Below are 288,358 nucleotides of genomic sequence, written 5' to 3' on the forward strand. Positions count from 1 at the left end.
GCCCTTGCGGATACGTAAATGTATTCAACTTCGCTGCTCTCAAACAAGAGACGCGTAGCGCGACATTACCGATAGAGAAGTCGTTACGCAGCCCCCTTGGGTCGCTGTTTAGTTGAGGCTGTTTGGGCGGATGAAATTAAAACGAACACTACGGCACATTGGTAAAGAGTCACCACCGGTCACATGTACCTCTAAAGCGTGAACCGCATGGCCCGAAAAGCGTCTGAATTCTTTCCGAACCGAATTCGGGACCGAACTTTTTTCGGAGAACAGAATTCCGTGCCGCATTCGGCCCGATCTGGCCGAGCCAGATTTCTCCTCCGAAATGGGAAGTGACGCCAACTGAAAAAGTAGGAGCATCCAATGGCTATTCAGCCGGAAGGAGAACCATAGCGACGATGACGTAGCAATCGGGTTTACTGTTGCCGTGTGTGCGACTTCTACCCCTATAAATACAGGGATTATCTCATTGACCTGGATGGTTGAAAGGCGATGTTCCCCAAGGCCAGAAGCCTTCGGCCGAAATTCGGGGTGCATTTCGGTAGCATGCGCTGATGCACAGAAAAAAGTTCGGTCCCTATTTCGGTTCCGACAGTTTTCGGACAGTTTTTCGTGCCATGCAGTTCACCCTTAAGTCTATGTGCGCGAACGATAAAACGTTACAAAGGGTGCCTAAGGGTCATAGTATACCGACATACATTCCACCGTAATCATAACCCTCGTAAAGTATCCATGACATGACTTCAGAATGCACGACGTCAGTTTCATTCGCCTCTTCGTAGTCCAAACCGGCGAAGTTTTTTCTTGAACCGAAAACCGTTCAATATTTTTTTTTGTTTCTCTCCTGAGTGAAAAAAAAAACGTATACGGTTTCGATTGCATTCCGGTTCGCACCAAAATAGCGTTTTTTTTCGATTTTCGGTTTGCTCCGACAATCTGATTGCTGTCCTATAAAAACTGTCTATCGTATATGAAATAAATAAATGTTGCAAATTACAGTTTAGAGCGCCCTAAATTGAGAATGAGAAATCACTGTTCTAGATTTCTTCGCATTCCTATCACTTGCCTATCTTTCTCAGATCTAATTTGTCTCGCGATGTAAAGCCCCGAAATTAGAATACAGTCAACCCTCGATTTATGAACACCCTTCGTTTCTCGAAAAATCGTTCATATATCGAGGGATTCATAAATCGAGGTACAAGGACCGCGGAAGAGAAATCCACTGAAGCACAACACGATAGGCACTAGGTTACGTTTATTTTTGAAAATACTTCCTCGTTGTGGTCTGCACCATACATTCGGCTGTATTTATCGTGTTCAGAAGAGACGATCGAAGTCTGGCACTTGACTCGTCCGCCTGGTCCTCGAAGTATCGTATCACTGTGGATATGATTTGATACTGAGCAAGATGTCACAACTTTGGAACAGTATCGCTAGTTATCTTCACTATCACTATGATCACCCTCGCACCATCATTTGCCCCACCAGTGGGTCGGGTGAGGCAAATGAGGGTGGGTTTGTGGGTCGGGCAGCACTGCCAGTATGCCGCCACCGGGATCACTCTGGTTTACACTTCGCAAAATAAACTTCGAGAATAAACTCCTCGAAATAAATCACGAAAAAATCTACGGTGTAAAGATAAAGCCGTAAAAATCAACTTTTGCGATACAAACGCCTCAGATTCAAACTTTCAAAATAAATCGTCTCTGATTGGTCGACAGGCACGGCAGCCTCAGAGCGTCGAAGGCTTTTGGCTCCCGCGTCTTAAAATAGTTCCCCGCAGGGTGAGGCTTTTTGCGGTGGTCTGGGAACAAGAGTACCGAGTCTGGACGAATCGTTTACTGTATTCTCCGCCGGCTATCAGGATTCTGTTGACAGTGCAGTTAATGATTTGTTCTGCTGCTCGCCTGTCAAATTTGAGTATGTCGAACTCTGAATTCGTGTGGTGTCCCCAAATGAGTTCCCGGTGTTGGTCCCAGCCGTCCCAGCTATGGTGGACACCTGCTATATTATGAACATTGTCGCGAACATCGCCATTCTCCTGCAGCTGCCTTGGTTGTGAAGTCGTAGAGTTGAAAAGTGACGATCGACGAAAAAGCCTGATTCCGACACCGTGTGGATGTGTTGTGTTTATCCGTCTGTATGTGTTTCTGTGTGTTCCAGCCTCAGAACCGTAGAATCGTGAAATTGGAACCTGCCTGTGGTTTTCCTTGTGAGCCTACGTTCTGATTAACACAGGGAACAGGTACTGGACAGAGTCTCGAAATGCATTTCTGCAAATAAGCTGCATATGAATGTGAAGAAAGTCTTTGTTTGTTTGCAAGAAAAAACTATTTTCTCTCGAATGAATAACTTGAGTCAGCAGAGGTCCTAATTTTTTTGTAACCAGCATACGGTAATCTCAAAGTGTAACGAAATAAGATTCTAATTTCAGGAACATCCACATTGATTCGCGCACCTTCCTAGACAACGATTTGCCATGCAAAAGCTGCAAAAGATGTACCTAGACATAATACTTCAAGCTCTTTGTTCTCACTGGTCTTTGAATACACTGGAACCGAAGAAAGCCATTTTCAAGGTCTTAAAAACCATGAAATTTTCCCACAGAAATTTTTGCATCTTTTTTATTCGCGTGGACATACAGTGCAAATTCTGGTTATCAGACCTCGGAACTGAAGAAAACCAAGAGCAATGAAGTAACTGAAATCAGAAGTGTGAGAAATGAATGGCACCCTCTGTTGTATTTGTTTGCCTTCCTTCCTCTCCTATGATCTTCACATTCAGAAATCCCCAAGTACATTTATTAGCAGTCACTCTTTATGCCAAGCACCCACGCCAAGAAGAGGTCTAAAATTTACGGTACCAGCTACTTCACTGTATGGTATCCTTGCACCTATTTTTACAGCTTATAAATATTGTGCTGAAATATGAAATCGCTGTAAAACTTGCATCCTGTATGACATTACATTAAATGTGCTGCTTGCAGTTCTGCAGCGTTGTTTCTTCCTCACGTTTAAGTGAAGAGGGAAAAAGAACGCTCCGAGACTTACTCTCACACAACCATTATTTCGGGGCCATGTCCTCGCACTAAATGGTCACGAGCATACTTTGGAAAACTATAGCGGCACATAGGGAAACCGACGTTGCATTTGCACCGACCTTCTATTTCCAATAATTAAACGAGACCTAATTAGTACATTCACTTCGGATGTAGAACATGTTGTCATCCTTTATAACTGCAAAAATATTATTTCTCTAAGAATAAAAAATCAGTCCATGGACACGCTATATGCACCGCACCTACTAGAAATTAACCAGTGCTTGCTGAAAATATACTGGTATTTGTGTTTTATGTGATGTATGGCCCACATTTTCTTTTTGACCAGCTATGCCAGTGTGAGAGCTCCTACGCAAAACTAGCTAATTCCTCCTCTTCGTCCTCTATGTGGTCACATATATGTTACGCTACAAGGAAGCTAGCTGGTACCACAGTACCAAACAGGTGAATTTACATGAAGACAATCACATAGCAGAGTGAATAACAACCACCATTATTGACTTAGTTTGCTTGGTCGATGACAACTGATGGTGGCATATTTCTTTCCTCAGTTTTTTTTTATTGGTTTGTACCAGCTAAAAACAAAAGTCATACACTGAGCAGCAGGGCATAATAAAACCCTCCATAAGCATCACTTTGCCTCTTCGGCTTTGGCAAGCGTGACTTTGCCTCCACAAGCATAACTTTGACATAATTGCTTTGTGCCGTGATATAGGGTACTATGACTGTGTTCGCAGTACCATTTAAAACGTTGGCACCTATAGGGCTAGATTGTAGCCCCCTAATGTGTGCAGATATTCTGATGCCTGCAGAGCTGTAAGCTGTTCTTCCGGGTGAAAGAAAGCTTGAAGACTTCATACGTTGTGGCTCACTGCCAAAGAGATACGGTTGGAGAAGCAATTACTGGACATAAAGCACAGTGAGGCATGCTCCACCCAGGCCACAAGGAGGTACACAATTAATTTGAGCCACCTTCTGTTAATGCAGCAAAAACACATATTTCCACTGAAAGAAAGACTGTGGGCTCTTTTTTCTGTTGTGGTTGAAGGGCACACGAGATCATAATAAATTGTTTCCAAAAGCTGTTACGTCGCATTCTGACATGATCTGAGCCAATATGGTCAGCTGATGCTGTAAGACCTACAGAAAACACATGCCAGCAGATTCTGAACATGCTATAGGAGAGGGTATGCCTTTGAAATTTATGCCCTATTTTTATGTGAAGCTAATCACAAGCAATCAGTTACAAGCATAAATAATCTGGGGCTCCTTCAAGAATGCTAATTTGTCAGAAATTTATTGTAAACTTGACCCCAAATGTGCTCCTTTCTCGAGTTCTCACTACGTCACCAGATTTATACTCGTTCTACATGCCCTTTGGGATGGCAGACCCGTGCTTACCCTCTAACACCAGGCATGGAAAGCGCACAAATGATGCATATGTAGATGTCAGAAGGAAGCTCGTAAGGGACAACTTCATATTTCGGCACAGTTTAATGTGCCCCCATTGTTCAAGAAAACTAAATGATGAGTTACATTCGATATATGCATCGTCTAAAAAATGCACACAATTTTTTTCAGTGATATTTAACACAGTCAAGCTACATCTCTGGCTTGTTTTGGCTGGAATAGCCCAGGTTGACAGTTACACAAGCTGATGTATGTCCGCACTGAAACTATAAAGGAAAAAAAGGCAATTTAAAATGCCTCACTCAATTTACTACTTTTCATGGCTTACGCCTTGACAAGTGTTTTTTTTTTCCTAAAATGGTTTCATTGCCAAAATCAAAGAGAATGACCGTCATCACATTAACAAGTTTCAACTGTATACCAAGTAATAACAAACATGTGCTTACTTTTTCTGCAATCAAGATGTAAATTACATCGTTGACTTGCAGGCTTCAGTGAAAAATCACTGCTTGTAATGTCACTGCTGAGTGAGTACGCCACTGCTAGTGACGCAACATGTGATTCCAGTGTCTTTCACCCCACCCCATGTTAAAAAAATCAAATCAAATCAAATCAAAATATTTTTATTTTGAGCTTTAGGTACACATGATAGGTGTGGGACAGCGAGGACAAAGCCTGTGCTGCTGTCCCGAACATGATAGTACACAGCAATAAACGCACGTCTTGTGGGCCTACCGGGTTATAACCAGTTTGTAAACATAAACTATCATAACAAAAAAGAAAAAAAGAGAGAAAAAAAGTGATATCTGCATCAATTACACGCAAAAATAACTTTGAGATACCACAAAAAAGGGGAGACACTACATATCTATATCGATTAATACACAGAAGAATAGAACAAGGCTGACGTCGATCCCATCACATCTCCGACAAGATGAAGACCTTCAAGTGTTTTTTTAAAAGATGGGAAATTATTCATTTGTCTATATTGTAATGGGAGTGCGTTCCATAGCTTTGGACCTTTGTACCCCATTTTTTGTAGTCCAACGTTAGTCCTTTGTTGTAGCACTCTGAGATACATATAATCTCTTCTTAAACTGTAAGAGCAGGTAAAATACTCCAACTGAACCACGGAGGAAGTATGCGTTGAATAAACCGTACGGTGCATGAATAGTAGCACCTTGTATTTGAGTAACGTAAAAATGTCCATGACGGATAATACGGAGAATGCAAAGGAAATCGATTGTCCCGGTTCTATTCTCAGTATTACTCTCAGGGCACGTTTCTGCAATACCAAAAGAGGTTGGAGAACACTCCGATAAGTTAAGCCATAAATTTCCAATGCATAATGCAGATGTGAATGAACTAGGGCATAATAAATTTTAAGAAGAATATTAACAGGAAACAGTGACGCCACTTTCGAGAGCGCCCGAAGGCCTGCCAGCATTTTTCGTTTCACAGCATTTACATGGTGTTGCCATGTGAGGTGTTCATTTAGTGTCACCCCTAAAAACTTCACTGAGTGGACGCGAGAAAGTACATGGGAATCAAAGTGGACTTGTAGGTTTTCTAAATCTACTAACCTCTGAGCTGGGTGGAAGACCACATAATTTGATTTAGTGAAATTAGGTACTAACCGGTTCAAGGACAACCATAGTGATAGTTTGGATATAATTCTATTCGCTTCTCGATATAGAGTTTCTGGTGTATCTGCGTCAACGAATGGATTAGTGTCATCTGCGTAAAGGGTGCAGTCTGTTGATAGAAACTCAGGGAGATCATTTACGTATATCGAGAACAGACGTGGGCCCAAGATCGACCCCTGAGGAACACCCATTGTGCACTCGACAAAACTTGACTGGACTTTTCCAATCGTGACATATTGTTTTCTACCTTTCAAATACCTGCTGATTAATTGAAGTGGTAAACCTCTTATCCCATATCTTTCAAGTTTCTGTAACAAGATATCATGATTAATAAGGTCAAACGCCCGTGTTAAGTCCACAAAGATACCCATCGTTAATCTTTTTGAATCAATGCTTTCTCTAATCCTCTCAATTACATTGCCTATGGCTAATTCTGTGGATCTACCCTTCCTAAATCCAGATTGTGAGTCGGACAAAATATTATTATTTTCAAGATAAGATGTCAGTCTGCGCGAGATTAGCGTTTCAACTATCTTGCTCAATACTGAAAGCACTGCCACGGGCCTATAGTTCAGAACAGAACGCCTGTCACCCTTCTTGTATATTGGTATTATTTTAGCTTTTTTCAGTTCTCTTGGAAAGATGCCTTGTTGGAAGATATCGTTTATAATATCAGAGAGAACCCTAGAAAGATAGTGGCGAAATTCTTTTACAAGCGCAACTGATATTTTATCATGGCCTCTTGATTTTTTGCTTTTAAGGCTTATGATGACCGCTTCAACCTCTGCCGCACAGGTTGGTTCAAGATAAAATGTCTTAGGGTACCTCTCAGGTAGCATCAGTTGGATGTTCCTTGGGGGAGGTATGTATTGTACTTGATCGTTAATGTTGGAGAAACAGCTGTTAAACATACTACAAATGTGCACTGTATCGTTAACTGCGTTACCATCAGCATCTACCACGGAGGAAATATCATTAACCTGAGCTGCCTGATTTAGTGCTGTATTAATCAGATTCCAAATTTTCTTTTGGTCGCCCTTACAATCAGCTACAGATCGAGAGAAGTATTCCTCTTTTGCTCTCTTGAGCACTTTTCCGAGCATATTATATTTTTTGTATCGATCACACAAAACAAGATTTCCTGGGTTACATAGATGTTCCTTATACAAATTATTCTAATGTTTTATGGATCGTAATATAGCTGGGGTAATCCACGGCTTCTTTATCGTACTTCGCTTAGAAACCAGTATCTGACGTGTGGACTTTGCGATAATAGTTTGCAAGATAGACATAAAAATTCTAAATTTCTCTTTCACATTGCTATCATTAGGCATAGACCACGACTCCTCGGCCATATACCGCTCAACGAGCGAGAAATCAATATTAGATCGTTCAATAATTCGAGAATTAGTGTCGTCATATGATTTAATGGACATGTAGATGAGCTCGTGATCACTGATATCGCAGGCAGCTACGCCATGATTCAAATTATCTTCCTTCAAGTTCGTAAGGATATGATCTATCAGTGTGCCATTGAGTGTTCCAAATCTTGTGGGTGTGTCTATTACCTGTTGAAACCCATAGTTACTACAAATCTCCTGGTATGCCGCCGTACTTGTACCATCATTCAGTAGGTCAATGTTAAAGTCACCAAGTATAACTGCGTTATACCTTTGAGACCAGATATAGTACATGGCCCTTTCAAGTTCACCCAGAAACTGTACAACTGATGTATGGGGTGACCTATACACACATCCAATCAAAAGTGGTCGTGATGCAAACATCGAACTCCACGATGTGAGAGCATATGCGAGCTACTTGGGATTTCAATAAAGATACTCTCACATAGCGGAATGTTAAACGATACATCCGCCCGACGAATATATGATACTTCGTTCTTTATGTATAGAGCAACACCTCCGTGGCCTCCATTTTGGCGGTGGGAGAACTCAGTAGCATAGCCCTGAATTGCATAAAATGAATCCCTTGAATCATTCAGCCACGTTTCACTTATGGCTATCAGTGACGTTTTGTTTTTCAAAATTTGAGAAACTAACACATCCAGTTCTTCAAAATGCTTCAATATGCTTCTTATATTCAAATGAATAGCAGATAATCTTGTGTTGACTCAGTTGTCTCGCGACGTAAACCCCCAATTATATATATCTTGTGTTGACAACTTCAGCTAAGTCATCCAGCAAAATACAGTTCATAAGTCAGTTACAATAAAAATCAAATCAAAACGATAACAAAAAAAAAATAGTAGAAAGAATACAGAGAAAATGCAACTGAGCAGCCCAACCTACAGCACTGCAAGGTCATCCGTGCGAGCTACTCGATGGGTTTTTCCACCTTCGTGCTGTTTAATAAAGATCCTGCCATTTCTGACCCAGACATATGCAAACTGCTTTTCTTTTGCAAACGCCCGCGTTTGCCGCAAGAGTTGCTTATTGTAGGCAGATAGATTTTCGCAAATGAACGTGGAGTTAATGAGGGCATCGTTTTCGCTCTTTCGAAGTTTCCCTGAATTCTTTAGCCACGAGTCTCTTGTTTGCCGATCTTTAAACCTGATGAGTATTGGCGGCTTTGAGCTGTCTACTTTACTTGGAAGACGATGGGCGGCTTCAATATCTGTCGAAGATATCAAGTGTACGCCTATCTGTGTCGCAATCTTGTTGATTGGCCCCAAAATATCTTCCCCTGACTCAAAGGTGACGCCACGAATTTCTATATTAAGGCGACGGCTGTACTGTTCCAACTCATTCAAGGAAAGGCTTAGCGATTTTATATCGGCATCTCTTCTTTTCAACAGCTCTTCGGCCTCTGTTAAACGCTCATTTTGGGACGTTAAACGTTATTTCATGAGCAATTAGGATCAGAATCAATCAGCTTGCATGATGCAGGGTAATTTCATGTGTGCCGATAAACATACTGCAGTGCTAATTTACAATGTAGTTTGTGGCTGTGGAGCACACTCATATTCAGTATGCCATGTGAACTAGGGGAGCATTTTCTGGCATAAACATTAGATGAGTGAAGACCCCAAAAAAATGTAACCACTGTTTACATGCATTTGACAACCTGCATTTTTATTGCTGAGAGGCTCTCTTCGTAGCAAGAGGGAAAGGGTGCTGGCAATGTGGCGCATGTTCATAAGATGTAGAACCAGATACACAGAAAAAAATTGACAGCATATCATGATCTCAATCATGTCATTGTGTCCGTGTTACTGTGTCCTGTTCTGCATTTGTCAATCTTTTTGTGTAGTTGCTGGATTTTAGCCCAACAGCAGGGGTCAGCAATTAGAGCACATCCAGAACATGCAAGGCATACATTTCCTCATTCTCCGCATTCCCCATTCAAGTAACGTTGAAGGAGTAACCATGCGAAGAAACAATACAACAGTGAAGCTGGCTTCAGTACACTACAACATGTAACAATATACAGTACGCCTCAGTGTTTCCCAAACCGTGTGTCAGGACCCCCATTGAGGCCGCGATAGCCAAGACGGGGCCGAAGAGAAAGTAGATGAAGTGAGCGCAATATGCCACAAAACCAAGGAAACTATCTCTCTACGACTGCATTATATTGAGGTTGTTTTACAAAAATGCAAGTTCAGTTCAGCGCACAATCAGTCGGGAAACAAGCTAGCTCGCAGCAATGCTTTCAATCAAGTGTGCCGCAGTATTCCTCACTGTATCATGACGAGACCGTGAACCTACATCAGACGCTACTTGCAAACACTAGTATAACATTCATATTTCTTTATTTATTTCGAGAACCCCAAGGCTCCAGAGAGAACAACACAATTAGCAGTAAGTAAACAGGAAAATAAAGAAACGACGACAGTACAAACTTATATGAAAACAAGTATTAAAGCGTTAAACAGGGAGTTCGTTCACATAAGCACAGATAATTAACAAATATGATAAAGGGGAGGTGAAAAATTTCATAGCAACTGACATACAAGCGTGGTGGTCTTGTGGGTGGAGTGAACGGGAGACGGTGTTACAAAATACTGTATGCTCGATAATAGTTGTGAGAGGTGATGGGAGGTTGTTCCATTCGATGGCAGTTGAACAAAAGAATGATCTGGATAATGCATTGGTATTACAGTGAAAGCATGTGACCTTATTAGTGTGGTCGATGCGAGGAAAAATGACTCTCGGGCAGGTGATGGGCGATTGGTGCGGTGGCAAGATGAAAAAGAACCAATGGAAGAGGGCTAACTTGGCAAGCCGGCGACGATGTTCGAGTGAGTCGAGATTAAGATATGATTTTAACGCAGTTACAAGGGATCGAATTAGCAGTCGTTGGAAATGAAACGGGCAGCTCGATTCTGGATGGCTTCTAGGGCGTCGCAGAGATACTTTTGGGGAGGGTCCCAAATAGGTGATGCATATTCCAGCTTGCTTCGTACAAGAGCCGTGAAGGTGAGGAGCTTAAGATGGAGGCCGCCAACCTGAGGGTGCGTCTAACAAAGCCTAGGGCGTGAGAATCGTTAGTTATTATGTGGTTGATGTGCTCGTTCCAAGTTAGGTTGGAAGAAAGGTGGATTCCCAGATATTTGTAAGAATCTGCTGGGGTTAATGTGATATCACTTAGAATGTAGGGGAAGGGAGGAAGACAGGAGACCCGTCTTCGAGAAAACGACAAAATGCAATGACACTTTGCAATGTTCAGAGGCATTTGCCACTCATTGCACCAACGCCGGATTAGTTAAAGGTCGCTTTGTAAGGTTGGTCAGAAGGAGAGAGGATTTGCCTGTACACTACACAGTCGTCAGCAAAGAGACGAATCGTGGAAGATATGCCTGAAGGAAGGTCATTTATATAGATATGGAAAAGGAGAGGGCCGAGGACTGATCTCTGAGGGACACCAGAAAGCAAAGGTAGATTTGGGGATAGGTGGTTGTTGAAAGTAACAAATAACGTACGATTAGTCAGAAATTGAGCTATCCAACGGACGACATACGGGTCGAGGTTAAGCAGATAGAGTTTGTATAGAAGCTTAGAGTGCGGCACCATATCGAAGGCCTTGCGAAAGTCTAAGAAAGCGGTCTGATGATTATTGTCCGCGTGGAGAAAGATGTCGTGAACAGAACTGGCTACTTGAGTTTCACATGAAAAGAGGTTTCGAAACCCGTGCTGCGAGGGATAGAAGAAGCATTTTTCTTCAAGGTACTTAACTACGTTGGACTATGCGTTCGAGAATTTTACATAGTATAGAAGTGAGTGAAATGGGGCGGTAGTTATTAACGATGTGGCTGCTGCCTGATTTGTGAATAGGGACAATCTTCGCCATCTTCCAGTCCTGCGATATGGCAGAATCTTGGAGTGACTGAGTAAATATGCAACATAGAATCTTGCTGGAAATAGATCTCGTGTTGTATAGAACCTTCGCGTTGATAGAGTCCGGACCAGCACTTGACGACAGCTTAAGTCACACAATGATTTTACAAATGCCATGAGTGCTGATATGAATGGGGACCATAGGTGACGAGGCGATTACTGATAATGGAGTTTGGGTGTACCCGTTATCGGTGTTGAAAACGGATGAAAACAAGGAAGCGAAAGCGTTGGCGCAGTCGTTGTCGGCGGGTGTCAGTTAGACTGATAAGGTGGGATTTTGGTGCAGTCGTCAAGAGAGACGGGAGGTCGATGGTGAAGAACTTATGTTTCACTTCCTTGATCGAGCGCCTGTATTCCCGTTCACAGTAGTGAAATTTAGCCCATGATACGTCGTCGCCAAGACGCTTTGCCTTCCTGAATAAACGCTTTTTCTTGGTTAGCAAGATTTTCAGACTTTTCGTGAACCAGGGATTGTGATCATAAGATTTCACTCTTATCTTTGGAACATTGTACTCGGTAAGGTACTTTATGTTGTCACGAAAGAGGGATCAGTTATCCTCAATGGAGTGAGGCAAGGTGCCATGAAATGAATTTTCATACAGAGCTTCAAGACCCTCGTTGATGGCTTGGAAGTTAGCTCGAGCATAGTCGTATATGGTTTTATCGTTGAACTTATGAACATTTGGACTACATGAAGAGATATCTTGGATAGTGGCCTTGTGGTCACTGAGACCATGAGTGACATGCAAAGAAGTGATGTGCTCAGGATGGGAGGTTAAAACCAAGTCAAGGGTTGACTGCGTGGCATGAGTTATTCGGGTAGGATGTGGAACGACATGCGATACATTAAATGTAAGGCATAAATCCACAAACACTGTCTCTTGTGAACTCCGGGAAAGATTGCCGTGGAGCAAGTCCCAATTTATTGACCGTATGTGTATCAGCGTACATTGAAGGTATATATTACTGTATATGTATCAGGGAAGATTTCAAGCTTCCTGAGCGCGCACAGACGGTGATCTCAGTTGTCTCGCGACGTAACAGACGGAGAAAGACACCGGCTGTCACACACACAGACATCCCGAAGGCTATGCCCATCTTTGTTGATGCACCCACGAATCCACAGGAAGACTGCCGAAGCTCTCCCACTCGTATTAAGTACCTGTAGCTTGAACTACAAAGAGTTTGGTGCACACTCCACAAAACGAGAACAGCTGATTGCTGATTTCATGGGCGCGGCCATGCGAGCTGAGAAGGACAGTTCAACAGAGGAGCAATTTTAGGTAAGTTCGAACGTGGCGCCAGCCGTGGGTGCAACAGTTTCCAGAGTGAACCGAGCTCGATCAGCTCAGATAACACTTTTTCATTCTTTTTGTTTTTAGTATTATTCATCATTAATTTTGATTCATTTCCAATTCTAATTCCAATTCCAGTTCAACCGCTCAGCGCGCTGACACTAGTGCAACGTAGAGTCATTAAATCTTTCGCTTCCTCACTTCCCTAAGGAGAAGAGTACTTGAAGTATATTCGTGTTTTGTGATTCCTTTTTCCCTTTCTACGTTCCAGAAACATACGGTTTCTGAGCCAAGACAGTAGAGTTGCGAGCGCAATTGACATACAAAAGTATCCCGTACCGTGAAGACCACCACCCCAAACGTGGTTGCCACGGTTTCGGTTTTGGCCAATTTGCATGTCAAAATTCAGGGATTGATATTTTAATACATGTACGTGATTGAAGATGGACCAAAAGCCAGGGGACATGTTTCTTTAATAGTATGGAGTAACACTGGCTTGCATAACAAGTTCACAAAAGAAAAAAATCGTGAACGTTTCGACACCTATTCGGGCGTCATCATCAGCACAGGAAAATGAAACGGGGGCTTAAAACGGGAATCCTTTTAAACCCTTGTAACATACTGGTAAGGGCCTCTTGTGACTCTCACAGGCATTTATCTCGCTATGAATGTGCCAAGATTCAGGAATTTTCTCATCCCCCATCTGTGTTCGAAGGTCGATGTTGTCGCGTTGTCAAAATTGAAAGTATGTCCTGTTCTTAACACATGATCGACAAGTTCGGTGCGTTGATTCTTTGCTGGTGGTTTTGTCAATTGTGCCTTGTGCTCCTTCATTCTGGTGACCTTCTTCCTCGCAGTTTCCTCTACATAGCACGTGTCGCATTGTTGACATCCCAGTTTGTATACAACCCCTGCTTTGTACATGTGGGGCACAGAGTCCTTGGGACGGCACAGAATGTTGCGTAATGTTTGACGGGGCTTGAAAGTGGTTACAATACCAAGTGGCTTTAACAGCCTTCGTACCGACTCTGATAGGCCACGTACATAAGGAATGCATACAATATTGTCGGGGGCAGGTCGTTTATCTGAGACGGAACACATTTTGGAGACCGTGTCTTTGATGAAACGCTCGGGGTAATGACACTTAGATAGAATGTTAGTGGCTAAAAACTGCTCAGATTTCTTAGCTTGATACGTGCTAGGTATCTCGTCAGAACGATTAAAAAGGAACCTGATGGCAGCACGCTTGTGTTCGGGCGCATGGTCAGAGTAAAAATCTAAAACCGATCCATTATCACAGGGTTTACGATAGACACTGGTGTTAATTGCACCTGAGTCAGTACGTGATACTAAAACATCAAGAAAAGGAAGCTGTGAATTCTTCTCCTCCTCTAGGGTAAATTGGATGTTGGGGTGAACACTGTTGAGTAATGAATGAAATGGGATGACGTCATTGCGTTTCAGAACTACAAAAGTGTCATCCACATAGCGTTTGTAGAATTTAACATCGATGATATGGGAGCTGAGAACCTGTTCTCCAACGTATTCCATGACAAGGTTCGCGGCAGAGACCGAGACAGGACTTCCCATAGGGCAGCCTTCAATCTGCTAATATATCACATTGTCGAATATAAAATATGTTTCGTAGAGGCAAAATGTTAACAAGGATATAACTTCGGTCACGGAAAGTGTAGTGCGTTCAGAAAGGGTGTCGTCACTGTTCAGGCGATCTTTGGCCACGTCGATAACAAGAATTCTACAATTCTAAATTCTACAAACGCTATGTAGATGGCACTTTTGTAGTTCTGAAACTCAATGACGTCATCCCATTTCATTCATTACTCAACAGTGTTCACCCCAACATCCAGTTTACCCTAGAGGAGGAGGAGAATTCACAGCTTCCTTTTCTTGATGTTTTAGTATCACGTACTGACTAATGTGCAATTAACACCAGTGTCTATCGTAAACCCTGTGATAATGGATCGGTTTTAGATTTTTACTCTGACCATGCGCCCGAACACAAGCGTGCTGCCATCAGGTTCCTTTTTAATCGTTCTGACGAGATACCTAGCACGTATCAAGCTAAGAAATCTGAGCAGTTTTTAGCCACTAACATTCTATCTAAGTGTCATTACCCCGAGCGTTCCATCAAAGTCACGGTCTCCAAAATGTGTTCCGTCTCAGATAAACGACCTGCCCCGGACAATATTGTATGCATTCCTTATGTACGTGGCCTATCAGAGTCGGTACGAAGGCTGTTAAAGCCACTTGGTATTGTAACCACTTTCAAGCCCCGTCAAACATTACGCAACATTCTGTGCCGTCCCAAGGACTCTGTGCCCCACATGTACAAAGCAGGGGTTGTATACAAACTGGGATGTCAACAATGCGACACGTGCTATGTAGGGGATGCTATGTAGATGATGACGCCCGAATAGGTGTCGAAACGTTCACGATTTTTTCTTTTGTCAACTTGTTATGCAAGCCAGTGTTACTCCATACTATTAAAGAAACACGTACGTGTTTCAAAATTTGTAAACGTGGATTTTAACTAGGACAGTCTCTCATATCGGTATCTGGCTTTTGTTCAAGATGTCCTTATTAGAGTTAATTAATGAATTTAATTGATTAGTCATCCTTATTAGTCATTATAGTCTCTCTTGGAAAAGATACGCGCCCGTAGAACTCAACTGTGAAAATGACGTGCTCTCGTGACTTTTTATAAAAGTTTGTCCAAGCTGAAACATACACGCACACAAAATAAACGGGGTGCCAAAAACGCATACTTCGAGGTCGTAGCCATTTTAATAGAGATTTTTTTTAAAATAAAACAACTAGGACTACATGTACATTAGTTTCGCACTTACGCGTACGCGAGTGGAGGAAAACCTTATCTGCAAGGTATTTTGGCATTCTAATTTCCATAATTCACTAAGATGTATTTTTTTATGAAGCTGTTTTTCTTTCTTTCGAGAAACAGAAAGAGCAGGATTGCTGGCAATCGGTTTAGATATGAGATGAATCCTTCATCTATATGCTTCGAATTATTATCCACAGAGGTGACACTTGTTTTTAGTGCACCGTTTCAGATTTTCCATTATGGAGATACCTCGCTCGCACTAACTCGGAAGTCGGCAAGGGGGAGCGAGCCCTAACCTAACCTAACCTAACCCAACCCAACCCAACCCTACCTAACCTAACCTGAAGGAGAGCACGGCGGGACATGGAGTTACAGATTGAGTAGTACAGCATTTTCAAAGAGGTCCTCGGAGGGAAAATTCGGGGGGGGGGGGGGGGGTGCAGAGCCAGCACCGTGAAAACTCGAGGAGCGGTAGACTGTTCCCCTTGCCCCCACAGTCCGATTTATACCGAAACTAAACAGGAGCAGCTTCCCAAGCTACGGCTCCGGAACGAACCGACAACAGTAAAAAACAATAACGAAAAAAGAAAAAAACAAGAAAGAAAAAAAGAGGAAGGAAGCACAAAAAGGTATATTCGCTTGAACCGCAACGGGTCAAAAAACATTGCAAACACGTTTTTCTTGTGCCGGTCATCGGCATTTAGCAGCCTTTCTGAACCGTGATGTGGATTACAGGCCCAAATAATGACAAATGAGCAAGCAAGCAAGCATCGTCGCTGCTCACTTTTTGGTCACTTTACGTCGTTTGAAGTGCAAATTGTTGCGCCTACCACTAGCGCCACATTCGCGTTCAAATTGCTCCTCTGTAGAACTGTCCTTGTCGGCTCGCATGGCATGGCCGCCCCCATGAAATCGGCAATCAGCTGTTCTCGTTTTCTGTGTACACCAAACAGTTCACAGTTCAAGGTACAGATACTTAATCCGAGTGGGAAAGCATCGGTGGTCTTCCTGTGGATTCGTGGGTGCATCAACGAAGATGGGCATAGTTTTCGGGATGGCTGTGTGTTCGACAGCTGATATCTGTGCGCTGAACTAACTTCTATTTTTTAAAAACAACGTCAATATATTGCAGTTGTAGCGTGATAGTTTCCTTGGTTTTGTCGCATATTGCGTTCACTTCATCTGCTTTTTCTTTTCGCCAAGTGGTGTAACCCTCGCTTTGACTATTGCGGCCTACCTAAGGTTTATGTGTCAGTTTTGGAAACACTGATATTGTTACATGTGACACATTGTAGTGTACTGCAGCCAGCTTCACCGTTTGACTGATAATTTGCACGATTACTTCTTTAATATTATTTGAATTACTTTCATCTGATACTGTACCATTAAATAGGATAGGAATCCATTATGGTTTAGAATTATTTTTCCTTTGCAATGTTCCCACACTGATCTTGGTGACAAGTTGTCTCTCATTAAATTCCTTTTGGATTGTATTTCTCACTGCTTACAGCATAATGTGAGAATGAGAAAATGTATGCTTCACATGTTCTCAGCATCCTCTACAGCAACCACTCCTGGGCTTAAAATCCAGAAACTACACACGAAAAAAAAAAACTGTACAACATACGACACATCAAAAAGGACACGACAAAATGATTGGGACTGTGTTATGCTATACTTTTTTTGTGTGTGTCTCTCTCTGGTTCTGCATTTTTGTGAACGTGTGCCATGTTGCCGGCACCCTTGCCCTCTTGTCACAAAAACACCCTCAGACATAAAAATGCAGACAAAAAAGTTGAGAACTCCAACTTAACAAACAAGAGAGAACAAAGATGGGGACACAGGAAGCTTCTAGAGTCTTGGCACATACGCGATGACCCCTCGGTTTTTAACAAAAACCGTGACCCCTCCCCAAACAATACTCCCATCTCCTTATAATAGTGACCGGTTGTGCAGTCGCTCATTCAGTGTGGCACGATGATGTCCGTCGCATGACGGATGAAACTTCTGAGTAAACCTTGTTATTTTGTTATGTTAAGTTGGAGTTCTCTACTTCATTGTGTAGTTATGTCGTCTCCCGGCTTTTGGAGTATTTTTGCATCAAGATGCAGGTTGTGAGAGGCACATAAACACTGTTTACATGCTAACCTGTCTATCACAAGACATGTGAAAGGATTGCCAAATTAAAATTCAGTAATACAAAAATGATTCTGAAATACATAATTCTAATAGAAGGGAGAGCAAACATTGGAATAACAGGTAAAGGTAAAGCACTGACGTGTTGGCATTCTTCTGATGTGTATGATATTCTGCTCTATTTAACCCATGACATATATGTTGTCAAACATTAACTTCTTGCATTCAACATCAAGATGCTGTACCTATTCCATCTAAGCGACTCGTCTTTACACGGACACGTGGCACACCATTTTGGCACAAAGATTTGATATCTCTGCTTGTTAGATATATCAAGCAAATACTGTGCCAAAATTGTGTTACCTACATGACATGCTGCATCTGCTGTGATATGTTACAGGAGAAATACTCCTGAAACGATTAAAGGAAGTGCATACGAGTACATATGCTTTGCAAAGTTATTCCAAAGTTCCAAGTAGTTGTTACAAAGTATGTTCGTGTTGAATTGGCAAAGCATTAGTCATCTCATAAAAGAAATTAGTGAGAAATGCGATGCCGCAAGCACTGTTGCATGGCCATGTTCACAATGGGCAATGACGCTTTTCACTTTGCGTACCGCGGACTGACTATGCTCAATGAGTGGTTTGCAGTGTCTATGATTGGTGTAGGCCATGGCAAGTACCGATGAACTTTGCACAGTGTGCAATGATATCTTTTGTGAACGAGACAAACCTCAATATATTCCCACGTAATTTTGATCCTACAATTAATTGAGTTGAGGGTTTCAGGTATTTAGGTGTGCACCTCTCTTCTGATATTTAGTAGAAATCACACAGTAGTTACGCTTCCTCTAAGCCTCTTAAAAAAATAGTCTTCTTGAAGTGCACACGAAAACTACCTTTCGCAAACAGTAAACTGCTGCCATACAAAACCCTTGTACAAAATGCCTTAGAAATGGTACAAACGACATCATACTTTTCATCATAAAAACAAATGACATCGCACTGTTCAACAGAGCCACCAATTTGGTACAGTTGAGCTAAGCTCAAAGCTAGGGGGGACGAGTTCGCATCTAAAAGGCACGGTCTTGAGGGGATTACGGTGGTCTCTGAGAGAGCACGTGACTTTCGGTCCGGCTTTTCTTTCAAGTGGAGGCAACGAACAAGTGCCCATTCATGGAACACAGCCCTCCCCTTCCGATTTGTTTCGGTATCAGTCTGTCTACCAATGTCATGATGACATTTATATTCTGTTGAGTTTCTTACGTGCTGTCCGGGACATGAATGTAAGTAGGTATATGCTAAGAAATTTTTTTATTATAAACCTTTTTTGTAGTTTGAATCCCTCGAAAAACCATTGCATAGCACCAGAACACAAAGGCTACATAATGACCCAGTTTCTCCAACCTTTTCAGCATCTGAACTAAGATGAACGGTAATTAAACTATCTGCTTCACTAAATGAGTTATTACTGAAATATTCCCCACATCACCGATGGAAAAAAAGAAGTGTCTGTTAAGTTCAAGAATTGGCAACCCTTGATATTGGTTCAGTTAACCAGAGTTGGTGAAACCGGGCCTATGGAAGTCACCGAAAGATTCATCACATCACAAACCAAAGTTTGTAAAAAGAATTGAGTGCTACCATGAAGTTTTTGCAATTGTGAGTAGCATTTGAACTGCTACCTATGTAGCTGCAGCATAATTACGAGTAACTCAGAAAAAATAGTACAAAATTTGAGGTACTCTACTCTATCATCCTCTGCATGGTACTAAAACAGTGATGATTCCAAGTGCTCATCGTCTTGGCCCACATTCTGTAGCAGATTTTTCAGCCATTTGTGTTCATATTTGTGGTACTGTGGCAAACTAGCCACTCCACCCACATACCAGCATTCCTTTGTTACACATAACATGTAGTTGAAGTGTATACGAAGAGGGGAGTCAAGTCCTGTATATCACATAAACAAAATACAGAAGCCGACACTGAAGATTATTGTTTAAGTTTAATTTGTACAAGCTTTCGCGTGGAGGTCCACGCGAAAGCTTCGACAAATTAAACTTAAACAAAAATCTTCAGTGTCGGTTTCTGTATTTTGTTTATATAACATGTAGTTATAAGAGTGGTTTAAACCACCTCGCAGAAGTTGCAGATGTTGTTCATCAACTTTATTTTGAGATGGACAGGGAGTTTCATTGCCTGGGGCAATACTCTACCCCATAGCTGCTTGTCGTGTGAGGAAGGAAATAATGTCCCATGGAGTCCAAAATTGCCAAAAGAGCTTTGAGAGCAGGCATTCGTGGGCTCGATTTAGCCATAAGCCAAGCAATTTTATCTGAAAATGGCAGTTTGGAAACCATGGTAGCGTGTGCAATGACACAGAATATACTCTGGGTCTTCTAAAGCACTGCAGTGACAGTATCTGAGAGAGTCAACTTGCCTCAGGTGGTAATGACACTGAGCTGTAAATGCCCCATTGAGTCACAGTCCATGAGTCACAGTGCACTATCTTGGCGAGAAGTGTTTTGTGGCATCCAAAAACCAAGCTCTGGGTCAATATTGCTCAGTACAGACGGGAGGAAAATGTCAGTTGTCCATTGACAGGAAGACTATTTATACAATCCATTGATGTGTTGGTGAACGAGATCTGCTGTCTACATGACCAGTAACAGTCCTTTGCTATCTTAAACTGTGATTTAATTAAACACCTCCCTCATGTGACGGTGTTCCCGGCACAGTTTTACCTTGCTGAACCACTTTCCGCGGCTCCTATCAAACGTAATATTACCGGTTCTTCGTAGGCTGAGGCCGAGGAACGCAAGAGACGTTTACATGATGTTTACGTGATTACCGTCGTGACAAATGGTCGACACAGCAGTTTTGCGGTACGTTTTATATTTTGCTCATCCTGGACATTTTTCGCTGCCCGATTTCCTGTCCGAAACAGCTACGACTGCAATGTCACTTCACCCATGAATTCCTTCATGAGTTGCACGCGCGTGTTAGCACACCAAGTCGTTACACGTCTGAAAAATAAATGCCTGACGAACCCGGCAGAAGAAACATATGCTTTATTAGAGCTTGCAGTGATTATCCTTTTTATGCAGCACATCGCGCAACACCATACGGCTCCATCGTTACTCCATTTTCTCAAATAGCCTCGTCCTCAATGGTAGCCGAACGGCCGAATCGCTGAAGCGTTGTTTTCCTAGTATTCATACGCGTGGTTGTTTACACCTGTAACTTAATTAAATTAATGAATAATCAAGAGATACATGCTGAATACGACACAGAATTGCATAAAGACTCGTTATTCTGGAGTGCGACCCTCTTAAACACTGATTTTCTCACGTAAAACCATGCTGAACACTGAACTGCATAGACCCATTGTGATTTATTTTGACAGCTTAGATTTGAAAGGATTGGAATTTGAAGGGTGGATTTCTTAGCGTGGATTTCAAAAGTTTTATTATTAAGAGTGCGTAACAGGGTACACCCCCGCCACCTAATCTTCCGCTGCTAATCCTTATCCAGGTTCTGGAAGTCACTGCTATCTGCCATGATGACAGCAGTTCTGCTAACTCCATTGTACCAGTGCTTGGCCTACACGTGTTGAACTCTTCCGACACAAATGAACATCAGCCGCAAGATTCTTGCCTCGTGATTTACGACGTGTACGACGCCGATCACTTCCAAGGTCTCAAGTGGAATGTTACGTCAGCAACTGGAGCGCCACCTCTTCTATCAAAAACGCCCATCACAGTATCTGTCGTCAGTGGGTCGGGCAGCACTGCCAGCATGAGGCCACGTAGTATTCCGCTGCTATTCCTTATCCAGGTTGGTACTCGCCCGTATCATGCTTGTACAAAATCAAACAATTTATGTCTGGTTGTGTTGCCTGACCCCAGTGTGCTGCTCTCTTTATGCTATGAGTGCGCCACAGTGTTATGTTCTCTCTTCCTGCTTTCTGGCGACATTGAGTTAAACCCTGGCCCGCGTACCGAGGATCAAATAACCCATATCCTACAGAGCTTATCAATACTGCCCTGCATCGAAGCCGGACAGGCCGAGCTACTCAATGCAATAAAAGACATCAAGTCAAGGCTAAATGTTACCGACTACAAGGTCAGCAATCTAGCCATAAAGGTTTCTGCCATAGAGTCTGAGCTGTCATCACTTCATGAGATTCGCACTGAAGTCCGAGATCTGTCTATTACGTCAGGTTCGCTTGCAACTAGTATAAATATAATGAAAGGCAAAATGGATGACCTGGAAAATCGAATGCGTAGAAACAACCTCGTGTTTCACGGTCTTAGCGACAGTCTCTATGAATCTTGGGCAAATTCTGAGTCTTTGGCGCTTGACTTTTGTAGAGAGAAACTCCCCAGGCAGCACAAACCCTCGGGAAAAGAATGGGAACGCAATGGGGGCTTCGGCTCCTGAACGGGCGACAGTGCCAGTGGTTCCCAGCGGTGTGGGAACTGAGGAGGTAGAACATAAGAGAAGATAAGGCAGTCCCCCGACGGTGCCCTGATCATTTCCCACTATGGTCTCCTTTTGGTCATGTAAACAATAATATAGGATCGCTCCCCCGATGCTGCTCTGATCATTTCCCGGTCTGGACTGACCTTGGTCATGTGACCAAAATATAGGATCGCTCCCCGATGCTGATCTGATCACTTCACGATAATCAGTCACATGACCGGGGTGCAGCAACGGATTTCTCTTCCCAGACTGTCAGGCGCTGAGTGATGCAATTACGTAACCGACAGTTTCGAATCTGGCCAATGATGTTCCTCGATGATCCAGCCGTGTTTGCACTGTCGGAGTCCCCGTCGCTCTCGCTGCGAGAAACGAATGTATCCGGCCGTGCTCCCGAAACTTTCGAGGAATTCCAACATTTTAAAGCGATTCATCGAGTGGTAAGTGCTATTTCTTTTTGTAGTATTCCTCGCATTGATAAACGTTACTCACAGATGCTTTTCAACATGAGTGACACGGTTCTAGAAGGCTTCTCTCGAAACTTAGCAGCGCAGCATCGCATAGTTTCGATTTCAGTGATCCATTGTGGTTTATGCGTCGCTTTTAGGATAGTGAACTCCGTTTTGGTGAAAATATGGTTCAGTAAAGTGTGGAATCGTATGTATTGTGTATCTGACATCAAACGAAATATAACCATTTCTCAGGACGACTGCGTGCTGCAGCTGCGCTTTCCATCTCCTGCGTGCGTACAAAACTGGAATGCTGGAGGACTTCAGCTGACGGTTCGTTTTTGTAGTCATTCTAAATAAAAAGAAAAGAAACAAAAGGAACCTCCGAAGTGAATAAATGATTCCGCTTTAATCCGTTTACGTAATGTGATCGACGCACGATATGTCAATTTGTTTGAAACTGTGAGTGAATGAAAGCTATCCTGATCTTTCATTCAGAATGTCATGCTGGACCACTACCAGAGCGTGCTTAAAGAAATCAATGATTGATGAAGGTATCGCCGAAGTGCCCACTACCAGATCTCTGCCTGAGAGCCAGTGACGATGGTCAAGATTTTTCTAGCGGATCTTGTCATTTCATGCAGAAAACTGTAAGTTTAGCTATTTGGTCTGTATTCAATAACGTGTACATCTTGTGGGGTGGTGTACTTTTCTCAGTGTAACCCTGACATCAAGCTATCTTCCACTTTCAGAATCCACCCCGCACTTCGGTTAGAACAGTATGAACCTATCGCGCTGTGATGCTCGCTTGAAAGCAATACAGTCTGGTATGCCGTGTTGTTTTTCTTTTAAAAGGACTTCAGGTATCCATAATAAGAGGCCTTCGTAGCAAGAAAGCCATAAGAAAAGGCATCTTCTTGATACATTAATATTTCTCCTAAATTTTTCTCCTAATATAATTTTTCCTTATATTTCTCTGCCACGAATAATAGGGTTACCGCTTCTGCTTCGGTGAGCGAGAAGGGGGTACACCCTTTTGTTGTAATTTGGATGGATGAAAATTTCTTTTACCACCTTTTTGCACCCCTTATCAGACGCTATGCTGGCTTAGGAGGTAACTGAGGAAGTTACCACCTTCTCACACCTTTTTTCATAGATTGTGGTTCCCAAATTGTGTGTACGTTGCCCTCGTATTAGCAAAGGTGCGCAAATATTTCTTCTATTTTCTTAAAGAAAGTATAGAACGATCATGACATATGTAGTACGGATTCTCAAGTTGTTCACGAGTTCCATGTTGTTGGGCGTAACTCGATACTGTAACGGCTTAGCTATTTTGAGCAACTTTTTGCACACAGTAAACTTTTTTACACTTTTTTGGTGTAAATGGCTTGTCCCATGGCGCACACTTTTTTGGTGTTGCCTTTACACTCAAATGATGGGTGTTTTCTAATACACCCTTTAGTTAAGTGTATTCCTAGTAAAACACTGTTATAATGGGTGTATAAAAACAAAAACACCCTTAAAATGAGAGTATTCTATTGAAAACGTCTTTTATGATGGAATTATTTGTTCGCAAATACTCCCTCGCAAATAGTGTAATAGGAGCTTCCGCTGCAGCATACCGACATCACTGGCCGAGACATGCAGTTCGACGTTCTTGCTTCTATGGCAAGCAGCACCGCGAACACGGTAGACTTCCAGCCGTGGTTCCATCGTAGAACCTAAACCGGAGCGCAATGCGTCGCAGGCACGCCTCGTTAGCTTGGTAACACTGTGGGACCAACCTGAGTGCAGAGGCATAAAGAGACCTAGAGCACCCTCAGTAGCCTATATTGGCGTGTCGGATGGATCATATACAGTGAAATCTCCCTATCTCGGACACCTGCGGTGCAGCCGAAACGTGTCCTAGTTCGGGAGGTGTCTGAGTTAGAGAATCGTGTTTGGGAAAATTTTCTGAAATAAACAACAAACATACGCCTCGTCTCAAAAACATATTACATATTATTTATTGCAGACAGTCGTGTGAATTGTAAACAGTCCTAGAGTAAAAACGCCGTAATCTTGCTTTGAACCGTGCCTCGCCTTCGTCCTTTGCAATAGATAGAGCTGCCTCTCGCGACATCGGTCCAGACACTGGAATGTTCTTCGAGCGGCAGTCAACAAAGAACTCCAGTACCTTCGCGTTGATGTTTTCGGACTCTGTCTTCCTCGCGATCCGTTTCGTTTTGCTGTTGCCATTCTCCTCCCAAGCGCGTAAAATTTCTTCCTTACTTGTGCTGATTTTAGAAACCGTTGACTTGGACACCGCAAACTCTTCTGCAACCTGCCTGCATGTTCCTCCTGCCTGAAGCCTGTCCAAGACCTCCTTCTTCTTGTCAAGGGTCAACTCCAACAGCTTTCTCTTCGGCATTTCGTGCAGAACCCTGAATGCTTTCTGTACGGCTCTGATACGGTCCACTGTGCGAGCGCTGCAAACGAACTAAGCTCAACCGGTTGTTACCCACGTCAAGTGACCGGGGATTACCCAGGGACAAAAGGAAATGAGTCAGAGTGGTGAACGAATGGTCCCTCTTGGTTCAGCCTTGTCCGACTTAGAACCCGAAATAGTGTCCTACTTCCGAGATAGGGGGTTGTCCGAGGTACGGAATCTCTTCCCCATGTATTGTCAATGCGAGCCCGCCGGTGCAGTGACATCTTGTCCCACGTAGGGGGTTGTCCGAGGTAGAGAGGTGTCCGACTTTGGAGGTTTTACTGTACTGAAATACAATTTGGGGCACGTTCGTTACATGTGGTGGGGCGGGAAACGTTTGTAGCGGTGGCGGGAATGTGTTTTTGCAATTAACACTCACGCATGCAACGAGTCAAAGATAGAAGCTAAATTTCTAACATCCCTCCCTGTCAAATACTGTGTTTTTAACTCAGGTTATCGTCTATGATATGATTACTTGCTGAGCGGAGCTGTGAAACCAGCATAATTTTTCTCTCACGAAATAACACACCATTTTTTACACCATACTCCCAATTCAAATGGGTGTTAAAAAGGTGCATTCGACGGAAAACACCTGTTTCAACACCCCACTTTACACCCTTAATGATCCACATTGGATAAAACGTGGTGTATGTCGATATTACACCTTTAGTAATGCACTTTTTGCACTCTTTGTGGAATAGAATAGGGTGTTTTTATAAGAATACACCTTGTTTGAGCAAATAAAGGTGTAAAATGATTTACTGTGCATAGTTCTTTGCTTTTGAGCTCCGGTAACTTCTTGAGGAGCTCGTTCCTTTCCATTTTTTCTTTTGTTTCGGGGGTGAGGGGTTAAGTTCGTCCAAGTAACTTGAAGAAAGTTCAAAGTTCCTTTTGTTCGATTCTGGTCTACAAACATCGCAGGCTGAGTCCTCCCCCATGACTTGAGATGAAAGATGGCACGTGCACGGCGCGACTAACTCCCGTTGTTACACGGTGAATGTTACAAATTATGGTTTAGCCGAGCATTAGGAAGCTCAGGTATCGCGCAACTTAACGATAAGCAGTGTATTGATAATGATAGAGGACATTGAGTAGCAGGATTAAAACTTGGCACGGTTCTAAGATATGTATGTAGGGGACAACTCGTAGAGCATAAACTTGCTTTGTGCTCCTTTTTCATGTGCCTTATTACGAGATCAAAATCATCAAATCCCTCTCGAACTCTATAAATGTAGGCTTCTTTTGTCGTAGCAGATATTGATATTATTTTTGTATATCAAGACTATTTTGAAACGTCTTGAATCGCCCATTGTGACAGCAATGTCTGAATTAACCATATAGACAGGTCAAGAGCTGAAAAGTATATATATTGAGTAGAAAATAACTTGAAGGTAACCTGTTACATTTCTAAAGTAGCTTAGGAACTTCACGTCAATTTTCATTACGTTTTATTACGTGTAACGGCGTTTGAAACTTAGTTACGGGCCGGTTTCACGTCAGTTCAGGCAGGGAGGTCCCATCGACCTCCTGGGTCTTCAGTATTTTCGATATTTATCGTATATTACGATCAACATTTTTGCCGAATAGCTTTCGTGGAAAAAAAATGAGAAAATCCGGAACTGAATTCGGATGTTTCAGTTTCGCCGTGTTTGCACGCGTACACCTCCCGAGTGTTAAGGGATATTGTTCTGAAATTTTTTTGGTGCTGCTATATTATGCCTACAGGCCAGCTGTCAGAGAGCAAATTTTAGCGTGCAGGTGCGACGCTGTGTGCTATAAAAAATGGCGAAGATGCCGTCTTGGTCCTAATTTCGACGCGTGATATCTCTGACTATAGATGTCCCTGATCGCAATACTTGTATCAGCTCAGTCAGCTTTTAATGCTCTTTCATCTGATATATCTATCCTGCATATACTTCCTAGCGGCATGTGCTGAAATAGGCATATTTCGAAATAAACATGGATTTTGCGCGTGTATTTCTCAAAAAGGTCCCACTTGATTCCGTATATATTTTGCCAGGATATGGCCCGATGTTAGGCCTTTCATCTAACGAAAAAGCTTCTTCTCCAAAGGCGTATACTGCTGATTAGCGCGTTAAAACGCGGCCCCACTGCGTACGAACGTGTCGGAGATATCTACAGCCAGAGCAAGAAGCGTCGAAGTTTGAACAAAACTGCGCGACAGTGCATGTTTGCCGCTTTTTATACGATACAGTGTTGCACTTGTGCGCCTAACTTTGCGTTCGGAGTGCTGGCAGGTAGGTATACTAAAGCACAACAAAATTGCACTACGATATCTTTTAAAACTCAGGATGTATACACGTGCAAACACGGCAAAATTGCAACAATCTAATTCAGGACTGGATTTCTCAATTTTTTGCAAGGAAAGTATTCGAATGATTAATTTTACCAATGTTGATCATCATTTGCGATGAGCGTCCCAACATATATATAAAATCATAAAACTTCAGGAGGTCCGTGGGACCTCCCTCTCTGATCTAACGTCGAACCGGCCTACAATTACGTTCTGGCTAACCTTTTCAGTGACTTCCATCTTTCAACAGTCTAACTAACCTGGCAACGAGTTCCAACTTCTATCTCTGTTCCATTTAACCTGTGTTAAGTGAATATTTGTGCAGTAAATAGTACATATGCGGGACTGGTGGTTGTATACTTTCAATGTAAAACTCATTTCTTTCATTGCTGGTGAAGCGATGCATTAAAGAACCCATGTATCTTGTGACTATGATGCAATTAAGAGTTTTCTACACTGACATATTGATTTTGCTTTTAAAAATCGCGCAAATTAACTCTTCTTTGGGGGTTAGGAGGTACCCGTAAGTGTGCACTTGCTGCACCTCGGGAAATCGTTGGGGTGCGACACCGGCTGCCGATAACGGACCATTAACATCCCCGTGCTGCAAACCGTATGCTGGAACACGGTCGGGTCGGTCGCCGCGGGCGCACCGACGTTCGGTCGTCGCGCTGTGCTGCCTGGGTTGACATTGTAGCGCAACCGCCATCTAACGATTGTCACGATCCTCGAGGACTGCTTCTTCCCTCTCGAGCTGGCAGTTCCTTTCGGGCGGTGTCAAAGTGGCACACGCAGTAAAGACTGTTTTTTTCCCTTTCTGTCGGAGTCTAGCGTGGACCCTTTCCTCAGACTTCCGCATTTCTGGTGACCCGAACGGCGAACGCCCTCGTTTTTCTCGCTGCTTCGTATGCCAACGCTTCGCTCCGGCCTGACTACTACTGCTACTGAACTTGGTATGAGCACTCCGATTCAGCACCAACCGGACCTGGCCCCGCCCACGTCAGGCCCCTTGACCACCACTCCCATACCTTCCGTAGAAGGAACCCTGTCCCTGCGTCTACCACCTTATTGGGCTCACGACCCGCAGCTATGGTTCGCCCAGGCCGATGCTCAATTTTCCGCCCGAAACATTTCGTCGCAGATTACCAAGTACGGGTATGTCCTTGGGGCTTTGCCTGCCGATACCGCGGCGGAGATCCGCGATATTATTCTCCAACCACCCCTCGACAAGCCCTACGACACCCTCAAGACAGAATTAATCGCCCGAACAACAATGTCTTCCCAACGTCGCCTGCAGCAGCTTCTCACCAACGAAGAGCTCGGCGACCCAACCCAGAAGCCAACCCAGCTTCTTCGACGGATGCGACCTTTAGTTGGCGACGCCACTCTAGATTCATCGCTTCTCCAAGAACTGTTTCTGCAACGTCTGCCCGCGGAAGCACGTCGCATTCTTGCTGCAGCAGGCAGCACTTCCTTAGACGACCTTGCCAAGCTTGCTGACCGTATACTTGACCACTCGCCGGCGGCATCGGCTACCATCGCCTCCCTTGGCCACACGCCCCCTCCTGCGCGCCTTGACATCGACCTCTCTGGCATACCTGCTGCAATGGCAGCCATGACTGCAACGTTACAGAACATGAACGCCGCCATGGCGAATCTCACGGCAATGGTGGCTGGTATTTCCACCCGCAGCAGGTCCCCCTCTCCCGTCGGTCGCCAAGATACCCGACGGCGCCGTTACTCCAGCCGTCGCCGTTTCCCCTCACCCGTACATTCGGAGGACAGCCCGTTTTGCTGGTACCACTTTAACTTCGGCGGCAGAGCTCAGAAATGCAAGCCCCCGTGCAGCTGGCCGGGAAACGGTCCAACCAGCAACTGAAGGCGGCAGCAGCTGGTGTTTCGGGAACCCGCCTGTTCTTTATTCGGGACAAGATTAACAACGCAAGATTTCTCGTCGACACGGGAGCGGACGTCAGTAACGTGCCTCCTGAGTCGCCTCACCGACTACGTCCCGACCCCAATTTCAGCTTGCAGGCGGTCAATTCCTCACCAATTATATGCTACGGCCGACGATCGCTCACCTTGAACCTCGGTCTTCCCAAAATCTTTCAGTGGCTCTTCATGGTTGCTGACGTTCCCCACCCTATTCTTGGCGCGGATTTTCTGCGGCACTTTGACTTGCTTGTCGACGTGAAGCGCCAGCGGCTCGTCGACGCCGTCACCGGTTTGAAGGTCCAAGGCGTCTCAACCACCTTGAAAACCGTCAGTCCGACCTTCCTCCGCCCCTCTACTTCTCCCAACTTCCTCGCCATTCTGGACGAGTTCCCGGAGATCACACGTCCCCCACCTCCGGATGCTCCAGCGCGCCATTCGATTACTCACCACATACTCACCAAAGGTCCGCCAGTTCACGCCCGTCCCCGGCGTCTCCCTCCCGAGCGCCTGGCGATCGCTCTCCGGGAGTTTGACCATATGCTTGCCCTCGGTATCGTCCGACCTTCCAGCAGTCCATGGGCATCGGCCTTGCATTTGGTCCCGAAGAAGGATCCGGGGGACTGGCGGCTTTGCGCCGATTATAGAGCACTTAACGCCATAACCATCCCCGATCGTTACCCTATGCCGCATATCCAGGAGTTCACCAGCCATCTTCATGGTGCTACTACGTTCTCAAACGTCGATCTCGTAAAGGCCTATCATCAGATTCCGGTAGAGCCTGCGGACATCCCGAAGACCGCCATCACAACACCTTTCGGCCTGTTCGAGTATGTCCGCATGCCATTTGGCCTCCGGAACGCGGCCCAGAGCCTCCAGCGCGTCATCGACCAGGTTGTTAAAGATTTACCATTCTGTTTCGCATTCATCGATGACATCCTGGTCGCGAGTTCATCGCCCGAGGAGCACGAATCACACCTGCGTCAACTGTTCCAGCGTCTCCAGGAATTCGGGGTCGTCATAAATGCTGCCAAATGCGAGTTCGGTGTACACAGCATAGATTTTCTTGGTCATCACATCACCTCGGACGGTATCACGCCACTCCACACGAAGGTCCAAGCTATTGACGATTTCCCCCAGCCAGAAACTCATCCCAAGCTCCGCCAATTCCTTGGGTTGATCAATTTTTATCGAAGATTCCTTCCCGGCTGTGCACGTCTACTTGCCCCACTTTTCGACCTCCTTTCTGGCACCAATCGTTCCAGTAAAACACTCGTGTGGACAGCTGAGGCTGAGCAAGGGTTTCAGCACGTTAAAAAGATGTCCGAGGCTACGCTGCTCTCTCATCATATCCCGACGTACCTCGTGGTTGACGCCTCAAGTGTGGCGGTAGGCGCAGCCTTGCATCAACTCGACGATCAAGGCCAGCCCGTCCCATTGAGTTTTTTTCTCTCGCAAGCTCACGGCTACGGAGAAACGGTACAGCACTTTCGGCCGCGAGCTGCTTGCCGTCTACCTAACCATAAGGCACTTCCGCCATATCCTCGAGGGACGACCCTTCACCGTTTTCACGGACCATAAGCCGCTGACTTTCGTCATCAAATCCTCCAGCGCCTCGCTTTCACCTCGTGAGATACGGCATCTCGCTTTCATCAGCGAGTTTACCACCGACGTTCGCCACATTTCTGGCCAATCCAACCAAGTAGCCGATGCGTTGTCGCGTCTCGATGTATCGGCGGTCACATCATCTCCACCTCCAGCCATTGACTATGCTGCCCTTGCTCTGTCACAGGCTGATGATCCGGAACTCAAGCAACTCTGCGCGACGCCGAACAACCTAGCCATCAAAATGGTCCCATTGCCTGTCAGCGCTCAACCCTTCTCTGTGACCTTCAACGGGAACGCCCAGACCGTATGTCCCTCAGGCCTTTAGACGCCAGGTCTTCGACGCGTTCCACTGCCTCGCCCACCCCGGTATACGCGCCACGCAGCGTCTTATCTCCACCCGTTTCCTGTGGCCCAGCATTCAGAAGGACGTACGTCACTAGACCCGCACGTGTCTGGCATGCCAACGAGCCAAAGTGCACCGTCACACGTCGACGCCCTCCACTGCCTTCCCCGCACCCGAAGCCCGTTTCCGGCACATACACATCGACCTCGTCGGGCCCCTTCCACCTTCTTCGGGTAACACCTACCTTCTCACATGTGTTGACCGGTTTTCCCGATGGCCAGAAGCCTACCCCATTCCCGACATTACCGCCCCTACTGTCTGTGGTGCATTTCTCACCACATGGGTATCCCGGTTCGGGGCGCCAGCCACTATCACCACTGACCGCGGTCGCCAATTTACTTCCCGCCTTTTCGCCGCGGTGTGCAGATTCCTGGGAGACCAGCACCGTCTGACCACTGCATATCATCCCTGCTCTAACGGGCTCGTAGAGAGGCTCCATAGACAGCTCAAGGCAGCCCTGAAGACCTCGGAGTTTCTGGAACGTTGGTCCGAGCACTTGCCCCTGGTTCTGCTTGGTATCCGCAGCGCCATCAAAGACTGCGGTGTTTCCGCAGCAGATTTGCTGTACGGCGGCCCCCTTCGCCTCCCCGGTGAATTCTTCGCTCCCGGCGCAACTCAGCCCCTGCCCGACCCGCAAGATTTTGCCACCCGGCTCTCCTCATTCTGTGCCACCCTGCGGGCACCGTCTTACCGACCCTCATCCGATCGTCGCGTCTTTGTGCACCCCGACCTGGCAACCACGACACATGTCTTCGTACGCCACGACGGCCATCGGCAGCCCCTGCAGAACCCATACGACGGTCCCTACCTCGTCCAAACTCGCCGTCCGAAATCCTTCACACTCCTCATCAGTGGGCGCTCCGAGGTGGTTTCCACGGATCGCATTAAGCCCGCATACATGGACATACCGTCTGGCTCAGCGTTTCCAGCCCCCGTCTCTTCGGTCCCCTCCCCCGTGACCCCGGTTTCCTCCCCGTCTCGCCGGGTGCACTGGGACTCGAAACCGCCTACCTGCCTTCGGCCTTAGACTCTTTTTGTGTGCTCGCTCTCCGAGCTTCTAGAGGGGGGAGCCTGTAGAGCCACCGCCATCTAACGATTTTCACGATCCTCGAGGACTGCTTCTTCCCTCTCGAGCTGGCAGTTCCTTTCGGGCGGTGTCAAAGTGGCACCACGCAGTAAAGACTGTTTTTTCCCTTTCTGTCGGAGTCTAGTGTGGACCCCTTTCCTCAGACTTCCACAACATCATTGTATCCCCGCGTGACATAGAACGTGCTCATCGTGTCGGGCGTTACCGGCCACACAAGTGCCGACCTATCATTGTCAAATTTGCTTCCTACAAAACCAATGAAGATGTGTTAAGCAACGGTCATAAGCTCAAATCCACTAGTTACTCAATCACCGGCGACTATTCTTTTGCGGTTCGGACAGCTCGAAGACATATTCTCGCGTTTGCCAAAGCTCAACCTGTCCCCTTTAAGTTACGTTTTGACAAGTTGTTGGTTGGAGGGAAAGTGTACATTTTTAACCATGTATCTTCTAAAGTTCTGGAACAGGTATCATTGCATCCCAGGTGTCTTATGCCACGTGAGAACTCCTCTTTACGTCCCCTCTCTGTCTTATTCACGAACATTAGAAGTGTCATACCTAAGCGGGACGACCTGTTCAGCTTGATCGCCTCGTCTGACGCCGACATAATCTCTCTCACAGAAACAAGGTTGTCTACGGACGTTTCTGACACGGAAACATTGCCCCACAACAATGAATTCAAATATTTCCGCCGTGACAGAGAGGGTAGGCGAGGCGGAAGGGTTCTCACTACCGTCAAAACCTGTATCGCATCATCGATTATTAACACAACATCCTGCTTAGAGATACTATGGCTAAGTGTTCAGTGTGTACGCAGATGATTTACTAAACGGATTTCACATGGGTACTATACAACAAGCACAACACACACATAACATACACACAAGATCAACGATACAGGGCGATGCAAATTGCGGCTATTAACAAATGAGAGACAATGAATGATAAATGATCATGAATGGGGAAAAATATGTACAGAATATGAATTCGCTTATGACGGGACGCCAGCGATGGTGACGAGACCGCCGACAGCGCGAACAGAAGGGTGAAGGAGAGTTCCCACATATAGCGCTTCGCTCTATAGGGCTAGAAAATAGCGCTCAAAACCTAGCGCTGTTTTTCCGTTTGCGGTTCTCACATACAACCGAGCACATAGCGCTATCCTGCTGGGGTCACAGGATATCTCCTTGCGACGTGATGCACCGGTGCTGCCGTGATTGCTTACTGTCGGCGTCGGGTATCCGCATCAAGGGGGATGACACTTTCGATGCTGTATGTATTGGCATCAGAGCGGAAGACCAGCCGCGACCATGTGATCGCGATACCAGACTATAGTAACCAAACACCCATGCATTGGCAGATGAAACTCGTGGCCATTTTCACGTCGTCGTCGTCGCATTCCCGTCTTGCTGATTTGAGTGATCGAAATCAAAACAAACCTCAGCTTCCGCGACGTCACGGCTGAAAGAAGCTCACGATTGGTTAACGCAGACTCATCGCTCAATGTAGCGCTAGAAAAGTTGACCGGGGCTCTACTTCGACAAGAGCGGTATTATAGCGGTTCGTAGCAATGCGAGGAGTAAAATATAGCGTAATTTTCTAGTGCTATGTAGCAAAGCGCTATATGTGGGAACTGGCCTTGATGGCCCCAACGGCGCACAAAACCACCCTCCCCTAGCGCAAACAGTTCCCTCTGGAGGACGCTGACGACGCGAACCCGCAAAGATCGCACAAGCAGGAAGATCGGGACGTCGCGCCTACGCTGCGCCACAGCCTTACATCTGACACCCCACGGGACCTGGGCCCCACAAGCCGTCACAAGCACACTGTACCGCTGGCTGGCACATCTCTGGTTAAGGGGTATTGGGCACATAATGTTTGTATGCCGCCTGATCATCTGCCAGAATATGCGGGCTATGCGGCATTCGAAGAGTGCATGACAGTTGGTTGTAGTGCGACGACAACAACGACACTACAATCCGCCCACGCCACGCGCTGTTGCTTCACGCAGGAATTAAACATTCTTCTTTCGCCCACCGACAACGGCTGTTGTAGTCTGTCCTCATTCTTCTGCGAGAACCCCACACTGGTGACCCGGACGTGATTCAGCAGCCGCGACGATGGATCCGACTGCCACTCCTAGCAGCGAGCCTGCAACTCAGCCCCACATCGGCCATGTCGCCGTGGAGATTCCGCCGTTCTGGCACGCGAATCCCGCCGTATGGTTTTCGCAGGTAGAACGTCAATTTCGTCTTGCTAATATTACGTCTCAAGCCACCCGCTATTTCCTTGTCGCTTCGGCTTTACCTTCGGACGTGGCCTGCGACGTGGCTGACATTCTCTGCGCCCCTCTAACAACAACACCGTACGAATACCTCAAGGGCGCGATCAGCGCGAGGACAACACCTTCCGAGCGAAAACGACTCCAGCAGCTGTTTTCCGCCGAGGACCTTGGCGATCGGACTCCGCCTCAACTTTTGTGACACATGCGGACCCTTCTCGGATCCCGCGCTACCACGATGGACGAGCCTTTGCTGAAGGAGCTTTTTCTTCAGCGTCTCCCTCCTACCGTGCAAATGCTCCTGGAAACATCAACAACCCTACCAATCGCAGACCATGCTGAGAGAATACTTGAGGTCGCGCCAGCGACGATTGCCATCGTTCAGACTCCAGAATCATCTATCCCTGTCACTCCGTCCCGTTCTCTCCAGGACTTGTCTGGCAGAACTTACAGACGATGTACGCCACATGTCTTCGCTTCTCGCAGCTGTGCTGCCGCGACGACAGAATACCAGAGATGATGATCCCGGGAGAGCACGTTCGCGCTGACCGCGATCAACCTCTTCCCGCTCGACGACCCCGGTCCCCGTCCGCGGAGAACCCAACTGACTTTTGTTGGTATCACTGGTCTTTCGGCGCAGGAGCCAGAAAGTGCAGACCTCCTAGCGCGTGGCCGGGAAATCGCACAGGGGTCGCTAACGGCGGCGTGCGGCACCCCTTCTCCTGTCAACGGCAGCCGCCTCCTGTATATCACAGACCCCGTTCCTCGTCGCCGCTATCTTGTGGACACCGAAGCGGAAGTTAGTCTAATCCCTGCAACTCGCGCCGACCGTTTGAAAGAAGCCACTTATCACCTCGCTGCCGCCAAAGCTACTGGGATTCCCGTTTACGGCGAAAGTTCCTTGGGACTTCACCGTACATTTCACTGGATTTTCCGCACCGCCGCCATTACTCACAACATTCTGGGCGCGGATTTCCTACACCACTTCGGCTTGCTCGTCGATCTGAAGCGCAGAACCCTGGTCGACTCTAGCACACAATTGCGCACACCTGCGCTGCGTTTGACGGCACCCGAGACCGTTCCCACTCCCATCATCTCATCACTCCAATCCCCTTTCGTTGAGGTGGTGCATGAATTCCTATCGCTCACGAAGCCACCAGACTGGACGAAGCCGGTGGGACATGATGTCGTTCATCGTATTGAGACGAAAGGTGCCCCAGTTCACTTTCGACCACGCCGTCTCCCCCCTGAAAAGCTGCGGATCGCTCAAGGCGAATTTCAACATATGCTTGACATCGGCATCGCGCGTCAGTCAAACAGTGATTGGGCGACTCCGCTTCACATGGTCCCCCAAAAAACTGATGATTGGCGGCCTTGTGGGGATTTTCGAGCACTTAACTCCATCACGAAGCCAGACAGATACCCCCTGCCTAACGTTCAAGACTTCACCATCAATTTGGCCGGCACCAGATACTTCAGCAAAATAGACCTGGTGAAAGCGTATCATCAGATTCCGATGGCACCAGACGACATTCACAAAACAGCGATTACGACGCCATTCGGATTATTTGAATTATTAGCCGTTCGGCCTCAAGAACGCAGCTCAAACCTTTCAGGGCTTTATCGACACCATCCTACGAGGGCTCCCTTTCGCTTTTGCGTATATCGACGACATACTTATCGCCAGCGCTACAGAACAGCAACACTTAGACTACCTTCGACAAGTTCTCTCTCGTCTGCAGGAACACGGCATCGAGATAAACGTCCAAAAATCCGAATTCGGCAAATCGTCTCTTTAGTTCCTCGGTCACAGAATCACAGCGGACGGCATTGTTCCTCTTCCCAGCAAGGTCCGGGCCATCCGGGAATTCCTCGCCCCGCCTCCAGCAAGGAACTGCGACGTTTCCTCGGGCTTGTGAATTTTTATCGTCGTTTTGTTCCAGGCTGCGCGGCGCTTATGTGGCCACTAGAGAATTTAATGAGCTCGTCCCGCTCGCTAGCCGCGAGCGCCACCATGCTCAGCCACCCAGTTCACGATGCACCAACTTCTCTTCTTGTCGACGCTTCCGACAATGCACTGGGAGAGGCTCTTCAACAGGAAATCGACGGCATGCGTTTTCCCCTCGCTTTTTTCTCACGGAAACTTTCCGAGACCGAGTCAAAGTACAGCGCTTTCGGGAAAGAACTACTCGCCGCTTACTCCGCCGTCCGACACTTCAGGCATTTCTTGGAAGGTCGGAGCTGTACTATTTGGACTGACCATAACCCTCTTGTCGGCGCCTTCACCTCCGCAAGTCGGAACTACACACCGCGTGAAATCCGGCACTCTGCTTACATCGCGGAATTCTCCACGGACGTTGGGCACATCAGTGGCGCCAAGAACGCAGCTGCTGACGCCCTAAGTCGCGTTCACTCTATCGGCAGCCCTCCTGTTCTCTCCGCAGATATCATTGCCCTTGACAGTCACGCGACCCTGAAATCGCTCACCCCCGAACACAGCGTTCCACCAGCCTCATACTTCAGGACGTGCTTTTCCCGGGCCATAGCGTACCCATTCTTTGCGACAACACCTGCGCTGATCCCCGTCCTGTCATACCAGCGACTTTACGGAAATCTGTCTTTGACAGTATTCACGGGCTTGCCCACCCAGGAACGCGTGCTTCCATTAAACTTGTCCTCCAACGCTTCGTGTGGCCCGGGGCACGTCAGGATATTCGCCGTTGGGTACGCTCTTGCGTTCCGTGTCAGCTCTCCAAATGCCATCGGCACACGGTTCCCCCCTTTGGCAGCGTTCCTGCCTCCTACCGACCTCTTTACCAAGGTGCACATTGACCTGGTCGGTCCATTACCACCATCCAACCGCTACATACTCACAACATAGCCCGGCCCACGATCCTGACTCATCTCTGCCACCGGACATAGTCACGCCACCCACGCCTCCAAGACATGTCACTTGGGCTCCGACTACTCTCGCTCCAACTTGAACGCTGAAAGGGGGGCATATGTAGTGCGACGACAACAACGACACTACAATCCGCCCACGCCACGCGCTCTTGCCTCACGCAGGAATTAAACATTCTTGTTTCGCCCACCGACAACGGTTGTTGTAGTCTGTCCTCATTCTTCTGCGAGAACCCCACATGGTCTCTACACTGGCGCAGTACGGGCAGATATTCGTCGGAGTAATGTTCCACACGTGGAGGCGATCACTCGTCGGCTGTATGCTGTACGCAAAACTCCACATCGTGTCGAAGTGTGTCGAACAAGGAAGGAGGGAGCCACGAGCACACAGCCCTGCTTCACGCGATGGTGTCCACTTGCCGACGACGGTGGGTCCAGATTTTGCTGCTGCATGCCTCGTCCCACAAAACTGCCTGCGACATATGAGCGGGGCTGGTGGAGTTCGGGTTCAGAGGGGGAGTGATGCGAGCCAGCATGCGATGGTAAGCGTGAATGACAGCATGGAACCGCCGTGGTGATCGTGCTGCCGGGCGAGACGGTGCAAACGACTCCGGTGAAAGCGTGCGCACCAGAGGCCCCATCAAGTACATTAGAAGAACTTGCGTGGGCCATGGCTCTCCAGGGTAGTTTCATTCTAAATCGAACAACTTGTGAAAGTCGTATTTTTTAATTCGCCCATAAAAAATATATGTTAGAGGACGAATCGTTGCGTCAAACGACACAAGGCGGGAACCGCTAAACGTGCCCCGATTGAAAAAATCACCAGAATTATTCTGGTGTTTCCTGATGTTCCTGGCGTTAACACTAGACTCTTTTGGTGTTTGTGATGTGCACATCAAAAATTTCTGGCGTGACACCAAGGTGATTCTGGTGCTGTCGAGTTCTCCTGATGTAAACACCAGAGTGGACTACTACGACACAAGAATGATTCTGGTGCCTTCTAGAATGCTTGGTGTGCGCACTAGACAGACGTAGTGTTTTAATGTGACCGTTAGAGCGGTCTGGTGTGGTTCACAGACACCAGACATACAGGAGCCAGGGTACGAGCACTACACGTTGTTACCATGAAAACCGCTATTTAGAATGATCATGAGTTCCTTAGCGCAAGTTCTTTTACAAAGGAATGATAATTCGCATCGCAAATAATTCCCCCGAGTGTCGAAATTGACACGCTTTGCGGCTTTCATTCGAGTTTGAAAACGAAACTTTACGCTCTCATTGTCACATAAGACAGCGACAGCGCCATCGGCATTAGTGTCTGTTTTGAACTCAACGGGCTGGTCGAGGAGGTTGAGGTAGCGTTTCGTCCTGGTTTTCAACATGAAAACTTCGCACGAATGTGAAGAACTTTGAATATATGTTTCTGAAGTTCTGCATTATATGTCGTAGTTTGCTTTCCAACCTGTGCACGAGTGGAAGTGTGAGAAAATACAAGAGATGCATTCGGGGTAGATGTGACGACTGGTCATTGGTGTGACGTCTTTGAATGTGCGTTTTGTCCGGCATCATGTGAACTGATTATTCATGGGATATGGACTACAAGAAGAGAGGACGGAAAATGACTGAAGAGTTCATCGAGTATGCTTTTCCAAATTATAACTGTATCGCATGTGATGTATTCACACTCGTAGAAGAAATAACATTGCTGCTTTTTGTACTTTTATATTGTGGAGTGCATACTTCTCCTAACTGTGTATCATCAATGGTAGCAGTAATACAGACAGTTTTGTTACACGTGCTTGTCTGTTTCTATTTATTGATTCTCAGTATACTATATGCAAATAATTAGTTTAGGCTGCTAACAGCTGGGACACCTTTGCAGTAGAAAGAAACCTGTGATATCTTGTTGTATTGTTGACTGGTTTGGTGAGTCGCTAACATTAATGAGTACATCCCAAGCAGCCTTAGTACCGGAATAACGAGCAGACCGTGTTGGTTGAATGTTGCACATTCATGTATGCATGTCAGGATCCCTTCGTGGTGTTTTATGATGCTCGACTATTGAACATTATGCTGTTTCACGCATTCGATACCGTGAGGTAATTGGTTCCTCAGCGCCCTCACGAGGCTCTGAAAGCTGTGCATAATCTTGAACGCTTAGAGAAAAACAAACAGGACAGCACTAACACCGTGTTCGTGCTGTGGTGCCGCGCTTGCACTATCCTGCTTTCGCTCTCTCTCTCTCACACACACACACGTCTACAGCTATGCACAGCTTTTAGTCCATTGTGAGGTTCCTAACGGACCAAGTACATCACGGGATTTAACGCATGAGACATCATAATGTTCAAGAGTGAGCGTCACAGAACACCGGGGATCCTGGTGTGCAACACCAGAGCGCACACACCAGAGCTCCTGGTGTGGAACATCAGAGAACAGGCACTAGGAACACCAGGGAATTCTGATGCTAACATCAGAGAAGAAAGCACCAGGAATGTCCCAAATCACAGCCACCAAAAACACCAGAATGATTCTAATGCTTTTTTCAATAGGGGCGTCTGAACAAGTCTAAACATGCGAGAAAAGGCTGAACACGAGTGCGGTCAAATCACTCGTTGGTCACCGCTAAACACGGGGGGGGGGGGCACGGCAAACATGCGAGAAAAGGAGTGCGGTAAATCACTCACCTTTTCCCCCGCGGCGACTGCTCATCAGCCAGGCAGAAACTGAGCGAGCGCGGGGACTGCGGAGCACCCGAGCACACGTCTGCTCTCCGCAACAGCCAGCCAGAAACTGAGCGAGCACGGGGACTGCGGAGGAACCGAGCACACGTCTGCTCTCCGCGACAGCCAGTCAGCAACTGACTGAGGCGACGCGCTGCGGCAGCTTCGTGCGCGCGCGCTCGCGTCATCACTACGTGAAGATGTACAGCTACTACTCGTTACAAAATTGTTCCCGCACCCACGCTTCTTGGGAAGAAGTGGAGAAGGAATGTTTCAACAGCGAAAGTCCCCACAACGAGCTCGTCATCACTGCTTTTCGCTACGTGATAGACATGGTAGGCTTTGGCAATATAGGAGAGATCTCGCCGCAGGAGATGGTGCGTCGGATCTACGCCCGTTGCTAGAACGTCTGCATAACGGTTCCGGACGGACCCCTGGGACTGCTGAGCGAATTTGTGAGCTTGTCCAACGCAGAATTCAACTACATCGCTGCAGACATCGTGGACCTTCTCGCTCGTGCCATCGCTCATATTAAGCACACCCTGCGGAAGCAGCGACATTTGCAAGCAGTCTACATCGCCAACTTTGTCATTGATTTATTGAAATACCGCTTAGTTATTGACATGCAATGCATTAAACAGTCCGAATAACTTTGAGAGACTCTGTGTTTTCTTTCACTGAAACATGTTTATTGAATACAGACAAAAGAGTTGGTCGATAGATGCCTGCACCCTCCCTGACTTGTCTGATCTCACGAACGGAGCATTACGAGATGATCAGACGTCCCAGAAAAGGAACAGGGAATCTTCATCCCACGCAGCGTCGTCATTGCGCGGGTCACTGGACCAGCACGTTGACGGAATGGTCATTCTTTTCGTACACCCATTCCGCTACCACACTGCCACGATGACCCGTGCTTCTCCTGTCTGCGAGAGAGAGAGAGAGAGAAAGATAAGCATATCTCGACTACAACTTTTATTCTCGATTACATGCGCGTGCAGCTGTTTGTTCCGCGGTTACTCGATGCCTGACGACGACGCTCTCGGGCTCTCTTCCGGGTTTTCCGTTGCTGCACAAAGAGAGAGCACTATCATAATCCTATACGCGTCAAAACACTAGGAAAGCTTGCCGTATTCGCAGCTTCCATAAGGGAAGGAGTGTACGGCATCCCCGAGATAGCGCTTGTCGTCGTAGGGGACCAAGCTCTTCTTGAGTCTCGAAATGGTGTACATCGTTTGCTTTATACTCTGGATGGTGCACTGCTTCTGAGAGACCACCTTTTCATTGAACAGAGAATCTCGGTACACTTCGTGCAATAAATGTTTCCTCACCACGTCTTTCTTAACTCCTTTCGCTCTCGCGATCTGTTTGTGTGTCCCAGTCAAGAGAACGCTGTACATTTTCGCTCGGATGGCTACGACTTCCTGAATAACTCCGCCTCCCGTCTCGTCTTTGAAGTACCGCATCTGATTCGCGTGCTCGTCGTTGAAAAGTGGGTGGTCCGGCGGATAGGAAGACAGATCTAACTCACTCTCAATCTTCATCAGCTGCTCTTCCAGGCTTTCACACGTGAGACAAAAAATTATGCTGTCCGTGTCGCTACAGATCAATTGCACTGGACACGTCAAGCGAGAAAAGAGCGACTCGTAGACGAAGCTGTACATTCGGACTTTGGATATCTCTAGAATGGCAAAGCCCACGTAAAGGGGGTGCGTGCATTTGATGTGGCGTTGTTTCTTCTCGTACAAGATGCACTTATCACTCAGAATGCGAAAATGCTGACTGTCGTCGGAGCTAGCTTTTCGGAGCGCGCCTTCTTTGTCGTAGGCTATAGTGTACCTTTTCATGCGTCTCACATTTTGTATCGACCTACCGAACGTAGTGTTCGACATTTCGTGGTCGCGGCATTCCTCAATGGAATGGAGGAAGGTCGCGGGAAGAAGGTCGCGGAAATGGAGATCGCCAATGTTGAACCCTCTTATCTTTTCCGAGCTCGGAGCTAAGATCCACGGTTCGCCCAGATTTAGAACGTACATGTGGCGGAGAAGGGAGCTCAAATCGTACTGCAGGTTATGCACGCACACGACGAGTTCTTTGGTGTTACGACACGTAAGGTTACACGTATCACACAGCGTCGCGACAAAATTCGAAGAACCGGGCTCTACGAAGCGGGTGTGGTCGTGATGCGACACCTTTCGCGTATGTCGGTTAAATCCGTTCCCACAAAATTCGCAGTGCGTAGCGCTTGCGTGCCTAAAGTGGTCTTCCATACTCATGACCAACGGTGAGGGACTACGGTTCAACCTATCGATTTGATCGCTAAATCACTTGAGCGAGAGCAGGCATTTCTCTGCCGCGTTGGGTCCCAAATAGCCATCTAGGCCTAGTATTTTTCCATCCAAACTTCTCACTACAACGATGCAGTACGAGGTCATCCTGTGCACACTCACGGCGTCCTTAATAAGTGCGTCCTTTTCCAAGACGCTGTCCGTGTCCAATAGGGATAAGGATGCATGTACTGTATCGTGTTGAAGGAGACACTCTCCCCCGCTTTTGGCATTTCGAGAATCACTTCGTTTACGTCTCGACACAGGCGTTCGTGTTGCTGCAATGCCTCTCTCATCCCGTAACCTGACGTGCATTTCTCTCAATAAAAGTAGTCACTTCGTCCCATGAAAGTGCTAAATTTTCGGATCCCATAGAAATGCTCCCTAACCTCGAGCAGATGGACTTCATCCTTATAGAGCGTGCTGGGAACCCGTCCGGTAGATATCGAACTCGTCTGCTCGTCGAACACGTAGATGTACACGGAGATTTTGTTTTTTCTCTCCCACAGGGCAATGTCTTCGTAAGTAACTGGGAAGCAGGGTGGCCAGTATGTTACGCGCGTCTCCGCATTCGAAGGATTCATGTATTTGTGGTATCTGACATGAAGGTTTGGTTTGCTCCTCAACGGATGCAAGAGTGCCACAACACTGTGCTTGAAAGACTCTTGTTCGTGATTCGGTGGAAGTTTGACGTTTGTGAGAGTCTTTGTTTTTCTTTTCAACATTTCGGGAAGCTCGATCGTGCACCCAATCCACTTCGGTTTTAAGCGCGTTAGTTTTAAGTCGACACATTGGACGTCGTGCTTGTCTTTCTCGTAATAAAAGGGTAGTATTTTTAATATCGGTTTTTTCCCGCTCCCCACGTACGTGGGCTCCACGATATCCGTGTAGACGATTATGTTGTGAAACGGGGGTTCCAGGAGTACCTCGACGTAGCTCGTGGCATCCTCCTCCCCCGTGAACACGGTACGCGATTCGAAGCCCAAAAGCACAGCCAGGTACTTGGAAAGTCTTAAGGTGGAGGTGCCCTCGGAAAGCCGAATTTTACATTTCTGTTCGGTTCCGTCGAAGCTGAAGCGCGCGCGTTTGCCTACGCGCTGGATAATCGCATCCAGAAGTGCTTGCGGCGTCGCATAATAGCTGGGAGGCAGATGTACTTGCAAAGATCGAGGAATTTTTTCATCTTCATCGTGAAAGAAAATTGTCGCGCTACAGGGAAAGAGACGCGTAGTGTTTTTCCGCGTCCCTCGACGGGTGTGAGATGTAGCAGCTTGACAAAGGGTTCCGGTACATGCAACCCTTTCGGCGTTTTCAGAGAGTAGATGTTATCCGCGAATTCTAGCGAGGCGTCCAGCTTGTGCGTCTAGAAATACTTGTTGAGTGTGTTCCGTAGGGACGTGGTTTCCGAATTCAAAGTGACGTCGCCGAAAGCGACGGGTGCGGCGTGCTCCAGTATGATGGAGGTGGCTTCGCGTTCGCTCAATCTGGGAGGTTTCACCGCACGACCTGCTTCGCGGGACGCTAGCGAGCCGTCGAGCGCCTGTGCAAGCCGAGGGTCCAATTCCACGGCCTTCACGTCCACGGGTAAGACGAAGTCGTATCGCGATTTACTGTACGCGAAAGAAACGTTAAATTCCTAAAGGGCTTTTCCCAAATCCCTCTCGAGATCCGAGGTTACACGAAAAGTTCTGCCGGCTTCGACTGTGTCCTCGAAAGAAACCTCGGTTTTTGCACCTTGCCTTTCGTACCCGATATTTAAAAAATTGTTGCTTATGCTGAGATCCATCAGACCGACTTTATAGCGATTCGAGAGCTGAAGCGGACTATCGAAAGCTACCGTGAAGGCGTTGAGTTTATTCGAGGAAAACTTATCCATGCTGGCGTTCGAGAGCAGGTGGACGTAGATGTCTGACGTCATTTCCAAATCTTGACCACGTCGCTTCTCGGAACCCAACTGTCGTGTTCTTTGTCGTAACCGAACCAGCGAACAAAGGAGAAGCTCTGACCGTTCACTTGCTTCTTTCTCAGTACTTTCGTTACTGGCCAAGGCTGATTAGCATCTCGGGTTACGACGAGTACCTCCTCCAGGTAGAAAGATCCGTCCACTTCCTTACCCCGGTAATCTTCCAGGTGCACGACGGGAGGGGAGGTGTCTCTCAGGCGGGAGACGGTGAAAATCTCAGGCGACCAACTCCCTTCCGAGCTCTTATGAAAACCTTTTCTGTGTAGTAGGACCCTCACTTTATCCCCCACATTGAGCTTCTTTTCACGGAGCGTACGACGGGCTTCCTATTTATCTTATTGAAAAGCTCCAATTCGTTTTCGGGTGTGACCGGGCTGATGCCCAAAGTCCTGTGTTTGGTGGTGTTGTAGTCGCGCACGATCTTGGGAAGCGCGGAAATGAAGTGGTATTTTCCGGTTACTCTAAAATAGCGGAATATTCTGTCGCGTAAAGTGCATATCACGCGTTCTGCCTGTGATGCTTTGGTTACTGGAGAGAAGGTGGAATACATGTGGACCTTCTTTCGTGAGAGATACTCCTTGACGGTCTTGTTGTAGAATTCCCCTCCTCTGTCACAAAAGATGTGTGTAGGTGCGTTACCTCCCCGAAAAAGTCTTATCATGGCCCTTTTCATTTCGGCAGGGCGCTTCGTTTTTAGCGGGAGAGTGCGCAGAATACGGGAGAGGGAATCGATTGCCACGAGAATGTAGCGGTAGCCACCGTTGAATCTCTTGTATTTTGAAAAGTCTGCGAGGTCCATTTGCTTGAGGGCGATTTGCTTGAGGGCGATGATGCGTCTCCTAGTAAACTTTCTTCTGACTGGATGGTGGAGCGTGTAGGCATCCAGCTTTCTGAGAACGTGTGAGAGCCTTGTTTTTGCTCAAGTGACGCGCTTTTCTATAGCGGTCCACACCCCCCAAACCACCCGCTGGCTTTTCATATCCCTCCATAAGTCGTCCACGAAATTGAGGCTTGCTGCTGCTGCTGCTGTTGAGACTCGCGAGGTTTGGGCAGGGAAATCAGACGCAGTAGTTTCGAGACTTTGGGGAAGCAGGAAGGTTTCTTCCCCATCTTACATTGTAACAAATAATTAACGAGTTCGTAAATGGAGGAGTGCCTGATGGGCTTGCCCGGCACGGAGACACAACCCTAGCGATCCCAGGAAATAACAATTTTATTTCCGAGACGACCCTTTCCGCTTCCTCTTCGTCAACCTCTGGAGAGAGGAGCGAATAGTCAAAGTCATTTGTAGCGTCGGACGTCTTGTTTTTATTGTCGTAGGGGTCAAATCCGTACTGCTTGAGTATGCGATACAGTGCTTGCAGTATGAGTTTCACTTTGACGTCGTCACTTCCTTCGAGGCAAGAATGTTTCCGATGGAGGAGGAGGAGGTGGTCACTTCAATTCTCTTGGCCATTGGCAAAAAGGTTCAACACAGCGGAAAGCAGGAGAGGAACCACCGACGAAAGAACGCCCTGTCCTCGCTGCTGAGACAGTTAGCGCTTAAAACGTTGCGGATTCTTGTGAATCTTTTTGTAGGTGAGCCATCATAAAAAGCGTTTGTGTAAACGCGCGAACGTATCTGGAGCTAGAGCCACCTTTCCAATCAATACATTGAGGCAAATTTCGGAGAGGTGTTTCATGCCGGACGAAGACGAACGTCTCAAAATGTCGCGACGTCGCGGAGGGGGTAGAGTGCAGGGTACTTTGAGTAAAGTGAGGTGAGGGCGGAGATTCATTTCAGGGCGTAGATATATTGACGTTCACCCGGAAAGATATTGCTACGCAACATGTGATCCTCGTGCGTATAGTTGTGAAGATCCACGAGTAAATAAGCGTGGGGCGACGACATCGCTTGTTCATATGCGTCCAGAAAATACTCCAATCTTTTTCTGCCAAATAGCTGTTGGCCAAAATGTTCCATCTGGTGCACGCTGGCACGGCCACAGGACGACGTAACTGGCGTTGTAGGATATAGTTCTAAAATGGCTACTGTCGAAAAAGATGTTTTGAACGAGTAAGAAGATCGACGCGTTGGCGTGGTGAGAACCCCGAATGAAAAGATCGGTCACCTCCTTCAAGGAACCGGCGTCGGTCATGTGATCGTCGACGACGATCAGCGTAGCGCGCGACGTATCCCACTCTCGCGGTAGCTCCTTGGTAAATTTTACGGAGTCCCCGAATTCGTCCTGCATGCTCGGCGAAGCAATTTCTGCACGTAGAATATTTGTGACGGAGGCTTGTCTACCACGTCGTTCAGGTTCCTCAACACGTTAGCAACGAACGTAGATTTGCCGCACATGGAGGGACCGCTTAAGATACAGCGAAAAGGATGACGGAAACGAAAAGGTTCGGGGGAAGACATGTTACGTGCGTACACGTTGCACGAAGAGAAAGAAGAGACTGAGACTTGAGGAGAAATGCATCGCTTTTATTTACACATCCTCGTCGTCGTCCTCTACATCGGAACTGCGTTCCCAATACAGATTGTCCAGGCTAAAGTTGGACTCCTTTTCCCCAGTCTGTCCGCCGCTAAGATGCGGTCGAGCGTCTTCATCTTGTCCTGACACATTTCTTGACGTGCTTGCAACCATTCCAGACGGTGGACTTGAAAGGCTTCCTCCACGATGCCGCGTATAAATTCGCGAAGTTCTTCGTTTTTTGTCTTTTCCTTGCGACGACGCGAAACGCAGGAGAATAAACCACACATGGCGTTTTCCACGTATCGGTCAGAATGATGACGCGAGCGCGGTGCGCGCTCCCTTTATATAGATAAACGAGCGCGAAGAAAGGAGAGCGAAACGGAAACTCAGGAGCCACGCGTCGCCGCGACGAGCGCGAGAGTCGAAACCGAAAACACCCGCGGGCGGGCGGCGCAGAGGGCGCTAGGAGCGCGCGCGCATGCGTAGCTACCGCGGCGCAGCGCCTCAGTCAGTTTCTGCCTGGCTGATGAGCAGTCGCCGCGGGGGAAAAGGTGAGTGATTTACCGCGTTCCTTTTCTTGCATCTTTGCCGTGCCCCCCGTGTTTAGCGGTCACCAACGAGTGATTTGACCGCGCTCGCGTTAAGCCTTTTCTCGCATGTTTAGACTTGTTCAGCGGTGACCAAGCCTTTTCTCCGTGTTGACGCACGTTTAGCGGTTCCCGCCTTGTGTTAGGTGCATAGTGTTGAGGCGCTGTGGTTAGGCCTAAGCGATCGCTCCCCCTAAGCCTTTTCCCCGATGTGTACTGTTTTCTGTTTAGCAGTAGCGGTTAGACCTTTTGTCTTGCATGCCTAGACTTGTTCAGCAGTGTTGACATTTTGGCGCTTTGAGGCTTTGTTTGTATCTGTCCCTTCTATATTGTTCCAGCCTCAGAACATCAGTTTCTCTCTTGCTAGTATCTTGTTCTGTCTTTCTTGCCTAGAGCTATGATGGTGGCGCCATCTGGTGTGATGCCTTGCAACTAAGTGGCCACCTGTCGTCGATCTCTGCAACTACCCGCCGCCGACAACTGCCAACATGGCGGGCGCTCGTCACTCGGGTCTTCCGGAGCGGTTTCTTCGCAACGGCATCGTTGATGTTCGAATAAATTGTTTCTCTCCATTTTATTTCTATCTATTCTTTTTCTTTTTTATGACCACGACTATCCGGAAACGCACAGGGTGGTCTGGACACGTGTTAGACGCTCCACAATTAGTGTAATAACTCCCTGGAGGGTGCTGATTAATGTGGGGGTCCCAATTAGCTCTAATTGCTAATTAAACGTGTCCAGAAGCCTTGTAGCGTTTCCGGATAGACGTGGTCATTCACTACTACTCACGTGTACTCCAACAAGAGGGAACAATTGTAATTACAAGGGCAGAAGAGTCCTATGCATACGGTGGCAAATGCTTCTCCCGAAATGAGTGAAATACCTCTCCCCACCTGCAAAATGATATCACTGCTAAGGTAGAAAACATCTCTCCGTTACAGTGTTAAGATTCGAACCACTTGGGTAGAACTACTCCGTTCAGGAGTGGAAATTTATAGCCCTATAGGGCAGATCACTTCTACCAAGGGTAGAACGTCCCTCCGCAAAAGGTATAGCATTTATCTCCAACGCGGAGGCAAATTCAGCCTCCTCGAGGTAGACGTACCTCTCCCATGAGGTATAACAGATATGCTTTAAGGGGCATAATACTCAACAGTGGACGTGTAGAACTCTTCAACAAAGGGGGTAGAACTGCCACCCCACTATGAGATAGGTCTGTTCTACCCCTAGGGTAGAAGAGGCGTGGTAGAACTGCTTCTACCCCTCATTTTCAACCCCAAGAGGGTTGAAAATTTGGGACAACGCACTTCTACCCCAAAAGGTAAAAAAAAAAACCTTTTTTTCTTAGAGTGACCTGTGGCCTGCGGTGTAGACAGTGTGGCAAGCCATTAACACATATGCCTCGGCATATAGCTCGCTCCGGACTCGTATGCCGGAATTTTCAATAGCTTGAAGTGCAGATTTGGAGTCTGTTAAGACTGCCTATTCCCGCGGTGTAAAATCAGCGATGTGTTGTAGAAAAAAAGAATGGCATAGAGTTCCGCAGCTGTGGAGGAGGTTGGATGTGAAAGGCGTCGTCCGTGCACTACGCCTTCGAATGGTATAACTAATGTGGAGGCGGACTTGTTGTTTCGGGATGCGACATCGGTATATACTGCCGTAAACGTAGAAACGTTGGTGCGAAGAAGCTTGAGCCGGTACGCTTCCACCGCTTCTTTGGCGTGGTAAACCACTCGGACTTGCGCAGGGCTCGTCGCATGAAACACCTTGAAACTAAAGTGCAGCGATGGCTCCTCGCAATTCAACATCTTTCTGGCTCAGGATGGGGCCGTGATCAGCGTTCCCTGCTCGCAGTTCACACGGCGTTGGTGAGGGCGACTGTGCTTTACAACCTACCTATTCTGCACAGGATATCGACAACATCATTAAATACCCTTCGGTCCCTGTTTGCTCGAAGCCTTCGTGGCTGCCTCGGAGTTCCATGAATGGCTGAAAAACGGCAAGTACTGGCTGAAGCTGGTGAACTCCCGATTGAGGTTCTACGTGAACGTGAAAGGGTTCGGCACTTCCTACGTTTGCGTGCTCACATTCCTCGTCACCAGCTCCTCAGGAAAATTCGATACCGCCCTGAAAGCGACTTCTATCGAGTAGCGCTGAGGCCACGACAGACCCTCACTGGCTTCATAGCTAAGGACATTATACCGCCGGAAGCCCCTTGGTCTCTCCCGGTACCACCAACTTTTGTAAGCCTTCCAAACCTTATGGAAAGAAGAGACCAGGTCCTCCCTCAAGTCCTCCGAGCCCATTTTCATGTTCTGCTAGACGACATGAAACCAAGTGGTGCACGCGCCAACATAACGTGTGCGGTTATACACAGCCAGCTATGGAATGAAAGAAGTGCTCAACGAGCGCACTGTTTTAAAACCAAATGCAACAATATTAACTATGATGCCCCCTGTCCCCCCACTCCTTTCTAGTGTCCTCTCTCTACCTGTCCACATCTGCACGCCGCTCATAGCCACAGGTGCTTCGCGGCGCTAACACGGAATTAAAAAAATAACTACGTTGCCTCTGAGAAAGCGTTCCCTGAACCCATATTTACTTCAACACAGACAGCACAGAGTAGTGAGAGCAAACAGCGTAAGACTAGCGGGCACATAAAAAATAAGCGGTATTGAACAACGCACTGTCAGATCTGAAAAGGTAAGGGTTTTTGTTTACCTAACATGAGATCGTAGCTCTAGCTGGAGCGACAACAAATGGCTCACAGCACACGCGTTGTATTCGTCACCTTCTTTCCATGACTCTGCAAGCAACTATTAAAATAATAAAGACATGAAACCAAGAGACACCCGCGCCAACAACGAATCCAAACGATTTAATCTTAACATACACATAGGTCCAGTCCCACATCTTCATATTGTTCGTCACTCATACGCAACCACATTCTGCAGAGAGAGAAAACGCGCGAACTGGCGCGCCGAGGGCCGAGGGAGGCCGAGGCATCCGCCGGAAGCTCCGATTGACGCAATGGTCCAGAGAAAATGACGGGCGCCCAAACCACGTGATCTGCAGGAGCCACTCACAACGTCGCAAATCAGCAGCGCGGGAAAAAAGCTCGGGTCAAATGCGCATGCGCAGACCGACTTCCTTTCCCAACCTCCTTCCTCTTCTGTCCTCGGGTTTTTCGTCTCTCATCTCGTCTCCCTTACCCCCCCTGGCTCGCTTGCTGTAGAGCAACGATCATGCTGTCACAAAGGAGACAATAAAAAGCGATGGTGAATGACAAAGCAAGTTAATTTGTCCTCGGAATCTGCCTCGAAAAAGCTACAGTACATATGTTTTTACGTCTTGTAACGGGCTTCACTGGAGCTTTAGGCGTTTCGACATCGAAGGGCAGTTCAGAAGCCAATCGCAGCTCGCACACCCAGAATGTAGAGGTATACAGTTTTCGAAAACAGGCTGAGCCATGTGCGTCGTTGTCGCCATGGCTGCGGGAGCACTGAAACAAATAAAAATCGATTGATGATCCGTAACTCTGCACGAAAATCGCTGTAATCGGCAATCGATCTTGATTTCGCATTTGAACACCAAAGCACACTTGTCACAAATGTTCGTAGATCACAGTGAATGAACGTCTGCCACGCGCATGAGGGGCAACTAACATAACCACACATAATTTCATTAGCGGCATATCCGAAACGCACAAGTTACGGCAATGCACTACGCTATTAAACGCCGCTAACGTACCGAGTGACTCGTAAATCTTCTACGTAATACACTTAACGTGATGAACCTGTATTACGTCCCTCGGTCACAAAAAATAATCAGACTTGTCTTGACATTCACCTGCGGGACGTCAGAAAGAGTGCAGACTTCGTCTGTGACGATTTCTGTGTCCTTTGGATGTGCAGGGATTCCCTGTCATGTTCGTCTTCCCGCTGTTGTGATGATCACCGTGGATGTGCCATTCCGTTCTCACATTAGCAGTTCGCCACAATCTAAATGTAAAGCATTCAAAACCGTCAAACCACCTGCTAGCGTCTGCGTTCACAACGGTTGTAGTCCGAGAGAACACGCGTGGACGGACAGACGCGATGTCTCCTCTGTCGTTTTTCTTTCTCCTGCGTTCGACCGACCGTTCGGATAATCGCGGCTGAATCGAATGACTCTCGGCCTGTCGCGCGAAGGAGACTCACGACAGTTCTCGGAGACCAATGAGCATCCAAATATTGACACATATAATGTGCAGCCAATCAGAGATGCCTAGATCAGGCGCACCGGTAGCGACACTCTTTTGGAGGCGGTTTCGCTTGCGTTTCGCCCTGTTTGCGTTTCGCTTTAGAGCCGGCGGCTGGCCAAGGAGTTCTTCGCACTGATATTTTCGTCTCATTGCAGCAGTCTTGCAGGTAGTCGTATTTTCTTTTGCCTGCTTCTAACGACCTTTAACTTTATTCAGATTAGGTTGTTCATGGGGTCAGTGCAATAAAAAATGAAATTTAATCACGTTGAACCTCACGGTTGCTAGATACACGGTTTGTAGTCGCTCTGTCATGACAGCAGCAAAAACAAACTACTTTGATAATTTTTCGCAGAGCACACAGGCAACGCTGTGTTATTCGCCTCGAGATCGAACTGTAGGTGGCGCTGCGACGGATGCCCTAGTGGGGATACGGCATGATCTGACACAGCAAGCTCTGGCTTTTCTACGCAGATATCGCAGTGTTTCTGGATGAAATGCCGCTGTCAGTGCCTCACATATTGCGGATGTGTTGAAATGCGATACTTAGAATGCTGATATGGTGTGAAAGTTGACAAATATTGCTGCACTGCGAAACGCTCAAGTCGCGAAGTTGTGAAAAGAAAATATCCTGTGTGCTTTTGAAGGGAAACACTGCCTCCTTTGCTCCAAGCGTGATTTTGTATTAGTCTTTTGCTGTCCTCGCTAGAATATTTATTCCTCGCTTGTGTATTGCTGTCTTTCCCTGTACCTACCTTTTTATATTACGTCGAGACAACAAGGGTAAAAAAAACACTCACTCAAACTTCCTGTCTCCACTGATCTAACAACAACAACTTTATTTTCGGTCTTGGAGAGTGGGGAGTTTCATCGCAACAGGCGATACTCTACCCCAGTGCTTGGTGGAATGGGGGGAATAAAATAACGAGCCCTGTAAAATGTACAACGTACTAATCAAAAATAACAATGAGTCTAAATGTACAAATGTGCAAGAATGTAAAATAAGGGCAGAATAGCCCAGTACGTATCGAAGCCCTTCGGTACAATTTTTGCAATTTTGCGTCGAGCGAGTACGGGCGAGGTTCGAGGTTTGAATCGTCTCCTTGGCGGGAATTCACTAAATGGTGCTAAAATATGTTACGAGATGACCACACCTGTGCGGTGGACTTGAGTTTGTGTGGGGTGCTACCGGTCACGTAATAACTACATATAAACTAAGTTTTTGGTTCCAGCGGCAGGTATATATTCTGAAACACGCTGTTGCAGACATGCTCCATACCCAAATAAACACACGTGTTTTACATATTACGTTCTGGAGTGGTGATAGCATTTTACCTTGAATGCGTGCGTTCCAATGATTATATATGTGAAAGATGTCTAGTCTGTCATACGGTCAGATGAAATGAGATGAAAGCTTTAAATTCACACATTGAAAAACACCCGTGTCACAAATATATAGTATTCATGTGTAGCGGCCCGACGACAACGACGAGCATCACCTGTGACTCACCCGCTCGCGTTCACCCCTTTTGGTTCTCGTTCAGTAAATCTTCGCTTCTGCCCGCGACTGGTTTCCTGTGCGGTCATTTGCAGCATAGCTCCTACACATGCATTCATATATTCGATATGTTGATACATTCGATAAAACTTGTGTTTAGCGCGTGCAGAATATCCAAACTGAGCATTATGAAGTAACTTAGAACAGCTAGCACAGAAACCATTCTATAAATAACTGTGACATAGTTTTATACTTATGATTTAAAAAAAAACTCTTACAACGTTGACCTTAGCTCTTGGTACATTTTGTTTGACACACAGAACCGCAGTGACAAATATGATATAACAAAGGCCGAGTGGAATCCGCATACTAGAACATATGCACGTTCTCTAGTTCTCTTCCCTGCTAAGCACGCTGGTGCGGAGAACTAGACAAGTTCAAAAAAGCTTTCGACCAAGTGATTTTCACTCATTTTGAAGCGATTTTAAAAGCTCAAATGTCCAGAAATTGGGCCTTCCAAGCACGTTTTCGAGCGCGATGACCACAGCGAAAGCACCGGCTCCAAGCAGCGCATCCCCACTAAAGGCAGTTCACGGAGCAGCCGCATGGTGGCGACGCTGTTCGATCTCGAGGCGAATAGGTACTGTGAAAATGGTTGCATATATTTGTGATGCAAGTCTTAATGTGGCCAAGATGTGACCTGCTTTTAGACGTCTAACGGTAGACATCTACTGCCAAACATCTCGGCCATGTCTCGTAGACCACCCTTTTTAGACGTCTAAATAATGTATAGCTTTATGGACGGCTTCTAGACGTCTAAATTTATCGGTATCCCTAAAGTCTCAAGTTAGATCAAGGTGGGAAACCCGAGACGAGGATGGGGGGGGGGGGGGAAGAGACGACACAACAAATTCTCAACTTAATGAGAACAGGCTGAGAATTTGTTGTGTTGCAGTAAAATAGGGGTTCAGTCAACATTTTGCTAGGGACAACATAATTAAGATTGTTGCATTTGTTTAAAAACAGTGCGTACGTTGAGCAGTTCTTTCATTTGATAGCTGGCTATGTAAAACCGCACACATCATGTTGGCGCGGGTATCTCTTGGTTTCATGTCTTTATTATTTTTATAGGTGCTTGCAGACCCATGAACTGGAGGTGACGAATACAACGCCTGTCCTGTGAGTCATTTGTTGGCACTTCAGCTTAGCTGCAGCTACAATCACATTTCAGGTAAACGAAAACCGTTACCTTTTCATATCTGACTGGATTTCTATGTGCTCACTAATCTGACGCTAGTGTCAGTTACGGTTGGGATGTTTGAGCTGCATGGTATTTATGTAATTGATGCCATTTAAGTGCAGGCTGTCAGAATGATTACTTTTCAGATTCCGTAACACCTTTTTAGCGTGTGTGCATTTTGATTTGCAGACTGGGATGTGTCACGTCACGGTCTGTTTAGTAACGTCGACGTCAGAAAGTCCCAGAATGCTTAGCACTGCTTGAAGCATAGGTAACTTGCGTTACATCGATGTAGATGAAAGTCTGCAAAGTACTTCAGCTTCTCGCCTTTCAGCCCATGGTTCATGCTATGTCAAAGTCAGCAAAAATAAAGCATGGACTACTATCCTTTCCCCCACGTGACGAGTGCCGAAATTACCTGATGTCGCCTTCGAATTGTCAGTCGGGAGTCAAATGAGTTCTCCACAAGCAAAATATGATCCGACATGTGGATAGGGAAATACTTGACACTTGCATAGTGCCTGAATAAAAAATATGCATAAATTTCAGTTCTTCAGTAAACAAGCTGCATCCAACATTTTTACATACAGGCGTTTATAGTTTTATCATATACATTGTTTCTATTTTCAGTGGATCTTGGAAACGTTCCTTCCTGCTGCCCACGTGTGTAAAGTACTTGTTGCCTTTGGAGCAATCAAGATCAGTGCACGGTCCCGAAAACAGAGGCATTGCTTGCAGCTAACAGTGATAAAAGTACTGCGATTTGCTGCTTTGGCATTGTGCAAACAGGGGAAGTGCTCACGCTGTCTGGTAACTTGTCCGCATGTTTGCGACTCTAGTCAATGTTTACGCTGTATATTAATAGAAATACATCTTGTACCAACATCCCCGGTGTCTCTTTGAATTGTATAGGCATACTGTGCATGAACCACACATACCTGCATGTGCACGTGAGGGGCATATACCTGGATCAACCAATACATGGACCACTAGTTTCAAAATTAAGTATAAATTATATATAATTTTAGACATCATGGCTAATACATGTCTATATGACGGCTCAGTGGATAGATAAGTGTTGTCTTATCTCAGACATTTGGTATAAAAAAGGTCTAAATCGATGCTATAGTTATCCGGCTAATAGCCGTATTTTAACGTAACGTTAGCTGGGCTAGGGGACGCATTCGGAGCAACAGAGCTACTTTGTTAGACGTCTAATAGACATCTAGGCATCTTTTAGACGTATACTACACTCTTAAAAATAAGGTCGGTGCGCTTACTAACTAAAAACTAAACACTTACTTGTCACACCAGCCACTAAGATCTTAGTAACCGTAGGTAGTAAAAGTGGCAGTAGGAACCTTTACTAATTGAAGAGGCTAGTAAAGAGCACTGCCTTCAGCAGTAGGTCTTAGCTGATAGCACTGCCTTTGGCTAGTAAAAGCGCGACCTTCACTTAGTGAAAATTACAAAGTGTACACAGGGAAAAAAGAAAGAAAAAAGCACACATGGCTTGCGTATAATTTCGGAAAAAGAGAATGCTAAAGTTTTTTTCAGCGCCAATATATTTCACAACTTGTATATAGAAGTAGTAAAAACATACGAAGATCTGTCACCTCTGGCTGTGGTTGTGTGTGTGTGGGAGGGGGGGTGTACTCGGGGGATACAGCGCCTACACAAACTCATATTCGCAAAGCATGGGTGTGAACGAAAAAGGACAGCTCTTCCTAGCAGATCTTTAGAAAAAATCTTCCCGGAAACAACACCGCAAGCGATGTTGCCCCGACGACCGTTTTACGGGCCGCGCATTCCAAGACACGCCCCACCCGGGGGCGGACCGTGTTATCACTTGATCACTTTGATCTTAGCCAAAAGGCCGAGATCTTTAGAAAAAATCTTCCCGGAAACAACACCGCAAGCGATGCTGCCCCGACGACCGTTTTACGGGCCGCGCATTCCAAGACACGGCCCACCCGGGGGCGGACCGTGTTATCACTTGATCACTTTGATCTTAGCCAAAAGGCCGAGATCTTTAGAAAAAATCTTCCCGGAAACAACACCGCAAGCGATGCTGCCCCGACGACCGTTTTACGGGCCGCGCATTCCAAGACACGCCCCACCCGGGGGCGGACCGTGTTATCACTTGATCACTTTGATCTTAGCCAAAAGGCCGAGATCTTTAGAAAAATCTTCCCGGAAACAACACCGCAAGCGATGCTGCCCCGACGACCGTTTTACGGGCCGCGCATTCCAAGACACGGCCACCCGGGGGCGGACCGTGTTATCACTTGATCACTTTGATCTTAGCCAAAAGGCGAGATCTTTAGAAAAAATCTTCCCGGAAACAACACCGCAAGCGATGCTGCCCCGACGACCGTTTTACGGGCCGCGCATTCCAAGGACACGCCCCACCCGGGGGCGGACCGTGTTATCACTTGATCACTTTGATCTTAGCCAAAAGGCCGAGATCTTTAGAAAAATCTTCCCGGAAACAACACCGCAAGCGATGCTGCCCCGACGACCGTTTTACGGGCCGCGCATTCCAAGACACTGCTGACAAGGCTGAGATTGCCATTTGCTTGACAACAGATACTGATATAATGTATAATGCCCCGCATCTTCTGAGATTACGAAGTCGCCACCAGCCGCGAAGCGACTTCTTGGGTGTGGATGCGCGCATACGGTTGTCTCAGGAGCAAATAATACGCTGCCGTAAGTCTCCTCCCGTATTGAATAAAATGCTACTCTACTGACACATGTGTTTTTAAATCAAATTACCGTTTAACTCGGATAATATCGCCTCCATCACAAATTAACCGGCATAAAATAACATGTAGCAAACATAAGTATCGATCAAGTAACAGCTAGTAAGCAAAACTTTCTGGCTAGTAACGGCAGTATTTACTGCTTTCCACAACTCTTAGCTAGTACTCAGCTAGTGACCAACTAGTAACGCACTACGAGGGTAGTAACCGCAGTCGTTACTACCTTTTTACTAGCCCATTTTTCTAAGAGCGGTAGCGCACGATGTGTTGCCTGGAAACCGAGAGCACACGACGGTATATGTACCTCCATGTTGGCGTGTGATTGAGTGTTTACAATTCTTCAAATGACGCAACGATGAATAGAGGTATCGTAAAGTCAGGTCACGACAATACTGCGAGACGGGTGCAATGATATCTTTTACTGCGTGAGGGCCGGATTTGAACTGAACGAACTACCGCCACCAACCGTCAGCACGAGCAAAGCAGAGGAAGGGTTCGTCGCCGTCAGCAGGTGCCGGTACAAGCCCCCCCTTCCACAGATCGGAGGTTGACGAAGGTAGGGCAGGAAGACGTGGCGGAAGTCGGCACGTTTGTGAAAAGGCGGGGTCGTCACCGCGCATTCCGGATAGGTAGCAAGCGGGGAAGGTGCGAACTTGCGGAGAGTCTGGAACCCAATGAACGCATCCCCGAGCGGTAGGGCAGCTTGCAGGAGTGAAGGCGAGGAGACAGACGCCGAGAGGTCGGTGCTGCGGAAGTGTCGAGGAACGCCGGCTTGACGCGGTCGATGGACACGATCCCAAGGCGATCCGGAAATTTTAGGGTAAGTGTCTTGTCTTGCCGTGAGTGTACCAGGAAGGGGCCGTCGTAGGGAGGCTGGAATAGTCGGCGGATGGCGTCCTGGCGAAGAAGACATGGTGTGGCGGTGTTGTTCTGGGTGGTTGTTCTGTGTAGGTCTGGGTGCACGAGTAATTTGACAAGAAGATGAATGCGTGGAGTTGGTAAGCGAAACTCAGGCGCCTGTTCTTGGGGACGTGTGGTTAAGTGAAGAGGGTCCGGCGCGGCCTGGTCTAGAGTCGCGGCGTCAAAGAACTACCCTGGGTTGCGCAGGGCGTACCCGAAGACGAGGGTGGATGGTACAACGCCACAATTTACCTTGGAGGTTGCAAGGATGCTGAGAAGAGCGCTCTACCCAATGGGTCCTCAGTGGCGCGCAAGGCGGTCTTCAGCGTGCGATGGAACCGCTCAACGAGTCCGTTCGCGCTTGGGTGTAGGCCGTGGTGAAGTGATGACGAGCACCAAGGGAATCTGCAGACGTCAGCGAAGAGGGGGGACATGAATTGCCGTCGCGAGTTCCAAAACGCGGCACCCAGGAGAACAGGAATGCCAGAGCGGTTGTCTAGCCGCGATATCCTTGATAGGGACTGCTTCTTGCCACCGGGTGTAACTGTCAGTACAGGTGAAGAGGTCAGCGTGGCCGGCAGACGTAGGAAGTCCAACCAGATCCAAGTGGACATGACGGAAGCGGGCATTAGGGGTGGGAAATGGTAACGAAGGGATGTCGTGTGGAGCTGGATCTTGGAACGCTGGCAGGCCAAGCAATTCCGATCCCAGTGGCGGATGTCACGATTCATGGACGGCCACACGAAGTGGGAGCCGATGAGGTACTGCGTGAACTTGATGCCGGGGTGATGAAGGGAGTGGTAGCGGTTGAAAATGTGGCGACGGAAGTCACAGGGGACAAGAGGACGCGGCTTTGCCGCAGAGGTGTCGCATAACAAGAGGCTCGAGGTTCCGGCATAGGGAAGCTTGTGGACGTCTGAAAAATGGGACGAATGTCGGGGTCGTTCGCTTGCAGTCGATGTTTGGGGATAGATTGTGGGTCCTGCCCGCAATGTGAGCTCGAGAGAGAGAGCGTCCGCAACGACATTAGCGTTACCGGGAATGTGCCTGATGTCGGTCGTAAATTCGGCGATGTTGGCGAGGTGAGAGATTTCTCGAGGCGAGTGAGAAAACAGAGGCAGACGTGAGTGCGTAGGTAATAGAGGTTGTGGACAGTGTAAACGATGAACTGGCGTCATTCGAAAAGGTGACGGAAATGTTTGATAGCCAGGTACACCGCCAACAGATCGCATCCGAAAGGGCTGTTACCGTGCTTCACTCTTAAACCCGTACCTTTTATTGTAACTTTTAGAAACATGAACGTCTATGTAGACGTAGATTTCGAGATTTATTATAGGTTACACACTGTAACGTATATTTAGAGGTTAAAAAGCGACCAAAGTCATGTCTTTACAACACGAATAGAAGTGACATCTCGGAAAAAAAACAAAAACAGCTTGTTGTAACCTATAAATGTACCCTTTACTCCGACACTGTAACTTCTAAGCAAGATTTCCAACGACTATTTCTTTGTTAGGTTCTTGTCATTTGTTTTTCTTCTGTTTTGCAGCATAATGCCGCGTTTCAGCCCACACTCGCGACTACAGTTGCGAATCTACGTGCACGCTTTTATTTTTATATCTGTTTCAGCGTCATCTGTGTCGACTACATATTATCACTGCTGTATCAACATGGATTGTAAGTTTGCAGTCTGGCATACTGTTAGCATGTTTCTTTCTACAGGGTGGAAAACCATTCCAATGCCGCAACCACCAAGATTTCCGCATTTCCGACAGTTTCTATGTCGCTGCGTAGCCGATCCTGGTCAGCCACACTGAGAGCGGTTTCCTTGAAACTCCGAACGCCTCAACATGCGTCCGTTGACAGGTGCAATCTGTTATCATCGTCAATGTCATCGCGTTCATCATAGCGCCGTCAGGAACAACGGGGAATGCGAGATGTCGCTACCAACAAAGGATATTTTCGGTGTTCTGAGGGAAGTGTAGTGAGTGCGAAGATTGCAAGAATACATAACCGAAAACGAACATCATCCACCTGAAGCTCTGGTTCAACACATTCACTGGGTAAGTGTACATTTTATGCTATGTACGTGCATTCTTTTGATAGCAAGAGATGTTAGCGCATGTTTGTTGTGATTATCGCAAGCGTTCTGCGGTCCTGCATATGAACGCCACTTACGCTTGCTACTTTTCGGGTCTTACTTGGTCGCCAAGTCAATACACCAGCGTGCATTTTGCGAGACTGCGGATATATTCATCGATATCTATAATTCGCAGCTTCCTACTTGTTATATTCTTACGATGTTCTAAGACTCAGTCGCGGAACGAATGCCTTCCCGCATTTATGATGTTCTCTCAGTGTATCTTGTGCTTTCTACGGATGTAATTCAGCAAAACATTATTTCGTCCACGTTGCTGCTAAATGCAGATGGAAGACTCTGCATTGTTCCAAATAGAGGTACACAACGCAACAAGTTTTACCATATTGATGATGATAATTAGTGGTTTGATGGCGCAGCGACAACGAGTGTTGTCTTATTGCTAGCCTCCGATTTCATGTATGTAACGGTCAGATCACATTTCGTACGTACTTGCTGCTAGGTATAATGCTAAGTATCATGTTTTGCAGATGGAGCAGAATTAGTTGCTGTAAAAAAGGCCGCGTCTTGTGATTCATGCGCCACACGACACATTGATAGAGAAAAATATGTGATCTTTTTCCATTTGTGGTGGCGCTTCCCTGCTTGAAAGGTGTTCCATAAAATTCTATGTAGTGCTCGAGGTTATTTATTGGCTACCTGCTATTGTCTTCATCCCAGGAAGTTTTTCGGGAGAGGCTGGGGAGGGCTCATCAGAAAGCAGTATATGAAGAAATAACGTATTGAATGGTTCCGTAATGTTGCTCTCGATGCCCAAACTTTTGTTCCCAGGATCCCACATGCACGTTCACATGCCGTCACCAGCGAAATGGAGTACTTCACAAACTGGTCCCAGAGCGCCTCCCACGCTGCAGTGTCTCCTGCGTTACTCTACACTCATGTTTCCCAAGGTTGTGTGCGTTTTATGTAATGTTGTATCGCCTTTTGCAACGCAAAGGAGGGATAAATATTTTTTGCTCCGTTTCGTTGTGTGAATTGAACTATCGTTGTGTCAATCGTTGTGTCGTTGTGAACTTTCGTTGTGTTAATTGAACTATTTTTGCTAAGCTGAACATGCTTAGCAAAAATAGTTCAATTGTTCTCACTCGTTGGCTTCCTCGCACTTTTATGCATTGCTTCTCACTTAGACGATAGTTTTTCTTTCCACATATTTTTGGTTAAAACGACCATGGCTTCTCCTCACATCAGAATCGCTCTTGTGCCTGTGTAGCTTTCTTGTGTAGCCTTTCAAGTGTTCGTAACATCAGGCGTGATACAAGACCTCTAAATAGACTTCTGTTTTTGTAATATACATATATGCAAGATCTCCTTTTCTGTTGGTGCATTTTAGTACCTTGGTGTGTTCTGTAAATACCTGTCGATGTCCGCACAATGTACAGGGTGTTTGTTTTTATTCGCATCAGAGCAGCGCTCATTTGGCAGGCGGGTTATGTTAATTTTCGCAAATTAACCCATCCGTAGTTACAAACATTTCCTGACGGCATGTGTTCGTAACTATAGGTCGATCAATTAGCAAAAATTCACATAACCAACCTGCCAAATGAGCGCTACTCTATTGAGAATAAAAATGAACATCCTGTATAAAAAGCAGCACGTTGGCGTAACCTTTACGAGCAGGTGCTGGATTGAAGGCCGTAACCTTTAATTAGTGGGTTTCCTTGTAACTTTTATAAAAGGTACTGCCCATGGGCCCCTACAAGTACCCTCTGCAGAGGGTACTTGTAACTCCTAAAATAGAGTTAAAGATAATGCGATTTTTTACCCTTTACTAAAGTGTACTGAGTTAAGAGTGTTCGGCGGACTTGAGGCGTTTAGAAAAGAAACCCAGCGGGTATAAATGATCGTGCGGGCTCAGGCGCAGAGCGGCCGCAACGGCTTCTGAAGAAGCATCCACGAAGAGTGCGAGTAACGAGTCTGGGATGAGATGAGCCAAGAGTGAGGCGTAGGCGATGTCTCGCTTTATCTTATGGAGCTTGGTTTTCGACGGACCGCCAGGACGATCAAGCAAATGACAGAGCGGTTTGATGGAGTGCGCGCTGTGCGGTATGAACCGGCAGTAAAAATTTACTAAGCTCAGAAATTGGCGAGATTTCCGCCGTGTGGTACGGCGGGGAAAGTGATCAATGGCGTCAACCTTCTGGCGCAGAGGGGCGATGTCAGAACAGTGAATGCGATGGCCGAGGAAAGTGAGGGAAGGAACACAAAGTTCTCACTTAGCGGTACTGATGGCTATGCCATGTTGACGTAGACCCTGGAACAACTGCCGAAGGTGTTCGGCGTGTTCCTCAGGAGCTGAACTGCCCACGAGAATATCGTCGAGGTAGGCGAAACAATAAGACATACCACGAAAGACCTCATCAATGAATCGCTGAAACGTTTGAGAGACGTTCCGGAGGCCGAAGGGCATTCGAACATATTCCGAGAGGCCGGACAGGGCCGTTGTTGCGGTCTTCGGAATGTCGCTCGGCTTCACGGGAATTTGGTGGTAAGCCTTGATTAGATCTATCTTGGAAAAGTGTGAGTCGCCGTGGAGATTTGCGGCGAGGTCGTGAAGATGTGGTAAAGTGTAACGGTCGGTTACGGCGACAGCATTGAGCGGCCGATAATCACCACATCGTCGCCAGGTCGCCGGGCACCATATGCAATGCCGATGCCCCTGGTGCCCGCTTGCGAAGTGCCTACGAACTGCCTACGGAGTGTGGTGGTGCCGTCGTCGTCGTCGTCGCCGTCAGAGCAGGGCTGTGCACGTTACCCCAAAAAATGAACTAAGTATATTCGTTGTCCGTTCGAAAAAATAGTAACTAGATACGTTACCCGCTACTAACAAATGAAAGGAACGCATTCTCCTTACTTGGAAGTAAGAGATTTCTATACATTACATTTGTATGCCAGACAGCAGAAATACAAAAGCATCGCCTCCTTTTTTTAGGTGATCCATGTTTTGTTTATCTCCTTTTCCCTTGTCTTTTTCTTTCCTTTTTCTTTTCTTTTTTGTTTTTAGGAATAGCAAGTCGGCCTAAGCCGGTCTAACCCTTCCCCACTTTTTTTTACTAAACATTCCCCTTTCTCACCCTACACGTACACAAAAGAGCAGAGTTGAAGGCTGTGATCCGTAACAGGGATGTTCAGGACGGCGTTCATTCACAAGGCGGCCTCCACATGGTAATTCACATGACTTCCCGAGTAGGGGACCGGGCAGAGAGAATAAGTACTAAAGGCCCTGAGCAGAGTGAATGCTTGAAAAGAGAAACCGAACGAATACATTGGGTGTTCCGAAACACTGTGGATTTTTCCGCGCGTTTCAGCCTCATGGCATACCGCCATGTTCGCGTGAAAAACCACAACCAGCGGTCGTGGTTGGCGACAGCGAGAGAGAGAGAGAGAGAGAAAAAAGAACGAGTAACTTGCAGCGACGCGTTTCCAATTTTTTTTAACTAAGTACGTTATTAGTTGCATTTTTTTAGAAAGTAACTCGTTATTTAGTTACCAACTAGAGTAACGCGTTCTTTGTAACGCGTTGCGTACAGCTCTGCATCAGAGCCAGAAAGAAAGTGAACTGTACTTGACGACCTGACACTTAGAGCAAGTACTAAACACAACACCGCAGAAAGCAAGGCGTGTCATACAAATGACGGGCCGAAGAATATTGCACGGAATATTGCCTAGTTTCTGTGCAACCATTTTAAGCCATATCCTACCGACCAGTGTAAGTTCGCAATTTCTTCTCGCTGCTTCTAGAATGCTCACCGACATAAAGCAGACGACATTATGCTTGCCTCCGCGTTCGCGTCTGATTGCGTGCTACCATTCCACAAAACACGTAAGAATGGACAGAGGTATCTGGATGGCTGTATTCTAGTCGCCCGAATCCGGAAAGAGTTCGTCTTGTTTATTAAGGCTGCATCCGTTACGAAGGATAAGTATTGAACAATAACTTGTAAGTAGAATTACGAAACATAGAAGAACGATATTTCACCGGTAACTGAATAGCTGCAGTTCTGCAGAGTTCTCACCTCCTTTAATCGACCTTCACTGGATCGCTGAAAAACCTGCTTCTCGACACCAATAAGCTTTCTTGTATAAATGAGTATCAGAAGGAGGGGTGCAATTCCACGCGGTTCGTCCTACGTATTAAAATCGCTCGAAGGCGAATATTACTCCTACATATTTACTCCTCAATATGGCTCTGCAAATAGCAATTGTAGACTTAAACGAATAATTGTATTTTATATCGGGAACAAGCAAGTTATGTACCCGAATCAAATACGGTGTGAACAGTTATCAATTCATTAATAGATAATTAATCGGCTACTTCGTATCTCGCAACATGTCGATCGTATAATTTGCAGCTTCTGTGTATGGAAACGTCTGACAAAACTACGACGGTGTGCCAAATTGAGTTATTATAGGAATTCATACGACTTCTAGTGCTTTCGAAATGTGTCCGAAGACCTTGCCCCACCTGTAGTTCGTGTTATGTCTCCAACGAGCAAAAGATAGGGCTCTTTCTAGACATCTCTATTGTTCGTCTGCCAACACCATTGAAATGCACAGTAGGTGACTTACAATTGAAGATACGCCTAAAAAGATAAGTAACAAAGACTGATATTATGCTAATCTTCTTGTTTGCGTCGCGGGACGAGCCGTGCCCCTGCTCATGAACAACGTTATAGCATGTGTAATGGAAGAGATGTACCGGGACAACGATTCCTCTCTAGCTGAAGCTGGTGAGGTGTCCGTGACTGAGAGAAGGCTGGTTTTATTCACTCAGCTTCTTACTCATTGGACTACATCTCATTTCGACGGGAACATTGTTTGCGTGTCGGCAGACGCTGTTACTGGTGCAATACGCCATTCTTTGTATGTCTTTCGGGGGGGGGGGGAGCTTAGGAGTCGCATCCTCGTACATGTAATGAAATATTTTATTTGCAAACACAAGTCAAACCAATGTTATGTTAACGAAAGAATGTGGCACGATACCATCGAACCATTGCCAACGCAATCTCGGGTTTTTCCGGGACAAGGTCGTTGTCTTGGAAGCAATCCTGAAACAGAAAACCAGGAGTAGAGAAACTCGTTGCAATTTCCAACGGCTAATGTGAGTTGCGGTTTATGCAAGTGTTACATGTGTATCAACTTCAAGACTCTTAGACTCCACTCCCTTAACAGCCATCGCGAAAACAAGGAAATGAGCGTACGCTATTAGTGTGTTGTGAGGCAGCTGGTGAGGAACGTTAGGAGGAATTATTGATTACACGATCCTGGCGAGAAATTAAACAGCTGGTGATTATTCATCAGTTCTGGTTCGCGATTGTGCAAACATTGGGTTTGCATCGGGTTCTCAAATTTCGTGACTGATCGGGAAAAAAAATCTTGGGACAATAAAAACAGACGCGATCCTGGATTTCGGTATTTCCGAACAGTAGCTCGAGCCAATCGGTGCTAAGAAGAGGCTCAGAATGAGCACGCTCAGCCATCTATCTGAATCACCCCCTTTGACGTCTTCCCTTATCAACATCTGATCTTACAGCTGCAGTCACGACGTTGTCGTTAACTATGAAGCCAACAATGGCAACTTCTTTATTCCATTAACCCACCACTTCCCATCAAAACTCAAACTCGTGAAACAGAGGTCTCACGCACTCGCAGCAGGTAACATGAATTCGTCATTTTCTCGCGAAAGCCCATTTCCGTCGGGGCAGAAGACGCCACAGCAAAAATAAAATAATATAAATTGGGTGTCACCTTAGTGCTCCTTTTTTGCCCCTGGTCCTACAGTCTAAGATACCTACAGCCGACCATTATATCATGCACGAGCACACTTCAAACAGCAGATGCCACTCAAAAGCAATCCGTTCATCCATCTAGCAGCACAGAAAAAGGGTGTCCAGATTCCAAAATTCTTACTTTAACTGCGTGTATGAGGTTCTCGTAATCCATAGTCGTATTCTTGACATAGTGCTGCAAAACCAAACAATTACCTTTGGATTATTACTGTGGGATGACAGACACACTATATCATTGTACATTAGATACGTCCACATTTTATGCAAAGAAATCAGACGTTGGGGCAGTAGTAATCTCCATCGACATCAGATCCTGAAATAAAGAATACGTATAGAGGGCGCAGCAGCAGGTTGAAGTTGCGACTCAGTTCACGAGCCGCCGATAATTAAAAGAGAGAGGAAAAAATACTGGTTGTAGTAGCACACACTAAGGGCATTCTTCTTTAACAACAACAGCTCATTGTAATGATGATGGTTGGCTGTCTCATCGCGACAAGGCTTCGACTACGTTATGCAGTTTCATCACCCCGCAGCTCTAAAAAGGAAAATGGAGTAGATTTACAAGTAAGATGGGTGTAAGCCCAGTATGGCGACACGTGCGGCAGGATATGACTGCGGATAATTCTTACCACCTGAGGTTCATTTGTCTTGCGACGCAAATCTCTGACACACCGTGGTGGAAGCAATTGTGCCCCCCATTGCGTCCTCAGCCGGGATTGAACCTTACGATCTTGAGCTCAGCAAGCGAACACATTACCGACTCAGCTACCGATGCCTGCACCCCACAGGTCATCTTCAAGAAGACCACTGTTCGACCGAATCAGTACAAGAATAAACACGCCGAAATATTTTCGACGCCTGAGCGAAAGCTCCATTCTCAACCTGCTCTCACGAAAGTTCCTCTAGTGACCAGGCATACTGAAAGCAAAGCAAGGAGTCCCACGTGCAACAAGGACCTTCTTTGTCTTTACAACAAGCGTCTGCTCCAGCTACAGAATGTGAAATATAAAAATACAAAAAAGCTGAGTGGAATGTGTCTCAGGGCAATCCACGTCGGCTCAGTTGTGTTGACATTCGCATGTCTGCCAGGAAACTCGTCGTCACGAAAGCACGGTTTTCAACTGTGGTGGTGCAAGTGGACACTCACGAAGAGCTTGCCCAGTGCTTCTCTGCGGTTATTGACCGTTGCAAATATGAATCGGAAGGGGACTTTAAAGCCTGTTCCTTTCTCACAGCCTTCATCGTGGAACTACGTGACCAACGCATTCATGTTCGACTCATCCTGGAGAAGAACCTGACTTTGGACTAAGTCCTGGGAAGACGGATTTCCGAAGGCGCCTTACTAGCGTACATAATCTATACGTCCTGTCCTCCTTCGCAGCGATGGTGATCGGCGAATGAGGTGGACGGTGGTGAGGTGGACGTGAGAATGAGGTGGACGGTCGTATGACGTTAGCGTCTACGATGGACTGTAGATCTCTTCTCAACCACGCCTTTCTATCCTACGATAGTGGATAGGGCTTCCGGCGGATAATGGTTGTGTCCCGCTGTGCGAATGGTACGGTGAAACCGGAGATGGGAGGGGGACATGTGTGTAGGCACTTCAGCTCTGGGTACAATGTCCCATCATCGTCGGTACACGTCGGCTATCTTACTCGGTGTAGTGCTGTGTGCACGGCTGGCTGATATTCATGCACGACGACCTCGTCATCCCAGTGAAAGTCCAAGTGCATTGCTTTCATGTAGGGACGGGACAGGAGAAAGTCATACAGGAGAAAGTCGCAGTCGTCCATTCTCTCAGTAGCTTTGTTGAGCCGTCGTAGGCCTTAATTTGCACGGGCTTCCCACACAAAATAGAGACTTCGCCTACCACTTGCTTGTTGATGATACTAGTACTAGCTACGGTTTCCACAAGCGCCTCTGTGGGTTTGTCGTTAAGCAGGACGGTAATGCGAAGAAGGTTCTGATTGATTAAGTATACAGTTGATTTTGGCTTTCCGGGTGAGGCTGCCAACCCGCGTGTATTCGTTTTTTTGAATACCCAGTTGAGCCGTGGGCCCCCTCTACGTCGTCCATGTACGAATGGTGTGCAGTATCCACCATGTTTATGACTTGGTTCCGTTGCCACCACGGGAGACGTCCAGTTATTCCCCGGCCGCCGGACGACGACGGTTGGGGATTGTCAGATGTCGGGGCAGCTGACTTAGTCCATGGCAGTGGTCTGTCTAGGCAGAGCTCCTTAAAGCAGGAGAGCAGCTCCGTCACCGTGGTGGTCCGATCGTGTGCACCTGCTTCTGTAGGTCGCGGGGTAGCCCATGTATGACCAGAGGGACCATCGAGCTCTCTGAAAGGTTGCTGTCCGCCATCTGTATCAACCTCCTTTTTCGGTAAAAACACCCTAGGGGAGTGCCAGATCGGTACTTGTAGAAGATAGCTTTATTGTCAACGGCACTTTCTTGGAAGGCTGTCAGAAAGCTTTTTTTCCATTCTTCCCAGGTGTCCGTCCCCTTATCAAAAATGTTCAATTCGGGCCAGGTTTTCGCCTTTATCGTTAGGAACAACCGAAGATTGGTCACCTTGTCAACGTCCGCTGTCCAGTTGCTCTTTGTGCAGGCGTATTCGTAAAATAGAAGCCAAGCTTCAGGACTCGTTGAGAACCCGCCGAACGTATCAGGCTTAACGAGCTCAAATTTAGGCTTGGGGCTTGCAGTGGTTGAAGCCGTGCTGTGGAGCAGCTCTAATTGTTGCTGCGACTGCTCTTGTTGTATTGAAATCATCCTCATTAGGAGTCCATTGGTCGTTTCTTCTGTCGAGCCTCTCCCTGTTGCCCGCCGTACAACTTCCAGTATCTGAGCGTCGAACTCGCACATTCTCATGTTAATTTTGATGCTTCCTATCGTGACGATCTCATCGATGCTCCGCTTACTCTTCGATGCGATATACTAGAAGCGCTCCTGTGTGCTGACAATCTCGGGTAAGACGACAGGGCCTTCACCATCCAACCGGTAGCTGTCCATAGCAAAGCAGTCGCCGGATGGTCTTACGGAAAATTCCACCCACATCCTGTCGACTGCGCCAAATGTTCTATGGAGCCTTCTACTTACACTACTTTATTATTATTCTTTTTCAGCCAGGAGGGCAGTGGCCGCTAGCCACAAAGTGCGATTGGCGAGGGCAGGTGATGGTGTTGCAGTGCGTATGGTAGTGCTTTATTCTATCCTCAACCTTCCCCCTCTATGCCCTTCCTTTTTCTCTCCTTTTTGTCTACCCTTTCTGCCCGGTTCAGTCATATTCGGAGAACGTCCTAAATATATTCATTAGCGATTCTAACCAAGCGCATCCAGCTATCAAATACACCCATTCTTACTCGGCTCTAGCTGTTAACTTCCTGGATGTCCAAGCAAAGTTAATTGACGGCGTCCTAACTACGGACCTGGGGTCGGATTCACAAACGCGATCGTAAGTTACGCTAAGATGCACTAAGATGTCGTAGCCTGCGACGCGCGTACAGCGGCGTCTTAACCGCGATTCACAAAGCTATCGTAGTGGAGAGGGTATCCCCTTTGACGAGGAAGAGGAAGTTGCTCGCTTCCTGTCATGTGCACCTCGGAGAGAAACAGCCAAAGAGTGCGAGGCTATGTTTTCGCTATGGTAACGATGACGAAAATTTGTAATCGCACCAATAAGAGTCGTCCCATTAGAAGAAGATGAAGTTGTTCGTCCCCAAATGTTTTGTTACGGCACGTGCTCTCGGTCTTCCGGTAGCCGTAACGGATGTCATGCAATCACAGGCGAAACGTGTTCCATGACACAGAAAATATATTCCCAGTATGTTCGTCTCGGGGTGGGGGTGGGTGAGGGTGTTTTGTAAGCGGTGTGTGGCACTCAGTTTTGCAGCTTTTATGGCTTCTTTTGCCTTTCTTGCAGACAATTTGGAGGGGTGTCGGAGGTGTCTTAGCGGGGTGTAGGGGATGCTTGAAAAATCCCTGCAACCCGATTTTACGGAGCACAAAGTTGAAGCATTTGTTGGAGGTTACCACGCAAAAAAGTGCCTCAATGTCACTTCGGTGATGGTCTCGAAGGTTCTGTGGCACAGTGCAATGCGTTGGCGCGTGTTACGAAGACTTTGTTTGCCGTCTCCAAATCCACCGCTGCCAAATAACGCCGCCATCTTTCTTCGTAAGACTGCTCGGGAGCTCTTGCAGGATTCCGCCGTAGGCTGCGAAGATGTTGCGACGCGCGCCCTTCGTGAATCTGCACTTCGTCGTAACTTTCCCGTACGACGGAATTACGACAGATTCCGTCGGACGAGCTTTTTGTGAATCCGACCCCTGTGTCGTAAGCCTACAGACTCCCAGTAGTACATATCTTTCAACAGTTCCCACCCGCAGCACACTAAACTTGCATCCCTTATACCCAGGCACTTCGTTATAGATGCATCTGTTCCAGCGACAGCGATCTGGACAGAAATTTGAACCAACTTCAACAATCATTCATCAGTCGTCAATTCCAATCCAATTTAGTTGAGGACGCAATAAGGAAGGTTTGCAGGCCAGATCACCAAAGTTCGAAAACCGCAACCGTAAATTAGACAGTGGTTCTGTTAACCTCATTTTAACATTCAGTAATGATGTTTGAAACATCAACAGTATGCTTTCATACTTCAAAAGCCATAAAAACTCCTGTGCCGGGAAACAAACAAAAAGACAACGCAACACACAGCACAGACTGACGAACAAGATTTTTATTGACAGACCTGCTTCTTAAATAAGTTGATCCAGCAACGCCCTCTTGTACGAGGTTACCCTTTTACACCCTCAAGCCTGCTTAGTACCTTTATCTTTTCGAAAGCACAGGGCTTATCAAGAGGCCCTCCTGTTATCAACTTTCATAAATTCCTCGACTGGATCAGTTAGCAGCACTGAAGGCACACTCACGCACCTGCTCCCAGCATTTTTATCTGTATTGCTTCATGATATAATAATGCGCCGACCTTATCACTCTTATATAACATTTTGGTCTCATGTATATGAGCGACACACCCTTCACAATATTTTAATGTTCAACCAAGTTGCCGTAACCTCTGTTAACCGAATACTGATGTTCCTTTAACCGAACATTAGTGGAACGGGACGTTTGTCCTATATATTCACGCAGCAACTAAAGGGAATTAGATACACAACACAACAACAACAACTTTATTTTGAGAAGGAGAGTGGGGAGGTTAATCGCCAGAGGCGATACTCTACCCCATTGCTGGTTTGGATGTGGGGAATGAAATACTGAGCCCCGTCACAATAACGATCGGAGTCCGATAGTGTCCAGAAATGTCAAAAGAGCGCTCATCGTTGCTGGGCTGGATTGGGCCAGGGACCAAGCAATTTCGAGAGGGAGAAGGGGCGAGAGTCCAGCTGACGAAGAGACTCGGAGAGTGTGGTTCGGGAAAGTTGGTAGGGGAGGGGGGGCAATGGAGAAGAATGTGCTCCAGATCCTCTAGAGCACAGCAGTGGCAGCAGGTGGGAAAGTCAACTTGTCTCAAGCGGTAACGCCACTGAGCTGTAAACGCCACATCGAGTCGCATTCGGTGGATTAATGCAGCATCTTAACGAGAGGTGTTTCGTGGCATGCGGAAAGCGAGCATTGCATCAACTCTACTCAACATAGATGGGGGAGAATGTCGGTTGTCCATTGGCGGAAAGCCAGGGGTGTCACGAAGCGTCGCAGAATGGAACGACGGTTTCCTCTCAGCAGAACAATACTGGTCCGTTTCCGATACGAGAGTGCTGCTTCTGCGGCGCTGTCGTCCTGCTCATTTCCCACGGCACCACAATGGGCTGGAACCCACTGGAGAACTAGCCTGTGGCCTTCTGCGTAGACAGTGTGGTAAGCCATTAACACATCTGTGACTAGGGGTGGGCCTCGTATGCCGGAATTTTCAATAGCTTGAAGTGCAGATTTGGAGTCTGTGAAGACTGCCCATTCCCGCGGGGTAAAATCAGCGATGTGTTGTAGAAAGAAAAGGATGACAGAGTTCCGCAGCTCTTAAGGAGGTTGGATGTGAAAGGCGTCGTCCTTGCAGTACGCCTGCGGATGGTATAACGAATGCTGAGGCGGACTTATTGTTTCGGGATGCGCCATCTGTATATGCTGCCGTAAACGTAGAAAACTTCTCGTCTGCCAGAGCATGAAAATGGGCTCGAAGGACTTGAGGGTGAACCTGATATCTTCTTTCAAGAAGGTTCGGAAGGCTTACGAAAGTCGGCGGTACCGGCAGAGACCAGGGGCCTTCCGGCGGTATAATGTCCTTAGCTATGAAGCCTGTCAGAGTCTGCCGTACCCTCTGCGCTACTCGATAGAAGTCGTTTTGAGGGCGGCATCGAATTTTCCTGAGGAGCGTGTGACGGGGAGTGTGAGCTCGCAAACGTAGGAAGTGCCGAGCCGTTTCACGTTCACATAGAACCTCAACCGGTAGTTCACCACGCAACGCCACATCTACAATACAGGATACGCCACACCAACTCTAGAATCAATCCGATTTTCATGATTTATAGAGAACCCAGGTAACTGCTCCTGGTTTACCTTCCAAATCAGTGGTCTTAACCCGGCTTTTTCCAAAAGACCACATCATCATTGTACTTGCTTGCTACTTTCTTAATCCTATGGGAGGCTTTATGCATATACGTAATTACCCCAATGTACTTCCTCATTTGAGGACTCTCTCTTCTTTTTCTTTGCCACCACTTACTTCTCTGATAATTCTGTTCAAGATATCCCTAATGTTGTTCTCAGGATAACCTGCTACTTCCAACCACTGAATTTGTTCTACACACCAAGCCTTGAGAAGGAGGGTTCAGGAGTCAGGACCTGCTCATCGGATTATATTTATTACACTTCTAGCTACATTATTTTTAACAGTCTTTGAAATGCACGACCATAGGGAGGAGGAAGTTTAGGACCAGTGATTTATCAAGAACCCCCTTCACCACTCAACACTCCACCACATGTTCGGCGATACCTCCTAACCATTTACCATTGTTCTCCTTATAAGGTGGGGACTTTCCTATCTTCTCCCCGCAATTTTTGCAACACCCACACACGCTTTGGATCCTTGATAAACAATCTATCGGGGTCGCGCGCGACACAAGCAGCAGGAGTAAAATATGTGCTACGCAGAGTTGAAGGCTAAGGAGGCGATGTGTCCCCTTGTCTTATTCCCGCCAATTCCCTTTGTGAATGCCTCAACTTGTTTGTCGCCATGCGCAGTTTGTGTACCATGTCGAGAAACATGGACACATTCACTTGTTTCTACTCTCCAGCTCAGCTTGAACCTTCGTCAGCAACAAAAACGTATTCATTCCTCGTGTGCTTGCTTGGAATCATAATTGTCACCAGGACCGCACACGTGTGACTTAGGTATCAAAGCAGGTTCCGACACAGGTTGTACATGTGGGTCGTACGACCCACATGTAGAAAAATAAGAACAACTCTATTTTATGATGATGATCGGGGAGCTTCCTCGACACGGCTGATACTTTACTCCTCACATGTAGAAAGTTCGTTCTGCATCCACGGAAGCATAGATCAGTTTCCAACAGTGTAATGGTCCTGAATGAGCAGTGACACACAACCTAGGCACTCAGCCAAAAGTATACGTTCACAACATCCCCTAGATAAATAGACTAGGTTGATATATATCCATATATATGATTATGATGCGGGGTTCAGCCGTTGCCATTGCCGCTCCGATCATTTCCGTCATCTATCATCGTCATCACTCATCATTGTCACCACTCATATTAGACCCCCAGCTATGGGGTAGCGCTCCACTCCTAGAGTGGAAAACCTCCCCACTTCACCATCAGAATATATATGTTGTTGTTGATACGTACGTCGCGAGACACACCAAATCAAGTGTCGTGGAGTGACTGGCCGCAATAGCGCGGCCTACGTCTACGTCGTCGAAGTAAGCATACGTGAAATGAATACATTTTTGATGTTCGTGATGAAGGTTGAAGTTGAACTGGAGTGTAGAAATGCGCAAAGGTGTCTATATTTTCTAACATGGGACAGCAAGGCACGTGTGCAGACAAGGAAGTTGAGAAACTCGAGAACTCCTAAGAATTCATATCTGCGTTGCACATATTTTACTCGGGCTGCTTGTGTCGCGTGCTTGCTGTCCCCGACTTCTCATACTTTAGGGTCCGAAACAGATATTCTGAGAGAAGAAAAATTCGTGAGAAATAGCATACCTATCGAAATTAGCTTCAAGCCTCATTACAGCCATCAGAGGGAATGCTCAAAGGCACACCCTAAACGGTCCTAGGAGTCACCATATTAAAATATTTATTTTTTTGCTCAAGTGCCTCATCGAGTATCGCTTTTTCTCATTCATTTTATTTTCCAAGCATGTCCACTCCCCGCCTGTATCTTTACGGCAAATACAACAAGCTCCATCCGAAATAATGACAGGAGGCATCTTGCAGTGGGCACATGTTGGAGAAAGACCCTTCCTGAATTGAAATGCTTTCAGTCGTTCGAGCACGTCGCTGGCACATTTTTATCTTTCCAGACGAGGAGAAGACTCTGCTTCATCATTCCGCGACAGATGAGCAGACTATGATAAGCCGGACGCGCGACCGAAGGCGCGCTGGAACAGCAAGCTCACTTTCTTGTTACTTTAGTTTCGTCACTAATCATCCTGTCCCATTTCCAAGCAAATCAAATCCTCCTTCCTTTCTGAAGAGAAGACCTGCCCTGGGGCTTTAAGAGAGCAAGCTCCGTCGAACTATTCCTACGAAACTCAAACTGTCGCCTTGACATAACATTACGTTTTTTTTTTTTTCAAAATACGCTGAAATACAATTATGTATAATGCGTCCAAGTGCCTTTAAAAGACGGGAAGGGATTATATGGGACGGTCAATAGTAAGGTAGCCTGTATCCCCGTTCTTGTATGCCATAACAATAACGTCAGCGACTTGAAAGCTTTTAGGGAAACGCGTCACCCATGAATGCATAAATTAAAATGTGCACCAACTAAAGTACTATTGTGTCCTGTACTCCCTTGATAGGAGCTACTTGCATATCATAGGCGTCTAGTTCTTTGCTGTTTTTCGTATTCAATAAGCTACTATAGATTTCTGAATCATCTGTTAAAGCGAGAAATATGGAGCCACTTTCAACTTCGGGTGCGTATTTACAGGCACCTTTAATGTTAAGATCACGACTGGAGCTAGGAATAAATACATTTACTAATGTATAGGTGGAACACTTATTCCACAACATTTTTGTGGTAGGTATTATCATTCACAACTATTTGTTGGAGAGCTTGACGCGGTTTCCCAATACTGTCAAGGTTGTTTACACTGCGCCATGTGTCATAGACATTAACTTCGGCTGAGAGAAAAGCTTTTAGTTAAGAAATCTGCTTTGCCTTTTTCAGCAATCAGTTGACTTGATGTCGCAGCTTCTCGGAGTCCCTAAAGGCACCAGGATTTTTATTTTCCAAAAAGTTCTTAGTTCAAGTTGTTCTTACTAGGTTTTTGCCACCTTCTGATGTGAATGTAGCGAAACGTAAGTTTAATTATGTAAATATTGGCGAGCTCAACTCAGAAATTTGTACCACACCAACGTGAAGAGAGGATCTAATTTACTCAAATTAATGATAATTGACAAAGATATTCAGGAGCTATCACATCGGAAAAAATAGCCTAACATCATGCTCTACGGAGCTCCCAGAAAATGGCGCGCGACGAATTTTTCAGCGCAATCGTTGTCAGTACGACTAAAGGAGGTTGAAAGCCCAGGTCACACCGGCAAAGTACAAACACATAACACAGGCATAGCTTACCGCGTCCAGCTTTCGCTGGGATCATGCTTTCCCTCTCTCAATTTCGAACTGTCACTTTTTCTACTATCACTCTTTCGGCGGGGTTTCGAACCTCCTTTCGTCGGACTGACAGCGATTGCGCTCAAAAGTTCGTAGCGTGTTATGGTCCGGTGCTCCGAAAAGCGCGATGTTCGGCTATTTTTTTTTTCCGATGGGATAGCTCATGGATGTCACTGTCAATTAGCAAGAATTTCAGTGAATTCGGTACGCTCTTCATACTGGTAGCATCCTATGCTGGGTGCGCAGTCACGTAGGCGTTAAAGGCAATGAGTTAGCATATCAAACTGCTGCATCTGCTCTCCAAAATGACATCACACCTTTTGCTATGTCCGTGCAAGACATGAGATCGGCACTCAAGAAATCACTGCACCGTATATGGCAAGCCTTTTGGAACAGAGACACAAATAAGAACATCCACTTAATTGAACCTCACATTCAGGACACAGGAGACCGGCTGGAAAACTAGCTGCTGTGCGTTTTACGATTTTACGAGCGAGGTTACGTATAAGCCATACGTACCTTACAGACGGGTTTCTACTTCGGGGAGTGGAGCCACCTCAGTGTGCGCACTGTGGTTAGTTCCTGTTTGTTGTACACATACTCATCACATGCACACAACATGAAATTCATCGCAAGCATCTCTTCAAGGAATTTTATGTACTTCTTACCTCTTCACCCTGCCCTATTGCTTGGTGACGAGGCTCTCGTCTCTTTTACAAGCGTTTTTGAACAACAACAACTTTATTTTTGACCTTGGAGAGTGGGGAGTTTCATCGCCACAGGCGACACTCTACCCTGTTGCTGGTTGGAATGGGGTTAATAAAGTAACAAGCCCCTTCACAATAACGATCGAAGTTCGATGGTGTCCAGAAATGTCGGAAGAGCTTTGAGCGCAGAGCGTTGCTGGGCTGGATTGGGCCAGGGACCAAGCAATTTCGATAGGGAGAAAAGGCGAGAGCAAGCTAACGAAGAGACTCGGAGAGTGTGGTTCGGAAAGGTTGGTAGTGAGGGCAATGAAGAAGAATATGCTCCAGATCCTCAAGAGCACCACAGTGGCAGCAGGTGGGAGAGTCAACTTGTCTCAAGCGGTAACGCCACTGAGCTGTAAAGGCCACATCGAGGCGCATTCGGTGGATTAATGCAGCATCTTGACGAGAGGTGTTTGGTGGCATGCTGAAAGCGAGCGTTGGATCAACTCTGCTCAACATAGAGGGGGAAGAATGTCGGTTGTCCGTTGGCGGAAAGCCAGGGGTGTCACTAGGCGTCGCAGAATTGAACGGCGGTCTCCTCTCAGCAGAACAATACTGGTCCGTTCCCGATACGAGAGTGCTGCTTCTGCGGCGCTGTCGGCCTGCTCGTTCCCCACGACACCACAATGGGCTGGAACCCACTGGAGAACTAGCCTGTGGCCTGCTGTGTAGATAGTGTGGTAAGCCACTAACACATCTGTGACTAGGGGTGGGCCTCGTATGCCGGAATTTTCAATTGCTTGAAGTGCAGATTTGGAGTCTCTAAAGACTGCCCATTCCCGGGGTGTAAAATCAGCGATGTGTTGAAGAAAGAAAAGGATGGCATAGAGTTCCGCAGCTGTGGAGGAGGTTGGATGTGAAAGGCGTCTTCCGTGCACGACGCCTTCGGATGGAATGACGAAGCGTTTTTGAATTCCTGAGAGTCGTTGGCGTTATTAGCCCTTTGCAGTCTCAGAGTGATGTCTTACGTGTATACAGTCGTCTTTTATTAGTCATCGTGGCTACTCTTAGATAACCATAACATCACGACTTTCACAATCATACCTCAGTTGATGGCGCATTATGATTTTTGTTGTCAATGCGCCATTAGACTCCCCAATCATCATCAACATCATATTGGTGGGGTAAAAAAGTGACCTTTACTTGGAAAATTTCCGAGTTCAGTCCACACACATTTACATAATTAAACTTACGATACATGACATTCGCATCAGGAGGTGGCAAGGACCTACTAAGAACAAATGTCGTTGACCGCATGATTCTAGATGGCGTAGTTTTTCTATTATTATAATTAAATGACACGTTTTCTGGGACACCTTGTATATTATATGACGCTTCCGGGCCATTACACAGTGTAACACTGGCCCAATCGGCAGACTGTATCTTCTCCCTGAATTTTATTAAGGTGGTGGCTTTAACGTCTTCTCGGTACTTTGTGTCTACGGCTTGACACACAACAGATCAGGAAAATCGGCAAATGGTAACTGATATCAGTGATTAGGGTTCCACAGGAGATATCAGCGGAGGAGTGGCGCTTGTTGCGGTGACCCGGGTAGGCCTCTTCATTAAGTTTAAGGAGCCGTTTGACTCAAATACTTGCACAAGAGCCACCTGCCAATTTCAAACCCTAGACATGTCTAGGTTGATACCATCACCTAGGAAAAGCGGAAGTTTGTTTTCTACAATGTAGGGCATCATACTTTTTAAATAATAATAATTGGGAGCTTACGTGGTGAGACAGCTAAGCATACTTTAAAAACAAAAAGAAAGGAGGAAGGAAATGATGCTGCCGTTCGGGAGACAGCATATAACACACTAGATATCACTCCCAGATAGTAAAAAAGTACTTCATAGTCAGCAGTACAGGCGCTACGTTGTGATAGGATATGGTGTGATTTGTTTCCCTTTTCCTTTTTTTTTTTGCCTGGTAATCAAGTATACCACCGATTCAATTCAATAATCTTATGAAATATCGTCGCGGCACATCTGCATTCCTTAAAATTTAGCACCTCATAGCCGATGTGATCTATATCTTCAACAAGATTCTTTATGGCGTAACGTCCATATCGGCTTTGGCTGGTTTTCAAGACAACCAGAGATGGCCCTCGGTGGATCAGTTTGTAGCTTTTCCGCCTACTGATCCCCCGATTGTGTAATCGATCCGGGTCTAGAACGCCAGCAACGGCGCCAGTGTACGATTTGCTTAGACACAACCTCTCCCGCGGGGGACGTCAAATACGGCGTGCTGAGCTTTCGGCTCGTGTTAAAGAACAATCTCTTTGGCCAAATTAATCATAGAATGACAAGAGCGGCGTCGCTTTTGATAATAGGTGTCCCGCGACGAAAATCTACGAATTGCCTACATACAGACTAAGGTCCTTGTGCTCGAACGGCTTGTGCACTCCCAAGATCCTAGGTTCTCCAAGTAACATATTTGCAAGGAGATATTCATGCTCATCACCATGTTTTTCGCTGCTAATTTGGATTCACTCGACGTATTATGGCTGCTGGGTAATTTATACCGATACAGGTCTGGGATTTGGATGGAAACCATCAGTTTCCAGACTTGAGTGCCATTGTGCACTTTGTGCGGGCCGTTACCACAGCATGGAGCGTCAATACTTTGCGTTCTATGCTTCACATAAAGCCTGTGCCTCGACAAAGCAACGTGTTGTTTAGGCGTGAAAGCGAGGATGTCGTATAGAAATACATGGGTCCATTTATTATAATGTCCGTTAAGTGGAGAAATTTTCAGTCTTTTATGTATCACATTTCATTATTACGTGGCATATGATAAAGCTTACCTTGTTCAAGTTGCCAATAGAGATGAAGACTACAGGGACACAGCTCGCAATTTGGTTCTTGAACTTTTTCATGTCCTTTAAAGAAGACAAAAAAATCGATGTACATATCGGTACGTTAAAGGTGTTGTGACAGTTGGTTTCCAGCTTTCCCAGATAAATACGAAAAACTATTCTATCACCCGACATCATCCCATATTCAAGTTTTCGGGTCCTTGACGTGAGCAGGTACGGAGAAAAACGGCCCCGAAGAAGCGACATTGGTGACGTCACACAGGAGCAGCGAGGGAAGATGCGCGTCTCCGAAGCCAAATGGGGGAGAGGGGTCCGCGAGGTCACACCGTGGGTCGTCGTTTTTGGCTGCGCCTATTTTCCAAACCAATCTAGCGAGAGGAAAAATTCTTTTTTTCACGGTGTTCTCATAATCAGTACGATGCATATATATTATGCTTCAACACATCAGAGAAGGTGTCGCAACACCTTTAAAGTGACTATCGCATCCGGAAACGTGTGTATGAGACTGATACTGCAATGGGCGAATCCACATAACAATCTACTTGGCGAAGTTTCTCTTGCAGAAACAGTTTACATATTCATGGAGAGTTTCAAAGATACGCATTCCCTCTGCAGCTAAGGTTGCCCCAGCGCTATTAACATCATGGTGAAGAAAGACACACGAATGGGAGCGCAGCGATCGTCTACGAGCTCGTCTACTTCACGTTCGTACCGCAATGTACTAAGTGAAAACTCCTCAGTCAATACGGCGACTTTCGCTTACGTGTGGGAGCTGTGACGCAACCACGTCGCGTGGAACACCGCGCTACGTTCCTGTCTGCACGAACATGTCCAACACTAAGCCCGAAATGACGCATTCCACAACCGATCACAAAAAGTCCGCGACCTGTAGTCGCGTCCCAACCACCGCCGGTCGGTCGCCAAAGGCTCTCCGTCCGCATCAAAGAGCCCTCCCTGACTCTTGTCCAAGTGACGTTTTATCCCACTTCCAGAGAAATAATTCCCGAATACTCTCAATATACCCCGTCTGCTCTTGCCATGCATTACATCAAATTGTACAGAAAGTATTCCACTAATTCGCCTCGAATTGTCTGCGTTATTGTCGGCGTTATTGTCATTGTAGCGAGGAGTGAAAGGGCACTGTAATTTCGGTATCGACCGTTACGGATGCGATAGTCCTTCTAAGGACACTTTCGTTTTATTAAATTTATTGAGACCATAAAGGCTCGAAGGCACTACATAATGAGTTGCGGAGTATGCAATTGCAAAACGGTATACATTACGGAAACCAGATACCCCCGAGAGAACAAATAAAGAAAATTACACTAAACTAATTGCAAAATACTACATATCACATGCATCACATTATAATGCACATCCAAATCAAAGTTGATGTTAAACCCAAGATGTATGTTTGTTTTGAACTAGACCTGTACAGTCAAATAAATACATGCAAATAAAAAAATAGAGAAGAAAATTATTTACTTCACACTGATGGGAGGAACGAAAGAAAGCCGATCAGTGGGGGATTACTGGTCGAAAATAGTAACAGGGTGTTCCAAATAATGGTCTGTAGGACGACTACGGTATGGTTATCGTTATCGATTATTCCAAAGCTCAACTGGACCGGCGTAAGGTTGTAGTTAGTGGTCAGCTTACAAGGCGAATTTTCAACAGTTTGTTGATGCGAGATTATGAAGATAAGGATCTAGTAAAAGAGTGTATCTAATGGTGAGACTGGTGTGATAGTCATAATGAATAAAGGAAGCATCGGTTAGACGCCTATTTTTTTTAACGTACCTAGTTTACGTGCCCGTTTTATTTTTACTGTGCTGGCGTATGTGCAGCAACGCTTTACGACAATCCAGGCTGCACGGTTCTCGATTAGTTCAAGGTGAGTAATTAGATTTTCTTGTTTCCTGACAGGGGTGCCATACCTTGAATGCGTACTCTAACTTGGGTCGAACGAAGGTTACATAAACGATATTTTTTACCTGATTTGAAGCTGAACGTCAATTTCATCTAAGATACCGTAATGTTTTGTTACAGGCAAATAAATACATGCGAATAAAATGTTTGTTCTATTTGTCTGCAAGTATAGACATGCAATGGACAATCATACACAAAGGTACAAGATAAGTTAAAGTAAAATTATATGTAAATGATCTGTAAAATAAGATAAAATACATTTATTAAAGCCAACAGTGGCAGGAATTATGTTGTGACTCTGTGTGAAGGAGAAAAACCCATCCAAAAACATGAAACAGAAGAAACACAATACGATTCACATTACAAAGATTAGACTTACCTGTTACAGGTACGAAGCAATAGCATTGAAGAGGTATCACACACAAAGAATCAAACACACTATTTTGTATTAAGGGTAATCATACCCACTAGTTTTCAATGAGTCAGAATTAAAATGGAGTAGCGCATTTAATCAAAGAAGATATTCTTAATCAATACACGATGCAATAGAAGGGCACATTTACAATCAAATTACAATATTTGATAAAAGATCGCCTGAACCGTCACGCACGTCAATTGTATGAGTTGAAGAGTCGGGAATGATAGATTGTCAAAACTTAAGAGGGCTGGTACCTAGATGTCATCCGTTCTTTTTGGTGATGTTGGTTTGTTATTGGGGGGTTAACCTTAGATTTCTAGGGGGCAGACGAGATATTTTGGCATTGAATCAAATAATTTAATTTCCCAGCAGCACCAAAGAGACATTTCCTCTTTTCACTGAGGCTTTTTATTTGGCTATTTATTTCGACCGGGCACCAGTCCAGCATAGCATCCCACAGTTCACGCTCGAAAACCAACAGGAACAAGTCGCCAGAGAAGAATGGCTTTACGGCAGTGTGCTAGCGGTCTCTTCACGTTTTTTTTTTTTCAAGTCCTGCAGCAACACGAGTAGTGTTAGGTTGGGAGGGAATGGCAATGAGAATCCTCGGCGCGTTTATTGACCCCTGGGCCGACTTCACTGGCGTATTTTTCGCGCGCCTGGCGGGCGGCGCGTGGCCGGGAGGCTGCATATCCGCTTACCATCGTGCATTTTTTCGCTGGGCTGACTTCACTCGCATTTTTTTTCCCCGCTACAACAGGTGTGCAGTAGGCGGTATACAAGGCGGTTTACATTTAAGTATAGACATGCAAAGGATAGCCCTGCGCAAAAATATTTCACTTCATTCACATTTGTCCGACTGGGCCAACTTCATTATTTTCATTTCAAGTTATCAATTTGTAATGCTTCTTGTTTTGATATATTGTTTCGCTATTATTTTTTTGCATGTATCTGTTGTTTACACGTTGGACGATGCACCGTTTAGAGTGTTTCTCTGTTCTTCAGCGTTAACTCTGTGCTAGTCACAGTATTAAATTCGCAATGTTTCTTGTTTTGATAGATTGTTTCCCTATTATTTTCCTCCATGTGCCTGTTGTCTACACTTTCGATGTTGCACCGTTCAGAGTGTTCCTACGTTCTTCAGCATTAACTCTCTGCTAGTCACAGTATTAAAATTGCAATGTTTCTTGTTTTGACAGATTGTTTCGCTATTATTTTCCTGCATGTATCAGTTGTTTACACGTTGGATGATGCGCCGCTTAGAGTGTTTCTCTGTTATTCAGCGTTAAGTCCGTGCTAGACACAGTATTAAATTTGTAATGTTTCTTGGTTTTGATAGATGATTTTTCAATTATTTTCCTGCACCTATCTCTTGTTTACGTGTTGGATGATGCATGGGTTTGGCTCTCTGTTAGTACTACCTGTTGATCGTGTTTCCCACTATTTCCTTGCATGTGTGCTATTCAATTCATAAGAAACTGACTCAATAAATTTGTGTTGTCTTGGAATATTCAACTTAGTTTCCCTATTGTGCTTGAAATTACTCACATCTAACAGAACTTGTAATTGAAACTCCACTATTGCAATCATGGTGCTCACGTCTTAGACATTTTATAATAAAACTTGTACTTTGATTGTAATCGTAATGATTGAGGGCACCGTCTTTGATTAAATATCCCACTCCATTTTAATTCTGGCTCATTGAAAAGGAGCGTGTATGATTATTGTTAATACAATATATTGTGTTTGATAATTTTTGTGTGATACCTCTTCAATGCTATCGCTTCAGACCTGCAATAAGTAAGTATAATCTTTATAATGTGTGTTGTATTGTGTTTCTTCTGTTTCCTGTTTTTTGGCTGTGTTTTTCTCCTTGACACAGAGTCACAGCATAATTCCTGCCATTGTTCGCTTTAATAAATATACTTAAACTTGTGCTTTGGTTTATGATTGTCCATTGCATGTATACTGCACGGCTGCTGTAAGGAAAAAAAATGCTTGTGAAGCTGGCCCAGGTTTGATGGTAGCATCGCTTGGCAGTGTTAGCAGAGCGCATGTCTATACCTGCATGTAAGCCGCCCACCGCGTAGCTGTTGTAGGGGAAAAATTACGAATGAAGTCAGCCCAGGAGGGACGGCACCGTCGCTTGGTAGGGTTGCATGTAAACTGCCCACTGTGCAGCTGTTGTAAGAAAAAAAAAAGAAAATGCCTGTGAAGCTGACCCAGGTGTGATGGTAGCATCGCTTGGCTGTGTTGGCAGCGTGCATGTCTATACGTGCATGTATACCGCACTCGCGCAGCAGTTGTAGTGGAAAAAATTACGAATGAAGTCGGCCCAGTTGAAGAAATTGTCAAAGTTAGTCGGCCCACGTGTGACGGTGTCATCGCCGGGCTTGGATGACAGTGTGCATGTGCCTACTGTAGTGTAAACCGCTCACGCGCCACCTGAAAAAAAAAAGCGAATGATGTTGGCCTAGGCTGAAAAATGCGTGACGGTAAACGAACACACCACCCTCCACCAACCTGCCGACCACCGATCATTTTATAAAATTCTGATTAATTAAATTTGTCTCGTGTTGGAATATTCAACTTACCTTTCCCTGTTGTGCTTGAAATTACGTACATCTATCAGAACTTGTAATGAAAACTCCACTATTGCAATCTCACGTCTCAGACATTTTATAATAAATCAACCAACACCAGCTACTGAGGAGCACGGCGAACACAGCTCAGGGTTTGGAAACCGATCTTCACTAGAATCAGCTGCGACTCCTGCAACACGCGAAAGCCTCGGAAGTATTACTGCATCCAGTCTGCCAATCCCCAGTGATGACACAGCTCTCCAGGACGACCCTGCTGCCCTCGTTGCTGAAGAGGAACTGCCCACTACATGGACCGATGACGGTGCTGACCTCTGCTACGATACATCTGCTAGAGAAGAGGGCTGAACTGCACTACAAGCACCACCTGATGAACCGACAACCAACACCGTTCTAGCGGGGCTCATGAATGAGCTGGAAAAGATACTTAAAGAACCTCCGTCTGAAGACCTGTGGGACAAGTTCGAGCTATCCCTTGCGGAAGTAACAGAGATTGCAGCGACGGCAGTGAAGCTTCCCCCGCCTAACGAGCACAACGTGCCAATACGAACGCTAATAATAAAACTGCTATTTTTGATTGTAATCGTATTGATGAAAAATATCTTCTTTGATTAAATGTGCTACTCCATTTTAATTGTGATTCATTGAAAACTTGTGTGCATGATTACCATTAATAAAATATATTGTGTTTGATGTGTGATACCTCTTCAATGCTATTGCATGATACCTGTAATAAGTAAGTATAATCTTTGGTAAGTGTATTGTGTCGTGTTTCTTCTGCTTCGTTTCATTGAATTATGAATGCGAGAAAAATATTTCAGCCGAATTCCACGCGGCTTTCACCAGAGGCGGCGCCAAAGTCGGCGGGAGGGCCAAAAAGTAGGGTGCGTTTAATGGCTTCTCCGCAGGGAACGGCTCAAGCTATTTGAGATTTGTCACTTCGAGACTGATCAGAAAGCACTGCCCCTTAGTTCCTAGTGTGCATTTAAGGCGTGCCACAGGCTATAACTGTTACGTTTTTGTCGCATATTTGGCAATCTTTACCTGTTCACTGGATGCACGCACAAGTATGCAATGTCGTGTCCTGATAGATGTGGGCATGGTTAATATGTAGAACAAAATTTCATTCCTTCAGTTAAAGGAGAAGGCTGCTAAATATGGCGGGCAATATGCAAATTTTCGAAAATTGCCGATATTCGAACGAATAAAAGGTGAAGTTGCCATCCTGATACCGACATGCCGTCAATGCTAAAATGAAGCTCAGCCTGTCCACTTCAAAATATAAACAAATCTCCAGGGTGTTTTTTTTTTTTTATTATTTTTTCAAATTTCTGTTCAAGATGCGCAAGCGGGCGCACACTCCGCGCGCACGCCTTCTTCAACTTGTAAGACTTGAAACGCTACCGGTGTTTGTTTAGTTGTCCGAGACGCGCTGATTTTGATATTGTGTGAGCATGTGGATAGAAATTCTTAACGCGACACGGAAATTACCCCGCAATAAAGCCCCGCAATAAAGCCCCGCAATAAAGCAGGAAAACGATAACACAGTCAGGCACGCTTTTGCGGTGCCTCTCTCTCTCTCTCTCTCTCTCTCAGAATAAGCACGCAAACTGTGACACATTCAAAGTAATCTTGATATAATATAACACACACAGTGTTATGTCACACACAAAGTACCCAGAAAACATTCACATTTGCATATACACAGTTAATGGTCAACTAGCACGTGTGATATAGTCTTTCCTGACATACGGTGGTGCGGTGGCTTGTACTTGGCGTAGTGAAGTGTGAAGTTTTTCTTCGGTGTATGCTGATATCACACGTACCTTCACTGTGTTAGCTGAGATGGCTTCAAAGTAATGAAGTTCTCGTGTTCCCGGAATGGCTCGAGCCATTTCATAGCGATCCTGCAACGCAGCCTGCTCCGCCAATACATCTCCAAAGGACCCCGATATGGGCAATATGTTCTGAAGGCTTTCTTCAGCCCAAATGAATAAATTCCGTGGATTTATGATCTGACGATCAAAAGGCCTCTGCAGACTCGCCTATGCCGCCAGCCGCTTAACAGTTCCTCCAATCCCATCGCATGCACCTTTCCCGTGGGTCTACAAAAAAAGTTGCATGTTGCCGGTATCTAAAAATTATTTTCACAAAATTCTTTTTGTTCTTATAATGAGAAGCAGCGCCGTCGGAGAAATAGTGCAACTTTTTTATGTGTGCGTGAGCGGGTAGGAGATGCTGGAGGAACTTCTTTTGGTAGAAATGTACAGAAGCGTTGTCGTGAGTCAGGGATTCGGAAATAATGACATAAGACAAATGCTGCAGGATTGAGTCAGATTTGCAGCAAAAACACACCACTGTGGGATGTACAGTTGCCTGCTACGTATTCCAGTAGAACGATTGTGGTGATCTTTAGTGCCAGATAGGAGTAGTCTTCTGAATAATCCAGTTGAACAATCGCTCACTTAAGGGAAGGTCAGCCTTGAGCTGTCGCAAGTAAGCCAACTGCGACGAGCTGACGAAGTGATGTCTCTTTAGTGAATTCAGTTCAAGAATCAGCTTCTCGGAAAATTCCTCGATGGGAAGAAGTACTGTTCGAAGTGATGCTCTATCGCCGGGTACCCACTGCTGAAATGTGATGGTGTCCTGAAACACGTCAGCATGGCCGAGCTTATCAGTCACTTTGGCGCGTAGAGGTTCCAACCCCAAGTCCAACCATAACCAGGTTGAACCAACCAGGTTCCAACCATAGTCTACCACCCCAAGCACGACGCCCCCACGGCCCTCATGATCGATCCATCCGGAATAGCCGTCGGCGGTGTTCTCCAGCAGAGGTTAGACGGCGCTTGGCGACCCGTTGCTTTCTTCTCCACGGGCATCAAGCCTCCGGAGAAGATGTACAGCAGCTTCGGCAGAGAACTGCTGGCCGCCTATCTCGCCGTGCGTCATTTCCGCCATTTTCTTGAGGGCCGCCCATTCACGATCATAACGGATCATAAGCCCCTCACGTACGCGTTCACCTCGGCCAGCACACGCTACTCTCCTCGTGAGATACGTCACATATCGTTTCTTGCCGACTTTTCCACCGACGTGTAGTATGTCAACAGCACTGAGAACTGCCCTGCGACGCTCTCAGCCGCGTGGAAGCTGTATCCGCCTCGCCACTGTCTCCCGAGGCCGTCGCCACCGTCCAAGCCGCTGACCACGAGCTACAGCGCTTGCGTGAGCGGAGCCACTCATCTCTGAAGTTCATTCCGATTCCTAGATGTGACCTCCTACTTTGCTGTAGCTCCTCGAAAGCGCAGCCGATGCCTTTTGTTCGAGAAGCGTACCGCCGCCCGGTCTTTGCGGCCTTGCACGACCTGGCGCACCCAGGGATACGCACCACCAAACGCCTCGTTGCTGAGCGCTATGTTTGGCCATCGATGCACAGATACATTACAACTTGGGTACGCACATGCATACCGTGCCAACGGGCGAAAGTCCACCGCCATACCGTGTCACCTCATGGCAAGTTCGACCTCCCGGACGCACGTTTCGACGACGTGCACGTTGACATTGTCGGCCACCTCCTCGTCTCAGCCGGGTGTCGCTTCATCTTAACAGCCGTCGACAGGTACACCAGGTGGCATGAGGCCACGCACATCTCTGACTCCACTGCCGAGACCGTCGCTTCAGCTTTCCTCGCTATGTGGGTCGCACGTTTCGGCGTTCCTAGTCAAATGACCACAGACCGCGGCCGCCAATTCGAGAGCAACCTCTTTTCATCCTTCGCGCGGCTCAGCGGCACGTACCGCATACGTACGACGACTTATCACCCTGCGTCCAACGGCCTTGTCGAGCGACTGCACCGCACCCTTAAGGCTGCTCTGACTGCGTTCGAAGACAGAGTTCATTGGACAGACCATCTTACACTCGCCCTCCTCGGCATTCGTATTCGTTGCATCCATTGGGACCAAATGAACAAATTGGACTGTCACACACATTCACTGACGTAGATGGATGCTCCATGGCCACTTTCACAACACAGTGCGCCGGACGGGCCATATGCACACAGAAATTTCTACGGGTTGAAGTCAATGTCGTTTATGTCAGCCGAATTACTGAGGCTGACTCCATGGACGAAGACAGTGGCGAATGACCTGCAGCGAAGCTTGTTTCCTTTCACATATAATGACCCTACCGCGGTGTCTAACCTATAGCGACAAGCCTCCTGTTGCGGCGTCAAGCGGAAACCTGGTTGCCAGTAATCAACTGAGTGTAGACTGATGTAGCCATGGTAATGTTTACTACTCCCTCCATTGTATCGGAACACCCACACAGACATCCGCCGGAGACGTCACCAGCAAGACGCCTAATTGAATTACCCCTTCCCGGCTTTACTACAGGAAGACAATTTCCGAGTCGCGTTGAGAATTTCTACCCACACGCTCAGACAGTCTCAAAATCTGCGCGTCTCGGAAAAAAAAAACAGCGCCGGTAGAGTTTGAAGCTGAAGAGGGTGGGCGCGCGGAGCGTGCGCCCGCTTGCATCTGGGACAGATATTTGAAAAATGGTTAAAAAAAAGTATCCCGGAGATTTTTTTATATCTTGAAGCGGACAGGCTGAGCTTCATTTTAGCTTTGACGGCATGTCTGTATTACCATGGCAACTTCACCTTTTATTCCTTCCAATATTGGCAATTTTCGAAAATTTTTATATTGCCCGCCATATTTCGCGGCCTTCTTCTTTAACTGAAGGAATGACATTTTTTCTACATGTTAACCATGTCCACATCTATCAGGACACCGAATTTCATACTTGTGCGTGCTTCCGGTGAACGGGGCAAAAATGCCAAACATGCGACAAGAACGCAATAGTTATAGCCAGTGGCACACCTTAAATAAACGTTGTCATTCGAATTTTTCCACTTACACCTAAGGGGCAGTGATTCCTCATCAGTCTGGACGTGACAAATCTTGAATAGCTTGAGCTGTTCCCTGCTGAGAAGCCATTCAACGCACCCTACTTTTTGGCCCTCCCGCAGACTTTAACGCCGCCTCGCGTGAAAGCCACGTGGAATTCGGCTGAAATATTTTCTGACATTCATAATTCAATAATACGAAGTAGTGAAAAAAAAAGTCAAAGTCCGTGGGGTCGGGCCACGAGTTTGGGACGGTTCTTGTGGAATGACCCTCCTGGGAACATTACAGTCGTCTTCGTGAATACTGTATTTGTGAGAGAAGAATGATTAAATGGAACAATGTCATTACCATCACAGACGTTTGGAAATACTTCAGTCATAGACATCTGCACTTGAAACAATTATTATAATTCTCGACTTCCGAACTGGACGTATCAACATATCAACCCTGATATGCTTCAAGAAACTATATTCGCCTAGGGAAGCCTGCATAAGCTAGGTGTATAAACAGAATTACACGAGTTACGGAAGTTTATGTGCACAAAGCTACTGCTATTGTGAAAAGATATGTGACCTAATAATAACCACAGGGTCTCCGATGAGTACGCGTATGTAACCTGTAAATGCTTCCAAAGGGCATATTGTTCCACGCTTGAACCACGAAGGAATTGTGAAGAGAACCGTGTACAGTTGGAGAGTGAAGAACAGGTAGTATTGCGAGGCAGGACACTTAAGAGGCCTCAGGTGCAGGTACGGATTGAGGATTTTTTCAAAAGGACGTTTCGTCTTCGACTCCATGCTACATTAACCGCATAAGGTCTCTTCAAGTACTCGTTGAAGTATGTTGCAGAACACCAGACCCCCTTCCTGGATTCGCGCCTGGTCCTCAGCCAAAATCACTGGACCTGGCGGACAATACCACTTCATTCTAATGACTATCGTCGGTGTGTGCCATCATAGTAGGCAATACTATCCCCGATTGCTAGCCGTAATTCTGTGACTTCGATCAGAGGACCTGGGTGCTTGCAAGGAGAAAGTGAACACGACAAATCCACGTTGCCAGATATACAGTAAGGATTACTTACAGGCTGCTGACTGCTTTGGCGTGACGGCGGCGTTTATTAGCTATCACCACATGCCATTCGCTTGTTATAATTCATGTGTAGCACTTCCATATAGTGTAGTCTCATTGTGTGCCGAAGTACGTCATGAGCAGATATGTGAAAGCAGGGGTTTTTGTTGACATCAGCCCATCCTCTTTCCCTATAGTCACTCTTCGCTTACCTCATCTTTCACAGTCTTGTATTTATCGTAGCATGCACGGATAGCGAAACAGGCCAGTGTGATCCCCTGCAAAAGAAGAACAATAAGAAAGAACCAAACAACGGAATAGATCGCATTCATTTGTGCTGGGTACCAGCATAAATGAATGCCGCACCACGGCTTCGGGCGCTTAAGAACATGTGTAGACGTTTGTGGAATGGACTGGATGGCGGCATCCATGACTGTGGTTGTAAGAGTTTCATTAGCTTCCTTAATTCTTAACCCACGAAAGGACGACTCTGACAGTGTCGCTTTCTTTTCAAAGGAGTTCCAGCCCACCAATCGCAGTTTCCAGCGGGGTGAGCGCACAGTTAAAGTATCTGTCTGACCAGTTAATTTCAGGATAACAGGAAAATGATCGCCACCATGAGGGTTCTCCTCTACTGCCCAAATTTTCAGTCAAGCTACCCAAAGCAGTGAAATATTTGATATACTGATGGGCTTCAGAAAGAAAGATCAACGGCTGAGAAAGACTGCTTTGCACTGTTGTATGTGGAATTTCTTTTGTTGAGCAGGCGGAGGGATCGTGACAGTAATATTTTCTGTGGCATTTTGCCTCGCCTGTCCACTCTTGAAGAGCCCCACATAAAATTATGGGCATTAAAATCTCCCAACACAAGAAATGGTAATGGGAGCAAATCTAGTGAACTTTCGAAGTCTTTTTGTTAGACTGTATCTAGTGGTGGTAAATGCAGGGATCGTATGGTTAGGACCCCATCAGGACAAGTTTGCACAGCAACTGCCTCGAAGGGAAGATTGTAGGGAATATGTTTTGCAGGGAGGGTTTTAGCTGTAATAATTGCAACACCTCCAGATGAACGTGTTGCATCTATATGATCTTTCTGGAAAAGCATCCCCGGAGTGAGTGTGTTTGCTGAGGATTCAAGTACATTTCATGTAACGCACAACAGGACGTTGGACTTTTTAACAGGACAATTGGGCTCGTGTTGGATCATTGCGAGCTCGTCTCGTCATTACACTCCATCGAGTTCAGCTCCACAGGTTGTAATGACGCACGTGGCGTCTGCGAAAAGGATGCCACAGAAAGGGATTGTGAGACTGCAGGCACGGTTAAAGAAGCAACTGGTGTTTGAGAGGGAAATGTGGTTATTTCCTCACTTTGTGTTATTGTGTCTGTTTGTGCGCAAACAAACACCATTCTTGGCTTGTTGGTGATGGTAAGTGCAAAATATTTTTGAAACATGAAGGGGGACACCTTCTTCCTAGCTTCTGGATAACTGAGTTTTTGAGTTATCTTGACAGGCAGCACTTCCTTTCGTACTTCCATTTCGGAGGAGACCTGGAGTAGGAGGGGTGAACACCTGCGCAGTTCACGCAGTGATGAGGCCCGCCACATTCATTAGAATCATGACCTTGCTTGCTGCACCGATCACAGCATCGAGAATCCCTGCAAGCATCGGAACAGAGGCAGCACATGTTGGGGTAGTAGACGTCTAAACATGTCTCGGACGAAACTTTGGGGCTAAGGCTACGTATAGATGCCTTATAGACGTCTAACAGCCTATACGTTATTTAGACCTCTACAGAAAGCCGTCTACTAGACATCGCTCAGACATTGCACAGTAGACATATAATTTTTGACGTACAATAGATGTAAAATTTCTGAACGTACAGTAGACGTCAAATTTTTTATGTCTAATAGCTGGCTAATTATAAATCATATTGAAAAACACCTGTATATGGCCACACAGATGATGTTATGAACTTCCATGCGTTGATCTATAGGCAAATGACGTACAGGCGATGCAGGACCTACATGAAGCAATACAGAATTTGATAGAGATCAGATATATCAAGTGAAACATGTTTAATCCCATATCACGCTACAGAGCACATCCAAATCCATACGGTGGTTTTTCACATCCTGCATAAATACTCCTGAGGACAATCTAGGCCCCTGTGAGATGAACCGATGGGGTGTATGTGTCCATCGCTGAAATGTACTATGAAGCAATAACATACTGTAAAATTATTTGACAAATTTGTCGGAACAATGAAACTCCAGTGCTGTGATGTATCTGGTCACCAAAAGCTTTACTTTTGAAGATGTACACTGCACAGAAATGTACACTTCAAGTACTTGAATTAACATGATCCTATAAAAAGTGCCGTGATTTTCAAATTATGTGCATGGCTGTATGGTTTGTATTGGTGCCCTCTCAGCCTAGTGCCAGTATGTTGGAATGAAAACACGGTACTGTTTGCAAAGTTTATTGCAATCTATAACAACATTGCATGCTGTAGTACACACACACTATTATTAAAGCTTCTAGCCTTCTGCTGTAGAAAATAAACATTCCTGCAAAATGAAATTTATACGTAAATCCTCAGGGTTTCATGGGCAACAGAAAACAAGAAGAAGAAGAAGAAAAAATTCTCCCATGACTGCTTTGTGGCTTGTCCATCTTTTCCAGCATTTCGTGTCCACCATCAGTGCACAATACTGATGACGCTCACTTGCCATGCAGGGATCGGAACCATTACCTTTTCGGTTCGGTTCGGGTTCAGGTTCAGCCATATTGCTTTGGTTTGGGTTCAGCTCCGCAGCAGTGCAAAATATTAGTTCGAACCGCTTCAGGAAAGTGAATTTTAAGCAAATTCCCACGGGCTAAAAGCAAGCACATCCTTACGATTCTCAAACAACACAAATGTACTTTTGTTGCTGTTGTTGCCGACACAGCAATGGTTCACGGCAACACTGCGTGTGTCAGGTCTATATTTCAGGTACAACGCTATGGTACCATACTATATACAAAATGTCGTTTTTTAGGCGATACAGATTTTTCATTTAAAAAAACTATTAGGGCTATAGACATGCTGTCTTTGCTTCTATCATCTCTGGGGCGGCGGACGTTCTTGCCCAATTGTTGCTCGACCGTCAAATGACTAATTACCTAAAAATCGTTAATTAACTTTTTAATTATGAAAGCTACGAAATTGTCCGAATGACAACATCTGTTCCTTTCGGTGACCTGACATCGTAGCCGTTTTCAGAACAAAAATCCGTTCGGTAGATCGTCCGCAAAAAATTCATGAATGAACACAATTTTTTCTTTATTATCGTCATGGCGCATCTTCCGAGACACGTCTTTCCTTCACCCCCAACGTGAGATGGTGAAGGAGCCTCATGCGTCGAAGATGACCTTCAACTTGGGGAAAGAAAACAAAAACATATGTATCGCGATTATTTACCACACCGTCACATGTGTAGTTCAAGCTCCGTGTAGTACGCTACATTGCGACTTATGTTCTTATCTCATCAGCGTTAGGTCAAACCCTCTCCCTACAGTAGTTGACAATACACTCCTTTGCCTCTGAACGCGCGGCCTATAAAACAGTCGCAGTATCGCTTACTGTGCTGTTCCTAGGAAGATTTTTGTCTTAAAATGCACTGTTTGGAGCGTTGCCTGCTATGATGCCAATACATAGATATCATGGATCATAAAGTCAACAAAACAATATACATTTGGAGCGTTGTTATCTGGTATGTAAGATGGGCGCACAAATTCTGTGACTCATCTAATCAGTCAACAATACAACAAGATAGAGTCGGTGTAAAAGGGGCTACCACGATAGTGGCTCTCTTACTTGATGACGATACATACTCTTGTCTTGTCGTGAGTTGAGTCCCTACCAGAATGGCCGTTAGTTTTAGAGCACAAAATGAAAACTTGGGTTGCTGGATGACAAAAATCGCGCACAAGGAAGCCTATAACTGCCAAAAGGAGAACCCCAAAAACTGAGTTAACGCAATAGCTGCAAGGAGGAAATACTTCGCGCAGTTGCAGTTTTGTTTTGTTCAGTTTCAGTTTCGAATTTGTTTGGCAACACGGCTCAATACGCTGTGTAAGTCTTACTTCCAATCTCTCACAACGCGCACAAAGTCTGAATCGTTTCGCGAACTGGTAACCGCGTAAATTTATTCCAGTTCAGTTCAGGTACTGATCGCTGCTTGCATGACAAGAGTGTGAAAAGACAACGAGGATGAAACCAACTGCACAGACATGCACTCACATCCAATGCAATATTACTGCATGCAGACTTGCTTGGTACTGAGGATCAGCAGCAGACAAAGGCGGGTTAGAACACATATAGCAGACACCACTACTGCCATCTGTGCCCACTGTTTTATGTGTTCTAACCCCTGGCTTTGTCTGCCGCTACACCTCAACACCAAGCATAATTAGGGTTCTTCGTTTTTGGGTTTTATGATTTTTCAAATTCAGGGGGTAAAAATCGGATGATGTTTACATAAGAGAACTCGGAGAGAAATCGGGCACTTCGATCTCTGTCTGATATGTGATCAGGGAATTTTCGGGTGAAACGAAAGGCATATGAAACAAGCGACTGCTGTGACACTGGGACGAGAAACAATAATCTTCATACTCCCGCTCGGAACTGGGGCAGTGAATGACCGTGGTATTCAAACACATGTCTGAGTTCCACAAAAGTTCGTCTTTTTTCTCCTCCAGGAGGGGATTATCAAAGGATTACAAATAGGTTGACACAAATAGCTCTCTTTGCTGACATTACGATTCACTTTTCCGACAGCTTATCTACAACCACAAGTTGAAAGACCGCAAAGATTTTGGGTAGATATCGGTTTCACCCGTATACTTGAAAACTTCTTCAGGGGGTACTATTGTGAAAAATCGGGTGTACCCCGAAAACGAAGAACCCTAGGCATAATGTACCAACCATCCCAGACTTATTCCTGCCTCACAGACTAGCTCATGTATGCATGCATAAGACGGGCCACAGCTCCATTCTTCAGTAAGGGACTTGAAAGAATGGGTTTCCGCATTGCCGTGTTGGTAAGACTAATCCTAAAAATAGATTGTCAAAAAAGAATGTTGAAGGAAGTACAGGCAACAAGCAGGAACTGAGGCACCGCAGTACAAACAGGCTGTTTGCAGGCATTAATTAAGTTAAGTTGCATAACGAATCCCTAACATTGCTCAGCAAAGGCCCCTGAATTCAGAAGCCTCTGGGAACAACAGTCTATAGACCTCTACCAAAGAAGCGTCACCGTGATGTAATCATGACGCTGATAGACATAGTGAAACCGAAACGGCGCGGGCGGAGAACACCGCCGTTTCACGAAGCCATATTCCTTCATGAAGGTCACTGGTGCTTCTTGTATTAGTGGTACACACAAATGGGGTCACGTTTTTAGTCGCTTTCTTGTCTTCATTCGCGTTCCCAGACCACCGTGGAAAGAAAAGGCGGGTTCATCCCAAGATTTGCATCGCCTGAAAGTCAATGTCATAATCCTGTGCTGAATGTTTTTGTTATTACGACTGAGTTCGCACTTGCTTTGTATAGAGACACCACGTGCACTCCGAGAGAAACTCGTGCCCTTCAGGCTCAAGAAGATGGAAGATCCCGGTAGCCAACTTTAGAAAGGGCTACCAAAAAGACAGGGCTTCCGGTAGAATGGAGAAGAAAAAGGCCATACAACTAATAATATGAAAAAAAATCAAAATATGTTACACTATCAGAAGCGAACTTTTAAAATGGCGCTCTTGTGACTTACTGATTTTTTGCTATCGTAGTTCCACTCTACCAAGTTGGCGGCACTGTTGCACCATCTGATGTCAGTTGTTTGTAAACAGGGACAGGTCTGTTCCGATCAAAATCACACGGCTTTTCACAACATTTCGAAAAAAAAAAATTGAAAGCCAAAATTCAGTCTCTGGGCAAAAGTGTGCTAGCTACCCTCCAAATACACTTGCTCATGTGTAAAGGGAAAACAAACGATGCCCCCGCCATACCTTTCGCCTTTATCAGTGTGTGTGTTATCAGAAGTCAGTCACTGATAATGATGGGATGTGTCGCTTGGAGTAGATCTTGGTCATTCCTTTCCGTTTTGCCTAAAGTAAATGTGGACCCAAGAGTAAAGTAATAAATGTGAAGCAAAGGTTTTCGCAAACACAAATTTCATCAGACAGGCTTCATATACAGACATATCTTCGGCTGTGTTCAGCTTTTATTTGGGTAGCTTTTTTTCACAAGCAGCTTGCATGCGGCGATAAATTGCTGCCCTATTCTCTTTCGGTAAATCAGCTCCTAAAATTCTAACAATTTTAAGAGGTGGTTAACCGAATTTTTGAAGCAATTTCATAATTAGCTTAAGAAAAATCTATTTTTAGGAATTTAATTACATCATCTCGTCGAACACCCTGTATACAGGGTCTATATTTTTATTTGCTACAGAATTTTTATAAACTAGCAGAGCAAAATATATGCTGTTTTTGCAGCCGAGTTCTACGGCCTGGCCGACACCCTCCCGAAGAAAGCATGCGACTACAAGGCGACTAAATACCTATGTTCGTTAATGAACTCTAATTAGGGGATTTCGTTCAAAAGAGTGCGATCAGAATGAGCAACCATCCTAGTTGAAAGCCATTCGACGTTTAAAAAATCCTGAAACATGCATGTGTGTGAAGATATTCACCCCTGAATTTTGATTTGCAAATTAGCCGAAACCACAGCGACCTGGAACGCAGTTGGTACAGCCCTCATTTGACGTCAGAGGGCCACGTGAATTGGGGCGATCGAGATGATTGGAGTAGGCGCCCACCTGCGGGCAAGAAAAACGAGTTTTTTGCCCAGATAAGCCTCTATCGGCAAAGGTGATGCGCTTCTCAGGCACGCTTTTTCAGTTTCGGCTCATTTGCATATCAAAATTCGGGGGTGTATATCTTCACGTACGTGCATGTTTCAGGATTTTCTAAACATGGAATGGCTTTCAACTATGATGGTCTCTCATTCTGATCTCCTGCTTTTGCATGAAATCCCATAATCAGTAATGTAGTTGCATATTTTCTCGGAGTGGATGTCAGCGTGGCCGTAGAACTCAACTGCAAAAACGATATCTGTTTTGCTCTCCTGGTTTTTATAAAAATTCCGTAGCAAATAAAAACAAAACACCCTGTATATACATAAGAGTTAAACATTTAAACGTAAATATGTATCCTTCTTGATGCTGGCAAAATGTCTCTCCCTTGCTTAACAGCGTGGTTGCCAACCATCATTCTATTGGCAGGCTGCTCTATATGCATGATTATGGCATGTGATTGAAACTCAGCTTCGCGTTTTGCCCACATCTGTAAAAAGGATAAATGCACTGATGTGTACAGTGAGTCAGGTACATCCAATCAATAAACTCCAGGTATATGCTATAGGTGTTGTCTATAGGTTTGGTCCGTCTTGCGGATATGAATATACTCGCTAAGCTGGTCGTTATAAGGTATACGAACAGGCAGTTGAGGAAACATATCATAATTACTTTCCTGAAATCGTTCTGCTGCTTGTTCACATGCTTTGATTGGCTTCGAGAAATATTAGTTACGTGGAAATATTCTGTATGTGCGCATGGCTATGCTTGATAATGGCAACACATTTATAATGGAGCTCCCCTCCTGCTCGTTGCTGCTGAGCTTCCGAAAGGTGCCTGTAGAACGCCGCCGTGTCAGTCGTCGTTGCCTCGTATTGTTGTCATGTTTATTCTAAAGGAACATGCTCTTCACCACCTTGCATAGAAATGAAAAGTGCAGCTTCAACGACAACGGACAAGAAAACACAGAACAAAGCTACATATAACAATGAAGCATTAAATATATACCAAATACATATAAAAAAAGAATTATAGCATTCTGCGAATGGTGGCTCGAAAGACTTCTCTTTTTAATTGTGTCCGCGAATGGGGGAAATTTTCTATGTATTTCTATGTCTTTTGCCAGGGAAAGTGAGCCAGAAACGGCTTGCTATTTCTTGTTTCCGAGGTACATATCACCTTACAATTATTACTGCTTGCGGTTTTCATTGTGTCACGTTGTTGCAGTTGTATGCGTTTGTGACGTTCCAACTCGTTAAGTTACGGCCACGAGACAGGCGGTACCAAAGGCGATTCAGTTCTAGTCCAATTCTTAAAGTTTCCGTTGCGCCCATTGCAGTTGCATCTTTTTTTCCTTTTTTTATGACTTACGACACTGTTTTGGTACTGACTTGGGAGGCACCGCACCATGGTCTGAAATCACGCACTGGAGATGCTAGGGGTCGACCAGCAGCATGGCAGCTTGTTGGTGGTAGCCAAGGTCGCGCTGAAGAATGGGAGGTTGTGGGTTCGAATCCTACCACCGGCTGCGCTGTCTGAGGGTTTCGCTTGGTTTGCCGAATACTTTCCCATAGTTCCCTCTGAAGTCTGCCCAGGACGCATACTAGCCTCCGTCCCCCACTCCTTCCTGCTGTCCTCTCTCCATGTTTCCGCATCTGTGTGACACTCATAACCACAGTTGCTTTGTGGTACTAGCACATAGTTAAAAAAAAGATGCTAAGGCTGGCCCTGTCTTGATGTGTAAATGGGTGGCATGATATATATGTGGAGCGCTGACAGGGCATTAGCAACAAAACCAAGTTCACTTGCAGATAACAACATTCACCGGAAATGAGGAATATGGGTGTTGGAATATCAGTTTGTGGTCCTATATGCTCCGCATTGCACATTGAGTGCAGATGCAAGCACAATGTAGTCACACTGTGCAGCGAGGTATCAGTTAGCGAGGTAGTGTTGCTCACCTAGAGACGTAGATCTTTCAATGCGGGTGGATGAATCAAGCCAGTTGGTCCATGAACTGCCATGTAACTCCTTGAATTCCAGGGTGTAAACTATCCATGTATTCAACTATAGAACAGACCACATGGTTTCAAATAGCAAGTTGCTGAGAAACGATGACCATTTTAGTCGATTCATCTGTGTTCGTAGCCTCAGTGTGCCTCAACCCCCGAAGTGTCATCCACTGATATCTCACCATAAATATCGAGTCGTCTTTCTGCAATGCAAATGTATGTGAACAACAACATCAAAAGAAAGATAGATTCGAGACAATCTTTCTTACCTCTCCCTCTACCTAACTCTCTATGCAACGCATCGACAAGCGGCCGTTCAACCTAGCGAAGATCCTCGGTCCGTGGTCGAACGCTGCCCACCAGACGCAGGGCCTTCGTCTTCTGGCGGAGTACTTGTGCTCCACCGGTCTGGCGACGGCTCTTTGAAAGCCCCATCATCATCCCTTCATCATTCACCAACGCGAAATAGGGCAGTGTACCGCCTCAGCGGCGGTGAATCGCCCACCCCATTACCATCCAATGTATGTGTGTGTGCGTGTGTTTCTTACCGTCCTAAATATTTATCCATGTGAGGCACCAGGGGCAGCCGAACAGGCTACTAATATGTCCGTGACTCCCAACCCAAACAGAAATGGAATGCATAATGTAAAAACCCCGAGGCTAGGGAACACGAAGGGACAGACACAACACGAAGTCTCAAACACAGCTGAAAATTTTACTTCACAAACAAGAAATATATACAAACAGAAGGGAAGGGAACACCAGTTGAGAACAAAATAGGAGGTCATTTCGGGGGAACGAGCAGTCTGTTCAAGGCCGGACCGAGGATTACGGAAGGTTTGCTGACACAGTTCCCACAAGAAGTTATGAAAAGGGTCTCTCTCAAAAGCCTTCTGTGAGGGTCCACTTCGGATGCCTTTACAATTGTTTCATCCCATACAGGGAAGCAATCTGAGCATTCTTCCAAATGTTTTGCAATTTCAGAGTTTGAAGCTTTATTCTTTGCTTTTAATGAATGCTCTCTCCAACGATCATTTCCACCAATGAGAGTGTTATCGATCAGTGTAAAAATGTAGTTGTGTCCGCGGCCCCAGAGCTTGTATTTACCAGTGAGCTCCCCACTGTCGGCGTGCTTCAGTTTCTTGATATCAGGCTCTTGTTACAACCCGCTCTTTGTTGGTCTTACGGCAAATCTCAAGCTAAACCCATTTTGCCCGCTTCAAGTTGTCATTCTAAAACTGTAAAACGGGGTTTGATCACAGGTATCCTATCAAATGCCGTAAAAAAAATCTTGTTGTCATCATATCATTCCCTCTGTGGAAAGTCAGCTTCTCCGTTTGAATGATGCTGGTTACTCCCATCACATGTTACTTGGTGCTTTAAATGTTTTGTTAAACACCTTGCTTCCTGGTTTACCTGAAACTAAGCCCTCTGTCCCCAAACGGGTGGTTTTACCTTTCTTGCACAAAGTGTCTCACAACTTGTTAGCCGTTGCGAAGAAGTTTCAAATCAACATCGTTTTCAAGAACAACTTCCGTCTTGACAGCCTCACGCGTTTCGCCAAACCTAAAGTTTTTTGCAAGAATCACCGGAATAAATTTGTCCCCTGTTCTTCAAACGTTGTTTACCAGATCCCCTTAGCTTGTGGTTTCTGTTATATTGGCTAGACAAAACATTGCTTAAGTGATCGTTTGAGAGAGCATTCATTAAAAGTAAAAAATAAAGCTTCAAACTCTGAAATTGCAAAACATTTGGAAGAATGCTCAGATTGCTTCCCTCTATGGGATGAAACAATTGTAAAGGCATCCGAAGTGGACCCTCACAGAAAGCTTTTGAGAGAGACCCTCTTCATAACTTCTTGTGGGAACTGTGTCAGCAAACCTTCCTTAGTCCTCGGTCCGGCCTTGAACAGACTGCTCGTTCCCCCGAAATGACCTCCTATTTTGTTCTCAACTGGTGTTCCCTTCCCTTCTGTTTGTATATATTTCTTGTTTGTGAAGTAAAATTTTCAGCTGTGTTTGAGACTTCGTGTTGTGTCTGTCCCTTCGTGTTCCCTAGTCTCGGGGTTTTTACATTATGCATCATCTTCACCAGCTCGCTTGCTTCCTAGCCATTTTTTCATTGTCACAAATGGAATGTTCTTTGGGCCCACAGCGAATGTAGTCACGTTGCCACACGAGTTCGCGGACACTCTTAATTGCCGAACTTCCACACGAATATCACCATGTCGGTACCTCTTCGGATGTTCTTCTGGTTGGCGTTGCCATTCCGCAAGTTGGCTCCACCGGCTTCATCTCATTATCGAGACAGATTTGGTGGGGCAACACTCTAAACCTGGTACATTCTAGTAAAGGGTAAAAATTTCAGAATTGTTACCCTCTATTTCAGAAGTTACTCTGCAATCTATGGGCAATACCCTCTATAAACGTTACACATATCACCTATAAATAGAGGCTACTGTCTCCTAACCGCCACACCGATGTAAAAGTTACAGTTTCACCAGGCATGGCTGTCTCTAAGACGCTCGCCTCTTCACGGACGCTACAGAACAAATGGTGCTCCAAATGAGCTCTCATCAGTGCGGAACTCATACTGTCATTCGGAACATATATCTATACTATGCGTAATTCGTCTAAGGGCTTCCAGTGACGAAAAGTGAGTGATCACTACATGTACAGATTCACATGCCCAACAAATGAAAAAAAGAAATAATTGCAACTGGAGCATATGTATTATTAATTGGCAAACCTGGAACTACAGCTGAGGCAAGAGTGCGAGGACGTCGCGATACCAACACTTCAGCTGTGTTAAGCGACATTCAGTTTCAGGGAGATATACTCTTTGGGGTCCTCACGTTGTTGCAACTTCCTCTCCAGTACGCCGAAAACATGTCTATTCCTTTCTGATATGTCAGAATGACACATCAGCGACGCGGCTATGGTTTACCAGAAGCACACGAAGAAGTTAGACACAAGGATGACAAAGGACTAAGCAAATCATCCCAGTCATCCAGTCATCACCAAGTCATCCCAGTACACAAGTCAGGTGACACGCAACTTGCACAAAACTATCGTCCTATTTCCATTACCTGCATATCATGTAAAATTTTTGAGCACGTTATATACTCTAGCATCATTAAATTTCTTGAAAATAATAATTTCTTCTACCCTTTGCAACATGGATTCAGGAAAAACTTCTCTTGTGAAACGCAGCTAGCTTGTTTTGTTCATGATATTCTTTCTCATGCAGACACTAACTATAGAACGGACGCTGCATTCTTAGATTTTCGAAAAGCATTCGACATGGTCCCTCATAACAAACTTCTGTATAAGCTCTCCATTCTAAATCTGGATTATGATGTCCTCCGGTGGATAGAATCATTTCTTACAAAACGGTCGCTCTTTGTTTCCTGTAACAATTTCCACTCTCTCGAAATCCCAGTAACATCCGGCATACCGCAGGGCTCTGTTCTCGGTCCTCTGCTGTTCCTCATCTACATCAATGACTTACCTAGTGGTCTAACATCAACCGTCCGACTCTTTGCAGACGACTGCGTCATTTATCGTAAAATCGCTTCTGCTCTGGACCACTCAACATTACAAAATGACTTAACGCAAATACAAGAATGGTGCGCAGTATGGCAAATGCCCTTGAACATCAACAAATGTAACATTGTCTGCTTCACATGTCAACGACTCTGCACCCTTCCCCCATTTTCATACACAATCGATAACTTCATTCTGCCACGAGCAGATTCTTACAAATATCTTGGCGTTCATCTTTCAGCAAACATGTCATGGAATACACACATTGACTACATAATCTCGAACGCTAATCGCTGACTTGGCTTTATTCGTCGAACATTAAAGCAGGCACCTCCTCACTTAAAACATCTAGCATATCTCACTCTCACTCGCCCAAAACTGGAATACGCCTCCGCAATATGGGATCCCGCCCAAACATCCCTCATTGATAATCTTGAACGCATCCAAAACCGGGCAACACGATTCATATTCAGCAATTACTGCACCACAACATCAGTATCTGCACTGAAAGCTGAACTCAACCTCTCGACCTTAGCACATCGTCGTACCATTTCAAAGTTGTCCCTCTTTCATCGATTCTTCCATACCATACCCACAGATCAATCCCCAATCGTTCGTGCCGGTATCATATTCCCCCGTCTAGACCACACTAATAAAATCACACGTCTTCACTGTAATACAAACGCATTCTCGAAGTCATTCTTTTGCTCCACCATAGTTATTTGGAATGATCTCCCAGGACACATAGCCACCACTCACGACCACCAGTCATTTTTGAGCATTATACGTCCGCTAAACTGATTTTGTGTGTTTTATTTTTTTTTTCTCTGTTAGATTACTTGCAAATTTATTATGTATTATTTATTATGTATTAAGTATTGTCGGGTTGTTTATTGGTGTACTAACTCTTTTGTATTATGTCCTCTTCTTCCTCTTTCTTTTTTTATCTTCACTTTCATCATGTAAATGTTCTGCATTTTATTTATATCTTATATAATGTATTGATTTCTCAATTGTAACTGTATGTATACTGTAATTCCTTTCCTGTGTCTGTGTACAGTAACTAACTGTTTTCCCACCCCTCATGTAATGCCCGTAAGGGCCCTTGGGGTATAATAAATAAATAAATAAATAACGGACGTAAGACACACACGTACACACTGTGTTGAACCGTTGAACCGTGTTAGAGTGACAGACTGTGTTGTGATTAGTGTTCCCTGAATGTCCAGCAAAAACGAAACCACGTAAACTTTGTAGTGAACATACCGTAGAAATACCCGGATAAAGTTCCGTCACTTGACCCTTTTGCATTCTTCACAATTCTGAACACGATCCGCAGTTCGCATAGACGCAGAGACACAATAACGTAACGCACACTGATCCGACACTCTCGTACTGAATGATTGAATGTGCGGCTTGAACGAGAACACAGTGACTTTTGAGCAGTACCTTTTATACAGGATACCTTGCAAAGAAACAAGGAAAACAAACGAAGGGAATTCAAACGCGGAATTCGTTTAGAAGTTACAAGGTTCCTATAAAGGGTACATTTATAAGTTACGACGATTGGATACTCTATTGCTCCTCCAGTGTCACATTACAAGTCGTGTTTAACCTCTAAATAGAGGCATCGAACGTGTAACCTCTACGATATTTGGAAATCTACGTCTATATAAAGGTTACACATTGCTAACAGTTACAATAAAGGGTACCGAGTTAAGAGTGAAGGAAAGCTGCCATAGCCTACAAACTACACAGCTGACTGGGTAATAGTTTGAGGTACGTCATAGGCTGAGTTAAGATGATGACTAGCTTGAATTCCACTATCATCACCGTCACAGTTTTTGGCAGCGTGGATATTTCTATGATGCCGTGGGCTGTCGTCACATGAATCTTGAACAATCAAACAGCGACAGTGCAAAAGGATTGGCGGCTCGTACAGTCGCCTGTTCTACCATAATGTAGATCGTGGTACGACAAATGGCTCGTTGACTTCTACGTTTGCCTACAGTGCACTATGGTTTACCAAACAGAACACCTTTCGATCCCTTTGATTCCAATAAACCACCGTTACGCTAATTACGCGTCGCTGAGTTGCCCGCCATTGGCGGAGTCCGCTAGTTCTGGCGAAAGAAATTTCAATAATATGACGGTTCCTATTTCAAATTTTAATTTTCATTTGATGACAATGCTGAGACTGGATTTAAAAATTATATTACTTCAGTTGGTTCAGTGGTGGTTGCCGTTGTTCAGGGGGATGAAAAAGCCGTGTGTAGATAAGGTAATCCATATCCGTAGTCTCCTTTTGAAACCGCGTATCCTTTAACCGTTTTCAAAGTTTCAAAGCGGACAAAGCGATTCTAGATAATGCGATGCCATGCCAGCTCCAAGGCCTTTCGTGATTGCATTTCATTTCTGCGTCGCCGATGTTGTGCAACTAGGAGGTAAGTACTTTATTTTACAACATAAGTCCCTGTATGGTATCAGTGCAGTTTGGAATATCAAATATGTCCACTTTTTTCCAAATATGTCTACTTTTTTGTCCATCAAATATGTAGTATCGACGTTACGTAGGCTAGGTACGCGACATGGTGACCACGTAGCGTGCTATGCCAACGAACTAAATCCGCCTTCGGCGCACTCATATCAAAATGATATGACGTTATATGCAATCACCATGCCGGCCTTTCTTTGTTCCCCATTTCCGAAACTACGATTCCCGCATTGGGCGTTTGCTGCCCACCGAGCAAAATGTTAACCTCATTATATGTGTCGTGTTGGTGGGACATTTATCAAGAATGCTGTTGATGAGTTTAGTGGTTTTCTCTGGCATTACTTATTCGTAGTTTTTGGCCTTTTTTGCTACATGCTTTTGCTTGTCTTCCTTATGCTTGCAGTTGCACAGGACGGCCTTACTCATTCATACAGTGTACTTGTAACATGTAGCAGATATAAAGAGGTGTGCATTTTCAAAAGACGCCATTGTGCCACAGGTGAGAGCAGTCATGATAGACGGAACAGCTATATTGACCCCAAGGGAATGCACTTTTTTTTCAGCAAAATCTAACAGGGTCGAGCTATGCCCCTGCCTGGTATTTGCTGGAATGCTTGTGTGCAATATGACTAGCTGCTTAGTGCTCCTTAAAATTGTTTCTGCAGGTAATCTGGGTAACAGTATCCATGCGCCGGAAGACCTGCTGCTGGGATGCAAGAAGGAATCCTCCATTTACCAGACTTGTTCAAGGATCTGCTTCACTCTGTGGCTGCAGATGCTTTCTAACAGCTGACACTACAAATGTGCTGGATAAACGTGCCTTTATCTCACAAAACTGGAACCAGTAAGTACCTTATTCACACTTCTATTGGTACCCTTGAGTTGTGGGGATGGGAGGCATCTGTGACGGGGATGATCTTGGGCAGTGCTGCCGAGGGAAAGCAGCCTTTGTTTATCAAGGTATAAGAAATCGTTTTATGTTTGATTGACTTGCTTTGTGTTCCCCCGGTTGAATAATTCATGAATAGTTGGCACCATCAAAGAACTTTTTTGGAAATACCCTAGGGACATTTGCTAAGAAATGAGCAGCTCATTTGCATACTCTCACTAATTAAATAAGCATTATAAATTTTTAATTTGATTTTGAGCACCTTTGATACCTGTTTTGTACATAAAGACGTTCCGTGAAAAACGTGTTCACAATTACTGATTTTTGCGAGATTGATTGGTTTGTGTTTACATATTTTTTGTGCAAAGCAGTGAACCAATGTGCTCTTTCTCAGCTATCTGGCTGTCAGTTACGTGTTTCCTTGCCTCGGTTGTTGCGTGAAGGAGTGATGCAAGATAGAGGGCAGCCATGGGTGACGTTTCCAAGCACTAAACGCAACCAAAATTATTACACATAAGGTGAAAGCAGCTGCGTGCCTATGTGCTGACTGCGCTGACTGACACCCCCCACTTTCACTGTATGTGGAAACATTTTGGTTGCATTTACTGCTTAGCTGCTTATCATTTTCGAGGAAAAACCACAGTGTCTACAATGTCAAACAAAAGTAACAGCTCGTGTAGAAACAACCACCTGCTGCGGTTCCCCTCCTCCCGGTGTGTGATCCAGGCGAATGAACACTCAATTGACAGCCGGATGCCTGACACGGTGAGCACATCGGTGCACTGTTTCATAACAGCTACCTCTACAACAGCACAACTGCAATTAACTACTGAAATACCCATCGCTTCAAATACTGCCTGGTCGAAAGACCGATCTTGAAACGCCATCAACGAAACATACCTGCGACATAAGTTAAGCAAAAGCTGTGTTACGTGAAGTATCTGGAGCAAGATACTTGGCAATTCGCTAGTGATATACACATTCTTGGGGCAATGATGTTGAGTACATAGCGAGGCTAACAAGTCATTCCAGTCATCACTTCCACGGTTTTGAAAGAAATTCATTTTAGTACTAACATTCGTTTTGAAACATGTACATACATTTTTTCTAATTTTCTAAAGCAAAATCTAAGAAGGTGGAGCCACAACTCTGTCTCGTTTCGACTGGAATGGTTGTGTAATATGGCTAGCTGATACATGCTCTCTAAAACTGTTTTGCAGGTTTGTCTGCTAACAGCGTCCATGAGCCGGAGAACCAGGGGTGCAAGAGGGAATGCTTACTCTACAATTACCGCAGTTTTTCGAGGATCCACACCAGTTTGTGGCTCCAGCCCCAGTGGTGCTTCCTGACAGTACTTTCAAGCAAGTGACGCTAAAAATGGCTAGATTAGCGTGTTTTTAACCACCAAAGCTAATCACATTTTTGCACAATATTTGTGCTTCACTGTAACAAACAGATCTGAAGCGTTCACCGCTGTGACTAGTTTTGGATACTTTGTGTACAGTTTTTGGTTGAAATAAATTCATTACAAAACGCGTGTTCTCAGGCTGAACTACCCACAAAGGATTATACACAGACAGAAAATTCACATTAATATGCACAGGGGGTACGATAGACAAGACGTCTAAACTACGGATAAGGGTAGCAAAAGTGAGGTATAACAAAGGTCTAATCCTCGACCTACTTCCGAAATGGAGGTATAAAACAGATCTAAGTCTAAACTTCAGTGCTAATGCATGTCTAAGAGCCATGAATAATTTTAGGCATCATGTCTAGAAAAGGGGTAAATCATGTCTACGTACCTAGACATTCAATGTCTATGGTTAGACGGCTATTAGTGTTACATTAGCGCGTCTACTGCTATGCTAGTGGACGTCTACTTGACATTAGGTCTAGCTATAGACATTCTATAGTTATCCCAGATGAATAAGGTTAGACATCATATAGCCATCTATTATCCCACCATGTGCTGCCTGGGAAGAATGGCCAAACCTATTACATTTGAGATACCTGAGAGGATTTGGAATGTATGGACGTACGTCAGCGGACAGATAACCACTTTGAGCTTCTCTGGTAATGTGGGACTGTCAAATGTCAGCACAATGTTTCTAGTTATGTATTTATTGTTTCTTCGTACCTCGATTTTTCGTACATCAGCTACACATTGATATTCATGTTTTCCAAGATTTCTTCAGAGGAAATGTCAATAAGTTCTTTAACAGAGGTCACTCCAAAACTGATGTTCGAAGTTCGGTGTAGCCTAGCAGAGATCATTTTGCACATCATGTCTTTTGTTTCTAAAATACAACTATAGTCTTCAGAGATGCACTTGATGAGAAGGTCTCCTGAACGAAGTTTCTTTATTTCGTTTATGCGATTCTACACAGATGTGACTGCCCTCTCAGTGAAAATGGGGACATTATTCCAAGAAGTGTATTCTTGCCTTCAGCACTAAGAATTATATACTTCGGTGAAAACAGTTTGTAGTTTGCGGCATTGTCATCTGTGCGTAAATGTTTCCCGTTAGTAGTAAACTTAGAGACTGTATAACAATTACTTTCTTCTAATCCAAGAGAGCCTAATCTAATACAATTCTAAGCCAAAATCCAGTTCTAAGCCAACACAATCCTGTTGTAATCCAACACAAGCCAATTCCAAAGCCATCTGGTTGGCCGCCATTAGCTCCGCCCACTTCACGTTGATTGACCTACGCAAAGCCTACTGATCACTGATTGGTCAATCGCAGCTCTGCTCTTTTATGCTAATTAGTTGGCTTGGCTCCGCCCACTTCACGTAGCTTGGCTCATGTTAAACCTACTGATCGTTGATTGGTCAATCGTAGCTCCACCCCTTTATGCTAATTTCTTGGTTCCGCCCACTTCACGTTGATTGGCCCATGCCCACTGATCGCTAATTGGTTGATCATAGCTCCGGTGCTTTATTCTAATTAGTTGGCTGGGCTCCGCCCACTTCATGTTGATTGGTCAACGCCAAGCCTACTGATCGTTGATTGGTCAATCGTAACTCCACCCTTTATGCTAATTAGTTGCTTAGCTTCGCCCACTTCACGCTGATTGGCCCATTCTAAGCCCACTGATTGGCCAGCTGAACATAGCCTTCACCAGCGCCCTGGCCCTCGTTCTAGGCCTACTGAACACAGCCTGCACTAGCCTAGCAGCGGCGCTCCACTGCGGCTTTATCTCATACGTCCAAACTTACCTCGTGGCATGCAACTTTCCGCTCACATCATGCTGATTGGTCCTACCGATCCAGACTTCTAATCCGGTCCACGCTAAGCCTACCGATTACTCTCCCAGCGCTCTGATTGGCCACTACAGATTGGCCTAGCCCGCTGACCATAGCCTTGAATAGCGCCCGCCCTGCACGGTAGCGGCTCCACTGTGGCCCTATCTCAGATGTCCAAACTTACCGTTTTACTTGGTCTGCCTACTTCATGCTGATTGCAAAAATGGACAGCTGCGTCGCGAGTGCAACAACAACAAAAAAAAGGTCCATGGTGACTCATTTTTATCCAACTGGTTCTTCATTCTTCTAGAGAGCCAGCGTTAGAACGCTGAGCAGCTTACATGCCGCCGGCTCCTGCTGTTCACATAGCCACAGTTGCCAATGGGAAATAAAAAAAAATGTGTTCAGGGTAAATATCTCAGAACACACTCCACACGAGTAAAGTTGGCTTCACCCGAATGCATGCGTGCGTTAGGTGACCCTGGGAACAAGTTTAGGATCGTTTTTTGTGTGTGCTTTGCACTTCATCCTAAATATTGATTTCAACCAAGCAGAATGGCAAATGGTGCTATGGAGTGGGTTCATTCCCAAGAACGAATTTTGTCACAGACCCACAACAAAAAAACTTTTACATATTAAACAGAGCGCGAAAATAAAGCTGAAATAAAAAAGCTGAGCAGGAAGAAGCACATGATCGAGAAAATATCGATAGTTGATGCTGTGCAGAGAAGCTCGTTCCAGAGAAAAACAATTTGAATGATCAATAAACCCTATAGAGCTTGGGCCCGTTTTTGTTTTAGACAGCGTGCGTTGCACCTCAAAACACAAAATAATTAAATCAAGCAGAATGACACAAGCATAGTGGCGTTATGTGGCGAAGCTCAAGACGCACTGACGCTCCCACACTTATTAAACAATGCTATGCACGCACGTACTCAACCTTAAAAAAAGAAGACTCAACCCTAGCTGATTATAAAGAAACACAATTTCACATTACCTTCACAGCTCCCCCAGTGTGCAATCATAGACAGCGCACGCAACCCACCTCGCACGCGTTCCTTCGAAACAGAGCATAAAGTCGCATTATGAACAAGTTCATCACGGAAAAAATGTGGTCGCCTTAAATAGCATCTCAGGCGGGCACACTGATTCACAAACTTGTCATTCACACCACACCATACAGCAATATCGAAACACTAATTTCCGAAGGCGCGTGGACGCTCACGCGACTTTAGTCTGCCCATGTCTGCGTACATTGCAGTTTTAGGCAGAGGACTTCAACATAGGGAATTAATTAAATCAAGCGCAATGACAAAGCATAGTGATGGCGAGGCTCAACATTCTTTCTCCCACTGATGCTCCAACGCTTATTAAACCGAAATTCGTTGGTGCTACGCAGTGAAGCATCGCACGTACTCAACCCAAGCTGAGTATGAAGAAACACAATCCCAGATTGCCTTCACATAACATCCCGCGCAGTCGCACCTCCGCGTTCCTTCTCTACTGGAAGCACCAGTATTAGAAATATTAGGATCGTCGCATTATGAACAAGTTCATCTCATCAAAAAAATGGGCTCACTTCATCACATTGGTATGACGCACGTAGACTCTTGTCTCACGACGCGGAACAGCAGGGCACTAATTTCGGGCATGTCGACAGCTCACACGATTTTAGACTGCCCGCGCACACCTCACAACATGGGCTGATATAGACACACCAAAATGTCGCTCACCTTCCAGGTTAACACCCGCATGTCGGCAACTTACTGTGCCAACAGCACATAAAACTAGATAGCAGGAGCACAGGTGCGTAATATATCCCTCTCGGTCCGTGTTGGGGCCACGTGTTCTATATCAATGCTCGCTTGTTTCACCACGGTTGCAAGTCCGAGAAATTGGGTTACCTTGAAGATGAGCCTGGGGGGGGGGGGTGTTCGAGCCATCTGTTTTATATCAAAACGCACTTCCACCCGTCATGGCCAAACTGAGTTTAGACAAGAACTCTGAAGTGGACCCTACCGAAAAAAAAAGTTGCGTATATTTCAAGGTGGTGTAAATAGGCTTTCTCCGAGAAAATGGGTCACCTCATAAATCGTGTTTTCCGAGTCCTCGAGGCCGCGCGTATTAAAACGTATACCGAAAGTAAACTGTGATCACACAACGCTATGCGAAGAAGAAGAAAAAAAAAATCCCTACGAGCCCACGTCAAAGCGGACCACCTGCGTATTGCCAAAACAAGGTTTCTGTAACCAAAAACAACGGGTTCGCTTATGCAGTTTCCAAGAAGTTTCAAATGTCCTTCGCAGCTAACAGGCGCGCGCGCGGATCGGGCCGTTCCTGCGTGATTGTGTAAACCAAATCGCACCACCCTCCAAGGGCGCATTTTAGTTCCGTCCGACGGTCGACTCTGGGTCAAGCGCACGACGAGGAAGGTACGTCTTACTATATTGTCTTCAAGTTAGGTAACAGTTGTTCTCATTTTCAGTTCATTCGGTGTGCGTAGAAACTGAGAAGTCATCGAGATATGGCATCTGTGTTCGAAAAGCCGGATTATCTAAAGGAACAAGAGCAGCATTCAGGGACACCCCCTCTGAAACCCGGCTTGACCTGATAGCAGAGTACTACGCAAGGAAGCTAAGTTTACAGGGTGGTGCGTGAGAACCTGAGGAGGAACAGATTTGGGCAGGGAGAGAGGACATATCTGAGGCCAACAATTCCCTTTTCGCGCCCCGACCTGATAACACCGATAACACGCCCGGGAGCTTTCGCATAAGATAAAGTATAGCATGTGATGTATAACTGTGGGAACCAGAATGAGACTTTCGAGATATCTGGAGATTGCCGGATGAAATTGCCAGGTTGGCACCTGTGGTAGCCTTCTGGACGACAAATTGACTAAATGCGAGTTGTAGGGTGCAGCAAGGACAACAGCTATGGTCCGCAGACTATACACAGATACGTAATTTTATGATGATACCGTTAGTGTCAAGTTGGTATCAAGAGTTATTACGAGCTAAAATAGAGGAAACTGACAATTTGGCGCGAGTGAGTGCCACTTGGGCAACGATTTGGCAAAGTGTCTGAAGTATATAGGTTGGGCTGGGTGGTATAAACCCACAAGTGACCAAAGAACAAACACCAAACAACAACAGAGCGACTTGTCTGTGATGTTGTCTCCTGTTTGTCCTTTGGTCGCTGGAAAATTAATGATTTGATCAAACGCTACTTCGCAGGCTGTAGCAAGGGAAACAGGTATGGGCCGCGGACTCATATCTATTAAGCATGGATATACAGACTACGTAATTAAATGATGACATCTTCGATATCACGCTTATATCCAGAGTTATTACTAAATGAAATGGAAGATACGGACAATTTGGCGTCTGCGAGTGCTGTGGCGATGCGAGTGGTGGCGTCTGCGAGTGGCAATTATTTGAACAAACGCGACTTCGTTGGACCAGAGATTTTGGTGCAGAACTAAATATATTCAGACTCGAAGACGTGTATACTCCCAAATCCCAGCAGTGGTTAGGAATACAGAAGGTCACCAACACACGAGGCGGCAAAGAAGTAGAAAACACTGAGTGAATTTTATTTTAGTGTATTTACAATACTGTTTACCCATACTTGGAGGTATCGTCGCAGGTGGATAGGTCACACGGCAGTTTAGAACAACACAAGAACAGACAATAGCAACACATGTAACAGTTTCTAACTTAAAGTCCCATGTCACATTTTACCTTCCGAAGGTAGGAAAATTTGATTGGCTGAAGTGTGGTAAAGGATTATCAGTGACGAAACCAAACTAACATGAAAATGAGCTCTTTTCTGGGGGTTCATTTTGAAACGCGTCCGTTGGTGGGTTATCGCATCTCTGGATGACAATGTACGTCTGCGGCTCCCCGCCTGGAAATGAAACATTTCCGTGACGTGATCCACCTGGAGAAAGTGTTTCTACCGAGGCGACATTCGTCCCTTACAACTACAAATGTAGGGTTCATCGGATGCACCATACGGATCTTGTTGTATTCGTTTTTTTTTTTATTGCGTGTCAGCGCAGCGAAGTAACTGCGGCTACAGACGTCGACAGATGTCGGTTGTATTCAGTAGTATAGTTATGCGTGGAAAATGTAAGGTGCTCCAAAAATAAATTGCATAGCAATCAGCGAGTTTAGATCAGCTTGAAACGAAACAACAATAACGCGGTTTGATGGTGCGACCCCTTCCTTCAATCCCAGCCTATACCTTTCAACTTGATCTGCAATGTTTATTGTTGATTTCCAATAACCAGTTGTTTGGATCCATGGTATGAAGACTGGCATGGGATTGAGTATTGCTTGTATAGGGGAGTGGAAACTGGAACAGGGTAGAACATCGCCGGTGGCGATTAGACACCCCCACGTCAAAAATAAAGTTGTTCATTAGCAAATTTGGAGATAACGCTAAACAAGTGCTAAGCGTCCATGAGTAGATTATTTATTTCTCGCTTAAGATGAAGCAATGCTTACATAAGGGTAATGAGGGCTCTCACACACGCGGGCCGCATGTGCATGGCTTGCAGTCAGCTATTCTATACTCCGAGGGCTCTTGACACCGCACCCCCCTCCCCTCCCCAAGTAACGAAGAATTCGGAAGGAAACCAGGCTTGCAGGCATTGTCTTTGCCCTTGATCGAGGTAGTGCTGCTCCTGCCGACATTGGGAAGTACATTCACATTCGAGCAGTTCTTGTGACTCATGAACCTCAACAAGTAGTTATAGCGATCTGGTCTGGACGTGCATTTTGTTAGACTACACTGTTAGTAATATGATAATGAAGAAGTAATAGTGTGGAGACAAGTGCAGAGAATGGCATCATTTTAATTATTACACTAAGTTTATCGGCTTGCAGCATAGCAGCAGCCTCTCCGGATATCATGCGCGGAAAACTATACGGAGCACAGAGAGGCGCAGAGAGAAAAAGGTGGGGGGGGAATAGAGATGGAGTAGTTATGTACGAGGGTCACTGTGTAATTTTTTTAAATTATTGCTCTTTCCCTGATATTTTCTCCTTTGCACGTTGAAAATGCAAGCAAAATCAACAGTACAGTGTTTGTAAACCGACAATTTCAGTGCTCCTGAACCATGGACAAAGAACTTGAAACGTCTTTATAAATTTCAGTGTCTCATTTGGAAAAGAAGCTTATTTGTTTCTGTTGGCATGTCAAGTGAAGTTTTTCATTGACGAATTGTATATGCGAATGCATAATAACTATACGGCTCAGCTGTTTACGCTAAGGTACTTTGCTATAATTGCGGTCCTTTCCAGGGGTTTGATTACCCCTCCACCCAGGGAGGTTTATACTCCCCCTCAATTTTTCCAACCCTCCCCTGTAGTTCTTGAGATTAAACCCAAGCAACCCCGTAAACCCAAGCAGCAAAATGTACTGAAAGCCGAGTGCAATGGGGGTGGACGGTATGTGTCTTATCAATGTTCTTGAGCATCACGGGTCTGTTCAAGGTCTTCCACCTACCAGTCCACTCCTATTGCACTAGACTTTCAATACATTGCGCTGCTTGGGACGGTATACCTCCATGGTTCGCTCCACTAGAAATCACGCAGACATCTTATCACGCCTGTAACGCATCTTGGCTTCTATGCGCATTGATGATAGTGCCAGCCGCAACAACAATGACAAAGAAGAAATTATCGTTGCTCGTTGGTACTGATACGAGTTGCGCAAAGGAGTAAAAGCTGATACCTGCCGTTTGAATTCAGCATAAGAGAGCCGCGACGATATGGCAAGGACAAAAACTTGCCAAGATACGGGCACAAAAGTGAACTTGCACGGCAAATCGTCGGCAGTCCGAACATTTACACGGCAGCAGACACCTACGAGCACTGGTGCTAATGTCCGAGGAAAAGACATCATAGATGAAAATACATATCTGTTACGAAGGCGTTTGAATTTCAGTGTTGATGGTAACCAACCAATTTTTTTCTAAGTGTCGCACGCATAGAGAAGTCCATGATTCGCTTACACGTCTACCTGCAAGAAATGACCTACAGTCTCCTTCTGAAACATTGCATCACATGCGAACTTTTTTGAGAAAAGTAAAAAGTAACCTTTCTGCAACCTCGATGATGGCAGGGTCATCCAAGGAATACACCACAAAGAGTCACTAAAGTATTCTGCATAGCGAAGCCATTATCAACGACTTATACTAGGCCCTTGTACTGGGATTTTAACATTCGTGACCGCAAAATTTGCAAAAGGCGCCGGCAGAGCCCTTTAAAACGGGCGAAACCCTTTGTATCATGGTGCGAAAGGCATATTCGAGACGGCTTTTGCTATTGCCCTTCCCACTGGGATTGTAACGAAGGCGACCGCAAAATACGTAAAAGGCCGCAGCACAGCCCTTTAGAATGGGCGAAACCTCTTTAATCATGGTTCCAAACAGGTATTACCAACGGCTTATGATGCTCTTCTACTGGGATTGCAACAGAAGCGACAAGGAAATTTCTAAAAGGCAGCAGCAGAGTCCTTTAAAACGACCGAAACCAGTTGTATCATGGCACCAAAGGCACATTCATGACGGCATGTGCTATGCCTTTCTACCGGGATTACGCAAGACGGGACTGCAAAATTCGGATACGGCGGCAGCAAGGCCTTTTAAAACGGGCGACACTCCCTGTATCATGGAGCGAAAGAAAGAAAGTTACCAGTGGCTTGTGCAATGCGATTCTGTTGGAGTTATAACACAGACGATTGTCAAATTCGGAAAACGTGGCAGCAGAGCCCTCTTGAACGAGCAAGACCCTTGTGTCATGCTGCCAAAGACTTACTATCAACAACTTATACTATGCCGTTCTACCGAGATCATAACACAGGCGACCGCAAATATCGGAAAATAATTAAGCATGCGTTCAAAACGGGTTGGGGTCAAAAAACGCAGGTTTCGCAACGCAAAAAACTGCGTTGGTTTCAGGCGTCTCTTCCGACCTCTTCATTGCGTGTTTTACGCTCGATTGTAGCGTAATTTTTGAAAAATCGCATACTTCTTCTTTTTTTCCTGCAATGACTATGAAAGTTACGTGTCTGGCGATTTTTCCTGTTGAAGTATTCCTTAGGGCCTTGACAGGAAAAAATATTCATTAAAATTTAATGGTTTGATTTTCCACAAAAAAATCGCGAAGTAGGAGGAAAATTGCGAAACTTCCGGCCTTTGTATACCAGCACCGATTACAGCACGACAACCTGGATTTGAGCGCCGTGTAAAGCATGGTTTCCTCTATACGCAAAAGAAAACCGCTCAGTTCTAGGGGCTTTCTATGAGCCGCAGCTGCCGTTCACGCCAGGCACGGTTTTCGCCAGTGCTGCGAACTTTGCTCGTGTGTAGCACCCGCCACATTGATATTTGGGAAGAAATGTTTCGTGGTGTGTCGTTTTGCACTATTAGGGACTGCTAAAAAAATTTTCGTAAAAATTCGCGATAGTTTTGTGAGGGCCGAGCGGGTCCGCTGGATGATTTCGCGTGGAATCGCCCAGAATGTATACATGAGGTCCAGATTTCGGAGTTTGGGCCCCGTACAATTTTCCCCTTTTGGACCATGAGAGGTCGCGTTTTACAAAATCGCTTCCAAACCGGCAGTCGAAGTGGCCAAATGGCCAATTACATCACCTTCGGGCCTAATATCATTTGATACAACACTAATATTAAAGATGTCCTAACCTCATTTCGTAATATGTATATGTGAATGTAAGATCACGGGATCTGAACCCCGTACCTTGTTCCCCTGTTGTACCCTGAGAGGTCGCGTTTCACAAAATCGCTTCCAAACCGGCACTCGAAGTGGCCAAATGGCCAATTACATCACTTTCGGGCCTAATATCATTTGATATAACACTAATATTAAAGATGTCCTAACCTCATTTCGTAACATGTATATGTGAATGTAAGATCACGGGATCTGAACCCCGTACCTTGTTCCCCTGTTGTACCCTGAGAGGTCGCGTTTCACAAAATCGCTTCCAAACCGGCACTCGAAGTGGCCAAATGGCCAATTTCATCAAACGAGGGGCTTAATATCATTTGATATGACCATAATATTAAAGATGTCCTAACCTCATTTCGTAATATGTATATGTGAATGTAAGATCACGGGATCTGAACCCCGTACCTTGTTCCCCTGTTGTACCCTGAGAGGTCGCGTTTCACAAAATCGCTTCCAAACCGGCACTCGAAGTGGCCAAATGGCCAATTTCATCAAACGAGGGGCTTAATATCATTTGATATGACCATAATATTAAAGATGTCCTAACCTCATTTCGTAATATGTATATGTGAATGTAAGATCACGGGATCTGAACCCCGTACCTTGTTCCCCTGTTGTACCCTGAGAGGTCGCGTTTCACAAAATCGCTTCCAAACCGGCACTCGAAGTGGCCAAATGGCCAATTTCATCAAACGAGGGGCTTAATATGATTTGATATGACCATAATATTAAAGATGTCCTAACCTCATTTCGTAATATGTATATGTGAATGTAAGATCACGGGATCTGAACCCCGTACCTTGTTCCCCTGTTGTACCCTGAGAGGTCGCGTTTCACAAAATCGCTTCCAAACCGGCACTCGAAGTGGCCAAATGGCCAATTTCATCAAACGAGGGGCTTAATATCATTTGATATGACCATAATATTAAAGATGTCCTAACCTCATTTCGTAATATGTATATGTGAATGTAAGATCACGGGATCTGAACCCCGTACCTTGTTCCCCTGTTGTACCCTGAGAGGTCGCGTTTCACAAAATCGCTTCCAAACCGGCACTCGAAGTGGCCAAATGGCCAATTACATCACTTTCGGGCCTAATATCATTTGATATAACACTAATATTAAAGATGTCCTAACCTCATTTCGTAATATGTATATGTGAATGTAAGATCACGGGATCTGAACCCCGTACCTTGTTCCCCTGTTGTACCCTGAGAGGTCGCGTTTCACAAAATCGCTTCCAAACCGGCACTCGAAGTGGCCAAATGGCCAATTACATCACTTTCGGGCCTAATATCATTTGATATAACACTAATATTAAAGATGTCCTAACCTCATTTCGTAATATGTATATGTGAATGTAAGATCACGGGATCTGAACCCCGTACCTTGTTCCCCTGTTGTACCCTGAGAGGTCGCGTTTCACAAAATCGCTTCCAAACCGGCACTCGAAGTGGCCAAATGGCCAATTTCATCAAACGAGGGGCTTAATATCATTTGATATGACCATAATATTAAAGATGTCCTAACCTCATTTCGTAATATGTATATGTGAATGTAAGATCACGGGATCTGAACCCCGTACCTTGTTCCCCTGTTGTACCCTGAGAGGTCGCGTTTCACAAAATCGCTTCCAAACCGGCACTCGAAGTGGCCAAATGGCCAATTTCATCAAACGAGGGGCTTAATATCATTTGATATGACCATAATATTAAAGATGTCCTAACCTCATTTCGTAATATGTATATGTGAATGTAAGATCACGGGATCTGAACCCCGTACCTTGTTCCCCTGTTGTACCCTGAGAGGTCGCGTTTCACAAAATCGCTTCCAAACCGGCACTCGAAGTGGCCAAATGGCCAATTTCATCAAACGAGGGGCTTAATATCATTTGATATGACCATAATATTAAAGATGTCCTAACCTCATTTCGTAATATGTATATGTGAATGTAAGATCACGGGATCTGAACCCCGTACCTTGTTCCCCTGTTGTACCCTGAGAGGTCGCGTTTCACAAAATCGCTTCCAAACCGGCACTCGAAGTGGCCAAATGGCCAATTTCATCAAACGAGGGGCTTAATATCATTTGATATGACCATAATATTAAAGATGTCCTAACCTCATTTCGTAATATGTATATGTGAATGTAAGATCACGGGATCTGAACCCCGTACCTTGTTCCCCTGTTGTACCCTGAGAGGTCGCGTTTCACAAAATCGCTTCCAAACCGGCACTCGAAGTGGCCAAATGGCCAATTTCATCAAACGAGGGGCTTAATATCATTTGATATGACCATAATATTAAAGATGTCCTAACCTCATTTCGTAATATGTATATGTGAATGTAAGATCACGGGATCTGAACCCCGTACCTTGTTCCCCTGTTGTACCCTGAGAGGTCGCGTTTCACAAAATCGCTTCCAAACCGGCACTCGAAGTGGCCAAATGGCCAATTTCATCAAACGAGGGGCTTAATATCATTTGATATGACCATAATATTAAAGATGTCCTAACCTCATTTCGTAATATGTATATGTGAATGTAAGATCACGGGATCTGAACCCCGTACCTTGTTCCCCTGTTGTACCCTGAGAGGTCGCGTTTCACAAAATCGCTTCCAAACCGGCACTCGAAGTGGCCAAATGGCCAATTTCATCAAACGAGGGGCTTAATATCATTTGATATGACCATAATATTAAAGATGTCCTAACCTCATTTCGTAATATGTATATGTGAATGTAAGATCACGGGATCTGAACCCCGTACCTTGTTCCCCTGTTGTACCCTGAGAGGTCGCGTTTCACAAAATCGCTTCCAAACCGGCACTCGAAGTGGCCAAATGGCCAATTTCATCAAACGAGGGGCTTAATATCATTTGATATGACCATAATATTAAAGATGTCCTAACCTCATTTCGTAATATGTATATGTGAATGTAAGATCACGGGATCTGAACCCCGTACCTTGTTCCCCTGTTGTACCCTGAGAGGTCGCGTTTCACAAAATCGCTTCCAAACCGGCACTCGAAGTGGCCAAATGGCCAATTTCATCAAACGAGGGGCTTAATATCATTTGATATGACCATAATATTAAAGATGTCCTAACCTCATTTCGTAATATGTATATGTGAATGTAAGATCACGGGATCTGAACCCCGTACCTTGTTCCCCTGTTGTACCCTGAGAGGTCGCGTTTCACAAAATCGCTTCCAAACCGGCACTCGAAGTGGCCAAATGGCCAATTTCATCAAACGAGGGGCTTAATATGATTTGATATGACCATAATATTAAAGATGTCCTAACCTCATTTCGTAATATGTATATGTGAATGTAAGATCACGGGATCTGAACCCCGTACCTTGTTCCCCTGTTGTACCCTGAGAGGTCGCGTTTCACAAAATCGCTTCCAAACCGGCACTCGAAGTGGCCAAATGGCCAATTTCATCAAACGAGGGGCTTAATATCATTTGATATGACCATAATATTAAAGATGTCCTAACCTCATTTCGTAATATGTATATGTGAATGTAAGATCACGGGATCTGAACCCCGTACCTTGTTCCCCTGTTGTACCCTGAGAGGTCGCGTTTCACAAAATCGCTTCCAAACCGGCACTCGAAGTGGCCAAATGGCCAATTACATCACTTTCGGGCCTAATATCATTTGATATAACACTAATATTAAAGATGTCCTAACCTCATTTCGTAATATGTATATGTGAATGTAAGATCACGGGATCTGAACCCCGTACCTTGTTCCCCTGTTGTACCCTGAGAGGTCGCGTTTCACAAAATCGCTTCCAAACCGGCACTCGAAGTGGCCAAATGGCCAATTACATCACTTTCGGGCCTAATATCATTTGATATAACACTAATATTAAAGATGTCCTAACCTCATTTCGTAATATGTATATGTGAATGTAAGATCACGGGATCTGAACCCCGTACCTTGTTCCCCTGTTGTACCCTGAGAGGTCGCGTTTCACAAAATCGCTTCCAAACCGGCACTCGAAGTGGCCAAATGGCCAATTTCATCAAACGAGGGGCTTAATATCATTTGATATGACCATAATATTAAAGATGTCCTAACCTCATTTCGTAATATGTATATGTGAATGTAAGATCACGGGATCTGAACCCCGTACCTTGTTCCCCTGTTGTACCCTGAGAGGTCGCGTTTCACAAAATCGCTTCCAAACCGGCACTCGAAGTGGCCAAATGGCCAATTTCATCAAACGAGGGGCTTAATATCATTTGATATGACCATAATATTAAAGATGTCCTAACCTCATTTCGTAATATGTATATGTGAATGTAAGATCACGGGATCTGAACCCCGTACCTTGTTCCCCTGTTGTACCCTGAGAGGTCGCGTTTCACAAAATCGCTTCCAAACCGGCACTCGAAGTGGCCAAATGGCCAATTTCATCAAACGAGGGGCTTAATATCATTTGATATGACCATAATATTAAAGATGTCCTAACCTCATTTCGTAATATGTATATGTGAATGTAAGATCACGGGATCTGAACCCCGTACCTTGTTCCCCTGTTGTACCCTGAGAGGTCGCGTTTCACAAAATCGCTTCCAAACCGGCACTCGAAGTGGCCAAATGGCCAATTTCATCAAACGAGGGGCTTAATATCATTTGATATGACCATAATATTAAAGATGTCCTAACCTCATTTCGTAATATGTATATGTGAATGTAAGATCACGGGATCTGAACCCCGTACCTTGTTCCCCTGTTGTACCCTGAGAGGTCGCGTTTCACAAAATCGCTTCCAAACCGGCACTCGAAGTGGCCAAATGGCCAATTTCATCAAACGAGGGGCTTAATATCATTTGATATGACCATAATATTAAAGATGTCCTAACCTCATTTCGTAATATGTATATGTGAATGTAAGATCACGGGATCTGAACCCCGTACCTTGTTCCCCTGTTGTACCCTGAGAGGTCGCGTTTCACAAAATCGCTTCCAAACCGGCACTCGAAGTGGCCAAATGGCCAATTTCATCAAACGAGGGGCTTAATATCATTTGATATGACCATAATATTAAAGATGTCCTAACCTCATTTCGTAATATGTATATGTGAATGTAAGATCACGGGATCTGAACCCCGTACCTTGTTCCCCTGTTGTACCCTGAGAGGTCGCGTTTCACAAAATCGCTTCCAAACCGGCACTCGAAGTGGCCAAATGGCCAATTTCATCAAACGAGGGGCTTAATATCATTTGATATGACCATAATATTAAAGATGTCCTAACCTCATTTCGTAATATGTATATGTGAATGTAAGATCACGGGATCTGAACCCCGTACCTTGTTCCCCTGTTGTACCCTGAGAGGTCGCGTTTCACAAAATCGCTTCCAAACCGGCACTCGAAGTGGCCAAATGGCCAATTTCATCAAACGAGGGGCTTAATATCATTTGATATGACCATAATGTTAAAGATGTCCTAACCTCATTTCGTAATATGTATATGTGAAAGTAAGATCACGGGATTTGAACCCCGTACCTTGTTCCCCTGTTGCACCCTGAGAGGTCGCGTTTCACAAAATCGCTTCAACACGCCGCCCGAAATGGTCAAGTGGCCAATTCCATCACCTTCGGGGCCTAATATCATTGTAGATAACAATAATATTAAAGATGTCCTAAGTTGATTTTGTAATATGTATATGTGAAAGTAAGATAACGGGGTTTGAACTCTGTACCTTGTTCTCCTGTTGCACCCTGAGAGGTCGCGTTTGAGAAAATCGCTTCCAACCGGCACTCGAAGTAGCGAAATGGCCAATTGCATCACCTTCGGGCCTAATATCATTTGATATAACAATAATATTATATATGTCCTAACCTGATTTCGTAATATGTATATGTGAATATAAAATCACGGGATCTGAACCCCGTACCTTGTTCCCCTGCTCTACCCTGAGAGGTCGCGTTTGACAAAATCGCTTCCAAAACAGCACTCGAAATGGCCAAGTGGCCAATTCCATCACCTTCGGGGCCTAATATCATTGGATATAACAATAACCTTAAAGATGTCCTAAGCTGATTTTGCAATATGTATATGTGAAAGTAAGACAACGGGGTTTGAACCCCGTATCTTCCTGCCCTGTTGCACCCTGAGAGGTCGCGGTTGACAAAATCGCTTCCAAACCGGCACTCGAAATGGCCAAGTGGCCAATTCCAACACCTTCGGGGCCTAATATCATTGGATATAACAATAATATTAAAGATGTCCTAACCTGATTTCGTAATATGTATATATACATATTACGAAATCGTGCGAAACCGTCGCCGAAAAATCGCTTCCAAAACGGCATTCGAAGTGGCCAAATGGCGAATTTTATCACCTTGGGGGCCTAATATCATTTGATACATATAACAATAATATTAAAGATGTCCTAACATGATTTCGTAATATGTATATGTGAAAGTAAGATCACGGGATTTGAACCCCCTACCTTCTTCCCCTGTTGCACCCTGAGAGGTCGCGTTTGACAAAATCACTTCCTAAAGGCACTTGAAATGGACAGTTTTATCAAGTTGTATAGTTTGATATAAAAGCGATATAAAATACAAAACGGTGTCATTTGTATATTACTCACTCAACATAAAGTTGCCTATTCTGTCAGCCCTTTCGAGTTCTGGAAAAAAATGACCGTTTTCACCTTTCGAACTCCTTTAGACCAGCCGTACAGTCTCACCGCATGCGTATTACGATAATACGTCAAGCGCCTAGGATGGAAACCCTGTCAGAGTCGCATCTTTGAAGGCCCTGGGTGCATCAGGATTAACAGTCACACATGCTGCCGTGGTTGGTATGTGGCCTGGAGGACATCCTGTAGAAAAATAGGCGATGACATTTCCAGAATTTGGCTGTCTTTGTCGAAAAATCGTACTCTAAAGATGGGCGCTGTGCAAAAATCGACGGAATCCCCATAGGCGCAATGCATTAAAATTAATTTGGCCAGGGTGCGCTAGGTTTAAATTCTGCTAACGCCTTTCATGTTTCCAGGGGTTCTTTACATGGTGTTCTTCTCTATTAGACGATGACATCTTAAAAAAAATTATTCTGCTTTGTTGTTAATTGGCATAAACGCTGTCTCCCATTGAATTCACATCCTGTAAGGCCGCTTCCCGCATGGCGGCTGAGCATAGTGGCGGAGTGCGCCGGCGGGGAGTAACACCGAATTTTGGGATTGCGCGATGATGGGGACATTCAGAACATCAGCATTGTTCCGGAGAATGAAAAGCTGGACGCCGTGCACGGGGAGGACGTGCACGCAGAACTCCTGATGGAAAACGATAAACGCGGAAAGGTGCTCAGTCGTTTTAAGCGATTCACAGATGAAGAATTGCAAGAAATGCGTGACTTACCAGATATGAAACTGAAGAAGAGACTCATGGATAGATCGTCCGAAATCATCTTTACTCACGCGAAGTGACACATCCCAACGAGACCAGCGAAAGTCTGCGTGCCCCATATGTAATCATCGGTACAATAAATGTATTTCCTGTTTTAAGAGACAAAAATACCGTGTAGTGTGATGGATAAGGAAGCTATATAGATAAGACTCTAGCATGTATTTATTTGTTAAGAATACTTCTGGCATCAAAAATGTCACAGAAGGAGTGGCATACAAAGTAACAAGTGATACACTGAACAACTGAACAGTGAGATTACATAGTTCTAGCTGAATATGAATAGGAAGCTTATAAAAAGACTAAGATATTGCTTATTCATCGACTAAGCGAGTATAGTTTGTGAAGAGCACCACGCTTTCTCAAAGCAATTGCGCGATCAAACAAGTCAGAGCATTATGCAAAGAAGAACATCGCTCCTCTTTATACAAATGACGGCGCGTACCATATCATAGCTTGTTTCGGCTTGCTCAGACAAGCTCTAGCATTTAGTACTGTGAAGAGATTCAAGGATGGTAAGAGATCCTCCGACATAAGGCAACTGATGAGCAGCGACTTCACAACTACAAAAGTGCGAAACCCTGTAAATAAATAGGCGTATTTTCCAACACTGTGTCGTGTCAGATAGATCAGTTCGTATGAAAACGCATGCTGGCAGATTTACAACGCCTAAACAACTTTTTAAATGGACACGGAGAAGAGAGTGATTTTAGTGACATTTTGAGATCCATTCCCGTGCGGAGTACTTATAAGACAGTTTGTGAGATACAAGTTGGAGCTGTTGGAGCGATACAGAAACGGAGAACCCATCAATTAGACAATCATAAATGCCGGGTTTACCATCCCCGTGGTGGGTGTCTACGGGAAAAAGAACCACACGAGCTTGGACATTACCATCGTCGAGGGAAAGGAAGGTGTTGTCTCCACGTTAGAAGACTTTTATATCATATCCCAAAGGGTGTTGCACTTGACCTCCCACCACTTACCGGGCACACACTATGGAAATCGACAGCCGAATCAGAAAAGGTATTGCGATTTTATTATCGCCGTCTAATCAGAACCACTAGTTTCAGTAGGGCGAACTGTCCTCGATGTTTTGACGGCGTTTTTCGGTTGGATTCCGGAAGATGCAGTACCGCAGGGGCTCTATGAAGCTTTCATCAGGAAAAGGTTCACCACCATCGATAGACAGTACAGTGGACGAGATCCTACGAGTATACCACGAAATTCAGCTAGAAAAAGGAGATGCGAACCTATTCATGATATCATGCGATCTCAACAAAGTCCTAAAGAGATACGGCTACAGAGACATCGTGGGCTAGATATTCTTCAAGCTCTCCATCTGCTGCATGTCTTAGTTTACCATTGGAATGAATGCTATCGTATCATGTACGAATCGGATGGCTGTCCCCAAAGATCGAGTGAAACTGTGTAATCCTCACGTAAAATAAAGGTATTTCGTCCGCACAAAACATTTTTGAATGCATGAACAGACGGTTTCTAACGTCCAGCCTATCTCATTCGATTCATTTTTTTTTAAATTGGCACACGGGCGTTTGACATCGCGTATCTATACAACCACACATGGAGAAATCCTAAAACAAAGTACGGGGAAGAAGGCGCTTTCGAAGGCGGATGGAAGTGGTGCGAAAATACTCTCCCTCTATATCTATAAATAGGCAACACGAGGTGCCACTCAGTTCGAGCTCCCACAGCACACCATTCGAGATAGCACATCGACACGGTATTGCGTCTTGTAACAGAAGGGGTCAATCGATTTATTTTCTCTTCCTCCCTTCACAGAACTGACGAAAAGCACATTTTCTATAGGTCGCGTGGTCCTCGATGTTGTAACAACCTTTTTTCAGTGGGTACCTGAACAGAAACTGCCGGAAGGAATATATGAAGCTTTCATCAACAAAATATTCTGTGTAGATGACACGATAGACAGCTCCGTGGACAAGATCTTACGCTTGTACTACGAAATTGAGCGAGAATAAGGAGTCTCAATTCTATTCAAAATATCACGTAATCTCGATGAAGTCCTAAAGAGGCCGAGCTACGAAGACACTGTACCTGTAGATATCCTTCAAGCTCTCCTTCTGCTACGCATGCTGGTCTAGCGGCGGAATTAATGTTGTTGTTGTATGACTTACGAAGCGAGCGGCCGGTTTATAATTCCAAGGATTGAGTGACACAATAAGGCAAATAAACGTTTATTTGCATAAAAAAGCTATGGATGATCTCAATGTGCGTAAACAATGAAGATTTTGGGCTTTCTCTAGATATCTCCTCAATGGATGGCAATACGCCGTGTAGTTCGCGTTCGCAAGGGTGATTTGTTTTATATCATAAAAATATAGCTGTTGCTTCATTCGCGCATTTGTTTGGTGTGAACTTTATGTCACAAACAATAAAGATTATGAAAAAAATGTTTGCGGTAAACACGGTATTCACAACACTTCAGCGAGGACCTCTTCTAACGTGGAGACAACACGTTCCTTTCCCTCGATGACGGTAATGTCTAAGCTCCTGTGGTTCTTTTTCCAGTAGTCACGCACCACGGGGGTGGAAGACCCGGCATTTATGATTGTCTCGTTGATGAGTTCTCCGTTTCTATATCGCTCCAACAGTCCCAACTTGTATCTCATAAACTCTCTTTTTTATGAGTACTCCGCGCGGGAATAGCTCTCAAAATGTCACTAAAATCACTCTCTTGTCTGTGTCCATTTAAAAAGTTGTTTAGGCATTGTAAATCTGCCATTGCATACGAACTGATCCATCTCACACGACACACTGCGGTTTCGCACTTTTGCTGTTGTGAAGTCGCTCCTCATCACTTTTCTTATGTCGGGGGATCTCTTATCATCCTTCAATCTCTTCAGTGTTTCTTACAAATCTGTACCGTCATACGTGTCATTTACCACGACGAGTCCTTCGTCTCACCCCAACGCATAGTACTAAAAGCCAGAACCTATTTGAGCACGCTGAAACAAGCTATAATATCGCACGCGCGTCATTTGTATAAGGGGAGCGGTTTCTACTTTCCATAATGCTCTGACTTGTTTGATCGCGCAGAACAATTTACGTTGTTGTAGAACATCGTCCTGTGCGCACGACACAGAGAGCAACTACCTGTTTCTGCGGGGCGCGAGCCAGCAGCAACAGCAGCGCACGAACCAGTGGTGGTTTAGCGCGGCATTTTCGGTCTCTAGTTGGTTGCACTCGGTCGTTTTTTTCCTGTGGGTTTCGTTCAGCTTTCCTTGATGCGCTGGAAACACCATGCAGAACCCGCCTAGGAGACCAAAACTCCAAAAAACTTCTTCTACTAATAGCGAGAACTTGTTTGAGCACACTGACACGCGCACGCGCCGTGATGTGTGAAACGGTTGTCTTCTTTCCATAACCGTGTATTCACACGAGCGTGTTTTCTGACGGCGCAGCGACTGAAGGGGCGAGAGGGGTAAATGATAAGGCGCTGAGGCTACGCCCTTTTGGAATGCCTACACAGATAGTGTTCCAATGTGCTGTCAGCGCAGATGTTGTGGAAGCCAGCTGAACGTTGCAGCATTAAGTTTATGTGCACGGGGCTTGGTACCACAGGGGTGGCATCCAATGCATTGCTCCGTAGACGAAAGCGTGCTGGGCGAACGCAATGCATCCTGGACAGGTCCTGGTCGCACGTCAAGGCACACGTGACCTTAAAGATGGCGGCGCCCGCGATCGGCGGCCAAACCGTTTGTAAACAATGCGGTTGTTGTTTCTGGACGACGTTTTGGGTGTTTTTCGATCACGGTAATTATTTTTATCCGATAATCTCGCAATAAAACGCTCAGTTTTACACATAAAGCCTCGTACTGTTGACAACTTCCAAAGATGTGATGACGACCGCGCGTTAAGACTTACCGAGCCGATGCGATGTACTTAAACTAAGGTGAAATGGGCTACCATGTTGCGGAAGAAGCACCACATAGTTTACGCTGGCAAAATACGGTCATCTCTTGGTGTTATGACGGCGAAAATATGTCGGTAAGCGTCAAAACGACATGTAAACAAAGTCACATGACCTCAAAATGACGTTTTCAATGACGTGCGACCAGGACAAGATGGCAGTTTTGCCAAAAGCACCCGCTTGAGGGTAGTTACAACAATGGCGGGTTTGTGTCACCCCTGTGCTTGGTACAGAATGGACGAAAGAAAGCGAAAATTGGCTTTTCTCATTGACGATAGTGAATGCTGCCACGAAAAGAAGCGGTTAAAGAAGCTATAGACAAATGAATTGGTGCTGAGGAAAGAGCACGGTCTGCAAAATGACCTTCTACGGGAGCTACGACACGAGGACCCATTTGTCTACCGCAAGGTTTTGAGAATCGATGCGGCCACTTTTAAATACATTCTGCTCCGCATAGCAAAGCGCAGAAGGAGAGTATAGAAGCCAATATGCGGGACAGTATACTAGCCAGTCTTTCCGTAACCCGTCTGCAACAGGTTCGTTCGAATTATGTGCGCTTAAACATGCCTCTAGATGCATAAAACGTTCGTAAATAAGAGTGAGCGGGAAAGAGTGTAGAAGAGAGTACTGTGAAAGCTGTGCGTCGTCGTTTTTTACCGTGACTCCGCAGCAGTCTGACGGTTATTGAGTGTGGTGTAAAGCAGAGACGGCTGTGGCGTAAAGGTCGCACATTTCGAACACAGTAGAAACAGCTTCACCGCCTAGCAGGTTCTGCGCCAATCATTGCCGTGAATGATAGAGCTCTCACTTCTGATTGGAGGACAGAGTGGGGCGTACAGCTTTTGTGTGTGTGTGTGGTGGTTTTTCTGCCGCACGTTCCGCTAAAGCAAGAAACCTTGTCCTCTTTCTGCAGAACGATGGTCTTGCTCAACGGCCCATCTAATACTTTGCTCTCCCCGACGAACTCATGCACCCTCAACGCATCTCCACCCTTCATCCTCTATCCTCCATCCGTCTTGCTTTTTTTTTCGGCTAGCTTGGCTAGCTTTAGTAGCTTCCAATTCCTGCGTTTCATTGGCCCCATTGTCTTAGGCGTTGGACAGGCCATGTTTTTGTGTCTACTACTCATTCCCAGTAAAACGTTCATCGCGTATACTGGTGGCATAGCGAGGCAGAGTTCACACCCACTCAAACAACTCTTATGATCTTTCCTGTTTCTTTCTTTTGTTGTTGTTGTTGTTGTTGTTGTTGTTGGTGGGGGTACGTTACCGTCCCATACATACATATAAAATTATGGAACAAAACGAAATTCACGAATTGGCACTTTTTGCATATCGCGTTTTATAAGGAGCTCCCCTAGTGAATAATTATGAAATATGTCATGACAAAGCGAGACGCAATCGCGTAAGTGTTGCATTTTCAGCACTATAGCTTTATCGAGGGGCAAAGCACGTTACTCTAAAGCACTGTGGCAGTTCCCAAACTGTGTGGCCGCGATGAATGGGAAACACGTAAGAATAGTGAAACCGCGGAAAACTGGCTCCGTTTATTACAACTGATCGTTCTCGTTGATGCTTGTCAGAACACAATGTATGCACACAGTGGCCCCCGCGAATGCACTTCATGACGTGATGATGACCCCGGGGTGCTACCATGCAGGCTTGTGTAATGACCGTCCTAAAATATTATACCATTACATGGTTAATTTATGATGTCGGACAACTATGAATATGCGTGACCCCAGAGTGGCCGGCTTGGGGAATAAATTTTGCCCCCCTTTGTCTTACCCGGCTTGCGGCATACTGCTCACACATTTCTCGTTTTTAAACGAAACTGCTAGTGTCCTGAGCCGATACCTTTTGGATTGGAACGCGGATGCTGCCAACTCGTTATTATTAATTAACAGCAACTGATACAACGACTGCGCTGTGAATATGCGGACCCAAGAAGTGTTTTAATGTACACATCTACCGTTCCTTCGACATCCGGGTGTCTCTTTTCCATTTCAAGAGCGATCTTTTCCCACATCGCATGTTTCCTCGGTACATTTCGGTTTTGCTCATCGGCAAGCTTCCACAAGATCGGGTGTTGCTCTACCTGGTGTAATAGATAAAAAATAATAGAGCGTGTAACATTGGCAACAGAGGGTGGCTTTTCTTTTTCGCTCTGTCTTCCTTCTGCGCGTCAGTCCTCAGATTCTGTGCCGCGCGAACAAACTATCCGTGTGGTTCGTTCTGACGGACGGAGCTCCTGAGCGCAGTGATGTTGCACAAGGCTCTTGGATATCTCGCCAAAAATACAATAAAAACGTGCGCGCTTCATAGATTCTGCTGCGCGATAAGCTCCGCCCGCGACCAAATGGTTGGATGATTGCGTGATTATGTTGATACCTCCTCCTTCAGTCGCTGCGTAGTCAGAAAAGGCGCTCGTGTGAATACACGGTAAGGCTCGGATTTGTTTGATCGCGCAGAACGTTTGGGATATGATATAAAATGGCTTTAAAATAGCGTGGTGCGCTCCACAAACTATACTCGCTTAGTCGATGAGTGCGTGCTATATAATCCTTATACATAGCTCCCTATCATATCGTCCAATCTATATAGCTTCTTTATCCATCACACCGCACGACATTTTTTCTCTCTTAAAACAGGAAATACTTTTATTTTACTGATGATTACACATGAGACGCGCGCACTTTCGCTGGTCTTGTTGGGACGTGTTACTTTTTGTGAGTAAAGATGATTTCGGGCGATCCATCCATGAGTCTCTTCTTTAGTTTCAGATGCGGTAATTCACGCATTTCTTGCAACCCTTCCTCCGTGAATCGCTTAAAACAACTAGGCACCTTTACGCGTTTATCGTTTTCCATCAGGAGTTCCACCTAACCGCCTCCCCGTGTCGATCTTGCGTAAGTCCAACACGTCGAGCTTTTCGTTCTCCGGAATAATGCTCATATTCTGAATGCCCCCATCACCGGGTTTATCCAGCTTTTCGAAAACGGACGACATCTCAGTGCAAGTTTCTACACACACCGAATGAACTGAAAATAAGAACTTTCCTCATCTTGAAGACAATACTCCTTCCTCGTGCGCTTCACCCAGAGTCGACCGACGGATGGAACTCAAATGCGTCCTTGGAGGGTGGTGCGATTTTGTTTACACAATCACACAGGAACGTCCCGTGATGTGCGCGCACGTTAGCTGCGAAGGACTCGGAGCTTCTTGGAAACCAAACTGCATAAGGGGGCGAACCCTTTTGGTTAAAGAAAGCTTGTTTCGGCAATGAGCAGGTGGTCCACTTTGACGCGGGCTCATAGTGATATTTTTCTTCGGATAGACTTGCCTCATCAGGCAGAACAGTTTACTTTTGGTATACGTTTTAATACGCGCGGCTTCGAGGACTCGGAAAACATGAATTACGATCTTCAAACTGCGAGCTCTGATATAAAACATGTGGCCCCAGCGTGTTGGAACATGCAGCCGACTCATCCTCAAGCTGACCCAATTTCTCGGAGAAAGCGAAATCTGTTTACGCCACCTTGAAAAATACGCGACATTTTTTCACTAGGGTCCGCCGCGACGGGTGGAAATGCGTTTTGATATTAAACAGGTGGCTGGAACTCGTTGTGGCAGGTTCATCCTCAAGGTGACCCAATTTGTCGGACTTGCAACCTTGCGGAAACGAGCAAGCATTGATATAAAACAGATGGCCCCAACGGGACCGGGAGGGGTATATTACGGGCCTGTGTTCCGGCTATCTAGTTTTGTGTGCGGTTGGTACGGTAAGTTGCCGACATGCCGTGAGGTGAACCTGGAAGGTGCGCGGTATTTTGGTGTGTCGGCGCATGTTGTGAGGTGTGCGCGGGCACGCTAAAATCGTGTGCGCTGTCCACGCGCCCTTGTTTCCCTACACTGCTGTACCGCGTCGCGCGACAAGAATCTACGTGCATCATACCAATGTGATGAGGTAAGCCCATTTTCTTGATGATCTTGTTCGTAATGCGACGATCCTAGTATTTCTAATATTAGTGCTTCCAATAAAGAAGGAACGCGGAGTTGGGACTGCACGAGATGTTCTGGGAGAGAGCAATCTGAAATTGTGTTTCTTCATACTCAGCTTGAGTTGAGTACGTGCGTGCATAGCACCAACCAATTTGTTTAATAAGCATTGGAGCGTCAGTCACGGCATAGCATCACTATGCTTTGTGCTTGATTTAATTAATATCTTATGTTGAAGTGCAGCTTCTAAAACTGTAATATGCGTAAACACGGGCTGGCTAAAAGCGCGTGAGCTGTCCACGCGCCGCTGGAAATTCGAGGAATCTATGTGGTGTGAAACCCGTCACATTTGTAACTGTGATGCTCTTAAGGTGAGCACATTTTTTCTGAGATGAAGTTGTCCATAATGCGACGTTGTGCCCTGAACTTATTTTTCTAATTGTGCTTACAGTTGTGCGTACAAGGTGTGTTGCGTGCGCTCGCTATGTTCGCACACTGGGCGAGCTCTGAAGCCAATGTGAAATTGTGTTTCTTCGTACTCACCTTGGGTTGAGTCTTCTTTGTAACATTGAGTACGCGCGAAGCTTCACTGCATAGCATTGTTTAATAAGCGTTAGAGCGTGAAGATCCAAAACACAGCGCGAGAAGACACGACGGAAGAAGAGAGGACAGGACAGGCGCTGACTCCAACGAACAGTTTAATAACACAAAAACCAGTACGCAGGCGCACAGCCGCCAACCCAGTCACCCCACCTTGGTCCAAAAGCGCAGACGCTCAGACAGACACAATCACCATCGCCTCGACAACATCCTCCTCTCCCCCGATAACAAAGACACAGAAGTTTGGCTCACACACCTACCGCCTCTATCCCCGATAAAAAACGCTTCAGATAACTCCCGCGCACCCTTATCTCTGCTCCTAGATAGCACAACAATCTGACTAAATAGTGGAGCACACTTACATTTGGTAACATGCATAGGCAAATGACGCGTGTCCGCACTAGACAAAGACCTTTCATGCTCTCGGGCCCTGTCGTTAACACACCGGCCGGTCTGGCCAATGTACACCCTATCGCATGTGAGTGGGATCTCATAAACTACCCCCACCGCACAGCTAACGTACTGGTGCTGATGGCTCTTGCCACAAGAGACTTTAGGCTTACTACGATCAACTTTCGAACAAAGGCCCGAGAGCTTGCAAGGTGCCGAAAATACCATAGGTACACCGTACCTATTAGCCACTCTTTTCAAATTGTGCGATACTCTGTGCACGTACGGAACAACCATACATCTAGTAGAACCCCTCGCGACTTCCCCCTAGGTTTCCGCACCTTTTGGAGAAGGCCTTCGGCTACACTCGCCAACAGCCTTGTGGGGAAACCAGCAGCACCCAACCTGTCAACCTGGTCCAGTAATTTCTTCTTCAACCGTATGTCCTTGGCAGTGAGCCACAACGAATGCAGACTTCAAGCTTTCTTTCACATGGAAGAACAGCTTTCAGCTCTGCAGGCATCAGAATATGTGCACGCAATAGGGGGCCGCGATCTAGCTCTATAGGTGCCAACTTTTTAAATGGTACTGCGAATACAGTCGTAGTACACTTTATCACGGCACAAGGGACTGATGCCAAAGTCATGCTTGTGGAGGCAAATCCATGCTTGCCAAAGGCGAAGAGGCAAAGTCATGCTTGTGGAAGCGTTTATTACGCCGTGTTGCTTAGTGTATGGCTTCTGCTTTTAGCTGGAACTAACCAATAAATAAAAAGATGTGAGGAAAGAAATATGCCACCTTCGCTTGCCATCGACCAAGCAATGTAAGTGAATAAAGCTGGTTGTTATTAACTCTGCTATCTGACTGTCTTCATGTTAAGTCACGTGTTTGGATCTGGTAGTACCAGCTAGCTTCCTTGTAATGTAACATATATGTGACCCTATGGAGGAGAGGATGAATTAGCTAGTCTGAGCTCTCACACTGGCATAGCTGGTCAAAAAGAAAATGTGAACCATACATCACATAAAACACAAATACCAGTATATTTTCCACTGCAACCACTGCTTAACTTATAGTAGACGCGGTGCATATAGCATGCCCATGGACTGATTTTTTTATTCTAGGAGAAATCATAGTTTTCCAGTTATAAGGGATGACAACATGTTCGATATCCGAAGTGGATGTACTAATTAGGTCTCGTTTAATTATTGGTAATAGAGGTCGGTGAAAATGCAATGTCGGTCTCCCTATGTGCCGCTATAGTTTTCAAAAGCACGCTCGTTACCATTTAGCGCGAAGACATGGCCCCGAAATGATGGTTGTGTAAGAGTACGTCTCGAAACATGCTTTTCACTTGAACGTGAGGGAGAAACAGCGCTGCAGAACTGCAACCAGCACATTTAAAGCGACAGTCCGGAGGTCTGGTAATTTTCGAACAACAACTGCATTAGATTCCAAACAGGACGTGCATGCTACATGTGAAACGAGAAAGCTTAATTCTTCCTTATTGTAGAGATAATGAATTTATTTGAATGCGAATTCCGTACCGGGTTTCGGTATCCCTCGACCACGCCCGACACTAGTGACGTCACGGGTGTCGAGACAAAGCAGCGTCTGCAGCAGCGACGCGAGACGTAATGCAATGGAAAGTGTTTTTTGCATGAGCGCTACGGACGAAGAGCTGCTTTCTTAGAGCGACGACGACCTTTATTATGACAACTACGTTGAAGACGAATGTCAGTTTACAACAGGCCCTTTGCCAGTGCCGCAAGTACGCACGGAAGCATGCACGGGACGGACGAGGCTCCTTCGTCGCCGGAGATCCCCATTCAAGCAGCAGATTTATTTAGGTGACAGGTTGTTGTCTGCACGCGAGTTTTGTGTCTGCTTACCCGGCATATGTTGTTGAGCAAGCGTTCTGTATAACTTGTTTAAACGCTGGTACTTAGGCTGCTCTCCGGAACGCCCGGATGGATTTCTGTGCTGCCGAAGCGTCGTGTATATTACTTCCCAAATCAGCGACGAAAACAACATTCATTGCATTGCTCAGCATCATATGTTTCCACTATTGTGCCTTCACCGTCAACTTCTCTCCGTTTTTGTACGACACATGAGGCACTACATCCCCACCCAACTGGATCAACACTGGAGGGTGAAGGATTTCGGACGGCGACTTTGGACGAGGTAGGGGACGTCGTATGGGTTCTGCAGGGGCTGCCGATGGTTGGGGTGCACAAAGACGCGACGATTGGATGAGGGCCGGTAAGACGGCGCCCGCAGGGTGGCACAAAATGAGGAGAGGTGGGTGGCAAAATCTTGCGGGTCGGGCAGGAGCTGAGTTGCGCCGGGAGCGAAGAAATCACCGCGAAGACGAAGGGGGCCGCCGTACAGCAAATCTGCTGCGGAAACAGCGCAGTCTTTGATGGCGCTGCAGATACCGAGGAGAACCAGGGGCAAGTGCTCGGACCAACGTTTTGGAAACTCAGAGGTCTTCAGGGCTGCCTTGAGCTGTCTATGGAGCCTCTCCACGAGCCCGTTAGAGCAGGGCTGATATGCAGTGGTGAGACAGTGCTGGGCTCCCAGGAATCTGCATACCGCGGCGAAAAGGCGGGAAGTAAATTGGCAACCACGGTCAGTGGTGATAGTGACTGGCGCTCCGAACCAGAAGATCCAGGTGGTGAGAAATGCAGCACAGACAGTAGAGGCGGTAATGTCGGGAATGAGGTAAGCTTGGGGCCATCCGGAAAACCGGTCAACATATGTTAGAAGGTAGGTGTTACCCGAAGAAGGTGGAAGGGGATGGACGACGTCGATGTGGATGTGCTGGAAACGCGCTTCGGGTACGGGGAAAGCAGCGGAGGGCTACGACGTGTGACGGTGCACTTTGGCTCGTTGGCATGCCAGGCATGTGCGAGTCCAGTGACGTACGTCCTTCTGCATGCTGGGCCACAGGAAGCGGGTGGAAACAACACGCTGCGTGGCACGTATACCGGGGTGGGCGAGGCAGTGGAACGCGCGAAGACCTGGCGTCGAAAGGCCTGAGGGACATATGGTCTGGGTGTTCCCGTTGAAGTGTCACAGAGAAGGGGTCGAGCGCCGACAAGCAATAGGACCGTTTTGATGGTTAGGTTGTTCGGCGTCGCGCAGAGTCGCTGGAGTTCCGGATCGTCAGCCTGTGCCGGAGCAAGGGGAGCATGGTCAGTGGCTGGAGTTGGATATGAGGTGACCGCCGATACATCGAGACGCGATAGCGCATCAGCTGCTTGATTGCACTGGCCAGAAATGTGGCGAACGTCGGTGGTAAACTCGCTGATGAAAGCGAGATGCCGGATCTCACGAGGTGAAAGCGAGGCGCTGGAGGATTTGATGACGAAAGTCAGCGGCTTATGGTCCGTGAAAACGGCGAACGGTCTTCCCTCGAGGAAATGGCGGAAGTGCCTTATGGTTAGGTAGACGGCGAGCAGCTCGTGGCTGAAAGTGCTGTATCGTTTCTCCGCCGCCGGGAGCTTGCGAGAGAAAAAAACTCAATGGGACGGGCTGGTCTTGATTGTCGAGTTGATGTAGTGCTGTGCCTACTGCCACACTTGAGGCGTCCACCACGAGGTACGTGGGTGTGTTCGGGATAGGATGGGCGAGCGGGTGTACCCTGTTACCCACTCTTAATAATAAAACTTTTGAAATCCACGCTAAGAAATCCATCCTTCAAATTCCAATCCTTTGAAATCCAAGCTGTCCAAATAAATCACAACGGGTCTATGCACTCCAGTGTTAAGCATGGTTTTACGTGAGAAAATCAGTGTTTAAGAGGGTCACACTCCAGAATAACGAGTCTTTATGCAATTCTGTGTCGTATTCAGCACGTATCTCTCAATTACTCATTAATTTAATTAAGTTACAGGCGTAAATAACTACGCGTATGAATACTAGGAAAACAATGCTTCAGCGGCTCGGCCGCTCGGCTACCATTGAGGACGAGGCTATCTGAGAAAATGGAGTAACGACGGAGCTGTATGGTGTTGCGAAATGTGCTGCATCAAAAGGATAATCACTGCAAGCTCTAATAAAGGATATGTTTCTTCTGCCGATTTCGTCAGGTATTTTTCAGACGTGTAACGACTTGGTGTGCTAACACGCGCGCGCGACTGATGCAGGAATTCATGGGTGAAGTGACATTGATACAGTCGTAGCTGTTTTGGACAGGAAATCGGGTAGCGAAAAATGTCCAGGATGAGCAACATATAAAACGTACCGCAAAACTGCTGTGTCGACCATTTGTCACGAGGGTAATCACGTAAACATCATGTAAACGTCTCTTGCGTTCCTCGGCCTCAGCCTACGAAGAACCGCTAATGTTATATTTGATAAGAGCCGCGAAAAGTGGTTCAGCAAGGTAAAACTGTGCCGGGAACACCGTCACATGAGGGAGGTGTTTAATTAAATCACAGTGAAAGATAGCAAAGGACTGTTACTGGTCATGTAGACAGCAGATCTCGTTCACCAACACATCCATGAATTGTATAAACAGTCTTCCTGTCAACAGACAACTGACATTTTCCTCCCGTCTGTACTGAGCAATATTGACCCAGAGCTTGGTTTCTGAATGCCACAAAACACTTCTCGCCAAGATGGTGCACTGTGACTGAATGGGGCATTTACAGCTCAGTGTCATTACCGCCTCAGGCAAGTGGACTCTCTCAGATACTGTCACTGCATTGCTGTAGAAGACCCAGAGTATATTCTGTGTCATTGCCCACACTACCAAGCTTTCCAAACTGCCATTTTTAGATAAAATTGCTTGGCCTATGGCTAAATCGAGCCCACGAATGCCTGCTCTCAAAGCTCTTTTGGCAATTTTGGACTCCATGGGACATTACTTCCTTCCTCACACCACAAGCAGCTATGGGGTAGAGTATTGCCCCAGGCAATGAAAATTCCTGTCCATCTCAAAATAAAGTTGATGAACAACATCTGCAACTTCTGCGAGGTGGTTTAAACCACTCTTATAACTACATGTTATATAAACAACATACAGAAAGATTTGTACAAATTTGTACAAATTGAAAATTTGTACAAGGTTTCGCGTGGAGGTCCACGCTTCCTCAGGTAGGACCTGAGGAAGCGTAGACCTCCACGCGAAAGCTTCTACAAATTAAACTTAAACAAAAATCTTCTGGTTTCTGTATTTTGTTTATGTGATCTACAGGACTTGACCCCCTCTTCGTATACACTTCAACTACATGTTATGTGTAACCTAGGAATGCTGGTATGTGGGTGGAGTGGCTAGTCTGCCACAGTACCACAAATAGGAAGACAAATGGCTGATGAATCTGCTACAGAATCTGGGCAAAGACGATGAGCACTTGGAATCATCACATCACAGTTTTTAGTGCCATGCAGAGGAAGATAGAGTAGAGTACCCTCAAATTTTGTACTAGTTTTTCTGAATGACTTGTAATTATGCTGCAGCTACATAGGCAGCAGTTCAAATGCTACTCACAATTGCCAAAACTTTATGCTAGCACTCAATTATTTTTACAAACTTTGGTTTGTGATGTGATGAATGTTTCGGTGACTTCCATAGGCCCGGTTTCACCAACTCTGGTTAACTGAACCAATATCAAGGGTTGCCAATTCTTGAACTTAACAGGCACTTCCTTTTTTCCATCGGTGATGTGGTGGATATTTCAGTAATAACTCCTTTAGGGAAGCAGATAGTTTAATGACCGCATAATGAGCAGATAGTTTAATCTTAGTTCAGATGCTGAAAAGGTTGGTGAAACTGGGTCATAATGTAGCCTTTGTGTTCTGGTGCTGTGCAATGGTTTTTCGAGGGATTCAAACTACACAAAACGTTAATAATAATAAAAATTTCTCTGCATACCTACCTACATACATGTCCTGGACAGCATGTAAGAAACTCAACAGAATATAAATGTCATTATGACATTGGTAGACAGACTGATACCGAAACAAATCGGAAGGGGAGAGCTGGGTTCCACGAATGGGCACTTGTTCGCTGCCTCCTCATGAAAGAAAAGTAGCACCGAAAGTCCCGTGCTGTCTCAGAGACCACCGTAATCCCCTCAAGACCGTTCCTTTTAGACGCGAACTCGTCCCCCCTAGCTTTGAGCGAAGCCCAACTGTACCAAATTGGTGGCTGTGTTGAACAGTGCGATGTCATTTGTTTTTTTGATGAACCGTATGATGTCATTTCTACCGTTTCCAAGACACTTCGTACAAGGGTTTTGTATGCCAGCGGTGTACTGTCTGCGAAAGGTAGTTTTCGTGTCCACTTCAAGAAAACAATTTTTTTAGGAGGCTTAGAGGATGCGTAACTATTGTGTGATTTCCACTAAATATCAGAAGAGACGTGCACACCTAAATACCTGAAACCCCCAACTCAATTAATTGTAGGATCAAAATTACATGGGAATATATTGAGGTTTGTCTCGTTCACAAAGGATATCATTGCACACTCTGCAAAGTTCATCCGTAGTTGCCATGGCCTACATCAATCATAAACGCTGCAAACCACTCATTGAGCATAGTCAGTCCGCGGTACGCAAAGTGAAAAGCGTCATTGCCCATTGTGAACATGGCCATGCAACACTGCTGCGGCTTCGCATTTCTCACTAGTTTCTTTCATCACTTTGTTATGAGATGACTAATGCTTTGCCAATCCAACACGAACATACTTTGTAACAACTACTTGGAACCTTGGAACAACTTTGCAAAGCATATGTACTCGTATGAACTTCCTTTAATCGCTTCAGGAGTATCTCTCCCGAACATATCTCAGCAGATGCAGCATGTGATGTAGGTAACACAATTTTGGCACAGTATTTGCTTGATATGTCCAACAAGCAGAGATATCAAATCTTTGTGCCAAAATGGTGGGCCACGTGTCCGTGTACAGACGAGTCGCTTAGATGGAATAGGTATAGCATCTTGACGTTGAATGCAAGAAGTTCATGTTTGACAACATATATGTTATGGGTTAAATAGAGCAGTATATCATACACGTCAGTGCTTTACCTTTACCTGTTATTCTAATGTTTACTCTCTCTTCTATTGGAATTATGTATTTCAGAATAATTTTTGCATTATTGAATTTTAATGTGGCAATCCTTTCACATGACTTATGAAAGACAGGTTAGCAATGTAAGCAGTGTTTATGTGCCTCTCACAACCTGCATCTCTATGCAAAAATACTCCAAAAGCCGGGAGACGACATAACTAGACAAAGAAGTAGAGAACTCCGACTTAACATAACAAAATAACAAGGTTTACTCAGACGTTCCATCCGTCATGCGACGGACATCATCAGTACCAAACTGAATGAGAAATTGCACAACCGGTCGCTATTTAAGGAGATGGGAGTATTGTTCGGGGAGGAGCCCCGGTTTTTGTTACAAACCGAGGTGTCACCGCGTATGTACCAAGACTCTAGAAGCTTCCTGTGTCCCCATCTTTGTTCTCTCTTGTTACGTTATTTTGGAGTTCTCTACTTTTTGTCTGCATTTTTAATGTCTGTCAGTTTTTGTGACAAGAGGGCAAGGGTGCCGGCAACATGGCACATGTTCACAAAAATGCAGAACCAGAGAGAGACACACACAAAAAAATGTATAACATAACACAGTCCCAATCATTTTGTCGTGTCCTTTTTGATGTGTCGTTTGTTCTACATTCGTTTATAAGTAATCGCCTCCTCACCTATGGTCCCCATTCATATTAGCACTCATGGCATTTGTAAAATCATTGGGTCACTTCAGCTGCCGTCAAGTGATGGTCCGGACTCTATTAAGCCAAAGGTTCTATACAACACGAGATCTATTTCCAGCAAGATTCTATGTTGCATATTTACTCAGTCACTCCAAGATTCTGCTTTACCGCAGAATCTTGGAGTGACTGAGTAAATATGCAACATAGAATCTGCAACTGCAATTGCAACTGGAAGACGGCGAAGATTGCCCTATTCACAAATGAGGGAGCTGCCACATCATCAATAACTACCGCCCCATTTCACTCACTTCTATAGTATGTAAAATTCTTGAACGCATACTCCAACGTAGTTAAGTACCTTGAAGAAAAATGCTTCTTCTATCCCTTGCAGCACGGGTTTCGAAAGCTCTTTTCATGTGAAACTCAAGTAGCCAGTTTTGTTCGCGACATCTTTCCCCACGCGGACAATAATCATCAGACTGATGCCGCTTTCTTAGACTTTCGCAAGGCCTTCGATATGGTGCCGCACTCTAAGCTTCTATACAAACTCTATCTGCTTAACCTCGACCCGTATGTCGTCCGTTGGAAGGCTAAATTTCTGACTAATCGTACGTTATTTGTTACTTGCAACAACCACCTATTCCCAAATGTACCTGTGCTTTCTGGTGTCCCTCAGGGTTCAGTCCTCGGCCCTCTCCTTTTCCTTACCTATATAAATGACCTTCCTTCAGGCATATCTTCCACGATTCGTGTCTTTGCTGACGACTGTGTAGTGTACACGCAAATCCTCTCTCCTTCTGACCAACTAACCTCACAAAGCGAACTTTCACAAATCCGCCGTTGGTACAATGAGTGGCAAATGCCCCTGAACATTGCAAAGTGTCACATTTTGTCGCTTTCTCGAAGACGGGTCTCCTGTCTTCCTCCCTTCCCCTACACTCTAAGTGATATCACATTAACCTGAGCAGATTCTTACAACCCTCTTGGAATCCACCTCTCCTCAAACCTAACTTGGAACGAGCACATCAACCACATAATAACTAACGTTTCTCGCTCCCTAGGCTTTGTTAGACGCACCATCAGGTTGGCGCCCTCCATCTTAAGCTCCTAACCTTCACGGCTATTGTACGAAGAAAGCTGGAATATATCACATATTTGGGACCCTCCCCAAAAGTACCGACGCCATAGAAGCCATCCAGAATCGGGCTGCCCGTTTCATTTCCAATGACTACTAATTCGATACCTCTGTAACCGCATTAAAATAAAACCTTAATCTCGACTCACTCGAACATCGTCGCCGTCTTGCCAAGTTAGCCCTCTTCCGTAGGTTCTTGCCACCGCACCAATTGCCCATCACCCGCCCGAGTGTCATTTTTCCTCGCATCGACCACACTAATAAGGTCACATGCTTTCACTGTAATACCAATGCATTATCCAGGTCATCCTTTTGTTCAACTGCCATCGAATGGAACAACCTCCCATCATCTCTCGCAACTATTATCGACCATACAGTATTTTGTAACGCCCTCTCCTGTTCACTCCACCCACAAGACCACCACGCTTGTATGTCAGTTGCCATGAAATTTTTCACCTCCCCCTTATCATATTTGTTAATTATCTGTACTTATGTGAACGAACTCCCTGTTTCACGCTTTAATACCTGTTTTCATATAAGTTTGTACTGTCGTCGTTTCTTTATTTTCCTGTTTACTTACTGCTAATTGTGTTGTTCTTTTTTGTTTGCTTGTTTGTTTCTATCAAGTTGCTGTGAATGTATCTTACGCTCCAGTTCCACCCCCCCCCCCCATGTAATGTTCTGCGGACCCTTGGGGTTCTCGAAATAAATAAATAAATAAATATGAATGTTATACTAGTGCGTGCAACTAGCGTCTGATGTAAGTCCAGGGTCTCGTCATGATACAGTGAGGAATACTGCGACACACTTGATTGAAAGCATTGCTGCGAGTTAGCTTGTTTCCCGACTGATTGTGCGCTGAACTGAACTTGCATTTTTGTAAAACAACTTCAATATAGTAGAGAGATACTTTCCTTGGTTTTGTGGCATATTGCGCTCACTTCATCTGGTTTCTCTTCGGCCCCGTTTGGGCTATCGCGGCCTCAATGGGGGTCCTGACACAAGGTTTGGGAAATACTGATGCATACTGTATATTGTAACATGTGACATGTAGTGTACTGAAGCCACCTTCACTGTTGTATTGTTTCTTCGCATGGTTACTTCTTCAACGTTACTTGTATGAGGAATGCGGAAATGTAAACCTTGCATGTTCTGGATGTTCTCTAATTGCTGACCCCTGCTGTTAGGCTAAAATCCAGCAATTACACAAAAAGATTAACAAATGCAGAACAGGAGACAGAAACACGGACACAATGACACGATTGACATCATGATATGCTGTAAATTTTTTTCTGTGTCTCTGGTTCTACATCTTATGAACATGTGCCACATTGCCAGCACCCTTTCTCTCTAGCTACAAAGAGAGCCACTCAGTAATAAAAATGCAGGTTGTCAAATGCGCGTAAACAGTGATTACATTTTTGGGGGTCTTCGCTCATCTAATGTTTATGGCAGTATATGCTGCTCTGGTTCACATGGCATACTGAATATGAGTGTGCTGCACAGCCACAAACTATATTGTAAATTAGCACTGCAGTATATTTATCGGCACACATGAAATTACCCTTCATAAGTGCAGCATGCATGCTCATTGATTCTGATGCTAATTGGTCATGAAATAACGTGGGGTGGGGTGAAAGACACTGGAATCACATGCTGCGTCACTAGCAGTGCCGTACTCACTCAGCAGTGACATCACAAGCAGTGATTTTTCATTGAAGCCTGCAACTCAACGATGTAATTCACATCTTGATTGCAGAAAAAGTAAGCACATGTTTGTTGTTACTTCTATACAATTGAAACTTGTTAATGTGATGACGGTCATTCTTGTTGATTTTGGCAATGAAACCATTTTAGGATAAAAAAAAACACCTGTCAAGGTGTAAGGTATGAAAAGTAGTAAATTGAGTGAGGCATTTTAAATTGTCTTTTTTTTCCTTTTTAGATTTTTAATGCTGACATACATCAGCTCGTGTAACTGTCAACCTGGGCTATTCCGGGCAAAACCAGCCAGAGATGTAGCTTGACTCTCTCAGTTATCACTGAAAAAAATTGTGTGAATTTTTTGGACGATGCATATATCAAATGTAAATCATCATTTTGTTTTCTTGAACGATGGGGGCACATTAAACTGTGCCGAAATATGAAGCTGTCCCTTGCCAGCTTCCTTCTGACATCTACATATACATCATTTGTGCGCTTTCCTTGCCTGGTGTTAGAGGGGAAGCACGGGTCTGCCATCCCAAAGGGTATGTAGAACGAGAATAAATCTGGTGACGTGGTGAGAACTCAAGAACGGAGCACATTTGGGGTCAAGTTTACAATAAATTTCTGACAAATTAGCATTCTTGAAAGAGCCCATGATTTTTTATGCTTGTAACTGATTGCTTGTGAGTAGCTTCACATAAAAATATCAAGCTGATATATCAGCTGATCGAGAATATCAAGCACATGCAAAAAATTACTTTTTTTTCAGATAGTATATTCACATATAGGTCGTATAAAAGAAATCTTCCTTTATTTGTATAGCTAGTCCTCTCCTGCAACATATTGAAAATCTACAGGTTTATTTTACTTTTAAAAAATAAAAAAAATTGTCACCACAATGTGCTGCAGCTTGTTCGTCAGTTGAGGCCATCTAGGAAGCAAAAAAATAAAAGATGCCTTTGTGGTTCTGTCCTGCGAAAATCGACGCTCTGCTGTTCCATTTTGAGAACCTACAGGTGTATTTGTTCTTACGCAAGAAAAATGTTTTGTCTGCTCATTCATATCCTTCCTGTATGACATATAGCACACTTTGAACAAATTTTGCATTCAACTGTTCTGCCTAGTTCTACAGATTAGTTGCAGTCGCTGCTTCGTAACAGCTTTGTCAACATTTATGATTGTTTTCACATACCTGAAGTCATCTGGAAAGTGAACAAATCTCATCATTTCAAGGGCATACCCTCTTCTATAGCATGTTCAGAATCTGCTGGCATGTGTTTTCTGTAGATGTTATAGCATCAGCTGACCATATTGGCTCAGACCATGTCAGAATGCGACGTAACGGCTTTTGGAAACAATTTATTATGATCTCGTGACCGTATCTCTTTGGCAGTGAGCCACAACCTATACAGTTTTCAAGCTTCCTTTCACCAGGAAGAACAGCTTACAGCTCTGCAGGCATCAGAATATCAGCACGCAATAGGGGGCTGCAATATAGCCCTATAGGTGCCAACGTTTTAAATGGTACTGCGAACACAGTCATAGCACCCTTTATCACGGCACAAAGCAATTATGTCAAAGTCATGCTTGTGGAGGCAAAGCCATGCTTGCCAAAGCCAAAGAGGCAAAGTGATGCTTATGGAGGGTTTTATTATGCCCTGCTGCTCAGTGTATGGCTTCTGTTTTTAGCTGGAACAAACCAATATATAAAAAATCTGAGGAAAGAAATATGCCACCTTCAGTTGCCATCGACTAAGCAACCTAAGTCAATAATGGTGGTTGTTATTCACTCTGCTATGTGATTTTGTGTGTGACTATGTGTGTTAATTCACCTGTTTGGTACTATGGTACCAGCTAGCTTCCTTGTAGTGTAACATATATGTGACCGCAATCAGGACAAAGAGGAGGAATTTGCTAGTCTGGCGTAGGAGCTCTCACACTGGCATAGCTGGTCAAAAAGAAAATGTGGGCCATACATCACATAAAATACAAATACCAGTATATTTCCAGCAAGCGCTGGTTAATTTCTAGTAGGTGCGGTGCAGCATGTCCATGGACTGATTTTTTTATTCTTAGAGAAATCATATTTTTGCAGTTATAAGGGATGACAACATGTTCTGCATCCGAAGTGGACGTACTAATTAGGTCTCGTTTAATTAGTCGAAATAGAAGGTGGGTGCAAATGCAACGTATGTTTCCCTATGTGCCGCTATAGTTTTCAAAAGTATGCTCGTGACCATTTAGTGCGAGGACATGGTCCTCAAATAATGGTTGTGTGAGAGTAAGTCTGGGAGCGTTCTTTTTCCCTTTTCACTTGAACGTGAGGAAGAAACAACGCTGCAGAAGTGCAAGCAGCACATTTAATGTAATGTCGTGCAGGATTCAAGATTTATTGGGATTTCATATATCACCACAATATCTATAAGCTGCAAAAATAGGTGCAAGGGAACCATACAATGAAGAAGCTGGTACCATATATTTTAGGTCTATTCTTGGCGTGTATGTTTAGCATAAAGAGTGATCTGTTAATAAACGTACATGGGGATTTGTGAATGTGAAGGTCATGGGAGAGAAAGGAAGGCAAAGAAATACAACAGAGGGCGCCATTCATTTCTCACACATTTGATTTCAGTTACTTATTGCTGTTGGTTTTCCTGAGTTCCGACATCTGATAACCAGAATTTGCTTCTTAAATCCACGCGAATAAAAAGATGCAAACATTTCAGTGAGAACATTTCATGGTTTTTAAGACCTTCAAATGGCATTCTTATAGGTTCCAGGGTATTCAAAGACCAGTGAAAACAAAGTGCTTGAAGTATTATGTCTAGATACATCTCTTGCAGCTTTTGCATGGCATATCTTTGTCTAGGAGGGTGCGCGAATCAATGTGGATCTTCCTGAAATTAGAATCTTATTTCGTTACACTTTGAGATTACTTTATGCTGGTTACAAAAAATGAAGGCACCTCTACTGACTTAAGGTATTCATCCGAGAGAAAATATATTTTACTTGCAAACAAACAAAGAGTTCGTTGACATTCATATTCAGCTTATTTTCAGAAAGGTCTTTAGAGAGTCTGTCCAGTACCTGTTCCCTGCATTTATCAGAACGTAGGCCCACAAGGAAAACCACACGCAGGAAAGTAAAAAGGCAGGTTCCGATTTCACGATTCTACAGTTCTGAGGCTGGGGACATACACAGACGAACAAATGCAACGTATTCACAAGGTACCGGTATCGGGCTTTTTCGTCGAATGTCATTTTTCAACTCTCCGATTTCACAACCAAGGCAGCCCGCGACAATGTTCGTGATAAAGGAGCTGTCCACCATAGCTGGAACCAACACCGGGAACTGATTTGGTGACTCACGACACAAATTCAGAGTTCGACATATTCAAATACGACAGGCGAGCAGCAGAACAAAGCACTAACTGCAGTCTTGCAGTGTCAACAGAATCCCGATAGCCAGCGAAAAATACAGCAGAAGCATTCGTCTGGACTCAGTACTCTCGGTTCCAGCCCACTGCAAATAGCCACACCCTGCGCGGAACTGTTTTCAGACGCGGAGGCAAAAGCCTTCGCTCCTCTGAGGTTGTCGTGCCTGTCAATCAATCAGAGACGATTTATTTTGAAAGTTTAAATCTGAAGCGTTTGTATCACAAAAGTTTATTTCCGCATGCTCGCTTTCCGCATGCCACGAAACACCTCTCGTCAAGATGATCCATTAATCCACCGAATGCGCCTCGATGTGGCCTTTACAGCTCAGTGGCGTTACCGCTTGAGGCAAGTTTACTCTCCCACCTGCTGCCACTGTAGCGTTCTTGAGGATCTGGAGCGTATTCTTCTTCATTGCACCCACTACCAACTTTCCCGAACCACACTCTCCGAGTCTCTTCGTCAGCTGGGCTCTCGCCCTTTCTCCCTATCGAAATTGCTTGGTCCCTGGCCTAATCCAGCCCAGCAACGCTCTGCGCTTAAAGCTCTTCGGACATTTCTGGACTTCATCGGACTTCGATCGTTATTGTGAAGGGGCTCGTTATTTTATTCCCCACATTTCCACCAGCAATGGGGTAGAGTATCGCCTGTGGCGATGAACCTCCCCACTCACCAAAGCCAAAAAATAAAGTTGTTGTTGTTGTTCTTTTTAACAAGGAACATTTTTGTTGAAGCAGTGTCTTGACGATGATGGTAGTGCTGCCACGCCCTTCATGTTTACCAGAGTAGCGCTGGCACGATTCTTAATAATTTTGCGATTCAATTAGTTCGGAAAGTAACGTGCGTGGCTTCATTCAGGAGGAAAAAAGCGTAATTGTTCAGTTCTCTGCCTGGCTCTCGGATGGAGTGGGCATTCCTCACTGGGATCCTCTATTTAGCCATTGATGGTGTTACTTGTTAGCATATTTTGTTATTTCCTGATTTTCGTAAGTCTCATTTAGTAAGTCTTTGGGATACAAATGCCTTATTGCTACTATCACCTTTCATGCATGGTGCTTTTCTGCGATAGTTTTCTTCTTCCTGTTTCTTAATTATTATGCAGTCATTATAGTAGAATAACGGAAATAATCCTGGGATAGTTATTCAATAAATAACAGGCCTCCTGTCCGGAGCGTACGTGTCCTTGAACCATACAGATGCATGCCCGGGTGATGAGGTCAGGCTGTGGCTCTAGCGTTTCAGGTGGACCATGTCCAGAGCAGTTATGTCGGGCACTAGTGAAAAAAAAAACAGTGCCAGCTTTGAGACAATAGGCTGGCTTCAAGACCAATGAGCAATGTCATGAGAGGGCGCAAGGATTCACTTGTCTCGTAGACTCTCGTGGGTACGGATATGTTACTGGTGGACAGCGCGTGTCGTTGATTCTGTTTCTAGCAACTGCGTTGGCAGCTGGTGGAAAAGTGTAGCCTCAGTGGGATTCAGTTTGCCTCTGACGGGGTACCGACGTGTGGCTCGTTATTGGCCGATAGTTTGCGATTTCGGGGGCGGATTTACTAGGAGGAGTGTTTTTGAATAAGAGGAGTGTGTGTGTTTAGAAACAGTTGGATGCTGAGAGTGCCTTTTCACTCTGCTCAAGTGTTTCCCCAGCAAACAGACATGATTTCTCAGATCGTCCCGTTTTCATCTCATGGCCTCATCGGGATGACTTGATCCATGCGTCGTCCCCCAGATCTCCGGGGGCGAGCAATGGGAAATCTTACCATATTCATCCCTGTGAGAGCTGCCCGCGAGAATGCGGACGCCGCGAACCCTCAGTGCCTCCAACTGCGGCTGCATTTCGTAACGTTACAACGTAACCCCTAATATGATCGTTACCGAACACGATGTAAAATTTATCGATTCCGTTCTTCATATTTTCGCATAGCAACATTCAGTATTTTGTGATATTAATAAAGATACGCGACTTGCGCTGCTTCATGCGACCAGTGGAAGCGAGGTTCAAACGTTCAAACCGTTAGCAACCGGGGTTGCAGGCTGGAGGTGTTGTGGTGTGATGCGTGAATGCGTGCGAATTGTGAGCGAGTTTCGGAAGTTCATCATTTCCCACTGTGCGGAGCTAAAATGGCTACTAGCGGCAAATGTTCACTTGTGTGAGTGTAGCTGAGAGAAGAGACACCACTCTGGAATGGGATTGTACGCGCCAATAAATTGAGGTGACATTGTAGGTGCCAAAAAATGGGGATGTCATCACGCACACTTGGACGAAATGTCAGTGTGCTTGCAAGCAATACGTTCCGTAAGCTACAGCGGCTAAACTAACAATGTGACGGCAACGAGGGTAGCCGGTACCCTCAGTCAGGGCATGATAATACGAGTAACAGCGGTCCAATGCTCTTGGAACATGGCGCGTTTCTATCCCACAATCCTCAAACAAGTGGTTCGCATGTCAGGGACATTTGTCAAGACGCTTCCGATGAAGATACAGAAGGAGAAATACATGTGTTACACCAGCGAGGTTCAGATACGGAACAGGCGTCGATCGCAAAGTCCCGATGACTTAAGTACAGATGTTCAGTCAGAGTACAATTCTCAAGGATGCCCTCCACTGAGACTTGAGCAACGTTCAAGGTAAAGTAATGTAATCTTTATTACCACAATTTGGGAAGCGTTGAGTCAGTACACTGTTCTTTGTAGAAAATTCTGTCACGCAAACTTCGGCAGCTTGACTGTTTCCCCGCACTGAAAGACCTGGCCCTTGTATGTCAAGTGAGACACTGTTACAGAACATGATCACTCCTTGTTCAAAATAGGAGAAATGCTGTCACGCTGTCTCTGGTGCAGCATCGAAAAGCGCAGACCAATCCAGGATGTGGAGTCCGCCTCCACCTATGTGGCAACATTATTCTCACCGTGTGATTCATTCCACTGTCTCGTGGCCTTACATTGAACGTGTTGTACTTTAACGCTGGTAAAATTAAGGCATTGTCATGCAGTGAATGAAGCTGGGCACCCGGACCCTAAATTTCCCACCGGGGTACGCAGAATTATCTATTTCCAGCCATACAAAACGCGTTTGAACATGCATGATCGGCAAAACAATCCAACCCACATTTCAGAACCGCTGGATGACTTCGACACTTTATGCGCTTCATATGGTTTTCGAGATTGTCACATAGAGTCCCACACAGTCTGCCAAGTATCCCACGATGCAGTGCCAGACGAGGGAAATGGATGAGTGTCTACTCCAGCCAGTGAGGCAGTCAGCCGAGCTGTCTCAGTCCCAGCCAATAAGGCAACCAGACGCACAAACTTCACAGTATGGTATGCCAGTGCAGATGCTCCCAAAGGATATTGTGACGCGTTGACTGTTGTATGCTGAACTAACTGCAAAGGAAACCGTTTCAGCTGTGCCTATCCCAAGCAGAAATCAACAAGATGAGCGGCCTCTCCCGTGTACTGCTGCAGTGTATATCCTGCACATGGTAGAAACAGTTTCCTATAGGTTCGAAGTGTATTGCATATCATAATTTCTTAGTCAGCATCATCAGAAAAAAAAGAAGAAAAGAAGGACCGCGTACTATACCAAGCATACGATTCCCTCTGTCGTTAATTTCTTCCATTTTCTTTCTTCCAGATACTGTTCGTGAGTAGCTGCTGCTCTTAACGAGTACCTACATCTCCATATTTCGTCTTTTTTATTCCATTCATGTTGCACATATTTCCAGATCTGTAAACACATTTCTAACACTGTGCACTCATGAAACAATCATGTGGCTTGAAGTAAAGAATGTCATCTCCTGCTTAGATGCCAACGTCATGCGCAAGTCAGCGGAGCAGGTGCTTGGCACATCGGTCACAGGTATGTAGCTTTCAACGTTTGCAATTATTTTGTGGCAGATTGCAACTTTTGTACGTTGTTTCTTCTTCTAGGTCTTAGGGTGTCAATAGGTGCTTCTCAAGGTCCGTCTCAGGAGATCCCCGCACATCGGAAATAAATACCTCCACTTTGCTTCTTTGTTTCCAGCGAAAGGGCACAAAGCAATTTATATCATTTACTTTAGCTTTTGCAGCTCAAATGCTCAGAATGGTGCATACCATGAAGTTTATTCAGGACCACTACACCGCGTGGCTTCACCTCATATTGGCCAAGTTAACAACGGCACCAACGGAAGGACCTGCAGAAAATGACATCTTGAGGAAGCCATTCTAATATTGCCAAGAGCTTCTGCGATTCGATGTCTCTCTTTACCATCACAATGGCTATAATTGATACGTTCAGCACAATCCCACGCATACTCCAGGTGTATTGTCTACATGTATTTGGAATACGGTTGTGCGTAAAGTTCTGTTTTCGTCATTTGAGTAGCTCATGGCTTTTCTTAATGTTGCGGGAGCACGGTCTTCTGAGATGCTGGGGCAGTGACGAAAGGGACGCTACTAGACGGATCCTGTGTCAACTGATGTCAAAATATGTGGCAGAAAACTTCAGTTACAAGGGTCGTAAAGGAAAAAAAAAGAACTTCAGCGCCCTCAATCTGGGGCAACATTGTCATTCGTATGTGCTTTGCTCTGCAGATACTAAAGTGCTTATAACACTCAAATCATCCATTTGCGGCCTTGAAACTGTCTTGTCATGTTCTCATGCATGCTCGAGCGACTAGAATGTTGCCCGCTCGAAGTTTCATCCAGCGTAGAAGTTTGTGGACGGATTATTTACCTCTTGTAATCCTGTTTTCTCTCGTGGGGTTTAATATCCGCAGTGGTATGTAATACTTCCTTAAGTACTACAGTAATAATAAATTTGTAATAACAAAGTAGTTATCAATACAATGCAAAGTAATTGCGGGTAATAAAGTTCTTGTTCTAGTAGTACTACATCCACTGGAGCACAATTTTTTTGTTTGCTAAAGATCTCTATTGAAAACATTTATGCAGGCGAGATGCAATGCGATACTTTTTCTGCTTGCCAAAAGATCTGCTTGCCAAAACTGCAGAGATGAGTTATACTGTGATATTTTCTGGAGAATAGTTTATCCAATTGAAGTACTGTACACAATATTTCCTTGTGATCTGACATGAAACGTTGTTCCTTGAAACACTATTATGCAAGGGAAAACTAGAAATATTTTGTAACGTACAGTATGTCTCAGCTACATATGTTGGAACGAGGAATGTAACAAGAAAAGGCGATAAGTGTTATATATCAAAAACAGTTGTTGAATTTTCGAATAGTAGTATGCTTTGTTCACATGTATATTTTCTTTGAGACAAATTAAGTGTGAGTAATTTGTACTATCTCGAATAATACACATCCGATATGTTTGCTGCAATGCGTGCCTTGCGTAGACGATGTTCGCAGCAAAAAGATCGCGAAATTACCACAATACGAAATAATATCAGAAGTTATAACCTGTTTCAGCGAGCTTTGTGCTTTTCGACAGAATAGCGTCCACGTGTATGTGAAAAAATGTCCACCTTTGCTGTGGATTTCCAGGTTGTAACGCGGTGCATTTTTCTTGAAAACAAAAACAAAAAAGACTAAACTTTGACTGAGACACGGAGGTAGGTGTTTCTCAACGCAGTCTAAACCTTCTGGTTGACACATCGACCCTATATAATAAGTGCAAAAGTTTGTTTTGTTATCTCTAAGTTATTTATTGGCAGCATTGAGGGAAAAAACGGGTAGGCAGATCACGCTGTTAACAAGGTTCAGCAGCTGCAGTTCGCGTAGAAGCTTCCCCTGTTTTAAAACCGTGGTTCACATTAGCTGGGACACCCTGTATAGAAACATTTCTCAGTTTAAAATTCAACCCACCCATTTACTATTTTCTCTTCCGAGAGTGATGAGAGAAGTTTGTGAACGTGTTTGTGGAGCGAAAATAGGTAGAACCTTGCACCTCAACTATGCTTCAGAGGTTTTTCCAACAGTGTTTATGTACTCTCGTTTGTAGTATGTGTTGCGTGCAAGGCCATTTGTGTTTAGGAAATAAATGTTTTACTGATATTCGAAAGCAGTAGTTTCAGTGCCCTTCGCCGTTCTGAGTCTCGGTAGTAGGCGGGTATCGGGAGGAGGGGCTATCGCGATCTCTGGGCTGCATGCATGCTTCACTGCAATACCTCAAAAAATGCACGCAGTATCATCCCAGCTTAATCGCTCGGGTGATCCGCGGGTGCTTGCAGCAACTTTACTCGGGTGGCCAACTTGTTTTTCGGAGTTTTTTCGCGGATTGGCATTCATCCCGGGAACGAACGCATCGCCCCAATGCGTGGTTCGGGGTTCATCGCAGGTATGGATTTTGGTTTGCTGGGTCGCTGTGTATGCTTTCCTCTGTTGCCCAGCAGTCGTGCGATATTTCTCGTGTAACAGCGCTCGTTAAGCAATATCCTGACATCCCCCGACCTGCATGCTTTCCTTTGTTGACGCATCTAGCTTTGTATTTTTTTTTACGAGAAAGATTCTTGTTGATCATTCTTGTCTTGATGATGACGCTACTGCTGCCGCACCCTTGAATTAAATGGGAATAGTGCTACAACGATTCTTAATAATTTTGCGATTAAATTAGTTCAGAAAGCAACTGCAAGAGAGACAGGTGCATGACTTTATAGAGGAGAAAAAAGCATTACGAGTCAGTTCTGTGCCTGGCTATCGGATGGAGCAGTCGCATCGTTCTGCACTCCTCGTGACTGCCGCTGCGGTGGGCTGATTTGTTGTGTAACTAATTATTTTGCACGTAATAACTTTGTCCCCAGTTTATTTGCGATTTTTATAACCCTTGCACGTCGGGCGCTGGTTGCTGTTGTACCTGTAAGGGCATCCTCGCTATTTTTTATCTTCCGCAAAAGCTGTCTTGGGAACGAGAGTGGTGCTGGCGTGATTCTTAATAATTTTGCCATGAAATTAGTTGAGAAGGTAACCGCTAGAAGGCTGCAGATACATAACTTTATAGATAAGAAAAAATCATTACGAGTCAGTTTTGTTCCTTGGTGTCGGATGGAGCAGTCGCGTCGTTCTGAGCTCCCCGTGACTGCTGTTGTGGTGGGCTCTTTTGCTTCTGTGTCTGATTCTTTTTGTTGATAGCTATTGATGTTTAGCATATTTATTATTTACTCTTGCTTTCACAGCAGTTTGCATTCCTCTGTATTATGATTGTTTTTCTCTTTGCATGTCCAGAGCTGTCCTAACCTGCCCAGACATGCCATGATGATGACACAACTGACGTCACAGGATGTCCAGAACTGGTGGTCACAAGAAGAACGGTGACTCCACCAGGTGTGATGCTTTGCAACCTGCCTCTCTGCTCCGTCGCCCAGCGATGGTCAGCGGAGGTGCCGGACCGCTTTCTTCAAGATGGCGTCGTTGACGTTCAACTAAACTCCTTCTCTCCACCCTGTCTCTATCTATTTTGTCTGTTTATGGACACCGTTGCACACAACACCCAGGGTGGTCTGGACACGAGTTAGATGCTCCCCAATTAGGGCGATGACTCACTGGATGATGCTGATTACTGTGGGGGTCCTAATTAGCTCTAATTGCCACTTTAATTTCAGCTACGCCGATTTCCCGATGTGTTAAAACGGTTGTGATATTCAGAACGAGCACATCCTAGTGCCCCCGAAACGCACGTTCGTTTGGCAATTTTGTCTTCCTATTACGAAAATTAATTAATCAAAGAAACCAAAACAAGCCATGGGCGCAGCCATTTTTGTGACATAGATGGGAAAAACCTGCTCCATCTACGTAGATAGAGAATCGTGCTTCTGATTGGATGAAAGCTGAGGCCTTCCCTGACTTCCCTGGCGTCTTTTCCCGTTTGCGAAGAAATCCAGTTATGGCAGCCGGCTACGATGAGCGTTTCCTCCGAGGTAATCCCGACAACTATTGAACGATGGAAACATTTTCGGCGTGAAATTGTGATTATGTGCTCGAGAACTTCGCAGTTCAACCGTTCAGCTGCCATTCACGTCGACCCGTTTGCTGCTTTCACTACAAGCGCAGGAATGGGAGCGATTGAGCTACATTGTGAGCCTTGGTGGTCGTTTGAGCATATACCTGCAAAGGACTCGTCTTCAAAGAAAGAAGACGGTATTTTTGCCGATGCACATTGAGCGATTGCCAGGCTTGTTACACGAGATACATATATTGTGCAGCATCATAGCGTGACCGCAATGAACTACGTAGGAATGTATCGTGACCATTCGAACTGCATTCGTTCAACCATTCGTCAGTTATATGAAAGTGGTCATTAGAGTTGCCCCGCACAAAAAGTGTTGGATGTAGTTTTGTAGTATGTTGTATCTCGTACAGCGCATCGCGGCATGTAGATCGAGAGCCCTTACGTATTTTTGCATGTTTACTTGAGTGTGTTCTACATTGTTCTATACCACACAGACCCGATTTCATTCATAATGATTTCGCAAATCAACACGTACAGGTCGATCTCATACTGTTTTTGAGTTAGGCATAGTGTCTTCAGATCAGGGTATGTGTATATCCTGTTTGCTGCGCCCAACAGATGTTATTAAGGGTAGTGCAGCATTTCCCACTTCTTGAACCATGCAAACATTGCCAGAATAAGGAATGTGTATTTTGCTATGAAGTGCTGTGTATTTTGCTGTGTATTTTGCTAGAACATTACACTGTGCTGTGTATTCCACACTCAGTTGTCTCGCGACATAAACCCCCAATTATTATATTGTGTACTCCAAATGTTCAACAGGCAGCACTTACCACACCCGAATTTTTTTGAACATGTGCTTAAAATAGCACAACTGCTACTCAAGTAACTTTGCCACCAAATTATTCAGTGACAAAAGGTATATGTACTTTATCAAAAATTTAATAACCTTGGTGGAAATGGTTGATGCTATCGTCTGCCTTGTACGGTGCACTTCATAGCAAAATACACAGAGTCCAAATGTTTTCCATGTCCACAAATGCCCTGTCAAAGCTGAAAGACCCTTATCAAAATGGCGAAGCCCGGGCTTGCTTGTCCAGAGAAGCAAATATGAAAGGGCAGCGCTCAACGTAAATAACTGCACGCTCAGCAACTAAGGCTGGTGATGCCGAAGACCTAATATTTCTAGGTTAAAAGGAACAAAGAAGAAAATACCACTGCGGCATATTAATGCTGTTTCAAAGGTATAACACCACTAAATTTGTGAGTGTCAGTTGGTGTATTTAGTTATGTTGGTCACCTCCTGCACCAATTTTTAATAAGGTTCAATTGCATTGCTACCAACCAGGACCTAAGCATGACCTATGATCTAATAATAATAATAGTGTATATCTATGACCTAGGGTGAGGTAAAAGGATTGTCAAACGGCCACGAAGTTTTACAGAAGTCCAAAAAAGACGCGGAAACAGATTTTAGGGAAGTTACAAACACTAGTTTATTACATAGGGAGACGCTAAAAAGCAAAATGGGCAAGGGGTCGACGTTTCGACAGTGCCAACGTCGACCCCTTGCCCATTTTGCTTTTTAACGTCTCCCTATGTAATAAACTAGTGTTTGTAACTTCCCTAAAATATATCTATGACCTATATGGACCTTTAACACTAGTGTGGTGTAGGTTTCACACGTGGCTTGTAGTGAAATTCGAAGCTTCTCTGTAGAACTGACATGATACTTGCAGAGTAGACAATTTTTTAAATTTATATTTTCCAAAGAACATGTGAAACACAATGTGCTGTACCAACTGTATTCAAAGAAATGTAAATATACTTTGTTTTAGCTATATGCGTGTTACCAGATTACAGGTGACCGATGACACACGATGGGCGTCAAGGGTGAGAACACAAGAATACTACCACTGCAGGCACTGTCCTCAAATTCTGTCACCATTTATCAGAAAGCATGACCACGCACAGCCTAAGAATCATATTGAGCTCCTTCCATTATTATTTTTATTAACAGCATGTTGGCTGCCATTCAGTCCATGAAAGTGACCTTTCGTTGAAAGAACGGTTCAACAGTAAGCGAGCTGGTGATAGTGTCCATGATGGCGAGACCTGAAGAGGCGATACAAGAAGGGTAATACACACACTATGTTCAGACATTGTGTATGCCCCTCCTATGCCTCATCGCAGGGGTTTTCGCTATGGACCTTCATGATGTTTCCTTCCGGAAATTTTACACATTTTTGTGTAGGATTGTGAAGGTACAGTCAGGCGCTGTTAGAAAATCACACAGTACTTTTCTTGAAACAAGAATGCATAGAAGGCACACAGTCATCTTCAGCATTGCACACATCCATGGGACATGTTAATCACTTTGGAATGTCACAGACATGTCATGGAGGCAGGCACATGATTAGGGGTGTTGAAAGACAACTATTTGTCATATTTTAGGCACAAAAAGCTGTTTTGGCACCTGCATGTTGAGACAGATGTATCACTACATACTTTACCATGAGACAAATATATGAAGCAACAAATGTACTCTCTACTTTATTATGGTTATTAGTCAACACTGCTAAGAATGTGGGAACACAGTCTTGTACCACCTACACCCTTCAAAATGACCTTCACACACGACACATTGTAGGTCAACCAGACTCCAGAATGATGCCCCTCCAGCATAATGTCCTCCTCCCCATCGGCTGAAAACATTTTTCTACTACTTTGAATTAGGGGAAGTTAGTACAAGAAACTCACACATTCCTTTTTTGAGCAAGTCAGTATTCAGGACATACAGTTTGTGGGGTGTTCTGATAGTTATGCCACTGCAAATTGAAAAATAATGCTCCAGGTGGATTGTTCTGGTACGATCTTGAACTAAGCACACCGAAGGGTAGGGCATCTGCGTGACAGGTTTACCTGGAAGTAAGAATGTAAATGTTAGCTGAAGTCATTGCATAATTAACATTATCAATATACTGCTGGAGGTCATACCGACAATAGCACACAAGATGCTCCGATATGTTCTGGATGTTCTGGAGGAATGTCTCTGTACTCACAATATTAGTACAGCAGCTACAGAAAGGCACAAAACAAGTTTGTGTATACATGATACCACTTGAATGCAACACAAGCTTCTGTTGCATTGCCATAACACAACAGCGGACAGATTTACCTTACTTCACCTGAGAAAAAGAATGTACTGTTGCACACATGACGCTGTTTGAATGTAATTCTGAAACGTCCTGATTTCGATTTACCTTACTCAAAACTGAGAAAAGGTATGTGCTGTTGCACACATGAAACTGCTTGAACTGCCCTTGAGCGCTCTGGAAGAACTCCTTATTTGTGACCAAAATACAACAGCTGAGCCAACATTTTAATTTATGCTCAAAATACACAAGATGTGTCGCCGTGCATATGATATGATGATACATCTAAAATGTACTCTGAAAGCGCTGGAGTAAGAACACAAGCACCTCAGACATGGTTGCTCTAAGCCTGCGAGCAGCAGCAAGGGTATACGAACACAAGAAGTCGAGCGCAAGTGATGCAATGCACTTGATTCATCAGAAAATGAAATGTCTCAGTACCAGGCGTCGCTATTCCGTCAACAAAAACAGATGAACTTTGAAGGGACGTCTGGTTGGCACTGGTGACAGCCTTCAGCTTGAAACCCCGACTGTGATAGTTGAGACGTGGAGTGCAAGCTTTTCGGTGGTGCCAGAATACCTGCGAAATCATTTAACAAATAAGGCAATTTCAAATCTGTACTGAGAATACACCTGCTGGGGCCTAATCTCTAAAGGATGAAGCAGTAACTGACTTTTTTTTCTGTGTGATGGCATTTGCACCTCATGACTGACTTGTCTAACATTACGCGTCTTACCTTTATCAGCTGCCTAGTCCTGCCCCTGCAATCTCCTGTTGCAGGTAAGGTTGGCACAGCATCCCGGACGAGACATCTTCGGCTTCTTGTGAAACAAGTTGCGCATTGCTTCCGTAATATTCGTATGAGCCAAATGAACAGATCGAATCGCTGCTTTCGAAGGTGGCACCCAGTCGGAGTTGTAACCGATTGTTGCATTCAATAGCTTTTTCTTTCGCCTTTCGGAAAGTTGTGGTTTGAAACATTGGAACTGCATGCTGAAGTGCTCTTGTAGATGGGAGCAAAACGCTCACGCATTCTCGGCACGCAGTAGAGAACACAAAACACACCAGGAAGTCTGTACTGGCCTAGCAAATTCTTTGCAATCGAAGAAAGCAAAACTCACGTTCTTCGTGGGTTCAGTGAAGTCCAGAAATGTACTGGCTCCTTAATAGCGAACTGTTTATCACTTCCCCAATGTCAATCTGCGCAACAGACGGCTCGGCAGAAGAAAATGGCCGGCTTGCCGGAAGAAACCAAGCCAAAAGTCATGCCAAGCCGGAGCACGGGCAGACCACGAATGTGTCGTCGACACAGGGTTTGCGGGCCACAAGATGGAATGTCAGTGAAACTAAAAATTAACTTTTTCGAAAACCGTGAGGAGTTTGGGATAACTATTTTTCACACATAATCAGTGTTCCCTTATAAACCATCGTGTGAGTACCATTCCATTCTGTAACACTCGAAAATCGGCGTAGCTGAGCTTTAAACGTGTCTAGAGGCCTTGTAGTGTTGTGTGCAGCGAGTGTCCATAACTTGGTACTGCAAACAATAAGCAGACAGAAGCCTCTCACACAGCGGAAGTGCATGCTACACTACAGTCCTGTGTCATTCTATAAGGCAGACGTTTAGCGATAAATGTGCTTACCACTCACCTGCCCCTTTTCTAGCGTCCTCGCACGATCCCAAGATACCGTCAATTCGTTCTCATGCTGTCGGAGTGGCACATTTCTGATTGCCACCGTTCCCCGAACAAGTTTTCTGCTCTTATCTCTTTAAAGAGACATCCAGTAAGCACCAGGGGGATTAGATCCACTGCAATCTTTCTTAAGCTACCCCTGTTGTCAATGTAATTTAAACTTACTGGACAAAGCACCACCAACCGGAATTCTTCTGAGAAGTGCTTGCTGCAGACGCGACTGTGACGGGAATTCGCTTTTTTCACTTCGAGTCTGACAAGCCACTCTTTTGCTGAGTTTCGCGTTAACCGGGTACAAGTGGACGCTGATGCCGTTTTCAGTCGCATAAGTTTTGCCCTGCACTGAACAGTACAAAACGACTACAAGCTCCTCAGACGAAATAACTATTGAAGTAACGTACAGAAGCGATGTAGAATTCCACACACGCAGGTATCTATACAACCCGTGACGTAGAAGCCTCACCTGTAACGGCTTACCGAAGCCCCTCGTCTGTTCGCTCTCTAGGCGAATAGGCTGTGTCGGCGACCGCTATCGCGCAACGTGAATATTAAACCATATTGTGCTCTGGTGCGAGGCTTGCTCACGGTTGCCAGAACAATCTGGTCTGCGCTATACGTTCATTTGCGGTCGATTATAAACGCCCGAGGAGTGGCGTCCGCCAAACACCGTCGCAGACAGGTGCTCAGGAAATGTAGTGATTGCAGCACATGAGCCAAAGACGGCCCAATTTAGACATCAATCTTTGATGTTTTAGACCAAACTTCTTTTTCTATATTGCCGATACATCGGTCTAGTTTGTTTTCTATATGAAGGACCACGTCCTATTTCTGTTGTATACACTGAATAACTACGGTGCTCAAGAAATACCTTCTGTATCAGTGAAGCAGGATACTGAAAATCAGTCATGATTTGTTTGCCGCATGCTTCGAAGAGCCTCGAACCCAAGAATGCTGCCTTTGACACAGTAATGACGCCTGGAAATATAATTCCGTAATTAATGTATGGAAGCATCGTTATTTCACACTAGTGTTGGAAAAATTGTTTTGTCATAAATGTTGAGAGCGTTTCATGATAGCACCTAGTGTAAAATCATGTTGATGCAATGCTTATCTTTCATTTAATTATTTTTATTTTATTTTCGGCTCCATTTTATCACTGACGCGTCCTACATCAGTGTGCATTGGAATGCAAAACTGCTTCGAAACGTTCATGTGTAAATAACTTTTCGGAACTCGTGTACCGCTGCCTGCAGTAAAAGCCTCTAAAACAGGCACCATGACGCAAGACGGCCGCGATAAGTGGACGGAGGGACTACCCTTGACACTGTTAGCCATTCGAAGAGCCGTTAAAGTTGATCTGGGATGTTCTTCAGCAAAGACAGTTTTCACAACCCACATACGACTACCAGCAAGGGTTTTGAAGCAGCAGTGTCATGCACTGGCCTATCATCCTTCGTTTCCTATCTCAGAAAATCGTCAGGTATTTCCAGTTAACGCCGGCACGAATAGCCTCTGCATCTTTATTATTTCCCACTCAACTCCACTCACCAGCTAGTTTTTTTTCTACGTACCAACCGACAGCGTGAGCACTCGAACCCGCTTACCCTGCCTCTGCAAGGACATGACTACGGATGATATTCGTCACCGTCATCCGTGGGCACCCGGAATCTGAATGGATTAGGATGACAGCATACTTGCTCCCTACACAGGGAGCCAGTATTCAGACATCCTTAGTTTGGAGAGACAGTTTGACAAGTGTCTATCAGGGCAATGCACCACCAATTTGACATTCATGTATCTCGCACATTCCCTATTAGCAGAAGGTCGTTCACCTTCTCCACAGCGGAAAACGGTTACCTGGTCCGACACCTAACCGCAGATGACCACCATGCTACATCGTAATCATCCACTTTCTTCTAAAATTCTGAAGGTGAGGGTGGCATTGTCGTGACGCGAACGAAAACGATGACAGTAGTTTCCTGCGCCGCCCACGAGAGATGATACAGCACGCAAGACCACGAGGAGTAAACACTTTGTTCCTACATCATGACCAGGACGGCACTCTCCTTTCTCCACGCATCTTTCTTCTCATTGGGCATCACATATTTGATGTCATGATTAGCATCTGTTACTATTGTTATCCTTTAATTGTTGTAATTAATGGCAATGAAACTCCCCATTTTCGCAATATAGCCTCGCAATATAATTGTCTTTGTTTTGTTATAATTAACAATAGTGAGTAACAGTTAGCTGACTTAGCTGATATATTATTAATGATCATGCCAGGGGAAGTTAGTAACAGATGTAGATCATTCATATGCGGGAAGGCTCAAAAAAGGTATTGAGTATAGTTCCTAGGAGAGCCATGAGAAGCTGACAAACTCAACATTGACGATAATTCAGATAGCACACACTTGGTTTAGAGCGGGAGACTTGGTGGTGTTTCAGGTTGCAAATGACAACTGTCCCCGAGCAGCGTACAACCGAAGAGCACTGTGCTGTTGTTTGATGTTCGTGTATAAAGGACTTTCTGGAAGAATGTTCAAAAGTAAATTCGTGGACGCAGAAAATTCTGCGTCTGCGATGGAGATTTGAACTGACACCTCCAGAAACAATATGAAAATGGGAATGCGCCGCGTACTCATACATTTTGCGGTAGCGTTCTCGCCCCAAGTAGCATTCCTGTGATGTTCCTCCACCCTGCACAGAAGCCGCCGGCTACGGAGACGCCGCAACTGCCAAGACCAATGGAAGGTGTGGGGCACAGGAACTGGGGAGGGAGGCAGTCGGGAGCCGGAGGAGCTTCCGAGAAGTCGAACATAAAAGAATATGTAAGATATCCTACGTCATGTGCCAGATCTACTCTTGGCAGGGAGCAGGCAATGAACTTCGCTACATGGGTAGCATAGCCAGGCAGCACCCAATATTAGGCCCATATTGTCTCGGTGGTGGTGATACGGGTCCAATATAGGCACCGTTTTTCCAGGACTTTCCCCACACTCAGGATGAAAGTTTCAGGGGATATCCTAAGAATCGCGTGTTTCATGCGATTGACCATGAAATTCCTGGAAATATTTGCTTGACAATGTCTCAACACGGAATTCGGACACCCTGCCGACCTGCCGAAAAAAAGGGGGCGTTATACCCCGGCCCCCTCCGGCAGAATGAAAACTCTCCGCCTATGCCTGCTGCAACCAGCCGCCATCTTGCTTAGCGATGCCAGTCAGTCGTAGCTGCGGAGTAAAACGAACTAACTCAGAGCGTGTGGCCGTTTGAGAAAGATCACCCGTCCTACAACTAATGCGCATGCGCGACACTCAGATCGGTCGTTTCATTCGAGCGAAAATGCTGCTGCTTTCTCTAATGACAATGGAAGCGATAGATCAAGTAAAAACACTATGTTTGATAGGAAGAGATGTCTGTTGTGTAAAGCAAGGTGCCTTGAATTTACTGCAAAGGCATAGTGAGTTGTTGAAGTGTACGTCCGTCACCGTCAGGAAAGTGTTTCACTCCATTGTGCTCTAGGAGCGTGTTGGAAGTTTTTGGATCATATACTCGTATACTATAGTGCCATCCCAATTAAGGTTTTTGAGGGATATTGAGGGATGTTATGTTGGTCCATTAAGGTTTCATTTCGTATGTTGGACACGTTGGACTTCTTATGTTGGAAATAGTGGCAGCCCAGATGGGGCTTGTATTGGTCAGCCTGGCAGCCCACATTGGTCCAATATTCGGTCAGTATTGGTGTGCTGCCTGGGATACTAGTACAATCGCCATGAAGATTTTTTAGGTATTTTTGCCACTTATATTTCGTGGGACTGCCTGGATGCTTGAGCGAGACGGGCACCTGTTCCTTGCTTTTAGGGCAGTGTTGTTCTAACGCGATGCAACGTGGATCAATTAAAAGATTTGCAGAAAAAAAAGGCGACAGAAGTAATATTACTGTTAGTTGTGGATATTATACCTGATAGTGCTTTATTATTACGCGGAAGCATCGTTGTCGTTACCACGAAAAAAATTGGTGCAATATGGGCTTGCCAATACAAGCAACCAATATTGGTCCAATAGCGAGCCTGGTTGCACTTTTCATTTTGGACCAATAATGGCAGCTCATATGGGGCGAGTATTGGCCAACCTTGCAGCCCAGATATATGGTCCAACATTAGGTCAATATTGGTGTGCTGCCTGGGTAGGCTGCCTTCGAGGAGGACAAGATCTCATGGCGCCCCGGGATGCACTTCTACGTATAGTAGTACTGCTGCGTCGTACAACGCGAGACCTTATACGGCTATATTAAGCCAGGAGAGAGTTAAATAATCGAGAAGAGGCAACACCACCTAGATAACACAAAGTCTCTCCATGCTTCCCTATCCCAGCGTGTGATATAACCCTAGTTGCCCGAGCCTGATCCCGAGTCCGATGGCCTAATGCATGCTGATGCAAGCGTTGTGCAACTTGCCGGTCAACTCTCCATACTTCTAGTGTCTGTTTCGTGAGATTTTGGCCTATGCATCGCGTACTGCATTGTCAGGTTTCTCGAGTGACAGGTACGTATGCTTTTGGAACGCTCTATGTAGAGATAGGCAGTGTCCGTTAACTAAAACGATGTTGGTGATTCAGTTCCACATGAGCCGGTTCTGCGTTCCTCTCTGTCGAGACAACAACGACGAAGGCCCAATAGTGCATGTGTTCCCAACCCCGGCGAAAATCTGGATGGTCCCAGAATGGTTCCAGTTGAATGTTTGGTGGTCCCGGAGTGGTTCCAGTTGATTGTGGATGGTCCCAGCTGGATTCCCAAGTGGGGTGGCTGGTTCCACTTTGATGACATCAGTGGTACCACTCTGGTCTCAGATGGTTCCAGAAGTTCCAGCTGGAGCCTCACAGGTACCATTTTGTTTCCAGAATGGTCACTTGAGATTCCATGTTGGGCAGCTTCCCAGCTTCCCCCCTTGAGATTCTAACTTGTCCACACTTGCCATATATCATTCTGGTTTTGTTCGATCTATTAGTCTGATCCATTTTAGCACATGCATGATCTCCTTTTTATTGCTTTTTTTATCCAGGTGCACACGTTTGCAATCAAATATATGCTTGTAACTTCAATTTGTGCACATATTCTCATCTGAAGGTGAATATCATCAAAAGATATTAAGTTCCAGAGAAGTGTAAAAAAATACATCTCAACAACGACAAAACCTAAGCTAAATAACTAGAAGAAAGAAAACGCGAAAGCGAACAAAGTGTGAAATGTGAAGACGCCACGGCGGCTAGAAATTCAAACTTGAAAAAGCGAGAGCCGAGAGGCGAGCGAGTGTGGCAGTTGGAACTTGGACGTGTCGCAGCAAGTTGGTTTTGTCTCCGGTTGCCATTGCAAGGATGGTCTATCTCGTGTGCAATATTTGCGTGTGTTTTAGTGCGCTTTCTAAGACAATGCGATGACAATGGCTGCAACACACTGTCGATTTCCCGGAAGAGTTTTGACGCCAAGAAGACGTAAACGGCGTAGGGCAAGAACGCACTGTGAAACGCCAATCGGACGGCACGTCGCGAATGTTTGCAGGTATGAGTGATGACCGTGATGTTTTGATTACTATTAATTAGATGTTTCATTTTAGAAACTTAGAGGAACTTCAAGAGAAACAGGATAAGAGATTCCGAACGTACGGTGAAGAGCAGGGGTGTGTATGCCGCGACCTGCATGGAAAACAGGAGTGCCATCTTCTCTAAGAAAATACCAGATGTGAGAAGGCCAGTGAACGAAAGCTCCCTGTGGTCCATGAGTGCATCGCACAGTAAGGCATATGCTTTGTCTAGACACAGTGAGTGATCAGATTTGCACTTCGTAGTATGTACATGCAGAGATGTATCGATTATTTCTCTCTGCTCAGTGTATGCTTTTAGCAGAATAAACGATATTTACTTGAGCAATATGTGCATTTCTACGCTATGTTTTCGGTCATGCATTCAGTGGTCCCAGCTGCTAAGTGGACCACTGAATCCCGGACTGAATCCCGGACCACTTAGCAGAGTGGACCACTGGATCAATTCCACTGGTTCCACTTCAAGTGGGACCATCGTGAAACTGGAGCCACTTTCAACTGGTCCCAGTCACTAAGTGGTCCCGCACTCAAAGTAGGACCTGTCCAATAAACCACTTTGAAGTGGTCCCACTCCAGATTTTTGCCTGGGAAAGGATGAAGCTCTCAAGGTATCATAGCTGAAGGCGATTCCACGCGCGATCATTCGTTCCAAGGTATGGGTAAGTAAACTTGAAGCCACTGCCGTTGAAATGCGCTGTGGGACCTTGCTTACATGTTGATTGTAATGCCAACGATGGGGCCACTGGGAAGACGACTGAAATCGAAAGCGGTGTGTGTGGGGGTGGGGGGACTACGATTGGTGCCAGGTGCTGTGCCTTCAATTTATTGAAACTGCCCGGCCAACATGTCATCTACGCGTGCTCGTCGCGAATCATCGAATTCCAAACGCGCCATTATGAAGAACACGACCGTTCAGAAAGCCCTAGAAAATTCACTAGGAACCAGAAGAGAAGAAGCGATGAAGAATTCAGTGTCTGCTATGACGTCTTAAAAAGCAAGTTAGGAGGCATCTGCAACACCAATTTTGGACAATGAGTGTGACCGACAAGTCTGTGATATTTCTCTACATTGAAAGCAACCCATCATCGCACTTAAGGCTTTATGTAACCACTTAAGTGTTCTAAGGAGTAATGTAGTATTTTCAACGTTAGGATAAATATATAAGTTTAGAAGTGCTTCATTCATCAGTTGGCCTTGTTCCTGAGTTTATACTAAATTCCATTACGTTCGTTAAAATATCGCTTTCAACGACAAGAGCGGGACGTCGCTTGCTTGGCACGCTCTGGCGACCTTCCGAGTATCAGAGGCAAGCGACGAATGGACAATTAGCGTGACGTCACGGCGTGCATGAAGAGGCCTTGTGTTATCTAGGTGGTGTTGGAATAGGCGGCGACCTCTAGAACAACCGGTCCAGATTTCCGAGATATTTCCACTTGTTCAAGCTGCTCAGCTTGATGGCAAACGGTTAGCGGATGATGAGGTTACTGAACGCGAGGTGCGAATGTAGCTGAGACAGCAGACCCAAGAATTTCATGTTGCAGGCTTTTGCACGTGTTGATGAGGATTACCTTCAGAATTCAGGGACATTTGCAAATTTCATAATAGATGGCGTAAGGCCTACTTGGGTTTTGTCGACATCCTCAGGGATATCGAGGAACCGTCATCAAAATCAAGTTCACGGTGTTCCGGACGGAGGCACCAGCAGCCAATAGGGATCTTCACATCGACACCCGCAGCGGATATGCCCCTCAGGGAGTTTGGGAAAGGCTATCTTGATCGTTGAAATTCACCACACAGGCCGCACAACAAGCGATAAACAAGCGATGGTCCATGGAGGTGCAGTTATTCTACGCAACCACAGTCGACAACAGAACACCGACAAAAGCACAACGATCGCCTCCATAATACACCTGACACCTGAGCAGAGTTCGAAGTAACTCGTTACTGTAACAAAGTTCCTTTTTTTGGTAACTCGTAACTGAACTCGCTACTTTTGCGCCGTGGTAACTTTCGGGGTAACTCGTCCCTTTTTCAGGTAACTTTACCAAAGTAAGTTAATTTAAGTTCCAAGTTACTTTTAACTCGCTTTTCACTCACGTCCACATATTTTCTTGCTTTCTCTCCGGTTCCTTCATGGCATTTTTTGCCATAAAACGTGATATTCAATCAATGACATGCATTTTATTCATGAAGTAAGAACCGCTGCCATTGAAATGAAGCTGAACCATTGTGCGCCCACAGGGAGTAAGATGCAAAGCTTCGGATAGGTCGAACGGGCACTTGTTCTCTCCCTCCCATTGAAAGAAGAGCAGGACCGAGGGTCGCGTCCCATTAAGGGACAATATCGTAGTCCCCTCAAGACTGTGGCTTTTGGGCGCGACCTTGTTCACCTCTAGCTTCGAGCGTAGTTCAATTCTACCAAATTTGTGGCGCTGTCGAACACTATGACGTCATTTCTTTACAAACAGGGAGAGGTCTATTGTTGTACATAAACGAAAACTATCTAAGCGTGTTGCACACCTCCGCAGGCAACTCAAGGTCTAACTCAACTGCTCACGCGTGCTGAGCCTGCGTAATGCTATTTTGTGTCCGAAGTAACTTGGAAGTAACTCGTTAGTTTTTTTAAGTAACTCAGTAACTGCGAGTTACATTTCAGGCTGAAGAACTTCGTTATTAACTTAGTTACATTTTTCACATGGTAACTTCACTCGTAACGAGTTCTTTTTGACGGATAACTTCTCAATCTATGCACCTGAGCAACGTGCTCGCCTGCCGGTTTCGGCAGTCACGGCAGCCGACGCCGCGGCACGCACCAACCGGCGTCTCGGCAGTCCTCCCGGCTACGCAGCCGCGCTTCCAGGGACCATGCGAGCCCTGGCTCCCGTGCCGGTCGCGGCACCCCAGACAACAACTCCAACGCCCGACCATGGCTTCAACGACTTCGCCACTCATCGACTTCTTCCTGCCCAGTGTGCTGTGCCGTGCCGCGGACATGTCCAGTAGTGCGCGTCATCCACGGTCGCGCTTGCTCTCCCCCACTTGTGTCCTGTGGAAAGTGCCTCTGGAGGACAGCTACCAATATTTTGACTGTTGTTCTTCTATACACTGTTGTCATCATTGCCACAGTATTTAAAGGACATGGAAGGACTCAAGAGCGAATATGATCGAAGAATTAGAATTACAAGCCCTGTGCAGAATATGAAGACATCACAAAAAAAGATACATAAGACAGCGTCAAAGTTTCGCCTCTCAGTGTCTTAAGTCTTAATTAGATATAAGAAATAGAAACAGTTACGAGGATGAGACTTATACCCTTGTTACATGGTCATTCTTAACCGTGGTTCTCAATAACCGCTGTTACCCTACCTAAACGCGGTTACCCTAAACAACCATTCGCTGCTGTTACACGGCGTGTATCATCACAGTTTGGTGCGGTCACGTGGTTTCAATCCCGCGGTATAATATTTACCAAATTGAGCACTTAGAAATACAATTAAAAATTACAGCTACATATAAAATGATTGAATAATATATTCCTAACATAATTTTCCTGTACCGACTTTCTTTTTAAACTACATAGCCAAATATCCGCGGGGGTCCAACATGGCGTATCGGAGGCGTCTCCTGCAGGCAGCGTAACCGGCGTAACTTCGCTTGGGTATATTTACTCCTGTAAACTGCTGTGAAAGTCACAGATGATGCTACTGCTGTAATACGTTGTGCGTGGCTTCGCGGAAGAAATTTACAGCGGTACACCTGGACAAGAGATTGCAAACTGAACGGCAATGGCTCTAAGAAAAATCTGAGGCAGAGCTCAGTGACGAGGACGATGTGGAATTTTTCACATTGTTGTCCATGCGTCAAGCAGTGCTTCAGAAACACCGTATGCGGCAACTAGCAATTCGTTCCAAAATCGAGGAAGCAGAAGCTTGGAAGCAGAACAAAGGCGCGCCCAGAGACGGCACCTGTTAACGTATCAACGGGCACCGTCTTGGTACGGAACAACACTGCCGTTCCTTCCGGATACCAAGTTCAAGGAGGACTTTCGGTTCGACAGTAGCACGTTCAACTACATCGTAGGTGTTTGCAAGCAAATGAGGCGGCAGGACACCAATATGCGCAGAGCTATCCCTCTGGACAAACGCGTGGCAATAGCGTTGTATCGACTTGCAACTTCTGCTGAAGATAGAACTGTAGCCAACCTCTTTGGTGTTAGTCGGTCGTCAGTGAACATAATTTTTCGCGAGTTTTGTAAGATTGTTCTGCAGCGTTTGGAGCCTCGATTTGTGAAGTTCCCCAAAGCGAATGAGTTGGCCGAGCATCTTATATTTATTTGGCCGAGCGCTGTATATTTTATTGCTCTGTTTCTCTCGCTATGGCGAATCGGTCTGATAACAATTATGTGAATCCTCTTGAATTTTCTAAGTGCATTCCTGAAACCAACACCTGTATATCGGTCTTGCATTTGAATGCCCAGAGCCTTTCGGCTAAGCAAGATGCGGTAGAATTATTTCTAGAGTCCCTGAATTTTAATTTTGATGTTCTCGCTTTTACTGAAACCTGGTCTAGAGGAAACAATACGCCTGTGAAATTTCCAAATTATCGGTGCGTGGCGAATGGCAGAACCGATAGGCAAGGTGGAGGTATCGCCGTGTACACAAGATTATCCTTTATCCAGTGTGATGAACTCACCGTTATGAATACTAGTGTAGAAGCTTTAGTAATTGAAACTTGTGGTATTGTACTTGCGACTGTTTATCGGCCCCCTTCAGGGAACAAGAATGTGTTTTTGAATCATGTCGAAACTATATTATTGTATGGTGATTCCGTCAAGCTCCCAGTTTTACTTATTGGAGACATAAATATCAATATGAATGGATGCTGTACTATGAAAAGAGATTTCGTAGATCTTATTGATTCATATGGGTACCATAATAATATAACTGTACCTACTCGCCCATCATCAGCAAGTCAGCTGGACCCATGCATCAGTAACACCGTGCCCGCAAGCTCGGGAGTTTTTTGTGTTCCTATTAGCGACCACCTCCCTGTGTTTTGTTTTTTGAGAACAGCGAACAGGGTACAGACACATACATTGCGAATTACTAGTGATACTCGAGCTATTAATGACTCCTCACTAGAGAACTTCTACTCTCATGTCTCGTCTATTCACTGGGACAGTTTTTTCAACGAAAAAGATCCCAACATGTTGTACTCTGTATTCTCCGAAAACATTATCAAATGTTATAATGAAGCGTTTCCTCCACGAACGACATGCCACCGTCCTAAAAAAATAAGAAAACCATGGGTGAACAGCTCGCTGTATTACCGCATCAAAGAGAAAAATAAACTGTATCAGACGTTTTTGAAAACGCGAGATGCCAACACATGGACCGAATTTAAAAAGATTCGCAACCAATTATGCACAGACATGAGGACAGCTAAAGAAGAGTACTACACTCGGTACTTTAAAAATATAAAAAATAACACACAAAAAATGTGGAGAACTGTCAGGAACCTGGCATTTGGTGATGCGTCGCATCCCCCTCCTACAGAAGTAACTATTAATGCAGTGACGTACACTGGAAAAACTCTAGCTGATAAAATCAATGACCATTTCATTAATGTGGGAGCAGCCGACGATACTGGCACACGCAGTGTACGTTATAACAATTTGAGCATTATTAGCCCATCACCGGCAAGTTCTGTCTTTTTATCTCCAGTCACAGTTTCTGAAGTTGAAAGCATAGTGCGATCACTAGATAATTCATCTGCTGCTGGCGTCGATAATATCAAGGCGTTGCCTATTAAGTACATAATACCTCTTATCAGTGATAAGCTTTGTTATATCTGTAACTGTGTCTTAGAAACGGGAGTTTTTCCAGACCGATTAAAAACTGCTTTAGTTACCATCATAAGTAAAGGAGGTAATGAAAATGATCTTAACAATTACCGCCCCATTTCTGTCTTACCCTTGTTTTCAAAGGTAATCGAAAGAGTTATCAATGATAGGCTCTCAAAGTACCTCTCGAAGCACCATATCATATCAGACGCCCAGTTCGGATTTCAAAAAGGAAAGTCATCTGAAGCCGCATTAATTTTGGTCAGAGATAAGATTGTGCAAAATATCGAAGATAAGCTGTATACTGTAGGGTTATTCCTAGACTTACAAAAAGCTTTTGATTCTGTTCAGCATGACATCTTGCTTCGAAAATGTTATTTGTACGGAATACGTGGTACGTCACATGACCTAATAAAAAGTTATCTGTCGCAACGCGCTCAGTACGTCAAAGTAGACGGTATCGAATCCAACAGGCGGATAATCAAATATGGTGTACCGCAGGGATCCATTCTTGGTCCACTGTTATTTTTGCTCTATATAAACGATATAGTTAATATTCCAAATACTCCGGATATCGTCCTGTATGCTGATGACACTAGCGTATTTTTCGCTAATAGTAACTTGGCAGAACTTTGCACAACTGTAAATATCTATCTGGAGGACCTCTCCATGTGGTTGTCAGTAAATCGGCTCAGAATGAATACGAATAAGACTAAATTCATGATCTTTAGGCCTATTAACAAAACACTTGACCAAACTTTCTCGCTACGCGTCAACTCTATGCAACTTATGCAAGTTAGTGAGACTAAGCTTTTAGGAGTTTGGTTCCAGGAAAACTTGTCCTGGAACACTCATGTCACCCACTTGGCCCAACAACTTTCAAGATCAATTGGGGCTCTGTGCAGCATTAGAATGTTGTTACCAAGATGGTTGATTAGGGACATTTATTACACACTCATATACTCAAAGCTTTATTACTGCTTATTGATCTGGGGTAACACAACGCGTGAGAATCTACATAAATTGCATGTACTGCAAAGGAGGGCAGTGCGACTCATTACCAATGCCGACTTTTTGACTAGTTCCACAGAACTTTTTGCGAATGCGCGTGTTTTAACTGTACCTCACATGTTCATTCTGAAACTAGGAATTCATATTCACAGGTTGTTAAAAGATGGAAAAACAGACTTTTCTACGAGAATCTCGCCGTATAATATAAGAGAAAGCAGGAAGTGCATTGTACCGATGATTCGAACAAACCACGGTAAACAGGCTTTGCCGTACGTAATAGCACTTTTTATGAATAAGTTTTCAAGTTTTTTGGACCTCCATTGTACACAGACCCAGTTCAAGCGTGTACTCCGATCATATTTAGAATCTGACATCAATATCCGTCTATTATGACATAAGATTAACCCGTCGCACGTTGTCATGTGTACTTGTTATGTTTTGTCTTGACTTGTAGTTAAAATAACCAGAAATTTTATGTTGAATACAATCCTAGTAATTATATAATCACCGACTGCATGTTATTCATGTTATTTCTGTTATTGTTATTGTTTCCTGGTCCAGGTACCTCGTCAGGCTTTATGCCTTTTGTACCTGGCCCACATTTCTGCGGAAATGAAAAATGAAATAAATAAATAAAAAATAAAATAAAAATAAAATAAAAAATAAATCTACGCCAGTTCTCTGCAGTGGCTGGTTTCCCCCAGGGCACGGGGGCCCTCGATGGCTGTCACATCGAGGTGTGTCCACCAAAGGAGCATGCACAAGAGTATTTTAACTATAAAGGCTGGTACAGCACCATTCTGTTAGCTGTAGTAGACCATAATTACAAATTTATGTACACAAATGTTGGATCACCAGGAAGAAGTCACAATGCAGCAGTATTTCGGCGGTCACGTTTTGCCAGCTTTCTTGCCAGCTGTCTTGGCCGGGGACTTATTTTGAAGGGAAGAAAAAAACTTCTGACGGTGTGTCTGTTGGCCCAGTTCTCATTGCTGACCAAGCGTTTCCACTTCAATGCCACATGATGAAGCCGTTTCCCCACCATGGTCCTTCTGGCTCGATATCTCAAGCATTCAGTTACCGCTTGTCAAGTGCACGGCGTGCGGTAGAGAATGCCTTTGGCCGGTTGAAGGCAAGGTTTCGTATTCTGCACAGGGGAGTTGAGGCCGACATTGGCAATGTGACGTCTACAGGGTGTCCCAGAAAACGTGTAATTGAATTATAATAAAAAAACTACACCACCTAGAGTCATGCGGTCAACGGCATTTGTTCTTACTGGGTTTTTGCCACCTCCTCATGTGAATGTCGTGTGACGTAAGTTTAATTATGTAAATTTTTGCGAGCTGAAGTCGGAAATTTGCCTAGTAAATGTCACTTTTTTACCCCACCAATGTGAAGAGCGTGTCTAATTTACTCAAATTAATGATAATTGACAGGGGTATTCAGGAGCTATCCCGTCGGAAAAAATAGCCGAACATCATGCTCTATGGAGGTCGCACAGAATAGCGCACGATGAATTTTTCAGCGCAATCTTTGTCAGTCCGACGAAAGGAGGTTGGAAACCCAGCCCACCCCGGCATCGCAGAAAGAGATAACGCAGGCATAGCTTATCACGTCCGACTTTCGCTGGGATAATGCTTTCCCTCTCCCAATTTTAGGAACGGTGGCTTTTTCTACTATCACTCTGTGGGCTGGCTTCGGAACCTTCTTTCGTCGGACTGCGAGCGATTGCGCTCAAAAAGACATCGCGCGTTATGGTCCGGTGCTCCGAAAAGCATGATATTCGGCTATTTTTTCCGATGGGATAGCTCGTGAATATCACTGAGAATTATTATTGATTTGAATGAATTCGGCACGCTCTTCATATTGGTGGGGTAAAAAAGTGACCTTCCCTTCGCAAATTTCTGAGTTCAGTTTCCAAATATTTGCATAATTAAACTTGGGGTACATGACATTAAGTTTACAAGGTGGCAAAAACCTAATAAGAACAAATGCCGTTGACCGCATAATTTTAGGTGGCGTAGTTTTTTTATTATAATTAAATGACACGTTTTCTGGGACACCCTGTATAATCTGTGCCTGCTGCGTTATTCACAACATTTGTGAGCAACTTTCTGATCATTGTAACGCCAGCTGGATTGAGACTGTTCGAAACGAAGAGTGAGGGCGTCCCCAGCCATCAGGTTCAAGTACTCGAGAGGAGCCATCCGGAATAGCAGTTCGGAATGCCCTTGCAAACTACCGAGCTGCAAATTGATTCGATGTTGTATAGTGATTTTGTATGTTTTCTCTGCATAACGCAGCGACCTGAATAGGAATAAAAAATGTGTATTGTCTGCAACCTGTTTCAGCTCATTCCTTATTTATTTTTACCTTCACATACTTCTCCATCAAATGTTCCATACTCCATTGCATGTCATTGCTCTGTTTATGGAGCTGTATTATCTCCTTCTGAAACTTTTGGCCTTTTCTTGCTGCATTGGCAGCCCTGTCCGACTCCTCTTTATGCAGCGCGAGGAGCTGCTGCAGTACTGACGACCCCGGCCGCTTCCTACTTTGGTTCGTGGTCCTGGTGCATGGCGTCGTGCTGCCACCATCTGGTATGCCAGAATGTTCTGTGTCATTTGGTGTGCCCGAACGCTCTGCTCCGCTCTCAATGGCGTCGCTGGTGGCATAAGCGCTGCTGCTCCTGTTGGAATCCACGGGAGTCTAGCTCTCACGTGTACTGCCGGCGGGGCTGCCCGTGACGTCATCCCCACTGGCAACCACTTGAGCTCCTTCTGGAGCTTCGAAAACTTCCTGCACAGGTGAAGACCGTGTAAGAACACAGCGATTTATTTATGCACGAACGATGATGAAGGGGATGATGAAAGCATGCATGCACATCTACAGGGGCCACGTCCTCCAGTGGCAATGCTTACGATTTTATTGGGAATAACTACTTACGTACTATTCACAACCTGTTGGTGATCAGTACATCCCGTACAACTGATTAATATCGGCCCCAAATACAAATAACACTGGGCAAGCATGTGTTGTTTACCCACACTTGTTTTCATTATGCCGTTATTTCCTTGCAATGACTTTTTTTACTTATTTAAGTAAATAAATAAAAGCACTTTCCACATGTAGAGAAAGAACGACCACAGGTAGGCAGCAAATGCTCATCATGTTTCTTCCTACCTGGGTCGCATTATTGACACAGTGTTTGTTTTTTGTATTCGAAAACTGCGGCCTACCTCGATATTTTCTTCAACCAACAACTCATCGTTGATAGGCAGGGTTCCAAGGAACCAGTGGAGTTTCCAGTACAGCAGCCACTTCGTGGCTGCGGAGCCCGTTGAGGTGCCGGTGCGCCTCACAGCCCTGCAATAAAATTGGCAAAGCTGATAAGAAAAGGAAAACGACGTGAAGCCTCTCTTAATACTTGGTACGGACAAACCAGTAAAATATTATGCCTAAAGTGACGGGCTCAACACTAGCACCTAAACTCGGCTACATTTCCCAAGGCAACAACGCAGCCACCTAGTGAAGTGAACAAGAAGAGGAATTACTTGCTTACCGGTATTTTTTGTTCAGGTTGTCCAACTTTTGCCGGATCTGCTTGGCACTGTACGGCTCCTCGCCGTCGGGAAGCGAGTCGTTGAGCTCTTCGGCCATGGCCGCGTAAATACGGGCGTTGCGTATGTCGGAACGTACACTGTTAGAAAAATTTATACCTTTTGGGGTATAAACGGCTTGTCCCAGGGCGTGCACCTTTTGAGGTATAACCGCTATACCTTCCTCAAGGTATACTATCTTTATACCTCCCTGAAGGCATATTATTTGCACCTCACGGTATAAATATATACCTCCTGGAGGGTATATTTTTAAGGACTTTGTGGTATAATTGAAGAAAACGGTAATATTCGATTTGTTTCAGCGTCATATCCGAGTGGCGGCTTCCCAGCGCAGCTTACCACAAATATTGAAAAAAAAAAACAGGACCAAAGGAACGATAACAAAAAAGAAAATACCTGGAGACACTCGCGCACAAACTCACACAGCATGTATGTGAATCGGAAAGGAAAGAAATTAAGTAACAATTAGCATTAAATTGGAAACCAAGAAGCAATAGCAACAAATATTAGGAAAAATATTTCCAGGAGCAGTTGACATTTGCTGGAGAACAGATACATATACAAAACACCGCGGCTACACATGGTGGAGACCATCCTTCGCGCGGGAAGCAACTTAAGAAGTGAGGGCGTGTAAATTTATTTATTTTGGGATCAAATAATTGGCTTCCAGATGTCACTACCCAATATAATTAGAATGCTACTGTATTACTGACTATGTTTTTAAATTAACTTATTGTTTAACTGAGATGATATAATCGCCGTCAGAAATTAATGTGATCCCAGATGTTGCGGGAGAAAAGGTATACAAAACGCTGAAGGCATAAACGTAATATAGAAGTGCTCTTTTATACCCTCAGCTGCCGTGGAAGGTATAGAATCAGTGATCTGTACCTTACACATGGTTTAAACGGGGTATAGACAATGGTGATGAGGTATAAATGTCGTACTCTAAACCTTATTTATACCTTTTATATACCTTTTCTTCTAACAGTGTAGGGCAGATAAATTGTCTTCCCAAATGCGTATTAATGTCTCTGTCGTTGCGACAGGCCAATTAATACCCTTTTGGGAAGACTTCTCACCGCACGTTTCCGTCGGCGTGCTCGCCGCCATTTTCTCGGTTTGGCAGCCTAAACTGAGGTTGCCTAGCTCAGTTTGCTCTAGCCGTCGTTGGCGGCGTAACTGCAGTTCGGTCGGCCGTGTGGCGAACGGCGGCTATCAGTAACCGCGGTTTGTCTAACCACGGTTAAGGATGACCGAGTAACAAGGGTATTATACTGTCCAAAATTGCACCACATTAAGTACTCATGTCATTCACAGCAAGAAATAAGAAATGCTGCTTTTGTGTCGTTAAATACTGTGATTTCGTCACGGTAGACACTTTCAGGATGTCAAACATACGAAGCGCCTTTGCAACATCCATGCCCTAAAAGAGAATGGCTGAGCTGATCTGAGCTGAACGGCTGATGATTCCCAGTGACTTATTTTCAACCCAGGGCTGGCTTGACCATGTGCTCTGAATGCGGCAACTGCAGGCAATTGTTGCTTTCAGCCATGTGCCTCTTGTTGTTATTATGACGTGAGTATTCTGTTGGCGCAGGATGGGCCCTTCACCAAGGGTTCTATATAGTCTTGTTGGCCTTAATAAGGAAACAAAATCTAGGTCGTCAGCTCTCAAAATATTACTGCACGGCAGATAGGATGGTTGGATGCAGAGATGTTACGCTGAATCGCTGCGCCAGATACCGTAATTGTATCTATTTCACTATTGCCAATTGCATCTTATTTTTGTGTGAGAAAACTCCAAATTTTATTATTGCACCTTTTCATCTCCAACGGCACATGTATCAACTTAGCCATGAGATACAAGCATTCTTCTGGATTTAATCTCAAATGTAGATGAGTATCTGTATAGCTCATGGGCATATTGTGGAAAGTATGTCCTACGTCACATGCACATGAGATTTCGCGAGGCTGTGATTGTAACTGTTTTTTGTGCTCCTCACTTGACAAGGTGTATTCAGATATGAGCTCTACAAGCACAGGACTTAAACTTGCTTTTCAGAATTTAAGCTGCCTGTTATTTCGGAAAGGGGAAGCTCAGATCCTGAGGGTGAGTCGGCAGTCAGCTATACATGTCACATCGCTGTGGCATGAATAGCATGGCAAAAGCCAATCAATCTCCCATGGTGCAGCCCTACTACCCTCAGGATCTGAGCTTCCCCTTTCCGAAATAACACAACACCAGCACAACATCAGCAGTACGCAGACTGGTAGAAATCCAGCGAACCAGTATAAGGGAGTATGAAGGGAATTGCCTCAAGACGAGAGCCGGCGATATTTCTCCTAGGCACAGTCCGGATCATTGGCATGGTATTTAAAGGGTTACCTAACCCTTTAAATACCATGCCAATGATAAGGACGGTGCCCAGAAGAAGGACTGTCTCTGTTCGAAATATCAGCAGCTCTCATCCTAAGGCAATTCCCTTCAAACATCAGCAGTAGTATCGCTAAATAATTATGGTTCTACAACATATGCTTCACGGTACGACGTTGACGCAGCTGTTGTATCAGGATCTCGAGGTGCTGGTGTGGAACAGCTGATGTCGCCAAAGAATGCCCGTTGCACACTTTCAGCTGTGCTCGTCTCTGCATACCCGAAGAACGACTGACAACGTGTTAGAGGGAGGGTGCTAGAAGATGGGAGGCTTGCCCTACTTGGCATCAGGAAGTGTGTCTGAGTACTTGCAAGGCAAGGTTGCAAACAGTTGTGGGTTTCTGAAAAGTGTAACTGTATCGTAATGTTGCATGAATTCATGATAAAATGACACTATAATACTATTTCGATGAGTCACATCCTGTCGTAGGAGATCTTGCCTTATGCAGTCCAGTGTTTTAGGCAGCGATAATCCAACATTGCTCTGAACAAGAAATATTATTTCATGCTAATAAGGTAGTACTATTTATGCTATGTGCCACACATGGAACCCCATTCAATTTGAAGCACTTTTTATTGTGGGAAAAAGTTACCTCTAATCTGATCAACTGATTGTATTCGATAAATAAGATCAAATGCCCCCAGCTGAAATTAATCAACTTATTCTGCACTGATTTGAACCAGTGGGTGTGTTCTAAGTGGGCGCATACAACATTTAACATTACACGCAAATCTTAACTGCAGAAGCGTCATGCAGTACAACTGAGTGCGCAGGTTGGAACAGCTGTTGGAACAGCATCTTTCTCGCATGGTTTGTGGCTGAGCCCTTGCTCATTTTATTGTTTTACGACGGGCCGTACATCTTAGCTGGCACACACGAATTCCGCGAAAGCGTCGTCGTAGCAGCATCTCTTCAAATCATTATAGCGCATTGTGGCTGCAAAAGAAATGTCTCTTACCTCGGGCAATGGCATGCTGAGTAGTTGTCTTTGTTCAGCGGATATCGGCACGACTTCAATCCAAACGCTTTCTTTTTTACTGGAATCCCTACGCGCATTCAGTTAATGTCAATGGACCTGTAGACGTCGTCCGAAAAATGTGAAGAACAGACGCGTAGTTTTTTCCCGTACGTCAGGGTTTGCACACGAAATTGCATCTTCCCACTTACGCTTCGTCTCGCGGTCCCTCGGCTCGTAAAACACCTCTGGGTTAGCTGTGGGCGTCTTCGTACAACTAGGACCGTAATAACGTGCACCGCCTGACATGATCACTTCGGAGCTTCCAGAAGTGAAAGAAACGTCAGCGAATTTCCCACTATTCACAAGTGTCGAAAGCAGAGCAGACGAACTTGGAGACAATAACAACACGGTCGACTGCTCCCAGCCAGCGCAGCCCTCTGGTTCGCTTAGATGCATACGTCACGCTGATGTCGGTCCCGCTGGAGCCTCTGCTGATGCGGAGGCGGCTCTGATCTTCAAAATTCGTTTATTTAATATGTAAGCAGTTCCCAGTCATGAAAATTGGTCAAATACACCAATGAACGATACGGAACATTATGGTATCAATTTGATAGGCACGCTTCCGGACGAGACTGTAACTTTAAAGGACGAATCATAAAGAACAAAGGCGGCGAGATCGATTCTGTACTTTCGGAACTTTTGGAACTTTTGGAAACCGATGTTCGTAACGGCGATGTTACCATTGCCGTTTGAATATCTAGCATTATTTGCGGATTAGCACTATAATCGGTATTTGGAGCACGCGAAGTTCATGCGGAAGTGCGCAGAGGAGCCACCCACACTGGGGCTCCCAAGTGAAACACCCTCAAAATGCCGAGCTGAAAGGTTTGGAATCTCAAAGTAACCCGACAATATTCACCCACAAATAAAAATTTTATAGCATCTTGGTGAGCAAAAGCAGTCCACAGACAGACCGCTCTCGCGTCGCTCATGATCTCAGTTGGCTCGCGACGTAAACCCCCAATTATTATTATTATTATTATTATTATTATTATTATTATTATTATTATTATTATTATTATTATTATTATTATTATTATTATTGTTATTATTACTATTATTATTAAAATCATCTCCATAAGAAAAACAACGCACTACACGCGCTGTTTGGTTTTCAATACGCGCATCATGCTGCGGTAGGTAGGTGATGCCTGCTTTACGAGGCGAAAGGAATGCACTTATTTCTCTAATATAGGCCTCTGTGCTTGTTTACTATCACTCATATCAAGATATTCCTTGCCTGTGCGCCACTGGCGTCGGACCTCCTCACAAGATGCGTGCATCGAGCCAAGAGTCTCGTGACAGCAAGACTTCTATTTTTTTCATGTGCAACAACTTCTGCGAACTCATCTGTCTTGTAGAGCGTTTGAGATGCCGTAGAGAGCATTCGACTCACGTGTTTCTTGCAAAATATCTGGCGTATTTGCGTTAACTCACCAGGTTGAGGGCTTTAACAAACGCTTCGGTGCATGTCGTGAAGCCACCTTTACATGTCAGAAATTTTGAAACAAAATGGAACCTCGAAGACCACAATATTCTTCAACGAAACTTGCACCAAATGCCCAAATGTCAGGCAACGTCCCACTAGAGAACGAATACCATGCGGTAAGAATGGAACGTGCTGCACGCGCTTTTCTATTCCTGCTTTACTATCCTGCATTGGTGCTCCTGAAGCCTGCTTTACGTTTTGTCCCGAATTGCTGGGCATGTGCACCCGGGGAGAGAAACATTTACTGATGGTTTTGAAGTTTGTATCTTACGTAGTGTTTCTGTAGCAGCCATTGCAACGTATTGACACGCTTGACCTCGTATTGACTGCACCATGTGGCAGGTGCACTTTTTTTATTTCCCATTGCGATACTCCTCAGCAAACCAACAATGACTTGTGAACGTCCTCAGAATGGTGAGCTCCGGACAATGAAACCCAGGTTGTTGTGTGGGTGGTTGTGTGATGATGCGTTCTGTAATAATTAATGAAATGGATCAAACTGCAGCGGATTCTGCATGTGCAGTGCGTTCTTTCCTGTGCCGAGGTGACGCGTTGATTGCGGGTCCTCTGAAATGCTGACCTTCACACGAAGGTCTTAGCAATTTGTTCGATCGTCCACATCATGGCTCGTGGTAGGAGGCGTCGACCTTTCTCAGTGCCACGATGTCTAGATGTGACTTCACCGGATTATAGGGGCAGTGCGAAACACTGGTGGTGCCGCGATGCGGCCTCCGAAGAAATTATGTCGCGTGACAGCCGTCGGGCACCCACCTCTGCCAGTATGTAACATAGAAATCTTAAGGAGTATGCTAGAAGGAAACCCCCGAAAGTAGGACGTAAGGGCGAGGGAAGCACCATATTGAATCTGCTGGCGTTGTCGCAGCAGCACTCTGCTCCGCGGCTTATCTTAGCGGATAACGTAGTGCTATTAATATCAACGCTAATTATTAGAAAACAAGGTCTGTGCTCAAATGTGAAACACATAAACGGTACACGCAAGGACTGGTCATGTACATTATGCATAACAGTTGTATTAGGGTGTTACAAAGTAGGAGAGACAAAGTATACCTACCGCATGCAAAACAAGAAGCCGGTAAAGAAGCGTACATTGAACATAACGAAAAAAAGGCTCTTGAAACAGTAAGAAATAACCGTAGTCCATTACTGAAACCCAGAAATTGGGAGGAATAAACACAGGCACGACACGAATGCCGTCACCACGTCTTTCGAGGAGTAACATACAGCCGTAATCCATTACCGAAACGGTGAGATATTGTACAAACAAGGCACGAAGAAACACAGACACGACACGAACGCAACGTGAGGGACGCCGTCACCATGTTCGTCCACATAATAATAATTCGGTCCATAGGATGCCCACACCATCCCACACTGCAACCGCCGCTGCCTCGACCAGCCTTGGCTATGAGGCTGGACAGGAGCGGAAAGTGACAAAATCTGTAGCCAACGATAGCAGCGGAGGAAGCGTTGCCAACAGATTTCGGATTTGCGCCTGCTTTCACGGACTAAAAATACGCGACGTTCCCTTGGTTGATTCTACAGGGTGCCCCAGAAAACGTGTCATTGAATTATAACAAAAAAAAACTACGCCACCTAGAGTCATGCGGTCAACGGCATTTGTTCTTACTAGGTTTTGCCAACTCCTGATGTGAGTGTCATGTATCGTAAGTTTAATTATGCATATATTTGCGAACTGAACTCGGAAATTTGCCAAGTAAATGACACTTTTTACCGCACCAATATGAAGAGCGTGCCGAATTCACTAAAGTTCATGGTAATTGACAGTGATATTCACGAGCTATCCCGTCGTACAAAATAGCCGAATATCATGCTTTTCGTTAGACCGAACCATAACGCGCAACGACTTTTTTGAGCGCAATCGCTCTCAGTCCGACGAAATGAGGTTGCAAACCCAGCCCACAGAGTGATAGTAGAAAAAGTGACAGTTCCTGAAATTGGGAAAGGGAAAGTGCGATCCCAGCGAAAGTCGGACGCGATAAGCCGTACCTGTGTTATCTCTTTCTGCGTTGCAGGTGTGGGCTGGGTTCCCAACCTCCTTTCGTCGGAGAGCTCCGTAGGGCATGATGTTCGGCTATTTTTTCTGGTGGGATACCCCCTGAATATCCCTGTCAAATATCATTATATTTGGGTAAATTAGACCCGCTCTTCACATTGGTGGGGTAAAAAAGTGACCTTTACTGAGCAAATTTCCGACCTCAGTTCGCAAAAATTTACATAATTAAATTTATGTTACACGGCATTCACATCAGGAGGTGGCAAAAACCTAGTAAGAACAAATGCCGTTGACCGCATGAATCCAGGTGGTGTAGTTTTTTTTTATTATAATTCAATGGCACGTTTTCTGCGACACCCTGTATATGTCAGCCTGCGGGCGTCTGCCTTGAGAGAGGGAAGAGCCCCGTTCAAGTCCTTTGCTCTCCTCCGATGAAAGCGCATGAAATTAGGTTTTCGTTGACGCGCGTTTGACACCTGCATGAGGTGTACGAGATGTGAGCGCATATAGTCTCCTTTTGTTGTAGCTTCGATGAAACTGATTGAGGACCAATAAAATGGTCAATACTTGCAGTAGCCACTTTATTGAAAGTCAAAGGCCGCTGGATATTGCATCACGGTCAGATGTACTCATCAAAACGACAACTTTATTTGGAAGATGATGATTGGGGGTGTTTTGATCTTCAGAGGGGATACACTACCCTTTGCTCGCGGTAATTTGGTTGACCAGCATCACAGTGGGCACGGAAGTTATACATCGTCCAAAATGTTTAGTAATCAATTATGCACCCACCAGTTCGCAACCGTCGTACCGCAAGCCCGTTGCGGTAGTCAAGGTAAAAAGCTCCCGTAAATGGTGAGCTGCATATTTGCAGTTTAGCATCATACTGAATACTATCTTCTTTGACGACGTTCCCATGTTTGTCATTACTGCCTCTGAATATATTGGAAAACCTGCAGCACAAGTTCAGACTACATGCCGAAACCACAAGTGTTTATTTATACGAATAAAGCTGACGCACGATGTAGATTTCAATGACGAAGTTATGCTCCCAGTAATGTGCCAAAAGGACGAAAGCAACGCGACACTAATTGAAGAACATATCACAAATACCTGCAGTAAAAAAAAATGTGACTGGAGTCAGTAGTTGGCGAGACAAGAAATAGCCATCCCCTCGATGATCACTTACATGCGTTTTGACACAGACACATGCGAGTTGATCTTCTTGCTGACTCTCGCATTAAAATATGGTGGTTGCTTCCACGCAATTTGGTGCCGTTCTTTTCGTTTTGCGCCCCTAAAATGTTCCACATTGGGTGCGTTAAGCAGACGCCCTTCTTTTAGCATACTCAAATCGGCAATGTGAGACACCCGGAGCAGTCACTAAGCAGCGAAAAGCAACTTTGGAGCGGTACACTGACTACACTGCTCCCTCGCCTGACACCGCCTCCTGTTTTCTGCTCATCCAGCTCACAGACGAAAGAAAAGTTTGAAACTATTGCAAAGTTGAAAGAGACGACATCACTTGTGAATACTTTTCCTCGTAACTGCGAATGAAATGGAAAAGATGTGAATTTGTGGGGGCACCATAGGAGCTATTACTGTGAAGATGACTGAATGGCGTGAAGATGCATCACTGCATTTCCCGCGAATAACCGCCGATATCCGTGTGGAAGTTGTCCACAACTAAACAAGCATGATACATGTTACCAAAATAATAACAGTCTATTAAATCGATGCATCGGGTAAAGTAGAAAGTCCTTATTTTGCTCCAGAGCCCACACTCCGGAGGTCGTCGTCAACAGGGAGTACGTCACGGAAAATCTCAAGCACTAGACGCTTGTGCCGCGTTAAGTGAGTGGAGCTGAAAATACTCGCGCCTCCGTGCGCCTACTTAACGGACCCATTGTTCACACTCCCAAAAATCATCCCTTCTAATTACGGCGGTGTCACACAAACTTTCGGTTCCATTTGAAAATGCATACAACGGACGGCGTTGTGTCATGTAGAATACTCCCAAGCCAGTTGCTTGAGAGTATTGCTTGGCTTGCACGCCAGTGGCGCTGTCGCGACGAGCAGCTCCTTTAGGTGTCCCACGTTTCCTATATCAACGGTCGCCCAGCAAAATGCAGTACTTACTGAATTTTTCACCGCACAAAAGGAACTTGTCAGAGTTCGCCTTTCCCCTTGGCGATGCTGTTACTGTTGAACTCCAAAGTAGAAGTATTACAATAGGAACCATTGCGGCAGATCTCTATCTGATGTCAAATGCAGGAAAACCATCAGCCGAAGCAAAACTAACGCATCTGTTTCAACGAAGGCAGCATCCGCTTGATGCGCTTATTTATCATCAGACGCTGGCAATGATTGTTGCGCAGCTGCCCTCCAAGCGTTGTTTGCCGTTGGTCATAAATCAGAGAGGCGTTTTCGGGATCGTTGGTTCAACAGATAGCTCAAAAATACAAGAAGGGAGACGTGGCACTGAAACGCTCGTTTTCTCTCAATAAAACTAGTTGGTAGAGAGTGTCTACCCGGTATTCGACGTCAGTCTTCATCTGAAATATATAAAAAAAGTCTGAACCTTTGTTCGAACCTACAGAATTCTTACATGAAGTTTAATACGTTCAGCTACGCTCACTTTTCTCTTTCCTCCTCCCAATCTGTTCAAGATGAACGTTAGATCTGCTCAACACGTCAGCTGGGTAATTCCATTTTAAATCGACCAAGGTCAGCAGGTGACATTTTTTTTTATTTCAGTGCAAAAACAAAATATGTGTTGGAAACGATCTTCACGAAACCAGGTACCAGGAGCTCCCTACGGTCAACCAGTCCACAGATGGAGAGGGGTAAGGCGGAGCCGTCTTCACGACGTGATTTTTTGTCGCGACTTTGCAGACTTACTGGCGCCATTCCATTCGCGTCACAACCCTCATGGTTGGCACACGTAAAGTATGGGTACTCTAATAAACCTGTATGGAATGCGAACGCGACACTTTAAAGGGACACTGACGGAAAAGTGCCCAAATCAGCAGATATGGCAAAAATTACACATTTTTAGCGCTCCTACCTTCTCGACGGCAGGCCGGTAAATGAAGTATATTTTAATGAACAATCTTTCCCCTATCGTTCAATATACAGAACACCTTTCTATCTGAGCAGAAAATTGCTGATGTTTGGTAGGGCATACCCCAGCCGCTGCAATACTTATTCCAATAATTTTGCCTTTACTGAAAGGGCAACGTATGCCCTAACTGGAGCTGCAAAAATATGTTGCACTGTTATAGTAGGGTGGTAGCAGCCGTTGGGGCCTTAAACATCCGACCCCATTTTCCAGTGGCACGCCATCGCGCGTTTCCCATTTTACAGGGCCTTCGGTCTCCCTGATGTAGCACTGATTCCCGCGGCTAGCACTTATTTGTGAACATGTCCACGTCGGCATTCTTATTTGCGTACAACGCTTTTACATGCCGTTGCGGGACCAACAGATGGCGTCTGTCTATTATGCCGCAGTGACTGAGAGTGGAGTACCGTATTTTCACGCCTATTAGCCGCGGCTTATGCGCGAATTTTTTTTTTTCGCGGACGCTCTGCGGCTTAATCACGGGTGCGGCTTATCTGATGGCTATTTTTCCCTGGTATTTTCCCCATACCCCGGATTAAACGAAAGGGCCGGCAGTGCCTCCTGTTTTTCGGAACAGGACCGCCCTGCCAGTGCACGAACAATACCGAACAGGGGCGGGTCTACATTCGAGTGGACTGACCTTCCGAATACGTTCCCCCCACGCAGCTTTAACAAAAGGCGTGACAGTGATTAATGTCTCCTGGAACACCACTAACTCGTCAATCCACAAAAACACGCAACAAGGGCACAATCCGATCTTAGTAGAACACTAGAACTGACCTCCTTTGTTATACATCATGCCGATACCGGAATGTGGACCACAGGGTTTATGGCCTTCCCTACGGTCTCCTTTGTCGGCAGACCCACAGGAAGGGTTCAATACACCTGACATCGGGATCAAACGTGGTCAGCTAAGCGTCAGTTCTCATTTGACCTGAGCAGCAGCATTCGTGGACACGGCAGTTATAGGTAAGGCATGGCTCCATCGCGGAGGCACAGCTACGACAGCGGCTTCAAACTAAAAGTCGTCGACGTCGCGGACCAGTACGGGAACAGGGCAGCTGGCAGGGAGTACGGCGTCGACGAGCGTTGAGAGTCTCTATTGATTTTGTTTGTGCAACTCTGGTTTAGCGCGCAAAGCGGTCGCGTCGTATTACCCGCGGCTTATCTGCGAGTGCGGCTTATCTGCAAAAACATTTTCAAAATGTATCAAAAAACGAGTCCTGCGGCTTATCTGCGGTGCGGCTAATACGCGTGAAAATACGGTACTGACTGACGATATGTAGCAGAATATAGCAATAACTTTTATTTATTTATTTATTGTGATGCTCCAATGGCATTGCGGCATAACATGAAGAGATAAAAGAAATGAAAATGATTAAAGAACAGTAAAAGAAAAAAGACAGGAAATGGAAATGGATTAACGCTGGAAAAGTAATACAATGTCACAAACAACTAGTTGCATAACAAGAATAGCATTGATTGGTAATACTACAAAGGAAAAAAAGAGCTGAGAGCGGTTTTGAATGATGAATGATTTACAACTGAGGTGATGGATGAAGGTAAACAATTCCATAGTCTAATGACTCGTGGAAAGAAGTAAAAGAAAAAAAGAGGTGCTATGGGAGAAGAAAGGTTCACATTGCTGATGTTATCCAAGCGTTGGCTTGTGTAACGCGCTGGACGGACGTAGGAACAGTAAGGGACGACGAGTGAAAATGTTTATGAAACAGATGGAGTCTTTGGAGATTACGGCAGTGATCTAAAGGCTCAAGGCCGAGGACTGACTTTAGAGCGGTGACGCTATAGAGGTGCGGGAATAATCAGATAAGATGAAACGAGCAGCGCGATTTTGTATTGATTCGATGGCATTTGAAAGGAAAGATTGACGAGGGTCCCAAATACAGCTTGCAAATTCCAACTTGGGCAGGATGAAAGTGAGGTATGCCAAACGTTTAACTTGAGGAGGGGTAAGACGGAGGTTGGGTCGGAAATAATTATTTCCGACCCAACCCAGGCAGCGGTTTGAGTCACTGATGGTGTGGTTAATATGAGTGTGCCATTGAAGAGTGGACGTGATATGAAGACCAACGCACTTGTAGGAGAGTGTGTGACTAACTAATGTGTTACAGAAGGAAGGGAGTTGCCTCAGGACAGAAGCCGCCGATATTTCGAACAGAGACTGTTCTTCTTCTGGGCACCGTCCTCATCATTGGCATGGTATTTAAAGGGTTAGGTGTGACGTGTTTAAAGGTTCATGCGAATTGTGGGTCAACAGCCCGGAGGGAAGAAAGGTTCCGTACGGGTTTTTACGGCCGGAGTGAATGGCTGCTTTGTTAGAGTGTGGAGGGGATTATGTGAACGTAGTGATCTAGGCTACAGACCGGTTACAGAAAAATGGAAGGTTCACGAACACGTGGACGAAACGGGACAACAGGCAAGAATTGGCAAGCATAGCGAAAGATAAGGAGGTTAGTGGTTACGTGGGGAAAATTCCAGAACCAGCAAAGGAGTTTTTTTTTTAAATATTTGTAATGCAAAGTTGTGGCATGCAATAAAGAAAGTAGAAAGCAGTGGCCATGCATAACATAACAGATGATAATGGAGGTAGAAGGGAAAAGCATATTTTATTTGTGAAGTGTTTCTAGGGTGCCTTGTGATTTGTTGATACCGGACGGGTGAAGAGCGTTGAACTTGTATATGAGATAAGACTCCCTATCACGTCTGTCACGTGTGGATCTAAACCCGGTTTCTAGAATATATAGTTTAATGTTGTCAAAATTGTGACCAGGAACGTTAAAGTGTTCGGCGACTGCTTTGGGGAGTTTGTTGGACGTGTCGGTACTGTGTCCGGTAAGGCGGTTGTTCATTTGTTGGCCGGTTTCACCAATGTATTGCATAGAGCAGTCGCCGCATTCAATGCAGTATATGACATTGGAGCTTGTGCATGTGAATGCGTGGTTAACGGGGTGGGTGTAATTGCTCGCAGTGCTTTTGATGGAGTTAGCGTGTTGAACGTGCTTGCATGTTTTGCAGCGCGGGAGGTTGCAGGGTCGTGTTCCCGTGTACGGGGTGCTTGTTTTGCTGATTTTGGCATTGACCAAGGAGTCTGCCAGGTTTTTTGCACGTCGGTATGTCACCTGTATAGGATTTGTGAATATATTGCTAAGTCGGTCACTGCTTTGGAGGAGGGGCTCGTGCTTCTGTAGAATGGCTTTGATGTTTGGAAGTGCGTTGGAATATCTTGTGATGAAGCTTATTTGGCACGCGTCAGGATTTTTTCGGTTTTCCAGAACCTCGTCTCGATCGAGTGTAAGTGCCTTGCGACGGAATTCGGTTAGGAGGGAGTCTGGATAGTCCCTTTGGGCAAGTGTACTGCAGAGTTCGTCAAGCTTCTCAGCGTAATCTGTGTCGTTTGAACAAATTCTGCGTAGTCTTACACTCTGCCCATTAGGAATTCCAACCTTACAGTGACGCGGGTGGTGACTCTTGAAGTGAAGGTATTGTTGTTTGTCAGTTGGCTTTTTGTACAGGGTTGTGATGAGGTTGCCGTTGTCTAGTGATATTGTGGTGTCGAGGAAGTTAATTAAGTGAGTTGACTGTTGTGATGTGAACTTTATGTTGCTATGCGCGGTGTTCAGTAGATCTATGAACTTTTGAAATTCATGTTTGTAACGATACAAATATTCTTTTTCTGGGCCAATGTTTATGGGTTATAAAAGCTCAACACCCAATGTTTCATGTGTTTCATTGCGGTTTCATTGCATTGAAAATACGGTTCATCAATATAGAAAGTATTAGACAACAACTACAACATCATTGTCTGACCGCCACCACCAACAAAATAAAACCATATATGAAAATACTACTATTCCGGTTGAGTCGGGAACTACATCCGACGATATCCACGTTCAACGAGCGTGAAGTCAGAGCCTCAGGATAGTGGGCATTTGCATTTCATTTCGTTGATACGAATACAGAAGGTAATGCGTCATTGCGCTCAGTACTCTGTAGTAGGCCGGTTTCACGTCAGTTCAGGCAGGCAGGTCCCATCCACCTCCTGGATCTTCATTATATTTTGATATTTAGAAGCTCGTCGTACATGATGACCAACAGCGGTAAAACAAATAATTCCTCCGGAATAGTTTTCGCGCAAAAAAATCGAGAAAATCCGGCCCTGAATTCGAGTGTTTCAGTTTTGACGTGTTTGCGCGCGTATATCTCCCGAGTCTTAAAAGTTACTGCAGTGAATTTTTTGTATGCTTTAGTATACCTACAGGCCAGCAGTCACAGCGCAAATTTTGGCGCGCAGGAGCAACGCACTGTGTTATAAAAAATGTCGAACATGCTCTCTCGAGCAGTTTTGTACCCAAACTCAACGCGTGATTTCTCTGGCTGTAGATATTCCTCACTACCATATTTGGTATCAATTCACTCGGCTTTTAATGCTCTTTCATCTGATATATGTATTGCGCGTATACCCCTTACAGGTATCTGCTGAAACAGGGAAATGTTAAGGTATATTTCGAAAAAACAAGGACTTTGAGCGTCCGTTTCTCGAAAAGGCCCCTTTTTATTTCATTTATATTTTGCCAGGACATGGCCCGATGTTAGACTTTTCATCTCGCGTAAAAATATTCTGCTTCAAAAGGTGTACACTGGCGATTAGCGAGTTAAAACGCGGCCGTAGTCTGCGTGCGTACGTGTCCGAGCCCGGCTGTCGGTACCGCTAATGGCGGGCCTTCTGTGATGTCGTACAAGAAAGGGACAACTTTGTGTAATCAAAAGTTGTAGTGTCGATATATTTACTCGCTTTCTATGAAAACGTCACTCTTGTGCATTCACTTTCCACGGTACTAGCTATGAATGTTTCTCGGCCTCGACTTTACGATGTCTTACTTTGCCACGCATGCGAACCTTGTATGCAACTTTGACGTGGTATATGTTTACCTACTCCCTTTTCTTTTGCGTTCGAAAAGAAGCCACATCCTCAGGCCGTACGTGGAGTAAATGAACGCGCATTAGGCGTTTTGGCAAGCACGTTATCATATCTTGTGACTCTGAGATAACGTCTTGCTCGAGTGAACGCAAGTTAGGTGTCGTGGCATGGTGCTTGATTATTCCACCGATCCTGTCACACGCACTTTTGTCGTGGCCTGTTCCTCAACAGCCATGTCGCGCTCGCAAAAGTAGATTTGGAGAGCTCATAGAGCCTATGCCGATTTTTAAAATGACTCGCTTCTCAATCTGACGCGTAAATCATTAGCTGCGACAGGAACATTCTCGTCAAGCCATTCTTCAATAGCAATGGAAGCCAACAGTGACTATGCTGAATCGTGACACAAGCCTTCGCTCATGACACCAGAACTGTGCGTTTCCGTGCAGCTGTTACCACACACGTGAATATGGAAATCTGTATCTTCCCCAGTAGCACGTTTGTATTTCGCTAGGCATGGCTACTGTCCAGTTTTGAGCGAAATAGAAGTGCATTAGGTGCGTCTCTCGTATGACTCTGCTCTGAACGTCTCTAGTATAACTATGACAAATGCGAGAACCCGCCCACTTCCCTAGGTCTGAGAAGAAATGTACTGCTGCATGTTCAGCACAGAACACGCGTTTTGTGCTAAAAGCCCTGTGCATAACTTAAAAATGTACTAAAATGAAGCAAAGCAACAACAACAACATAGATGAATGGATGATGATGATGTGATGATCATGAAGTAAAGCAAGCTTCGCAGGAACTTGCGGGAACCCTGGAAAAAACAATTCGTGAATCCATGTTTATTTGTACAGTATTGGTATCACCGTGTGCGGAGCTTGCAAAAGTGAGGTTTTACCTTCGCTGACCATTGAGTTTGACCTAGCCGTTGAAATACGGCTTTACTGCAGCGTAGGATTTCATTCAGATGGTTTGTTGGAAATAACTCCCAGGCGTGAATTACTTCTTCAGCAGGACGTGAGAAACTTGCTGACGAATAACTCAGGTAAGGCTAAGGCCAGACAACCTTGCCCAAACAAAGGGAGCATAGACTCGAGGCCCGCGGTACCGGCAGCCGGGCTCCGACACGTACGCACACAGACTAGGGCCGCGTTTTATCGCGTAATTCGCCAGTGTACACTTTTTGAAGCAGAATTTTTTTACGTAAGATGAAAGGTCTAACATCGGACCATGCCCTGGCAAAATATAAATGAAATAAAAAGGGGCCTTTTCGAGAAACGGACGGTCAAAATCCTTGTTTTTTCGAAATATACCTTAACATTTCTCTGTTTTAGCAGATACCTGTAGGGTGTATATGCGCAACACATATATCAGATGAAAGAGCATTAAAAGCTGAGGGAATTGATACCAAATATGGCAGTGAGTAATACAGCCAGAGAAATCACGCGTCGAAGTTGTGACAAAACTGCGAGACAGAGCATGTTTGACATTTTTTATATCACAGAGCGTTGCTCCTGGGCGCCAAAATTTGCGCTCGGACTGCTGGCCTGTAGGCATACTAAAGCATTAAAAAATTTCACTGCAGTAACTTTTAAGACTCGGGGGATATACGCGCACAAACACGGCAAAACTGAAACACTCGAATTCTAGCAGGATTTTCTCGATTTTTTTGCGCGACAACTATTCCGTAGAAATTATTTGTTTTACCTTTTACCGCTGTTGTTCATCATGTACGATGAGCTGCCAAATATAAAAAAACAATAATGAAAATCCAGGAGGTCGATTGGACCTGCCTGCCTGAACTGACGTGAAACCGGCCAGTACTCCCCTTTATAAAAGAACGCGGCTAACATATCTGCCAGAAATAAGTAGAAGGTAGCAGAACCTTGGAAAATCACCAGTGATGAATCACCTCGTGTTATAGTCAAGATTTATGTGTTGTTGGAGAATCGCTTCCTAATCTTACCGTGTTGTCTGCACTCAGCAAACTTTGCGAGAGAGGAACAGAAAGAACCGATGTAATCGGCACAATGGCAAGCGGCGCAGTGGGTGTAACCGCATTTATGTTCCTGATCAATGGCTTTACAGTGCATTAGCATGCATGTTAATTTAAAAAATCCCGTCACCCAATTGAAACAAATAATGGGATAGCACTTGCTCGGCTATGATCCGTTTCCTCAGCTAGTCACAACGCCGCTCCAGTAATTTCCGGGATACGGAAAAATCGTCCCCGATGGTGACCTAGGTTAGAGCCGGGTCCTAGGTTAGTTTTCAGGTTTAGATTAGTTTAGGCTTGTTTTTGACAGTTCGCCGTCCACAGTCCATCGCATCGCCCTCATCACATTATAACTGGATATTCCGAAATCCTAAGCTGTTTGGAGAAGGCGTTTGATCGAAGACCGCTTGGTCGAAAGCCGTTCGATGGAAAGCCGGTTGATCGGCGCCGTTTGTGCGAAAGACGTTCTTTCGAAGGGAGTTCGACGCTCGCAGCGTGTCCTCAGCACCTCTTTTCCTGTAACTTCTGATTCGAACATATGCAGCATGAGGTGATTAATGTCCTCTCCTTTTTTGTTTGTTTGGTTGTTTCTTGCCTTTTTTTAGCTAAATAGGGGAGACCACTGGTTGTTTGCAGACCTTTGTCATTCACGAACAGCACAGCCTTCTGGCTTTTTACTGTCTCCCATTTGAAAGGAAATCAAATTGAATAGAATTAAACTGAATTGAATAGAACAATGCGGAAGTATCCCGCGTAGCAGTAGGATACATACCGAAGAAAATGCCTTCAAGTTGGGAGCAGCCAATAGTCTGTGCTTCTTCTGGGCACCCTTTTCATTGCTGGGATCCGAAATGGCATAGTGATATGTGCACGAAAGGCACTCGAAGTCTTAATCCTAAGAAGGAAATTTCGTCATAGTATAAAATACATATATTGTATTAACAGCCATATAAAACTTTAGTTCAATCTTGTTTAGAGTATGCATCTGCTCCAAACGAGGAATAAAAAAATCAATCAAACGAACGCTGCCGTTTCGATCGAACGGTGTTCGATCAAATGGATTTCGACCAAATGTCCCGCGTTCGATCAAACGGCTTTCGTTCTTGCGGAGACGATTTCTCCGGAGGACATTTTTCCCTGGGGACGGTTCTTCCTGGGGATTTTTTTTCCGGGGAGGAAAATCCGGCATTTCGGGCAAGCTTTGATTATATGAAACGACTTCTCCGTGATCATTCCTTCATTTGGCAACTAGCGCTCATATTCATCTCTGGAAACCCCAATTTTGTAATTGCATCTGTGTTGCCCTTCAAGAATATTGTGCCCTTCAAGAATTCTGTGATTTTATAAAATACGCATAAATTTGGCTCACATGGTGTCCAGTTGTTCAGCTTTTGCACGACCAAATTCAACGTTTTCAAGTTTGGTTTGAATTAACTGAGATCTCAGCATCCAACACAACGAAATTTGGAGTAAAAATTTACGCTTCAGAAGCTCTTCTAAAAAAGAAAAGAAGGCATATATTGTCCTGTCCCACATAATAAGGAGGCCGAACTGCACTTTTTTGCAACACTCAAACAAGAACCTGTTATGTTGTCAGGTGACCATTGTTATTATTTTTCTACTCTATGTCCTTCTATATTTAGTCAAATCGTTCCCCTTGGCGTCCAGGAAAAAAAAAGTCTGTGTTGGAATATCGCGACTCCCAGCTGCGAGGCCTTGCCGCTCGACCTTTCCATATGTTTGGTTGGTTCCCGTGTGTCGACCCGAAGCCTTTATCGCCCTTCACCTGCTTTGTACGGTTTTGCAAACTGGCACACCAGAAGAAGGGAGTCCCCTGTCACTGGGGTTGTCGACTGACATCATTTTTCTGAGCGGATGTAATGTGAAAGAAAAAGAAGGGAGAACATGGGGGAAATGGGCTTTCAAATACGTTACTGAAGTTTCCGGGTAATAATAAGTAGTCTGTTCTACGACGGAAATTTTGAAAAGTCTGCACCAACGCCTTGTAAACGAATTCAGATATTTGATAATGCTTACTTACCCGAAATATACACATCAAAATGTCATTTTTCGCATGAATAGTAGAGTTATTATCAATGTAAATTGCATGTAAGCGAGTGCAGAAAAAAAAGGAATACCGTTTCGAGCACTAGATTTTCCAGACTGCATTGTAAGCGCTGTGTGTAGGCAATGTTTATAGCCTAATTTACAGCCGCTGGTAGATCCAGTTGACAGCCTCCGAGATACCAGCATCCGTACTATCCGATCACACTTGTAAGTCGGCATACAGTAAGTATGCACTAGTAAAACAATACGAAGAGCAACTAAAAATTCCATAATCAGTCAGTACAGGCGCCAGTGACTTGTGAAAACAGTAATTGTAGCATAAATATATAACAACAACATAAAAATAAAGTGCTTATGTAGCAATAGGAGACAAGCAAAAAAGACCTGAATGTCTCGAATCGAACTGCGGACCTTTCGTGGGATAGTGCGACACTTTACTTCTCGACAAACAGCGCAGAAGGCGCAGGAATGCCTTAAACTCGCGAGGTCAACCATGCACAATGGGGATTATTTCGGGAGTCGGACGCGAACGACGTGATAAGAACGGCGAGCGTGGCGCCGTTTAGAATCGGGAAAATCGTGAATCGGAGTTGCTCATCGACTGGTATGGCCTCTTAAGATTCATTCACGCATTCGTCACGCATAGACGAGCCGCCATCCTGAAAACGCGCTTCGTTGTTGTTGCTACGTGAAGATCGTACCGACACTTCGAGCTCTCTTCCTCAAAATTTACATTGTGAAGCATGTTATCCATTTTATAGTTATCGTGAAGCATTTTTGCTGGAATCATCAATCGTTGGAATGACAGACGTGACACAATAGCAGAGAAAGAACGGCAGAAGCGAGACACATGTTTACACTCTAAGAAATTTCTCTGTTATTTTACGGGAAAAGTACAGGAAAACATAACCCAGACACCGTCCGTAAAATAACAGAAAAGCGGTATAAGTCCTTCCAGTATTTGTCTGTAAAAACAACGGAAACTGCGTTATATTACACGTTTGTTTTAAATTGGTTTACTCCTATTTTAAAAAGCAGACATTTCGTGTAACATTACACTGACTATGCAAATTGCTTTGCAATCGTTATTGCAATTACCCATGATGTTACTGCCACTATTGTTTTTCCTATTTTCTTTTAATAGTTCTATGCAACTAGAATCATGTACATCAGCTCCCAACCACCAAATAAATTGCACTTAATTTTCTGGCTGTATGTTATTTGCCGTTCGCATGAGGGGGAACCCATGGAGAGAACAGACGGATGAGGTCAGGCAACACTCAAGCACACATCCATACAATAGCTTTTATTATGATTCTGTGCATACATTGAAAATCAGACAAAGAAAATACCGAACAGCTAGCTGTGTACCACAGTACGTATATGGATATATTATGCCCTAGAAAAAAAAATAAGAAGAAAAAGCAGGCGCCATGTGCATACAGAATGAGTGTGCGCCACAGACTGACACTACGCTGTTCTTCTGTTCACCTTTCGTGTAGGCCAACGCTGTCATCCGCGACAGAAACGTGTGCTTCCTTGTGTGTTAACACTTTTGAGGTCTATGTTTACGGTCAGCCCAACTGCAGAAAAAAATGAACGAGAATAAAGTAGTCAACTTTGTATGATGCTTCATGACCCCACCGGCCCCAGGGTTCATGTACGACGCGTGGTGAGTACCTCACAAAAGTCCGTAACCCTCTACACTAAAAAAAATAAAAAAAGAACCGTACTAAGTGTGGCCTCACACGCGAATCACAGTTTGGAATGAGGCGCTTCTTACCTTCCTTGTTTATTCCTGCGGGGTTAAGCCCACTAAGAAGATATCATGCAAAGCAAGTGCCTCACCGCCACTTAGCGTTCGCATGGCACATCACAGCGTTCACAACACGGACATACCGTGAGAAATCTACGTTGCCGTCAGCCATAAGTTTGCTTAGTTTAGCTAGAAGTGCTAACACTCGTGATGGAGAGTGCAGATTCTAAAACCTCGTGAGTATTATTTACAAAAGGACATCAAATCCAGAACTCTGGCACAGTGACATTCCCAACGGCAAGCAACACATGTTCCGTGCCCAAAGGGCGATACACGTTTCAGTAAAGTACTCAGTCATTGTCTGATTTACTCACTCATTTGTCGTTCCAACACAGTTGAGTTCGAAGGAGCAGTACCACCGTGCCAAACCTCACTTGCTAAGTTGTAGGCGTTGTAGGTTCTAGCGTCGTCTGCAAAACATCGCCACCCGCCAAGTAGCAGCCACCTGCGTGTCGCGAATACAACGCCACCTGCAGTATTCTTTTCGGTTTCGGTTTCATTTCATGCTGTTTCGACAATTAACAACAAGCGAGTCTTACCTAGAAGTCTGTTCAACGGTGCAATAAACAGGCCGGTCAGCGCACTGGTCGTTTCACACCATAGACGCCATCTTGGAACAGGAAAACAGCTTTTACGCGGTAAAGGGCAATTACAGACACGAGCCGCAAAATTTTACAGACTTTTGTCAGCAAAGTCGTCCGTAAAATAAGACCACTTTTTACGGTGTACCTACCGACGACCAACACGCGGTCACACACAAGTCTTAATTATTTTCGTCGATTCCGTGGTTTGCGCGAATTCCCAGTTCATCGTTGACAGCTCAGACACCAAACAACTATTGTTGACAAGGAATTTACTCATGCGGGAGCACCAAACACACACACACACACACACGCACAAATGACAAAAGATCCCATCGCGGTAATGGGAGGCCCGCCGTTGCCCGACGGCGCCAAAGGGAAGCCCCCTCCACCCCTGCGAGCGCTCCGATTGGCTGGATGAAAAGCATTCGCGTTTCTCCCTTCCGAAGCTGCAGCACCGAGCGGTTCTGGAAAAGCGGCTGGAAACGCTCAGCGGCCCGCATTTCGCGGCGCGACGAACGCGTTCAAAAAACGCATGTGTGAATCCAGTTTTACGTACGCAAACGCGACACCGCACGATCTAGTAAAAGTAATACGTAAGTACTAGTACGTACTACTAGTAGTAGTAAAAAAGTAATTGTGATAGTAAGTGTTAGTATACCGTACGCTATCGCCTCTGCGTACGTAAGGGGTAGTTTTGGTGACTCTACGCAGGCGCAGAGCATAAAGAGAGCTTTGCGCATTGAGCAGAACCACCGCGATATCCGTTACGCACGCAAAAGCGACAGCGTACGATATGCTAAAACCCACTAATATGTCAACCCAGAACAAACGTCTTTGGACGCTGGTCATTCTCAACCCTTCTTTGCCAACATTGGCTAACATGATAGAATTCATATTATGTCGCTAACAAACGATACAAAACTAGTCGCGGAGTAGTCCTAAGCTTAGGGGACCTTTAATGAAACCGAGCCAGACTTTGTCATCGTGGATCAGGCCCTGCTCTACACGTGTCAATCGCCGTGTTCCACACGCTATGAGTTGGAGCTCAGATTTCTGAATAGCGGTACAGCACCGGAGCTGCTTGGGAAAAGTTTTCAGAGCTGATTCATCATATTTTCCCTCTTGGTCCGGCGTCTCCGCTCGTGCAGTCTCCCCAGACTTTGTTTGTCTGCAGTAGGCTGCCCTGTGTTCGATATCTAGCGATATCTAATGTAATAATTCCCTTTCTTGTTGCCTGCCGCCTTGTTCGATCTTCTATTCTCCTAACGTCGTTCTTATCTTTTAAGTTGGCTTTCTTACATGCCGTTCTGCCATCATGCAAAACGGGCACCACAGGAGGTGTCCCTGAATTCTGGTCATGCAGCTTTTAACCGCACACTATGATCGAACATGTAAACGTTCTCTGTAAATTTCGTATCCTCATATTTAATGCGCACTTGTTATTTAAGGTGCCGTTGCGGCTCCTGTGTCATAATGCCAAATGAGATCGAATGCTTGTGCTGCAAGGAGCTCGAAAGCACTGCCGAATGAAGGGCATTACAACCCACGAAGATTTCCAACTTTTATGCCTCAGTACGACTGTCCTGAATGTCGCATTGCTTGATCTCCGTGGGCAGCGCGAACCGATGAGCGACCATATTCACAATCAATGTGTTCTTGTCGATGGGCGCTGAAAATTGGTTCGGTCCTGCATGAAAGTGGCTAAAAACTCCAGTACAACACGGCAGCACATAAAAGGACACAATACACAACTCTGAACTGGGGAAAAGCAATATAGGCAACTGTGTAATTATCAGGGTGCTGTGTCTTGACTCACCATTTTATGTATTGCCTTGCGCTTAGGTTTTTAGCGATATTGAGTGTTCTTAGATGTCGATTCAGTGAAAAGTAAAAAAAAAAGATGTTGGTTTCTAAAAGAATACAACATGTGTAGTAGTATACAGGGTGAGTGCAGATAAGCTGCAGTGACTCCCAGGTCCACACCCTGTACTGTGACCAGTTACGTATTTGCATAAACTATATTTTATGTACATCTGTGTAGACGATACAGGTACACTGCGTATCACCAGTTTGCAATGTGAGCCGTGCCACATTGAGCATTTGGAGCACAAGGAGCATTTGCCAGTTTGCGATGTGAGTTAGGCACAGGCTTGGGAAAAACAAGATGATGGTCATATGGTCATCCCAGCCTGTGCAGTGAACATGATCTTGTAAGCCTTTCCCACAGGAACTGCAACAGGCTTCAAGTACCCAAGATCCTAACTGGGTGTACCTCTTCGCACAGCTTTTCTATCACGTTTACAATAATTCGGCATCTATATTTAGGATGTCATATAGCTATGCAGGATGATGCATGGTTTATGAGTTCCACATGTTGTGTTGAAAAGCAACGCTAACGTCCTTTTTAATGGGTCTTGCGGAACGATGGATGAATACTCCTTTCATGACATTGTGTGCCGTTGCAACTAATGAACAATTTCTTAAGCAAGAGTGATGAATGTGTTAAACCTCTTGTAACCTATGTGATAAATACATGTATTATGTCCTCCTGTTTTTCGTACTTTACCATTGAAACTATTACGTATGAAAACAAAATCCGCCTACAAGATAGATGGCCATTAAAGTTCCTCGAAAACTGCTATGCACCTTTTCCGCGAAAAAAAAAAGGCGCCCCTGCAGCTTGATAGCAGCTATAACCTAACAGAGGTGATTTGTGCATAAAACAAAAGGTTCATGAGCAAAATTCATGGACAAGCCAGATTAGCTTAGCCGGAAGCCACCACGTGGCGTATCGAGGTTAAACACCCCCCACCCCCACCCCTCATCCGTCCCTCTCCCCTCTGCACATTCGTCCAGGTCGTCGTACACACCCTTTCCGATATTACGGTCTGATAAGGCCCTGCTGACAGAAGTATATTTGACCTTCGCCAGACATAACCTCTATCGCATCCAGCTGCTTGATTTTCATGCAGCATAACCGTTTACTTACTTTACTAAGAAAAACTGCAGTCAGGTGATGTGTCAGGATCTACTACTGTGCACCGTGTGTCGGAGCGCGTCAAAGAACCCCAGGTGGCCCAAATTATCCTACCCTGCGGCACATGCAACATGTAGCCATACTGCGCAGACACGCCTTACGTGTAACATCACGGCACCATTACCATTATTTTTTATTGCAATGCGATGAAGGGCAGCTCTTTCGGTTTGTACGTGCATCGAACGTATCGTAGGAAAAAGGGAACATAGTGAATAGTAGAACACAAACAGTGAAGGCAAAGCAGGGATAAGCACTCACTACCAGCAAATTTATTAAAAAGACAAAGTGGAAGAAGCCCCAGGTCAAATTTGTCTTCCGGAGGTACGGACAATCTGATTGGCTGAAATGTGGGAAAGGAAAATTAATCATGAAACCGAAATAACAAGAAAATTAGCTTTTTTGGGGGGCCCATTTTGAAATGCGCTCCGCGTGTGTTATCGCTATCTCTGAATGACATGACACGTCTGCCGCCCGCCCGTGACGTGATCCAGCAGCTGAAAGTATTTCTACCGAGACGGCCCAAGCAGCACAATGTACTGAAAGTCGAGTGCAATAGGGATGGACGGTATGTGTCTTATCAATGTGCTTTAGTTTCACGAGTTTGTTCAAGGCCCTCCACCTACCCGTCCACCCCTATTGCAGTCGACTTGGAGTACATTGTGCTGCTTGGGGGACATTCGTCCCTTACAACTACGATGGTAGTGTGCATCGGATGCATAGTGCAGGGCTTGTTGTATTCAGCAGTATAGTTATGCGTGGAAAATGTGGTGGCGGTGGTGGGTGGTGGAAGGGCTTGCCGTTGTCGGCCTCACGTAGGTGGGCAACGTCACGACTGACGCCCTGGGGGAATGTGCGTCCTGGGAAAATGTACGGTGCTGCAAAACTAATTTGTAAGCAATCAGCGAGTTTAGATAATCCTGAAGAAAACAAACAAAACGCGGTTTGATAATGCGACCCCTTCATTCAATTGCAGCTTTCCTTTCAACTTGGTCTGTAATCTTTATTCTAGATTTCCAATAACTCAATACACAGTTGCATAGATGCATGGTATGTAGACTGACATGGGATAGAATACAGGATAGTAGAGAATCGAACAGGGTAGAGTATCGCCTGTGGCGATTAGACACCCAAACCATCGTCAAAATAAAGTTGTTCTTTAGTAGAGTTGCAGATAACGCTAAAAAAGTGCTACGCGTTTCCGAGTACATTATTTGTTTCTGGATGAAGATGAAGCAATGCCTAGATCAGAGTAATCAGAGGTCTCACTCACGCGGACCGCATGTGGCCCGCAGTCAGCTATTCTGTGGCCAGAGGACCCTTGACCATTAAACAGAATAAAGCTGCCCTCCCCCCAAAATAATGAAGAATTATGAATGAAATCAGATTTTCAGGCATTATTTTTACCCTTGCTTGCCGTAGAGCTGCTCCTGTCCATATTAGGAAGCACATACACATTTGAGGAGTTCTTGTGGCTAATGAACCTCAAGAAATAATGGTCACAGCGACCCGGTCTGCACGTACATTTTGGTAAACTACACTGTAAGTAATATGATAACTCAGAAATAATAGTGCAGACAAGAAGACATGAAGAGAATGGCTTCATCTCAATTATTACGCTAAGCAAAAGCTGCGAAAAACTACACGGAGCAGATAGCCGCAGAGGAAAGAAGAAAAAAGAGATGGAACAGTTATGTACAAGGATCATTGTTGTTACCGAGTTCCTCTCTAGGACTGGACTAATGTAAGAACTCTAATAGGGCACCTTTCCATCATCATCCCTTCCTCATCCCTTCCAGAAGAGCAGTGGGGCAGTGTACCGCCATAACAGCGGTGAATGACCCACCATTGTATTAAACTTTTAATTATTGCTCCTTCTCTGATTTTTCTCTATTTTTTCACGTTTAAAATGTAAGCAAACGCAACAATAGAGTGTGTAAATAGACAGTTTCAGTGCTCCTGAAAGTTGGGATAATCTTTCGTAAAGAACTGTGTCCGAAGAACTTGAAACGTCTACGTTTCAAGTTCTTCGTAGCACTTCCAGCGAATTTCGACCAAGCAAGCAACCTGACCATCTCCAATTTTTTTGAAAAAATATATTTTTCAGGGGACGAGAAATGACGAAAAATGCGCCTATATTTAAGCCCCAATCTTCAGGCATTTTCGAGGGAGAGGGGGAGATAGAAACTGGTCGAAATGTGACCCAGTCATTTCGAGCTAATTTGAGGGCTTCTCAATTAAGAAGCATGCGGTTCTAAGAGCCACTATATTTTTTCACCTGCTCACTGCTGCATGCACAACAAGCTATCTTCTTCCTACCCATTTATAACTGAAACTTTTGTCGTAAAAAAAATGGCAAATTCGCAAGAAAACGCGAAAAACGGCGTTTTTTGGAGACTTTTTTACTGACGCCGTTTATCGGAGAACAATAAAACCTACACCATTCATTTCTTCATTGCATGCCCTATCTGTTGATACCATTTTCATTGTTCTAGAGTTAATCTGCTAGAAGCAAATTGTAACAATCCCACAAGCGGTATCGCGATTTAACTGTATTTCGGCCGGTGCTAGCAAAAAATGGCCACCAAAAAGTTGTCGCGATTTTTTATATATTGCGCAGAAACCTCTTCCTAACACACAGAAAAAAAATTGAGATTCGTATTTGATTTTCGGTGACGCTACGATTTTTTTAAAATGACAGTGTGCACGCGCGCTGCCCCTGGGCAGTATTCCTCCGCAGCTGCTCGACGTTACGGTCGTCAAGGCCGGATGCGATTCAGAGGGATCAAGTTAAAAACATGGTTATGGCTCAGAGCAATGCACTTTTAATTCGTATAACTTTGGAAAACACAGGATGAGAACACTAGTTTACAAAGGTGGGATATCTGCTTGAATCTTCTTTAACTTAACACTGTTGGGAGCCTCACTTCCATTTTCCCACACGTAATGAGAACGGAGGCCGAGCACTGGACGTACATTCTTCCACTCATCTTTTTGTCGACTGAAGGTTTTCACATCTTCCGAAGTAACTTGCAATAAAGTAACATTTTTGACATGCCTTGACCCGGCGGTAGTGAACTCACACGCGTTTCGTATTGCTTCCGTTACTGGAGAGCGCAAGTTGAAAATTGTTGCAGCATGTTTGACAACACCTCCGACTCCGTCACAGGCATTCTTTCCATGACCTGGAGCTGAGCAAAGCCACCTCTTTACAGTTGTGTTGAGTCCGAGCTCATAGTGCTGAAACCTGTTTTTGAAATGCGCACTGGCCCCATCAGGGATGTATACAGCGCTTCCATACAGGGGTTCATTGTCCTCCATAGGTTCTTCGATCTTGGGAAGAGAAAGCAATGCTGCTGCGCTGTCGTGCCGGGTGTCGTTGGACACGACAGCATAACAGCGAGTTGAAGTTGACGTAGTAGCCACACATGTGAATATCGAAACTTGAGTTTTGTTTCGAAACTTTTCAACTTTGAACGTCTTGAAACTTGTTTCGTGTCGTAATTCCGTATTTTCATAAAATGTCTCATAACCTGCTTTTTGTTGCGAAGAAATTTGATGTGAACCTTGGTTTTAGAAATGATTTTCGTTTAGACTCGTTGACACCTTTTGAAAAAGTTGAAACTTCGTGTAAAACCCACAGAACTGTGTATGTGAAGTGTCGTTCTAATATTGTATATCATATACCCCTGGAATGTGGTTTTTTGTTATATCGGCCAAAGTAAACGCTGCCTAAATGATCGCTTGCGGGAGCATGCCCTCATAGTAAAAAATAATGATTGTTCTTCCGAATTGGTAAAACACCTACAAGTCTGTAGAGGTTCTGCGCCCAGATGGTATGCAACCTTTGTAATGTCCAGTGAAAGTGATCTTAACAAAAGGCTTATGAAGGAAACGCTGTCCATTATCTCTGCTGGGAACTGTGTCAGCAAGCCTTCCCTGACCTTCCCGTTGGTTTTGGAGATGTTCTTACGTTCTCCTCACCCTTCCTTCTCACCCACTTGAACCCCTTATATGTTTGTGCTGTTAAGGCTACGGTCTCACGGTAGCCATCTTGAATTTACTTACGGACTTGCTACGGCGGGGCGCCACCGTCGCGGTTTCCGTGGATGACCCCGTTAGGGAGAATCGCACGTGGGACAGCTGTCCCACGCGCGATTCTCCCGACTGGACCCTTTGACCTTGAGTCTCTTCTGTATGCCATTGTACCCGGTGTTTATACGTGTGTAGAAGGGAGGATTATCTCGTAAAAGTCTTCTGAAACTGTCGTGCAAGACGGCGAGTTGATTTTCGTGCTTTCGTGGTTTGAGTAGCACGGGGGTAGCTGCCGCGCGCGTAGCGTGTGACGAAGACTGTGCAAAATATAATATATTTGAGATATATAAAAATATATATCTCAAATGCAAAATGGTCAAACAACCGTCATAAAAAATGGACGCAAATACTAAATAATTGCAGTCAGCTGTGAAGAGTCTGTTCACGTGCCGATCGGTAGCAGTTTTATCTCAATACAGCTTACAGAAACAGGATTTCTTGAAGTGAATTATGAAATTACCAGTTCTGTTGAAACTAGAAGTTCAACTCACAGTGCGCACACAAAATGATCAGAATCAAAGGAATGGCATAACCGAAGTAAAATAGGGAAGTCGACAATTATACGCTATGTAACGTGTCCGTATTCCGCATAGTAGCGGCCGTGACTAGTAGGTGAAGATAACTTTTTTTTTTCTATTTGGCTGCGATTCGTGTTATCGCTTTCTGAGATGACGAGAGGTGTGATCTTTCGCCAGGAAATGTGGTCATTTCACTAGTTTATTTCAGTCGTCTCCATCGCATTACGCGGCGCTGATTGCCCACAGTTTGCCGTGAGACGATCGTTGTATTTGCGAGTAAACGGAGGATCCGTCTACAGACTTCAGAGTTCAATCGAAGAAATTGCATTTGCATTGCAAGATAGTTATCGTGCGACAAAAATTCCTCGTAGCGAAATGGATGCGACAGCACTCATTCCCCTTGCCTACATAATAAACTTTTACCGTGGTGCCCCTCCTTCCATGCTCCGGTTGTTTGTTCAGTTCCCCCACATGTAGAAAACAAAGAAACTAGTTGGAAAGAAAAAGGAACGAGACAAAGACGCGCGTGCTCTGGGGGAACCGGAAAAAATGTCCCCGGACGAAATGTCCCATGGAAAATATGTCACCCGGAAAAAATGTGCCCTCGAGAAACATCCACTTTTGGTACGCGTGGAATTTTTGCGAAATCCCCGGTTGCGATATTGCAGGTCTTGAAGTCCTTCGGCTCAAAATTACCGGCTAATCACTTACTAAGGGTTTTTACTTTGAAAGCTCGACCTACGTTCACTTCCGATTTCTCGTAGGGAATACACTGCAATCAATTTCACGTTCGTTTATACATCGTGACACGGGTTCGAATCCTGCCACCAGGTGTGCTCTCTGAGGTTTTCCTTGGGTTTTCCGTCGGACTTTCCTGACGAATGTCGGCTCACTTACCCCTGAAGTCAACCCAGGACGCATACTAGCCCCCTGTCACCCTCCCTCCTGCTGTCCTCTGTCCACGCCTGTACACCGCGTACAGCAATAGTTGATTCTCAGCGCTAACACGGAAAAACATTTTCTCTGCTAATTAGCACAAATGTGAAGTGTCACAGATAGTAGTACGACGTCCAGTTTCAACAAATCAGGAGAGAAGACGTCATTCGGAATGACCAGGAGCATGTCAAGTTCTTTTTTAGAAGTGCGCAGATCAACGTGCACGGTGATGTGTAAAGAGGGAAATAAAATGCGGGGGAAAGCAACAAAATTGACAGACTAAAATATATTTCAATATGTCTAGCGGTATCACATCTTGGGAGCCCCATGACTGTACAGGCCGCATTGTTGCAAGACACAAGGAAGTAAATTCACCAAAACTGACCCACAGCGACTACCTAGGCAAAGAAATGCTATGTGTGAATAGTCATTTTAAAATGGAATTGAATACGAATAAATTAAGCTACTCGTTGAATAACCGTAATTGGATACATATACAACATATATTGGAATACAAACATGTACGGTACGTATATGTATGCGTAAGTATAGCACTTACTCTTTTTTTTTTGTTCTCCATGTGCCGGGTCTCTTCAGATATACTCAATTTAGTAGAAGCATCAATTCGATGTGGAATTCGAACATTGAATTCCATATTTGATTAGGAAATGGAATAGGATATACGATTACTCGCTTCGGTGCTCCAAAATCCAAACATTCACACCGTCCTATATAGTAAAAAGTCAACGTCCGAAGTCAACCAGTCCACGCGTACCAAAAGTGAATTTTCCTCAGGGGACATTTTTTTCCGGGGACGTTTCTTCCAGGGAACCTTTCTTCCGAAGACAATTTTTTTCCGGGGGCATTTCCTCCAGGGACATTTCCTGGACCCGTGCTCTGGGGAAGGGGATTGGCTTATATTCTTTTCTCACTGAGCAATAGTATTCACGCCTAGCACTGACAATTGTTCTGTAACGGCCTGCTTTCCGCCCCTAACAGGCTTCGCTGTCGTAGAAGTTGTCAGTGGCACTGGGAGACCGAAGTTGATTCGTCATGCGCAGCGAAGGGCGCAATTGTTATGATTCGAGCCTATTGTGATAATTGCAGTTTCATTGTGATAAGTAATAATAACGAATACAGTTTTATAACATTTGACGGCAGGGCTGCTTGTAAATCGCGTAGCGAAAAGGTTGCAACGAGACAGCTGTTGTACGAAATGCCGCAACCGTTCATTGTACACGTTCCTTACTACGGGCAAAAATAGGATGCTACGATTTTTAGTTCTGTACACAACAGTTGTTTCGATCCAAAGCCAATATGTTTTTCTGTGGAAACCTTGCAAGAATGTCAGAAATACAAGCGAAGAGACACTCAAGAGCCAAGCTCTAAACAACAGCCTTGTTGCGTTCCCCTGTGATTCTCTCTTACGATGAGAAATGAGATACAACAACCGAAGTAATGTCAAAGCGTGCACATTCTCGTTGTTTTTCTTCGGTCGTTCGTCCTATGGCCATGTGTCACGTTGACCCGGTTGCAGCAGCACAGTGGATGCCAATCTCCCGTGAGGTGGTCTATTTCCAGGTCTCGCGTAACGGACTGTTACACCGGTTACACACTTGTCATTTCAGATCTATCCACTGCGCCGTGGAGCACTACGTAGAAGGTAAAGAGCATGTTGGTTGGAACTCATCAAAGGAAGACGTCACCTTTGTCGAGAAACACGCCCCCGGGTAGCGGTAGGGAGGATTTGTGTCAAAGAAACCTGGGTCGCTAGTTGAACGCCGTCCGTGTCTGTCGTGTTTGTGTTCGTCCACCAGGATGCGTCGCCGAGAAAGTACGAATCCAGCTGAAATCGCACGCAAAGCGCTGTCCTCACTTCCGCACTTCGTTCGCAGACTATGACGCAGACGATATCCCCAGGGTTCAACTGATTTCGGTATTATCGCTGCTGAGTAGACTTTTCATGCTGCTCTCATTTGTTTTGAGCAACGACCGCTGGTCAAAAACGCTCAGGAAACGTTCCTGGGTGGGCTTCCGCGAATCTGCAGTTGTGAATGTAGAAAGGCGCGTGTAAAAAAGGGAGAAATACATTTCCCCCATTTCCTGTCTTTTTGCTTTTTTTCGCTAATAGAAAAATCGGGAACTCGGACTCCGTGAAAAGTATGGCGGCAAATGATGCGCAATGGTTAGTTGTGCTTTGTTTCTATGATGTTGTTTTACGCTTGATACACATAACCAACCAGCCAAGCAAATACAGTCGACACTACAGTACGAGACTACAGTAGCATTTTAGTAGTTATATTATTTTTCTCTTTGGAATACAGCGTACTGACGGAACGTAGACCGGGACAACGTCACACGCGAAATTAAAAAAATGGCACAGGGAAATGTGACGGGGTTTTCATTTCGTCATTTCGACTGGGACATTTTACCCCACGCCGTTTCATTGAACGCCGATTTATCATCCCTTGCCTTTCGTCGTCCCTCGTCTCGGTATTTTCCTGTCACGCAAAGACAATTCTCCAAAGCGTCGGGGTGCACAATCGATTATGAAAAGCAGAAAAGCGTAAACGCAAATACAAGAAAACGTACATCTGGTAAAAACGTCTGTGATCTTGTCAGCCTGCTGGCCGGCATGAGCCCAACGCCATCATCATGTCTTCGTGTGCGTGTGTTGTTGTAATCTTGCATTTTGTTTCGCTAGAACGGATGCGGAAATGTGTTCTTCCCTGTCCCGCAATAATTATGCTTGAGCCACTACGCGAGGAGTTCCTCGTGGCATTCGCACTTTAGGAATTAGCTAACTCTGAAATTAGCCGCAGGAATACCGCTGGTAGCCTGAATAACGCGGTCAGTCGGAGACATTTTTGGGGCCGGAACGGGACATTTCGGTGTGAAAGTTTCGGTGTACGGACTTTTTTCTTTCCGGGGATATGGTTTCCTACAACCATTCTTCGCTGTTTGCGAAGGCAACGCCGATAGCTACTGTCATAATAATAATAATTCGAGGCTTTACGTCGCGAGACAACGGCGATCAGTTACTGTCATGAAACAGCTTCTCCGTTCATGTGCTTATCCCCTTTACTATATACTGAGCCTAGACTGATATTATGACAATAACGTGGAGGTAATGGCAAATGCTATGAGCACGATATGGAGAAATGCAACGAAATAAAAGCAAGTTTTTCACAGGCACGTAGCTGATTGACGTACTGTCACTGTGACTTCCCTGAGAGAAACATGCGCGCATATGACACGCTACTGCTATTTCCTTTTCATGTTCACTCCCAAAATGGAAAATTCTCTTTCCACAGCCAAGGTCATCGGGTATAGCTTTAGAACAGGTCTGCTAGCCAATTTTAGATAGCTTTTAATTATGACACCCAAGTACTCATAACGTTGTACTCGCGCGCTTTAGCCCGAAGAGGAAAAGCCAGTTCGCCGCGTGACTCAGAAGAGACACCCGAACATATGTATGTATATCCAATATCATGTACATCCTCGAAGGAGGAGCAGCAGTCGCCAAGTAAAGATGCTACAGAGCAGTCGTGTGTTTTGAGCATCTAGACGAGCGAGAGGTTATCTACACATTGAGCACGCGACCATTAGGATATCCTGCGAAACGTTCGTAGTAGTATAGTGCATGCCTGCTCTTCGTTTTTAGGGCGAGGGCAGTACTATTTTTGAACTGTGATGTGGGCAAGCTTACGCTTGTCCCATCCTACCAGACGTACCCTACATAGCCCGAAGGCGTATAGTAGGGGGGTTACAAACTTGCAACAAACAAATCAACATTTGCAGAGCACACTTGCGACTGCGACAACCTATTCCACTGCGCAATGGTTTTAACGAAAAAAGAATTTGCATACATGTTGGTTCTGGCATGGATATCCCTAATTTTAAAGTTATGGTCTAGTCGCCGCGATAGATAATGTGGTCTCTCTAAATAAGTACCTTTATTAATACCCGTTTTGTCGTTTATTATTAAATATAACAATTTCAAACGAAGTTTTTTCCTGCGGGAAGCGAGTGACTCCCAATTTAATATAGTTTTCATTCTCGTGCAACTGTCTCGTCGGCCGTAGTGACCCAACACTAATCTGGCTGCCCTATTTTGAATTTTTTCTAGTTTATTGCTCAGTATTATTTGGGAAGGGTCCCATACTGCACAAGCATATACCAAGATGGGCCTCACACAAGTCAGGAACGCTGTTTCTTTTAACGATTGTTGCGAACAAAGTAGTAGTTGTGTTTGAGTATATCACACAAACAAATGTCGTTGACTAACAACGCAATGTGAGGTTGGTATGACATTTCAGACGCGACGGACCTACGACAGACGAGGACAATACGGAAAAGGGCGGTGTGGTGCCTTTCCGTCCCTTCTGTACTGTCCTCGTCTGCAGTAGCTCCGTCGTGTCTAAATGCCGTTGATCACACATTTTCCGCGGCACCCCCTTTTTTTTCTTTTCTTCTTGTCTTGATGGGAAAGTTATGCATCAACTTGTACAACTTCAGGAAGGTGAATTGCATTGTTGCATTTTTGGTGATACGATATGCCATGTAAAACAGTTGACATGGTTGCAGAAATACCATGTTTTTATTTTTATTTTACTAACTTATTTAACTGTCTAACTACTGACTACCACGTTTTTGTGGCTTCATAAGAGGAACTATTAGCTGGAAAGCCACATAAGTAAGGACGCGTACATGTTCACTTGCAAGGGTCAAGGACGTCGGCAGATGGAAGGAACGTTATACGGAAGGTTTTCAAGATCGTGCAATGCGAAAGACAAGAATACATAACACAGAAGTTGTAGAATAATGGGAACCCTGATGGCTAAGATGAACAAACTGTTTAATGCCCTGGTGATCGAATAATGTTTTTTCTAGGAATCAATCAGCAAGCATGCGCCATGCATCTCATCCGCGAGGAGACGTCTTCTTTTCCTCTTGACAGGGACGCTTTCCAACATCCTCCCGCGGCGAATAACGTCTATATCTCGAGATAATACAGGCGTTGCACAGCCGTCTTTGTCATTTTCCCGCTTTGGTGCTTCACAAGGCACGACCTCACGCAGCCGTCTTGTCCAGGGTATGTCCTGACAATTCTCCCAGTATCCCACATATTTCGAGGAAGTTTACTTTCAAGCAGGACTATGTCTCCTGTTTTTAGCCGCTTCGACTCCGATGACTTGAAATGATGCGCTGCTCGGAGCTGCAACAAGTAATGCCTTTTCCAGCGCTCCCAGAAATGCTGCATCATAGCCTCACGATGCATTATTTTGCGTGTTAGCGCGTCCTTGGAAGGCGTGTACCTGCTTGTGTTAGGGTCTTCTGACGGAGACGGTAAAGCGATGGCCCGTTTGCCTACAAGAAAGTGCGAAGGGCTGAGGACTTCTGACTCCTCTGGATCGTTGTCTATGAAAGTGATTGGCCTAGAGTTGACGACAGATTCAACTTCGGTAACCAGGGTCTCAAGCGCCTCGATCTCCAAACAAGCCTTGCCAAGGACCTTCCGGAGGGAGGATTTGACGGTTCTTACGAGCCTCTCCCACCATCCTCCCCACCAGGGAGCTCCAGGAACGATGTATCTCCACGTGATATTATGATGACCAAGGTACCTGCTGACTTCAGATGTTCTTGTTGACTGCCAAAGACCTCGCAACTCCTTTTCCGCTCTCTTGAAGCTTCTCGCGTTATCTGAGCATATGAGCGACGGTACACCTCTTCTGGCAACAAACCTCCTAAAACACATTAGGAAGGCGTCCGCAGTTGTCGCTGAGGCGACCTCAAGATGTATGGCACGCGTTGTTGCACAGGTGAAGAGTACTATATACACTACATTGTGCCCCTGCCTCTTCCATACAGCGGCCCTGTGAAGTCCACTCCAACAGCCTGAAAGGGGTCGCCTTTTGCTACTCTAAATTCAGGCAGAGGAGCTGTAGGAGCCTGGACTGACTTAGCTCTGTATCTGGCGCACAGAGCGCACCTGCGTATAACGCGCTTCGCTGTTTGGCGGCCTCTTTGCACCCAGAACTCCTCACGCAGTTCAGCGAGAGTGCTCAGCACTCCTCCATGTAAAACCCTGTCATGAGCTTTCATTACTACGGGCGTTGTGAAATGATGATCGCTGGGTAAGATGATGGGATGCTTGATACGCTCTTCGTCATTTATATGCTGAAGACGACCTTTCGCTCGGAGAATTCCTTCATCGTCGATGAAAAACTGAAGATCTTTCAGCATCGGGGATGTAGTGTGCCCATTTTCGATTTTGATCTGATAAACTTCTCCTTGCACTCTACGTATCCATTTTAACTTCGCAACCTGTATCTCACTGGAGGAGAGCGCTCCAGCGATCCTCTGTTTTGGGTTCTTAACATTGTTGACAAACCGTAGGATATATGACGTCACATCCAAAAGCTTGTCCAACGAACTGTACTTCGGAAGATCAATGATGTCTTCCGCTGATTTTGTAAGCAACTGGACACTTGTTTGACCTTTTGGTGGAGTTTTTCGGACCTCGTCTTCGATGTCTTGCCCGCTTGAAGCATCAATTGGCCATTCAGAAGGGTCGCTTTTAAGCCACGGCGGACCATGCCACCACAATTCTTCCGCCACTAGACGTTGCGCTGAAACACCTCTGGTCAGTAAGTCTGCTGGGTTAGAGTCTCCGGTGCAGTGTCTCCACAAGTCAGGGTCGGTTAGAGATCGAATTTCAGCAACCCTGTTTGCTACGAATGTGCTCCACCGAGATGGGTCCTGCCGAATCCATCCAAGAGCTATGGTCGAGTCTGTCCAGAAGTGGCTGTCCACTGTACAGTCATATAGGGCTGTTCTGACATAGTGTACTAGCCTTGCAGCGACAAGAGCTCCCATTAGTTCCAATCTTGGAAGAGTTAGCTTAGACTTAAGTGGAGACACCCTTGTTTTTGAGACTAAAAGATGAATGTTCGAGTGAGTTGTTGCTTGACCTGCCACCTTGACGTATACTACTGCTCCGTAAGCATACATGCTAGCATCGGAAAAGGCATATAGGATTAGATGCCTGCCTGTAGTGGAATCCAGTGGTCCGAAGTATCGACACACTTTAACTAGACGCAAAGTTAGAAGCTCTGCGAACCAAGACTTCCACTCGGTTAAGGCCTCTTCCGGAAGCTTGTCATCCCACTTTACTCCATGAATCCAAAGTTGTTGGAACAGTTTCTTCACTCGAATGGTGAACGGACTTAGTATTCCAAGTGGATCGAAAATTCTCGAAGCGGCTTGTAACACGTAACGCTTCGTATCCGCAGTTTCCAAAAGAAACGTGAATAGGGATTTCATCGTCACCTGCAGTTTATCCTGCTCTGTGTCCCATGACACTCCCAGTATCTTCTGCGGGCTTAACAACTGCTGCTTTTCCTTGGTTTCGGGTACGGGACTTTCACGTCCATCAAATAAAGCTTGTAGTCGATCGTTACTGGTTGTCCACTTTCGAAGGTTCATTCCCGCTGTGTTCATGATTTCTAGAGCTTCACGGTAGAGCTTTTCGGCCTCTTCCTCTGAGTCTGCGCCAGTAACCAAATCGTCAACGTAAAACGAACGGCTCAGTTTTCTTGCTGTTGTTTCTTGGTCGCCGGTAATGGTAGCAAGATGGTGCTGGATGGTAGCTGATAGTAGGAAGGGACTCGAGGTCGCTCCAAACGGAACTCTCGTCATACGCAGAACCTGTACCCCATCCAGATCATTATGAGAAGCCTCCTGGTCAGGTTGATGTTGAAACCAAATATATCGAAAAACGTCTCGGTCCTCTTCCCGAATCAAAACCTGGAGAAACGCCTTTTCTATATCAGCGGTAAGGGCAACCTTGTAACTCCTGAATCGTAGAAGTAGCTGCAAAATATCGGGAAGCAAATTGATACCCTTATCCAGGCACTGATTTAGGGATATGCTGTCTGGCGCATGAGAAGAGGCGTCGAAGACGACGCGTACTTTAATTGTCGCTCGGTCTTCTCGTATCACGGCTGAATGAGGCATATAATATACCAAGTTCTTTGGTTCTATGCTCTCATCGACGACTTCAGCATGACCCAGATTCAAGTAATCTCTGATGACACCGTCATACCGAAGTAACAGACCATCCGTTCTCCTAAGCCGTGCTACAAGCTTTTTAAGGCGGGTGACAGCGACGTCGTAGTTGTCATTCAACACAACTGCAGGATCAATCTTCCATGGTAGAGCCTCTTCATATCTGTCCTCGGTCTTCTTTACCGTTTTAGAAAAGTTCTCCATTACCGCCGAGGTGTCGGTAATGCGGGTTTCTGGTAGAATACCCATGGAGTCAATCTCCCAGAACGACCGAAGAGTTGGCTCCCATGAAGTTTCATCTTCTCCCGATATCGCATACTCCACCGATGAGTGAACTCGTAGGACACACGCTACTGCTGACTGTTGAAGGTAGGTCCCCTGGGGAAACTCTACAGCAGATGAAACCTTGGTCGGTCCTTAAATTGTCCAGCCCAACAAAGAGTTTAACGCCACGAGATTTCTTGAACCCTTCTTCCTTAGAACTTCTCCAGTCAGCATCTGCCACATTTGGTCGGCACCAGTCAAGATGCTGATGCCATCGTGATGCCTGTCTCCAGGAGAATAGAGTCCATCCGCCAGATTTTTCCCCTGTTCCCTGAGTTCCCGAAGGAATGACACATCAGAAGAAGCGCTGCGAATGTCGTGGCAGATGGCGGGAATGATCACAGCTTGGATTATGAGTTATTGTGTGTCGTACTGAGACCGAAGCTGTATATTCGCAACTTTCCGTTTGATCGGGTTAGTCTTTTCGCTGTCGCCGAAGGTGGCAATGCTGATACTGATTTCGTCCACAATCGGTAAACGTAGGCTGGTGGCTAACGATTCGGTTATGAACGTTCTGTCGCTTCCTCTGTCAATAACTCCTCTGATGTAGCAGCACCTCTTATGAGTTACCGCCCATGCTCTAAATGTCTGTAGAAGCACTCCATCGCATTTAGGAGGAACGATACCCGATTCTTTCTTGAAGGATCTTGATTGCGCGGAAAGGCTAGTGGCGTTCGAGCCCTCACAGTCTTTCTTCGGCCGCCGTTCCTTCCTACATACGGACAAGGCGTGTCTCCCTTTACAATTTGAGCAGAATATGTGTACCCTGCAATCTTTGGCTCGATGACCTTTGACCGTGCAGCGAAAGCAGCGGAAGTCCTTGGACAAGAGGTCGGCCTTTCTCTCCCAAGTGATATCACGCGGGCAAATCTGAGTATTATGCTCTTTCTTGCAGAAGAGGCATTTCTTTCCCTCAGGGGTTGAGGTAGACGCAGAATACAAAGCGGACGCTGACGGAGTGTTAAACTGCTTTTTCCTGTAGGTTCCTTCAGTAGTCTCGGACTTATTTTCGGCCGAACGAAAGGAATTCTCACGGCTTTCAACTTCTATCTTGAGAAAGTTCATCAGCGTTTTAAAATCTTGCTCAGCAGACTGAGGCGCTGACGCGGGCGTAGCCGCAGGCTGTGCTGCCGTTGCTGCTTGTGACGAATTGGTGATAAGCCGTTGACGATGGTAGTCTATAGTTAAGTCTTGAGGTAGACGTTGCACGAGCATATCAGTCAGCATGGATGCGTAAGATGCCAGCTGGACTGCAACTGTTTTCAGACTTCTCGTATGTACTTCCACATGATCGTAAAGGTTTCGGAGTCCCTTAACGTCGTCGATGGACTTAACAAAGGGCAAAGGACGCATTTTTTGGAGATGCGTCTGACGAATCTGACTAAGGTGTCCAAATCGTGTCTTCAGAAGTTGCAAAGCGTCCTCGTAACACGCAGCTGTTGTTGGCAATCCTGCAATAGCGGACGCGGCTGACCCAGTCAAGTGAAGACGCAAGTAGTGAAACTTCTCAGAGGGAGTGAGGTTGACGTTGTTGTGAATCATCGCTTCAAATTGCTCCCAGAATGTGCACCATTTGCTGAGGTCTCCATCAAATGGCTCCATCTTAAGGACAGGCAATTTAGGTCCCTTAAGCCTGAGTTCGGAACGACGGCTCGTGGCGTTCTGGCTGTCCCCATCCTCGAGGGTGCGGCCAGCGTTCGATTGGGAACACATCCTGTCATAATGTGCTTGCAAAGCTGATAACATGCCCACAGCTTGATCCTCGTATTCGGCAATGGCGAGAAATTCTGAAGCGGCTTCATCTCCGGATATAAATTCTTCAAACTGGACGTTGATTCGATCCAGTTCAGTATTGCTCTTCTCGAGTCTGTCCTTCAAAGACTTAACAGCCTCAACTGTGAAGTTGGGTGTGGCCAGAAGAGCGCTTGCCTCACGAATGATTTTGGTGTTCTGGGCTCTACGAGATCGACGCTTTGCCTTCAGGGTCTCCATACTCGCGTAGTAACTGAAAATGAAAGCCTGTCGTCGAAGAGTATCCTCGTTGAAAAAGAGACCGGATACTGCTAGAAGGCGTCACGTCCAGATCCCGGGTTTCGGCACCAAAGTTTGTAGAATAATGGGAACCCTGATGGCTAAGATGAACAAACTGTTTAATGCCCTGTTGATCGAGCAATGTTTTTTCTAGGAATCAATCAGCAAGCATGCGCCATGCATCTCATCCGCGAGGAGACGTCTTCTTTTCCTCTTGACAGGGACGTTTTCCAACAGAAGTAGCCCCACAGCATATGCAAAATCCAATTTTATGAACCCCCCCCCCCCAAAGAAAAGGTAAATTTTATCACGATTTGCTGTTTCTTGTTCTCTCTCTTTCTTTTGTTTGTCTTTTTGCCATAAAAAAGGATTTCATCGACAAAATCCCCATGCCTACATAACGAATGTTTATCATTGTGCAGACGGTACCTGAATTCAGTCATACACGTTACATTACGGCGCACACGTGCGTGATTCGGGGACGGTTTTTTCTTTGGTGTGTTTGCGTGTGTGGCTGGACACGTTTCTACGTCGACAGACAGCGCTGTGCGTAGCGGCGCTACTAACAGAGCAGCTCTTTTCGCTACGTTTTCAGTAGCGGAGGAGCGCTCGCGCTAAATTTCTAACCAATAGCGGAAAAGTAATTCCCGCTACAAATTTTGGTAACGTGTCCGATGCTGCTACCGCTACTTTCCGGCTACTTTAGTGGGCAAGACAAAAGAAGTAACTCGTATTCCACGCCATTTCACTTCGGCAAGGAAGTATCCGTGTCACAATCCGGCATGACCAAAGTGATATTTTCTAATTTCTGTACGCTCTTATTCTGCCTAGAATAAAGTTCAGAGCTGGTATCGACATTTTTCGTGCTTATTGTTCCTGTATAAAACAATATTTTATTGCCTAAGCGTTGTGTGGGCTCTACTCATCATGGTTACATGTTCCTAATAAAAAAAATATATATATCTTACGAGGCAGCTTGGCAGTAGCGCCGGTACATATTTCCTTCCGGTAGCGGTACCGCGCTACGTTTCGGAATGAGTAGCGTCGTTTCAGAGGATTAGCGAATAGCGGTACTCCGCTACCTAAGTGCCGACCGAAGGGACAGAACGCAGGCAAGCTGGTGCATAACCCGGTTCCTTCCGTTCGACTAGAAACAATGAAGCAAAAAATAAAAATAAATAAAGGAACAACGCGAAGAAGCGTGTGTTTGGGAGACGGAAGAGAACTAGCTCGTAGCCTTTTCTGTGTTCACATTTATTGCCTAGCAGTGACAATTCTTTTGCAGGAGCCTGCTTGTTGCCCCTAACAGCTTTATCTAACACGCAGGATGTCAGTGACACTTGCAGTAACCGAATATGATTCAGGATGCGCGGCCAATATGTTAGGCCAAGAGCCAAGGCCAATATGTTAGGCCGAGGACACGTTGCGAGAATGCGAGAAAGACAAACAAGGAAGCACATAAGAGACACGTTTCGAATAACAGCCTTATGCGTTCCCCCACGATTTCCTTTTACAATTAGACAGGTGGTGCAACAACCGAAGGAATGTGAACGGGCGCGCTTTCCCATTATTTGTCTCGGTCATCTGTCCTCCTCTGGCCGTGTGCCATGCTAAGCAGATTGCAGCAGGTCAGTGGTCGGAAATCTCGTGCAAGTTGATCTATTTCCTGCTCTTGCATAACGTATTCAAAGTGTTAGAAGACTTTTGTGGGAGAATAATCTATACGATAACTTTTGACGAGACCGTTGGATGTTGGAGATGGTAAAAAACAAACAAAAAAAACAAGAAGACGAGAACACATGGTGAGTCTAAAGGAATGTACGGGTCAAATTTCAGGTATGTTAGTACGGACATTGTGATATTGCTATGAACATGCCCATGCTGAGTTCATCGTACTGCGGAAGCGGCCATTCACTTGGCGAGGGTAAAACAACGGGATGAGGCAGTGAGGCAACTGTAGCAAACATAGAAAAAGAGGAGATGGAACACAGCCATTAGGAATTCGTAAATGCATATATTGTTTATGATAGGATCCGGGTCGACCTGAACCGCATCACATCGTACGCTCTTGGATAGCCGCAAGTGAAAGTTGGCACCACTGTGGTAATCTGAAAAAGTCAAAATGCACAAAAACTTGGCAATGCTCTCATGGGCAGAAATGAAATTTCTAAGCACACAGCAGAAGACAGTTCCAAACCTAGAGAACGCTGTCCATCCTTACCCTTTTACTCCTGTGCTGTACCTCAGACTATCAAGACAAAAATAATCGGGGGAGAGTCCTAATACAGGTGCTTCTCAGTCTTACCGTTTCTCTCTCGCCAGCCGCCGACGCAGCTTGCGGACTGATTACCGACCGCAACTCCGCGGTTTCGGAGGACTCTTGCACTGCCGTGTCATTGCCGCGCGTTTCCACTTTGTGCGAAGCGGCAGCAGCAACGATACTATGAACGTGCAGCCTACCGCAGTATCAACAGTTCGAATCAGAACACGACAGTCAGCACCTATCAACGCGGCGTGGATGAATGCGTTCCGCAACACAGCGGCACAGCCAGAGCAGTAGCAGTCATAGGTGGGCATTTTCCAGCGGCTTCATTCATCCTCACCTCACGAAGCACATACTTTATTAGCCTCACTCACCCTCATGAAATTTTCCTCACCAGTAACTAAACCTCATTCACCCTCACCCTCACATTCTATTTTAAATTTTGCCCCCACAAACCTCATCTCAGGGCATCGGGATCCCGAGAGGCCTCACCATCCTCATCCTCACATACCTTCACCTCATGAGGCTATTCGCAACCCTTATGGCCTGACGTATCTTCACCTCATGACTCATGAGGTGAAGTACGAGATTCCGTACGAGATTTCATGTTTCAAGTTTGCAATTGTGACGTCATGTGACGTGGACAGAAGCTTCTCCCGCTATAAGGCCCCATTTTAGAGCAAACACATCAAGTTTCAAGAACTTGAGAACGACTTTCATTGTGCCATGCTACGAGAATAGTGAAGAAATGAGTCAATAGAAGCTTACAATGTTATTGTGCCTATATTTGCCTATTTCGCTGTTTTTAGGGCCTAAATGCCTGCCTATTTCGCACTTTTTTAGTGCCTAAAAATCCTGGCCCTACTCATGAGGTCCTCATCCTCACGTGTCCTCACCTCCTGAGGGCCCTCATGTCCTCACGGCGCCTCAGGAGTCCTCATCCTCACGTGCCCTCACCTCATGACGCCTCAGGAGTCCTCATGGCCTCACGACCCCTCATCCTCACGAGTCTCGCCTCGTGAATACCGTTATGGCCTGACGTGTCTTCAAGTCAATAGTAGGCACATAAGCCTCAAAAGAACTTTCCGTCATGTTCACATGATACGTCGGCGTTGATATACTGTGTCAGTAGTTGGTACTAATAATACTGCGCGGCATTCAACTGTTTAAAGGTTTCGTCAAGTGCTTGGATAAATTTGATAACAGTTGTTACTGTCACAGTGAGATTTAACGTTAGTGTTTGGCATCAGCAAAGAGGAGCCTGAACCCATCACCTCATCTGTGTGGTCCGTCACGAAAGGCCTCATGGCATCATCTGTGAGGTCCCTCACGAAAGGCCTCACGGCCTCATCAGTGAGGTCCCTCACGAAAGGCCTCACAGCCTCATCCGTGAGGTCCTTCACGAAAGGCCTCACAGCCTCATCCGCGAGGTTCCTCATGAAAGGCCTCATGGCCTCATCCGTGAGGTTCCTCACAAAGGGCTTCACGGCCTCATCCGTGAGGCTCCTCACGGAATTCGTTGTACCCTCACGTATTAATGGCCTCACGACGACTGGCGTCAGTAGGGCCCTGAAGGTGGGCTTCATGAGGGACAATGCCTCACGGCTGTCCTCGTGAGGAACATTCAGCGTGGTCTGGCCTCACTCACCCCAACCTCATCATCGTGAGGTGAGGGTGAGGCGTCTTCATGAGGGTCCTCATGAGTGAGGACGCCCAGCTATGGTATCAGTACGCAACCAACGTGACGTAACGAACACAAGTGACGCAAGCGCCACCTTTCGCAGAATACTGGTTGATCACACGGTAGTTACATGCTCCGCCACGATGTGGCACCATCACCGAAAATCCTGTATAGTTTCGGTTTGGTCGGAATGTTTTGGAATGGCTTGGGAACGTAATAACCTGAGCTGTGCTCTTCCAATCATGCTTAAATTTTCAGCAATTGTTTTGCGCATAATTGGCCATCCACTGCCGCTTCTAGGCTGGTGGGGTGACATTAGAACACCTCGAAACAGGAAGCCAAAGAAAGGCATTTTTTCATGTTTTTCTGAAGGCGCTTCCGGATTATCGGCGTCATATATCAATAAGAGCGAGACGGACCACCCTCCACGTATCACAGAACAACACAACGCAACAAATTGTGCGCCGCTATCTGCTCTCCCGTTTGCGCCAGTTTCGTACAAAGACCACCCATAATCGGAGATATTGGCATGTTCCAGGCCTTATGGCGCCGCAACCGCATGCCTGGCCGAAAATCGGAATACGGTCCCCCCGGGTGAAGAATCATAGCTTCCGAATGGCACCAGTTTCACCACCAACAGACGAAAATGAGAGCTACAGGTCTGGTACAAAGTTGCCTCTTTTTAAGAGGAGAGTGAGACCATAGCCTTAAGTAAACTTTCAGCTGTGTTTGAGACCTTCTCTGTGTTTCTCGTTTTTTTTATTTTGTCCCCTAGTCTCGGGTTTTTAAGTTATGAGTTTTGTGCCAGTGGTAGCTCTGAACCTCCTTCGGCAGGGTAACTGTCTAACTGTCGGAAGAGTCGAAATGAAATACAACGTGTCCTGGCTTTACAGAATACTTCTCCTTTTGGACCGCTTCTTTCTGGACCTTCCTCATGTGGTCATGGCTGATATAGGAGCACCCACTTTCTAATTACTTCAATGAAGTTGCGCGCAGGTAATGTCCTCTCTGCATGGGTTAATACTAACCCACTTGGGGCCGATGGAGTAAAATTTGCTCAAGCTAAGCCTTTTGTCTGGATACTTGTTATTGAATTTTCTGTAGGCTTCGCGGATTGAACAAGTCATGTACCTCTTAGCTTTTGTGAGTTTCTGGCCTCCTTCTTTAACGCGCACGACGTCTCTTGATCTTGTGCTCTGAACATGCAGTCTAGTTCATCCACCGTATAAAGGCTCGTTGCTGCCGCCAAATCATCTTCCTTCAGAGCACTGCGCTGGTACGGATCAGGCAATGCCCCCACATGTTTTTCCGCGACCAACTTCTGTGACTTCTTAATCATGTACCGGGTTGTATCGATGGTGTCAGTGACTCGGATATGAGCCATAACCGCGTTTTTAACGTGATTTCTCTGAACCGCGTCCGCCCGTGGCCACCGTAACGCTGACCAGCTGCGGGAGAGTACCGCCCAGGGGCAGTGCGCAGCGCGCAGTGCACACTGTCGCTTTAAAAAAATCGTAGCATCAGCGAAAATCAAATACGAATCTCAATCTTTTTTCTGTGTGTTAGGAAAGGGTTTCTGCGCAACATACAAGAAATTGCGGCAACTTTTTGGTGGCCATTTTTTCCTAGCGCCGGCCGAAATACAGCTAAATCGCGATACTGCCTGTGAGATTGTTACAATCTGCTTCTAGCAGATTTGCTCTAGAACAATGAAAATGGTATGCAATGGTGAAACGAATGGTGTAGGTTTGATTATTCTCCGATAAACGGCGTTAGAATAAAGAGGCTCCGAAAAACGGCGTTTTCGCGAAAAATTTCACAGGTGAAAAATATTGTGGCTCTTAGAACCGCATACTTCTCAATTGACAAGCCCTCAAAGTAGCTCGAAACGACTGGGTCACATTTCGACCTTTAAATACAACATCAAATGCTACCCTCTCCCTCAGCTTGGGAACATTGTTTACACTGAACAAACGAGAAAGCTAAGTGAATAATTCCAAAACGGTAGCGGAGAAGGCTGTTTATCGAGTGGCCGTCAGAGCCAGACTGGATAGCCTCATGGCAGCCAAAACCGTCGAAGAATTTTTGAAGCTCGCGCCTTGTGATACGCTGCTGGTGGCGCATCAACTTCGTCTTCGGCTGTGTGGCGCTACAGGCGGAAGCTGGTGGAGCTGGTGGACGCAGCGTAGACAGGCGATGGGCAGGGGAGCGACGAGGCGACAAGGTTAGGGTTCTCCAAAAAGGCTGGTTTCAGCCTATCGACGCTGACCGTATCCTGCCTGCCGTTGATGGCTATACGGAAGGTCTTGTCTGATTTCTGAAGTACAGGATAAGGGCCGGAGTAGGGGGGGGGGAGAAAGAGGTTTCTTGATGGCGTCGGAACGGATGAAAACCTAGGTAGCGGTGGATAACTCCTGCGGAATGTAGGCCTGAGCTGAAGAGTTTGCACGCTTGGGAACTGGGCAGAGGTCATCGAAGGCATGCTGCAATCGATCGAGCAGCACGGAAAGCTGGAGTTCTCGTTCTTGTGGAGTGAAGAACTCAGCGGGAAGGCGCAATGCGCAGCCGTAGACTAGCTGGGCGGAGCTGCAGCTGAGGTCCGGTTTGTAGGCGGCACGGATGCCCAGAAGCACGAGTGGCAAAACAGCTGTCCAGTGAGAGCGGTGATCATGGGCCATCAAGGCGGCTTTCAGATGACGGTGCAGTCTTTCGACCAGTCCATTCGAAGCAGGATGATACGATGTTGCTCTGATGCGAGATGTGCCAAGCAGGGTCGTGAAAGACGTGCATAGCCTGCTTTCGAACTGCGGACCCCTGTCAGTAGATATACGAGATGGCACTCCAAAACGGGAAATCCAGGTGGAAAGGAAAGTGGAGGAAATGGTCTCAGCTGTGGTGTCCCTGATAGGTGTTGCCTCAGGCCATCGAGTATACCGACCGACGATGGTTAGTAGGTAACGGAACCCGTCGGATGGAGGCAGGGGGCCGACGATGTCCATATGAAGAGAGTCGAAGCGGGCGTCTCGCAGGGCAAACTTGCTGAGCGGGGTGATGGTATGCCGCTGTATTTTGCATCGCTGGCATGCGAGGCAGGCTCGGACCCATGCACGGATGTCTACGTTCATTGAAGGCCAGACATAGTGTTCCGCTATGAGCCTCTGAGACGCTCTGGCGCCAAGATGAGAGAGGTCGTGAAGGGCGGCAAAAACTGCGCGGCGGAGCTCCGATGGGACGAACGGTCTAGAACGCCCGGTAGAAGTGTCGCAGCAGAGGCTCAAACCCGTGCGCGACAGAGGAAAATCTTCGAGCTGGAGAGAGGTTGAGTGGTTGGTGCGGAGTAGAGGAAGTTCTTCGTCTGCAGTCTTCGCGACAGCTTCGGGAGAAATGGATGTTGACGGAGCAGACAAGGCAGCGATGCGGCTGAGGGCATATGCGGGGCCGTTCTTGATACAGGGCACATACTGAATATCTGTGCAGAACTCTGCCAGGAAAGATAGATAGACCGGAAAACGTAGATGAGCGGTTTGTGGTCCGTCAGAATAGTAAAGTTGCGGCCTTCCACGAAGTGTCGAAAATGTCGGACTGCAAGATAGGCCGCTAACAGCTCCCGTCCGAAGGTGCTGTATTTTTGTTCAGTGGGCTTGAGAGCCTTGCTGAAGAAGGAGATTGGGTGCCAGACACCGTTGAGCTCCTGTTGCAGAGCTGCTCCAACCGCTTCGACAGACGCGTCTACCATAAGGGTAGTTGGAGCGCCACGTTTGGGATGGAAAAGGAGCGTCTGCGCAGAAAGGGCGGTCTTGATTTGGGAAAACGCAGCTTCTGTTTCTGCATTCCAAGGAAGAGGGTTGGAGCGGGTCTCCCGGTGACTGAGGAGCGATTCCAGGGGACGAAGGATGGTGGCACAATGCGGAATTAATCGCCCGTAGAAGTTCACCAGGCCGAGAAACCTGCGCAGCTGCCGGATGGATTGGGGCGGGGGGGAACTGTTAATGGCGGCAACCTTGTTGGCGAGAGGAGCGATTCCGGTGAGAGATACACCCTATCGGTGAGGGATATGGAAGCGACGCCAGTTCTTGTTCTGTCGTTGCCTTGCTTCTCACCATGCTCCTCAGATTCAAGGCCTCGTCTTCATTTTATGGAATATTTCGTGTCTGTCGAATGTGTGTCGCTTCCACTCCTCCTGCTGAGGGAAGTTTTTTTTATTTATAGATCACTTCGCATTGATCAAACAAGACCACACAGCCAAAACATTTTACATTATCATTCGTTAACAGTGGTCTGTTTCCCTTCCATAGCACTTTAATGCTCTCGTATCTTTGAGCAACGCGTCGACCACTTTGGCTTATTAGCACTCTCCGCACGAAAACGTTAAAGAGGTATGGAAGAGAGCATTCCAGTGGTAACGAATGATCATGCGAAAAGTTTTGCCTCTGTGACTTTGTTGGACCAGTGCGAAGTGATTTCTAAATAAGGAAAATCAATCTGGAAAGGGAAGTGCGATCCACACTGCTGCGTTCCAACGCGTACGTCTGCTAGCGTCTGTGTGCGACGGACCTTTCTGACGCTGCTTTGCAAGAAATGACTCAGACAAATGCCGACACAGTTCCCTTGAAGTCGGCCCAGGACGCATACTACCCCTGTTTCCCTCAATTTCCTGAAGTCCTCTCTCTACCTCTCCGTGTCTGCACGCTGATCATAGCCACAGATGATTCGCGGCGCAAACATAAAATTAAGAAAAGCAATAGAAAGAAGAAAAGAAACGACATCAAGATCATAGGGTACGCGTCATCCGGTGCAGGAGCTCTTTAATTGCGTCACCCCCTCAATAATGAATCCCCTTCCACACCAATCGTATGAGATACATAATAGAGAAGTGTAGTACATCGTACGCTATCGCCTTTGCGTATGCAAGGGATATCTGGGAGCTTTAATATATCGTACGCCGTCTCCTTTGTGTACGCAATAGATAACGTTGGCGGTTGTGCGCATGCGCAAGACAAACAGTGCTTTGCGTTTTGCACCGAACCACCACACGAACCATTACGTAAGCAAAGGCGACGGTGTGCGATATAATAAAACTCATTATCGTTGTGGTTGTACGCATTGCCCAAATGTCTTTTTCGGTTATGAATGTGCGCAGAAGCACCAAGGGTATCCCTTACGGGCGCAAAGGTGATAGCGTACGGTGCACTTAAACTCTTCATTAGAGAGTTTTAGTGCCTCACACGTCGTTGCCTTTGCGTACGTAAGCCATAGCGTTGGTGGTTCTGCGCACGCGCAAAACATAAAGAGAGCTACGCGCATTACACAAAACCATCACTCTATCCTTTGCGTACGCAAATGCGATAGCGTGCGATGCACTGACATTCACTATTGTCATATCACAGGCGAAAAAAAAAATCGTCCTCGCGAAGTGCTCCTCGTGTCGCTCCAGAGGAATGAGGTACTAATACGGTGCGTCACCCACCTTCTGTCCCGTCACCCTACAGTCTAAAGAAAAAAGGTGTCATACTGACTCCTTTGCGGGACTGTAAAGACTATATGCTATAAGAATGTGTGTGCCGTCTCAGACTGGCAGAAACTACAGTGTTTGGTATGTGCATTCTGGTGTGCGGGTGAATCTCCAGCTTGTTCATCTGTTGTAGCTTTCCTAAAATAGGTATGTGTACGCGCTTTTATGTATATCTATTATAAAGCACATGAAATAAAGTAAGCACTTACACAAGTGAACAGGTCAGATTGATCTCCCTCACCAGATGAACAAAGCCATAAATTACTCCTGCTGTGTAATAATCTGCAAGATAATTATAGACAATGTGAGTCCACGCAGTGGCGATCTGTGATGCTATCATATGTCAAGTATTTTTTGCTAATTAACCATTTCTTATGCCAAACGAACAGTGCTAGGAAATGAATGGTTTGAATCGTCCGAGTGGAAAAATTGATTGATGCTAGTACAGCGCTACACAAAAGTTTATGGAACACGCTCCGGCGCCTTCCTCAGAGTGACACGCTAGCAGCTAATGGGGCTGCATGAACTTAGAGACATGTGCCTAGGTAACCCAGTTATCTGTTTGCAAGTCTATAGGTACCATTCGCTGCTGGCGTGTCACGCTGAGGAAGATAAGCTCCGGAGCGTGTTCTGCAAACTTTTGTCCAGTACTGTGATGTGATGTAATAGAAGAAAATAATGGGGATTTAATTCACTGAATTGCACCTACCCTTTTTTCAACTGTTGCCCTTCTCTTCCTTGCAATTTGCATAGTACTTTCTTCCTTTGTGGAGGTGGAGCAGCGATTTTTGATCGTCATTTTTGCACTGTGCTGTGCAAACCACTGGTGAATCTGAAATTTACTAACAACAGCATTAGAACTCAACACTGGCACCACTTATCATCGACGGGATACATATGAATGAAACATTAATACAGAACAGCAGTAGTACCTACCCCACTGAAACTTACCAGCGCAGGGGACCTCCTTCACACCACGTTCACAGTTTGTCACTTGAATATCATGCCAAGCTATGCTGGCCTTTCAGGGGAAATTATCACCTTCGTCACCTGCAGTGCGTGCCATGAAAGCCAGACTATTCTGCAATATAGTTAACATTGGTTAACATGTACGCGGTGTCCTAGCTAAAATCACATATCAACTATCGTCATTCAGATGACCTGATAATTGTCAAAATTCCTTTAGCGGAGTTCCTTTAGAACACAACAAAAAGGTACTTCCAAGCTTATGGAAAGAAAGAAACTCTCAAACATATATCTGTGAACAAAGTACAGGTCAACGTCTAACGTATTTTTGTTAGCAGTGTCCCCAAAGCGGAACCTCCTTTCAGAGCAACGTATACGTGTATTCACGTATCACAGGACGCGGACTTACCTTGAATGCATAGTGGTAGGACGCGCAGCTATATGACTTGCAGTCGTCGCATTCATTACACCTCAGCATGCTGAAAAACGTTCTTGTTGGAAGAAAATATTATTCAGCGGCCCAACAGACCGTTAACAAGTCTCCGCACGACAAGCAGAGAGAGACGCACGCCGCAGAGCTCAAACGCTCAAACTCAACTGCCTCGATATCAGTGTTGCTAGAGTACGCAGTGACAAGGAGGAAAACTGTCCAGGAATATGCAGATATGTCGCGCTTAACTCTCGCCACGGAGTACAGCGCAGGTTGAAGGGTGTTATGAAAGCATCAAAACATGGAAACGCACAAACAAGGAGTTTCAAGGGTGTTTGGTGAGAGTTCATCAGTAGCACGGGGTGTAAAACTGCTTAATACCCTCTTTCGACCCCCTTGTTTTTAGAGTGTATGCTGATCGCACCCCTGCATCCCCCTACTGACGCCACTACTGACGATCCAGTTACAATAGTCAGCTTTAATATGTCGTACGCTATCGCCTTTGCGTACGTAATGGATAGCGTTGGCTGTTCTACGCACGCGCAAGAACAACAGAGCATGTGAAAAACATAGCTGTGGCTTACATACGAAAAGGCGATATCGTACAATATACTAAAACTTACTAATAGTGAGTTTTAGTATATATTGTACAGTGTCCATTCTGCATCATTCTACCCAAGTGTTCTTTTCTACGTAGAAAACTGTTGGTTCCCTGTGCTTCCGCGGTGCCGGGTGAGGTCACCAACTTTCATGGCTCTTGACAATTGAACGCTTCAGCTTATCAAAATACTCTTCAGGATTTAAATACTGGAGACATAGTTGCATCATTCTACCAAAGTATTCGTTTCTAGGTGGAAAACTGTCGGTTCCTCGTGCTGGTGCGCTTGCCCAAATTTTTGCTCCTGTGGGCAGTACCAGCAACTTTCGTGCCCTCTAACTCGTAAACGCTCCCGTTTATCAAAATGCTGTCCGGGATATAAATACTAGGGCTAATGTTGCATCGTTCTACCAAAGCATTCCTTTCTAGGTAGAAAACCGTTGGTTCCCTGTGCTTGCGCGTTTCGACCCAGTTTTCCACTGAGCCCGTATTTTCACGTATACCTCTGTGGAACCAAGGAAATTATTCGTAGACTGTTCAAACTGCGTGAATATATTCGTTTTATGACATATTCAAGACTCCCCAGAAAGAATCGCAATTTATGAAAGTGAAATTAAGTTATTGAAGAAAAAGCGTTCAAAATGTATGCCGCCTACGGGAGGTGTTGGGTAGGTTTCACCCAACACACGGGTGTACGAGGTGAAGCACGCTTTACGTTTTGTCCCTAATTCTTGGGAATGCCGAGCGACGACTTCGAACCATTTACGTCCTTGGAAATACCGTTGCCCCTTTTACCGGAGACAAGAGGTGCCCCGGAAGCGTTAATATCCAATTTAACCTGTAAGGTGTTCTTGATACGTGAGAAGAACCTTCACAGAATTGTAAGGGGGTTCAGAAACGTACCACCTATAGCGAAAGGGGTGCCTTTGTCAAAGGTACCACTTTGAGACAGGCAACATGGCGGCTTGTTAGGGCAGAGGTTAGAGGTGAGCATTCATCGGTAATGTACTTTGACGTGATACGCTGGCAAGTGACACCTGGATTTTTCCGCATCTTGCGTGAAGCGAAGTAGAAACCGAAACTGTACCACAGCAAGAGAAACCAGGGTGTCGGAGCGAACCGAAAACAACCGCTATTTTGGTGCGAACCGGAACGGAATCGAAACCGTATACTTTTTTTTGCTCAGGAGGGAAACCGAAAAATATATTTAACGGTTTTCGGTCCAAAAAAAAACTTCGCCGCTTTGGACTACGGATAGGCGAATGAAACAGAAGTCGTGTGCTCTGAAGTCATGTCATAGATACTATACGAGGGTTACGGTTACGGTGGAATGTATATCGGTATACTATGACCCTTCGGCTCCCTTTGTAATGGTTTATCGTTCGCGCACGCACACAGACGTAGAGGTACATGTGACTCTCTAGCAATGTGCCGTAGTGTTTGTTTTAATTTGATCCCCCCAAACTCTCCTCAACTAAACAGCGACCTAAGGGGGCTGCATAACGGCTTCTAATGTCGCGCAACCCGTCCCTTGTTTGAGAGCAGCTAAGTTGAATAGATTTACGTATACGCGAGGGCAAGCCCGTGCGAAGTGGCAACTCTTTTGTGAACAGGAGACGAAGAAAATAAAATGGAGCCGTCGAGCGCGTTTGTGAGTGAAGGTGTTCCTCGATTTGCGTCGTACTCGTGCGGTGGTGCTTGCTGGCTAGACAGTAGAAACAGACATTCGGATGGGACGCGATCGCTCCATCCCAGCAAGAAAGTACCTTATGTATGACAAACAAGTCCGTTTGTAGCATACGCTTCAAGATAGGAGAAAGCCCATTTGAGCAGACAGTAACCTACAGTAACCAGGAGCTACCAATTTCACAGCTGTCTATTAATTAAATACCATGTATGCCGAATAAACGGGTTTACATTTTTAACAATGATTTTTTTTTTGTGGGGATGAGTATTCCCAGCAGAAGCGGAACCGGTTGCAAACCGGTATAAACCGTTATGTTTTTGCTCCGGAGCAGAACCGGTACCGGATCGTTTATGATGTAACCGGAACGAAAACCGGAACGGAAAACGTTTCGCTTCGACACCCTAATGAGAAACTAGGAAGAACGAGTGCCAACACGAGCAACAGGCGGGCAGGAGCAAACAAAGGGTGGCTGTCTTCTCGGTTCGCAGCTTAATGTTTTTTCAATAAATTTATTAAGTTATTTGTTTAAAATGTATTGTTTTAATAAATGTATTGGCGTCACGTGCAGGATGTTTGACAAGAGTAAGGTCAAATCGTGGACCTGCGATCAACTTTCGCAATGGATGGTGGAAAATGGGTTTGGCGCCCCCTGTCATGTGTTTGAACGTATGCTCCACACCCTTCGATTGCGTAGGACTGAGTAAATTTCACAGTTTGAGGTGGAATAAGTCGTGCGCAGTGTCTACCGTGTAATTTTGGCATAAACAGTGCAATAAGCCTTTGGTCACAAGAAACAGGTGTCCCCTGCAGTATTATGTCAGGTACGATGCATAAATGAATAAGACGCTATCAAATGGTGCCGGATAGAACCATTTTGTGGTTCTTGTAAGAAGCACCTTCGCAGGGTGCGACATTCGCATGGCTGAAAGGTGGCAAACAAGAACCCTTTACTGGTTCACCAATTTTTTTTCTTGAATCCTTATAAGGATTCCAACCAAGGTTTCAAATATGAACGTTATCAGGTGGGTTCAGGAGAGCACCCCCTATAGGTGCTCCCTACGGACAAATCGGAAAATCCCTAAAAGGGTTCACATTGACACCTCTTTTTTTTTAGACTGTAGGAAATTCTACTGTGTCCTGAAGTCAATGTGTCCATGTTGCATGTGTTGGTTCTATGCGTAGTTTTCTGTTCATATGTTCACCGTGCGTCTGTATGTGAAGGTGCATCTATCTGACAATAGTAAATATACAAGCACATGTGTCTCCGAGTGCTCATCGGAAGTTAGAATGCAGTGAGATTGTTATAGCAACTGCGCTTTGGGCAAACGGTATGTTACATATTTCAATGCCTATCGCACAGAGACATGTTGTAGCCGAGCTTTTTGAAATGCTATTTCTTCTAGGTTAAACACGTTAGATGCGGCAGGCAGCGGTGATTAACGCATTGGATCCGAGTTCGTGGTGATAACCCATTCTCGTCTCGAGAAAGTTGGGTGGTGCTTTCACGCATGAAAGACTATCTGGACGGGAGCTCCCAAGGTGCAAAACAGAGACATGAATAATCACATGAAGAAGATTTTTGGTCGTCACTTTAGACATTCCAAATACGTGGACGACGCGTTGAGCGCTTTTACGGCAGTGTGCGTGGCGAGCGGATGCGTTTTCAAAGGCATGTAATAACGGTATCAAGTTACTTGGTACCTTATTTGTTGTCTTGTGTGGTATTGAGCGAGGGCTTGATTCATGTGTGTTTCATATGAAAACTTCTCAAGTGATACCAATAAAGAATAGAAAGCACATGTGCTGGTTTGTGTTGGCTCCTTTACACCTGGTTTCTCCTGGTATGAAAGTGTACGGGAAAGCCTCTAGGATTCCTGTAAGAAACTTGGGGGGGGGTAATTCTGAGGTTGCTTTGTGAGAAAGTTTGAGGGAAAATCTTCTGAGAATGTCCAATTATCACATAAAGATTCTCTCAGAATCTCGTAAGTGCTGTTCTGTGAGATTTCTTGTAGTATTTTTAAAGAAGGCTGTTTACGAATTATTCAGCCGAGAGATTTACCTGTAACACCCGGTATATGTCGTAAAACAAAAACAACAAGTGAAGTATGAACGACGACGGAAAGGATGGCATAGACGCAGGCAAGCTGATGAACAAGGTCTGTGGACAACAGGTCCAAGAAGAACGGGTCCCAGCTGGCACGGGAGGAAAAAAATTGTCACGTGCGCGCCGGTGTTGCACCTATAGGCTCCATATGTTGACACGTACAGAAATAGAAAAAGGGAAACCCGAAAGATTCCTTGGCTCTTTTCTTAGTGCTTAGTGAGGCTCTTTTTCGAGCAGACGCCTATACTTCTCATTTTTCCTAAAAAAAGGGGCTCGTTGCTGTGTAAGGGAGGGCAGGAGGGGCAGTACAGATCGGCAATGTATGACATTTGCACTTAGGCCCGCATCTATTATTTATTTATTTATTATACCTTAAAGGACCATACGGGCAGTACATAAGGGGTACAAAATCATAGCATCACAGCATAGCAACCGTAACGAACCAACACTAGCGAATAACACACACACACACACACACACAAAGTATCAAAGGCACACAATGTAAACGGGCAAATACACGGGAACATGACAGATATATGACAGAGGTGTGTCATATGAGTAGGTCGCACAGTCCTCTTTTAAATGGACCGAAAAGTGAAAAATAACCCCCATATTTTGGCCCACTGTCGTACACAACATCGTTGTTTATTAAGATACAGAAAGCATTACTTATCAATTTGGCATATTTTTTACGTATAAATATTTTGAAGATTGCCGGAACATGGACGGTGCTGCCAGCGAACGGCGAAAAAGAGCAACTTGGGTTTCAGGTCCAGGGCTCCCAGGGATTGGTCAACCCTTACCACTTGAGAGTTAATTTTCTAGAGAACAAAGCTGACGCACATTATCTTACAGCTAAACGCCATTTTAAAAATGAGGCTCACTTCCCTAGCTTTTACGTTAATAAAGCATTCAGCTACTTCGCCGCTACGAGCTACAATCCGCCGCGCCATCTGCAAAGCCGTCTGTGTTCCTGGCTTGTGGTATCTCCTTCTGGGCAGATACCTGCCCTGTTTCGAAAGGGATTAAACGAACCTGAACCTGAACCTTATCGCGTTTATTGTTTACGTCGTGGGTGGTCGTGTTGGTCGCGCGAAGAGAAGTGAATGACATGCTCGTGGTTGTTGTGTCAATTATTCGAGAGACCTACATATGCCTGCTGTAGTTTTGGTGTTCGGGGATGTAGAAATCATATTCGTTCACCATCGTCGGCGGGCGTTTTCTACCACAAGATTCAACAGGAGAGTGCGCGAAAACGAATGCGGTTCGAAACACTCGGTTATTAGAGGTAGAAGTCGTGTCGTGTGTGCTGAGCTCATTTTCCTGCTAATGACTACGAAGATGCCGTAGAAGGCTAATTGAGAAGACGTCCAAAGCACACTGATGCTCAGTACCCGTTGATTTTGCTTCACCGAGGTGACGAGTTCAACACAACGTCTTAGGTATGTACAGGCGTCACGCATGTATAAATTATAATATAGCGACGACGTATTCCATTTAACTTATGTTATCCTACTTGTCCCGTACTCAACATTGTCAACATCAAGAAATTAAATTTTAGGGGCCTTCCAGTGTTGAAGTGGCGCAAGACTGCTTCGTGTGTGTGTGATCCAGGCACTCAAGTTGACATGACAGAAATAGCTGAAAGCAGGTATGCAAAGTCCACAGATGGAAGCACTAGATTTGTTACGTGTTGCAGACTTTGTGACATTTTTTTGAGTCTTTGGACAGGTGCAGAACATTAACATGATGTCAACAAGAGGAAAAGAAACCGATGAGAATTACTAGCTTGTTTGAAGGGTACAAGAATACTTCCTGTTGAGATGTAGTTATGACTTTATGACTAAGGAACGCTAATTAATTTTCTAGAGCTGCATCATCTTCACTTGAATGCCCAGTGAAACAGCAAACGTTCATTGTCTTTGAAGCCCCACTACTGGAATTGTTCAATGTGTGTCAGAGCTGCAGTGAGCCATGCAAGGTTACCACATCATATTGGTCCTGAATTTGCAGAGTTCCCCTATCTCGGACGCAACTGTCATTTCTCTTTATTGGTCTTGCGATCCTACCTTCTCAGAGATTAATGTGGTTCACCATGCACTGCATGGGCGCTGCCTTTCTCTATACTCATGCTTTCGGTTTCTTGTTCTGTTGAATAAATATTCACTTGAGTTTGCAGGCATCACGCTGTCTACTGTGTTTGTCCCTCATCTATGTTGATGTGCTGTAACGGTATAGCACATCAACATGCCAACAACCTAATAAACAACCTTGCGTAGTCCTACTTTTGGATGGAAACTACACAATGTGGTAACATTCAAGTAGTAGGAGGGAGTGTCGAGGCTACATGGGTGAGAGTTAGAAACCTGGACCCCTGACCCCTGCCCTGAGCCCTGCGCGTATTTTTCCCCGCGCGGCGCGTGTGCGGAGGGTTGTCCGCGCGCTTATAACATGCAGAGACATGCAATGAAGGGTCATACACAAAAAGTACAAGTGAAAATATATTTATTAATGCCTCATTGTAATGCAAATCAAGTTGAGATATATTTATTAAAGCCAATAGTGCTGGGAATTATGCCAACTGTGATGCCAACCAGGTGAAGGAGAAAAACCCAGCCGAAAAACCTTCACCACCTGTAACAGGGGCGGCGCTCGGGTGGAGGGCTGCTGTGGTGGGCGGAGGGCTGCGTGCGCGCTTACCCTTCAGCCTGGGCCGACTTCTTTCGTCATGTTTCAATCTGTGCCGACTTCAATCGTAGCTTTTTTTTTCAGCTACAACAGGTGTGCAGTAGGCCGTTTACATGCAAAGGATAGCCATACACAAAAATTCCAAGTGAAAATATATTTATTAGAGTCATTAGTGTCAGAAATTATGCTGTGACTCTGTGTGGAGGAGAAAAACCCAGCCAAAAAACCTGAAGCAGAAGAAACACAATACACATAACAAAGAACATACTTATTACAGGTACGATACAATAGCATTGAATAGGTATCACAGTTCAAACACAATATTTTTTTATTAACTGTAATCGCACAAGTTTTCAATGAATCAGAAGGGATAACACATTTAATCAAAGAAGATATTCTTAATCAGTATGATTATAAACAAAATTATAAGTTGCATTATAAAAAGTCTAATATTCCTATATGTGAGAACCTTCAGTGCAATAGCGGGAAGTTCTGATAGTTCTATGTAATTAACTGTGAACAGCAGAGACCCTGGAAGACTATGGGACACGAACACAAGAGGAAATAAAATCTATACCACTACAAAGAAGTTATTCTTAATCAAAACAACATAGTAATCTATCATTCAGAAAATCAGAAGAAAAAATCAAACTCATCAGAAAATAGACATGTTAAAAATGAACTTCACCACATAGCATGCTCCTAGCCAACAACCAGATCTGATGATATCTGCCCTGATTTGTTGAACACGGCTGCCAATAGATGTATGGAAGACCACGGAACACGAAAGACAAGAACGACAGAAACACAAGAGGAAATAAAATATATACCACTACAAAGAAGATATTCCTAATCAAAACAACAGAGTAATCTATCATTCAGAAAATCAGAAGAAAAAATCAAGCTCATCAGAAAATAGACATGTTAAAAATGAACTTCACCACATAGCACGCTCCTAGCCAACAAACACAACAAAAAATGACACGAACACAAGAGGAAATAAAATCTATACCACTACAAAGAAGATATTCCTAACCAAAACAACAGAGTAATCTATCATTCACATGTTAAAAATGAATTTCACCACATAGCACGCTCCTAGCCAACAAACAGAACAAAGAACGACACGAACACAAGAGGAAATAAAATCTATACCACTAGAAAGAAGATATTCCTAATCAAAACAACAGAGTAATCTATCATTCAGAAAATCAGAAGGAAAAATCAAACTCATCAGAAAGTAGACGTGTTAAAAATGAACATCACCACATAGCACGGTCCTACATACAACCAGATCTAATGATATCTGCCCTGATTTGTTGAAGACAGGTGCTGATAGATGTATGGAAGACCGCGGAACACGAACGACAATACGAAATAAAATCTATACCACTACAAAGAAGATATTCTTAATCAATACGATTACAATCAAATTACAAGTTGTATTATAAAAAGTCTAATATTCCTATACGTGAGAACCATCATTGCAATAGCGTGAATATCTGTCATAACATTTCGAGCGCAATAGGGAATCTCAGTTTCATATTCCAACATTATTCAGCTTTTAATTTCTTATTATGTGAACAGCATAGACGTAAGGAAATAACGAGAAACAACACAATCAACAGCTACAATTAATAGAGAGCCAAACCTGCGCACCATCCAACACACAGAAAAATAATAGCTAATCAATCTATCAAAAGGCGAAAAATTACAATATAGCACAGACTTAACGCTGAAGAACAGAGGAACACGCGGCGACACGTAAACAACAGCAGAGCAACATAATCTATCATTGAATCATCATAAAATCGACCAATATACAATTTTCATTCTAACAAACACTACGAACCTTGATGGAGGTATCCAAGACGTAGGAAATATGCACTGTGTTCACTCTTTTCCTCAAAGCCAGGAGACTTTATGTCTCTATCTATGTGACCGCGCATGCTTTATGACTCAAAGGGTTAGGGGCTATATTACTTCGTCCAGCAAACGGGGCGCTCTAGAGGTCAGATAAGAGAGTTCAAAGGCGATATATTTTATTGTGCAGCGCAAAGAGATGTCGATATCACTCGCGGGGGTCACTATCTTTTCGCATCCTTTCCCTGAAACGGAAATCTTTCGTCAAAGTGGTTGACAAGTCGACTAAGTTTGTAGAGATGCGGGGGGGATATGTTTATTAGACGAAAAGGAAAAAAGAAAACGGGGAAAGGTCAGCCAAACGGGACATCGGCTTGCTATTCCAGAAATAAGAATAATAAATAAATAAATAAAAAAGAAAAGATAGGAATCAAAGAAAGAAAGAAATAGGAAGGAATAAGAAATAAATAAATAAATGAAGAAAATTAAGAAATAAGGAATAAAGAAAAAGAAAAAGGAAGTAGGAAAAAACGAAAAACTACCAGATGATGAAAGAAGGATGAGGTAGATGAAAGCCAAAGATGACAAAAAAAGATTACTAACAAACGGTGAAAGAATGATGAGATGAATCACAGAAGATGACTTTAAAAAGAAAGCATGAGGTTAATGCGTTGAAGGTGAGAGTGGGGCATAGAAGAAGAATGAGATTTCACGACTGAGTTCACAGGCTGTTCATCAGACCTGAGTCTCTCAAGAAAGTCAGAACTGCTTTGGTCACAGACTGCTGTGTGTGATCTCGTACTGGGCCGAGCAGAGTGGCCAGAGAAAAGTCCGTGCACCGCAGCTCGAGTAGGCGTCGTCTCAGCGTGGCTCGAGGGGTGTCGAATCTGTGACAGTCGAGGAGAAGGTGTGGCACATTAGCTTCAACAGCGCAAGTGGGGCATTTGGGCGACTGGAGAAGACCCATTTTACATAGAAGTAGAGGTGTCCTGGCGACATTAAGGCGTAGTCGGTGTAGTATGGACGCTTCTTGACGCGAGCAGTGGTGTGTGGCAACGAAATCCATCGACGGGTCGATAGACCGGAGATGGTCATTCAGTCGGACAGCGTCCTCTTGAAACTGCCGAGTGCCGTTATAACGGAGTCGCTGTGTCTGTAACCGACACGATGAGGCTGAAAGTGGTAGAAGACAGTTATTGGAGGTGCCGTCCCCATGTGCCCGACGTGCTAAGGCGTCTGCGCGGGTGTTTCCGTGCAGGCCGGTGTGACTGGGTGCCCATTGGAAACACAGGCTATGACCAAAGGATAGAAGTCGGTTGTATATTGTGACTATCATGGTGTCTAGGCCGCCGATTGTTCTGGAACAATAATTTGCTAGAACTTCTAGCGCCACATTACTGTCCGTGAACACAACCCAAGCGCCAGGCGGTGATACCGCTGTAGAGATGCGATATTGTTATTGAACATGTAGAGAGAGTCCAAATTAATTGGTAGCAACGATACTCAATCAAAAAAGGGAAACAAATTTAATTACATCAATTTTTGTAATATCTTGCAACAGAAATTTCTAATGAACCACACAGAAATATCAAATGTGAAATGCAACTCAGAGTTATGAGGCATTCCCATCTTAAAGGTACTTACTTATGTCAATCCAGTGAACAATTGAAACAAATACAAGACAATAATTATTTCGAGCAGTAAGTTCACAACTCATAGAATATCAGTCGAGTGAATACTTGAAACAAAATCAAAACAATAATTCTCACGACAGGTGGTGATTATGGCATTCTAAACCAGATAATAAGATTTTAATCAATAAAATAAACATAGATATGCTTTTAATTAAGTGTAGACGTGCACTTGAAAACAGAAGAGACAATTGCTCTACATTGAAAAGATGGACAGATTTTGTACTCGATACCATAAGTCATGGGAAGATGTGATAAAAAACTGCTTCGAAAAGGAGGAGCCGCGAAATGATTTCATTATCGCTGCATTTCAATACGTCCTAGACATGGTCGTATTCGGAGATATGGTACAAGCTACAGAACTGAAGGTGCAAAGAATTTATATGCCGAATCTACAACACTTATAAAAATATCTGCACATCAATGTCGCAAGGGCCACTAGGGTTGATGGCGGAGTTTTTGAGGTTTGCCAACGAAGAATTGAAATACACTAGACCAGATGTAATTGTAATCATTGCGATGGGCATTGCGTTCATCAAGAAAGATGTCGGATCAAATTATCGTATACAAGCGGTCTATATCGCACGATTCATTACGGATTTGTTGAAATTACACATATCTGAGATGGAAAGTACATAAAATCTGATCACGTGATATGTTCCACTACTACGGCAACGCAATTATTTTCTTCTACCAGTCTCTGCAACGGTGTCGAATCAACAGAAGTTCAATATTGTCGTGCAAGGCCTGATGTATTATCACCTGTTGAAACTCAACAAAGATATCAATTACGGTGATTTTCGGACGATTTTCACCGATTTTCCACCGATTTTCACCGGACGATTTTCATCTAATCCTCTCTTGTACGCCATTCAAGAATCTTCATACAAAGAATGGAAACATCAATAAGAGACTGTGCAAGTTCATCGCGACAAAGTGCAAGTTGTTGAAGCAATACAAACACGGCGACAACATAGCGCCTGCGTTAATCAACGCTGGATTCAAGCGCCCAATAATCACAATAAACTATTTAATGTCTTCGGAATTCATCATTGAAGACAACAAACGACAACTTCAGAGTTTGAAATAGAACTGTAATTTATCGAAATAAACAAGTGTATAACTGAAACAATAAATGTAATTTTTGTCATCATTATAATGAATTCTACCCATCACAATGAAAAACACCTTGCATTTAGCATGGCTAGAATGAGAACAGTGATCGCTAAGGAAACGAATATTCCAGAATTTGTGTAAGAATTCTCATATGGAATGAGACCTGACCACCAAATAGGTTTTACTCGACTAAACTCTGAACAAGTTCAACACCCGAAGGATATAATTGCCCGAGAAGGATCGGTCATTGAAATTTAGAGACATGATACATCAGTCTATGATTACAAAAAGGATCACTAATCTCATGTGAAAACTTATCATATTTCATTAATTAAATTCCACAGTGCATGTATATTTCTCAATCAGTTGCACTAGCCCAGACACAGTAAAAGAAGAAGAAAAGGCGCCTTTGACAAGCAACCCGATTGGAGTGCGGAACAAATAAATAAATATTTTTATCAACACAGTTGTCCGTTTGCATGACTGGATAGGAAAAATGAGCCGTCCAAGATAGGGCAAAACGGGAAATAAGGCAAGATAACTGATTGCGGCGGGATAAGTCAAAGCGTTCGCGACACAGTGTCATCGACTTTTACATTCGCATTCGGGTTCAGTGCCTGGGAGATAATACGAAGCCTTCGGGAAAATCGAATCTATTATCAGATGCCACAATGCAAACGAAAGATTTTACAAGCATGACGAGCAGGCCAAGTCTACATTTCTAGTCACATAGTCTTCGTAACACACAGCACACAAACGTATATGAAATAATTTCCAATTGGCAATCAGATTTTGGGAGAAGCGGATCACACAACAGCCATCAGAAGTGCTTAACCAATATACAATGAAGATGAGCGTTATGCATAAACACAATGGAAGATATGTTATATTAATTATAATAACCAGATCAGCGCAGGTCACACATAAATGTAGATCAAATTCACAAAATATACTCGAGATTTCCCGTAACCATACAGAAAAACTATCACATTATTTTAGTGTAATAGCATCCGGGCACTACAAATGGAAAGGCCATACTTTAATTTTATAAGTCTTTAGCTCATAACGTTGTAAAATGCAAAATCAACACAAAAGATCATTTTCTTCTTTAAATTTTCAAAGTCAAAACTGCACGCTATTTCTTGCATTTTTGTAAAGATATAGATTAAAAAGTTGTGCATATACTCACACATACTATACAAGATATTTGATTGTGGATTACTTTTATTTACTTAAAACTCGAAGAAAGGGTCACCCGCGTCCTCGAAGACGTTTCGGCACAACGCCGGGTCGCGTTTCCCCAATGCCGTACCCGAAACCGAACGCGATTCTGCGCCCGACGCGTTAACGCGGTACCGCACACGAGTGTGTTGGTTTTTCCGGAAACGGGTTCGTCGACGAGGGTGACCCTTTTTGTCGAGTTTTAAGTAAATTTCGTTCCGAAAATATTCGTAACTTTTAATATCCACGACATAAAGAATTCGCATTATGTTATAGTGTATACAGAAAATATCAATCCATTCCAATAACTTCTCTGACATCGTGAAAGAGTGCTCCTCAAAGTGAGCGACCTAAAGCTTGCGTATTGTGAAATTACACATTCTACAACACTGAAAAAAATTGCAATACCTGTTCAAATTGTAACTAAACTCTTACTGATGTGTGGTAGTCACCACTTCTGAATGTGAATCGATAAATTTTAGCAATGAATCCCCAATCAAATATCTTGTATAGTATGTGTGAGTATATGCACAACTTTTTAATCTATATCTTTAGAAAAATGCAAGAAATAGCGTGCAGTTTTGACTTTGAAAATTTAAAGAAGAAAATGGTCTTTAATGTGGAATTTGCGTTTTACAACGTTATGAGCTAAAGACTTATAAAATTAAAGTATGGCCTTTCCATTTGTAGTGCCCGGATGCTATTACACTAAAATAATGTGACAGTTTTTCTGTATGGTTACGGGAAATCTCGAGTATATTTTGTGAATTTGATCTACATTTATGTGTGACCTGCGCTGATCTGGTTATTATAATTAATATAACATATCTTCCATTGTGTTTATGCATAACGCTCATCTTCATTGTCTATTGGTTAAGCACTTCTCATGGCTGTTCTGTAATCCGCTTCTCCCAAAATCTGATTGCCACTTGGAAATTATTTCATATATGTTTTTGTGCTGTGTGTTACGAAGACTATGTGATTAGAAATGTAGACTTGGCCTGCACGTCATGCTCGTAAAATCTTTTGTTTGCATTGTGGCATCTGATAATAGAATCGCTTTTCCCGAAGGCTTCGTATTATCTCCCAGACACTGAACCCGAATGCGATTGTAAAAGTCGATGACACTGTGTTGCGAACGCTTTGACCTATCCCGCCGCAATCAGTTATCTTACCTTATTTCCCGTTTTGCCCTATCTTGGACGGTTCATTTTTCCTGCCCAGTCATACAAATGGACAACTGTGTTGACAAAAATATTTATTTATTTGATCCGCACTCCAATCGGGTTGCTTGTCAAAGACGCCTTTTCTTCTTCTTTTACTATGTCTGGGCTAGTGCAACTGTTTGAGAAATATACATGCACTGTGGAATTTAATTCATGAAATATGATAAGTTTTCACATGAGATTAGTGATCCTTTTTGTAATCATAGACTGACTATCACAACTATCACAACTTCTCGCTATTGCACTGATGGTTCTCACATATAGGAATATTAGACTTTTTATAATATAACTTATAATTTTGTTTATAATCATATTGATTAAGAATATCTTCTTTGACTAAATGTGTTATCCCTTCTGATTCATTGAAAACTTGTGCGATTACAGTTAATAAAAAAATATTGTGTTTGATCTGTGATACCTATTCAATGCTATTGTATCGTACCTGTAATAAGTATGTTCTTTGTTATGTGTATTGTGTTTCTTCTGCTTCAGGTTTTTTGGCTGGGTTTTTCTCCTCCACACAGAGTCACAGCATAATTTCTGACACTAATGACTTCAATAAATATATTTTCACTTGTACTTTTCTGTATGGCTATCCTTTGCATGTAAACGGCCTACTGCACACCTGTTGTAGCTGAAAAAAAAAGCTACGATTGAAGTCGGCACAGATTGAAAAACGACGAAAGAAGTCGGCCCAGGCTGAAGGGTAAACGCGCACGCAGCCCTCCGGTCACGCTCCGCCCACCACAGCAGCCCTCCACCCGAGTGCCACCCCTGTTACAGGTGGTGAAGTTTTTTCGGCTGGGTTTTTCTCCTTCACCTGATTCACATAATAATAAATATATCTCAACTTGATTGGCATTACAATTGGAATTAAAATATATTTTCACTTGTACTTTTTGTGTATGACCCTTCTTTGCATGTCTCTGCATGTTATAAGCGCGCGGACAACCCTCCGCACACGCGCCGCGCGGGGAAAAATACGCGCAGGGCTCAGGGCAGGGGTCAGAGGTCCAGGTTTCTAACTCTCACCCATGTAGCCTCGACACCCTCTCCTACTACTCATCCAGATATATATACTAATGTTTTAGTCGACGGAGATTTGCTGTTTTTGTACAACCTTCATTGTACATTTCTTTTGTCTCACTTAGCATGCCTGAAGAAATGCTCTGATATTCATCAAGATGGCTGGTCATTGTTTGATCTGCAGCATTATTGTTCCTGTAATCTTTTCACCAACAGAGAATACAAAAGTGAACAAATGGTAAAATATAACTAGCTTGCTAAATTCAAAGGGGAAAGACTAAACTGTTTATACTTCTCTTGTTTATTTTGTTGCAGGTTTTACAACTCTATCAAGTACGTCAAAACATCAGAGGGCAGGAAGTCCTACTCTGCTTCCTAAATCCCTGGACAATAAAAAAGAAATATATAGTTTGAGTTGTGACAAAATGTTGCTTCTGCTCTTATATTATATTTCAATAAAATGTTACGATGCATTTGTAGTGTACACTGAAGCCAGTTTCAATTTGCAGGGCTGTCAAAAGTACTTTACAAAAGCACATCTCAATTACAGTAACAGAGAACTTAACTCATTACTCTAGGTCTATTCATCGATTTCACCAAGGCTTTCGACTTATCGAATCACGGTGTTCTATTCTTAAAGCTTGAGCACTACGGTATCCGCGGTATTCCATTAAATTTAATACGCACTTATCTTCAACATCGCAAACAGTTTGTTGATATTCAGGGGCAGTGTTCGGGAATACACCACATCACAACCGGTGTACCACAAGGGAGCATTCTTGGGCCACTGCTTTTCATTATCTATGTGAATGACATGTTTGCCTTATCAAACCACATTAAGATAGTAGCTTATGCTGATGACACCGCCCTATTCCTGCAAGGAAAGTGTCTCACAGATTTAACAAGAAAGATGAACAACTTCTTATCAACCTTCTACACCTGGTCTACTAAAAATTATTTGATAATTAACCCCCTTAAAACCAAGGCTGTTGTTTTCCACCCACCGCATAAGGCTACTTCCTGTTCCGAATCTATTGTTGTCGGTACAAGCACGATATCTTTTGTCAAGGAGGTGAAGTCACTGGGCGTCTGGTTCACTGATACGATGTCCTGGGATAAGCACGTCGGTTACATCACTAACAAAATATCGCGCGTGATCGGCATTCTAGGTCGACACAGAAACGTCCTTCGAACTAAGGCAAAAGTTATGACCTATAACGCACTGGTTTACCCTCACCTCACATACTGTCACCTAGTTTGGGGAACCACAACGCAAACAAATCTTGAAAGGTTAGTTTTGTGTCAGAAGAAGGTACTTCGTCACACAGCAAACGTTCCCTTTTTACATCCAACAGGATCCCTCTTCGCGAAATTTAGCATAATCAGAATTATGGATCTCTATAAGTACCGTATGTCCATTACATATGCAAGTTCAGTAAAGCAAAATAATCACATCTTTCTAGCCCTAGTCAATTTAACCATGAGATTAACCTCTTATTCACTACGCTACAATTAGCCCTACTTCACACCGTGTGCACGAACTAACTATGGCACACAGTTGGTTTCATATAATCTTCCACGACATATTAATTCCCATATCCAAAACAACATTAACATCAGCTGTCTTTCAATTCGCTCAATAAAGGCCATGTATGTTCACTAGGATAGTCATATTATTTCCTGTGTTCTCATAGCTTTTTTGTTTTATGCATCTTAATGCATTGTGTTCATTACCATTGTCTAACTCCATGATTCATCTGGTTTGCTATTTGTCATTGCTGTTCCCTTCGCATTGTCTGGTTTGCTGTTTTGTCATTGCTTTATCTGTCGAGTGTAAAAAGGGGGGTCAGACCTCGTCAAGCTGCAGTTTTTGTAGCTTTTTGTCTGCATCCCCCCACCAAGTGTCATTGGTGAAATAAAATTATTATTATTATTATTATTAAGGAATAAATTATTTAGGCATTTTGGAGTACTATGCACACCAATGGTTCATGATTAACTTTGAACCCAGCAGGGTGTCGGAGCGAACCGAAAACCGGAACCGAAAACCGAAAACAACCGCTATTTTGGTGCGAACCGGAACGGAGTCGAAACCGTATAAGTTTTTTTCGCTCAGGAGGGAAACCGAAAAATATATTTAACGGTTTCGGTCCAAGAAAAAAACTTCGCCGGTTTGGACTACGGATAGGCGAATGAAACAGAAGTCGTGTGCTCTGAAGTCATGTCATGTATACTATACGAAGGTTACGGTTACGGTGGAATGTATGTCGGTATACTATGACCCTTCGGCTCCCTTTGTAATGGTTTATCGTTCGCGCACGCACACAGACTTAGAGGTACATGTGACTCTCTAGCAACGTGCCGTTAGTGTTTGTTTTAATTTGATTCCCCCGAACTCTCCTCAACTAAACAGCGAGCTAATGGGGCTGCATAACGGCTTCTTTATCGGTAATGTCGCCCAACGCGTCCCTTGTTTGACAGCAGCTAAGTTGAATAGATTTACCTATACGCGAGGGCAAGCCCGTGCGAAGTGGCAACTCCTTTGTGGACAAGGACACGAAGAAAATAAAACGGAGCCGTCGAGCGCGTTTGTGAGTGAAGGTGTTCCTCGATTTGCGTCGTACTCGTGCGGTGGTGCTTGCTGGCTAGACAGTAGAAACAGACATTCGGATGGGACGTGATCGCTCCAACCCAGCAAGGAAGTACTTTACGTATGACATGACGACAAACAAGTCCGTTTGTAGCATACGCATTGGAACCAGGAGCTACCAATTTCACAGCTGTCTATTAATTAAATACCATGTATGCCGAATAAACGGGTTTACATTTTTAACAATGATTTTTTTGTGGGGATGAGTATTCCCAGCAGAAGCGGAACCCGTTAAAAACTGGTATGAACCGTTATTTTTTTGCTCAGGAGCGGAACCGGTACCTGATCGTTTATGATGTAACCGGAACGAAAACCGGAACGAAAAACGTTTCGCTTCGACACCCTGGAACCCAGATCAGGGGTTAATAATAATTGAAGTCAGCCCTCAAGTCCTTCTTTACAAATGTTAGTTGGTGACATGATAATGAATCAGTTACAAGAACTCCGTTTAGCAAAACAGAGTTATTAAGTGTTAAATCCCAATCTTGGTTCAATTATTAGTTGACATTTGGAAACGTGGTCACTAAGAAGTATACTAAAAGGTTATGAACACAGTTCAGCTGAATGACACTGATGAAAATTATCTTACTTACTCCTCACATTTACGATTGAGACATGAGTGTAACCTACAAATACATCTATGCCCACAGGTTACTTAAGCCTCCAGGAACAAACTAGTAATTATAATATGCTGTGACAGCAAAAAAAAAAGCAATGAGAAAAACTTGCAGCAAACCAGAAATGAAAATATGCTGACAACATTTCTACCGGTCAGCGCACTGATGGGAAAGCATCCCTAATAGCATGCATGACGCAGATCGAGATCCAGTGGAGTACTTTCTATTGTATTTTCTCGGAGCACCCCATATCCTTCTTGTGAATGGCCGATAGGTGGTATAACAGAATTTCCTGCAGAAATAAGGGTCTCCCGTCCAGTTTGCCGTTCAAGTAGCCCGTAAAGACCTCACGGCGCTGCCGTGTATGTTACCATGCTCTTCGGTTTCTCGGATGTATGTAAAAGACACTTGCAGTACTTCGGTGTCAAGGCACAGTATTTCGAAATATTCGTTAGTTCTGATGCAATCGTCTGTCTGCTTTTCACACGCATTCTCTACCTCTCGGCAGCAAAAACCGTAGTATCCATCCGTAGTATCCGTCGGTTTGCATTTCACACATGAACACCTGTACGACGAAAAAAACAGCGCTTGTTTCGGCTTACACAAGTGCTTCTCCCTGATACATGGAAATTTCACAAAGCAGTCCATGTTCACGGCACGGTGAGCTACTGCTGAGGACGAATGTGACTCCGATTAATCTCTGGACGAGGAATCTTCTGCTGTGAAGAACACGCTCTCCAACACGCTAACGCACGAACAACAGTTCTGTGGGAGCGACTGTTCTCGAATGCAGAATTCCAGCGCACTCATGTTCAAGAGGCTCGACATTCTCGACGTAGAAAGTGGTCACAAATGCCAACTGCCATTTTCGTTTTCGCCGGATTAGCGCACGGAAGTGCGCATATTAAATGCGTCCTCAACAGATTGCGCGGGGTCATGCAATTGTTGACAGACCGCACGGTTTCCTACTAGGTCCCTGGACATGCAATTATGGAAAATTTGATTACAGAAAAACTACAGCAATTTCTGCGGAGTTCTTTGATATTTGAACTTTTGAAGGTTCAAGCTTTTCGCTGAACATAAAGTTTCGACAGGTTTATATTCACTTTTCGGCCCCTTTAAACTGAACAGGGTTGGTGATTGTAACAATAGGTGAGGGTAAGGTGTTCCATTCGGAAATCGCTAATGGGATGAATGACTACGAAAAACTCAACATTCGGGGTCTAGGGCAGATGATGTAAGAAAGATGTTGAATTCGAGTTAGTCGACGACGAGGAGTAGACAAATCAATGTCGACGAAAGGAACCTGTGAATAATATAACCTGTGGAATAAAGACAGCCGTGCTAATGTTCTGCGAACAAGCGGCCAGGTGGCAGCATCCTGCTTTAAGCCTGCAATGCTGGTGAGTCTAGAGTAATTAGATATTATGAACCTTACGACCCTATTCTGAACTGCTTCAAGATCATTAGTGTATATTACTTGGTACGGGCTCCATCCAGCGGCAGCGTATTCAAGTTTACTGCAAACAAAGGTTTCTTAAAGGTACTGTAAAGCAGCAGGCATACAATTTTATACTGCTGGCTGATTTGACAGCCTGGGTGCTCAGAATACAAATGCCACGAATTTCGTTCAAATTTATTAGTACCACCTCGTAGTTTATTAGAAAATTCAGATTTAATAATACGGGCAACCCTGTGTCTAAGACCCGACACGAATTCCGGAGTTCCGCCACTTGAAGTCGGCGAACATAAACATGCCAATAACAATGGTAGTGTATAGCGGCATCTGCGGGCCGCTACCATCACCACGTCGGCTTGCCTGACGTGGTGCATTTTTTCGTGGGCGACTTCCATGGTGTTTCTACTAAGAGTTTGTTACTGATTTCCACGATGTATTAATGTTCTTGTATTTTGAGATAATATATGTCAGGAACTACCTCATTTGAACAAACGTTTCAAAGAAAGTTCATGAAGCCGGCTACTTAGCCCATGACTTAGCCGATACAAGGTTGGGGACATGTAACACTGTTGCTCGACGAATAGGCGATTGTTTCCCACCAGGCGTCGCCCCTCGTCTTTTGACCGCAATTCCAGTCGTGATTAAAAAATATTTGTATTTCTGTCGCACTTAAAATTTGCAGTGTTGATTTCTTTTGGAATAAGCTTTCAAATGCCGCTGCCAATATTAACAGCTTGCCTGCTGCTTTACAGTACCTTTAAGCTATTTGTTTAGCTTTGGGTGTAGACCTCTTCAAATTACGCTTCAGAAAGTCTAGAACTTTATTGGCGCCAGAGAATGTGTTATGCATATGAGTTTTCCAATTCAAATCACGTGAAAGGTAAAACCCGACGTATATCTACTCAGAGACGGAACTGAGAGTAGCGTCACCAATCTTGTATGAATAAGGATAAGGATAAGGTGCGCGGGTCGGATTATTCCGCAAGGTCTGCGGGTATTCTGCATTTTCAGCTGAAACGTAAACTACACACACTAAACTTTTTTACACTTATGTCAGTGTAACAGGGGTGTATTTCGCAGTATACACCCAGATCACACTCATATTACATCAGTAGTAAGTACTGACCACCTTTATCCGGAAACGCTACAAGGCTTCTGGACGCCATTAATTAGCAATTAGAGCTAATTGGGACCCCCCACATTAATCAGCATCATCCAATGAGTCATCACACTAATTGGGGAGCGTCTAACTAGTGTCCAGACCACCCTGTGCGTTTCCGGATAGACGTGGTCATAAAAAATAAAAAAATAGATAGAGACACAGTGGAGAGAAGGAGTTTAGTTGAAGATCAATGACGCCATCTTGAAGAAAGCGGCCCGGAAAGGCCGCTAACCGTCGCTGGGCGACGGAGCGCAGAAATAGGTTGCAAAGCATTGCAGCTATGACCACAAGTTCCGGACATCCTGTGACGTGAGCTGTGACGTCATCACGGCATGTCTGGGCAAGTTAGGACAGCTCTGGGCATGCAAGGAGAAAAACACTCGTAATACAGAGGCTGGGAAAGCAAGAGTATGCAAACCATCAATAGCTAACAACAAAAAGAATTAGTTACACAACAAATGAGCCCACCAGAACAGGAGCGCAGAACCATGCGACTGCTCCATCGGAGAGGCAGGCAGAAACTGACTCGTAATGGTTTTTTTCTCCTGTATAAAGCCCCACAGCTGCACCCCCTAGCGGTTACTTTCTCAACTAATCTCACAACAAAAATTATTAAGAATCACGCCAGCGCTACTCCCAGTCCCAAGGCAGAAGATGATAGAAAATGGCGGGAATGCCCGGACAACAGCAACCAGCACCCGACGTGCACGGGCACGAAAATCGCATACAAAGCGGGAACAAAGTTGGCAAAAGCATTGGCAAAGCAAAACACAACAAATCACCTCACCACAGTAGGAGCGCAGACCGATGCGACTGCTCTCCATGACAGCCAGCCAGAAACTGAGCAAGCGCGGGGAGCGCACGTCTGCTTTCCGCGACAGCCGGAGAGAAACTGACTGGGGCGCCGCTCTGCGGCCGCTATGCATACGCGCTCCTAGCGCCCTCTGGGGCGACCACCTCCGAGAGGCTAAGAGTGAAGAGCATTCCTGCGCCCCCTACTGGCCATTCTCATTGGTCGTGAGGCTAAGAGAGAAGAGCATTCCTGCGCCCCCTGCTGGCCGTTCTCATTGGTCGTGACGTCATCCTATTCTCTCAGGGCTACCCTGTTTTTTTTCCACTAATGCTCCTTTGGTCAATCTACAATGAAGCCACAGTATGACGTCATCATGCAGCTGCGTGGGTCAAGGACGCGTACGCTCTAGACAGGGGACATATTATTTATTGAATCACTATCCCAAGATTATTTTCTTTATTGTTCTATAACGATTGAATAGGAAACTATTGCAGAAGAGCATCATGCATGAAAGAACTTGACTTGCAAAAGAACTTGCAAAAGAACAAAATATCCTAACACGTAACTCCATCAACGGCAAATAAGAGGACTAGGTACTCAACAAATCAACACAGAATACGGGTAAACAGGAGCGCAGAACTCAGGGCAGCACTATCGTCAAGACAACAATGTTCCTTGTCAAAAAAGAAAAAAATACAAAACGTCAACACAGGAAAGCATGCATATCGGGGCATGTCAGAACACGTCAGGACAAATTGTACGACTGCTGGGCAACAGAGGAAAACAAACAAACACTTGAACAGAGTGAAAAAGACACTCACCATCATTTTTCACGTTCACAGCATTCCCTCATTGTAAATCCGCTCGTCACAAAATCCACCTGCATCGTCGAACATCATTCACCAGTGACGAACCACACATCCGCACCCCATCAGAGGCAGACAGAACCCCACCGAAGCTACGCTCTTCCACTGACGGTCAACGCCAGGAGCAGAATTTGCGTGTCCAAGAAGTTGTTGCGCAAGAAAATCCTTGCGCCCCCTGCAGGCCGTTCTCATTGGTCGTGACGTCATCCTATTGTTTCAGGGCTACCCTGTTTTTTTCCACTAATGCTCCTCTAGACAAGGTCAACCTGAAACAATGGTCTCGTGGTATGACGTCATCATGCAGGTGCGTGGCTCAAGGACGCGTACGCTCTAGACATGGGACCTGTTATTTATTGAATCACTATCCCAAGATTATTTCCTTTTCCTTTTTCCTTTTTTTTTCCTTTTCCTTTATTCTACTATAATGATTGCATAGGGAACTATTGCAGAAGAGCACCATAGAAAAGAGGCGATTGTAGCATTTCATTCCCAAAGTCTTACTGTACAGGGAAAAAATAATGGTTCAGCAAGACATGTCCATCCCAGCCGAGAGCCATGCAGCTAAGTGAATAATGATGCTTTGTTCCTCCTGAATAAAGTCACACACCTGTCCCCTCGCGGTTACTCTCTGAACTAAATGAATCGCAAAATTATTAAGAATAGCTCTACTCCCATTCAAGGCAGCACTATCGTCAAGAATATTTCTTGTACAAAAAGAAAAAAGCTACATGTAGAAGGAAAGCATGTCAGAACAAGCCCAGGCATGTCAGTGCATGTTTGTCAGACAACAAGGGGGAAAAAGCAAAAAGAAACGAAGAAGGAAACCAGCATCAAACTATTTCTAAGCACACGCACTCCTCTTATTCAAAAACAGTGTCCATCATAAATCCGTCCAGGGCAATACACACCATTTTTCTATTGCTACACTTTTTTTTTCCAGTGACGGTCAATGCATTGCTACAGACTGCGTGACGTCATCACATCCTGTCTGAAGAGGAAGACAGCGGCAAAGACTCCTATCATTCATTGAATCGCAAGATTATTTCCTTTGTCCTACTCTTAATGACATTCATTCTCTCATTAAAATTCAACAAAAAAGCACCGTGCATATTAACGATTTTCACCCCAAAGGCTCATCATGGTCATTAGAATTACAGTAAACTACCACTGCTCCTTAAAATAATAAGTGAGACCACTCAACATCACCTCCAGGCTTATGTAATACATGACCCTTTCTATGCTCATACATTCGTTGTCTGAGGTTACACCTGCGAGCAAAAAGGCGCGGAAGCCGGGGGGGGGGCAAAGTTCCATTCGCGCATTGCGAGCAAAAAGGCACGAAAGCCAGGAGCAAAGTTCCATTCGCGCAGGCCAAAGCACAAGACAGAATGCCTTTACGGGAACACGATGGCATTCGTATACTATATTAATGATTATTGCATTGCAGTTTAGAAAAACTACTACAAAACTATAATTTTAGGAGCCCATTAAAATTCTATTTTGTATGGAAACTATAATTGCCCTATTACTTGGATCGCTATTAATGAAGCGCTGCAATTTTTTGTCTCTTCCCATTTCAGCCTTGTCATGCAGGGAAGCAGACTCACATCCAAAATAATTAATTTACACTGAGGGTGCCGTGCTTCAGGAATTCCTATCCTGCATCAGATGCAAGCATTTCTTCACGGATACAGCTGACTTCCTCAACATACCGAGCTCCTAACAAGATCTAACAAACAATCAGAGAAACCCTCTTCTCAGCTGTACCATGCGACTTTCTTCTGCGTAAAATCGTTGATTTGAGGAAGAGAGCAGCGAAAACTTGCGCGCACTTGTGCTTGACTTAAAAAACCTGAAGCATATGCCAATAAACCAAGAAAAAGACATTCATGTCTGCTATCTGATAGTGCCACATACACAGACGCATTGTTGCAAAGAAAGCACAGGACAGGGATACACAAATTTCCTTAGGTGAGCAGGGAAAAGGCTTAAGACCTCAGGAATAATGGCAGGAATTGCTGTTGTTTCTGCCTGCTACTTGCACAATCGGCTTCCGAGTAAAGCAGTTAACAAGACTCCCTACGAGCTGTGGAACAGCAAGAAGCCGAACCTGGCACATCTGAGGATGTTTGGCAGTAGGGCTTATATGCACGTCTCAAAGGAACACCGCGACAAATGGGACGCTCGTGCCATTGAAGGGACCTTGGTAGGATACAGCGAGACACAGAAAGGATACCGTATACTAGTTGGAGGTACCAACAAGGTGAAGGTGTCACGCAGCGTTGTTATTGACGAGGCTCCAGTCATGGAGAAGTTCTGTCGTGAGTCCCAGGCGGTACCACCTACGCTAGCACGACGAGGAGGCTGTTCATCGGACTTTATTGCGGAAGGTAACCCCTCTAATGCTGCAAATGATCCATCCGATGAAGCAGTAGTGGAAGTGCTGTCGCCAGCGCCTGCTCCGCAACAAAGCGTAGGCGCTGACGTGCAAGAAAAGGAGGTGGGAGCTAACATGCCCAGCACGTCAGCAAGGAGCAACAAAGGAGCTCCACCTGATCGGTTAGCGTACACTACCGCGCAGACTACGACAGCCCCTGATCCAGTCAGTTGGAAGGAAATGCAGAAGCTACCTCCCTCTGAAAAAGTGAAGTGGATGACAGCGGCGAGGGAAGAGATGGACTCACTACACCAGCTTAACACTTGGGATCTTGTGCAGCTACCGCAGGGAAAACATCCATTTGGCTGCAAGTGGATATTCAAAACGAAGCGAGATAAACAAGGGAACGTTGAACGCTACAAAGCGAGGTTGGTCGCACAAGGTTTTTCACAGAAGTACGGCGAAGACTACGACGCAACGTTCGCTCCTGTCGCAAAACTAACAACCTTACGTGTACTCCTAACCATCGCTGCGATAGAAAAGCTAAAGGTCCGACACTTCGACGTTAAAACTGCTTTCTTGAATGGCGATATCGAAGAGAATATATATATGAAGCAGCCTGAGGGATTTGTTCAGGAAGGGGAAGAGCATCTCGTTTGCAAGTTGAAAAAGTCATTATACGGGCTTAAACAGGCCGCGAGAGCCTGGAACGTGAAGGCAAACAAGGTACTACTCGAAGAAGGCTTCAGACGTGCTCATGCCGACCCCTGCCTCTATTCCCGAACAGTAGATGGTGCAGTGATGTATATCCTCTTGTACGTGGACGACATGCTGATATGCCACCCAAATGACTCAACTATTACTGCAGTTTGGAAGGACCTTAACAAGCATTTTGAGCTCAAAGACCTTGGTCACGTCAGTCACTACCTTGGAATTGAGATCGAGAGAAGCGGGGATAATCGCTTTCTTCTTCACCAACGGAATAGGATCACCAGCCTACTGGAGAAGTACAAGCTTGGAGAAGCTAAAGGCAGTGCCATCCCTATGGACGCGGACTATCCGAAACTCACTGGGGATGACGACGTACTGCAGAGCAACGAGATCTATCGTCAAGCAGTTGCAGAGCTCTTGTACCTGAGCACGACAACCCGCCTGGACATAGCGTGTGGAATGGGGTACCTGTGCCGACATGTCAGTAAGCCCCGCCAGCGCGACTGGACCGCCGTTAAGAAGGTATTTCGGAACCTCAAGTACACGTTGAATTGCAAGCTGCAACTGTCTGGGGAGGGAGGTGCAAGATTGGTATGCTACGCAGACGCAGACTGGGCAGGTGACGTCAAGGACCGTAAATCAACAAGCGGCAACTTCATTAGCCTAGGAGGAAGCCCTGTTTCGTGGTCCAGCAGGAAGCAGACATCCGTAGCGCTTTCATCAACAGAGGCTGAATACGTCTCAGCGGCGCATGCCTCACAGGAAGTGCTGTGGCTGCGACAGTTGCTCATCGACTTCGGCCACAGCATGGACGAGCCGACGTGTTTGCTGGAAGACAACCAGGGTTGCATCAAGCTGTCGGTTAACGAAGGCATTAGCGCGAGGACGAAGCACATTGACGTACGTCATCATCATCTGCGCGACCTAGTTCACCACAGAGTCATCGACCTCCAGCACTGCCAAACTAGCTAGATGGTCGCAGACATTTTTACGAAACCACTGCCGCGAGCAAGACTGTATTATCTTGTTGTTGTTATCTTGTGTTAGCCGCGTAGCGATGTCCAGTGACTCTGCTATTATTCCTGAGGTCTTAAGCCTTTTCCCTGCTCACCTAAGGAAATTTGTGTATCCCTGTCCTGTGCTTTCTTTGCGGCAATGCGTCTGTGTATGTGGCACTATCAGATAGCAGACATGAGTGTGTTTTTCTTGGTTTATTGGCATATGCTTCAGGATATGCATTCAGGATTGCCTTCAGGATATGCAATTTTTCGCTGCTCTCTTCCTCAAATCACCGATTTTATGCAGAAGAAAGTCGCATGGTACAGCTGAGAAGAGGGTTTCTCTGATTGTTTGTTAGATGTTGTTAGGAGCTCGGTATGTTGAGGAAATCAGCTGTATCCGTGAAGAAATGCTTGCATCTGAGCGCAGGATAGGAATTCCTGAAGCACGGCACCCTCAGTGTAAATTAATTATTTTGGATGTGAGTCTGCTTCCCTGCTTGACAAGGCTGAAATGGGAAGAGAGAAAAAATTGGAGCGCTTCATTAATAGCGATCCAAGTAATAGGGCAATTATAGTTCCCATAGAAAGTAGAATTTTAATGGGCTCCTAAAATTATAGTTTTGTAGTAGTTTTTCCAAACTGCAATGCAATAATCATTAATATAGTATACGGATGCCATCGTGTTCCCGTAAAGGCGTTCTGTCTTGTGCTTTGGCGTGCGCGAATGGAACTTTGCTCCCGGCTTTCGCGCCTTTTTGCTCGCAATGCGCGAATGGAACTTTGCCCCCGGCTTTCGCGGCTTTTTGCTCGCAGGTGTAGCCTCAGACAATGAATGTATGTGCATAGAAAGGGTCATGTATTACATAAGCCTGGAGGTGATGTTGAGTGGCCTCACTTATTATTTTAAGGAGCAGTGGTAGTTTGCTGTAATTCTAATGACCATGATGAGCCTTTGGGGTGAAAATCGTTAATATGCACGGTGCTTTTTTGTTGAATTTTAATGAGAGAATGAATGTCATTAAGAGTAGGACAAAGGAAATAATCTTGCGATTCAATGAATGATAGGAGTCTTTGCCGCTGTCTTCTTCTTCAGACAGGATGTGATGACGTCACGCAGTCTGTAGCAATGTATTGACCATCACTGGAAAAAAAAAGTGTAGCAATAGAAAAATGGTGTGTATTGCCCTGGACGGATTTATGATGGGCACTGTTTTTGAATAAGAGGAGTGCGTGTGCTTAGAAATAGTTTGATGCTGGTTTCCTTCTTTGTTTCTTTTCGCTTTTTCCCCCTTGTTGTCTGACAAACATGCACTGACATGCCTGGGCTTGTTCTGACATGCTTTCCTTCTACATGTAGATTTTTTCTTTTTGTACAAGAAATATTCTTGACGATAGTGCTGCCTTGAATGGGAGTAGAGCTATTCTTAATAATTTTGCGATTCATTTAGTTCAGAGAGTAACCGCGAGGGGGACAGGTGTGTGACTTTATTCAGGAGGAACAAAGCATCATTATTCACTTAGCTGCATGGCTCTCGGCTGGGATGGACATGTCTTGCTGAACCATTATTTTTTCCCTGTACAGTAAGACTTTGGGAATGAAATGCTACAATCGCCTCTTTTCTGTGGTGCTCTTCTGCAATAGTTCCCTATGCAATCATTATAGTAGAATAAAGGAAATAATCTTGGGATAGTGATTCAATAAATAACAGGTCTCATGTCTAGAGCGTACGCGTCCTTGAGCCACGCACCTGCATGATGACGTCATACCACGAGACCATTGTTTCAGGTTGACCTTGTCTAGAGGAGCATTAGTGGAAAAAAACAGGGTAGCCCTGAAACAATAGGATGACGTCACGACCAATGAGAACGGCCTGCAGGGGGCGCAAGGATTCACTTCTCTCTTGGACACTGACGGGTCTGGACACGCAAATTCTGCTCCTGGCGTTGACCGTCAGTGGAAGAGCGCAGCTTCGGTGGGGTTCTGTCTGCCTCTGATGGGGTGTGGATGTGTGGTTCGTCACTGGTGAATGGTGTTCGACGATGCAAGTGGATTTTGTGACGAGCGGATTTACAATGAGGGAATGCTGTGAACAGGAAAAATAATGGTGAGTGTCTTTTTCACTCTGTTCAAGTGTTTGTTTGTTTTCCTCTGTTGCCCAGCAGTCGTACAATTTGTCCTGACGTGTTCTGACATGCCCCGATATGCATGCTTTCCTGTGTTGACGTTTTGTATTTTTTCTTTTTTGACAAGGAACATTGTTGTCTTGACGATAGTGCTGCCCTGATTTCTGCGCTCCTGTTTACCCGTACTCTGTGTTGATTTGTTGAGTACCTAGTCCTCTTATTTGCCATTGATGGAGTTACGTGTTAGGATATTTTGTTCTTTTGCAAGTCTCAGTTAGTTAGACTTTGGAATTCCTACGATCAGCTTTCATGCATGATGCTCTTCTGCAATAGTTTCCTATTCAATCGTTATAGAACAATAAAGGAAATAATCTTGGTATAGTGATTCAATAAATAATATGTCCCCTGTCTAGAGCGTACGCGTCCTTGAGCCACGCAGCTGCATGATGACGTCATACTGTGGCTTCATTGTAGATTGACCAAAGGAGCATTAGTCGAAAAAAAACAGGGTAGCCCTGAGACAATAGGGTGACGTCACGACCAATGAGAACGGCCAGCAAGGGGCGCAGGAATGCTCTTCTCTCTTAGCCTCACGACCAATGAGAATGGCCAGTAGGGGGCGCAGGAATGCTCTTCACTCTTAGCCTCTCGGAGGTGGTCGCCCCAGAGGGCGCTAGGAGCGCGTATGCGTAGCGGCCGCGGAGCGGCGCCCCAGTCAGTTTCTCTCCGGCTGTCGCGGAAAGCAGACGTGCGCTCCCAGCGCTCGCTCAGTTTCTGGCTGGCTGTCACGGAGAGCAGTCGCATCGGTCTGCACTCCTACCGTGGTGAGGTGATTTGTTGTGTAACTAATGCTTTCGCCAACTTTGTTCCCGCTTTGTTTGCGATTTTCGTGCCCGTGCACGTCGGGTGCTGGTTGCTGTTGTCCGGGCATTCCCGCCATTTTCTATCATCTTCTGCCTTGGGACTGGGAGTAGTGCTGGCGTGATTCTTAATAATTTTGTTGTGAGATTAGTTAAGAAAGTAACCGCTAGGGGGTGCAGCTGTGGGGCTTTATACAGGAGAAAAAAACCATTACGAGTCAGTTTCTGCCTGCCTCTCGGATGGAGCAGTCGCATGGTTCTGCGCTCCTGTTCTGGTGGGCTCACTTGTTGTGTAACTAATTCTTTTTGTTGTTAGCTATTGATCGTTTGCATACTCTTGCTTTCCCAGCCTCTGTATTACGAGTGTTTTTCTCCTTGCATGCCCAGAGCTGTCCTAACTTGCCCAGACACGCCGTGATGACGTCACAGCTCACGTCGCAGGATGTCCGGAACTTGTGGTCATAGCTGCAATGCTTTGCAACCTACCTCTGTGCTCCGTCGCCCAGCGACGGTCAGCGGCCTTTCCGGGCCGCTTTCTTCAAGATGGCGTCGTTGATCTTCAACTAAACTCCTTCTCTCCACTCTCTCTCTATCTCTTTTTTTTATTTTTTATGACCACGTCTCTCCGGAAACGCACAGGGTGGTCTGGACACTAGTTAGGCGCTCCCCAATTAGTGTGATGACTCATTGGATGATGCTGATTAATAGGGGTCCCAATTAGCTCTAATTGCTAATTAATGGCGTCCAGAAGCCTTGTAGCGTTTCCGGATAAACGTGGTCAGTACGTACTACTTACATCCCTTCGAGGTTGATCCTCTTATAGATGGGTGTGAATTACGTGCACATCTACATTGGTGTGTTAAGGGTGTACTAAGGGTGCAATGGTTTAAGGGCGTTTTGCCTTATTGAAAAATGATTAACAATGTCATGGAATATGAATGGCGTGTACACTGAGTCTTAATTTTCCCTCATACGAAAGCATGTAAAACACACAAACGTTATCACGATGGTGAGTTGATACACCAAGCAATTCCTCAATTCAGTGTTTTTGTGTGTATAGCCAAATTAAACATAGACATCTCACCCTTGGTTTTGACTGGAATGCGAGCAGGGCTATCGAACTTGCAGACGCTCGCAATGTATATAGTGGCTGTTTTGCTCTTAGAAAGGAAATGCCTTTCTAAGCGAGCCTTTCCGTCGTCGTCCCATTTATGTGATGTTTAAAACTGATCTCTAAATTTAAGCGTTTTACATATATTATTATATTTATACATTATCCGTATATCAGACCGTATATTGGTCCGATATGGCACCTGTTCGTAATTGATACATTGAGAGAACACAATGTATTAGATTTTCATCTTATGTATTTACATTGGCTGATATGCATGGTAAGCTCACTACGGAACCAAAGGTGCACACGTTACAGCACACCAAAAATTGAATCAGTTTCAGCTATAGCGTATCGGCCAAATACCAGTGTAGGCCAACAAGCCGCACGTCCGCTAAGTAGATGTTACGCCCTTTCAGACGTGTATATGCGTGTGTGTTGTGAAATACACCCTGAGAGGTATATGTATTTCATTACACCTACAAACTGTTACACTCAAAGGGGTGTGAGTTATGGTACACCCACCTTACACTGAAAAGGGTGTAAAAAGTTTAGTTTGTAAGGCTTTGTAAGCTGTGAAGGGCACAAAAGGGAAGGTATTTTTTCAATGGAAACATCAAGTAAACCAAGTACCTCTTTCCCGTTTAAAAGGTATGAGCTATAGGTTTACCATTTATCGTTGACATGTATTAGGATTTGTGATGCACGGTTTACGGTTTCACTCAAGGCGATCGTTCAAAGACAAAACCATCTGCTTCAAAATAGTTTGACTTTTCCATTACTGATCACAGTTCGGTCGTTCAGTTTTCCGAAGCAATCACCGCAGTGATCGAAACAAAGCGGTACAGATAAGGGCAATCCGTTTTGTTATGTTATGTTAGGCATTCACACTGACGTTCTTCTCGTCAGTGTTTTTCGTTCGCAGGAAACGGACCCATCGAAGTCTATGGTGCTATTCACCAGTGATGGCCACTTCTACAGTAGTTTAACTATAACTACACTCTAAATCCGCCACCCGATATGTACCGCATGAAAAGCACCAGCGGCATGGCCGAGTGTGCTGCCGCCGTGTACCGCCGGCTGTGCTGTCTCAGGTTTTCCCTGGGTTTTCCGAAGACTTTCCAGACGGCACAGTTCCCCCTGAAGTCGGCCCAGCACACATACTAACCCCCACTCCTTCCTGCTGTCCTTCCTCCGTCTGTACGCCACTCACAGCCGCAGTTGCTTCGCGGCGCTAACACTCAATCACAAAAAAAGGACCCGCACCGGGGCCAAGCGGCACACATGAGGTACAGTCCTCAACCAGCACGTACAGATCACGACCCCTGCGGAATTCAAGCGGTACAAGGGCTCCGAGACCCATCCGTCCCGACTAGGTACCTTTTAAGCGCGGTCTATAGCAGCAGTAACTCATGTGTACCACGTGTTTCCGGCGCATGAGTACGAACGCCTTCTCACGGCCTCCGTGCGAAGGCCTCCGTGCTTCCTGATTCCGAATACCAGTCAATAAATTCCCTGCAAGAATGCCGTAATGGATCAGCACTATCATTCTATCAAAGAAGTGCAATAACTCGAACCCGTGACCGTGACGGGTCGTACATTTGGGAAGAATGCGTTTCTTGTAACCGCAGGCAAATCAGCTTGTTTTGGAACGTCGGGGAGCGAGGACGAGTCAGCCCGGCCTTTGAAGAAACTCGTTCGACGCTTCCAAGAGTCATTTATGTCAGGAGAAGTGAAGGAGTCATTTAAGGTGCGTATTGTATCTATGAAGTAATTATTCGTCCGCACGACGCAATTTCGTTCATCTTCGCTCTGATTCCCAGTGATCCTGATCACCGGCAAGCTGAACGCAACGACTGAGGGACGGATACAACGAACTCTGCGCTTCATGCATGAACGTCGATGCGGGAATTAGAGAAGCCTGGATTGCACTTTACACATGCATTGCACAAGCAAGTAGGTATGTTTTTCAGGAAAGCTATTTCGGTTGTTGGATTTTTTACATTGTATTTTCTCCTAGGTTACGTCTAGGCAATGTCGTAAATGGTTGAGTCAATCATCTTCTGTGGTTGGTGTTACGTCCTGCGGAAGAAACGAAAGTTGGGGAATAACAGCAATCCAAAGGTGTGGAAGAGATATAGAAGCGTGACCACAATGCAAGCTGCAATGGTGAAGGAGAGATGCAGTGGCCAGCGTCCATCCATATACGTTGTGCCCCGTGTGTTCGGCGTTTGTGCATTATGACAATGAACGCTCGGGATGGACAAGCATCATCCCTGAAATGGATGTAGTTTTCGAATAAAGGTATTTATTTGGGATAATTATCGTACAGTGTAGCTTCCTGGGGCTGTTAATATATCGTAGTGGAGGGGAACCACCCCGACGGGTAGGCCTACATCGCTGCGCGCTATCCGTCGTATGCCCCGCATGTGAAGGCGCGTGTACCTCTTAAATTTAAGAGGTACATTTTTTTTAAATGTACCTCTTGGCCAAGCGATACTTAACCGTGACATATGCGTTACCTGGTTTAGAGTGTACTAACTACTCCGCGATGGAGTAGTTTAACTAGTAGTCAACTACTTTTCAGGGGAGTAGTTAAAACTATTTCTTCAAGTACTGCAATGTATTTTAACTACATCTATAACGACTTAACGTTCTCCACCAATCCCTTGAACTATCCCTTGAACACGAGAGATGTATATATTTGTCCTTTCTATGTTGTTCCAGCCTCAGAACATCAGTTCTCTCATGTTCAACATTTGCCGCTTGCGTCGATCCCTGTCGTATGAACGTGTGTATGAGTGCGCAAAAATGTAAGAGTGAAAGGATGATGAGTGAGAGAGAGTGACTGGTTTGTCCCTTCAGGTGACGCACCCTTGAAGTCACTGGGGAGGTGTGTTAGCTTAGCTCAATTGGTAGAGCCCTGGACCGGAAATCCAGACGATGTGGGTTCGAGTCCTACAGCCTGTCTAACCTTTTAAGTGACTTCCATCCCTTCCAATCCATTGCAGTGTTCTTTGACACCTAAATGTGAATCACAAGCAGTGATAATGATATTTAAAATATACTCTTGTGCCTGCGTCGCTTAATTCACATACTGTCGTAAAATCCACTGCCTGCCTTTTGTATATTATGCGCTGACAAAAGAGCTTGCTGCGGAAATATTTTCTATGGAGTGAAAGCTTCCGCTACGGTACGCAACATGCATAAGACGGACCATGTAGAGATTTACACTCAGTCTGCTTCGTCACAGATCAAAGCGCCACACACAAATATTGTGGTGGGTGCTGATTTCGCCACTGTGGACCGTAAAATATTTTCGGCTAGCCATGATAATCGATCACGTAGCCACCCTATGCGTTTATGTGTACACCAGGACTGTAACCAAGGTATTACGCAGGCCACTACGGTCGTCAAATACAAAGCTTGCGGCGGGATTCTTTCTGTGCCGACGCGATAAACTTGCAGAATTATTCACAAAACTTGCAGATAAACTTTCACAGATTCAGATAAAGATTCACAGATAAACTTGCAGAATCACAGCAAATGAGGCTTCACTAAACAAGCATTAAAAGTGAAGATTTAGTGCGCATGCACGGAACAACTGTTGTGCACCTTCGTTCTCATCAAACAAGAAGCTCAAGGTCTCAACGGCGATCAGACTGCAACAGTAAGAGAGAGCGAAATTGTGCTAACTGAAAATCCGGCCATCCTGCACCGTTCTCTTTATGTCTCGTGAAGACCGCCATCACGAAAAAACATCAAGACCGAATATTACGACTTCCTCCTGTCGCTCCCAGGGGCGGTATTGCCACCGTCACGCCTCGCACGAATGAACACGACTTTCCTACACTCCCCCTCGGTCTGCAGAAGGTGAACGAAGGTTGCAGAACACCACCGAGACGAAGCCCATCAGAACCAGCAGCCCGACACAGCCACAACCAGCCGTCCATCCACGCAGATTACCGTACTTACGCCGATGTAACAGACCATCCAGACATGAGAAGACAGTTAGCAACATCAACCAGCGAAGCTGTCCCTTCCCTGACACTCTTCACACGTACACACGGCAGTCAAGGGAAATAGAGAGTTTTAGTACATCGTACGCTATCGCCTTTGCGTACGTAAGGGATAGCGTTGATCATTCTGCGCACGTCCATAAGAGAAAGAGAGCTTCGCGCAGTGCGCAGAACCACCAACGCTATCTCTTACGTACGCTATCGCCTTTGCGTACGATATACTAAAACTCTCTATTCTCTCTGCATTTCCTGGTGCGTCGCAACTGCTCGACGTTCAAGCACTTTTGGCATTGGAGGCATTATCTTTACAACCGCATGATGGAAATAGAAAGCCATCACGATGCAGTGGAATCCTTGCAGAATACGTACCAAGCTCCTTGATTTTATATGTTATCGCCACCAGAACACGTTCCCTTTCATAGCTGTGGCGACATGGCATGGATGCTGGACATCGCGTTAATGGTTATACCATCTATCAATCTCATCAAACCTCAGAGCAGAACAGCGTTTTAGATTCGTAATGACATTGTTGCTGCACCCATACGGTCGGTTTGTCATCTCTCTTATGATTATGTCTCCTTATGATTATGTCCGCCTTGGGCACATGCTGCTGAACAGTCCCGAAGCAGCACAATGTACTGAAAGTCGAGTACAATAGGGGTGGACGGGTAGGTGGAAGGCCTTGAACAGACTTGTGAAACTAAAGAACATTGATAAAACACATACCGGCCACCCCTATTGCACTCGACTTTCAGTACATTGTGCTGCTTGGGTCGTAAGTATCTATCTACGTCCTGCGGTACAGGCTCAGTGGACTTACCTCGAACGCTTATACAATCCACTGGGACCCTCAGCTCTCGTACTGGGTGACTTCAATGCTCATCATACGGCCTGGGGAAGCCGTAGAATGGACGGAATGGGAAGGAGATCGTTGGAAGCAATGGAGACTGCTCACGTATGCCTACTTAACAAGCGACAGCCGACATATATGCGATCACCAACGTCGCTCGATGTCCTGGATTTTTCATGCTGCTCAGCAGAAATAATTCGCTACATGTCGTGCGCCACAGATGTCGGCACCCGAGGTAGTCATCACTTTCCCATCTATATTTCGCACGAAAGACTGTCTGTGTCATCCCCTACTGGACTGATCCCTTTCACGAACAGGACTCTTTCGTGCCGGCCTCCGAATATCTGTGCACACCCCAGAGGCCTATGTCCCAAGAGGCATTCTTGCAACCCTATTGGAAAAACGTCTTCAGGTTACCTCAGAAATCCTGAGGTTACCCCAGGTCATCTTGAGGTTCTCTGAGGTTACATCAGAACTGCCTGTGGTTCTCCTGAGGTTACCTCAAGAAATCCTGAGGCCCTACCTCAGGACCCCAGACCCGGCTGTGGGTCCTCAAGGTTAGCCCAAGGAATTCTGAGGTTGTGCCTCAGGACCTCAGACCTAGCTTTCACTCTGTTGAGGTAACCTCAAACAATTCTGAGGTGCAACCTCAGAACCCCAGTCCTGACTGTGGTTCGTTTAAGGCCCCGCCTCAAGACCTCAGACGAGAGCGTAGCTTTCGTAAGATTACCTCAGCGCATCTTTTTTATCGACATAGGGCCTGACACCTTCAAAGAACTTTCAGCTTTAGGAATGTCAGTGGCCATTTCTCAGGTGCCGTTTTCGTTAGAGAGGCTCGCAAGGTTTTTGGAGTAGAATTTAGTTTGGTGACTTAATTTAATCATGCTAACTTCATTAAATTGATGACGTTAACTAACCGTACACCAAACCGTAATCCCAAAAGGTTGCATGAAATTTCGGGTCATCCACATAGGAAGGCATATATTCAACTATATCCGGTTATAAATTAAAGCTGTACTAGCACAGTTAACAGAGACACGTTGTACAGCAACACGAATGTTACACAGAAATCACAATGAAAGAATTGCGAAAAAGCTGGTCATTATACTTCATATTGCTAAAACCCGAGGCTATGCAGGGAACAACGAAAACAGAGGGGAAACTTCCGCGAGAGTCTGTTTTCGTAGCTCCTTATAGTCTCGGGGGTTTTGATAACATGTAAATAGAAATCGCCTTAGTCGTGTGAAATTTACACTACAGGTTTTTGCAATCATCTCAAACCTCAATAAGCACGATTTTTATAGGATAAACGAAACATGTTCACGTGTCAATTTTTGTTAGACGCCATAAATGATACATAAAGTTGCAGAAAAAAAAAAAACAGGAGTTCTTTCGATACTTTCTGCTCCTATGAGCTTCAAACAGGTTGGTGACGCCATTACAGTGAAACGCTGAAACGCTGTGCAAAGAATCTACAAACATATTTGGTTTACGAAAAACAACGCGGGAAACATGCATCATCGCTGTCGTTTTTACAGCCGCACCCAGTTTCTCCGCTCGAGCGAACCATCCCTCTTTCTCCCGTTTTCCTTGGTTTGAGAGGGGCCGTACAACAAGTTCCCCCTTTTATTGTTCTTGGAATCGCCTCCCCTCTGCTTAGAGCAGTTACACGCCGGCTTCCGCACCATGGTCTGCGTATGTATTTGCTTCGTCCTGTGTGCCGCTTTGATAAGGTGTCATGATGACGTGTGCATACGGGAAGTTTTTGACGACATTTGAGATGTTGCTTCTGTGGGCGATGTGAAGAATTTCTATGAAGACAACTATGGGCACAGGTTTTAAATCGGAACACGGAATATACAGCGCACGCTATTTTCCGGAAAGATGGCGAGAAGACCCATGTAAGCTTTTTTTCTGGATTGGGTACGTGAAGAGAAGTTTATCGTATATGGTTTTTGCTGTGCGTGCGTGTGTGTGTCTAGTCTCAAAGGAAATATTATGCTTGAATATCTTGGGAAAGTGACACTTTAGTAGTAGATGTAACTTTGAAATTCTAATATTTGTGATCCCGTATTTTCCGATTCTCTGCGATGCAGTTCAGATAGATTGCATGTCGCGTGGTAGGCACTGAGGATGTCGCCAAGGCCAGCAGGAACGAAAGCGGACAGCAAACCCATCAAGGCATGATTCGGAATCGCAACAAACGCGGGATAATGTGTGTGGTTACATATCTTGAGCGGTATACTATCGCCACCAAATTTCTGTCCTTCTCTTGCTTTTCATTCGACAACGCGCCTGAGGCTGCTGCTCACCAGACTGTTCATCCCTGATATATGTACTTATCTCTTAGATAGAAGGTTTATGAGCGTTTGGGATTGTGGAAACAAGATGAGCCGTGAAGTAACGCCCCCCTTCAGGGGTATAAAACTAGCACACAAATTGCACCTGTTTTTTCTTCGTATCAGATGAGTTAGTGTAGCGGCCAGGTGTGTACGTTACGGAGTAAAGGACTCAAGTTGTGTGTGCCATCCAGTCTAATGTTTAGTCTAATGTCCAGTCCATGTTTAATGGACATACACTGCACCTATGGCGACGAGGATGGTATTCGACACACCTGGCAACGTAAACGACTGCTCTGTCAATCATTCTTCAACCCATGGACACTAAAAGCGAAGACGATACAACAGAACGACAACAGGAAAAGTTTCCTTTATGGCGTCAGGTACGTCAACGCTTGGCAGTATTGAAGCTTTTGACGAGTCAGTAGACGACTGGAAGAGCTATGAGCAACGTATTTCAAGCTGCTTCAAAGTAAACATAATTCCTCATGAATTAGAGGTGGATGCATTTATTACATTCATCGGTCCTCAGACTTATCAACTGCTTCAGGGCGTGGTGGCGCCAGATAGCCCAGCGTCGAAAACTTTAGAGGACTTAAAAATGTGCTTTACATACGCAGCTGTCACCACAGCCGCCCATGATAAGCAGAAAGAGCGAAATTTCACGTTAGAAAACAGCCTGAGCATAAGACAATTTCGGGATTTGCTGCGGCATTGGAACACTTATCGCAAACGTGTAAATTTGGAAGTAATTTACAACAGGTGTTAGTAGACCGTCTCGTAACGGGAATGCTACGAATGGACATTCAACGATGTTTAATTGCAGAGGATGAATCGCTGACTTTCAAACGGGCGCTGGAAAAAACGCTTTCCCTCTAACAACCCAGCAAAAATGCTTCCGAATGCCACTGGGACACCACCCCCAAGCAAGACTTAAGAGGCTCCGTGATGATACGCAACGTAACGGAAGACAACGTCAAGCGGGTAGGTGTTATCGTTGTCGAGATGAAGGTCACAACAGTCACGATTGCAAGATTCGCAATGCTGCTTGTTTCAAGTGCGGCAAAAGGGGCCACATTCAAGTAGTATGCCAGTCTAGACGGAAACAATCGCGTTCCTCAAAAGTGCCGTCATCCAAGCCGGTCCGAAATCTGAACGCCATGGACTGTTCACCTGAACTGTTTCCCCATTTGCGCATTTTGAAGAATACGTCCTAGCCTTTTTTTTATATGACTGTGGAGGGTCATGTCGTAAGGATGGAGATAGACACTGGCGCGGCTGTTTCAATCATTTCGGAAAGTCTTGTATCGCCAACTGTAGGATGGGACAACCGTTAGTTTGCCTACATCACGTTCAGTCAGCCTTTACAAGCAGCTGTTTCGTCACAGATTAAGGCGGCAACCGCATGGAGCACTTTTGCCAACTGAATGGCAGCAGAACTTGAAAGGAACGGTGACCTACTAAGCGACCAATAGACGACGGACCGATGAGCCGGTTTCTGCCAAGAATAGGTATTTAGTCTGAGGAGAGGAAGTGACACCATCTGACGGAACCGTGTGCGCCAATGAAAACACGCTTCACAGGAAATGCCACAAGCACGTGACAGTCACCTGTGACCATGCCTGTGACCGCTTTTTTTTTTCTTTCGGGCCTTGCCCTCTACGCCCTGCCTCCTAGAAGGGCACGCAGATAGCCCGTCGCGCGGACTTCGACGTAGATATATTAATATCGAGGTTTCAAGGAGGCCACCACTTTGGTACGTCAAACTTGTTCAGTATAAGGACATCAACTTGAAATATATCCTTTGGCAGGAGGTAGCAAGGTGTGTGCAAGGCGAAGGTGACTAAATGAAACATCAAAATATTATTTGTGGCCCATGGCAAATCGGAAATGTGTGAGGAGATAACGGTAACAAAAATGCAGTCTGATATTACATTAGTGAGCTTTGCTAGAAACACTCATAAGCCAACATTCTCTTCGTACGTATCTCAAAATTTCTTGTAAACACCTGATTTCTAGACGTTATTAGCACCGTACTTTTTCAAGAACCGCTAAAATATCATTTATGTTACTAAACAATGCGTACAGCAGTTTACTACAGTAAGTATTGCCACATCGCGTGCAACAAGGGGTGGTAAACGCGAGGCCGACGCTTCACCATGACAACCTGAACGTGGACATTCTGCTCCATGCGGTTGCATAGCTTCGATACCGTTCCGTTCACGCTGAGTTGGTCAGATTCAGTTGGCAAAAGTTGCTCCATGCGGTTTTCGCCTTAGAAGCCACAGAGGTGACCCTGCGTACATATACTGAAGAACCCATAAAGCCTATAGGCGTGCTAAGTGTGAATGTTAAATACAAAGGGATGCAGTACACGTTACCGTTGTACGTACTGCCAAATTCGGGACCCTCTCTCATTGGCCGGGAATGGTTAAACTACGAAAATACTCCAAAAGCTGGGAGATGACATAACGAAAGAAAGAGAGGACTCCGACTTAACGTAACAAATAACAACTTTAAGCAGACGTTAAGTCGGAGTCCTCTCTTTCTTTCGTTATGGTTAAACTACATTAAGCTAGACTGGAACTCCCTACAACACCTGGAATCATCAGGGTCAGAGACTGCAACGCAGTGTTCCCCAACCGTGAACAATTTGTGTTCGAAGTGCACAGAGTTCTTTAGGGATGAACTTGGATGCATTAAAGGGGAGAAGGTGAAGTTATGTTTGAAGGAAGGAGCGGAACCGCGGGTCCTGAAACCAAGACCGGTACCTTTTGCTTTGCGACAAAAGGTAGAAAACGAATTAAACTGTGGAGGAGATGGGAGTTATTACCCCAGTTACAACGTCTGAGTTTGCTACGCCTGTAGTACACGTTGTAAAGAAGAATGGGCAAGTGCGACTGTACGGCGATTACAACGTGACGATAAATCCGCTTATTCAAAGTGTCCAATATCCTCTTCCGCGAATTGATGAACTGTTAGCGAGCTTGGCAGGAGGTGTAAAGTATTCCCGTATCGATCTCAGTCGGGCGTACCAGCAGATTCAAGTGGATGAAGGTTCCCGCGAGTACTTAACAATCAACATGTTACTTGGATTGTATAAAGTGAATACATTTCGTTTGGGATCATTACAGCGCCGCAGTTTTTCAGGAGGTGATGAATACGATGCTTCAGGGGTTACACGGAGTAATCTGTTACTTGGACGATATTCTTGTCACGGGAAATAGTGAGCGTGAACATTTGGAAAACCTGGAAGCTGTCCTAGAGAGACTTACAGAACGAGGAGTGCGTATCCATAACTTAAAAAGCCGAGACTAGGGGACAAAAAAAAAAAAAACGACAAACACAGAGGTGTTTTGTGTTTGTCGTTCTTTTTTTTTTGTCCCCTAGTCCCGGGTTTTTAAGTTATGGATCTATACCACCAGCTCGCTTGCTCTATCCTCTCGACGAGTGCGTGTGCGTCCCGAGAAGAGCGGGTTTTTCAAAACGTCGCTGGAATTTCTAGGCTACGCAACTGACGCAACGGTCATCCGACCTTCGAAAGAAAAAGTGAAAGCCGTACTGTCAGCCTCACGCCCCACGGACAAGAGACAGCTGAAGTCTTTTCTCGGCTTGATCAGCTATTATGGGAAATTCCTACCTCGGCTGTCGACAGTACTACACCCTCTGCATCGGCCACTTCAAGAGAAGGTATCATAGTTGTGCAATGCGGAGTGTCCAATTGCTTACAGGCAAATAAAAGATTTACTTGCGTCATCGGCAGTGTTGATGCACTATTATCCTGAGAAACCCCTTCAGCTAAGTTGTGATGTATCCCCGTACGGACTTGGGGTGGTGCTGTCCCACGTGTATAGTGATGGCACTACTAGACCGGTAGCATACGCATCCAGAACGTTGTCAAATCCAGAGAAAAATTAGAGCCAACTGGAGAAGGACGCGCTTTCTCTCGTTTTCGGAGTCAAGAAATTTCATTTTTATTTATATGGGAAGAAGTTTGTACTTGTGACTGATCACAAGCCGCTGCAATGTATTTTCGGTTCAAAGTCTGGAATTCCAACGATCGCCCTCGGCTCGGATACAACGTTAGGCTATTACTCTCTCCGCATACGACTACGATATCGAATACTGGTAATACATCACAAGAAAACGCGGCGTCAGATTATTTATCAAGGCTGCCCCTATGAGGAAACGTAAGCAACAACCGTGGCGATGTTCAGTCATTTTTTTTTCGTTTGGCTAGATGCCTTGCCCGTCACCAGCAAAGCGTTAGCCCGAGAATCGGAGAAGGATCCTATCTTATCACAAGTTGTGGAATATACCTTGGCGGGTTGGCCGTCGGAGGTCAAACAGAACAATTTGAAGCCTTTCTTTCAACGGCATAACCAACTCTCAGTGCAACAAAGATGTGTAATGTGGGGACTGCCAGTAGTTGTGCCACCAAAACTCAGGGACAAGGTCCTTGACGAACTGCACACCAGCCACCCTGGAGTGGTACGGATGAAGGAGTTAGCACGTAGCTACGTTTCGCGGCCACGCGTAGACTTGGACGTAGAACGCAAGACAAAGCACTGCGACGAATGTCTGCGCCACCGGAATGAACCTGTGGGGGCACCTGCACATCCATGGGAGGGGCCCACCAAACCATGGCGACGTATTTATTTATTTATATTTTATCTGTACAAAATCGTTCCAAGTGCCGCTCTGTTACTGCAGATTACAACAAATGCAGGTCCACTTCTCAGCTGCGCTCTCTTAGCCCCTGCCGACGCAACAGCAGCACTAGGTAAATGTATACAACTTCCAAGCGAATTAAGACGCGCGACTGCAATTCTAAACGGAGGTAAGTGCGTCTCATGCCTCTGTTTCACTAATACAAACATACTATTCGCGTTCAACGCTTTTATTTAACAGGTGTTGTAACAAATGATGCCATGGCATAAACCGGCGGTCTGGCGTGTAATGTACACCCATACTGCCGAGTTCGACTAGTTCGTGTGACGTGTTCGGAATAACTAAGTGTATCACCTGTTCCATCTCAACACCGAAGAAGGTAAATAAGAAGAAATATCGTTGTTCCGACAATTATAAGTAATCTTTAGTTGTGCTTAATCTTTCCTATTATTGTTTACTTGTGTTTTTACGCAGAACTCTGATGCTCCATTTTTAACTGGGGCAAGGAAACTACAAAACACATGAAAATTGTATTAAAACTGAGGGCATTGCTAATTTTTTCTGATCTCATATTTTCAGGCATGGAGAGAAGAATTGCAGAAGGCAGCCAAGATATTTCACTAAAGGCACAGGGGCAGAAAGATTGAAAGGTGGAGGTTTGATCAGGTGCTTTTACAGAGAGGACACATCAAAGGAAAGGTTCCATAAAATCACAAGGTTCTGTCAGGCGTGGGTACACCTACCTTCCTGATGTGTCTGCAAAGTTCCAAACTGGCAAGGTCTCATTGGTCTTCCAAGCTTCCTACTATGCATGTGACTTCGGGCTGTGCCACACCAATGATGCAAGAGGTGGCAAGATGCAAGATGCAACAGAGGTGGCCCGTGCAGGCTCATGTAAAACACTATGTTGTACTAAAATGTATATATATATATACAGGGTGTCCCACCGAAAAAGGGCCAGGGGCTAATGAAAAAACAGAGTGATCTACACAAATGGAACCAACTGTACGTGCTTGGCTGTTGTGTGGTCTATCCAAAAATATATTTTTCATCGCCCCTTGTCAAATAATTAGCGGTAATTAATTTTCCAACTTTTTAATTATCGGTTTTAGCTCTCAGATGTCAATGAGGAAGTTGTAGTACATGTCGAAAAAGACGCAACTGAAGTGGTTCGAGGTTGCTATGGCTTGTGGTTTAGGTTTTTCCCGGGTTTAAAAATTGGTTTCTGAAGCCGCGCGCACCACAGAGCGCTTCCCGTAATTCGGCGCCCGCGTGTGACGATTGCAGTGCACTCTGATAGGTGTGCCGTGAAACAGGTGAAATATCTTCCTCTTGTGTGAAGTGGCCCAAGGATGGTCTCCAAGTGCTAATATCAAAGTCAATGTACGCCAGAGGGCGCTGAAATCGTCGCGCGCGGGTGCCGGATTGCCGGACTTTTAAGCTAGGGAAAAAACGAAACCACAAGCCATAGCGACCTCGAACCACTTCAGTTGTGTCTCTTTCGTCTACCACATCTACTACATCTACTACTCTACTACATCTACTACAACCGCCTCATTGACATCTGAGAGCTAAAACCTATTATTAAAAAGTTGGAAAATTAATTACCGCTAATTAATTGACAAGGGGCGATGAAAAAAATTTGGATAGACCACACAACTGCGAAACACGTACAGTTGGTTGCATTTGTGTAAAGCACTCCGTTTTTTTTAGCCCCTGGCCCTCTTTCGGTGGGACACCCTGTATATATATTTTACCTTCAAGAAACTATTTGTTTATGTAAGGGAAACTATGCGACTGTGTAGCACTCAGCTTTCTATGCAGCTCAGTGTTCGAGGTGTGCTGCATAGCATACTGCAAATAATTTAATTCACTTCACTACAAGGCAGTATTGGTACACCACCATGAGGTACTATAATATATGTTACAGTGAGAGGAAAGACGAGCAGTATTGCCCTGTTGGTCAGTTCTAGCAGAGCCCAAACAAGCAGTCCAGTGTTTTCCCTCACACACACAGGCAAGAAGGATGATCCTACTCTTTCAGTGAGGAAATACCGACTTGTTGAGGATTTCTTGCTAGTTCTCATGACATGCATGCAAAAACAGCTGTTAAGGCATTTGGGCACCAAGAAAAGATTGCATAGATTTTACACATGGCAGCTGGGTCATTCTATGAGATAGTTGTGTACTGCCACTGAGTACATTTCGGTAAAAAGCATCTGTTGCAGCTGAAGGAAACAATATCATCAGTCACGGGCACCATCACGGGGGCAGGCATGGGAATTCAGAAGATCATACTGTGCGTGAAAATAACTGGCACAATCACTAATGTTTGGATGTTCGTGTGCCTTGCCTCAGCAACTGAGTTCCAGTATATGCTTGATTGCATTCATTTAGCATTTGTGACATGAGAGGCAAAAGTCCTGGAGATACTGCAAATCAATATTGTAGATCTACTCAGTGTACGCCAATTAAGTCACACAACTTGGTTGATTCATTTTATCAAGCCTTGTTTCACACCTCAAGGAAATGTAGCTCTTCAGTAACCTCAGTGAGCCAAAAATGCAGTTCAGGTCCAGTTTTGGATATTTTTACTGGTCTTTTTGATCGTTAACGATACATCGTTCAAAACACAACATAAATTCCAGTTGGACACCATATCAATGAGCCTGTTGCCTCGCACTTCATCGGAGTGGCCCTCTGTTGGCTAGCAGGAAGATATTGAACAACTGGCTGTTCCATGAACCTCTCAGTGTGTGTGCCTGCTTCTGTTTGCTGCTATGGTGTTGCTCCAATGAAGAAATCCGGCACCCTGGTGTTTCGTGAACTTTCGTCTCAAACTGTACAAATTGATGCAGCTTTGCAACCAGGTTCTAAGATCCTGCCAAGCAGCAGGAAGTACACCCAGCCGGAGTATTTCTGTTGAATTCGTGTTTAAAGACCTTCACTCCTACATCACTTACTCATGAATGCAGCATTGTCATGTGACAACATATGACAGTCCATTAATGCTTTGAACACGAATTGATCTTTATGCCTCTGGTTCGGCATGAAACAATGAATCATTGAGTGATCATACCATTTTCGAAATTGCGAAACATCAAAAACAGTTTATTAACATGGCTCATGTCTTGTGCAATCTCCAACTGATACGAGAGTATTACCAGGCTTGTATCTATGAATCGGTCTTAACAATAACCCCGTTTTCACGATATCGCAAAAATCCCTCAAACTTGCTGACAATGTTCTTAGGCTGGGGCCACATGAACTCTCTCGGGTATGATCCGTATGGTTTCTAGGCATTGTGCTCCATGAAAATATCGGGTGACAACATCATATTCACTTTGTTAAAAGGAGAACTACGTCTGTCTTCACACTTGCTAAGCTCAGATGCTGTTATGTGTGCTGTCGTTTATCCAGAATCATAAGCACGGACGGGTGCTGGAAAAAATGAGGGGGGGGTCACTATTGAGAGGGGGTCACTATTACGTCATTACGGCTTTACATATCACTATCGACATGTGTCTAACGTTGCAATCGCAAGGGCAACTCCTGTAGGGGTTGCACTCACATATCACATCACTTATGGCCTCACATATACCTTCAACCCCTTCTCCTCAATCAGAAGCGGGCACTGCAGATTACTCTTTTTTTTAGATCCTGATGAGTGTCTCATTTGCTTTTCCCCTTTACCACACCCTCAATGTACACCAGCTTGTGAAGTATAAAGTACCAGCATGTTATGTAGCAGCTATTTTACACACCTTCTAGTCAACTTGAAGATGAGGATATGCACACAAACGAGCTGTAGCAGGACGAGGAAGTTTAGATTATGTGGCGAACCTATGAGTTTGTTATTGCCTTGAATGAGCAATCATTGCACAGAGGTAAGACTTATTTATGTTGACTACTGCCTTCAAAGTTGAACTAGACATTTCTTCATGCCCTGCATTGGTCTCTGTATCCCGGAGGTCACTCAAATGACTTTACGCCCTTTTGCAAGAGCAGCCTTTTGGGAACAAATAGGCCACAAAATCTCAATTCGAACTCTGACCCTACCGGGCAGTGTTTGTTTGCTGTTGGGGTTGTACAATGTACAGCTTGGGACAAAAGTTCACAGAACACCATGGTGTCACACTTCTCTATTGGAGTCACATCCTAGCATCAAACAAGCGCGGACACTTACACTGAAAGGTAGATAGTCACAAGTTACTTATTCGATCTTTTGCTAGTAGTTGGCAGGGGACTGCTCCGATGAAGAATAGCACCAGTGCCGTGAACTTTTGTCTCAGGCTGTAGATGAGGTGGAGTTGTAGTCAAACAAATTCCGAACTGAATGCCACTTCTTGAAAAATCTTTGGAAATTGTAAAATGTTACGTCTTAATTGTCGGCTCTGATCATGATCGAGGTGGTGGGGGGCCCCGGAGCACACGTCCCGTTATGTCGTACGACATTGCCAGTCTGGAACGTTGCAGACGAATCATCAATGCAGGTTGCCCCACACGTGATGGAACCTTGTGATTTCAAGGACTTTTCTCCTTTGATGTGCTTCTCTGTAAGAGCACCAGACCAAGAAGAGTTAAGAGAGAGAGAGAATTGGAGAGATCAATGTAAGGGTTACAAATATAATAACAATTTAAACACCCACATTTCAATATTTTTGCTCCTGTGCCTTTTGTAAAATGGCTCTTGGCTGCCCTCTGCGTTTGTTCTCTCCATTCATGAAGATCTGAAATCAGTAATAATAAAATCTCAGTATTAACACAATTCTCATGTGTTTTATTTTGTTGTTCCAGTTAAGGATGCACCATGGGAATCCTGAGTAAAAACACAAGTACAAAATAATAGGAATAATTAAGCACAACTAAAGATTACCAATAACTGTCGGAACTACGATATTTGTTACATATTTACCGACTTATGTGTTGACATAGAACAGGTGATACAACTAGAGAGTCCGAACACGCCACCCGAATTAGTCGAAGACGATGGGAACTGACGTTCCGAGTCTGGAACATTATGTCTTCCCTCTTTCAGAATTAGTCGAACTCGACAGTATGGGTGTACATTACGCACCAGACTGCCGTTTTGTGCAACAGCATCATTTGCTGCAACACCTCCAAAATAAGTGCACTGAGTGCGAATGGCATGTGTGTGTATTATAGTGTAACAGCTAGAGCATGAAACGTACCTACCAGCGTCAGAATTGCACCTCGTGCTTCTTAATTCACTCGGAAGTTGTGTACATCTGGTGCTGCTGTTGCCTAGGCCGAGAGAGTGCAGCTTAGAAAGAGTGGACTGGCACTTCTTGCATATCGGTGGTAACAAAGCGGTCCACGGAACAATTTTGTACTTACGCCCTTATCTTTTCGGCCATGCAACTCGCCATGCGTTACCGAAACGTTCCCTCACCTGGTGAACGTCGAAGGGCGTCTAGTGAGGAACTTGAACGGAATATCCAGCACATTTGCTTCACTACTACCACAAATCGCATCCTCGAGCAAACCGCTGTCTGCAAGCGCATGCGTACGCAAAGCGAGCAGACGGCAAGGCGGCGGCAGCCGCCAAGAACGACACGTGACGTTCTGCTGGCGCATGCGCAGCGCAATTAATTTTCCTCTCCCGAAGGCCAAGCGTGCTCACGTTAGAGCACTGCACGGGCCCGAGCTTACCCGAAAGCCCTAGCTCGGCTCGGAGCGTAGTCCGGGCCGGGCTTGGCGTTTTTTAGGCGGGCCTGGGCCGGGCTCGGGCTTCAGCCAACGGGCCCGGGAGGGGACGGGCTTGACAACGCCAGACATGGTCGGGCATGTACGCGAACAAATTTCACTTCACGAGACTAGACAGCTGAATTTTCACGTTACTTTTTTCCCCATTGGGTATGGGATATCAGGTATTCTCATCTGAGAACTATCACTTTTTTACATGTGATCGTGCTTATTTCGTGGATGGGTCTGTATTTCACGCGTGCGCTCACACACGTTTGGGGACGATTGGTGTGGGGTCAGTAGTATATATATGTGTCGTATAAGCGGGGGGTCCAGTTAGCCACATGGACCCTTGGGCCCTGCCCTGAGCCCTTCGCGTATTTTTCCCCGCGCGGCGCGTGTGCGGAGGGTTGTCCGCGCGCTTATAACCCCAAGAACACACTGACATCCGAGGCATATCCCTAGGATATCACCCACGGATGGGACTGACATCCTCAGGGTGGTAAAATTGATCCTCCAAGTATCCTTACCATGTCATGTTTGCACTCCTCAGTTTGCATCCCTAGTCTATCCCTAGAACATCCCCAAGGATCAAGGAGGGACAGTGTAAGGACGCATGCAAGAGTATCCATTCCTACGTTAATTTAGGTTGGACACCTCCATATAATCTTCCCAGTGGCGCCCTAGTATTGCTACTGTAAGGTTTGTGTATGGTTGTAGGGTTTTATTACAGTAATAACAAAGCACAGTTACAAAACATTTGAGATATCAAACAATGTTGGCAGTGAACAGAAGAGTTTCAACAGCTAATGTTTCAGTTCTATTAATCTCAAACTTTGCATACAGAAAAGCAAGCACCGACATCACATATAAAAATCTGAAGTACTGTAGGGACTTTGATTCAGAACATTGTATAGAGTATATCCACCAAAAACGAACATGTCCCCTGAATCCGTATTCTTCGGATGCTTTATAATGTAGAAAAATTTGATGAAAGCAGAACATATGTTGCATTATTATTCCATAACACAGAACACTGGCTAGAATCAGTCTCCAAATAATGTAGAGTATATAATGACTAGCATAAAGTACAAAAAAAATCCTTACAGATAGAGGGCAAGTGTCACTCAGTGCTCAACTGTTGCACCTCCGAGCTTCATATATAAACATACGTTTCTTTTCAAATAAGCCACCTGCAGTATAATCTCCTGTGCCCCCTCTTTTATCACACAATGACAAACTGCTTTGGTTAAAACTACCTTGCACAGTGCAGTATATACTGACGAATTTTGTGGCACACAAATGGGCATCAAGCAAGAATAAAATAGTGACTAGTGTTGTGCCACACAAAAAGTTAAAATACAAAGTGGACTGACAAGAGCTGAAGTGTTTAAATCTTCAAGCGCAAGTATACTCAAGTGAACAGTACAGCAGCAATGTCTCAATATTAAGGCTTCCAAGCATACAATGAAAGATAGTGGATGTTCTCTCTCAACTCTGGCATATGACATGGGCTTCCTTGTTCACAAGGAAATAGCAAAACAGAAAATGACATGGTACTGTTGCATTTTGGGTGCTCTCTCTTTTTTCATGTTCTTCAAAGGGAATAATTAATTAGCTGCAATGAAAAAATAACATGACTATACCCTTGCTGTAGCATCTTATAGTGACTAGATTAAACATGTAAAAAGGCAAGCACAGTATAATGTGTACCAGTAGTAAAGCGTGTAAGATTATAACGTTGAGTGACTTTTAAAAAAATCAAAATAAAGGGCAATACATAGTGAATATTTTGCCAGAACATAAAAGTTTAAAAAAGGGCACATTGTGACATGTAGGTCGTTCCATTGCACACAATGCTGATCTCAGTATGCTGTGTACATATTTTCAGAACACCAAATAGCTTATTTCTCTACCACAGTGACACCCTAGAAGCAAGTTCACAGAAGGGTGACTGGGAGACCCAGACACATCTCTGTGCACACTTTCCAGTTCAGTACTTGTTATAGCTTGGCATTTCGGGCTGAAACGCCCAGGATCACAATCATTTGAAGGTACGAGTTCAGTAGTGGTACAAACTCACGAGATGGTCGATAAGGCCCCTGTTTATCTCGTACTTGCAAGGAACTATACTGCCCCACTGCACAGACCTCGCACGAATGAATGTCGCTGGTCGCACAATCACTATCATGATATCGCACAGTCAGCTCATGGCACGAAAATACCCCTCAGGGTGATCATATCGTGCTCATGGATTATTTTGCAGAGCTTTGGTTGTAAGTGATGTTATCTGCTGAGTCCCCTACTGCCCAGCACGAGCTCACTCCATGACATCGTAATGGTCAAGATGCGATCAGCAAAATTAATTTTGTAAGGTTGGTGTAGTGGTGTGGTATAGTTACTTACAAGCACAAGATTACAGGCAGCATGTCGAACTCCACGTCAGTTCGTACTAAAACTGGACTCTTGCCTTATCAAATGATTGGCCTTCTCAAATGATTGCGAGCTTTGCAGCGCGAAATGCTGAGCTATGCCGCTAAGGTATCATCTTGATGGAGAAATGTATCACTCTGGTGTTCCATTAACTTTTCCACATGCAAATTACAACTGCTGTGCAGAAGCCCTCTTGGTGGCCTTTTTTGCTATCCTTTCCCGCGCATGCCGCAGCCAGGTCTGTATCGCCATCTCAGTTTCGGCAACCGTTCCACCGTCTGTAGCTTTGTTGACAGCACCTGTAAAAATAAATACAAATTGTTTTAAACACACAAGCATGTCTATTGCAGTGATGGAAGAGCCTCAAGTTGTTCTGGCGCAGAAAAAAATCGAATTTTGGTACAGCATGTCTCAGCTTTGCAATCCACCATCGGACGGCCCCGGACATGTATGGTTTCTATTTTATGACGTGGGATGAGTGCTTTCCACTTTAATTTCAGTGTCATTGTGTCTAGGCCAATTTGCCACTCTATTTACACGTGTGAGATTCGGAAGCTGGAGATTCAGGAGCTACGAGCCTGACCTGCTTCCGAGAAGTCAGTGTATAGCGGTCGTGAACCGAGTTTCCACATACACAATGTGCTTCATTGTCTGAAGGCCTAGCAATCCTTAAAGCTGCCCTTAGGACACCATATTTGCGAGTTTTTATCTCCTCAAAGGCACACCCTTGAACCTTCGGAACTTAAGATGTAATGCTATACACCCCTAACTCCTAGTAGCACAAAACGTTTTGTAAACGTCGAGGAAAGGTCTAGCCACAACCACATTTTCATCTAGGAGACGTCTTCAATCTGATCTACATAACGTCTTCTATCCCCGGATAAGTTGACGCTTTCCCGAGTCTTGAAGACGTGTTTGTGGCCGTCTTGAAGACGTTCAAAAAATGTTTAGAACACTAATTTGAATGTGAGAAAATTCTGCCCTGTGTATATCCACCGGGTACAGTTTTCCGGAGATCTGCCTCTTTTTTCATTTTTCAACCTCAGTCACCGTCACCACACGTTCCATTTTCTCTTTCCCCAAGCAGAACTGCAAGCAGCACTGCCACGTTGCATTTTGGCCAAAATCGAAGACGCGGTTCACCAAGGTGGACCGCGTTAGCAGAGGTCCTCCCACCGTAAGAACAGCAGGCTCCATCCACGGCGTTACACGTAGGGGAACCAGAGCATAGAGGTGGTCTATTCCCTTGCAAAGGGAAAACAGATACTATATATTGCTCGTCTTAGAAACTCCTGTAAACTCGATAGCCGTGCTCGCCTCTGAGTCAAAATGGAGGGTGAGGTGTCTAAGTTTATTTCAATTACGCACACAAACAACACTGAAGTGGGAAATTTCCGGGAGTATTAACTCACCGTCAACTCAACGCCTGTGTTTCCTACTGCTTTTGGTTTGAGACAGTCAGTAGGTCCACCGAAAGTAATCTTATACAGTGCACACAAATCGTCCTTGTCTAAGATACGCGTTGAACACAGTTGGCGAAGACGTATTATAAATGGAAAGCTGGTACGTCTTGCAAACGTGAACGGAAGGTATTTACAGGATGTCTTCCTTAAGGATACCTCTTCAACAGAGATGCCGAAGACCTATTATAAACGTTAAATCGGCGCGTCTTATAAACATACTATAAATTACGGCTTCTAGACGTCGCGTTGACGTCCTGATCGTCTTCTATCCTAATTTGACCAAATAAAGACGTTTCCGCGACGTTATGTGCTACTAGGGACAATATATGGGGGAAAGAAGAAAGAAAGAAATCAGCTGAATATGTCAAATAGTTATGAAGATAAGTGGCGTCAAACTTCGTAGGAAGCCCTACGGTTGAAATGCCCACATCTCAATGATAATCAAAAATAACCACAAATTATTTTCTACTATACTTTCAGTGCCCTTGTTCCTCCTAGGGACAGGGTTTTAATATATGTTTGAAAGGAAAAAAAATTGGAGAGGTCTACCAGACCACCCTGCCTGCTTCGGTTGGTAAGATGTCTTTGAGAGTGGGAAAAACACAAGATAACACAAAACGAACAGCACAGATCCTTAAAACGTCAATGTGACGATACACCGTGACTTCTTGGCTAGGGCTAGAATAGGCCTAGCTGGCATCGGCTTTGGCCAATTAGTAGGCTAGTAAAGTCGCTGCAACATCTCACTCCAAAGTTTAAATTTGGTTAAACGCTGCTTCGCCTCGTTAACTTGAGGTTTCGTTTTCTCCTGATGCACACGACATCCATGGACTGGAAAGTCGTTGCCCGCTCCGTGCTTTGGCGTAAACGCAGCCAAAAACACTTTCTATGGAGCTGGATGGAACAGCACTGATTGAAGAAGCATGAAAGTCACTGAAAAGGTTAACAAATACATACAAAGCCTCAAATTGCCTAAGAAATTAAACGAGAAAGATGAAAGTCACTGAAAAGGTTAGCTAGCTCTAGGACTTGTTCCTGCCTCAGAACATCAGTTATCTCATGTTCAACAGTTGCCGCTTGCGTCGATCCCGTCGTATGAATGTGTGTATGAGAGAGCAAAAATGTAAGAGTGGAAGGAGGATGAGTGCGATAGAGTGACTGGTTTGTCCCTTCAGACAACGCACCCTTGGAAGTCGCTGGGGAGGTATGTTAGCTTGATTCAATTGGTAGAGCCCTGGACTGGTAATGCAGAGGTTGTGGGTTCGAGTCCTACAGCTGGCTAACCTTTTCAGTGATTCCCTCATCTTTCTTCGTTAGTTTCTTAGGCAATTTGAGGCTTTGTATGTATTTCTCTCTTTTATGTTGTTCCTGCCTCAGAACATCAGTTCCCTCAAGCACTCGGTGGTTGGTGCATCACTCCTATTGCACTTCAGGCAGAAAAAGTAAGAATATGCAGTCAGCAAGACAGTCAAATGCTAATAAATGTACAGGATAATTCCCACATGCTATATGCCATACAGTTTGGGAATATACTCACTGCACATGATGCTGCAGCATTCTAGAGAGCTGAACTTCTTTTTGCCCCCACTTCCGGTCCAGTTGAATTCCTGAGCCACCTCGTCCGAGACCAGTGCATAGAGGATGCGTCTTGCTCTGTCTCCGTTGTTTGTGCCACCTAGCCTCATCATGTACCTTTCCTACAAGCAGAGTATACCAAAATGCTGTGAACACATTTTTGTTGACAATGTATTAATTTTCGCACATCACACATTGAGTCATTTGTCGCAGGTACTTAATTTCGTGACTCGAAGGCTGTTTCCTTTCACAGTATAATTAACTGTGTTCGCGGGTACGATTGTTTGCTATCTTTTAATGGTTGCAAAACTTAATACATCACAAACAAGGATATGTTTACAGTATATATATATATATATATATACCCCAACAACACAGTGACCGCCTCAGTTCGTCCTGGGGATGCCATCAAGGGACAGAGATGACATCCTCAGGAGATCCTCACCAGATCCTCAAATTGTCCTCAATGTGTCAAAGTGGCACTCCCAAGCTCATCCTGGTGACGTCCTGCGGAAATCACCAGGGACAGTACCAGGACGGTCCCAGGAGGCCTGTAGGAGCCTCTTCCCTGTGCACTTTCTGCATGCATAGGCCTCATATACACTTTCCTTTATGCACCCTCACCACCCAGTTGTAAATGCTTTTACAGCCGGGCAGTGCTGGGCAGTGCGGCGCAGTGCGGGAGCATTACAATGAAAGTAAATGGACTAGAACTTTATTGCACAGAACATTGCACTGGTTTATATGAAAGAGTTGAGAATGCTGCCAGTTATCACAAATGACAAAGATGGTATAAGGTACTAGTTAATGTCACTGAACTAACACCAACCAAATGTCTATAAAAGTAAAATGTGTGTGAAGTAGCACTAACAGCCGGTACAAAGCAGAGGTATTGCACAAATCAAGCACTCAACATAATTCAAATGCATGGAGACTTCTGAGCAAAAGGTCTAAAAGTGCAAAATGTGTGAAGTAGCACAAACAACAGGTGCAAAATGCAGGTAAAGCATATAAAGCACTCAACATCACTCAACTGAAATGACTCAGAATAAAGGCCTTTAAAAGTTCAAAGGGCAGAAAGCAGTGCAAATAGCAGGTACGAAGTGGAGATAAGGCGCGCACAACTCGGTATAAAAAATATATATAGCAGGTAAACATATAAAAGCAGTTGTAGTTGTGCCACTGATGTGACTAACAAGGTGGTACATTTCCATGTCACAGTGGTAATGACTTAAGATACGACGGCAGAAAAATAGTCGATGTCAAGTTGCCGTTGATGAGTAGATCAAAGAGTGATATAAAACGGTAGGAGCAACGTATTTATTTACACATGGTAACAAGACTTTCGTGCACGAGACTGCACTTCAGGTTACAAAAATATGAATACGGTACAGGAACATCTGACGAAGGAGTTTTCGTATGAGAGGTGTCATCCGTCGCCATAACCCCCTCTTTTATCCGTAATGCCTGGAACGTCACCTACATGCGTTCCCATTTCCCGTGTAAGCCTTTGGACTCGCGTTATGTTGCGCTTCTGATACCCCTTCATTTGTATTTATGTTCTTTTCATTTTTACCTGTATTTACATTCTTTCCATCACCCTGCTACCCTCTCATACGAAAACTCCTTCGTCAATTGTATACGAGAGGGTAGCAGGGTGATGGAAAGAATGTAAATACAGGTAAAAATGAAAAGAACAAATACAAATGAAGGGGTATCAGAAGCGCAACATAACGCGAGTCCAAAGGCTTACACGGGAAATGGGAACGCATGTAGGTGACGTTCTAGGAATTAAGGATAAAAGAGGGGGTTATGGCGACGGACGACACCTCTCATACGGACCTCTCATACGAAAACTCCTTCGTCAGATGTTCCTGTACCGTATTCATATTTTTGTAACCTGAAGAAGTGCATTCTCGTGCACGAAAGTCTTGTTACCATGTGTAAATAAATAAGTTGCTCCTACCGTTTTATATCACTCTTTGGTAATGACTTAGCAAGAATGCAAAATGTAATGCACATTTAAAATAACCAGACTAGAGGCTTCATAGCTGGATAATGTATAAAAAATAAAATAAATAAAGCTGTGCCTTGGAAGATAAAAAAGTGCCTGGAACGTATCTGAGTACACGACATGCTCCTCCTCCAAGAGCTGTGACGCACACATGTAACTGCTTGAAACATGGCTTGCTCACAGATAACTAAAGGTTAGTATAAGTGCTGAAAGTCCTTAGCAGTTTTAAATTGACTGGTAAACAGCTGCGTGCTGCAGCATTGCACATCATGCTCCTCCTCCTGTGATTGCATGACCCTCATGTAGGAAGCGTATTGGAAAACAAGGCTATGGTCCTCACTTAGGAAAGCTCGAATTTGGATACGAGCAAAAGACGGATGAAACAATTCAAAGCTGGCAGGGCATTTACTTTCCAGGCCACTTGTTCGTTCCTTTCTTTCAGTCGCTGTGCACCCTCCCGTGTGTGACCTTGTAGCCGGAAATTAAATGTCCTGCCAGTTTTGAGTTATTTGGTCCATCTCTTCCCTGTGTCCAAATTCAGGCTTACCCAAGTGAGGACCAAGGTTTCATTCTTCAATACCTTTGCTATATGAGGGTCACACATTCACCAAAGGAACACCATGTTGTGCAGTTTTTCACAACTGCTTACAAGATAGGTGACGATGAGCAGTGTTATTTGCTCACATTCTCAGAACAACTTTCGCAGGCATTTAGCAGGTAGCAGAGGTGCCGCTGTGACTCTTCTTTTTCTGCAACCTTTCGTTCGCATGTCTTAGCCATGTTTGAGTGACTTTCTCGATGTCAGATGCTGTTGCAGCTGCCGGTGGGGTCGTGAGTGAACCTGCAAAATATGAAGAGGTCAGCTCTCCTGTGTGTAGGCTCCATGTGCAAGCTTCATATGGAGCAGAACCTTGTTAATTCAACAAACAAACCTAAATCAAGAAGCCACTGAAATTAATTACAATAGAAACCCTATGTCTAAACTCTCTGGGACCAGTACGAAAGTTTACTACATCAGGAATTTTATTATATCAGTTTTATTCTATAGGTACCGGAGTTCTCGTTTACTATAAGCGGAGTTTTACTACAAGCTGCGTTACTATAACGAGGTTCTACTGTAGTTGCCAGTCGCCACCACCGTCAGTAAATTGGTCACCAGAGTGAAGACTTGTGCGTGTGCATAAATGTCTGCTCTACAGATGCGCTGAAATGAAAACGCACAGATTAGTTCTTACAGATGGTTTTGTGATGCACACTGTGGCACGGACAGGAAAATGCTCAACCTTGTTCAGGTTTCATAGCATCGCAATACCTGAACGAATGAGTTGACGTGGGAGTGATTGAGCAGTTCTACCCAGCTACTGCATTGACTTCCTCTTTCATGCTGCCTTATAGCATTAACATTGCACAGAACCCCTGTACGTTGCATACCTGCCAACTTGGGAACATCCGAATTAGGGAGATTTGAAAGGCGGGGGGGGGACGTTTTTTTGCAAATGAACTTGCTATGTGATATAGGAGAAAGCCGATGTTGAGAGTGCTAGGATTCGCACCAGCCGATACTAAAGTCAGCATCATTGCGTGCGTCACTTTTGTTTTGTCAATAAAAAAACAGCAGACTGTCACGGCGCACGAGACTGCCCACGGGCATTCGGTTTGCAGCAGCTGACAGGAACAGATGACTATTTCTTGGTCTTCTAACACTGCACTAACATTGGTTATGGGCCCAGCATGGAGGCTTTTATGTGCATATGTAACAGGCATGCTCGACTCCAGCAGACTTATCAGGCACAATCTTTGCAGCAGGAGACTTTACCCTCTCCAAGAAACTATCTGGGTCTCTGACTGTGACGAGGCCACACCACATTGCTAAAAGAACGTGAACTCACGAAACTATGTCTCTCTTCTCTTTGCGATGCTGAACTGCCCTCACATTCAACACTACCCGTTCAGCACTGCCTGAGTAACGTGGTTGAACTTCAAAAGCCCATCTTGACTTCCCACTAGAGCTACATAGTAGTTGTTGAACAATTAGTTAACGAGTCATTAAAAAGGTAGTTTGCACGATACATCCCAACCATCGGTTACAGTTGTACATCACCGTCGTCAGTTACGTGAACAGCAACTGCAAACACTTTCCGTTCAGCACGCTTATCATGAGCTCCTGTGCGCAGTTTCGAGCACACATGTACAGCTTTGCAACATCGGGAGTTGGGAACACGGAGGAGAAGGGCCCGCACGGATAATATCGTAGTCCGGTCCTTGTCTCGATATGGGAAAATCTGATGTAGCTAGTACATTTTGTCTTTGCGCTTAACGTGGTTCTTGTGCTCCCCCAACGTAACGTGGGTAACAACAGTGTCAGGCTACTCTGCACGAATGCTGATGTCGCAGTCATAAACTGTGCAGAACACATGGTGCCTTTTCCTGGGCCCGATCACGCGTCCCAATTCAGTTGTCTATTGCTTCAGATACTTGTTTTGCTTACACAGAGCCGTGATCTGCAATATGCGACGCAGAAACACTGCAAAGGCACCCTTGTCGTCCTAAAACACGGACGAAATGCGCGGAAATTAGAAGCTCAGGACTAGAATAGAAAGCGGCAGCGATACAGATGGCAATCGGGCTAGAATGGGATAGACGTTAATTCTGGGTGGCCAGACAAAACGCAAGCGTTCTAGATACTGAGGAGGAAACTGCATTTTCCGGGAGATTTGCTTCTCAATCGTACAATCGCACAAAACAGTCTGAATCCGGGAGTCTCCCGGATGAATCGGGAGACTTGGCAGGTATTGTGAAAATTTGGCAAGAAAGGAAACAGCAATTTGCCAATCATGCGTACATCAGCAAAAACATGGAGCAGCGTATCACATCAATTTTACCAAACAGAAATTCCACACCGTAACCACACTGACTGCAACCAGCATGCAACTACAGTACAGAAACATACGACATACTTAGCATGATAGCTCTGAGCTGAAGTGATTGGAACTTTTCCTTTGACCCTGTCCCAGTCCAATTAAAGCACACAGCGACCTCGTCTGACAGGAGATGGTAGAGAATCCGCCGTACTCTGTCACCGGTGTTGTTGCCTCCCAGTGTTGTCATGAACTTGCGCTGAGAGGAAAATATGTGATTGCATCATTCCAGAAATATCTATCAGTAAACGCTGAAGCAGTCAAACAGAGGCCCAGTTATTGCACGGCGTGAGAGGAAGCAGGCCATAAGTAGGGTTCCTCATAATTGGCAAGCATGTTTGTTGAGAACTGGAGGAAATGTTAGTTGTTTGCACCTGTCCTATTTTTTTCTGCACAGTCACAAGGACAACAGCTTTTGGCAAACCCTTTCTGAACTGTAGTAAGAGTAGCAAAAAACAACAACAGGTCAGCACTGTTCAAAGATTTTCTCCAGAATAGCAGGTAATGTTCGTGATATGTCACCCACGCTTTAGGAGGGAAATTTAGCCCAACCTAAAAATGAGCGAGGGCATGAAACGTATTATCAAATTGGCAGTACTTAAGACAAGGCAAACGTTGCATGCAACAGTGGTGGCAGCATGAGTCTAAGATCAAACAATTATAGTGCTCTATTTGTGGGGTAATCAACAGTAAAAACAAGTTCAGGAGCTGAAGATCTGATCACATGCCAACAATGAAATAGGAGCAACAAGTACTGTTGTGCACCCCACAAATGGAACACTACAATTCCTTTATCTGAGACTCGTGCTCAGGCCGTCCCATGGCGTTGGTCTTACGGGATTTTTTTTTTTTATTGGGTGTGAGCGCCGCGAAGTAACTGTGGCTAGGAGCGGCGTACAGAAATGGACAGGCGGAGAGAGGACAGCAGCAAGGAGTGGGGGACAGGGGGGTTAGTATTAGTGATGTCACGAACTTTTTGCAAACCCGCGGTTCGACTGACAACCTGGTGGTTCGCAAGGTTCGGCGAACCTTCGAATTTCTTGTCAGTTTCGCAAAGGTTCGCAAAAGTTCACAGCTGAATTTAGCTGATTTTTTAGCTGCTTTTTAACTTTGAGCGAAACGGACAAAAAGTAAAAAATCGAGCGATAATGAAAGGTCATGTGCACCCACCCGTGCGAGGTACATATTTCTGCCCACATGAGCAAGGCTACAGTCGACTAATGGTATAGTTGCATTTATTTATGCTGTGAGCTACAACACAGAAAGCAGAAAACGGTTTCCTTTGCCAATCAAAGAGATATTTCTCATATTGCTGTTATTCAAGAAGACTC

General features: G+C 45.1%; 2 protein-coding genes across 2 annotated transcripts in view; both read right to left on the reverse strand.

Annotated features, from left to right (window-relative positions):
* Positions 1-65,452: 65,452 nt before the first annotated feature.
* Positions 65,453-185,973, reverse strand: LOC135373608 (uncharacterized). Its single transcript, XM_064606700.1, has 6 exons — positions 185,845-185,973; positions 161,521-161,627; positions 90,918-90,983; positions 79,772-79,846; positions 66,452-66,505; positions 65,453-65,589 (listed from the first exon to the last, which is right to left on the reverse strand). The coding sequence occupies exons 1-6, from the start codon at positions 185,945-185,947 to the stop codon at positions 65,500-65,502; spliced, it is 495 nt and encodes a 164-aa protein (XP_064462770.1). The 5' UTR covers positions 185,948-185,973; the 3' UTR covers positions 65,453-65,499.
* Positions 185,974-284,819: 98,846 nt separating this feature from the next.
* The window catches only part of LOC135373604 (uncharacterized), a 12,301-nt gene continuing 8,762 nt past the window's right edge, over positions 284,820-288,358 (reverse strand). Inside the window, exons 11-12 of the mRNA XM_064606699.1 lie at positions 287,067-287,226; positions 284,820-284,950 (exon numbers count right to left, since the gene is read on the reverse strand). Coding sequence (XP_064462769.1) covers positions 284,820-284,950; positions 287,067-287,226 — 291 coding nt within the window. The remainder of the gene's footprint in view (positions 284,951-287,066; positions 287,227-288,358) is intronic.

Source organism: Ornithodoros turicata, unplaced genomic scaffold, assembly GCF_037126465.1.
Source record: "Ornithodoros turicata isolate Travis unplaced genomic scaffold, ASM3712646v1 Chromosome26, whole genome shotgun sequence".
NCBI lineage: Eukaryota > Metazoa > Arthropoda > Arachnida > Ixodida > Argasidae > Ornithodoros > Ornithodoros turicata.

What these genes read in the sequence shown, in the direction of transcription:
- LOC135373608 (XM_064606700.1), bottom strand. Translation starts at nt 185,947, where the DNA reads ATGGTTCCTATTGTAATACTTCTACTTTGGAGTTCAACAGTAACAGCA. An exon ending in TTTGTGCGGTGAAAAATTCA is followed by an intron (nt 161,628 to 185,844) that starts GTAAGTACTGCA and finishes TTATATTTCCAG; the next exon opens with GCGTCATTACTGTGTCAAAG. An exon ending in ACAAGACTGTGAAAGATGAG is followed by an intron (nt 79,847 to 90,917) that starts GTAAGCGAAGAG and finishes TCTTCTTTAAAG; the next exon opens with GACATGAAAAAGTTCAAGAA.